The 217,062-nt window shown below is 38.8% G+C and overlaps 12 protein-coding genes and 1 long non-coding RNA gene across 30 annotated transcripts; 7 read left to right on the top strand and 6 right to left on the bottom strand.

The window, feature by feature from the left end:
- Window positions 1–27,146: 27,146 nt before the first annotated feature.
- cckbra (cholecystokinin B receptor a) lies at window positions 27,147–62,548 on the bottom strand. The gene is made up of 5 exons (XM_032556908.1): window positions 62,283–62,548; window positions 49,379–49,627; window positions 38,298–38,559; window positions 32,669–32,796; window positions 27,147–30,406 (listed from the first exon to the last, which is right to left on the bottom strand). Exons 1-5 carry the CDS (start codon window positions 62,431–62,433, stop codon window positions 29,832–29,834), a joined length of 1,365 nt encoding a protein of 454 aa, XP_032412799.1. The 5' UTR covers window positions 62,434–62,548; the 3' UTR covers window positions 27,147–29,831.
- Window positions 62,549–62,616: 68 nt separating this feature from the next.
- On the top strand, window positions 62,617–73,275 carry cpo (carboxypeptidase O). 2 transcript variants are annotated; one of them, XM_032556909.1, is made up of 9 exons: window positions 69,392–69,798; window positions 69,961–70,006; window positions 70,087–70,188; window positions 70,277–70,381; window positions 70,539–70,655; window positions 70,929–71,019; window positions 71,101–71,303; window positions 72,680–72,764; window positions 72,836–73,275. In XM_032556909.1, exons 1-9 carry the CDS (start codon window positions 69,731–69,733, stop codon window positions 73,087–73,089), a joined length of 1,071 nt encoding a protein of 356 aa, XP_032412800.1. In that variant the 5' UTR covers window positions 69,392–69,730; the 3' UTR covers window positions 73,090–73,275. The 2 variants fall into 2 exon arrangements, with proteins under 2 accessions (XP_032412801.1, XP_032412800.1); XM_032556910.1 differs by lacking the exons at window positions 69,392–69,798; window positions 69,961–70,006 and adding an exon at window positions 62,617–62,722.
- Window positions 73,276–73,782: 507 nt separating this feature from the next.
- Window positions 73,783–82,529, top strand: trim25l (tripartite motif containing 25, like). Its single transcript, XM_032556809.1, has 15 exons — window positions 73,783–76,694; window positions 77,478–77,573; window positions 77,791–78,024; window positions 78,684–78,843; window positions 79,198–79,230; window positions 79,317–79,352; window positions 79,434–79,526; window positions 79,605–79,646; window positions 79,726–79,776; window positions 80,523–80,678; window positions 80,776–80,880; window positions 81,018–81,053; window positions 81,133–81,207; window positions 81,319–81,384; window positions 81,814–82,529. The coding sequence occupies exons 1-15, from the start codon at window positions 76,074–76,076 to the stop codon at window positions 82,386–82,388; spliced, it is 2,379 nt and encodes a 792-aa protein (XP_032412700.1). The 5' UTR covers window positions 73,783–76,073; the 3' UTR covers window positions 82,389–82,529.
- A 334-nt stretch (window positions 82,530–82,863) lies between these two features.
- On the bottom strand, window positions 82,864–99,266 carry trak2 (trafficking protein, kinesin binding 2). 7 transcript variants are annotated; one of them, XM_032556801.1, is made up of 17 exons: window positions 99,156–99,266; window positions 96,612–96,802; window positions 95,303–95,494; window positions 90,760–90,819; window positions 90,335–90,411; window positions 90,147–90,263; window positions 89,515–89,727; window positions 89,352–89,430; window positions 89,116–89,246; window positions 88,956–89,030; window positions 88,737–88,874; window positions 88,571–88,650; window positions 87,833–87,973; window positions 87,451–87,749; window positions 85,973–86,473; window positions 85,791–85,890; window positions 82,864–85,662 (listed from the first exon to the last, which is right to left on the bottom strand). In XM_032556801.1, the coding sequence occupies exons 2-17, from the start codon at window positions 96,664–96,666 to the stop codon at window positions 84,879–84,881; spliced, it is 3,042 nt and encodes a 1,013-aa protein (XP_032412692.1). In that variant the 5' UTR covers window positions 96,667–96,802; window positions 99,156–99,266; the 3' UTR covers window positions 82,864–84,878. The 7 variants fall into 7 exon arrangements, with proteins under 7 accessions (XP_032412692.1, XP_032412693.1, XP_032412694.1 ...); XM_032556802.1 differs by having other exon boundaries at window positions 86,006–86,473; XM_032556803.1 differs by lacking the exon at window positions 90,760–90,819.
- stradb (STE20 related adaptor beta) lies at window positions 89,164–108,632 on the top strand. 6 transcript variants are annotated; one of them, XM_032556813.1, is made up of 13 exons: window positions 89,164–89,275; window positions 101,042–101,126; window positions 101,250–101,316; window positions 101,960–102,040; window positions 103,089–103,191; window positions 103,273–103,394; window positions 104,595–104,703; window positions 104,824–104,944; window positions 105,018–105,189; window positions 106,094–106,198; window positions 106,272–106,528; window positions 106,608–106,650; window positions 107,691–108,632. In XM_032556813.1, exons 3-13 carry the CDS (start codon window positions 101,305–101,307, stop codon window positions 107,853–107,855), a joined length of 1,290 nt encoding a protein of 429 aa, XP_032412704.1. In that variant the 5' UTR covers window positions 89,164–89,275; window positions 101,042–101,126; window positions 101,250–101,304; the 3' UTR covers window positions 107,856–108,632. The 6 variants fall into 6 exon arrangements, with proteins under 6 accessions (XP_032412704.1, XP_032412705.1, XP_032412702.1 ...); XM_032556811.1 differs by lacking the exon at window positions 89,164–89,275 and adding an exon at window positions 100,048–100,296; XM_032556814.1 differs by having other exon boundaries at window positions 101,042–101,316.
- Window positions 108,633–108,758: 126 nt separating this feature from the next.
- nbeal1 (neurobeachin-like 1) lies at window positions 108,759–147,653 on the top strand. Of its 2 annotated transcripts, XM_032556799.1 has the most exons (56): window positions 108,759–108,955; window positions 109,837–109,931; window positions 110,340–110,606; window positions 117,987–118,078; window positions 118,300–118,461; window positions 118,543–118,624; window positions 118,713–118,840; window positions 119,124–119,206; window positions 119,860–119,945; window positions 120,248–120,611; window positions 120,695–120,801; window positions 121,902–121,988; window positions 123,839–123,922; window positions 125,720–125,818; window positions 125,892–126,463; window positions 126,960–127,092; window positions 127,177–127,296; window positions 128,219–128,528; window positions 129,309–129,394; window positions 129,517–129,606; window positions 129,691–129,868; window positions 129,947–130,080; window positions 131,142–131,301; window positions 131,379–131,481; window positions 131,553–131,712; window positions 132,427–132,585; window positions 132,660–132,819; window positions 132,910–132,998; window positions 133,952–134,557; window positions 135,411–135,586; window positions 135,666–135,954; window positions 136,313–136,621; window positions 136,715–136,864; window positions 136,935–137,092; window positions 137,272–137,396; window positions 137,484–137,610; window positions 137,698–137,846; window positions 137,916–138,049; window positions 138,147–138,248; window positions 138,954–139,049; window positions 139,127–139,251; window positions 139,339–139,479; window positions 139,569–139,699; window positions 139,774–139,883; window positions 139,956–140,073; window positions 140,909–141,006; window positions 141,086–141,202; window positions 141,275–141,364; window positions 141,458–141,567; window positions 141,934–142,106; window positions 142,195–142,289; window positions 142,368–142,484; window positions 143,183–143,344; window positions 143,432–143,580; window positions 144,557–144,692; window positions 145,421–147,653. In XM_032556799.1, exons 3-56 carry the CDS (start codon window positions 110,556–110,558, stop codon window positions 145,520–145,522), a joined length of 8,274 nt encoding a protein of 2,757 aa, XP_032412690.1. In that variant the 5' UTR covers window positions 108,759–108,955; window positions 109,837–109,931; window positions 110,340–110,555; the 3' UTR covers window positions 145,523–147,653. The 2 variants fall into 2 exon arrangements, with proteins under 2 accessions (XP_032412690.1, XP_032412691.1); XM_032556800.1 differs by lacking the exon at window positions 121,902–121,988.
- An 89-nt stretch (window positions 147,654–147,742) lies between these two features.
- Window positions 147,743–152,935, bottom strand: LOC116716057 (signaling mucin HKR1-like). The gene is made up of 8 exons (XM_032556810.1): window positions 152,864–152,935; window positions 152,723–152,760; window positions 152,136–152,348; window positions 151,412–151,961; window positions 150,046–150,613; window positions 149,254–149,391; window positions 148,085–148,196; window positions 147,743–147,960 (listed from the first exon to the last, which is right to left on the bottom strand). The coding sequence occupies exons 2-8, from the start codon at window positions 152,757–152,759 to the stop codon at window positions 147,887–147,889; spliced, it is 1,692 nt and encodes a 563-aa protein (XP_032412701.1). The 5' UTR covers window position 152,760; window positions 152,864–152,935; the 3' UTR covers window positions 147,743–147,886.
- Window positions 152,936–155,649: 2,714 nt separating this feature from the next.
- On the top strand, window positions 155,650–164,618 carry LOC116715839 (adrenodoxin). The gene is made up of 4 exons (XM_032556534.1): window positions 155,650–156,182; window positions 162,714–162,838; window positions 162,920–163,049; window positions 164,175–164,618. Exons 1-4 carry the CDS (start codon window positions 156,049–156,051, stop codon window positions 164,281–164,283), a joined length of 498 nt encoding a protein of 165 aa, XP_032412425.1. The 5' UTR covers window positions 155,650–156,048; the 3' UTR covers window positions 164,284–164,618.
- Window positions 164,360–182,772, bottom strand: LOC116715837 (rho GTPase-activating protein 20-like). Its single transcript, XM_032556529.1, has 16 exons — window positions 182,662–182,772; window positions 179,273–179,358; window positions 176,841–177,014; window positions 176,615–176,764; window positions 175,421–175,462; window positions 175,247–175,331; window positions 175,077–175,154; window positions 174,892–174,958; window positions 174,027–174,224; window positions 173,774–173,946; window positions 172,974–173,138; window positions 172,585–172,697; window positions 172,323–172,515; window positions 171,984–172,098; window positions 166,991–167,523; window positions 164,360–165,931 (listed from the first exon to the last, which is right to left on the bottom strand). The coding sequence occupies exons 1-16, from the start codon at window positions 182,731–182,733 to the stop codon at window positions 165,272–165,274; spliced, it is 2,904 nt and encodes a 967-aa protein (XP_032412420.1). The 5' UTR covers window positions 182,734–182,772; the 3' UTR covers window positions 164,360–165,271.
- LOC116715840 (uncharacterized) lies at window positions 167,400–172,143 on the top strand. Its single transcript, XR_004338267.1, has 2 exons — window positions 167,400–167,539; window positions 172,054–172,143. It is a non-coding gene; the product is annotated as an uncharacterized LOC116715840 (long non-coding RNA).
- Window positions 182,736–201,474, bottom strand: pspc1 (paraspeckle component 1). Of its 5 annotated transcripts, XM_032556530.1 has the most exons (10): window positions 200,978–201,473; window positions 199,990–200,139; window positions 199,744–199,895; window positions 198,815–198,910; window positions 198,540–198,736; window positions 198,374–198,458; window positions 198,021–198,132; window positions 194,967–195,024; window positions 190,894–191,030; window positions 187,674–189,850 (listed from the first exon to the last, which is right to left on the bottom strand). In XM_032556530.1, exons 1-10 carry the CDS (start codon window positions 201,359–201,361, stop codon window positions 189,677–189,679), a joined length of 1,545 nt encoding a protein of 514 aa, XP_032412421.1. In that variant the 5' UTR covers window positions 201,362–201,473; the 3' UTR covers window positions 187,674–189,676. The 5 variants fall into 5 exon arrangements, 4 of the variants coding, with proteins under 4 accessions (XP_032412423.1, XP_032412424.1, XP_032412422.1 ...); XM_032556532.1 differs by lacking the exons at window positions 187,674–189,850; window positions 190,894–191,030; window positions 194,967–195,024 and adding exons at window positions 182,736–182,843; window positions 185,783–185,825 and having other exon boundaries at window positions 200,978–201,474; XM_032556533.1 differs by lacking the exons at window positions 187,674–189,850; window positions 190,894–191,030; window positions 194,967–195,024 and adding exons at window positions 184,013–184,697; window positions 185,783–185,825 and having other exon boundaries at window positions 200,978–201,474.
- A 500-nt stretch (window positions 201,475–201,974) lies between these two features.
- LOC116716209 (ly6/PLAUR domain-containing protein 6) lies at window positions 201,975–210,632 on the top strand. The gene is made up of 5 exons (XM_032557105.1): window positions 201,975–203,514; window positions 207,919–208,073; window positions 208,758–208,856; window positions 208,973–209,103; window positions 209,659–210,632. Exons 2-5 carry the CDS (start codon window positions 207,953–207,955, stop codon window positions 209,845–209,847), a joined length of 540 nt encoding a protein of 179 aa, XP_032412996.1. The 5' UTR covers window positions 201,975–203,514; window positions 207,919–207,952; the 3' UTR covers window positions 209,848–210,632.
- Window positions 210,633–210,677: 45 nt separating this feature from the next.
- mmadhca (metabolism of cobalamin associated Da) lies at window positions 210,678–214,748 on the bottom strand. The gene is made up of 8 exons (XM_032557104.1): window positions 214,639–214,748; window positions 214,158–214,196; window positions 213,808–213,949; window positions 213,513–213,730; window positions 212,619–212,724; window positions 212,182–212,303; window positions 212,021–212,107; window positions 210,678–211,241 (listed from the first exon to the last, which is right to left on the bottom strand). The coding sequence occupies exons 2-8, from the start codon at window positions 214,167–214,169 to the stop codon at window positions 211,023–211,025; spliced, it is 906 nt and encodes a 301-aa protein (XP_032412995.1). The 5' UTR covers window positions 214,170–214,196; window positions 214,639–214,748; the 3' UTR covers window positions 210,678–211,022.
- Between the last annotated feature and the right edge of the window lie 2,314 nt (window positions 214,749–217,062).

The following is a 217,062-nucleotide window of genomic DNA, read 5'->3' as shown; positions in this document are numbered from 1 at the left end:
TTTACCTGACTGGCATCAGAAATATTCCACTCTTTGCTCTTGCAGAGAGATTTTTGACCAAATATATATGTATGTTACATATAGAGCTGATATATGGTTAAAGAAAATCCTCAAAAGTCAGTTTGACTAAAGCAAGTATGAGAATTTACAGTAAACAAAACTGGAGAAAATAGTAACTGCACTGTATTTCTTTTTTTAAAAAACTTCAATTCTATTTTTTATTGTTTTTGTTGTATTGTCTTTGCCAATATTGATCTTTTAATCAATCATCCTCTGCATCTTCTGTTTTCCAGAGCTGCTGAGGAAAATCTATACCCACATAAAAGATTAAAACCCCAATGACGACTATTTTGGACGTTCTGAATTTGGCTGTCCCCTTCTAGTTTTTTTGAAAGCCTGTTTACCAAGTAATGAGAGAATAAACTCTCCAAGGATGATATTCTCGAGTGAAATAGTAATTTTCCTCAAACTGAATTCTTGCAACAGCATGAAATGCCTCATGCTGGCCTTTAGAAGCGTGGCTGGTTTAAAGACATTTCCTTTTCCTTTAGATAGAAGCAGACAGCTGTGCCTTGACCTAAGAAGCTGCATCTTTGCTGCTGTGCCAAGGCAAAGGGACACTCTTTGAGAACAGCCTTGTCTATATTCTGTACAGAAAAGACAGACAGTTTAAGAGTGAAGTGAAATATTAAACTGTGAAACCCATCAATAAGAGAAGTGGCCTTAGGCATCAACTTTATATTGCCACCTTCTGGGGAATAATGACAATAGCTTAACAGTGAAATGGGATGTTAAATTTATGCCAGCACAGGAGGGCGGTACATTCATTTGTGCATTAAAAAGATGTTACTACAGATTTATATTGCCTTGTTGGATATGTCCTTACTACGGAAGAATTGTTTCTCAGAATTCTGACTTCAATCTTTTAAGGTCAACAGAATGCTGAGAAAAAACTCATAATTCTAAGATTTAAGTCAGAATTCGGGGAAAAATTCAAATTATATATATTTTTTCAGTGATCTTGTAGCTTCCCAATACAGCATAATTCAATAAAAAAAATAAATCACTGAGGGAAATGAAAGGTTGTAACTCGGCTGAAGCTAACGGCTACTTCCGGTATTACTGTGGCGCTGCGATTCCGATTTTAATCTTTTAAATTTAAAGTTAAATTTTAAATTTCACCACCGTGAATAATTTTCAATATCTAGTTTATTTTTGATCAACTAATTTTTTTTTTTTTTTTTTTGCCGCTAGCTAAATAGTTAGTAGCTAAACAACACCAAAGGCCGCCACTGGGGGGCAGCATTCAACCGGAAGATAACTCAACTGTTGCTATGGCAGCTTAATGGCGTTCGACTTAAAAGTTATGGCGGCAGGGAAAAACAGGGATTTCATTCGGAGGCACACCGGGAGCCATTGAAAGGATAATAATGCTGCTGTTCGGACACAAATGGAGGAGAATGAGCCACAAAACCGAGACAGAGCAGCCAACTGGCAACATAACCGGTATGTGTTCTTATTAGTAGTAATTTTGGCAATTTTTCAAGACGACATTAGCATGTCGTTGGTGTTTTTCTGGGAAATGTATTTCCTGCGATGTCTTTATGTGTAAACACTTCATTATTAATTTAATTGGTGATTTTTACCGCAACATGGTAAAGTTAACGAACATATTGAGTCACCTGTTCTTTATACAGAGGACGGTAGAGTAACCAAAAAATGTTCTCAAGTAAGAGTAGCGATACTTCGACATATTTTTACTCAAGTACATTACTCAAGAGTAAAAATATATTTGGTAGAAAGTCTACTAAAGTACCGAGTAACTGATCAAATTATCAATCATTTAATATTTAAAAATTACATAAACAGGCGTTAAAGTTAAGTGGAAATTTTGGTATTTTAAGGACCAAAATGACAATAGTTCATATAGGTAGAAAAAAATAACGCCATGAGGCAAAAATAAAAAATTCCAAATCGATTTCTATCAACATGAAACTTTAATAAGCAATCAAATAAATTAAATGAAATATTCACCAGACAGATTTTTTAAAAATGTATAATAATAATAAATGTATTCCTTTATTTGTACATTGCTATGAAAATATACAGCCAGTTTTGATCATTGACCACCAGGGGGTAGCATCGCCTTAGTTTTAATCAGACCTTTGCATCGATTGTTAAATACAGTTAATATTGCATTTGTAAAGAAGTATCTGCGCTTTTTCAAGTTGGAACTTTTCCATTAATATTATTTCCACGTGGTGTACTTTTAATTAAGTATTAATGTTTTATATTTGCTGTAAAAGGATTTGTATCACTTGAATTTTGTCGCAATAATCCATTTGGGAGATTCAAGTGGCATGTACTGTATGTCACGTTCATCTGCTCAAACAATTATAAAATTACCTAACCAGGTAAAAAGTGGCTCATTGATAAGAAGCTCAGTAATTTAAAGTCGCCATCTCGAATCCTTGATTCCCTTGTCTCATTAACGTTACCCCAAATGCAATGTTGTACCAAAAATGTTCCTTTAAGCCAATTAATTGTGATCTTTGGTAACCACGGGGGTCTAAAATGTATTTTAGTGAACGAAAACACTGCTGTGAGGTATAAATTATGTCCATAGGGGGCAGTATGTCTCCATGTAACGTATCTACAGCAGTGTTATAACTGTCAATTCAAAGCGGAGACAGTAAATATTTATACATGAGACTAACAAAAGGTCATATGAACAGAAAAACCTGGTTCCTCTTGACTGCGTTCAGACAGCTTTCCGAGCCCCAAACAGCCGGAAACGACTCCAGCTGCAGGTTTGACTCCAGCATCCCCGCTTGTTCCTTTGCCATTTCATCCAGTCTGCCACAGCAGCACTAACACTACTCCCACTCGCTCATGTTTTTTTCCTCTCTTTTTCTCTGAACCACATTTCAACTAACCTGACATTTCCCTTCTCATGGGGTCTTTCTTCCCAGACTGGAAGACCTTTGCACAACTGATGGAATATACGCATTTTTCTATGAACTCCTGCTGAACGAAATAAATCTTGTGCAAAATTAATATTTTCTTTATTTGATCCAGCAAAATGTAGTGCACATATACCACACAGCTATCTGACTGAACTTCTAAATGGTGCTTTAGCTTTTAATTTTCTGACCACACATTGGGGTCCTGCCATCATTTCTGTGCCTTATGATAGAAGTAACTAACATGCGGTTCAGGCTTTACTGTAGAACCAATTCCCGCTTTAACTCTCTGCGCCTGACAGAAATACAAAGCAGCCAAATGTTGCAGAATTTTGTTGCTCCTCACCAGGCCTGAGGCAAGCAAGGCAATTATCCTCATGTTTGTTATGCTGATGTTAATTACAGGAGGTGTGTATAGAACCAGGCTAAGGAGCTTATTCTGTCCAAAAATGTTTTTACATTCACTGATACACAGTGAGTTGCAGAGTGTTCACACTGCTTCTGCATTTTGGCACATTATAGCACATTTTCAACTTTTATGTATTTTTTATTCTGATATTCCTAAATAAATATTTACTTCATAAGTCACCGAATTATTAATTTTGCGGTTTTCCAAATTAAAGTCTCACTTTTCTACAACATTGTATCAGGGCCATTGTAGATTGAAAACAAAGGAGTAAATTTCCCCCCCCAAAACTCAGAAATGTTCTGTAACATGTCTGAGCTGGAAAAGTGAAAGATTTCATAGAAGACCTCAGTAATTTTCTAGGAAAACCTATTTGAAATTTCTGAGTTTGAAAAGTCAAACATTTGTTTGAAAAAACAGACATTTTGAGATTAATCTCAGAAATTTTCTAGAATGTTTTTCTCTAAATGTTGAAAATTTTTGACATTTTAAACCTAGAAATTTTCTTGTTTTTTTTCCAGAAAAAATTCTGAGTCTTTTGTGTGTGTGTGTGTGTGTGTGTGTGTGTGTGCGTGGGGGTGTGCGTGTGTGTGTGTGTGTGTGCGCTAATTTTCAACTTCTCAAATTCAGAAACTTCCTTTTTTTTGGACATTTTCTGAGATTAATCTGAAAATTTCTGAGTTCTTTGGTGGAAAATTACTCTCCATTTTTTCTTATCTACTTTGACCCTAATATTTACATTTTAAGCTTGTTTTGTTTTGTTTTGAGGGTTTTATGGGGAAAATAAATCAAACATGGTTTAGCATTTTTAAGTCTTGCGGATCTTTTTCTGAAAAACCCTAAATTTAAAAAATTGTCTAAAGTCACCAAAGTATAAACAGGTAAATACTTTTGTAGTATTTCTGTCTTCAGTTTTTAATAACTTATTTTTTGTTTAGTTTTGCAAATTTTGACTCACAGATTAAAAAAGAAACAAAATAAGGATTTTAAAGACACAGAAAAGTAATTAACAGTAAACTTGCAATCTGTTTGTGGAAGAAAAAATGATAAAACTTTCCCATCATTTTCTGAAGGCGTTTGGTTGCTCTGGCCTTCATTTAGTGGATGAGTAAGATTTCATTTTGCAGACATTTTGAAAACGTCATTTTTCTTGCTTTGTTGGTCTGTTACAAAAAAATCCAATAAAATGGATCATTTGGTGTGACAAAAATGGAAAAAGTTAATATCTGTTAACATTTTGCAAGGTGCTGTACATTAAAAATATATATATATTCTGTGCATTTGTTCAGAAAAAAAAGAATGTTACAGAAACTGATCTAGTTTATTTTATGAACTAGAAGTTAGAGTTTATACAAAACACACTTTATTCTTCACTGTAAGGGCCAGGCAAGTAATAACAGAGAGTTCAAGTTTATTTTCTGATTTTCTGCCTTACTGAGCTTTCAATAAAATGTTTCAAAAGCAATTTGTTGATTTCTGTTTTGCTGCTACTTTAGTGGTTATTCTGGGATTTTCTTTTTGACACAATGTGTGTTTATGCTTTGCTGACTCTGTCACTGAATTTCACTTTCTGTGCTGAAACACGCTTCCAAGAATATTTTTTGTTCATTTTACAACATGCCAGGACGACGTTTGATGGCTCTGTCCTGAAACACGGACAGTTTTAACTGTTTGCCCTTTGCAGGAAGTCAGAAAGGTGACATGGTCTGACACATACAGAAATAAATGAAAACTGCATTAACTATGAATAAAGGCTTTATATACCATTTTCCTACATATCAGTGGAAATACATGGTCGGAAATGTTACCTATGTCCAATTCAAGGCATTTAATTTCCTTGTTGGCATTGGATCTATATATATATTGGTAATGTGAAATGTTGTGCAGTTTGCTGAGTGTTTTTCTGAGCTTGATTGCAGTGTCACCTTAGGAAATAGTCACTGCAGCAGTGATTACCTCCACATCTCTGCAGCAGCTGTCTTGTTTTCCCTTCTCTCAACTTTCCATCTTTGTTAAGTTGCTTCAGACCTCTGAAGCAGACTTGGAGCGACTAATTTAGAAACCTTTAGAAAACCGTTATCCCATCGGTTGTAGTTGCATTGTCCTTCGGTGCAGGCCTACTCACCGATTTAAATTAGTAATAAATGTAGGCTGGGATTAATTCCCAGAGGATTACTGTCAGTGTGGAGGTTGTGTTGGCTCCCTCTTCATCTATTTGCTTTGCAATTTTTGAGAAATATGAATAAGTTATGTTGATTTAGTTGTCTGAGCATCATTTTTGAGTTTTTTTGGGGTGTTTGCTTGTTCCCACAGTATTGTATTATAAGCCTGGCGGGCCACAAGGCTTTACTTGTACCCCACCAGGCTTAGCACTACTTATTTATTTACGTTTTTTTTAAAAATGTTTGCATTTTTTAAGACTTTTTAGTTGGTGTTCAGGTATATAACACATAACTATCAAGTGATATTTTCAAATTTCCTGTCACCTTTAAACATGTTTTAACTCAAAAACATGACGAGCCGCTGGATGGATGACGGCCCTAGGATCCAAACGTCGGGCTTAGCAAGTTTTCTGGGGGAAACCTTGAATCTTAATGGTTGGTGGGGTAGTTCTGGGTAAAGTTCTCCTCCTATCACATGTCTATAACCTCCTGCTGAGGGTTTTTAACCCTCTCTGTAAGAACGTGTGTACTTTGAGTGATCATGTAACTGGTTCAGTCCATTTTCCATCCAGTTTCATGTTTACAAACTATTAGCACATCTTACGATGGCGACACTGTTGGTAAAAATTGCAATGATGATATCATAGATGCCATAGATCATAGATGTGATATATTATGCAACCTTACTCCAGACGTTAAGGTCTTTGTCCCTAAGTGCAATTTAAAACTGTAGTCTGTCTTTTTATGTTGTTTGCAGAGTAATGGCTTCTTCCTCAAGGAACGGATCTTCAGCCCATAACTTGTTCGATTGATGACATCCTGCTACCAGCTTTCACCAGCATCTTCACAGGTTATTTTTGGGGTAGATATGAACATTATGCACCAACACATTTTCTTCATCGTTTAGCTCTTTTTAGACCTTTATGATTGGACTTTCTTCTAGTGGTTATATTTTCATATAATTGTTTAAACGAATGAACGAAACAACACCAGACATCTGGAAATTGTACCCAATGACTTGTGGAAGTCCTGAAATCTCAAAACATCTTTTTCTTCTGATTTGAGTCAGAGAATCTGACAAAGAACCACTTGGTGAATCGTTTCTTTCTAGCTGCACCAGTAGCTTTGCAAATATCCGTCTGTGCAATTCTTCTGCAGCTTCCTTTATACTGGTTGCCTCTGTGTGAATTATTCATAAACAGTGAGCTGGATAGTTCAGCTACAAGGGACTTATCTCAGAGGAACATTTTTCTCACTTTCTGCAGTGTAGGACTTCTGCTTGTGTTTTATTTCCTTCCTTGGATAATCTCTCCAATGCCAACATGGATTACTAATGGCAGGAAAAGAATACTTTAATGCTTTTATACACAAATTGAGTCAGTAAATTACTGACTCGATATACAGTAAGTTCTTTCTTGTTGTTGAATTCAACAGCCTGGATCCAGGCAGGTCATTCACTGAAATTATGTTAGCATTAGAGAAAAGCAAGCTGTCAGTCGTTCTCATTTTCTGCTATTGATTTTTAAGCATGAGTTGGAGGTGGGGATAATAACTTTTGGTTGAGATGTACTTATTGAGGCTCGTATAATTCAACAGCTGAACAATCGGCTCTCACCCCAGGCCAATTACAGCCTGGCAGACCCCTGAGGCTTGGAAGAAAAACCATTCCAATAAATAGAGGTTCAAAAAAAGGCCATGAAATGACTCCAAAGTAACTTTTAATAAATTCACTTCACAACATTTTTTAGAGTCCATAAATACAAATTCACATTGAAAATCTGTGCTTATTTGTAAGGAGAGAGTGAGCTGATCATCTGTCGCCATAGGAAATGAAAGGGTGCACTCACCTTAGGAAAGAAAAACACACAAACTCTGATTGTAATCAGGGAATTGTTGAAGCACTCAGACCGGTGTCAAGTGTTGGCTGAGGAAAAAAGAGACAAGAACAAAACTCCAGTCTGGATGGGAAAAAACAATATTGTGTATGCACATTCATTTGAAATTAAAGTTCAAGGTGGAATTCTTTTAAAAGGTTATTTTCCTGAGCTTTCTGACTTAATTAGTTGGTCATGGAGTCGTCCAAGAAGAGCAACAACCAAAGCTGACTCCAATCATCTTAACACAAATCCAGTTGCAAGAACCTCAATGTTTATGCTATTTCAAGTTATTATTCCATCATCATGTTTTCTTTGGCTATTTTATTACCATAAAACCAATAATTAATAATGCAGAAAACTGAAATATGAGGTTGTGCTCCACCAATTATCTTCCTGTGTAGAACACCTACCGAGAATGCAACATGTCAGTAATTTATGATCAGAATAATCCAAAATTTTGCAGCCATTTAATTGATTTTTACACACCTTTCTTTTAGTTTTTAGTAAGAGTTTCACACAGGAAGAGAACTGGTCAAGCTGATAACAGTCTCTAAGTGTGTTTTCCATCAGACAAACTGTTCTGTAATTTAAATAAAAGTAACTAACAAAGTCTGCAAGTCAGCTAGCAAAAGGTGGCAAACATAATGAGATTCATGCTAACGCTGTTAGCATAGTTATTAGCATCCTGGAAATTCAAGATTTGTACCCAACCAAAATTTAAAAGATTAGGGAGAAAAACAAACCACTGGTTTTCCTTTTGGATCCTTAGTGATCAAACAATTGGGTTTTTAAGTTTGAGGTAGGACTAAAAGATGTGACTTTACAGATTTTATGTGTTATACCCACTTGAGATCCAGTTCAGGATTGCCAAACTGGTTTTGTCAATATTTCAGCGATTTTAGATCTTGCTCTAATGTCTTGGATTTTTTATGGTCCAAAGATTTAGTCAGGCCCAGAAATAGCGTTATGTTCCCTGTCACCGGATGTCCTGGAACATCCTAGAGCATCTACTTGTCAGTGCCAGCTTAATGATATAAACCAAATGATAAATTATCTTAAAAAACAGAAAAACTATTAAAACCAATCCTATGATGAACAGGAAGTTGGTGGGCTGTAGCCAGTGTTGGTTTTGTATGATTACTCATTTTTTCTGATAAAAGCCAACAATTTAATTATGTACCTTCTGCAGAAACACAGATCTATACCCACTCTTAAAGGATCACAATATTCTACCCAACAGGAAATAAAGACCAAGAATCTAATTACAAATTCAACGGGGGGAAAGATAAAATTAATGGTCTAAGTTTTGTAACTGCTAAATATTTAAAGCAGGAAGTTTTTGCTGTACTTTCCTGAATATATTTCATATAAGGAGAGCTTTTCCAATGACATCAGTGTTAAAAGAGTCAAAATAAAGGAAAAGAAAGCAGTCAGAGACAGCAGGATGTCAGTTAACCAAATGTTTTTAGGTTCAGGGAATCTATTTCACAAGAATCCGTAAATGACTTTATTTCCACCTAGAGGGAGAAGCTATTGGCAGAGCTGCAGCTATGCGAGCCCAGAAAACCGCTGTGTTTTGGCGTCATTTGAAGTATTCCTCTTTTCCGAGAAGCCCTCATGAATTAATCAGTGTTTAAAGGCAAAAAAAGGGAATGAGATTAACTCATCATTCAGCTGTTGTGGAGCTTTCCAAAGCCGCCTGTGAATAACTGAATGAAAAGGTTAACTTTATTCCGAGGAAAAACTGAAAATAACACATCCATTTTGGCTGTGCAGGGAAAACAAAAAAACAAGGGCTAATTTACATTATAAATAGAGTTTAATTATAAAGAAAAACGTCCAGTAATCGAAAAATAATGAAATATTTCTCTTCTGGCTTCAGATATGGCAGACAGAACCAGACAGCGCTGATAGAGGCTTGAAAAAATGTCAGGCGAGGGCGTTTTCTCTCAGTTAATGTCATTCATTTGCACTGAACGCTCAGAATTTCACGGTTAGCTGGAGTGTCAGGAAAAAAAAAAAACCTGACTGCTTTCTATAAATGGACTTTGAATGCAAGTACAAATCTCCCCGCGTATATTTCTGCTGCAGCAAGTTGTAAATTGATGGATTTCTAAAGCCAGAAGGATGTTTTAGTGAGACGTGGATGAAAATAGGGATTTTAGTTTAGGAGCCATGAAGAGAGAGGATCAGATAGTGAGGATATTATTCTTGATAAAACTATCTAGGAAAAGATTTGCTATAATAAGAAATGGTAACTTCTTTCATTCCTTATCTGGAAATGTTGCTGCAAAAAATGACACCAAAAAGTTTTTCCTAAATTTGAAAAAGGAAAAGAAACTTTAAAGTTCAAGAAAAACATGCAAAAAGGCATAATTTTTTCAGTAAATTGCTCTTTTTTTGTTCTTTCAAAAAGAGTGGCTTTGCGTGATGACTAAATGAGAGTGTGACCAAACTTCTCACTTGTGTATTGTATAGTAATACAGAATATTTTGAGGAGGAATTTAATTAAATTAACACTGAATTGCTGCACAGCACAAAACTGCAAAAGGAAAATGAAAAAATGTCTCAATTCAAAACTATTCAGATGGTTTGACAATGCAGTCAACATATTATTTTGTTCCATTTTCCTTTATTCCAAAAAGTGAAGACAGTATTTTTTGGTGTAGCTGTGTGTCTGTGTGCATTTTTGGTTTAAACAAGCTTCTTTTTAATTAACTGAAGTTACTTGCGGTGGCTAGAGTAAGTGGTGATACTTCATCATAATAATATTACTCGGGTAAAAGTAAAACGTACGATGCAGTACAACTTCTACTAGAAATAATTTTTCCCAAAAAGTCAGTCTTTTAAAAACAGGTTTAAAACTTCACCAAAAACGTACAAAAACAATAACACAATAAAATAAGTTGATAAAAAAAGAAAAGATGAACATTCTACAAAAAAGTAAATGTAATTAAGTAAATCTAAGTAGTTTTGAAATAATATGCTCAAATTTAAGAAATTTTAACTTCAGAATGAACGAAACAGGAAGAGCTTTTATTTTGTTATTTTCAGCCGGAAGTGCCCTTGTCATGAACGCTTAACTGCGAAATAATATTGGGGTAAGTTGCTCTTATTTTGTTTCATAAATGAGTCAAAGTCATTTATCACAACGTTCAATTTGAGGCAAATTAATGTGTTTATTACTATGAAGCTTCAGCTTACATGGGAAAGTTGTTATAATGCGTTAAAATCCCCTAATAATCCACCAATGACACTAGCTAACAATCGTAATTTTACAGTAAAACAGGCGCAGAAGTTGTAGTCTGTAGGTAATTTCGCTCTTAAATACATGATAAAAAAATAGTCAGTTAGACTTAAGTTTTAGACCAAGGAGACTAATTAAATCTCAGGTTTTTACGAGGCAGGTTTAGGTCAAGCTTAAATTCTTATTTTTGCATCTTGAGGCGCCATCTTTGCTCTTTGTCCCGCTCTGACAGCTGCGGCATCATGCTAATTAATGACCTGTTATTATTCCTTCTCAGTATTTATAGTGGAACTGAACCGCCATTGAAGCATAACTCATCTACAGACCATTTTATTTTAAATCCAATAAAGTGGGCAGTACCAAAAAAACACTGAGGGTTCACCGGAAGTGGTCAGGAATAGGTGAATCAAAAGTCATAAATGGTGCCTCCAGCTACTTTAAGCGCTTAGTTTTGTCATTTTTGATATATTTTACTGCATATTTTCCTTGCTCTTAGTTCCTCCTCCTCTGTGGATCAGCTGCTACATCTACAAGTTCTGGATATTATGTTATTTTTATTTAGTTGATTCCTCATGAGACTATTTCTGTGCCAAAAAACAAAAAGATTTAGTTTATTTAGCGCTTTTACACCCCTAGTTATTTTGACTCTACATCCTCAGACTGTCCAGTGCATCTTTGTAATGTTCCCATCTGGCCAGATTTAGTTTCTGATCACTGTAGAGAAGCAAAGATAAAACCAAAATAGATTTTGGAACCAAGATGAACAAGTAATTATTGTTTTCTCTTCTTGTTATGGCTGATTAATGTCTCCTACCCTCAAGGATAGATTGCCTCTTTTAAGTTGTCAAAACATAATTCATCTACATCTCTTAATTGTGACGCTTTTACTTAGTATTACTCTGACCTTTACCTCTGTGGAGACGTATGTGCAACCCCAGGGCTTTGAGAAGTGAAAGCTTTATTGCTCGTCAGATTTAAAGAGACTTTGCTGCTTGTTTGGTTTTGGCAACTTGGACAGGAGAGTAAAAGCCCAGTTCAGGGGTCACAATTTACATAAGAGGACAAAAAATAACTCCTCCTGTGAAGCCTCTTTGCTTCACTTCCAAAGAAATCTGTAAAGCTTGTTGCTAGAAAACAGATGTAGTTATGACAAGTTAAATAATAATAGTACCTAATTCATTGATGCTTTGTATCACTTTCTGCACTAAAATATGCAGCATTTAAGCTTCAAACAAGAAGAGAAAATGGTTCCCATGGACAAGAGAAAAGTAACAATTGTAAAATAAAAATGTAAATATGAAGTTGTAATAACCTGGCTGAATATAAGTGGTTTTAAAATATGCATGGGTCATTAAAGTTAAAGGGTAAGATCAGACTATAATGACCCTTTTCTACTTTGTGTTTTGATCCCCACAGATTGAATGTCATGTGAATTGATTTGACTTGATGGCCTGTTTTTAAACATGAGCTGAATACCTGGATAACAGTGTGTTCCTGCATATTGCAGTACGACTCAGGCTGTGTGTGTAGTTGGTGAATTATAGCCTGTGATTATCTGCAGGTCGCCTCATTAGTGACTCTACGCTAATTTACCCTCCTTGTTGGCTCTGTCGGTCATTATTGAAATGAGTTGGTTGGAAGCGGCATGCTAAAGCGGCATGTGCTTATTTTTATATTTTGTGTAATTATAGGGATTTCAACAAATTGACAAAGAAATCAGTGGATAAATGTGAAGGAGAAAGAGAAATGTACATGATTTTCCATTTTACAGGGCACATTTCTTGGCTTTGTACATTTAGAGACTTTAACCCGGTCTTCTTTGCAAAATTGTTCAAACTCAGTCAGATTGGACAGAGAATGTCTGTTTGTTATCAGCCATTTTTAAAAAATATTGGCTTGTTGGATTTAAGCCGGTAGGTTTTTCTCATCTATCATCATGCTACTGCCTAGGCCTGTCAGGATAACACGTTTTGCTGGACAATAAATTGTTCCAGAAGTTATTGCGATAAATGATAATATTGTTGTTTTGAGACCATTTTTAAGTAATATAATGGTAATGGCGAAATAATAATGGCAAGATCACATTCTCAAAGATCAGCAAACTTTAAATTCTAATGAATATTTAACACTGGAACTGGAAGAAATTTTAAATATCCGAAATAAATAAAGAAAATAACAAATAAAATGAATTTTGAAGTCTTTGTAAACAATATTGCTAGTCAAAAAAAGGGCTAGTTGAGACCAAAGCACCAAACTGAAGACTTTTATTATCCAGTTTTTGGTAGAAAGAGAGAAAAAAAGAGATACTGCTACTGCTTATCTCCTGCCTGAATTTGACTCCTCGTCAATCTTTTATCGAAATAATTATGCACTAGTTTGTGATGGCATATCGCATGAAATACCCAAAAAAGACATATTTTAAGATTCCAACAACCCAAACTGCAAAAAATTACAAGTAGAGTCAATACTACTTCTATCTCTGCTGGTTTGTATATTATATTCAGAGATTTAAAAATGTCCAGAAATGTTTATGTAAAATAATAACCACCTAATTTTTGTCTAGACTAGAACTCTGATTGTTTTATTGATGGCATAAAGGAACCATTAAGCCAGTGGGAGTCCTGTGATTCCTTCAATGGAGGTGCCAGGTGCTGAGAACGGAGCCAGCGTTCAACCTTTGGCTCCTGCTACTCCTCCTCACTGTCAGTCCTTCGAGCCAGCTGCCAATCAGGATGACTGGCATGCAGCTCAAGTCAAGTCTTCTCTTTCAGCTCCATTACTGACTGATGTTTATCCCACTGGAGTTAAATTATGATTTGTATTTCACTCTGAGGAAAAAGACACATAATCTCTAACTCGATTTGACTGAGTGGCAGATTCACGTTTACAGGAAATCGGGTAAAAATGCTGACTTGAAATGTCATCGCCTTGCTTTGAAAAAAGAAAGACGTAGGTCATAATAAATAACTTGTCACTAAGATCCTACATATGTCATACAAGAGATATTTTATTCACCTTAATTCTAGTTAAGGCATTAAATAATGATTTCAGCCACAACATCTGAGTCAGTTTATGATTTATACTGGAACTAACCGTATCACAGGAAATACAACCTGGCTAAATTAGATTTTAGATTTCTTTAACTTAAATAGAATATGCAGAACTGTGGAAACGTATTTGCCCTCTTACAGATTTCTTCTGTTTTTGGCACAATTCAATATTTGAACTCAATACACAAATTTTAAAATCTGATTTATCCTGATTTAGTACACAAAGTAGTTTTTAAATGATTATTTCAATTAAAAAGGGTAAAGTAATCACCCTGCTTGTTGAATCATAATTTTTTGAAGATCTGAGTTAAATTTCATAAGTCTTAACCAAATCTGATTACTGTCAGATCTGTAGAATAAAGAAATCTTTTTGACTAGAACCCTGTCTGACAACATGAAGTAGGCTAAAGCCCAACAGGTGTTTGTCCCAATCAGCCCCGGACAAATTCGTCTCCATTTGCAGATCCTGCGCGGTTCCCTTTTGTGGAACCAAGCCGAGGAAATTTATTGGCAGCAGACTACAGTCGTCAATTGTCCCATGGTTTTACGTCACTGAATGAACGACGGCGATACTTGCGGAAGATCAAACACAGCGTCAACTGAATGGGGAAACCCGCAACAACCAAATATACCCAGAGATTTCGGATAAACTGGACACCTAATGGCACACGTTGCCAATGGAGACTCATCCAATTTGGCTCGAACCAAACAGACTAGAAAGAAAAGTATTATAAGATCAGAAAGCGCACCATATCATGGCCCGATCTGAAGAAATGTTAAACTTTCCCAAGAGTGGGCAGCCAACCAAAAGTACTACAAGATCAAAAATGACATGATATGTTTCAGAAAAAGAACATGGTGCTGATTTAGGACTTGGACCAACGGCCATGTTTACCAGAATCATTCATTCTTCTTTCTAGGGGAAAAATAATTACAGAGAATTTCCATAGAGAACTTGAAGTACAGTATCTCATTTTGATCTGACGTAATGGTTTATCAACTAGATAGATTTTGCAGCAAGTTTACAGTTTGCAAACTTCCATTAATCATGTTTCTACATTGTGGACGTGTTCATCATTCCTGGTGGGACTGATTTATTCAGTGCCCTTTAACTCTCAATCCTACAAAAACATGTAGTATCATTTTTCAAACAACACTGAACCCAAACTCACTTGTAGTGAAAAGTTCAAAAATCTGTTTTCATCTCTGTCTGGATGTGAAACCCCAGAGATCTCAGATGTGATGAGAGTCGAGCTTCTTTCCCCGTAATGAACACCTAATCCCGTTGCTTTGATGTCACTCCGAGGGGCACGTACTCTCTGGGAGAAGAGTAACCAATTTTAACCAAAGGGGCTTATTTGCGATGAAAAAAACATCTTTTGGAAACAGAGCAGCCTTTTTTCAGCCTCTGAGCTCATTAAGTGCAGCTCTGAACGTGTAGCGCCGTTCAAAAGTATTCAAACTTCTTGAAACATCCTTATTTTGGCATTAATATATTGATATACTGTAGATCAAGGGTGTCAAACTTATTTTCATTTTGGGCTACTAAAAGGGCAGGTTGTAGCAGAATGGATTGATAAAATCCATGAAGAAACTGTTAAAATATCAACATCTTTTCCATGATTTCGCAAATGTTTTTGTGATCCAAACCACAGTTTTTTTTTTTTGTGGTATTACTATAGAAATATTTGCAAGGAATTCTGCGATATTTATGCTTACGTATGATGGTAAATGTGTCTTTTTGTCGCTCTTCACATCTATCCCAGACTATAACCTGACATCAAGTAAGTGAGGGATCTGTGTAGTGGAAGTAAGAAACACTGCCACCTGCAGATTGGGAGTGAGCATCGCTTAAACTCCATGTTTTTGACCATTTTTGGAGAAAGTTTGCAACAAACTCACAATTACAAATTGGTGCAAAAAACCGCTTGATTTAACTTAAAAAATAATCTTGATCAGATTGTATTCACTGTCCCTTTGGAGATTTGGCACCCAAGCCTTGAGTTTGACACCTTTTAGATGAACGCAAAATATCAAGTAATTGTGAAGTGAAAGCTTAAGTTGCACAGTACAGAACTGTTTTCTTTCTTTCTCCACTTCTATCTGTCACTCCGTCGTTATGCACATAATCTCTGCCTTTCCGAAGCCAAGGGAGTATCCTCTGACAGCCCTGTTGGCTCGCATTTGGGTCGGTGAACGGAGCCAGCAGCAAGAGGCCGCTAAGCCATGTGGCGTGGCCAGAGAGGACTCCATTTTCATAATGACGTGTCAACACAGTTGAAAGATGATCTCTCCCCTCCTCCTCATCTCCAAGATGCTCCAAGAGTCCTGGAAATGGAGCCAGGAGTAAATCAGAAGGCAAAGGGAAGCAAGGAGGATGTGAGCAGCATGTCCATTTCTCCCAGTTTGGAAGACATCACCCGTGGCACCAGCTCAAAAAAGTGCTACAGCTGATTTCTTTAGCCTTGATAATTTGATTTCCACACGATCATTGGTGTCGATCCGTGCTCTGAAACGCCGTTATGGGTTTTTTGCACTTTGGCTTGGTGAAATTACATTTGAGATGTAAACCTGGGGTGTATTCCTGCTCCTTTCTCTACTTATTTATTGCCTTTCTGAGCTTCACATTGGCTAAACAAATCTATGTGTATTTAACAGAAAGTTTTAATTTATCCCTTGGTGTGAAACTATTTGCCATTTATACGTTGCCAATTTTAACAACCCCACAACTGGTTGTTGTTTGAAGCACTGGCTGAAACCAAATGCCACAAGTTAATTATTAAGGCTGTGTTTTGATATAAAATTCCCTCTTATTTCATAAGTTTAAAATGCATAGTTCTGACTTTTGAAACGGACGTTAACATGCAATTTGCATACAAGAAAAGATCCTTTTGCTGCAGCATTTCATCGTCATTCTTTTCTTTCCTTCTGCTGTTCTCCAATAAAGAGTGAAAATTCATTATGAAGCTACAATATGATTTAGAAAGCAGCATGAGATAAGCAGAAAGTTTGAATCCAGCTGCGAGACAAATTATGACTGTACTTACATAATAAGACAAGGATTAATCAATCACCAGGAGCCGGTGTTTGATGCGTGCCAACTCTCTCGGTCAGTGCTGTAGCAGAGTTAGACATGCAGCTGCTTTCAGTAATTATTTCAACCAGTGGAGTATCCCTAATTAAAAGATCATCCAGATCTCACTGTGGGACTTAAATTAAATTTGGTTTCATGAAAAGCTTACATTTAAAGCTGAGACTCTGCATGTAAGGTGCCTGACAGGTTTCTTATTAACAACATGAGAACTATTGCTGCTGTAATTATCAAATTAATGAACATTTAGATGATTGGACTCCTTGATGATGCATGTGGATATTTTTAGAAACAATCAACAGCACTGATTTGTTTCTCATTAGTTTGTCACTCAGATTTTTAAGCTTCTTTAGCATGTAGTGAACCTTGGTTTATGCTTTAACCATGCTGACACATTATTACAGTGGTTTCAACACAAAGTGAGAGTAAGGGTTCTTTGTTGCTAAAAGAAGAGCTAACATTAGCGATTAGCATTGGCAAGTAATTTGGTTTGAAGCGTCACCATTTCTAAGAAATTAAGGAGTGGAGATATGAAACGCCAGAGTACCATCTTTTATTTTTTAAGAATGTATTTGTTACTACAGATGCTATGATGGATGCTAATGTGCTAACAAAGGCTGTATCAAGCATGGACGAAGATAATAATCTTCTTAAGGTGCGTCTAACTGGTACCAATCTATTTACTTTCACATTTGAAGTCATATTTTGCTGTTACTAATTTTAAAATCAGATATGGATATTTTACTCTGCCTGGCAACCTGCTTCTCTATGTTTTTGTTGCCAAATTATCCGAAAACATTAGGGATTTAAAAACGCTAAAGGAAATGTGTGAATAAAAAAACTGGAACACCAAAAGTCGGACTTTCAACCAATTAACCAATTGGTAAACCTTCGTTTAAATCAACATGCTCAGCCTCCTTTTACTTCACATCTGAACATTTTTTTGTTTAACTGGCCTCACATCATTTTTTAAAGGTTTTGTGACACTATTTGGGTTTATTCATGTATTATTATTATTCATTAGTCTCAAGAGCCTATTTGACTTTTTGCTGATCACTCCAAATCGACCTGAGCACTTCTTGAACCGTCATAGAAACAAGAAGAAAGACACTTTACCAGAGATGAGAGCGTAAACCTGTTATACCGACACTTCTTCACACTTCCCTCTGATGTAGAAAATGTATGCACAGCCGTTGCCAAGTACATCAAGCTGTTGGTCCTGGCTTGGAGATGGCCAGCACAGACAAAACAAATGCCAGAATAGGATTTCATCTCTCTTCCCTCACAAAAGACAGGCCAAGAAATTACTTAATGAAATTTTAGGACAGTCTTGTCAAAAAGCAGAAAATAGCTGAGGAGGATATTCCTTTGTTCCTCAGACATATGCACACAATTTTCATATTTATATGCTCTAAACTTCAGAATTGGCATACCTATCTCAGGTTGATACAGCCTCCAAACTGCAGGCATCGTTTTCTATGTGCAAGGACGGTGTCACATACTGAACCGGAGAGAATGTTCTTTTGATTTTAGTTTCTTAGCAACTAAATGACAGACTGCTCAAAGACCAACCCGTGCCCTCAGAAGTGAGGAAACACAAAAACAGAAGGACATCACTGATTCTTGTGACAAATGTGTCTCCTTGCTTCAAACTGACGTCCAGTTCAGGTGGAAGTGGTGACCTCGAGGTGTTCTTTCCATGTCAGGTCGTCAGACTGACTCGAATGGCACGCCCGTCAGTGGCAGTGGAAGTCATAGAAACCACCTGAGCGCTAAGGCAAAGGATGGCAACTAGAGCTGGGTTGCCAGGTCAATATTTTAGTCAGCTTTTTCTTTTCTGTGATGTTACTGAGTAATTTTGTTGTTTTTTAAATGTAATAATTGCATAAAAAGCTGAGAAGTTGGTCAATAAAGAGTCTGTTAGCCCAACCAAGTTGTCAAATAACTAAAAGCTGAATTATCTAGGAAGTAGAACAGAATGCTGTCAATTTGAGCAGCTTCTACTAGCAATACTGGATCAATGTTCATCAGCGTAGACAAAGCATCTGCATAACATAGCATGAGATCATGTAATCTCTATGGATCCTTACTGCACTTGCATTGATTCTGTTATTTGGAAGTATAAGTACGTTTATCTATATTTTAAATAATCTTGAGTTTAAAAGCTCATACCACAGAAAGTTTTGTCATGTTAGAGAAATCCTTGTGAGCCTGCTTTAACAGGAGATCAAAATTAGCTTGATGCTAGCTGCGGCTCCATTACAAATATGCGCAAAATATTCTTTTAATGTTGAAAAAACATTCCCAATTGAGGTGTTTAACTAAGCACAATTAAAATCATATGATCATATGACAATTAAAATCATATGATTTTAATTGTAAAAAAACCCCCCGTCTCACCATCATCCTCCAACCACTTCCTGTCGTCTTCTTCGTCATTTTCACCAGTAGTAACATCTGGCTGTTGATCACATTTCGATACAGCTAAAAAACCTCCACATCATAGCGCAAAAATATTTTTATAGAAAAACATGAGTTTTTCTCTAAATTGTTGTGTTTCTACAAGCAAATTAATTTTTGTAATTCCAATTTGCACAGTTTTGTGATGAATGGAAACAGAAGAGTTATGAGTTATACACATGCTTACAAAAACAAGCTGCTGTTTCTTTCTTCGATAAACAGGAAGAAATAAACTGCATCAAGGGAAATATCAATTCTCTTTTTAATTTGGATAAGATGAAGACTTTTAACTGCATTTTTTAAAATATCTTAAGAAGAGAATGTCAATAGGATAACATTTTCTGTACATGCTAAAATTTTCACGGTTCTGGTGCTGTAACAATTTCATTTATTTCTGGTTCCTCCTGTTTTATAACCATATTAGTTTTTGCTATCAGAGCCTGCTTCATTTGTGTTTTTTGTTAAGTTTGACTATACCACGTGCAGCGCATATCTGTCATTATCCTCCCTTAGTATACATGCTGAGTATATCCTCATGAGTTTCTCTGTTTATTCTCAGTCTTTGTGTCTGCATTGCCAGTGGTGTTTCCTCATGCGAGACTCTGTTTGCTTTAGCTCTGCCTTGTTCTTCGTTTTGTTAAAATAAAACCTTATTTACTTTCTCCACCAACCTGCCATTTGACTCTGCAAGTTCTCAACACTGGAAAATCACACTTGGTCATAGTTTAGCCACCAAGTTTATCCTAAGTTTTGTTTTCAACATGCAGAATTCCAGCATTAAAGACCAAACTGTCCAACTTCTATGTCAGATTGTCTGTTTCCTTGTTTTTGTGGTACACTGTTTACCTTTTCTATTCCTTATTTATTCTTCTTCATAAGTGAGTTAAGTTAGCAGCTATCAATCTGACTTGTTTCATGTTTTATGAGGCAACATGTGAAGAGAAAATGAGAGAATTCCTACACAATGGTTAGAAACCGAATAAATTACCTGTCTGCACTTCAGGAAGATAGGCACAGTTGGGTGCAACACAGGCGTTGCTTTCCCATTCGGTTGACGTTGTGCTTTTTCCACCCATTATATAATCCTGCAGGTGAAAGAAAAAGCTGACATGACAGATGATGTAGGAATTGGCAAGCAGCTGGCACAGTGCAGACAGACCGAGCTCCAGCGTCTCACATAACCCAGGTAAAACATTCTTGGCTTAAATAAGAAGCAGCCTTATGGCTGCTGCATAAATGATCTGGCTCCCTTAACTTCTTGCATTCAATAAAATAATAATCATAGTTATTAATTCTAATCCTACTTCTGTCTAGTACAGTATAAAACATTCATAGTTTCTACTTGGAGGTTTGTTGTTGGTGGTTTTCTCCATGATATTTTGGATTACATTTTAAAATGACCTTCATCTTCATCTCAGACCTTCATCTCAGGCTCTGTTTGGCAAAGGTCCAATTCCATTTCACCCCTCTCTCTGCAATTTGGCCCCAGCCATCCATTTTGCACATTTGTGCCAAGGAACAGGGTCTCTCCAATTATTTCAATAGCAAAGGCACATAGCAAACAGACAGGCCTTTCTGATCCTTAAAATGGACAATGTTTCCATTTTCTATATATATATGTAAATATAATTCTATAATCCAACATAATTAAGTTTAGCTTATGGTGAACATCCAAAAACAACAACAAAAAAACACTTATCTTTATTACACCAAAGTCTTCTCAGGTTTTTCAGTGATTTGTTGCAAGCAAGAGCGGTCATAATTGCTTTTTTTTTCTTGTTCACAATCTCAAAGCCATTATTTCACCAACTGGCCTTATCCCTAACCCTAATGAATGCTTTCAAGGAGCCAATTACTTTTTACCCTACACTTTTTGAATTTACTTAGGTTATATTAGTCTGATATTAAAATGAAGTTGCTTTACAAACCTTAACATTGTTTTAACAGAGTTTAATCACTCCATATTTGGTTTATTTGCACAATTTCTTCCTGGTTTAGCTTCTAAAGACAAGTAAACGTCTAAATCTACTACAGCTAAAGCTAATGAGGAGCTAGGAAATGTGGAGAACTGCTACTTGAAGAAATCAGGAAGAATATTGGCATCATTTATCATTTTATGACAAGATAAAATGATAAAGTATTACTCTGAACTACAGGGTTAAATCCCCTTAATACTGTGAAACTACCGTACAAAGTGGGATAGCTTTAGAGACTAATTCGGGGAGCGTTTTCTTAAAGTAATGCCTTGAGTGCTCCCCAGCCTTCAACAGATATTCATTACCACAATAAAACACTGTTGTGTTGTCCGTGTTCTCTCTGTAAAATATTAAAAAGTCTGCATGGACATCTGCACTGCCTGGGGAAGAATAATGTGTTTCTGTTTTTACACAAGCCAGTATCATTTCTCTGAAGAATATAAGGAAAAAGAGGTGTACTGCCGTTGTTATCGGCTACTGAACAAGCGATTAAAGCCGGCGCATTGCAGCAGTGATGACTCTTCAGCTCTCATCCCAGTCTGTGAATTTAGTTTGAACTTCTGGAGGCTGGATCAACCCCCGTAGACTTCGATTTGACTGTATTCACAAGGGATGCTGTCTCTTCCATCGCTATTTTTTTTTTTTTTATCCCTCTTCATGCATTTGAAGAGCTTGAATCTTATTCCTAGACGAGTGAATAGCAGAATTAGTCATTCTGAAGTGATTATTTTTTTTGAGTAACCAGCGTAACTTTATAATCTTAGGCATGTATTTTAACACCTACGATGCTTCCTCAAAGGCTGTTACGGAGCGTCTCCAAAGGCTCTCTTGTTTCTCCTTTCTAGCCTTCGGTAAAGACAAGCAGCAGGGGATATACCAGGTGCTGGGTTGAGCAAAGCAACGTATGAAAATATAGAAAAAAGGAGAGTTCACAAATGCTCTGGAGCAAACCCTGCAGGCCAAAACAAAATGTTTCATTCTGTGCTGGAGGTGAACGGCACAAAAAAGTGAATAATTTAGCAAGACAACAAAATGAGACGTCCATCCAGCGGAGGATTTATTTTACTTGTAACGGCCCTCCAGGAAGTCATTATAAATAATTGAGAAACCTCGTCTTGTAATTGACTCGTGGATTATTTGTCAGTGTTTGCTGAGGGGTGAAAACACAAAAACATTTCTTCAATACACAAAAATACTTTAAATTAAAACTGAAAGAGGAGCTAATATCTTTCTGTTGCCGAATGGAGGGGAGGATGATGCTGCAATTTTGCTGCCGATTTGTCACGTTTGACCAGAGCTGATCAAAATTAGTTTCACGTATCGTATCGACGCTTGAGGCAAATGAAGCTTTTGTTTATGCCTTGTCTAAAGCAACTAATGGGAATATTTGAGAGAGAGCTGGAGATGGGAAGGAAACCCGACATGAACGCTGTTGGTTTCCTCAGGCTCATTTCAGGTCCAATTTGCAACAGCTTGTGCTCATAGAACCGGACCTGTAATGGGTTTTTCATCTCTGGTGCTGGAAACGTACCATGTTATTTAGATAGCACACAAACCTAGTTCTCTAACCAACTGGTTAGAGAACTGCGATTTTCATTGTCGGAGTTGCATGGTGAAAATTGGATTATTTTGTTCCCGTCTTCATGTCGTCCACCCCTTTTTTTCCCTGGTGAACTTTTCACCCCATTCTGTATCGGAAACTATTGCGTGGTTGGTGAGAATAACGTGGAAAAGAGCCCCACCGAGCTGGTTTTTCAGCCAGAGAGCATGACGAATAGTTTTGAGGAGCAATTCTCCAAGACCATGAGGAAGTATGACCAAAACAACTTGCTCAGTTCTGGTCCAATGCAGCAAAGGAACCTCTTTTTTTGGTTAATCATTGTCCTCAAAACTTTTAAACTCGTAATAGTCGTTCCTCTCTGTCATGATGTTGTAAACACACGTATGCCTTTGGTTCACTAAAAGAAGTCTCTTGGAATTTGCTGGTTTTGTAAACAATCTGGACATGAAAAGTCACTGAGTGACATTGATTATGTTGTTTTGTTTTCACTTGTCATGGCATTTCAGGCATATGGAGAAGCTGGTTGCCTACATGAGCCAGAGCAGCTTTGCTCTTCAAAAACGACAGCCGGAGATGGTAACCGAATTACTTAATTGACTTTATTCAATCAGGGTTGCATCCGACGTCGAAGTGGACAGATAAAATATGAAGCCATGTTGATATTTTTACACATTTAATCTAATAAGATTGTACAATGGTGAGAAAAATACAAACCTTGCAGATTTAAGTCAATGAGCAGCAATGGGCAGGTAGCCTCGGCTCCCAGAGACTGCAGCAGCCCCAGGCAGACAAACACCAGGAACCCTACAGAGTAGCCACACAACACGGATGCAGGTCGACAGCAAAACACAGGAAGCAGCAATCCCTAGGTCAGAGAGGTAGAGAGAGACACTGGGTACCAAAACATCAACCTATCCCTGCTGTGACGTACCCCAATGCAGGTGGGACATTCCTGTGAACCTTATGCCATAAATAAGGAACCCCCTGACCTTCCCCATAACACACCACCAGCGTGAGCTACTAAAGCTAACCTGTGACGTTGACTAAATAAATGTGTGGAGAAAAAACAGAATAAAGCTTTGGAGGAACTTCAAAAACAAAAAAATTGACAGAAGTAAGACATTTACTGCAACCAAATCCATAACCATTGCTTTGACTTGGCTGGGCAAAATCTTCATTCTACTCCTTTGTTCTGATTATACATCCTTCCCTGTTTAGATCAAGAAAACGTTCAACTCTTACCAACTTTCAGGACAGGTGTTGTCACAAACTTGACCAACCAATTAAAAGTAGACTTAAGAAAATATAGTCGCGGTTTTCCCACTACATTCTTTAAACTACTGTTGTAGATAAAACGCTGTTTCCTGGCTGGAGCTGATTCAAAATCAAAGTTTAAAGCACATATTAAAGTCATTGTAAAGGAAATCAATTACAAATAACAACAAATTTCCATTAAAACCTTCCTTTAAAGGAAATTTGTAGTCACAACTGGAGGCTCATTCGGATGTTTCCAGCACCCGAACATATTCATTCACTGAAAAATAATTGAAAGCAAAAACAGGCAAAAGAATAGAAATCACTCATTGTTTCCTGACTTAATTACAAAAGCACGAAGAGGGGAAGCTGTCAGGCTGAGTGTTTACAAGTAAAGCTCTCTGGGATTTCGGTTTGCCAATTGTCAGTTTGGGAGCCGAGCTCTCCGCCGCTGCCTGTAAGGCTCTCTCGGACTGCGCTTGTGCCTGCAAAATCTCTGCTGTCACCCACACGCTATTGTCATTCATGTATTTATACGCCTCTGCTGTGAAAAAGATAAAAGCTGGGTGGTGGGTGGGTGGGTAGCTGAAGGGCTCTGGGGACACGGAGTGCAACCGGATGGCATGAAAAACAAGGACCAAACTTGAAAGTGACAAGACATGACAGCGCTAAGCTGTCAGCACTCACCGTATGTAGGACAAAAAGCAGCACATCACACTGGTTCACACGAATCCTGTTATTTCTGTGCTGCTGGGGCCAACTGATGCAATTAGGGTACTACTCCATGTTGGGATGCAGTGTTAAGTTATTCACTGCAGGACAATCACATCCATATTTTGGAGTAGTAGATTAAATTCATGAATGGAAATATGAATTGTTTCCATCCAAATTTGATTTGGTAATGAGCAAATGTGACAATGTTCATAATTTAACAAGTTAAACAACAGCCAATGATCGAATCCTCTAAAATACAGTTGACTGACTCTTACCATTTGCCAAAAGAACATCTTATGCCACACAGAGAGCGTCCTGAATGTCCTCGTGTTCATATTTTAGTGACCGTGAATAATCTCAAACCCAATATAATTGGATTCTTGGATTCTCTCTCTTTTTAAAGACTGTGCCCCCCCCAAAAAAAATATTCAGTTTTTCTTATCAGCTGACCAGAGCAGCATGGCTTCCCTTTCTCCAAAGTCATCCTCTGATTGGTTAATCTCCACATTGTGATGACTCCTCCTCCTGAAGCTGCACCTGAGCTGAATCAGACAAAGAATAAACCTTATCGAGTGTGGTCAGATTTAGCTACTTTCATTAAATGTTTTGAACAGTTAATTTTATTTTTCCTTCACTCTTAAACATGTTTATCTTCACTCAGTGACTTTAAAGACCATATTTTCCTCATATACAATTAGATTCTGGAGGCTGGAAATTACTGCAAGGCATTTCTCAGTTTATTGTTTCAAATATTGTTAAAGGCATAATCTGTGGCATAAACGTTCGTAATAAACTGAACAGCTAGCTTGAAATTAGCTTTCAAGCTAGCTGTTAGTGAAACTAATAGCTTTTCAAATACAATAAAAGCATGTTTTAAAATATCCTGGCATGTAATATGTGCTCTATTATCTAAATCACTGTCACCGTCTCATCATCAAAGTTTATATAGTTATGTCTGTGTAATTTAGATTTCTTAAAACTATAACATGAATATCAAAGTGAAATTTAGACAGTAAATGTCTAAATCAAAAGCTGACATTAACCTGAACCACTATAGGTTTCGTTTGAGCCTATCTTAGCAACATAATCTTTTTGTTCTACTTTTGTGGCTGTATTCTGGCTAGGTATAAAGGTTTCTCTTTCCCAAGGCTGCATAAAAAATTTGGAAATGAACTTGATTGGCCTTTAAAAACATCTAAAAGCCTCCCATGAGTTTGATTTCAGTTTTGCAAATTGAAAGTGCCCAGCAGGAAAAGGTCAGAGTAACACCTTTTCATCCAGCAAATGGGAGCTTTGAGCTTAAGTAAAGCATTTGAAAACACAACACAGTGGCCACAGAGAATAACTGAGCAGAGTAAGTGAGGATGAATGCAGCACTACTTTCTGCATTTTGCTGCAGAGATGGGCCACAGTAGAACAACAGAAGGCCTAACCAGCCTTTCAGCGATGGACTATTAGAGCTTGTTGAGCTATGTTATATCCCAATAGGATTGCCTACATCAGTATTCAGTGTAGACCAGCAGCTCGACTGCAGATTTCAGTTTCATAAACAACTCTGTCTGAGCCCCATTTGTTATACAGCAGAGTGGACACTATGATACTCCCTAATTCAATTTTCTTTATTTCTCCAGGAAGTTAAACTCCGCTGGGTCTGAACATAAGATGGGGCTGCAAATACCTTAAAGTTTGCAATTTTATAAAGGTGTGTGTATTATTTCATGCTTAATTTATCAAATAAAGTCAAAACAGTAACAAAAACCAATATGGTACAACTGGTTTCAAAACTGACCTAAATTCGAGATATCATTATATTGTATCATTATATCATTGTATCATTATATCATTTGAACAACTAACAAAGAAAACACAGAAGTTTGCCGCCATAGACCTGGTCATTCCAGAACATTTAGAGAAGGATTAAAGTGGAAAGAAGCAAAACAGGAAATGGAAAATCTGGTTCTTGGTCAAACTGTCCTTAACTTCAGAGAATAACAAATCTTAAGCCCCTTTTTGCACTAGTACCTCCTCTGCTTGATTCAACTCGACTTTTAGAGTTTTCAGCATCTTTTTTATTTCTACTTGAAATGAAATGAGCTGAAAATGTGATGTGAGTCGACTGCATGTCATTGATTGGCTTGGGGATGTTGTAACTGGTTGAGTTATTGGAGTGAATCCATTACATGGTTTGTTGCATACAAATCCCGTCACTTTTCTGGCTGCATTTTCATGAGGACTTGCGTACATTGTGGTGGTGGAAAACGACCCAAACCTTGTAGAGTTTAGTAGAACCAAGTTCAGTTGAACCAAAATGTGTTTACCGATCCCAATTCATCACTACTAAATTACATTGGATAAACTTAAATAAATTTAATACAATGTTTTAGCTCAAGTTTTTTCTGCTTTCATTTTTATTAAATTATTACTTGTCGACACAACAGCATTAGCACACCAACAACACTGTTGCACAACATTAAACAACCATTGTCTACATAATCATGGACATATACACACACATTTTCCACATCAAATATTTAATGTTTACATTTATTTCCCTTCCTGCACTTCATGTTTGATGTTAAGGTGGACTTCACACTGAATAAAACCCACAAAACTGTTTTGAAAATGGGAAGCCTTTCCGTGATCATCTCATCACACGCAGTGGATATAAAAAGTCAGCCTTTAATGTGAAAGGAGCAGACATGGTTTCATAAGTGTGTACACCATCAGAGGAATCTATTTGATTCAGTTTCAGGTTACTTAAATTCACACTTGGACCAGAAATAAAGTTTAGCTATTGAGACTTTTGATCCTTTGTAATTTCTTAGTTTCAGGTAAAAATGTCCAAATTGTACAAAAGTATTAGTAAGGAGAAGGGTACAAAAAATGCACAGTAAAGATAGTTATCAATAAATGGAGAAAATTAGAAATAACAGTAATTAAAACTGAGTGTTTGATAAAAAGGCAACACAGAAACTAGTCATAGCTCTTTTTATTCTAATTTTTCCCCTCCAACAAATAATTTTATTATATCATGGTTTTGAAATGATTGATCGTTATCTCATTTCTCTTTACAAAAACCTGGCATATTACTGTAAAGGGAGTAGACACTTTATATACACTGCATGGCCACAATATCTTGACCCCATGGACCCCATAGTGCCACAGCTGTATTGGATCCCATCAGGTTGTATCTGCCTATGAAGATCATGCCCTGCTAGCATAATGCTACAGCAAAGGCAGTCATGTCTGGTTCTTATCTTGTAATTGAATAAATCAGGTGATTTAATGTTTTACTGTAGTTCTATATCCATCATGCTGGCAGCACTGCAGGTGAAAAATAGAGTGTATAGATAAAACTGGCAGAATAACATGATAAACTGTAGTAAAATAAATAAAAAACCCAGTGCAAAGACATCCTAGTGACCAATCTTTCTTCTTTTTAGTTCCAACACAATCTCAACCTATAGTAACGCTCTCCCATTCTAGGGAAAAGCAACATGTTCCTTTTGTAGCTTTCTTGCTAGCACACCTAAAGTCTGTCCTTTGCAATGCCTGAAAGACCCTTTGGGATAAACTGTTCCACGCTGTGCTTGATGCTCAGACAAGACAGTAACAGAAAGTTTTAATTGGAAAAATGAAGTTTTCAAACTTTGTGGATATTTGCAATGGAATAATACACTGCATACCTACAACATGCTAGCATATCACACATCTCGCATTGCCTGCTTGAGAAACATGACAAAGGGAAAACTTTATTCTGGGTCCTTTTTTGGACTCAGATAATTCAAAACATTTGAATTCTACCTTTTGTAGAAATGCCTTTTATGAATTTACATGCTGTCTTTAGCTCTTCTCCTTAGCTGTTCTTCTTAAGCAGACAAATACAATCGTGCTCATACAGTAGCCTTCAGTTATTTCAACGTAATGATTCTGGGCACCTAGGTTGCGCTCAGGGATATCTGAAAGTTCAAATGATTTCTTTTAGAAAATAAATTATATTATTCACTGAATGACAATGCAGTGCCTTACAAAGGTGATGTTACACCTGAAACTTGAATTTTTCCTTTATGTCTTGCTAGAGGCACTAATTTTGATTAATTTTATTGGGTTTTTATGTGTTTATGAACAACAGTATTGTAACAGTAATGTATTTGTCCCCTTCACACTGACACCCATAAATTAAATCTGATGCAACCAATTGCCCCAAAGCTAGTAATCCTAGCTATAAATAATTTAATACAAATATAAACTTAGCTGAACATTATTGAACAAACAGCGCCATGGCCACAGGTCAAGGAGAAAGTTGCTGAGAGACATTTAAAATACGGTTAGTTTATAAAACTAGAACACTTTTCAATATATCTCAATTACTCATTGAATCTGGTGGGATAAATACAAAAGTACTTTCTACTTTTCAGATATTTATTTGTAAAACAAAAATGTGTACTTTTTCCTTAATGTCCAGAATTGTGCGGTAGTTTGTTTTGCTACATTGCTGTTCGCGGTTGACAGAAGCTGGAAAAGCTCAAGAGGTTTTAATACTTTGTAAGGCACAGCAGACTTTCAGAAAAAATCATGGTGTTACACAGCAATGAACTCAAAAGAAGCTAAAAGTGTAATGAGAAATTTTTCTGACAAAACATTTTTCATTGGCACATTCACAACATAAAGACGATATTTATGTATACAGTTTGTAACTTTTGTTTTAATCGAGAGAAGTTCATTCCACCAAATGAACAAGAAATCATGACAGACAAAGCTACAAGAGCACAGGCACTTGATGTTCTCTTTTTGGATGCAATAAGGCGGTTGCTGCCAATTAAAAGAGGTAAAAGAATGTCACCACGTTGAAACGGCACTTTCCACGCCTTGCTTTCTGCAATCATGCACACAGAATTTGAGCAGGACCTTTTCAGAGAGGCCTTTAAATGAGAACGTGGATATTACTCAGCTCGTGACTCACAGCATATTAGGATGAGGACTGACAAACGGAAGATTGAAAAAACAGATGGTGCACTCAACGATGCCTTCTGACAGCCTCCGATACGACCACCTCACTCCCCTTTAGGCTCAGCAGGTACCAACGGAGCTGACAGTGGTGTAGCTAAACTTGGACATGGAGGTCACCATCGATGTGCCCATGGAGGTGGCATTGATGCCGTCTTCCCCCTCTCTCCTCCGGCGCCACCAGATCCGGCGGCAAAGGCGGTTGCGGCAGCAGCAGGCGAACGTGGACAGCAGCGCCTTGCGGAAACGCGTGTTCATGAAGCAGTAAATGATGGGGTTGACACAGGCCGACGTGTAGGACAGCAGGTGGATGAAAGAGATGGGTGCTCCAGTGAGGGCGATGGCGGCGGACTTGGGGTCGAAGGCCTTCCAGGTGTTGACCGAGTACAAGGGCATCCAGCAGATGAAGAAGAGAGCTACGATCACCATCAGCATGCGGATGACTCGCCTCTTGGCTTGCAGCTTAGCCTTGGAAGTGTTGCTACGGGCACGCTCAGCTTTGTTCAGGATGGTGGTCGTTGAGGACGAGAGGGTGGGAAGCTCCACAGCAAATGATGGCTTTTTGGAAACCTGGATGTAGCAGCCATCGTCATCCTCACTTGGCCCTGCCGTAGCCCTGCCTACACCATTCTTCTGGCCTATGAAGGAACCGGGTACACTGTCAGATTGGGACACTTTTACATAGGTAAAGCAAACAAAGTATAGGCATTTAATAAACATATCACTGATACTTAAGAATACACTCCAATCAAGTGGCAAAGGTTCAAGAACTGCCAATACTTTTTGGTGATACTTTTGAACAGTAGCATTTTTTTTTTTTTTTTTTTTTTTTTTTACGGCGCTAGTGGCTCGTATTTTTTCTACAGTAGGCTGACAGGAAGGAGGGTGAGGAGAGGGGGGAAGACATGCGGCAAAGGTCGTCGGGACCGGGAGTCGAACCCGCGACGTCCGCGTCGAGGACTAAGGCCTCCAAACGTGGGGCATGCTAACCCCCTGCGCCACCACAGCACGCCCCGAACAGTAGCATTTTGACAGGAAGGGATGTTCATCCTATAATCGGTGGGTCGCCGGTTTGCTTCCTGCTCTGTCCGCCTTTGTCGTGTCCTTGGGCAAGACATTTTACCTGCCTCGCCTGCTGGTCAGGACCAATGGCGCAAAATGGCCACTTCTGTAGCTTTCCATCATCAGTTTGTGAATATATGTGTGAATGGGAATGACTGATTTCATTGTGAAGCGTCTTTGAGAAGTGTTGAAAAGTGCAATATAAGTCTGATTTCATTTCATGAAGTGCTTTTCAAGACTTTAAAGCTTTTAGTTTTTCAGCTTCAGCCTCATGGAAAAGTTTGCATTCAAAGCTTAAACTTAAACATTAGTGTCTCTAAGTGTATTTAAGATCATGATAGATCCCATCACTTTTAAGTTGTAAAGTGCAATTGTTTTACTTGGGGCCTTTTGCATTTGTTTTTTTGGTAAATCTATGTTTATTGTGACTATGCGTGGTAACTGAGGCCAGGTCTCTCTTATAAAAGAGAGCTTTTAATCTCAATGAGACAAACCTGGTGAAATAATGTTTATTAATATTATTAAGTAACAAGATGGACAGTAGAGGTTGTTGCAAAGTTATACGTGATCATTTATCTTTTACAAGTTATAGTGGAAAAGCATTTTTCTGGGAAGAAAAAGCTGGAAGCTACCATGTGTTACAATTTGTAGGATTGGTTTTAATCCGAGGAAGTGGTCTTACTCCCAATTATACCCAAGGACACTGCCATGAATAAAGACTGAGCCCAAATGTCATTCAAGAGGAACAATCCAGACACAATCCGCTGAAGATATGTGGATTTTTCTGCTTGATGTAGCGCCATGTAGCTCGGTCACAAGGCAACAATGATCAAATGTGGGTTCTTGTTTAATGTGTGGCTAATAAAACGCAATGTAATTTATAACTTGTTTTATTGTTCTTCAGTGGAACCATAAAATGTTTTGAAAAGAAAGAAGCTGAAAATGGTGAAGCTATAAAACATTGTTATGACTTCAAAATGGTAAATTGCTCGTAACTTCTTGGACAGCTCCAATCACTATATATCAGTACCTGAGACAAGTTTTAGTGGAAGCGCTCCACTGGAGGACGACCTATTGGACTCGAAACTGTGGTGGAGGTTGGCGAGAAGGAAGGCCAAAATCAGGGGGGCTGAATACAAATTTACATCATATTTTTTAGATACGTTTGTAAGAAAATGTGACTTTTTTTTCTAATTCGCAATCGCATAAAAGTCCAATAAAATACATTGAAGTTTGTGGTTGTAACATGTCAAATTTTGGAATAAGATATACGTTTAGGTGCTTTTTAAAACACGTAATACGGTTTTATTAATTGTGTATTTCAGGGTGGTTATCAGGAAGGAATGTCAGATGTTTCAGATGGAATGTTAGTCATTTTCTGCTTCATAAAAGAGTAAGAAGTGTGACCCTGGTGGTTATTTTTTGCTGCCTGCCACAGCCTTGACGAACTCACTGCTGTCTAGTTTATGTTGAAGCTGATTATCCTGACACATAGAGCAAGTATAATTCGCCAGACGCGACTCTGTTTCAGCTTTTCCAGACAGGATTATCCTTTTGCTCCTGCGTGAGATAGCGCTCCAGTGTGGCTTGGCATTAGGAAGACGGAGAGAAAGTGCAATTTTGGATGTCACAGGTGCAAAATCTATGGGTGTTCAAAAAATATGTCAGTCTCTGCTTGAGGCAAAATTAACAAGAATCCCATTGTACGTCAGTAAAAAACTTAGGTAAATCCTTTCATCTCTTCTTCTAACACAGCTAATCAGAGTAAATCTGGTTAGTGAAATCAACAGGAACAAGGAGCTTTTTGAAGGTCAGAGTGGATTTGTGACGAATCTCACCAGCGGTCTCTTTGTTCTGGCTCAGCTCAAACTGAATGCCTCGGTACAGCTCCCTGGAGATCAGACCGTAGGCTATAATCATCACCACGCCCGGGATGAAGAACAGAATAAACAGCAGCAGAACATACCTGCAAAAGAGAGAGACACATGGCACAGAGCTGAACAAGTTGGATGTGAATCTAAAGTTTTCTCAGCTAGCCTAAACACCTCAGAGCGTGTGTTGCACAGCCATGCTGGAGGCTGTCCAGATGGCTCCAAACTGCTCTCTGAGAGCACTGCGGCACACACTCCATCCTATTAAGATGTTTACTTACAGCACAGGGGGCGTTCCTGCTGATGCAACATTTTTATGTATCAACATATTTCACGTCAGCTTCAGTGGGAGATATTTACGAAGCAGATTGATTGCATAAGAATCCTCTCTTGTCAGTAGTTAGGACCATCTTTTCTTTCCCGAACGCCACATGGAGATGAGAGTGACATTAGTAAAAAACCAACTCTTGTGTTCTGTGTTTTTCTATTTAGCCATTTGTTAAATATGACATCAAATCTAAGTCCAGCATATCGGAGCGCATCAATTTCAGAACCACAATGGGTAATTTATCAGCCGTCATTTAGTTTTGAGGTTCTGCTGACAGTTCGGAGGAACATTTACAGTTGTTTCTAATCTCATCAGAGCTCAGCCACGAAAAGTTTATGTTACTTTTAGTAATATCCAGATCCGGCGCCGCGCAAGTTTCAGACCCCTTGAAATTCTCCATGTTCTGTCACATTACAACCATAGACTATTGGCTTAAAACTAATTTAATACGTTTTTTTTCTTGGATTTTATTTCAATCATCCATTTGGTGAATTGTACAACATTTTTGTTATTGTTTAATTACGAGAATATAGTCATAATATTAGCAGAATAAAGACGCAAAAATAAAATAACATCTAAAAATTACAAGAAAGGGTTATATAAAGTTATCAAGATATGACGGTAGCACTTCTGTCTGTGTAGTTCTTCTTTCTAAATAGATACATCCAGCATTCTCTGATCATGAATCGCATTTGTTTCTACAAATACAGGCCCATTAAGTTTAGCTAATATATCAGGGAAACTGGAAAGGTGTTGCACTAATAGGATACAAAAAAGGATGGTCAGCTGCCACTTTGATCAATAATAATAGCCTTTGGTCACATGCAGAGGATCCCCTTCTTTATGAAGGATGTCCGCCTTGCAGATCAGTCAGCACATAAAAGAAGAAGAGGCTGTGTTTCATTCACTGTGATATTCTAATGTCTTCCTGGGCAGCATTCTGAACTCTTATTCATTTCTAGTTTAAAGAGAAAACTTCAAAGTATTCCATCAGCTAGCTGTTTGATAATGTGAAATATCTTTTAGACAAAAACCTCCTGGGACCCAAGTGGGTGCAAAAACTATATATATATTTATATAAAACATACATATGTGTGTGTGTGTTTGGTCTAAATGTAGAGAGACTGCTGGATGTGAAGCAGGGGAATAGATGGAGAGAAAAACAAACCTATTGAATATTAATAGATATCTGACTGTTCCCACAGCACCCAAAAGCTACGTGATTATCAACCAGCAGAGTTGTGTTTTGGTTTAAACTAATCAGCAAAGGGAAAAAAAGAATTTACATCTGTTATTCATCTGCTTTACATAATGATAATTTCCCCACCTGCAAAGACTGCAAAGGTGAACTGAGCTCATCACAGCACAACACAAACTAAAATGTCTAGAAAACTCCTATTGCTACTGTACATGAAACTTGATAACTGTTAACTTAATTTTAACACATCTTTTCCTCCTACATATAAAACACATTTACCCTTGGAAACATTGTTTTATGTTTTGATACTACAATATGTGAACAGTATAAAATCCAATTTGAGATCCTTAGGGCTTATATGACTTAGGAAATATATGAAATACTTTAAAATGTGCAGAGTGGTCTAGACTCTAGACATGGAAGGCTTCCCAGTGTGTTTCACTGGTAGAAATCATATTGTGTGGAAATTGGGTAGTGAAATGCGTTTCACATGTGCTAGAAATTGTAGTGACATTTTTCACATGCGATAACAATGTGATATAGTTACACGTGCTTCACATGTGAAAATGATATTGTAGACTGTTTCTCTTGTGAAAAAGAATAATAAAATGTGTTTCACATGTGGAAATGATATCGTAGTGTGAAATCTTTCACATGTGAAAGCTATGTAATAGCTATGTTACATGTGTTTCTCATGTGAACATGATATTGTGTAGTGAAACAGGTTTCACTTAACTATAATGTAGAGACATGTTTCACATGTGAAAGCTATGCAATATGTTATATGTGTTTTTCATGTGAACATGATGTTGTGGAGTGAAACTGGTTTCACTTAACTATAATGTAGAGACATGTTTCACATGTGAAAGCTATATAGCAGTGAAATGTGTTTCGCATGTTGAAAATTAAATCATGCAGTGACGTGAAACTTTTCCACATGGAAAACATATTTTTGCTTCTTTGCCATTTTGCTATAATTATTTTCAACCGAGGAACAAAGTGCTGTAGTTATTTTCACATGTGGATCATGTTTTTACGACGTCACATTATCGTTTAGTACCATCCAGCCGGGTGCGATAAACATGTGAACGTAGCATTTTATTCTGTAAGTGTTCCTGCTTCAGTAACTCTCTTGATGTGAAAAACCTGTCTGCTGAAGTAATTTTAAAGACAGCGATGTTACCTAGATTTGAGATGCATTTATTCTGTCATAACCTTATTCATTTTTATCCTTCACCTCACCAACCAGACTAATTATTTCTTCCACTTCTTGAAGTTCGGAGGCCTGATAGGCGGCTACAACACAAAAGCCTGTCGAGAGAAGTAGAGTGTTTTGCTGTGGTCTGCTTTGCTCTTGATTGTGTTACCCCTGAAGGTCCAACGTTCCTTACGTCTGGATCTCAGAGGTCTATGACTGTAGATGCTCAAACGTATTGTGATTCTGTTTCTGTATTAATCCAGGCCTGCAGAATCTCCCAAGCAACAAAGCAGCTTTTACTGGTCCACGGGGGGGGGGGGGGTGTTGCTGATGAATTGAAGGCTTTTCTCACACAGAGAAGCTCAGACTGCAACAGCAGTAATTGTTTCTCTCCTGACCTTTTCCAGAAATGTTACTCTTCCTCAGCAAAATGTAGGAAGTAGATGGCAATTACATTCATTTTAAAATGACAAGGAAATTGTAATAGTGAGAGAAAAAAACATTAGTATCTTGATCACTTTTATCGTTTTTAGTGCCATCCATTCTGGATATTAAAAAGAAAAGTTTCTGGTTCCAATTTATCTTTGAGAACAACCATTCAAACTTGTACAACTTTCATCAGTCTAAAATGTCAATAATGTAAGAACCTTTTCAGAAATATTGCAGAAGCCTTCCAATGTCCTCACATTTATACCGGCTTGAGAACAAAAAGGTGCAAAATAACACAGCAATTAAGATTGTGCAGGTGCAAAAAGTGAGTTAATTATTGGTTGCAGTTAAACATCTGATTTAGAAATTAAAGCACCTGCTTTAGATGATGTGTTAACAGAACATGGATGCAGCATCCAGAGTGTTCTTAAAGAGTTAAGACCTTTTTCTAAGAGTTAGATTCCCAGAGAAAACCCAAATACATCATATTTGTGTTTTATTGTGGCCCAGTCAAAGCCCAGAACTAAATTCTACTGAGAATGCTTCTCTGTATTGCTCTATCACATTAAAATACATTGAATGTACGGGAAAAAATAAGTGAATGTATCCTTTTTTTAGGGCACTGTATTCTCATAAATTAGATAAAAATATACATTTTTAAAACTGTGATGCTGTTGGGGCTTAATGTAGTTACGGTTTCTAAATGCATAAATCATCTATCTGCAGATCTAATAAAAAACACTTTATAGATAAATTATCTGTCTCCACAAACCAGTTTCTGTGCTGCGTTTAAATCATTTGTTACACAGCTGCAATTTTGAGTCAAAGTCATTTATCCATCACAGCTCTGTTTGGATTAAAGGAAGATTTAAGACTACTATTTATTTTTAAAATTTCCCCTCGAACAGCACCAGTAGCATCATATTCACATTGATGATCACATGATGAGAGCTACCATCAGTCAGCTGCCCATCTGCTTTCTTCAATCTGCAGCATCTGGCAACAGGAAATCAAACTGAGACTGGCTCGCAGTAGTAGTCAGGCATCAGGTCACCAGCTCCAGCTGTGGGTTAGCCCTGCCAGCGGCTCATGCATCACTCCGCTTCAAAGCCACCTATTTCACAAAGACTCAAGGATGTAATTCACTGTGACACTTTCTGGAGTGACTCTCCTTTTTCTGGTTCCTACCGTTCACAGTTATGGCAACAGATAAAGGAGCTGTTTGCTGCAGTAGAGCAACTAGGTGATAGGAATCAGGTACACAATTCTCCTGTTGTAAACATGCCAGATTACCAAGCTAATTTTATTATTAGACAAATAAAAAGCATTTTTTTAAATGAGGCTTTTATTTATTTGTGGGAAAAGCTACCCAAAACAACCTGACATTATTATTAAATCATTAACTGACTATGTTTGTTTTTGGAGAGTTTAGTTAAATTTCACTAGTCTCAACCAGTTCAAAATTGGTAAAATCAAGAAATCACTTCAATAAAACCTGTCTGACAGCATTAATTAGGCTAAAAAAATCTGAAAAGCAACCAATCTAAGAAAAAAATCAAACAATTGAAAAATAATCGTTTTTAGCTTTTAAATATTTTAAGGCTAAAAGATCTTAAAAACTACAAATTAAAAAGCAAATTCAGATAATTAATTTTGTGTACCTATCAGTCTAGAAAGGTTTGCAAAACCATTTGTAAGAATTTGATACTCAAATTGAAGGATTTGGGGAGGTCTAGTCAAAGTCCAAACTTAAAACCAATTGAGATTCTGTGGATATGACCTTAAACTGTTTGTTCATGCTATAAAACCTCAGATTTTAACATAAGTTAAAAGAATTATACAAAGAGAAATCCAAAACCTAAAACAAACACTATTTTGGATTGCTTTTTTTCCTCCTCAGAAAATTAAGAAATCACTTGAAATTGTCTTTTTGTATTCCCTCAGGTTGTCTAATCTAAAATGTAGTTTGATCTTATTTGTAAAGGTGGTAAAAAAAGAAAAACTGCATCATTCTGTATGGAGGAAATACATTTTCACACCAGACTCTATGAAGTTCCTTGTCTTTTTCTTAAACTGGGAAGCTGAAATGGGTGAACGGTAATTTGTCAAACTCGCCGTGTCGGCACAAGTCACCAACAGTTTGAGCAGGAAATCTGAGCGTAATTACCAAAATGAGCTGATCAGCTTTCAACTTCTTTTCCCAAACGTGTGCAATCAGGAGAAAGTCATCTGATTGCACCATTCTGAAGACAAAGCTACCGGCAACACACATGCAAATGACATCATTTGACTGAATTTCAACTTTTTCTCCACATATTTGGAGGCAGGAAAAAGGAAACAATATTTCACAAGCTTTCATCAACGTTTCCCTGCTGAGGTTAAAGAGACAAATCTACCTAATGATTGTTAAGTAATTGCAATCTTTCTGATTTTCTGCTCTCACCAGGTCTGCTCCGCTTGCTCACTGGGCCAGTCCAGGCGGCACATGTTCCCCACCGTCCCGTTGCCCTTGGGGAAGGACTTGAGGACGCTGAAGACGGGGTAGGGCACCATGACGAGCAGCGACACCACCCAGGTGGCGGCGATGACGCGGTAGGCGTGGGAGCGGGTCTGCCAGGCGCGGGACTTGAGCGGGTTACAGATGGCGCTGTACCGCTCGATGGCGATGGCCACCAGGCTGAAGGTGGAGATGCTGACAGAGACGCCTGCAGGTAGGAAAGAGGAGGTTAGCACTCTTTACCTTTTTCTTTTTTTGTTTAAATTTGCAAATTTCATTGAAATTATTTTATTTCAAACTTCACTTCAGATAGTAAGTTATTCATTTAATGCCATCAATAAGTTATCTTATGCAAAAAAAATCCATAACAAGATAAATGTTAATGTAACCAAGAGGATAAAATGGTCCAGTTTGTCACATCTGAATAATATGGATGTCTGGAGAGAAAATATTCCATATTTATATGAATTAATTCCAGCTTCATTCTCTGTTATGTGAGTCTCATATTGCTGCAAATGGTCTTTGTCTTCTGCATATAAATTGTAAAAAATAAATCCCAGTAACTGCTTAACATCCAGAGTAGAAAAGCTCTTATCACACATTTTAATAGTTTCTCACTGATTCAGCCCAACAGCTCAGCTAATGAATACACCCATTCAATAACCATGATAGTGAAGAATAACAAGGTCATCCTGACAATACACACAAAGACACATGATGTAGAAACATTTATATACAGTTAGAGCTGAATAAAAAGACAAAAACTAATTTTTTTCTCACTGTCAAAGTTAAGTCAGACCAGACCTTTCTTGGTTTAGCTTGGATAGAATTACCCAAATTATTTCTCCTTGCTGAATCCTAGAAAACATATTTTAGAAAATTTGTTTGGTAACTTTATTTGGTCAGTATCAGGCATAATTCTCTTTTAAAATGTATGAATTGGGTCAAAGGTTTTAGGTTTCCTCCCAAAAACTCTTCTTAATAGTTAGCTGGAGTTCTGGCCCATTCCTCCTGACAGAACTGGTAGAACTCAGATTTGTTGGCCAGATAGATCTACTCACACCGTCTCAGTAGGACTGAGATCAGGGCTTTGTGGTGGCCACACCAAAACATTGACTTTGTAACCACTTTGGTTGTATGCTTAGGATTATTCTGCATTTGGAAGACCAACCTTTAACTTCCTGGCTCAAATCTTTCATATTTATACATAATGTCCTTTCTTCATGATGGCATCTATTTTATGAAGGGCACCAGTTCCTCTTGCATCAAAACAGCACCATCCCCTTTTGGTGCTGGCGATCCAACAAACACTTCAATGTTACTGTCATCAGACCACAGGATATGTCTGTAAAAGTCAAGATCTTTGTCCTTGTGTGCATTTCATGTTTCTTTTGGAGTAATGTTGGTACAGGACAGTTTCACTGAAGATAATGACACTGTCTTATCAGCTTCACCCAGTGTCCAAAGAAGGTCTTTGGTCAATCTGCACATTTTGGACCAAAAGACAGGACCTCCTTCCTGTGCAATTATAGACATGATGGTTGGACATTCCCATCATGTCTATACTTGCATAAAATAGTTTTAACAGATGAATGTGATATCTTCAATCATTGGTAAAATGTTTCCAATGATGACCTAGATTTCTAGATTTCTCTTCCTGATATCTTAGCTGATTTCTTTTGGCTTTCCCATAACAAAGTGTTCTTGGTGTGGCTTCAAAATACATCCAATTAACTCAAATGTCTCACTTAACCAATCAGAGATTTCCAAAGTCGTCATACTCTGGGCTTTCTCACATTGTTTAAAGAGACAGTGATCATTCTGTATAAATATCTCCTCACAGATTTGGGATTTCCCCTAATTACCATGTGTGTTTTACTTTATTGTTATGTTTGGCTCTTCTAACCCCTCAGGATAATAACTTGCTCTTTTCCTGAGAACTGCAGTGTTTCCTAAGGAGCATAGAGTCTGGTCATTAGAGTAGTTCTCTTTGCACCAAAACAAGCAGCCAGCTGAGGCTTTTCTGTGAGGCGCTGACAGTGAACTAAATTAGCCCATAAAAGGGACAAGAAACCAAACCAATCAATTACTGAGCCCTTCAAACCAAAATAAGGCTTTTAAAAAAAATCTTAACAGATGTAATGAATGTTATATAAACCCCTGTAATGTCAACTAAGCACATTTGTTCAATTATATCCTCCATCACCACTACAATATATATTTTAATTGAATGTACATCACTTTTTGTCCTCTCAATAAAGATGTGACATGTTCAGAGACAATCCAAGGCCAAGCTGGATTTGCATGAATGAATATGGATGACGTGCAGTGGAGTGGGGGAGTAAACCCAGCCTGTGTTCTGAGTGAGTCAAGGCGAGACAAATAGCATTAGCATGCCCATACCTGTGTGACAAAAACAGCAACTAAGAGCAAGCACTTAATCCTGGATCTGCCAAGAAATAAATTCACAATATTGATCTGCTATCGATACGAGAAGCTGCAGCTTTGATTGAAGAACACAGAGATCGAGGAAAATCCCAGCTGCATCTTAATAAACCAGATTATTATTGAAATGTTAATTTGTTACAGTAAATCAATTTAAAAAATGAAACTCATTTAGATTGAATGCACACTGAGTGGCCTATTTCAACCATTTATGAAAATGAATTTTGATGATTATGGTCCACAGCTAATGAAAACCTCAAATATTTTTTTGCTGAAAGTTTGAATATTACATAAGACAAATGCAAAAAATAATCATGTTGTGTGGCCTGGAAAATTATGTGGATTTGTCTTAATGTTTACAGAATGCTGTTAGTGGAAAGTTTAATGGAAGAACAAAATATGGGTTCAACAAAAGGTGCTAAAGCAACATGATAAAGCAAAAATAATGCATTTTAAATTATGTACTATTAAAGGGGCAGTTTTAATTTCCAGGCACATAGTGCCATTTTATAGCACAACCAAGTAACCATGTTACCTTCAGTTGCTATAAAAATGCCACATATATGAAATATGACTTAAAATAAATTTGACTTTGTAATTTAGTGCCTTGAAATTGGGTCTCTGTCACTTTAAAAACTCCTGATCTTTCTGAAACTCCGCCTTCAGGAAGTCATCACAACATGGCTCCTCTATTAACCCTTTAACAAAGTTTTCACCAACGTTTCACTGAAAAGTAGCTCCTACAATGAGCTCAGCAGTTCCAACAAATGTTTGCTAATTGCTGCTGGCTAGTCTGAAGGAGCTGAGTGGGGGAGGAGATGCCTCTTGAAGGCGGGGCTAGGTCCACTCAGGCGTTTTGCACAGCTGAGTGGTTGCCATGGAAATGAAAGGATTTCTCATACATTCATGAAAGAATCAAGGCAACACTCCAGGTATTTTTATAACATGATGTAAAGTTCCAAAAAGTTAATTTGGCATAATACTGTCCCATTAAAATGTGTAATTGATTAATACTTTCCTAAAAACAATCTTAATTGTAGCTTAAATTAAACCACCTAGCAATAAATATTGCTATCAAAAGCTACACTGTTCACATGAAGAGTGTCAACTGCAATATCGCAGCAACAGTACCCACAACACAGAGGCGCAAAGGAACGGGAACACGCTTAATGACATGCGATGTGAAGTCTGACAGAAGCAAAGATCAGCTTTTATATCTTATTCATGCAGCTGAACAAAAGCAGCACTACTCAAGAACAAAGAGAACATCAGCGCCTCAGAAAGACGTCTGAACACCAGTTCTGTTCCCGGAGAAGTCGGAACATTCTCCTCGGTGCATTATTAAAACCGTTCAGCTCTCGGAGAGGGGTTTTAGAAACCTGACAGGCTACTACAATGGATCAAACCGAAACCACCACCCACTGTCGCACTGAGATGAAGAGGAAGACGTAGACGCTGCAGCGTACTGTTGCACCTTCATTAACTTTGCACTGGGATTTTCAAACTGCTGCGATAAGAAAACCTATTAAAGTTTGGTGATTATTCAGCCAAGAGAGACGCACCAGGCGAAGCTCACATCATAAACGGGAAAAGGAAGTTTAGTTTTTAGAAAACCAAATTTTTGGAAGTGATCTAGCTGCTGTGCTTTCTTTACAGATTTCATACAAAGTAAAGCACAACAATCATTATCAAATTATCCCTGCAGAATTGAGCAGACCAGTCAAAGTCCAGACTTAAATTTGACTGAGGAAGAAATCTCAAATTGCATTAGCATAGTGTGAAGAGGTGTAGGCTTGACTTAATTACTCATCAGATCTTAAACCTGTTGATCATCTGCAGGATGTGCTGGACAAACACATTGGATCCTTAGAGAACCAGAAAACTTCCAGGACTTAAAGGATCTGCAGGGGAAAGCTCGGTTCCACACACAGCAGACCTTCAGGAGATTTAGTGGCTCTAATGTTAGCTTGCTGGCTAATCTGTGTTTTCATCCCAAATATACAGTGCTTAGTTTTACCAAAAATATGTTTAAATCTTGCATGTAGACACGAAACCTGGTGATTTTAACCTTTCCAGACTAAACGTGTCTGCGATAATCCAGCCAAATTTGCAGTACCGTAACTCTGCCACACTTTGCGCTATCTGAAAAATGCCAACGGTTTCTGAAAATAGAGATGTTGCGCTTTCCAGCCAATATCAGGTTATTACGGTAATTTCACCTCCGCCATAGCAGGGAGTGAAATTAATCTGATGAGACACTATTTTAATTGACGGTAAATTGCGAAAATAACTTGCTTGATTTTGAAAGTTCCAGTTGTTATGGATAAATGGGCAAATACATATTTACTCACAGGACATTTAAAGAACTTTTTACAGTTAAAACAAGTAAAAATGTCCAGGCAGAGATTTGAAACTTGGGTTTTAAAGGATTAAACTGAAGAGATCTCCGGACGTAATGCGTGTTCATCAGAAAGAGTTTTTATCATTTTTTCTTCACGGTCTGCAGGACTCAGCATGAACCTCCAACGCCAAACCTGAGCAGGAACCAGTGAGCGACCGCTGCACACAGCTGGTCAACTGGGGCGGCCACATCCAGCATCCAAGTCCGGCTCAGCAGAAGGAGGTGGGTGGGTGGCACAATGCGCACACACAGATCTGATCAGGCGCTGAGACAGTCTGACACAATAAGTCACTGAAGCCCACACACACACAGGAGGTACAGAGGGGGCTCCTTTGTTGATGCTGGAGGGCGAATACGCTCAGCTGCATCTCTGGGTCAAATACAAGGGAGAAACTGCTGAAATGTGGTACTTTTCTTGAGGAAATAATGAAGAACTGGTCCAATAATTATTAATAACAATAATTGAAATGTTTATTTCTCTAAAAACCACAACAGAAAGCAGTTACAACAGTTAATCAGAAAATGTAAACATAGCCAATAAAAGATTATTTAAAGTCTGAAATGCTATTTTTATGGACAGGTTAAGATCTACAGTATGTAATCATAACAAGGAGAAACTGGAAAAATCCACAATTCTGGACGATAAATTTTTCCAGAAGTTATTGCGATAAACGATTATTTTGTCGTTTTGAGATTATAATCGTAATGGCAGAGTAATGCACAAATACGTTCTCAAAGATCAATAAATTTAACATTTTAAATACCCCAAACAACAAATAATAATTATAAAGTCTTTGTAAAGAAAATCGTCCTTTAAAAAAGGGCTAGTTGAAACTGAAAGACTCTTATTATCTAGTTTTTGGTAGAAAGAGAAAAAGGAAAGGGAAAAATAATGCAAATTGAAATGATTGAGCTCGTTGGTTATTGAAGCAGAGTGGACTTATTGATGGAATGTTTAGTGGAAGGAGAAAGTAAGGTAGACATAAACAAAGGGGGTTGAACCAAAAGGAGTCCATACATTTCTGTATTGAAAATTCATAAAGAATTTCTAATAAAGTAAATTTCAGGTGTAATATATGTTTTAATATATAATTGCTAAAATATATTAAGAGTTACGTATCTACTAATACAACACTCTATAAAAAAAAAATCTGAAATCTGTTTTTAAGTTTCTCATGTCGGCAGAATCTCAAACCAGCTTTTCCAGCAGCCAGAGTTAGAATAAAAGACATTGTTGACATTTTTAACATTTTGCTAGTAATGAGCAAAATCTTTCACAAAGAAATTCAAAACTTGTATCCTTTCACCTGCATGTCAGATCATATCCAAACGTCATCTGTCAAAGTTCTTTTCTTGGAGACGAAATGAGGCAATTTAATCTTCATCACCCACAGGCACATGAAGTGCATGAGAAGTCAGGAAACATAATGAAGGCAAAAGCCGCAGAATGAGGAGTGAGCTCATTTCCATTGTCAGACTCAAGTGGGGTACCGGATACTCCAGTGATTTAAATTGATGTTGCCGTCCTGAGCCCACATTCATCAACCCTTTCACCGTTTCAGCCCCGTAGCACTCAGACGCCTGTTACATCAGGAGCCACCGAGGGACGGCACTGATCTCAAATCAGATTTGTTCGACTCCTAGAGAGGAAATATTAAGCCGTAGCTAGGCGTAGTCATTTGCTGAACATTATTGTTGCAGTTTTGGGTGTACGTTGCCCTTTTCACATTTTGACACAAACTTTGTAAAGAAAGAAGAGACAAAAAAATACTTATTTTTTAAAGCCAACATGACGTATTATGTAAAGTTGACTTTTTTTTTTAGCTTTAAATCATACTATGTTATTCCCTTGTCAAATAAAATACCTGGAGTGTTCCCTTGATTCTTCCATGCATGAAGAGAAATCTTTTAATCTCCATGGCAACCATTTAGTTGTTCTAAAGTCCTTGGTGGACCTAGCTCTGCCTTCTAGGTGTAGCTCCTCCTCCTCAGAGCTGCAGTTTCCAAGCTTCTGCCTCACAGAGATCCCCTCCCCCACTCTGCTCCTTCAAACTAGCCAGCAGCAATTAGCAAACACCTGCTGGAGCTGCGCATCTCGTTGTATGAGATGCTTCACGGTGCAACTCTGGTAAAAACATCATTAAATGATTAATAGAGGAGAGATGTAGTGATGACTTCCTGAATATGGAGTTCTTAAAGAGACAGACACAATTTCAAAACGTTAAAGTTACATTTCTTTTTAGCCATATTTGATATATATGCAGCATTTTTATAACAATTGAATGTAACTTTATTGTTGTGTAAAATAATCATATGTAGCAACATGTTCCGGAAGAAGGTGTATTTACTCGTTTTATTGTTTTATTTGTAAAATTGTGTCATTTTCATGTCACGCTCTACTTTGACTTGATGTGTGTAACAAAAAAACAACACAATGTGGAAAATGTTTAAAATGCATACAGCAAGGCACTGTATGCATTGTTTATCGATGTCTAAATAGATTAAAAATTAATTTTAATTTAAAAAGCATTCTTGGGAACAGAAACACATGAATGTTGCTTCCTAAGTCTAATGCCAGTCATCTCCTCCATATCGCTGCTGCTACATTTTCTCCAGTAACATTAAGCAGAGCGGACACTCTTCCATCTTACATGTCTCCTGAGTCTTTGTTATTGGCTCCCTAAAGCCGTCCTGGTGGAGTTTTCTGACAGGAGTGCTGATCAAAGAGCGGCGGTGAGACTCATCTCTGAGGAGATTCTGACCTCACTGCCTTTTAGTTAATCACCAGTCCACTAACCAGCCCGATTTTCTCTTTCTATTTGAAAAAGTGGTCGGTTTAATCCCTTTCTTGTGAGTCTTCAGATAAGAAGCTTTTGAGGGAACCTGAAGTTTCTTGGTCTTGGTTCCCTCGGCAGATCTCCACCTGGGAGGAAAGCTTTACTTTAGCCCAATTACCTGCTATCTGTCATGTAATGCTCTGCTGAATGTTGCTTTAAAATACGCCTAAAGGCATAAAAAAGTGGATTTAGGTTCCTGGAGGTAGCAGCCGGATCAGTAAATGGCGTTGCCAGAAGCCATGTTTAACCCAAACTCCGGAGCTTTATGTGAGCTGCACCCTGGAGGCGGGAGCTACAAAACAGGGCCCGTAAGTTGATTAGTAACTGCATGATGCGAGCAGCAACAAAAACAAAAACACGGATACATAAACGTGGTTGAAAAGGGAGGGACGTGCAATATTACAGCATCAATCTAATTACTGCCAGCAAAACGCTACGGCCCAATCGCTCATGTGAATTATCGAGGCGCACCCAATGAATGGATTCCAGCTCCAATGGTAGGGGAAAGGCTGAAGGATGTTGGTGTGTAATGTGTGTTTTAACAGATCATTTCTCAAAGAGTTGATGAGTTTGTGGAGCCGCTTTGCCACAAAATCAATCCAAGACGATCCTCACATTGATCCTTCGTATTGATCAGCTTCGACTGAAAGAAGGCCTTTCCCACGCAGGACGTTTAATGGCTTTTTGACGGATAAGCTGTTGCTAACGTTGGGAAGGTCATATTTCATTTCAGTGATTCTAGTTGATGGTTCTGCGCCTCAGCAACGCATTGATCTTCAGCAAAATGAGACGACAGAGATCCAGGAAGAAAAACCCAGAACAATAAGAGAAACTTGGAGAAAGTTTCACAAAAATTCGAGTAATTTTGAAATGGGAAGTGAGAACGCCATTAGTGAGGAGCTGGCAAGTGTTCATGAATAAAACGTCCTTTTGCTGGTCGTCTAATGGAGCTTTTCAAAGGCTGATGTTGGACCCTTTCCCTCTGGCTTTTACTTTTATAAGTTCAGAAGAAAGAAATTTTAAATTGGAGAAGATATGGTCAGACATCTGGTAACTACTTCTGCTGTAATCACCTCGACTGAGTGGCATTTGATGGCTACTTTAAGATTTTTCAATCTCAAAAAATTTAAGTAAATGAGTATTTACTTTTCAATTCACATTGCAGATCTTAATGGTAGATGCATATTCTTTGGTGACATTTGACCATTTTTTGAATTGCATGTTGAATCGCATGTTTTTAAAGTGTGGATTTAACTGTAGTAAAAATTCGTTAATTTTAGTCATTTTTTGGGCATTTTTATCCAAAGTAGCGCTACCAGTCAGAGGAAATCCTGGTCATAACTCACAGCTTGAAGTAAGTCCAGCACGGCTGTGGTTAAGTAACTTTTATTATTTAATATAGCCTGCAGTCCTGGCTGAAAGACAGAGAATAAAATGATACAAAAAGCCAAAAATTGTATTTAGAGCCTGAGAAAGCTGGGACCTGCTACCACGCTCCATCTTATCACAGTTCAGAGAGCCCAGTAATTGAAAAGGAGATTCGGCTAGTGTGTCCTCACAGATGGTGCATCACATTTCTGAGACAATAATAGGATTGTGAACCTCGCCATTCAATACCTCCCCTCAACCATTGAAGGCTCAAAGTGAGGAGACGAAGTTTCGCAGCGGATCTCAGCCTCTTGTGCCTCAGTCTGAGTCAGGCCTCACGTGGCACCTTAACTCTGGCCTGATGGGAGCCAGCTCATCGCTAAGTCACACTCCTGAAGACGTGTGACTGTTTGAGCACTTTTACAGAGACTGTGAGGCTTTGAAAAGGAGGGGAAATGAGACCCAGAGAAAAGGCTTGATGGAAGACGGGCTCCTTTTGGATGCAGAGCCATTTTCAGACAGGATTTTTAAGCTGGAGCCGATGGTGGAATGAGCTGCCATCTTAAGAAAGGTCAGATTTCTGAATTCAATTATTGTATTACGTCGATATCAACCTGATTTCCTGGTTGATGCACAATATTGGTAAAACTATATATTAGTGCTTTGCGTACCCTAACCGCAAACATTGATGGATTTTATTCTCTGTCCTTTTTACTCTGAACAAAAAAGAGCCCCTCTGAAATAATTATGCCCTGTAATAAATCTCACATTACTGTTCCAAATGCCTCACAAGTTTCCCTTCTTTTATTCTTGAGTCCCCCAAAATGTATGTGCACGCCACTGTCAACCAAACGAAGCGGCACACTAAAGAAGTTCGTAAAACATATCCTCTTTAGCGTTTGGCACAAATCGTTTTGACACAGCAAACATGTTCAATAAGTTGCTTTGATCAGAGCAAAACCACATTTTTTGGGCAACATTAAAACTGTTGAAGACAAGCTCCCTAAATCACCTTAATGTTTAGATCAACGCATTGGAATGGTCCAGTCTAAATCCAGACCTATTTCAGAATCCGAATCAAGACCTGATTTCCCCAGACATTCCTCATCCAGTGGGTCTGAACTTAACCTTAATGGCCATTTTTAACAAATTTTGATTTTACCTTCATATTTCTTAATGGAAACCATTAATATTGCCGTATGTTGTATCCATTTTTTCAGCACAACCCAAACCTTGTGAATTTAAACGTATATTTTTCTTTTGGATATATTGCGATTGCATATTAAACATGAAAACATAAAATCCAAGTTTGACAAATTTCAATTTATCCACTGTGAAACCCACAAATATTCACAATGAATGGTTTTTAAGCACTTTGAAATGTCTTGCTGCTGAAATGTGCTATACAAATAAAATTTGATTGATTGATTGATTATAACTTGGAATGAAAATGAATACTGTAAATTTCTTAAACTGATATAAAAATATTGCAGACAATGCCATTTTTATAAAATTATTATCATAAAAATGAAGGCAATTCCTCATTTGTTTGTATACAACTTTTGACAAAACATAATTGGGTAATTTTGCAATCCTTTCACGCCGCTGCGCCATTCCCCCTTCTCATCGTTACTCTTTTCATTGTTACTTGCGCAACTTTCCTTTGTTTCTCAGCAACAAAATACAGCCCATAATTATTCATTGAAGATGTGAGATTTCAAATAATAGTTATCTAATGTTGCGTTTCATTTTTTACGTTTGTAAGCCCAGAATAGCCGGTTCTTAGCATTTCTTTGACATTCAGAAATATATGGTTTAATTATCTTAGCATAACTCTGGTTTCACTTTATCTATTAACACAATTCAAAAACTGGTGTGTAGTTTATAATGTGAACTTTAAGCACAAGTTGGAAGTCTTGCTGCTACGCTACGCGTCCATGGACTCCTAAGGTTATTAAGGCAGAACCAAGGCTCACCCATTAGGTAGGTGACTATCTTGCACATTGTGGCCCCGAAGATGAAGTCCTCCAGGATGTTTGGGATGAGCGTGAAGGGCATGCAGAAGATGGCCATCATCAGGTCGCTGACCGCCAGCGACAGCAGGAAGGAGTTGGTGACGGTCCGCATGCGTTTGTTCAGCATCAAGACAACGATGATCAGCAGGTTGCCGAAGACGCTGAGCAGGAAGATGAGCGAGTAGAGCAGAATGCGGAAGGAGTCCATCTCTGGCGGAGACAAAAACAATCAGCTTCATGAAGGAACGGCGTTACATACATGGTTTAATTGGACTTATCAGTGTGCAATGGTTCTTGTTGGAGTCAAGACAGGAAATATAAACAAATGGAAGAACACATAAAGTAGAGAAGGGGAGATTAATCAAATTAATTTGATAAGAAAACTGTTCATGTAGCGGTTTATGTGAGAAATGAACCATAATAAAATGTAATGATCCCAATAATATCTCCATATGAGAATCACAGTCACTACAAACCAGACAAATAACACAGCTCTGCTGCATAAACAACACTAAAGTCTTTACAGGACCCAATAATTTGACATAAACAGCACTTCAAATTGTGCTAGCGCCAATATTTCCCAGTTTTCCCTGTGAGCCGAGCAATAATTGTAATGATCTAAAAAAAAGAAAAGATAAATATCATCATCACAGCAAAGCAGAGTGTCTCATCGTGCACTGGGGGAAAATGAGATGTGAATTATAACGATCGTCTACATTTATCACTGGAGCAGAGCCAAAGGAGAATCCAAAGGCATTTTAGACTGGAAGAATGACTGATTTAATGTTGTTATGATGAAAAGCAACGGGAATAAATTTAATGCAAAGATTTGTATTCAGCAGAGCATCACAGATCAGGGGTACAAGACATAAAACTTTCAAGATGAGATAATGTTGGGTTCAGGAGAAGAAAATGAGGAGTGATTTCAGACATAATTTTAGGAAAAGAAAGTATCACCATTTTATGTGTTTGTTTTCTCAAATTGAGTAAAGTGTTAGCCCTCCCTACTTCCCTGGAGTAGCATAAACTAATTTCCCCGATTTCACAGTGGTTATTTATTAAGCTTAAATAGCTTCACACATGCCTTGACATTACTAACAAAATCTAATTTGCCTTATTTTATAGATAATATTTAGCATGACGGTGATATATGATTTAAAGTACATCATAACTCCCAAGCATCAGGGTGGCCCAGCCAGAGGGTTTTGGGAATGCTCCCTTCACTGACACCAGCCTGTGACAGTGAGCCTGTTTGAGAATGAGAGCATTTGACAGGACAAGGGCGAGGTCAGCCATGTGCTTCGCTGACCGGGTCCACGACTCGAAGACAAGTCTAAAGGTCTTCAGCTGGGCCTGCAGACAAGCAGGACAGGGATTCAACATTTCTCTCTGCGCCTCAGCAAACTCGCCATGGAAATGGTTTCAGTATCACCCAGCAGGAGACGTTTTTATTTTCACTCACTCTTCTTGTTCTCCATCCAAGACCCGTTATTGGCATTCCAGTGATTTTAAAACGGCTAAACCAAAGAGGCAAAAGTCAACACCTGGCATTTAGATTTAGATCATTTTGCCAAAGGGCGAAATGTAAGCTAAGCAACAGGAAGGATTCAAAGTGAGGCTTGCTTGTGTCTTTCTGATTTGTCAATTAAAATCTAGCTAAAGGGCTAGCCAAACCTTAACTTCCACAAAGTCAAAATGGTTTCAGTGCGAGCAGTTCCTCATAGTTTATTAATTACACAGTTTATAAACATAAAACTTATTTAAGTCCACTTTTCAAATTCAGTTCATATAATAAAGCATAATCCATCTACAGGAGTGATGGTGCATCAGCTTCTACCATTAGCTCACACAAAATTTAGCTTAACAGTTTCAGGCTTGCGTTTTTGCTTATATTTGGGCAAGTTTTATGAAAAAAAAAACCCAAAAACGTTTACAACGAAAGTTTTGGATTAGAAGTGCACCGTTTAGCAGCCAGCCAATTTATGGTTGCTAATTTCCTTAATTTTGAGGACAGTAGTCAACCAAAACTATGACTTTCTTGCTATTTTCAGACAAAAAATAATCAGAATCGGCAGGTCAAGCTTTTTAAAGATTGGTTATTGGCCCGAAAACTGCAATAACCGTTTTCTGTTATTGTCGAAAAAGACCCCTAGTTTGGGTCTTTTGTGAATACTATAATTTCACAACTAAAACCTAGCTAAAAGATTAGCCAGCTGTTAGCCCCGCAAAATGTAGCTATAATAATAATAATGCTTTCAGTTTCCGGAAATTGAAAGGAAACAGTTTAAAAAGATGCCAAACATATAAATTGAGTTTCTGCTACATGCTGAGTTTATTTTGTAGCTGCTGTAAAATTAAAGAAAAGAAAACTATTAAGTGTTTTTCAGGTTCTTGTAAAATTGGAAATGGAGCAGGAATTGCAATAAGATTTTTATAATATTTTGAGACCATAGTTAATATCCAAGCAATTGTTTTTAATTGCCATGGAAATACCCAGATGTGCTGTACACCAAAGATAAACAAAAGGAGGCCTGAACCCATGACACTGCTGGAAACGTTAATCACGTCTGTTAGGGTTGAGTTAATTTAGTTTCAGTCATGGAAAGACAGATTTCCAACACATAAGTGAGTAGAGTTTACATCAGAGAGCAGAAACGCACATTCAGCGCTGCCATTGAAGAAATTCCAGCCCAAATATCATGCAGAGAGCTGCCACTGGCCAGACAGTCTGCTTTATGATTAGGTGTGATGTGAAAAATGATTTATCTATCAACTGAGTGCCGGCGGTACAGCATGGTGGATGTGTTGCGCCTGAAGACTGCAGGGTGATTTTCCCTGGTTCCTTTGACTCAACCAAGCATGACAGGCGTGTTTAAATCCACTATCATACATACGCTGTGGATAAAAGCGAGGCATCACCTCTGAAATGCTTACCTGCTACAAAAATGGAGCATTTTTGGTTTGATCTATGACAGAAACACCATTGCCACCATTTATTAAACCACCACTTTTTCCAATTTTCCTGCAATCTCATCCAAAATTTTGCTTTTCCACACATGATTAAAGTGTTATTACGTTGCATTACATTATTATCAGTGTAGTCAGAAAAAAAAAGCATATCACTATTAGAGAGCTCTGTCATCTGTTAAAGGTAGGGTTGTGGAAAAAGGAGAGTGCTTTTACAACCTCTGTAGTTAGGTTGGATGTTGGCATGATTCACGTCTAAATCACTTCAGGGTTCATAAATAACGAGCAATAAAAATCTAAGAGCTACAAAGAAACAGCTGCAGCCTTGTCCTTTTAATTACAATCTTGCTGTGGTGATATTTCATTGAGAAAATACCTGATAGATGAGTTCAAAATGCTTCCTAGCGTCCAATTCTGATGCTTTCCTTATTTTTAATTTAGCTTAAAGTGCTGTCCTACTAGAAACATCCAGAGTTGGCTTGTAACTGATTACATTTACTCAATCATATTTACTTGGAGTAACTTTTGTGGAAAATGTTACTTTTAGGAGCATTTTTACTGTGCATTTAGTTTAGTTAGAGGGAATCCTGAGGCTTCACTTTAAAAGATTTGTCATTTCAGATCTCCAATTCGAGGTTTTCAAGCAATTCTTGTTAGCATCTCAATCAGATTAAGCTCTGATTTGACTAGGTCACACTAAAACCTTGATTTTATTGTATGTTTTTCAGCCACTCAGAGGTAGACTTTCTGGTGTGCTTTCAGCATTGTCTTTCAGGATTTTCTGTTAGAGAGCAAATTAGAGCAAATTGTAAAGGTCCCATACCATCACACTACCACTACCGTGTTTGACAGTGAGATGGTTTTTCTGAAACACTGTTAGTTTTCAGAGTTTCAGAGTTCCACATTTGTCTTATCAGCCCATAAAACATTTTATTTTCTGGAGTTTTTCCCTTGGATATAATTTTGTTGTCCTTCTGGAATACTGTTAACTTTGCAATTTGTATTTTTCTTTTTTATTTGATGACGTTTCACCTAGTCTTTTTTGTTCTTGAATCACGAACTTTGACCTTAGCTGAGGTGAATAAAGCCTGCAGTGCTTTAGTCGTTGTTCTGTTTTGTTATACGTTTTGTTTGTGTTGGAATAAAAACCCTCACTATGATTCACTGGAATCTCATGGCTTTATAACAATTTCCCAACTTGATATCAATGACTTTGTTTCTCATTTCATCTTTAATTTAGACCTTTTAGCCTACTTCATGTTGTCAGATCATGTTGTTCTATTCAAGTGATTTTACAAATTCATTATTAAAAAAATTAGTGAATTTGTCACATTGGGCTAGGTTCCTTCGGATCACTTTTCTCCTGAAAGCTTGTGACAAAAAAGCAAAAATAAACACGTCCGGAAGGACAAATTTAGAAAGCTTCTAAAATAAGCAGAACATGAGTCAGAGGCAGGCCTCTGCAGCAGCATAATAATTATTTTCCTTTGTAAATATTTAATGCGGCAGGAAGTGCACCTATAGGATCAATGCTGAACATCAAGGACGCACATAAAGAAGCTGTGAAGGAATCTATCGCTTTCTTCGCTCATAGGCATCGCTCAACAAGATATTTTGAGAAATTAAAGGAGCTTTATCACTTGAATCAGCATCAATATTCACCTTTTGGTTCTGATTAGTTTCAAGACATTAAAGGGGAATGAAACCTCACCTCCTTAGTAAGGGGAGTTTCTTTAAATGTAGTTTTGTTGCATCATAAACCTCACTACATTCTAAATGATGCAATCCCAAACAAGCCGCGGCTTGCATCAGAATGCACAGCCACACGCTGTAATCCCTTCTCACCTCCACATTTCGCATCCTGCTACCTGACCCCTGATTAAACACCTACACGGCACAGGCAGCTGCCGCGCTGCTAGTCAGCAGCTTTCGGCAAAAAGCCGCAAATGTCTTCTAATTGGTGCAGCTTGTAAGACACACAGCACACGCCGGCCCAAAAGTGTTATTGATTTTCATTAGCTGGCGGCAAGTCAAAAGAGGATGGAGCCCTTCGGTTTGGCCTGAGGTGTATTATTATTATTCTCACGGCTTAAAGGAGTGAGCTCTGAATGTGGTTTGTGTAACTGGATCTCTGCTAATTCTCGTCTAAAAATAAATCCCATCATTTGTCTCACAATAATGACTTTTTTTTCAATTTACCACATGTTGCTTTAGCAACGAGTAACTGAATCACCTTGCAGTGTTCAAACCGAATCAGTGGTTGAACTTCTTTCTATCAAATGGTGACTAAACCACTTTAGTGTTTCTGCTAAATGTTTGCATCACTTTTTGTCGAGAGGAAGATTTAATGTAGGCCTGTTCCAACAACAAATTTTGAGACCATTTTCAAGTAATATGGTAGTAATGGCATAATAATGCAAGAAGACATTCAAACATTAAACACCAGAACTGGAAGATATTTAAAATAATCACTAAAGATACAAATACAATTAATTATGAAGTTTTTGTAAACAAAATTGTATTTCAAAAACGGGCTAGTTGAGACCAAATCACCAGACTGAAGGCTTTTATCTTCCAGTTTTTGGTGGAAAAACATAAGAAAAACAATGAAGGGTTAATTTAAAGTGTCTATTTTTATAGTATGTCCCTTCTAGCTCTGCACAATCTAGAGACCACTAATGGTTTCTACAATAAAACTCAAACTCACTCATTTTCCTTGGCCCACTCCATAATATCCCAACAATAAAATACTCAAAGGTTTGTAGTCATTGACTAAAAGTAAAAACTTCAAAGATTATCAATCATTTTTCAAGGTACAGCAATCTCTCCTAACCTCAATGGCTTTCAGAAATCTCAGTGCACATTTGATCTTTTTGATCCCTGGATGTCTTCTCAGGTTCAAAAGACGAACAAAAAACAGTTTTTAGAGCACAAAGGTAAGAGCTTACAACATTTATTGTTCTCACAAGAGATTCGATCAGGAGACGGGGGATCCGCTTCCCCCTTATCTTCCATTTCCTATATGGAAAAGTCGCTGGGTATAAAAATGATTCGGCTATTTTCCCCCGCCATGTTTGGTAGCTGGGTTATGTTTGGAGATAGATATGATTTCTGATTGAACCGCTGCACTCCCACAATGCATTTTCACTGCATTACAAGCAAATGAACCCTTTGACAGCAATTATCATGCTGCTCAGTGCGCATAAGTCCGTCTGTATTTTATCACTGTAATCAGGGGGTTGCTAAATGTAACAGTCAGCACTCTAATTCAGCTAAATAAGCTATCTCACCATGAGTGATTAATATTGATTCCACACTACATTCAGATTTTGCAGCAGGAAACTCCTTATTTGTAGTATATATTTAATCACCCATGAAGGCTGTATTTAAATTAACTTTCAGTGCCAGTCGTTTTTTCTTTTTTTTCCCCTGCATGTTTCACCACATTTGCGCTGAGTGTTTTGACTCAAAATCATGCAAACGGATTAAAAAATAAGTTAAAAATCTTCACGGAAATGAAGCTACATGGCATTTTGGCTCATGATTGTTTAAACAAAAACATTAGGCAGAGTTACTGCTGCAGTCTGTCCTCAGGGTGACAGATTGGGTTAATTATATCCATGCTGCGGTCTTTGGAAAAACAATGGCAGGAAGCAAGATGTCTGCAAAAAGCTGTCAGTCAATTATGAATCAATTAGGATTGGGACGTCTGAGTGGCCTTCAGACAGTCTGCTTGTTAAATATATTAATTTATTGTACAGTAAATACTTTACTAAATCTTCCATTTGCATTTTTATTAGAAATGATTGAGTATTGAGGTGGTTCTCAAACTATGGGGTGCGCCTCTTAACGTGTACCTGGTCTTTTTTTTCATTATTATTCTTTCACCAATTTGCCATTTTATGCTTTTGCAACATATTATTAAAAAATACAGTTGTTTCCCACCCTAACTTTTCATGTATTTAAGATGTTTTGGGCATTTCAAACACACTTTGACTTGGATCCTGATCCACTCCTTTCTAGTTGCAGATCTGTGCTTTGTGAGTTGGAGACCATATTTTTCCCCCTCAAAAAAAATCAAAACTCTTACCAAATGACTGGATCTATGAAAGCAAGAACAGTTTTGTATATGGGTGAAAATAATCATTATAAAATATTTTTTGTTGTTGGAAAGGAGACAAAAAGTGAATGACTGTTAATATATTTTACTTTTCCAGTAAAAACGATCTGCCAGAAAGATGTGATTTGTGCACCAGATATTAGGATTTAGCATTCTTGGCTGTTATTTTCTAAAGTTTATCATTTATTGCACCTCAGTGTTTCTCCAGTTCAAATCCTGGATTGTAAGAAGTACATTTCTCATTTCAAATTATTTAAAACTCTTAGCATCCACGTGATAATTCTGGAAAATGTTGGTGTGTCATATTAACGTGTTGAATTTGTACTTTTCTTAATCTGATTGGTTTTTGAAGCTACAGTAAAACATTATGTTTCAGATTGCTGCACTGCTTGAGTTACGGTCAAATCTTTGAACTTCTTTTTAAAAGAAAAAACAAAAATAGGCACACATTGCATCAGTTTTCACATCTGATAAATACATTTAAATGAAATACTTGTTACATTTTACATTCTCTAATTAAAACGCTATAGAAAAATGAGGATTTTTATTTTTAAATGTCAGTGTTTTTAAAATATAGTGACTAAAATGCAACATTTAGGGATGGCTACACTGTAAAATTGACTAATAATTTAAGTTTGCATCCTGCGTTAGCTAGCTAATGCTAATATCAAGCTTCCTAGTATGGTAATTTCCTTAACCGCTCAACAGTTGTTGATAATCTTAGCTGTCACTCTCAATAAAAATGTTTATAGGCCCCCTTTTAACGAAAACTTAAAAGTGCTTAGCTTATTTAGTTAAGTACTTTCAAAATATTTAGTTGAATTTAAATACTTTATTTAGCAATCCTTTAGATTTAGCTCAGAAATATGAGTCAAATTACTTAAATAAAATGTAATTTTTTTTGTTTTTGTCTAATTTCTAACCATTTCTGTTTTTAAGAGTGTAATTACAGGCAGTGTAGATGTTTTAGAGAATATCTGTTAAAAACTACCTCAGGAAAAGAATCTACATGAAAAGCAGAGGCCTCTCTTTTTTATTTTTTTTACAGGATTTCCGTTTTTTTTTTCAGTTCACGTTTCAGTATAATTGAAACTTACATCTCACACCTATTAGAGGAGCTGCATCTTCAGGGATTTCTGTAGTGAAATAGACCCTTTGCCAAGGTGTTTGATATCTGAAGTTATTATGCCAGAACCACGCCAGAGGCCCGTTTAATTCTATAGAAATAAAAGTGCTGTCAAGTTTATAATTACTTTTTGTCACACTGTGGAGGCCATTAAATGCACAGAGCAAAAATCTGTTACTTGTCAAAGTGTAAATAGTTATGGGTCGTTCATCATGTTCTTAAGCTGCAATGTAATTGCACAATCTTCCAACTTTCAAGTTGGATTAGTATGAATTTTTATTTACATAAAACATATTTTATGTTTTGAAACACCACTACTGTTCTTATTGAAAACGCCACAGCTGTGGAAATGCTGGACTAAAATACTCAAGATGTGCACTGTAAAATCTTTGACAAAGTAAAATCATAATGGCTCATTTTAAGAGATTTTTTGAGATAAACTTCTGTAAAAAAAAGAAAAAAAAGAAGAAAATACTACCAAAATATATTTACCAAACTACCAAATAAAACCGTATGACTGTACAAAGTTCAGTGACATAGTGCTCACTTAAATTTAATATTTTTGTGCTTTACAAACTTTTGATTTTATACATATGACAGCAAAGGCAAAAAATATGTCCCATTCTCAGTTTATGTTTCCAATAGGAAGATTATTGGTGCTACACAGCTTCTAACTGCCATTCCCCTTATGTAAACAAAACAAACAACACATCTCCCAAATATGACCAAGGTTTAAAGTTTCAGGAAAGTTTATGTTAGCTTAAACATCAGAGATTTAAAACAACAGAAGTCTGTTTTGGTCTTTGCATAGCATGCTGGTGCTATCAGTGTGTATGCAGCTAACAGATCATCTGAAGCAGCAAGTTTCCGTATCATTCCTTGGTCTGCCTTTGAAAACCTGTGTTCATTTAATGCTTATGAAATCCCTTCATGCTCACTCGCAAGCTCTCAGAAGGATGGAGTGAGCTCAGCAAAGTGCCACTTTGAATCAGTCGGGGAGCAGAGTCCGAGCAGAGCCAAGGTGCGGATACAGATGTTGCTCCACATAGGCAGGACCCCGTCTGACCCCCCCTGCTCTCAAGAGTCTGCAGCCATTAATGCGATGGGATGCATGTCAGCTGTGCTTTACAGCTTCTTTATAAGCTGTGGGAGCCTCAATACCTCAAATAGCAATCCAAATAAGTAACACATCCGTTAGGATCAGAGCAAATGAAAAGAAACGCAAAGGAATATGTCAGAGCACACAGCTGGTGTTGCTGATGTGGTATCAATATTCTGGTTAAAGCTTAGAATTGGCCAATGAATACAGCTGGAAGGAAAGCATGTGGATTTGATGTTCTCTATTTAATCGGACTGAGCTTGAAATCTCCATCTCTACGAGCAAAATGGATAGAAACAAAACCCAAAAGACTTGGTTCCACTGGGGAGTAACTCATGGTTTTTTATATTTTATTTTCAAAAACTAAAAAAAACATGTATAATTATCCTTCAGCTTCACAATGATTCTCTAATTAGTGTTTTCTGTTGCATAAAAGTCCAAAAAACACATTGAACTTTGTAACGTAGGACACCATGCTGATTCTCTACATACATTACAATTTTTTCAAACCAAATGTTCAAAGACTTGGTTTTGTCCTGTCTCAGTGTGGTGGACTGGTATTTCTTTTTTCCTGAAATCGAACTAGTTTCAAACTGTGTTCAAATGTAGCCGATAAAGTTTTTTACTTTAAAATGTCAATGCTACCACCTGGTGAGATAGAAGAGAAGAAAAAGGAGAAAATATTCCAGTTCAAAAACAGATTTTTTTTTCTGTCTGTTCAACACAGAAAGAAAAACTCTGAGTTACGTCCTCCATTCACTCTACCTGCAGGTAATGCTAAGTCAGTCAATGTTTAGCTGACTTGTTACTAGGATGTCATACTGTTTGGACATACTACTGAGGGTCTGCTTGCATACAGGGGTAGTTTCACCTAAATGTTGTGGCAATGCAGCTTACTGAAAAACATTAGCTACACAGGAACAACCAGTTAGTCAGGAGCTCAAAGTTAGCTTGCTAATTAGCTTCCATACTCAGACCTTCTAGGAATGTTTGCAGCTTTACAGCTGTCCAGGTCTATGATATCCAGTTGAAAATTGTCCCACATTGGTTTAGATCTTGGACTTTGTCTCACCACTCTCAAAGCTTTGGGACTCTTGTGTCTTAGGGTGTATGCACATCAAGAAAGTCTTTTTATCTTTTGAATTTCAAGAGCAGCTCATACAGCGTAGGTTTGGCCCACAACATGTTGGCAACATCATCGCTACGCAGAAAACGGTGAACGATTTCAACACAATCAGTACATGCAGTATTAGCATTAGAAACACTGAAGGGCTCATTTTAAACATCGTGTCCAGAAACTCTGGCTCATGAAGCCCAAAATGACATACATTTCCTGCTGTTGCTTTGGATTGAGGCCGATCTGTATTCACACCAGAAGCAAACCGCACCAGAGTTTATTTGGAAGACAACTGAGACTACTTCAAAAAGTGGATCTCGTTCCGGTTGTTTAGTCCGCACCAGGGTTCACTTAAGTGCATTCACAGCTACAAAAAAGGTCCAGACCGAAGGGGGAAACAAACTCTGGTCCGTTTAAACTGAACCAAATATGTCAGGTGCAAATACACCCAAAGTAGTCTTTGGTCTTTGTTTTGTTTTGGTGTGCTCTGCTTCATCTTACCTCCTTTCAAAGAATTGGCATCATGTTGGTATGCTCTGGTTTTTCTTTTGGTGTCAACCTCCTTCAAGTGGTTGGACTTGGTATCCTCTAGTCTTGTTCTTGGTGTCAACTCTCTTCAAATTGTTGATCTTGGTATCCTCTAATCTTGTACTTGGTATCTCCTCCCTTCAAGTGGTTGGACTTGGTAACCTCTAGTCTTGTTCTTGGTGTCAACTCTTTTCAAATTGTTGATCTTGGTATCCTCTAATCTTGTACTTGGTATCTCCTCCCTTCAAGTGGTTGGACTTGGTATCCTCTAGTCTTGTTCTTGGTATTGCCTCTTTTCCTTGCAAGGGATTATACCTCCACCTGTCTATAGTATCAAGAGATCTTGTCCAAGTCTGTGATGTTCAGTTGCAATTTAATACTGTTTTTCTTTTCGGAAGAAGTAATAAAACATCAAATAAATATACTTTAGCTGTATTTGAAGGTCACTTGTGTTAGAAAATAAGATCTTGTACACACATGGCATGGGGTGCGGCTTTAATTTCCTGTCATAACTGCAGACCCCTGAGAGCAACAAAAATGCATAATCAGACTCCACTGTTCCCCTCTGACCTGAAGCAGGAGGTAGGTGAAAGTAAATAATGCATCTAAATGGATAAAGGCTCAATATCATCTAATGTTTAGGAGTTGAGGAACAAAATGGAAGCATTTCTGTCAATCCAAAGCTGAAACTCTCCACTATGTTTGATTCCTCCCTGAAGAAGCTGCTGAAGAGGTTCACAGGTCTGAAAGAGTAAGTCGGCACAGAAGAAGGAATAATGGCTGAATTATTTATTGGGGAACGATCTCAAATCTTTTTTCAATACTGCAGCTGAGGTGGTGGGGGGGAAATATTAAAACCATCTCTCGCTCTTGTTCCGACCTCATTAGCAAGCCAGTCTGGATGTGCAACTGGTGCCCTGATAGAGGACTCGGGGGGCCTTATCTCCTCCACTGCTGGGTTTAATCTCTGTTGCGCTTCCGAATTAGAGGCATGCAAAATAAACACTGTGAATTAAAACGGCTTTTTTCACACTGTTGTTGTTCATCCCAGCTTTGTTGATGCAGGAGTTGGGAGAAGGCAGCAGTAAATCTGCCTGACTTGGTGATTTATTGTATGCAGGTCTGGGGAAGTTGATTAACACAAAACCCAGGATTGCAAATAATTTTCAGCTTAAGCACACATCAGTGCACGAGAGACTCGGATAAAGGCTTTTTTTGAGTTTGTGCTTTTACACTAACCAGTTTAAGATAGTCCATTAGCTCAACTAGTGAGTTTTTTAAATGAGTTAATCATTAATAAATTTCAGATGTTAAAAAAAACCTTTCATTTTTTGGTAAATATTCTTTGTTACTGAAGAAAGGAAGAATAAAAATGCTCATTGCACCACTAACAAAAAGCAACAGGAAAAAAGAAATAAGGCCTGTCACAATAATAAATATTGCTGGATGATAAATTGTCCCACAAGTTTTCCCATTTTCAAGTCATATAATGCGATAAAAATGAAGGAACACATTCTTAAAGATCAATAAAATGTCTTTGTAAACAAAATTTTTATTTATTTTTTGTAAAGAAGGGCTTGTTGAGACCAAAGCACCAGACTGAAGATCGGTGTTTTTATAGATAAAGGAGAAAACCGGATAAATAACGCAAATGGAAATGATTTTATTGTGACAACTTAACACTTATATATGTAGATAAATTAAACCGTGTTGGAATAGCTTGTTCAGGAATCATGAATAAATAGACACGTGATGTCTTTCCAATTTTATTTATGAGTACGTACGTCTCAGACGGACTTAAATATACCCACATACTTATTATATTATTATTATTACTATTTGGGTATGCGCATGTATTAGAAATCAGCAGCAGAAAACGAAAGGGAGTCATAAAGGTGCGGGTTTTACCTCGGGCTCTGGTGGCCGGTCGGTTCAGTACGGAGCTGTTGGAGCAGGTCGTGTTCTGTTCCATAAGTTCCACGCTGATGTTCCCCACGCTCACGTTCCCGCGCTCCCCGCACACGGACAGCAACTCCTGCGCGCTGCCGTTCGCCGCCATCCTCTCCGTCCTCGAGGCTAATTACCGATCTGCTTTTACCACACCTGAGGACCGCTTTAAGACCGCCGCGCTGGAGTCAACCCGTCGCTTTTTGTCTTCATTACACCCCGGAGGAATTCAGGGTGCGCTGGAAAACTTGGTGACAACGCAAAGTGGAGTTGCGCGCTTCTGGAAAAAAACTCAATTTAAGCACCTGGGGATGTTAATTGGAGCGAGGCGGGAGACGCTCTTAATAATCGGACTGAAGCCCGACTGTGGAGGAATGAGGCTGCGCTGCTAAGGGCAACTGGTGAGCTCTCTCCTCTCACACACACTTATCTTCTCTCTCTCTCTCTTTTCTCTCTCCCTCGCTTCATTCAACTCTGTTTAGACCGAAGCTGCACATCAACATTACCAGTTTTTTGTTTCTTTTCTGCGTTTTGTACAACCTGAATATATTTTTTGGAAACAAAAAAAAAATCATAAACATAAGTCTGTTGGAAGATAATATTTATCTTTAATTTCTTTGCATTTGTATTCGTCCTGCAGAGTCAATCCATTTTAGAGCTACCGTGTCTTTTCACTGAATAGAATCTTAATTGGATTTCAGTCTGGACTTTGGCTGAGTCATTATTGTGGATTGAACCATTGTTGTCCAATGTGTGGCCTGAGGGCCATTTGCAGTCCTCTCAGTGATTGTGTCCGGTCCCTATCACAATTCTGGAGTGCAGCAAATCTGGCAGAAGTTTTTACAGCTAAATAAAATCTCACATGGTTTTTAGCAAACTGGGCAACTTACAGTTTTCGGTAACATTTTATTTGAATGGTTGTGCATAAGACTGACATTACACTATCATAAACTTGACATAACACCCGTTATGAACATGAAGGAGTATTCATGAATGTTTACAACTGTTGTCATTAAGTGTCATTTGCTAAATAATTACACTTTTAATGCAAAATTGACTCTTTTAGTTGACTTTTACTGAATAAAAATGTAATTATGTACCAAATAATGCTAATTTGGCACTTTCAATGCAATTTTGCATTAAAAACTGCATTATTTACTGAAAGGCACTTTATAACAACAGTCTTCAACATTCATGAAGACTCCTTCATGTTCGTGGCAGGTGTTATGTCATGTTTATGACAGTGTAATGTTAGTCTTATGCACACCACTTCAAATAAAGTGTTACCTAGTTTTCTTTCAACAATGAATTTCTTTTTCTACAAAGTGTATAAGGTTCACTGACTCAGCAGAACCTCAGCAGCTCTATTAGAGTTACCAGATCTTGTAAATTATTCTGGTTTTATGACGGTAATGCTTTAAGAAACTTACTAGATTTGAGGCAGTAGACATTTCTAAGACTGGGATTGAACCTAGAATGCTTGCTGCAAAATAATGTATTCCCAACAAGAAATCTACCATGTTGTCTAAAAGTAGAAGGGAAATTATTTGGATTGAGGCAACAATTGGTTGCCTCAGGAAGTTCTGAGTTATTACCCAGGTTTGCGTGCAATCTTGCTGTTCTATCATCATTCCAGGGTCTTACATGGTTGTGTGGAGACCAAACAGCTAAATCTATTCACTTAAAGCTTTTTAATGAGGAGTAATAAACCTTCTTTGTAGCATCTCATAAATCTGTCCAATAAATTAGTTTGGAGCGGGCTTTGCCTTTAGATTCTGACCATCTATGGGCTGGAGATAATTTATTTTCTTTGGTGGAAAAAAACTTCATAAAGATGGTAAGTAACGATGTGTTTAGGGTAGTTTTGGTTTTCTTTAAAGTTTGCTGGAACTTCCAATACAACTGGACTCTTATTTACTACTTAGAAGTTGTCTTAAGCCATTTGGGTTATTGATTGGTTGATTAGAACTGAAGATGCATTGTCATCTATTTATTCAGGATTTATTTTGGTTTATTGTATCATGTTTATCACTTTCTCTCTGAGAATGGTTGCAGTTGTATTTCCTGAACCAGGGAGTGACCGTCAAATTGTCCAGCATGTCCGGTGACAAATGGCTCAATCAGCCACAATTTGAAGTGGTTCACAGAGAAGCAACGAGCCCTCTAACTTAAATTGTCTGGTGGTTTAAAGAACAGCGTGGCACTGTAGCTTCGAACCAATGGTTACTTGCACATCCTGTGTTTTAGATGAGAGTGGTTTACACATTCTATGCGAGTACCACCGTCTTGTTTACACACCGACTGATTTGAAATGACTTGTTTAAAAGTAGAAAATATCTCTGAGATTTTGTTTTCGTAGTCTATGGAGCAACTATTGCATTTTCCATCTGGCTATTTGGCTGACCCACAAGGAAAATAAGAGCTGTTTGAGGACTCCTCTGATGCGTTATTTATGGGGAACAATTCGAGAGACTCTCAGGGTTTAACTCTGTTCATGTTTTAGCGCTTCGGAAACATATACGGAGGCTATGGAGGCAGCGGGGGTGGAAGGGGAGGCAGCCTGTTCTGTGGGGGAGGTATGCAGCTTGGTTTGTTTTTATCGGGAAGTTGCTGTCGGCCCTGGTGATGGTTTCTGCTTTTATCGTGCTCTAATGTGTGGGAGGTATATCTATATATGTGTGTGTGCGGTGCTCCAGCTTGGCTAACATGTGCTGGTGTTTTTTTCTCCAAACACTGATAACAGCTTATTAAACTATTGCCAAAAGTCTCGTCCTTCCTCCTCCACTCAAGCAATAAGTGTTTAGCTTTGCAGTATTGATCTCTACTGCCTTAAGGGGCTTTGCACAGGTCAAGACTAGTATGTCTGATGTTTCTGAACTATTTTGGTCAGAACATCCTGCCCCAGCTGAGTTTTTTGTTTTCTCAGTGTACCTCCATTGATTAGCTATTATTTCTATTTGCTCAATTCTGCAGCAATGAGAAAGTATTTATTATTTATGTTTTTAAAATCTGTAGTGTTAATACTCATAAAACATTTCGTCTGACTTAAGAAAAAAATGGCGTAGGTGTCTTTTTATTTGGTGTTCGGAAACTCTGGTTTCAACTGTAAAATCCATTTTTGGGCTATAATAATGTAGATTTTCTAAGTGAGAGTACATTCAATTAATATGACAATGAGTTATCTGTGTCCCTACAGTAGAAAAGGACAATATAAAATTATCACTATTCTGTTTCGCACATTGATTCAGCTTCCTTCCTTCCAATTACTTTCTGAACTCGAGCTGAAAGTACCTGAGTTTAATTTGATTTCGTGGGAATGTGTCACTTGAAATAAGCATAAAAATGAGTGACGTAACAGCTGGATTCATCATCAAGTTTAGACAGGCAGCCAGAAGGGAAATGACAAAGCTAAACCCTAATAAATGGGCTACAAATCTGGAAATTACTCATGAAGGAATTTAAATTTAAATTCCATGCATTGTGACTTTAAACCATGATTATAATATAGGAACAAATAATTGACTAAAACAGCCTTCTGTTGGTGATTCATAAGATTTTATTGACAGTACTGTTAGTTACTTTGGAAATTAGTGTTTATCAGTTCTTGTATATTCATATAAGGTAACTACATGCCGATTGAATCCAGCAGCAAAAATTAAAGAAAACAATTATGTAAGTTTGAGTTACATAACGTTTCACTTCGTCAATATTAGCTCACTTCAGAATTTATATTACAAGTGCAAATAAAGTCTGTTGCTCAACACGTGACAATCTGCTTCTGTCACTGTTTAATTAGGAACCACCTCAGAACTGGTTTTCACCTGGATATCATCCAGTTCAATGCCGTTCAAACCAGTCCCTTTAACAGTACAATAAAATGTATTTGCCCCATTGCAGATTTTAGCTTTTGTGCTTTTGCACAAAGCCCCTTCCAACAGATCTAATAAAATTAACAATGTTTTTATGCTTGATTCAAATCCAGCAGGATATCCCAACCATCTTCTTTATTTATATTTTTTCTGTCTTAAATTTTATTCATTGTGTCATTAAAAAGTTTTTAAATTGGACCTGCAGAAACCTGCAGATACCCTGTGTTTTCTTTTGCAGACAAAGTAAATGTTTGAAGAAGTTAGCCTTGTTAATTTGACTGAGAGCAGTGAGCTAACACGGTATTTAAGCTATGCACATTAATCATTTTTAACAGTAGAGCTGATATATTTTTGAATTAATACAATAAGCTAATTGTAGCACAAACTGCCCAGCAGTTTGCTTCTCTAGCTTAGTTTTTTTGACTGTTCTTGAGTAAATTATTAGGTATTTTTGTTTTTTGCCATATATATTTGCATGTAGTGACCATAGATGCGGTGGGGCAGATAAATGAATTATCAAATAAAATCCCAGAGCATTGCAAACATGGACCAGCAGCATGAAAAGCTTACAAGACCCCATTTAGAGCTATGAAGCTACGTGACACCCTGTAAATCACACTCTTGTCTAATATTTAGGAAGCCAAAAGTGAGGCATGAGTCCAAAGAAATCAATGAATGAGTCCAACACAAATCAAATGCCCAAAACATTACTCACAACATGTCAATGAGGCCGGGACAGAGCTCATTTTCAGAATGATCCATGGGAACGCCTCAGGAATGTGCACTAAAATATTTTCCTGCCATATCTCTGCAACTCTGTTAACGAGCTTCATAAACCATCAGGATGACTAGAACATCAGTCAATGACTTGAACCTCATCTAAATTTTACCAAAATGCCATTAAGTAAAAGTTAATTTACTTCTCATGTCTTGGCTGTAAAGTTCTTTATTCTATAAGATGCTTGCAGTAAAGTTAATTATTCATCCTTGGAAATGTTTCCGGATACAAGGAAGTTGTGTTTTTAAGGTTGTGTCTAAGTGCAACAGGATGGCCTGTCTCTCTCATCCAAAAGCATTAGCTCTTTCATTCGTCATTGTGAAGAAAAGAAGCTGTGATGTGTTTTGATTCTGTATCTGGGACACACATACACACAAACCGGGTTCGTGTGCACATTAATTTGCCTCAGTCAGGTCTTGTCTCTACATCTTATGAGCAACTCGCAGAAAGACATGATGCACATGTCAGCAAAGGTGAAGGAGCAAAGGCTTGGCTTGCCACGGCATTGGAAAAGATGGTGAGTATTCTTATTCTCAGACATGAGAAAAAGAATGTACAGAAAAAAAGACAAGGCAGCATTCCTTTATTCATTTAAAAGAACTAAAACTTTGATTTTGTTGAGGAATTGTTGAAGACAAAGCAAATGTTCTTGGGAACAAAATCTTACATCTACCAGCACTCATTGCTTTTGGGTTGCCTCAGAGCTTTACAGCAGTGTGTAACCCCAAGAGCCTGATTGTGAATGCAGAAAGGCAAAGGAAATGTTATGGATTTTAGGACATCAAGGAAAGTAACCATCAACACAGAGGCCTTGGAGGGAAAAACCTTTCTTGTGTCGATGCATCAGCCATTTGAAGGATCACAAGGCCTTTCATTTTTGAGGAAGTTAAGAAGAGCTACCTCCTTCAGAAGCTGCTGATCATGTAAACAGAAAGCTCCCTGTTGAGCGACTTGATGATTTGGTATTCCTGCTGCGACGCTCATCAGTTGTCGTCCAACTGATTTAATTTCACAACTTACAAGTTAAAGAGGTAAATCCAGATCTGAGATCTAAAACTCCTGTGAACAGTGATTTCTAACTCTGAATTAAGGTCTCGACCATACTAACACTTGGATATAGTTTGATCTTTGTCCGACTGCCTGGCCTCAGGTCGACTTTGGGATTGACCCCTAATCAGTTCCCGTAATGTCTGACTGGCTTCTCCATTCCTTGTGCAGAAAGACATATTTCACCTTCATTTACAGTGTGTTTAACACTAAGCATTGTTCTGACCCCTGCTGGTAAGATGCTACCACTAAATGTCTTAGGTTAACATGAATACAAACAATAAAAACATACTTTGCATCATTTAGGTGCACTTCAGCACCAATAATAAACCAAAAACAGCCCTTTCCAGTTGATTTTGGACAGGTTTACCAGCTTCCTGAAAAATGAACTACTACAAAAAATAAACCTGATTTCAGGGCTTTTTAAAGGATTGCTGTTGTTCCACAGTTGGCATAGTGTGTTTGCCTATTTGAGGCTGCACAAGAGGCGTTGATTGCTACCTGCTGCTCACTCCAGAAGCGGTGAATATGTAAATATTTCTTATTCCACCAGTTCAGTCACAGATTCTTCTCATCACACATCTGTTAGCAGCTTATTGGGCCTAGATTGGCCTCTCAGTGCAATGATTCTTCTGAGTATCATGCTTTCAGTGCAAATTAATGAGCCGGAAGAACCTCTTTATTTTCTAGACATATCAAACAGACGTATGGAAACAACAAAAATCTGCACCTGGGTTTAGATTGTGGGGATACTTTGTGGTTATAATGTGACAAAATGTGAAAAACTTTTACTGAGGTGTGAATACTTTTGCGTGGCACAGGATAACCTTATATGGTGTGGACCTTTGCCCTCTTCCTTTAGTGAAGCAGTGATACTGTTTGTGTCAGATGACTGATAATCTAGAGACTCTTTACTTTTTTCTTTTTTTTGGTGTTTGTAACTCATTTAATCTGATCTAAAAATGAAAGAAAGCAATTCCTCTTGTGGAGATAAACTTTAGTAACACTTCTTAAAATTAATCCCTTAGGCCTATTTTATCGTTCATTGCTGTGTTCCTCTTCCTGAATATTTATTTCCTTAACATTTTTTCTTACTGTTTTTACTTCCATTCAGATCTTGCTCAAATGGTCTTGCCATATAAATATATTAAATTGTATTTGTTTTTTGTTTATAGTAGAATTTTGTTCTTTGTGCGTTTCAATAGTTTTAGCATTTCTTTTGTTTTGTACCGGCCCATTAAAAGCACTGCTTAACTGTATGAAATGTTGAAAAATAATTAGCTTGCATTGCTAACAGACGTTAGCCTGATTGCTAAGCACAACCATTAGCAATTCCGACCAGATTTTAGCTTGTAGCTAAAACATGACTGGTTTAGTTTGTTCCCAAAACAAAAACACACCAGTAGATGCTTTTGCATCTATTGAGTGATTACTAAATGTTTACAGTGCTTCACAAGTCATCTAACTATCTTGAAAACAAGTTTATCAGGACACAGTTGATGACTATCCAAAAAATACAGGTATTACTTTGCATAATAACAGGTGTGAACTAATGTTTGCTCATAAAAGATTAAATATTAACTGTGGTAATGCTGCTAGCGCTTTGCAGCAGAGGCAAAGGTGAACTTTTATCAGATAAACATGTATATTAAGGCTTTGTAAAGGGAAATTAGACTGACGGTAACAAATGAGCTGCTTCTTTCGACTAAGTGAAGATGCTGAACGTGATGAGCCTGAGCTTTGTGCCATTGCTCTTAGCAGTGGGGGCATTGACGCTGGAGAGGTGGGTTTTTAATCGGCAAAATTCCTCCTGTTTATGTACTTCATACTGGTTTTTACCAACAAATTCTCAGTCAAAATACAGATCCAAGCTAAAAATCTGCTCTGATATTTAGCAAAATGTAGGAGTATATGTAGATTCTCATGTATTTTGTGCTTTGTTAAGCAACAAAGTGGAGTATGATTACTTCCAATACCATCCAATGGAGGAGGTGAGAGAACCCGATCGTTGTTTCACACATAATAAAACACATTTAGTGTGATTAAAGTCTATTGAAGTTCTGCCTTACAGATCAGCAGCTGGATGTCTCAGATGGCGAAGCAATACCCCGATGTTGTGGCCATAGTGGATTATGGGAAGAGCTATGAGAACAGGACAATTAGCTTGATGAGGGTGAACCAGATTCTGGTTTTAAAAAATTTATTTGGTAGAAAAGGCTGGGATCTGCTGATATTTAGAGGCATTTGAACTGGTTTTTCAGATCGGCCTGAAGTCTGACACCAAAAAGAAAGCCATCTGGATGGACTGTGGTATTCATGCCAGAGAATGGATCGCTCCAGCGTTTTGTCAGTACTTTGTCAGACAGGTAAGAGAACCTTCTGATGTATGGTTCTCCAGAGTTACTATGAACCCCTTTAATGCTGTTTGTTTAAATTTGTGAGTAAATATGTGAGTTATCGTCTGCCGTTTTATGCAGAATTAAACTCTTTCAATCTGTTTTCTTGTTTTTTTTTTTAAATCAGATTCTCCAAACGTACAAAACAGACGCTAAAATGGAAGCCATGATGACAAACATGGACTTCTACATCACGCCGGTGCTCAACGTCGACGGCTACATGTTCTCCTGGAAGAACTCCTCAGTCAGTATCTTGATGGATATTCATCAAATTAAATCCGGTTGATCTGCTGCAAAGCTCTCAAGCTGGACATGAGCAGGATATGAGAGGATATGCTATTAGGAAAAGGGCACTCGAGTAAAAATGATTTGCGGTTTAATCATCGAAGAAGATGACTTCCGATGAGCCCAAAGTATAGGAGACGTCAGCGGTTTAATATTTAGAAAAATGTCAAGTGGTTAATTTCTTGCGTTGCTGGATTTAGACTCAAGTGACTGAACACTCTGATCCTCTCAGACCCGACTGTGGAGGAAGAACAGGTCACCGGGACCTTCGGGCGATTGCTACGGCACCGACCTCAACCGCAACTTTGATGCCAACTGGGGCAGTGAGTGTCTCATCACCGAGCTCCGCGTCGTGAAGCAGCTTGTTGGTTTGTGTCAGCGACTGATTCTGTTTTCGTTTGCAGCCATCGGAGTGTCTTCTGACTGCAACTCCGACATCTACCCTGGCAGAGGGCCCATCTCAGAACCCGAGGCCCAGGCCGTAACTTACTTTGTGGGAAGCAGAAAGGAAGACTTCCTGTGTTTCTTCACCATCCACTCCTACGGCCAGCTGCTCCTGATTCCCTACGGACACCCCGACTTCACCGCCTCCAATTACGATGAGCTGGTATTTACATCCATGCATGCTTTGCACATGCAATACTCTGTTGCTGCACAGGACCATCTGCACTAGGAGCTTTTGTTGTTGTGCACATTTTGTTTGCTTTCTGTCAGGTTACATGAGATATTTACGTCTGTGCTGATTGTGCATGAGGAAATATGTAATAAATTTGCTCTACGTAAATAAACGACATGCATCGTAACCCTCATCTGCAAACAACAAAGCGGAACAAGCAGGAGGAAGCTGACAGTAAGTAGCAAATGAGAGCCTGACCAGGAACGATGCAGTTAATAAACTAAAAGAGACAAGAGTTACTGTTTGCAAAACAGGATTATGAAGCTCCATGTGTTGTTCCAGGCCTTCAGCAGAGAGAAGCGTTCAGGCAGTGCTGCTGTTTGTAAGGTTGGCTGAACTCAACAGAGGAGTTTCTAATGAATACTCAGTTCTCTGAATCACCATAGAAAAGTTAATTTGTTCCAGTATTTGAATTCAAAATGTGAAACGTATCAAAGAATGATGTTTCAAATGTTTATTTTTGTTCGTTTTGATTACAGTTTTCTGATTTTGCACATTTCACAGGATGATTTTGGCCAAAGCCAAGCACTAACTAATTTTTACAGTCACTTCTATTCCTGCATATGGCATTATTAGGGTAATATTGATTTAAATTCAGTCTTGCTAAATGCAAAAGATGTCAATGTATCACATATTTAGTGAAACATTATGGCAGCTATAAATAGATTCACTAATATTTCCTCAGTAAATAAAATCTGGAAAGTGAATCATAAACAATCCAATCTATTTTGCAGCGATTCCTCCCTGGAATTTTAAATGTACACTTTTCTAACTTCCTGTAACGACTAGCTGTGCTATAGCTTTCTCGCAGGTGGTTTGTGAATATTGATACAAGTATTTTATGCCCTACTATCACAAACATTCATTAACAACATTAGTTTCCTATTCTTTGCTCAGCTCTTTGCTCTAAAGATTGAAAGTTAAACCAGAAATATAAGCAAAAACTAGCAATTTCGGTGATCTAGTATGAATGCACACATGATCTCAAGATGAAAACAGATCCCATATAAACAGTTGGCATTTATCGAGGCCCACTGTGACTAAAACCGGGCCGCAGTGTTTCCTCCTTGTGTTCTCGCACTCCCCCGCCGAAGTGTTTGTGCATGGCCGGCGCTGCCGTTCTCTGGCGCCGAGCACAGCTGAGCCGAATCTCTCTGCTCATTTTGCCGTAATACATGTCAGTAACAGGATGGAGTCATGAATACAGATGAAGCTCCAGAGCGTTTCTTTGTTTGGTAAACAGCTTTCTTTATGTTTTGTCTAATAAATCAATGAGAAGAGTTGTCTGACTATTCCCGGTTCCTCAGATGAAGGTGGGAGAGGAAGCAGCTGAAGCCATTTTGAAAGTTCATGGGAAAAAGTACAGAGTCGGAACCTCTCCAGCTGTGTTATGTATGTATAGTTATTTCAGTACCTATAAATCAGAGGTTTGAAGGATTTTACCAACATAATTCTCTCTTCAGACCCCAACTCTGGCTCATCCAGAGACTGGGCCCGAATGCAGGACATCCCCCTGACTTTCACCTTCGAGCTGAGAGATAACGGCACCTACGGCTTCGAGCTCCCCCAGGAGGAGATCCAGCCGACCTGCGAGGAGGCCTACAGCGGCGCCCTGCACATCATCACCTACGCCCACGACAAGACCTTTAACGGCGCCGCGGCCACCGCAGCAGCGCTCTGGACCACGCTGTTAGCGCTGGGGGTCTACCTGATGTGAGCGGAAAAGCTGACATCACACTGTAAAATGGCACGAGTTTTTATATGTAAGCAGAACCTCAAAAAGATGCTGGAAGCTTGAAGTTGTTAGGATAAAATATTGGCTCAGAAATTCATGATTAATTCAAAGTACTACAGCAAAACAAAAATTTTTACTAATAAAGATTTTACAGTGTTCCCTCTTTAATCTTTTACTTGTGAATTTATTGCAAATTTCTCCCAAAAAAACTGCAGTATGTAACTTTTATTAAACAAAGGTTGGCTTTTTTACATATTTGTTAAAACAAATGAGACAGATTATCTGTGGAAAGATCAATCTTCTCCACTTCCTCTCTGAGCTACTATTACTGTCTGAAGAAATCCACCAAAAACAACCAATCAGAGCCAGGAGGCGGGGCTTAGTGCTGCTAATCAACCTCATGTACTCACAGTTAAATGTGCTAATGGAAAAAGAACAACTTCCCTTTACAAAAAACTGTTTACCGCTGTTATCGGTGGCCATGCTAACTAGCCTTAGCATAGCAGGGCACACATAGGCATGATTGACAGCGCAAAGGCCTGCCTCCTGACTCTGATTGGTTGGGGGAAGCTCAGGTTTTTTTTCACAGATTATCTGTCTCATACTATACCGTCACCACATAGTGACAGCTTCAACAAATACGGCAAACACATTTTTTTTTAATGAAAATTACTTACTGCAGTTTTAAGTGACTGCTAACTCCCACCTGCAGGTGGCAGTACTTCTTTCTTCTCCACTGCTGCCTCAGTCTTACTTGAATTTTTGTTATAGTCCTTGACAAAAATTCACATTTACCATCACACATAAATCCAAATATTTCTAAACTGTTATTTTGACGGCAAAAATAACAGTTTTGAATGTGTTCAAAACTCCACACATTTCTTGTCCCTTTGGTTTTCTCCAGCTTCATGATTGTAATTTTGCTCTGAAAGGTTGATGGAGTTTACCACTGAAGTGATGTTCGCCACTACTCTGTTAGCACATTTCTCCCAAGTTTTTTTGTCAGAGACATAAATCAGGGCCTTATTTACCAGGAAACTACAAGTGTTTTCTTTCCTCAATTCTTAAGATAAAGTTCTCAAAATTAGGGTCATGGCATGAAAAAGAAAAAAGATAACGCTCTTCCAAGTGTAGATATTTCCACATCAGTGTTCTAAAAATGGTCTAACATTTTAACAGCCCATTCAACAGCAATAACTCTCAGTAGATGTTTACTATGTGATTTTATCAGCGTTAGAGCAGTGCTTTACTTTCTTGAGGTTTTAAACTGCAAAGAATCCCATATCATCACACCTCCAGCACCATGCTTCGATTCTCAAGAGAATACACAAGAGAAATTGGCAGACGGCAAAAATTGGTTGATTTTCAGTTTGATCGACCCTTATTAGTGACTGGATGATTGCAGACTTGCTCTTTTTGAGATCCTGCCTGTTGGAAGCGCTAATTCTAATTATGCTAGCTGTTAATATCATAAGTGAACAGTTTTGTCTTTGCTTCATAATGTTGTTGCGTCTCTGTTTTACTGTGATCTTGTTGTCATGATCATGATGCCATCTCCTTCGTCTAGTTTCTTTTAGCTGCACTGAACAATTCAAACAACAAATCTCTACTGACAGCATTCATGATTTGGTAGTAGATAAATCCAAAACCTCTTATTTACAACAACCGCAGGCCTTGAAACATTTTTTTCTGGTAATACAACATGGAAATGTAAACACTTCACCTACACTTCATTATAATTATATGCAAAACCTGTTCTGACAAACATTACTGTGATTAAGCAAAAGAAAATAACCCAATTGTGGGATTTAGGATTTGATAAAGCCAAGTGTTGCGTCGCACAAACAGGTTGAGATTTCTCCCACAGGGACAGATCACTACATGGCACTTGTAGATTCTGTTTGTTCATTATGTTTTTATACTAAAAATGTTTTTATGTGGAATAATAAAACAACACAGCACTCATTACTCAAAGGTTTATGATTCTGGTGTCAAAAATCCTTACAAATTGTGAGGAAACATTAAATTCTCTCTTATAATATTCACACATTACTTGAAAGAAAATGTAATTCTGAGTCATTTTGCATAAATTAGGTTAATGAGGCTGATTTGGTTTCCAGATTTAAATTGTACAAGTTTCGTAATATTTCCGAAAATAAAAAGAAATAAACCCTGGATTAGCTGGTAGCTAGTTTTCTGCTAGTTTAGTAGTGATTCTGCTTCAGATAATTTAAATGTTTGTTAGCTGTGTCATGGTGATGAAAACACAAGGGCTAACTGGTGTTAGCCTAGCCTAGCTTATGCTACCATTAGCTAGGCTAGGCTGACTGGTATTAGCCTAGCCACTGAGCCCAAATGTTAGCAGTACTAAATAAAAAAATGATTCTAACTAGTTACTCTACCCAACAACAACAAACTGCCGTTACGCATTTACATATATCCCTAGACTTTGACTAGGGTTAAAAAAATTAAAAATCTAAGTAAATTAAGGGAGTGAATACTTCTTCAGTAGCTACACAGCATGACTCTGACTCATTTTACCATTCTTTAGGATGTTGCTGTGATTTTCCTTAAAGTAACTGCTCTTTTAGTGATTCGCTGTTTGAAGATCCAAGATTTTTTCCTTCCAACTCTCCCTAAATATATCTCTATTATCTGAATCTTCACTCTTGTGACCAGGAAAGAAACCTAAACCTGAATCTTCCTGTAGTCCTGCATCACATGAACAGGACAATGACCAGACACTCCGTTCATTCAGCAGTTTTCTGCCGACACCCGTTTCCCCAGCTAGACCTGCCTGGTGAGTTTGGCCCCACCCATCTTTTCTTTTTGCTTTCTCTCACCTGAGACTCAACATTTTCCTCCTGAGAATCTGGATTGCGCACAACCTTCCCTAATTTTTGTATTAATCTTGAGGACTCTCAGCTAAACATCTCTGGGCTTTCTTCATATTTGGCTAAATCACAATGAGTGGGAAGCTGTGGACGGAGGAGCAGTTCAACTGCCCCGTGTGTCTTGATCTCCCCAATGATCCGGTCACCATACCCTGCGGACACAGCTACTGCATGGGCTGCATCAAAGACTTCTGGAGCAAGGATGACCCCAAAGGGATTTACAGCTGCCCCCAGTGCCGCCAGACCTTCTGTCCCAAGCCGCCCTTGTCCAGAAACACCATGCTGGCCGAGGCTGTGGAGCAGCTCCGCAAAGGGGCCCTCCAATCAGAAGTTCGAGACTCCATCCGAAGCGCTCGCGAGTTGTCCTCTAGATCCAAGTCCAGGCTGTCCACCGGAGCCGTTCTGTGCGACATGTGCAAAGGGGAGCAGCGTGCCGCTGTGAAAAGCTGCCTGGCGTGTATGAGCTCCTTCTGCGAGACCCACCTGAAGCCTCACCAGACCAAGAAGTCTCTCAAGCAGCATGAGCTCATCCCGCCGACCAGCAATCTGGCAGAGAAGATCTGCACCCAGCACAAGTACCTGCAGGAGTTCTTCTGTCGTCAGTGCAAGATGTTTGTCTGCTGGCTGTGCACCAGCAATCAGCACAAAGACCACGAGTGTGTGTCCACCAAGGTTGAGCGACAGGAGAGAGAGGTGCGTAAAAACGATTCCCAAGGGCAACTATCCTCAAACTGTATTTTTCACATTTTGCCATATTACAACTAAAGACTTAAGGGCATTTTGTTGGGATTTTGTGAGAGACCAACATAAAGTAGTGTCATGAGTCAGTACTGTCTTCAGCTTTCAATTTCCCTTGTGAAATGGCTCAAGCTTTGTGATATTGGATGAAGTCTTGCGATAGATTTTCATTTAAATTTGGTCTAACTCATCAGCATAGTCTGATGTGAACCTAGAGGTTTGGCTGTATTGGCTGTTTAGTTCAAGGTGAACCTAAGCCAAAAACTCAAGTCTTCAACATCCTCCAACAGATTCTCTTCCTTATTTAGCTTTATCAATCTTCACATCAACTCATGATCTCATCTTGTAGTGAACTAAAACCTGGACTTTAACTGCTTTCATTGCCATCATGATCTCCCTTCTCTTCAACATTTTGTACAACATTTTGTTGGTCTGTCTCAATAAACACAACAACGGTCCCAATGTTAAAACTTCAAGCTATATTAATACTTTTACTAGTCATTGTGGGAGTAAAAATCCAGAATCCACCCTCCTGTGAGGCGCTTATTGTTATATCTAACGGCTTTCTGCCTGACGTGTCCTTCCTCTGCACCTTTTGTTGGGTAATGAGTCTAAAGCTAGGCTGAATGCATTCCTAACAGCATTCCTATCCCATTACACCGCTCCTCCTAGCCACTACTGTACCCAGTTGCTTCCTTCAGCTCGTCCTGTTTTTCATGCCGTTTCATCCCTGTGCAGAAGCTGCTTTCAGACATCCAAGCAGACAACCAGCTGAAGCTGAAACACAGGGAGCAGGAGCTGAAGGATATGAAGAAGATGATGGAAGAAGTGAAGGTTGGTGGAACTGCAAGATAAATTTAGTATCCAGAATGAAAAAGTACCCAACGTTGAAATGTGGTTAGACAGAAATTGAATCTATTTAGTTAACTGGATATAATTGGGTGATTGTTTTGACCGTCAATTGACCATAATTCAACAATTAATTACCATGTTTTGCTGTCTGGATAAAACAAGAGCTAATTGGTGAGTGGGTCTCCAATCTTGGCAACAGCGTTCTGGGGACAAGGTGCACGATGAGACGGAGAACATTCTGGGCGAGATGCTGCGCTCCGTGGAGCGTCTGCAGGAGCTGCTGGAGGAGGTGCTGGACCAGTCCAGCCTGGAGAAGATGAACCAGGCCCAGGAGGTCGCCGACAACCTGGAGGCCGAGATCAGGGAACGGAGGAAGAGGGACACGGAAATGAAGGACCTGGCGGACTGTGGAGACAACATCTACTACCTCCAGGTATAGATCACTCCTGAAGAGTGATCTGTACCTTGTTTTTGTTTTATTTTTTCAGTCAGTTACAACTTAAAAAGCAGAAATATTCTCTGATCATTTGCTATAATTTTTTTCTTATTTATATGAACAATCCATCAACTTAGAATAGATATGGGAGAGGGAAAAAACAAATATATTAGAAAAATAAGACAAGACACACACACAAAAGAAAACCACAAATAGGGTGTTTAATACGACAAATTTAAGAGGTTTTTTTAATAAATTGTTAACAGTAGGCCAGAGCTGACATGACATTCTAACAGTGTGATAACTTTATGTAAAAATCATATTTTTTCCCTAAGTTAATGCAAAAATTTCAACTCAATATGATCTAAGAACATGTGATGAAACATATTGATTATTATAATATAACACTGACATGATGCAACTTGCTGTGTCTCCTTTGGTAAAAACTTTTTAAGCTAGTTTGATAATTAATTGAGCATACAGTACAGTTAGATAACTAGAATAATTTGTTTGATTACATTTAAATTGTTTTTCTTTGTACCTTAAGATGGCATTTATTGTAAATTTGTTCTTAAAGTTTCCTAACATGAAAGAAAACATTTTCATTAGTGTTGATTGTCGTCTGACTTCCTCTAAAGCCGTTTACTTATCCTCAGACGTGCGACACCATGAGCAGTCCCCTTGACTGCGGCGACCTGCCGGCCGTGCATGTCAATCACAATGCGACCTTTGAACCCGTTCTAGAAGTAGTGCTGGCCCTCAGGGACCGAGTGGAGGATCTGTGCAATCAGGAGCTGGGGAAGATCAACAAGCAAGGTCTGTCAGAAGAAACTCTTCACAAAAACTTACCAAATATTTTTGTCTAGTTTCTACTGAAAGTATCTTAGTAGACTTGAAATAAGACAAAACTAATTTACAATTAACTTTTCAGCAAGATATACGAGCTTGTTTTAAGGAAAAAATCCCTTAACATTCCAGATTATTTCACTTATAATGTGGAAAAACTGTTTAGTTGTAAAATAAATAATCTGCCAGTGGAATAAATTAGTTTTGTCTTACTTTAAGTGCGCTAGAAACTGGACCAAACATACTTGGTAAGATTTTGTGATTTTGCAGTGCAGGTTTGGACCTTTCTTTCAAGTCATAACTGTTTCGTCTGGTCTGTTTCAGTCAATGAAACCAAACTGTTCACTTTGGGAAACTGTAAGTACAGAGCACTGTCCTTTTTGCCATCACAGAACATTTTTAGCTTTTTTAACCCAACATTGACGGTTTCTGATCTTTTTCAGCCAGCCGGTTGGGAGGGAAAAAAGTATTTCGTGATTGTGAGTTTTCTTCTGAGCTCTAATGAACTCTTCAGAAAGTATTTTCATAAACCTGACAGGTGTTTTTTCTCCTCTTTCTAGTGTTTTCCGGTCTGAGTAAAAGCAACACCAACAACCGTAACCCGACTTCAAGCATTTCACTGGATGTCCGAAGTACCGACCGACAAGGACTAGGTACGCCACGCTTTTAAGAACTTTAATTTGAAAGGATTTCAGTCAAACATGGTGGTGAGTGGTTTTTATGTCCAACAGCACTCAGAGGTCCCAACGTGAGGAGCAGGGACGCACCTCGAGGTGAGATTTTTAAAAAGAATGCTTTTGAATTTCATGCAGTCAGCAGAAACACATCAGCATGTTTTCTAAATGGTTGCAGACAGAGGAAACACAAACTCACCCAGACGGAGACGAGAGGAGAGAGAGGCTGGTAAGCGGGCGCCGGTTGGGGTTTAAAAATCTCCTCACTTCCTGCTGGCGGTCATGACATGCTCAAATGGAACTGAAACCATTAATACATGCAAATAATGGCCTAGTCCAAACCTGTATCTAATTTATTATGTTAAATTGACTTCTTTTTTTGCTTTACATCATGTTATAATGTTATTCCCTCATCAAAAACATGCCTGGAGTGTTTTCATCCCTTCTCCTCTACTCCTCCATTCAGATCCTTCAGACTAGCCAGCAGCAATTAGCAAACACCTGGTCCAACTGCGCATCTGCTGAGCTCATTATACAAACTACTTCTCAGTTCAACTGAGCTGTTAAAAATGTTATTAAATGGTTAATAGAGGAGAAATGTTGTGATGACTTCCTGAAGGCAGAGTTCCAGAAAGAGTAGAAGCTTCTTAAAGACACAGAGGCCCAATTTCAAGGTCTTAAGCTACAAAGTCAAATTTCTTTTAAGTCATATTAGATGTATATAAATATATGAAGCATTTTTATAGCAAATAAAGGTAACATACTAAGTTGATTTGCACTGTGTACATCCCCTTTAGAAATTATGTTCATGGAGATTCAGCTAGAAACATCTTTTCAGATTTTTATTGAAACATATATATATATTTTTTCTTCCCCTTCAAACTTCTTCACTACTTTCTGTCTTTCACATATAATCCTAACAGCAAAAACTAAAAGTTCAAAGCCGTGGAAACATTCATATCTCCATCCCAACAGAGCGTGAGTCTAACCCCAGCCCCACCCCCAGCCGCAGAGGGGGGCCGTCTCTCTGGAGCAGGTCTAGTCAAAACCCGGTCGCCCCTCCTGCAGCTATGGCTCCGACTCCAATCCCAGCCTCTCCTATTCCCGCTCCAGCTCCAGCTTCATCCAGTGGTATAATCACATTGTTGCATTTTGTCGCCACCATGTGACAGAATTTGAGCATTGCAGCATTTATAAAGAGTAAGTAAACATTCCTCTTTCTATGCAGCGTTCAGCAGGATGGCGTCGATCAGCAGCCTGTTTCGCTCACACCGACGAGGCGCCAACCAGGCCACCCCGGTTAATAACACCGCAACTGCAGGAGGAAACCCGGGTAAGACCCGAACGCTTCTTCCATCAGTGTTTGATCAATCTGCTCATTTCAGGAAACAAAACCGTTAAAAGTTTAAAAGTTTGGTTAAAGCTGAGCACAAGGGAGAGGTTTTCATTTTTAATTCTTTGGTCCAACAGGCGGGATGGTGGATCTGTTAGAAACACCAACAGAGAGTAAGATGGCTGCTCTTCCTTTCTGGTAAACATCTCATAGTTTAGAGAAACGGTTTAATCGTGGTTTCTCATTGGACAGTTAACCCAGGTCTGTTCTTGGACACGCCTCTGCCGAACGCCATGACTCAAGCTTTTCCTGCAGCTTTTCCTGCATGTGAGCCAACACTGTCACCTCTTTATAACAAATATATCTGACATTATATGTTGCAACAATAACTAAACCGTAAGATCTGCTCATTCAATGACATACTGGCAATTTTTCCAGTGAGAGAAATCAACCTTGACAGCATCCAGGCACCAGAACCGAGATCCAGAGAGGAGTTTCTCCAGTGTGAGTGAAAGAAGTGAAACTACATTTTGTTTAAAGGGGCAGTATTATGTAAAATATTCTTTTTTGAGCTTTACATCATCAAAAACATAGCTGGAGTTTTCCCTTGATTCTTTCATACATGTTTGATAAATCCATTAATCTCCATGGAAACTATTCAGCTGTGCAAAACGCCTGGTTGGATCTAGCCCCGCCTTTGAGATGCAGCAATTAGCAGACACTGGGAATGTAACATCTTCTCGATGAAACACTGGTTAATAGAGGAGCCATGTTGTGACGACTTCCTGTAGGCGGAAAGAGCAGAAGTTGCTTAAAGAGACAGAAACCCAGTTTCATATTTGATATTTATAGCATTTTTATAATATCTGCTCTTGTGCTATAAAATGCAACCACATGCCTGTAAACACATTTACATAGTTAACTCTCTTCTAGATTCTGTGATCCTGACCCTTGACCCCAATACAGCTCACAAGCGCTTGGTACTCTCTGAAGGCAACACCAAGGCTACCCTGCAGGGTCCAACGCAACCGTACGCCGACACACCCCAGCGCTTCGACGGCTGGACCCAGGTGATGTGCCAGAGCCCGCTGCAGGCCCAGCGCTCCTATTGGGAGGTGGAGTGGAGGGGGCGTGGGTCCTCAATGGGCGTGGCCTACGCCTCGCTGAGCAGGAAGGGCAACGACGCCCGGTCCGGCCTCGGCTACAACGCCCAGTCCTGGACGCTGGAGCTGTCCGACACCTGCTGCTCGGCGATGCACGCCAACGAGAAGAGGGACATCGCCGTCACCTACTCGCCCCGCCTGGGCGTCTACGCCGATCTATCGGCGGGGACGCTGGCGTTCTACAGCGTGGCGGACAACATGACGCACCTCCATAGCTTCAGGGCTAACTTCACCCAGCCTATTTATGCGACGTTCGGAGTGGGGAGCGGGGTCGGGGTGGGTCTGGACTTCGCCCTGGGTCAGTTCTCATCCAGCTGTGACAGCATTAAGATCTGTCCGCTGTGAAGCAGCGGGTCGGAGTGCTGAACGATTCAAATCCCCATCCCCTTCATCCTTTTTCTTTAAAATTTAATGTATGGATCAACACAAATTGGTGCAAAATTTAAAAGTTTAAGTCAAATTTTACGAATAAAAATCTAAAAAGAGTGGAATGCATTTGTATTCAGTCCCTTGGAGTCAGCTAAAATCATTTGGGGTGCGTCTCTACCAGCTTTGAACATCAACTCTGGATGGACAGGGTCTGTGAAGAAGCTCAGCCACAGATCCTCAACTGTACTTTGACTAGGCCATTATCCATGAAGCTTTCTTTTCAACTCCTCTGGGATTTGGGGTCATAGTTCAGGTATTTTTTGAGCTTTAGAGGTGCTAATCAGCTGCTATCAGTTGTAAAAACAAACAAAAAACACATTTAACACCTTCCTTTATCTTCATAAGTTCCTACACAACATCCCCAAACAAACCTCTCATAATAACCCAGACATTTTAATTTCAGTAGCTTTATTTTACAAAAGAGGCAACAACATATTATCCTGATTACAGCTGGGAAACACCAGGAAGCTTTGTTTTCATTTTAGATATTTAATCCATCAAAAGCCACAAAGCTGAACTTTAAATTTTACAAGGAAAAGATGAAAATACTAATTATGCCTTCATCATAGGTCATTTTTTCCTTTTCACAATGCTTACTTAAACATATACAAGCCTGAAATATTTATTTTTAACAAAAATAAAGTTTTTTCAAGTTAACATGGATTCCCTCTATGTGGAAAAAAATGCAACATTAGTTAAATTATTAGCTTATATTGTTACCAGACACATAACATGTTTTCATTAATGTCAGGATTTAAATACAGATGTCAGTAAAGGTTAACTATAGAACATAAGAGCAGATACACGTTCATGTTTAGGCATTTTAGAAACATGGCTGATTTCAAGTACTTTCTAGGTGGGAAATGCTCCCACCTGCTGGCCAATGTTGGTACTGAATTTTCCCTTTCCCTTTAGTCTGAAGCTGACTTCTGCTTCAAAAAAATCAAATATGTTCAGTTTATTTCAGCAATGATCCCCAGAACCGACTAAGTGCAACTAAAACATAGCAACAAACTTTATTGAAAACAGTGCTTGCCTCTATTTAAGGCCTCATATTCATAAAAACACACAAAACACAAAAACTTGAAGGAAAACAGATCCCTCCCACAACCCATTACTCCTTCCCTATTTTTAAAATTTTGTCTATTTTGGTTTTAGCCTTGCTTTAACCTTTCCCCACCTGCCTGCTGACAGATGCATGCTGGGACATGTAGGCAATGTTGCTTTTCATGCAGATGCTTTTGCCACACCACACGGACGGAAAAGTTAAGGTATATTAACAGTAAAAATAAACCCATGACTGGTATGTTTACAGGCATAGCTGGACTACAGGATTAGCCTGGCAGTTTCATGCTATGCTTTAAGTCTTCTAGCTAGCGCCTAAGTAATAAAAGCAAGTAGGATCGCTCCTCCACCGACACCAGAGGCTCGTCTTTCTAGAAGCGGACATAATCACCATTTACGGGGTTATAGACTGGGATGACATTGTTTTACAGTTTTTCTTGCTGATTAGAGTACAAGCCCTTGGAACAGCAAGACTCTGGATGCTCAGTTGTTCAATCAGTCACCACTTTCCCTCATTATCCAACAAAACAAACGTTCTTTCTTTCACAACATTTTCCTTGTTCTTTCTTATCGACTTCCACAAACCCTCAGACACTTACAAGTTTACTTTACCTCCTCCCCCACAGGATTCCTGCGACTTTACTGGAAAAGTTTCGTACGTTTCTAGGCTCAACTTTCGAAAGTTTACCTTAATTTTAAAACATAAACACACTAATGTTCACCACTGATTTACAGAAAATACTTCTATGAAAGCTGGAAAAAATCAAGAAAGAGAAATACATTCAGAAGACACACAAAAGGAATGCAGAATATGGGGAAGACAGGAAAAAAGGAGGCTACAGATACAAGGAGGGAAAAAGGATACAGAAATAAAAAAATAATTATGCAGAAAGGAGGAAATGAAAAGGAAGCATTCAGTAAAAAGGAGAAAGAACCTTTAGATATTAGGATTGGGAATAAAGTCTGGTCTGCAAAAAAAAAAGTTTCCAAACTGTTCTTTTCCTCAAATTATCCTGACCTGGGAAGATGCCGAGATCAAATTCCTGACCTTTTCCTGACTAGGAAAGAATCCTGCTTCCAGTTGCACCTGAACATCCAGAGTCTCACGAGAACTACTGAAATGCAAACCCTACACAAGAGTCAAGCTAAGGCCAAGCGTCATGTCGGATGGGTACATTTAGAAAACTCAGCATTACTAAAAACAGTTGAGTTCAATTGTGCTTTTAACTGAAGTCATGAAAAGGAGGGACTGTTCTTCCTGCTGATTCCCTGACACCTCTCTCCAAAAGGCAGAAAGGAAAGAGTTTAAGTGGAGGTGTTAGCGATTTGTGGCTCCTTCCTTTAGTGTTTTGAACTTCTTGGAGGGTGCGAGATGGAGGCAAGATGCCGGCGTCGTTCTTTAAGGTTTCCCCATAGTGGTGGGGGGATAGCCAGGGAGGTTGGATGAGGAGGATGTCCGGTTGACTTACTACCTGCTCTGGCGCCAATCATCGCTGGGAGACTCTGATTGCGCCGCAGGCCGTCCATCAGGCTTCCACCACCTGCCGACACAAACGTGGCGGACTCTTGGTGCGGCACTGGCGTGTCAGACTCTGAACTGTGCAGCACCTTAGTGAACCCCAAACGACAAAGTCTTTCTACCAGACTAACACTGACTAGATTGGCCTTGTTTCTGCCTGGCTTAGAACAAGAGGAGAGGCTGGGAGTTTCCTGGGAAGGGCTGGGCAGGTCAGGATGTGGGGCTCGGCCCAGGTTCAACCCGTACACATCTTGGAGAAAAAGCTCTGCAGGCCGCGAGGCTAGAAAATTGTCAGACGGATGTTGGCGAGGCTCCGTAGGCACGAGCGAGGGAGTGGGAGAGTGGGAGGGGGAGTTGGGCGGTGTGCTTGGCATGATTCGCAACAGGGGTTGCCGTGGAGCAGATCTGGGCAATGGAGAGGGTACATCAGTGGAAACTTGTGCAGAAATACCTCTCTCTAGGACCAGTTTGGCCAGGCCGCAGGGGGGAGCTGGAGGGCGTCGAGGCGGGAAGGAGTCACCCAAACTCAGCCTGCAGGGAGTTACCGGAGTACTGGGACCCGTTCTCATGGAGCTGGGCGTGTTGGCCGAAAGGGACGACTGAGAGCTAGAAAACACAAAGAAGTCAAGAAAATTACTTTGAATTTAGAGTTATCTCAACTACTCTCTCAAAACAGCGCTTCCAAATCTGATGTTTTAACTTATTTTCTTTGTCATACTCTGCAGTTGGCTTACCTTGGTGTGACCTGCGTGATGTCAGTAGGGTGGAGAATACGACAGGTTGTGAAGGTGTAGGTAGAGAAGGTGGAGCTCTGACTCTTTCCTGGGTTTTGGACTAAACACAAAACAAAGCTCATGAAAAAACCTCACAGTGATGGTGTCACATTAAAGTATTAACATTTTAAGAAAAACTGTACCACAAGAAGAAGTTGTTGAGGTGGAAACTCTACTTTGTGATTGGACAGCTGTTGCAGAAGCTCCTGGAATGGGAAGAGCCAATTGGTTGGATTTCTCTGTGACGTGATTGGATTTCAAACAGAGGTCCGAAGGGACAAAGGAGGAAGTGGAAGACGCTCCAGGTGATGTTGATCGGATCGAGGAGGGAGGCGCATTGGTGCAAGGTGCAACAGAACGGTTTCTGTCCTCGGGTGTAGATGAACAGCGTACGTTAAAGGTTATCCCGCATTCCTCCTCTTCCTCATCCAGCTCCTCTTTACCCTTTTCAGCTGTTCCTTTCTCAAGGGCAGCAATCTCTCTGTGCTTCTCAGCCTCTTCGTCTTCCTCCATGTCTGACAGCCGGAACATGGCATCCTGAGCCAGAGGTCGGAAACCCTTCGTCACAACCCCAGGGTGTGGATCTAAGATGGTGGCCAGGTGAGGCTGGGCAAGCTGCTGCCAGTGATGAAGAGTCAGGGAGCCTAAAGACAAACAATGTGATCTAAATTTGGAAAGGGGAGTGCATATTGGAGCAGAAACCAAACAAGGAAGGATTTATCTGCAGAGCCACACAGTTTCAGGAACAATCAGAGTTTCCTTGAGTAGACTGGTGAATATGGATTTCCTATTGATTTTGGAAAAACCTAAAAATCTCTTGGTGCAGATGCTACCCACCATATTTGACTGAACCCATGAAGAAAACCTGCCATTCCAAGAAGGCCTGTAAAAAATATACCAAAGACAACTGTAACGCTATCAAAGGTGAGTAAAGCCCCCAACAATGTTGTTTGGAAATTTGCAAAAATGTTACATTTTATATTTAGTCATTATGGCATTTTGTGTATAGAATTTTAAGTTTGGAAAAAAGCTCTAACATTACACAAAAAATAAGTTAAGTGTAGGGAATACTTTTCTATTTTGCAGAAGACTGAACGGCTCACAAGCTAATATTACAATGCTAACTTTTGACTTTTAGCTGAAAGAGTTAATCAAAAATATTGTATAGTTAAAATGTCTGAACCAACACCTATTAATCACATGGCAACTGCTTTAAATACCAGTTTCCTTAATTGGGATTAATGCTTGCTCATATTAGCAAATGCACTAGCACTAGCTAGTTAGCATAATCAAGCTAATGTAATTCAGATCATTTTAAACTAATTTAAATAAATTATCTAATTATCTAAACACTTTCTCCAATAAAAATAGAAACATTTAAAATTTAAAGAAATTTTAAAAAGCAATTTGTAAATGAGATTACAAGCTAATGTAAAAGAATTAAAAACAAGCCTTCTATTGAAATTAAAATGATCCTTTTTTAGATAGTAAATCTAACTAAAACTAGCTTAAAACTTAAAAATAAATATCTAAAACTGTGTCACTGTCTCTATTTCACTTCATCTCATGTTAGTGGTACGTGAATTTTCTAGTGATGTTTCTGTTGCAGTGGAAACATTACCTTCCATTGGTTTGACGATTTGAAGCTTCTCCGGCAGGAAGGTTTTGAAAACAGTGGAGCCGACTGTGAGATCGGAGAGGTTGGAAAAGGAGGAGAGCACGCTGCCCATCGGGGAGCTGCAGCTGCTGCCCTCTACGCCGGCTTCTGCCCCGGTCTGATTCTGCAGCTTCTTCTCACGCTCCGCCTGGAAGAACTGATGCTCAGACAGGAAGTTTTGCCGCCTTAAAGAGAGTCGATGGAGAGCTTTGGTGAGGTCATTTCCTCCTGGTAGTCCTGGCTTTCCCATTCGTACCTCGTCCCTGCAAACAAGATATACATCAAGACTTAAAGACTTAAAATATGTCATTATATCTTGACTGTAGGTCAGATACAGGTTTCTTACTCTTGTGCTGACTGGAAAGGTTGGGCAGTCATTACTAGAGAACTCTGTCCAGAACCGGGGATAGGCGGGGTGGCCAAAGCAGCGCGAGACGCTGAGGCGTTGACCGAGCGGACTGTTTGGAAGACTCTCTTTTGAGAAATTCTATTAAAATAAATAGAGTAAAAATAAGTTTTGTTTCTGATTTGTAAATGTCAAGTATATACAGATGACATTGATACAAGTAATCTTTTTAACCCTGTGCACGGTCTGGCAGGGTTCCACTGCACTTTTCCAAGTTTCTTTTGTTGTTGTGTGTGATTTCGGGAACTGACTGTCTGACCGTGACATCTGCTGCACTCCTCCTGAGCATCACACTAAAACCGCAGGACCGTTTAAAAACCAAACACTGCTTCACTTCAGCATTTTTTATTTTTCAAGAAAAAAACACATAATTCTTTAAAACAAATCTTCAAAATATAAAATAGCTAATTTCTATATCTTCCTGGCACAAACCAGTCACTGTATGTTGGCATTTGAATCATTTTGTTTCGGTACATTTAGTGCAAGACCTTCAATCTCTCTAAATCAGAACCATTGTTTTTTTTCTAGAAACGTTACAGAGCAGAGCACATTTCTAATATATGCAGAAGACACTGTTACATACATTTTATTTCTTAAAGCTTAAAATGCTTCAAATAAAGAGTTGAAAGTATAATAAATATTCAGAAAGGCAATGCTGGAACAAACAGTCAGATTTACCTTTGGTCTTGAAAGGCGGTTTCCTCATCGATACTCAGCTCTCTCCTCATTGAACCCTCGATCTCTGCTGCCAACGATTCCTGTGTGGGATAAGATTTCCTAAATAGACCAACTAAAATCATTTTTACACGTATAAAAATATCTGATTTGGAAGTCGTTTCCTTACCATGGGGTAGAGGCCGTATGAAAGATGTCGTCGCATCCCGGAGGAGGGACTGCTTCTACTGCGCAGCTCTCTGATCTCGTCCTGCGACTCATGGAGCATTTCCACACACTCTGCGTTCCTCTCTGCCAGCTCATTCAGCTGCCAGAGCGCAAATACAGGATTAACTTAAAAAGTTAAAATATTTGAAACAATAATGCGAACACAAAGTCGGATATGTACCTCTGCTGTTAGCTGTCTCTGAGCATCTTTGGAGGCCTGGAGGTGGATCCTTAGCTCTTCTTTCTCCAGAGCCAGCTTTAGAGAACCAACAGAGAGCAAGTCCTTACTGCAGTTTTTGGTCGTTATGTGGATTAGGCTTCTAAAATCCAGGCGTTCTCACCTCCTTCACTCTGTGTTGCAGCTCTACAATCTGAGAAAGCAGCTGAGCGATTTCCTCCTGGTGTCTGAGCAGCTCTTCGTTCTTCTGGGACAGTTCGTCCGTTAGACACACCATCTGACTGTTGGACTCGCCTGTGAGGAGGAAGACGCATCAGTAGGAGGTACAGCTACCACTGTGTCTGAAACAATCTACATTACAAACACAAATTTCACTATAATAGATCAACGCCGACTCACGTAGTTCTTTGACGCAGTCGCTGACCAGCTGCTGCTCCTTCTCTTCGTACGTCATGGTGTCTTTCTTCAGCTGACTTGCCTGGAAGAAAAATACTGTCTTTTGGAACAAATCTACTATTTTTATTCATTTAATTCCTTAATTTCCACCTTGGGAGCTCTGTACCTCAGACCTCAGTGCCTGGTTCTCCTCCTCCACCTCCTGCAGCTTGTTCTGCAGCTGCTCCAGCTGGCTGAGCGCGGCAGCGGCCCCCCCCAGCAGCTGTGGCTGCTGCTGCGGGGTCGACATGGCAGCGTCTTGCTCCCCCTCCTCCGAGGCGCTGGCCACAATCCGGAGCAGTTCATCCTTCTTGTTTAGCTCATGCTGCAGCTGGTGAACCTGGAATGTAGAAAATCTTGTAATTTAACGGGACAAATTTAGTAAAATATTTGACTATCATACATGCAGCTTGATACTGCCACCACCATGCATCAACATGGGAATTGTATTCTGAGAAAGATTTAGGTTTGTTCTGTCCTTTGTGGCTTAAAGGTTTAATTTTCATCTCAAAAAAGCCTTTTGGGAAACTTGAAACTTAAACTATGTTGCGGTCATTTGAGATTTATGTGGCTTCTAAATGTAATATGAGGTTAAAAACAAACTGTTTTAAAGGCTTTAAAACAGACAAAGGCTCTTTATCTCTGTCTGGCATCATGCATCTTGTGCCTTCAATCTCATTTAGTTCCTTTACGGCGTAAATGTGGAGACTCATTCTCTAAACGTTACGATTTTAAGTGCCATAATTTGTAATGAGTTACCTGGTCCACTGCTTGTGCCAGCTGCTCCTCCACAACGTCGTTTCGTTCCTGCAGCAGGTGATTTCTCTGCAGAAGGGACTGACCAATCCGAGCCGCAAGCTCCAGATCTCTGTCTCGCTATTCAATAAGAACGCAGGAGGTTACTACGGTTACCAGCTGACATATGTTTGCCATCCAGGGATATCTACCTCAGCCAAAAGATGGGTGACGACTTCGATGTCATTGTAGGTTTTGGTCATCTGCTCAACTCGATCGGCACTAAGGACTGAGCCAGAAAAGTTTTTTTAAAAATCACCTTGAGCTAGCTTACACGTTATCTAGCATGCACATGCAACCAAAACTTACACTCATGCACCTCAAAATAAAACCAGTTTCACTCCAAACTACAGGAAATGGCTAGCAGGCTACTTTCTGTTTACCAAAAGGTTCTGTCTACTCGCAACACACCCAAATAAAAGACACGCCAAACATATCTAATTATATTTCCTACTGTTCTCTACAGGCAGAAGGCAAAAAAAGGCTCCAAATGAAGGAAAAGTGAAGCCACTCTCACAACAATGTTAAATGTAGAAAGTTTCAGAGTAACAGGAGGCAGGAAGGGAGAGAGGGATACCTTTGGAGAGGCTCTGAGAGCCGGGATGGGAGTAAGGAGAGGGCTCCAAAGCAAAATAAGCTAGAGAGAGAAGGGAGAAAAGACGGTACAGTTTAAGAAGAACGCAGTGCTTTGCATAAGTATTCAACACATTACAACTATGAACTTTAATGTATTTTAATCAGGATTTGACAGATTTTTAATTAGAATTTATACTCAAATAAGAGTATATAAGTATTTAGTAAAAAGTCTTTTGAAGTACTGAGTGGCTGACCAAATTATCAATCATTTAATATTTCAAAATTACACAATCAGATGGACCAAAATATAAAGTGGTAATTTTGGTATTTTAAGGATGAAAATTACAATAATTCATGTAAGTAACAAAATCAGGCAAAATAAATTTTCTCCAAATCAATTATAAACTTTAACAAAAACTGCAGGTGTGTGTCTGGTGAATTTTTGGTTAGAACATGTTTGTTTTTTATTCAGTGGGTAGAAAATCCAGAAATTTTACTCAAGTAGAAGTAGAGATACTTCATAATAAAATCACTCAAGTAAACAACGCAGTAAAAATACTCCAAAAAGTTATCTATGATAGGCCGAATAAATTTATTAAAAATGACAATCTTGCCCAAATTTTTGTATTATTTTCAAACACTTCCATTACCGCTGTCAGATTCATTTTATGACAGTCTGGACAAACTATTTAATCAATTTATTTGGAGTAATAGAAAAGCAAGACTCCGCTTAAAACTACTCTATCTGCCCTATGAAAGAGGTGGACTTCAAGTCCCTAATCTCAGATGGTATTATATGGCCGCCCAACTAACATCAGCTACCCATTACTTTTGCCCGACGACACCTCCAGCCTGGGTAGATATTGAACAGCAATCTGTTCCAGACTTCCCCTTAAATACCTTTCTATATTCTTCGGACTTAAAGACATTAAAAAAGACCACAAAAAAACCCTTTTTAAAAAATACGATTACAAACTGGTATGCAGCACACAAATATGTAGGTGAGCGTCCAGAGCTATCACAATTTACCCCAATCTGGGGTAATGAAAGGTTCATCCCAGGAAAAAATGATGGAGGATTTAAACTATGGAAAACCAAAGGCATTCAGAAAATTAAAGATCTGTATGTTGATGGCAAGTTACTTACTTTTGATCAGCTATGTAAGAAGTATTTAATACCCCCAAAACATTTTTTTAAATACTTGCAATTGAAAAACTTTATGTCATCAAAACTGAAACAAATAGTTGACATTCCACCCTTAACAAAAATAGAAGAGGTGTGTGTTGGAGACTCAAAAGGGAAAGGTTTTCTCTCTGTGTTCTATAATTTGTTAATGCTTTCCTCTAGGGACTCAGCAATAGATAAGTTGGACGCTTGGAGAAGAGATACTTTCGAAGATATAGATGAGGAAGACTGGAATCAGGCCTGTTTAAAAGCACAAAAACAAACGATAAACACACGATTTAAACTTTTGCAATATAAATGGCTTATGAGAACCTATATAACACCAGTTAAGCTTCATCATATGTCCAGTGATATTCCAGATACTTGCACTAAATGTTTGTTTGAAAAAGGAACTCTTCTCCATTGTTTGTGGGAATGTCTTAAAATTCAGAAGTTTTGGAAGGATGTTATTGGGTGTCTATCTGAATTGTTTAAGGTGAAAGTCCCATTAGAGGTTAAAATCTGTGTACTAGGAATATACCCAGTGGAATTTAAACAATCACAGAGGAAAACTAAATTGATAGACTATGGACTTCTTCAAGCCAGAAGATCTATAGCATTATGCTGGAGAGGCATGGATGCACCCTCCCTGGGACTCTGGAAGAAGGAAATTGCAAATTCGCTCGGACTGGAAAAGCTAACATACATCGCCAAGGGTAAACAACGGGACTTTGAGACTCTCTGGGAGCCATATATGAAGATCATAGGGACTGAAGGTGGAACTTATTAATGGCTGTCTTGTCTACAGTTTCTATTCATATATTGTTCTGTTATTTTTCTTTCTTTTTTCTCTAAGTTAATCTAAAAGATTTTTGATATTTTTGGAACCAAACAAATGCAGGTTTGAAGGGTGAGTGTGGGAGTGAATGCAAGAGTGTATAAGTACATGTTATAATGTTAAGTTTGTTGTGTGTAAATTTGTTATGTCAAAAAAGAGAAAATTCAATAAAAAAAAAAAAATACTCCAAAAAGTTTTTTTTTCAAAAAGGTACTCAAGTAAATGTAACTAGTTACTCCCCAACTCTAGGGTTTGATGTGACAGCCAAAGTAGTGCAAAATTGCGACAAACAGGAAAATAGTTTATGAACCGGAAGACGTTTGACTTGCAGTTTGTCGCAGGTCATGTAAGAAAACAACAAAAACATGGACAAAATCTAAACTTTTGTATCACTGGCACACGGTGGTGGCAGCATGATGTTGCTGGACGGAAAACGGGTGGGAGTTAACAACAACACTTGCAGCTATAACTGCATGTTCAGTTTTATTTCTGAACATAGAGAGCAGACGTTTTCCTTCCACTAAACCTTTCCCGGTTCATCAAATAAAAGTTCAAGAGATCTAGGACTTCTGCAAAGCACTGTTGAATCAACCTGCCTGTTTTTAAAAGGAGAATTGGGCAGAAAGAAGAAACTAACGAGAAGAAATGAAGCGTGAAAGCAGAAGCTTTAATAAACCACGTTAGTGTTCTGGAGCTCTGAGGTTCTACTCATTAGTCCGATCTGCTGTTAGCACCTGAGTGGGAGTCAGCGGCGCTGCACAAAACGCTTCCCCAGCTCCACCTGTTTAAAGAGACGCAGCAGCTTCACACTCCAACAATGCTGGACTTGAGCACTATAATAATTTCCTTTGATTTAAAGTGCAAACATAACCGTATATTAGCAGTTTTAGCTAAAGGATAATAGAAAGTAACGATTAAGAACAAAGTGGGACAGCAGATCAGCTCTCCTATCCTTCATAATAAAAGCAGATTAAATCAGATGAGAGCGTCGTTCGGTAATCCGAGCCCCTCGACGACCTCTGGGTCGGACCGGCTGAAAATAACCTCGAAAGATGGCCGCAGTAAAAAAAAGATATGTGCTCACACATATCTTTTTACCTCGTGGCTGTAGCATGTCGCTGTGGTCAAGGCGATGCACATCCATGGTCCGGTTTTGATTATGTTTAATCTCGTGTTTACTTCATAAGTTCCTGTGAATAAAGATGGCTGGACTCTGGCCACAATGAATTGCGTAACTGAACAGCTTCTTACTTAACGATCTGCGTCGTTTTGACATTTATGAGTTTCACACAGTACAACGGTCGATGTCTGATTGGACCTTTGGTTCCAATAAACTAACTAGAATGTAGAGAAAAGTGGAAATGGCAGTATAAATCATTATCAGGCCGTAAAATGGGGTCAAATTATGGTTTGTTTTGAAAGAGGGCTGAACTTTTCCCTACAGATGTTGTTTGGGTGAACCGATTGCAGTTTTCTGGCTGATCACCGATCTTTAAAAGCCTGACCTACCAATCTCGATTTCTTTTTTTTTTATCTGAAATGTTTCCCTTGATCTCAGCAGAAAAAAATGGGACAGTAGCAAATTTTCAGACCAGATAAGATCAGTTTCAGTTTAAAAATGACAGAAAATCAGGGTTGATTCATCAGTGACAGCTTGCTTTAACTCAAACTGATCTTCCTACTTTCGTTTTTAAATTTTGCCACAGATTCTTAAATGGATTTATGACTAGACTTTGACTACGCCAGTCTAACATACTTTCAGTCCGAATCATCAAACCAGAGAACCTACTTCCAACTTTTGCTCTTGGCAAAAGGACACTAGTAAAGACAAATTTGTGAATATTTTAATAAGGCTGTGTATTTAGCTAATTAGAAACTATGCTTTCTAAATATAGTTCATAAGTCGTTTCCTTAGTGTCTGTTCGTTGATAGCACACCGGACCTTGTTTAAGAGCTATTAGTAGTCGGAACAAGCTGTAATAAAAACTCTACTCTTAAAAACGTCTTCAGTTCTGACTTCCTTTTCTGTATTTTTGCAATTTTTATTCACTGGTTTTATTGCCAACTGTATTTTAAAGCAGTTTTGATCCAGAATGTGCAGTTGTTGCATTTGTGAAAAAAACAAGAAGTTGTCTCTTTGACTGGTAACTCACTTCCTGCATACCACCACTTGTTTGATTGGACAGTAAACAAAGCTTGAGATTTACCCTACTTCCTTTCTCATGAGCAAACAATTTCCATGCAGCTCTCTCCCTGACCTTGCTGACAAATTGGACACACACAAGGAAACAGCAGCATGCTAACGGCTCACCTTCCACAGCGACAGCATCGTACACCTCCTCATTTTGGACGTTTAAACCCGGCATTATCCGTGTTTCTTCCCTACTGTCCTACTTTCACCCTAGCTCCCCCCAGTAAGACTCTGTCTCGTGACTCTGGCCTCTGTGTGTCCCTCTGGTGAGGTCAGTGCATTCCTCTTTAGTTCACACACACACACACACACACACACACTGGTTAGAAGAAAAGCCGGATGCAGTCTTACTCATGTAGCGCAGAGTCTCTTCGGCCAGCATTGGTGAGATGGAGCTGATCTGTGTGGGGGTTTCGTCTGGAGAGCAGCTGGGGGAAACCACCCAGTCCTGACTGTCGGACAGGTAGAGTGAGCCGGACCCGGCCGAACACGAGCCCAGGGAGCTGGAGGTGTAGTGCCTCCCACTGCTACCCAGTCCTTCATCTGGAAACCAGGAACACATCCTGATCAAGTTTCCAATATCAAACTCTACTCAGAATTACAAAATACAACCGCACGGCATTCTGGGAAACATAGGCATAAGAAAAGCTTTAGTCGCTTTCACGGTTAGCTAAGCAAGGTTGAATCAGCTAAGTCACTCTCTCTTCGGTTACCTAGCGACAACCTGTTGAGTAACTGGAGCAGCAGCAGTTTTAAGTTTTACCTCTTCGCTGTTTAATTGTGGATTTCAGATATTTAAAACAAAAAAACTAATCAACAATTAGCGATATCAACTGATATGAAACTTATATCGTAATACGTTTTTCAAACGTGTTTGTATATCGATATGAGCACATATTTCTGGAGTGAAACTTGTGTTTTATTTCGCCTCAGAAGCAACAAATCACACCACTCTTCAGTTTAAACCAACAACATTACCCATAATGCAGTTCCTTTAGATGTATAGGACTCTGCTGTTAGATTAGATGTATGTTAGATGAATTGTATTGCTCACCATGTCTCCACATTTTCGTCAAATTACAGCAGTGACACACAGTACCATTACAACCGTGATTTTGTAGTGCTGCCATGTTACCATAGCGACCTACTGTGGGAAAACCAAACACTGGCTCTAAAGCAGACATTTTGCATTTGTCATTGCCTTTGTACAGTTTCTGTTTACCTAATTAAACTGGTGTAACCTAAATTAAGTCTCTAACACCTAACAGGCCATAATTCTTTCACAAAAAGAAGAAGCTCTAGCTTTTGTAGAGCAACAGGAAGTACATTTGTGTTGTCGTTATGCAGTTTAAGTGAATCAGTGTGTGTGTGTGTGTGCTCTCTTGGGTCTGGAACTGTACTAGTCAATGACCTTCCACTTGAGCAAATATGTGGTTTACTGGGACACGAGCTAACAATAGCATCTGGCCCAGAGACTCAGCATACTGCACTGAGGGGAGGCGGGGCAGAAACATATTTTATACCCACCAATCTGAGGTCAGAAACATTACAATATGCTCTGTACAAAGATTTTATTCTCTCTCACATGTACGTAAGTCAAATCAAGCAAAAATAATTTGAGTTATAAACAAAAAAAAAACTGCATCGTCAGATTCCTGACCTGTCTCCGTGCTCGACTCCTTCTTCTCCACCGCCCGGGGTTTCACTTCAAACATGTCCTCTTCTCTGGGTGGGAGTGAGGGGCCCCCCTCCCAAAAAACACAAAGCTGGACAAGACAGGGAGGCAGCTACTGCCGTGACATCACATCCTGGTGCTGAGCTGATGGGCCGTGACCTCATGAACACCTTTACCTGCAACAGAGTGAACAATCCGGGATTACACAGCGGCTTCAAGACATTCTGACCTACAGATTAGGGGAAGACATTTTTGGAAAAAGTCAGGAGAAATTAGTGCCACAGCTTCATAACCAACTGTAAAAAAAATGTATCCAAACTAAAACAAAACAACAAATAAGATGAATTATGAAGTAAACAAAATTGTCCTTCAAGAAAAGGGATAGTTGAGACCAAAACACCAAACTGATTATTTTTGTCACCCAGTTTTTGGTAGAAAAACAGAGAAAAGAGAAAAACAGTAAATCATAAAAATGTAAATCATTGGGCTCAGTTTAATTTAATTTTATAGTGACATGCCTGTGCATCTTTGTAGGTTCTGAGTAGCAGGAATCAGGCCATGGGAAGGACAAGAGTCCTGATTACACAACAGTAAAGCTGAAACAGCTGGGATCATAAAAGAGATTAAGGCAGATGTTTCGCACACAACCTTACAGTCTGGAAATTTTTATCCAGAAATTGTTGAGATTTGAATCGCACCTTGCAGCAGTCCTTTGCACCAATTTGTCATTAGTGTCCGAGTAAATAGATTCAGGATCCATTATGTTCCTACTCGCCATAGCTCTTCAAATACATGCTTCCTGTTTCCGTGATTTAAAAAGCCGGGACCGAGCGCCTGTGAGTCATGCCTCGACTGAGGCTGACACAGACCGCTACGCCAACACCGCTCTCTTCATAATGTTTATGAAACCCAAAGAAATTAAAACCTTAATGTCGGTTCCCAACCACAAACGGACACAAAAATGACCTGCTACTTACCAGAGGCGACATTACTGAGACCGTAAAACCACAGCCAGCGACTCAAGTCCCAGCTGCTTACCTCAGCTTTTCACATCCCATCACATCTAATCTGCATTCACCGGACGATCCAATAGCAAGTGACACAGAGCCGACACAGCAGTGGAAGATGGCAACACGTCAATAATGAAGTACAAACTGAGGTTAAAGCGGTCATCGGGAACTCCAGCAACAACGAGCGTGGGATTTACAATGGGTACGACACAGTGATGAAGCTGGACTTAATTACACAAAGGTGGGCAACTCCCTGGAGCCCCAGCTAATAACCCCCTAGCTTAATACTGTTATAACTAATTAATCATTTACATCACTGTGGAGGGATTCTGGCCCTTTCTTCTTTGTACAATTGTTGTAACTTGGCCACGTTTATCAAATTTCAACCATGAATTACCTGTTTAAGGACGTACACTTTGACTAGATTGGTTGGTTATTTAGTGCTTTGGATTATGGTCCTATTGAATAACACAAGCAAGCTTGAGTTTAATGTCCCAAACTTATGCTCAGATATCAGATGTTCTCTGGAAATTTTCACATATTTTTGTTTGACTAACCTTAACTGGGGCAAGTGAGGCCTACAGTGTTTGGGATGTTGTTCTGGGTTCTTTTGTGACTTTCTGGATGAGTCATGGATGGACTCTTGGAGTAATTTTGGTTGGATGGCCAGTCTTGTGAAGGTTCACCACTGCTCTATGCTTTCTTTAGTTGGGGATAATGGCTCTAATACTAGCAATGTGTTTCGTATTTTAGATCCTTCAGCCTACTTCATGTTGTCTGATGGGTTCCATTACAGTAATTTACAGTTATAAATCTGATCTTGGTGCAGCACACTAAAATTAACTCTGCTTTCTAAAATAAACTTAGTTGATTTTAGATCACTGGTGACTTAACAAAGGGATTAATAATTTGAAAGTTGTATTTACTTTAGCAAAGTTGTTTTTGCTCCTGTAGTTAATTAACATTGTTAAAGTCAAGATCTAGTTATATTATGAAACAACAATGAGCTACAAACAGGTGGTGTTGCTAAATTTGGAGTGAAAAAAGGGAAGTCGGGGCCCCATTACAGGACCCCACTATGACTAAATCCGCCTCTGGAAACAACTACTTTGATTTATCATCCGTTTGTAATATATGATTATTTCCAAACAACTATTTTATGCTGAGAGATACAGAATGTTAAAAAATGTTAGCAATATATTCATGCAAATGCTTCTACTTTAAAATGAAAGCCTTTATTTTGTCAGTTGGACCCGTCTATAGAAATGCGCTCACTAATACATATGTTTAGATATCTAACAGAGTATGCCATTATTTCCACAATAACCAAAATAGGCAACAGTGGGATGAAAACAGTATGAAGCGCTTCCCGTTAGCCTCGCGCTATTCTGTCTCGTGCGCTTCGATGACAGCTTCTAACCGTTGCGTCAGCGAGCAGCTCCTCCGCGAGCTCAAAAAAAAGAGATTATTACAGCCTGATTTATGTTTACAGCAGCAGTTCAGTCATGATCGAACTCACCCGGTGTCAATAAACTTCCACTGCATGAGGTATTCCAACGGTACGGGCTCAGAGATCCGTTTAACGAAGCATCTAACAATGGAGAAGAAGGATGACGATGAAGTTGGCCTGCGATTCGTCGCTCCGTAAATAAAGGGCCATTCCGCCGCATTTACCACTTCTGTCTTTGCTGTAAGAGCATTGGTATTTTTGCCATAGGACCAAAAAATTTCATGTTCAAGCAAAATACTCAGACGGCTACCAAATAAAATTTTCCCCACACTCTTATAACAATATGTATATTTTTCTTTTTACCTGTTCAACAAACTCATATTTTAATGAAAAAAAGCAAAGTAGTCTGACTTCTGTAGAAAAGAAATCTGTAAAATCAGTAGATATGAAACATAAGGCTTTCTAACTCCCGTTACAAATTAAGAGAAAAAATGTGGCACTTTTTGATTTGTTTATTATATTTATTTAAATTTTGAGTGTGTATGACCATGCTGCTTTAGACAAACTAAACCTGGACAGATTTTTTTCTCTGTGAATGATGGACTGTATAAATGAAAGTTTTGTTTACAGTTTAAAATTTAAAAGAATGATTTTGTTAGCTGTTCTTTTCCCTTTGTCTGCAGCCATATTTAGAAGCCATAACTATTAATAATGTTAAATATCAAGCTAGTAATTTGTGAATCCTTTAGTTAATATGTTAAAACTTAAAATATGTGATTTCAAGGCCCAATTTGATTAGAAATTTAACATGTTTTTAGCTAGGTGGAGTTATTAAATGCAGCGGAATAACCCTTTTGTTTTGAACCAAACAGAAACATACGAATCGGACGCTAACTTCCTCCCTGTCAGGAGGAAAAGAGAAGGCGTTTCACAGCAGCCATCATCATCATCATCTAATGGCGACGGCCAAAGCCAATCACGCCTCAATCAAGCGCCGGAGATCAGTGTCAAATTAAAAGTCTCTCCAAAGGAAGATGTCGTTTTGTTATTGTCCAACATTTATGTAAATATTAGGTTTTTATGTAGCGCTATTCTAATCTGGAGAAGGAATAGCGCAGGATGGAGCGTATAAAAGACACGTCGTGCGGGGTGACCGACGTCCCTTTGTGTCTTTAAGTTGTTTATGTCGACGCGCTATCGGGAGGTGAAGGTAAGCAGATTGCTTTGGTTTTCTTACCTCAGACAATTTAAAGTAAAGGAGAAAACTATAAGAAAAGTAACCTGTGTTAGTTCAGTGCAGCAACTGTTTACACAGATATCTGCAACAACTACAACTCCCAGTCTGGTTACTGGCATAAATATGCAAACTGGCTATATTAATTGATCTTTTGAGTCATGAAGTGAATGTTTAATATTACATTTCTGCAAACACAACCATTATCGTGGACTAAAACACAGCCTTTCAGCACAGTATTTAAATAAAACTTGCTTTAACTTGGTAAGTGACTTAAGAGATGCATCGAATAATTACAAATGTCCTATATAATTAATTTACTATATCAAGGATTTGTTAAATACATCAATTTAAATGTGGAAATCCTTCATTAAGCTTTGAAATCATTAAGTTAGCTTTTTGCTGCCCAGATTTATTGACTGTTCCACGGTAATTTACATAAAAATACACTATTAATTACATTATTGATTATTTCCTGGTCTTTTTACTTGTGAAATTCCCTTTTAGTTGAAGTGAAAAATCTGGAATCTCATTACTTTTTTAAATGGGAAGGAAATAAATCACCCTTCACACAGCTCTTTTAGCAGATTACTAGGGATTTATGTATATTAACATAATTTAATGTTGCTTTTCAACACTGTATTTCCAGTTTTATTTAATAAATCATGCATAATTAAGTAACAAGTTATTGCACATTAAATTGTGGCACTCTGTTTTCCAGGAATCCGTCTCAGATCCCCACCAATCATGGACGTCTGCTGGTGATTTGAGTTTCCTTGGAGCTAAAGATCAGCTGATGTAGCCAGGTAAGCTCCAGCAGGCTGACGGATCCGGCCTGCTGCTCATCCTGGAGTTTCCTCCGTGTGTCTCATGCTTCGCCGCCGCGCCTCATCCTGCTGTCTCCCTCTGTCACCATCGGACCCCTGCAGCTCTTGAACGAATGAATGAAAAAGTCGGTCACTTCACCATCGCCAAAAGGACTCCATGTCTTTCTTGGTAAGACCAACAAGCAGCATGGATTTCTTTTCCCGTCGTGCGTTTCTACTGTGACTTAGCAAAATTAGAAATTCAGGAGATTAAATGATAGAAAAACAACTGATTTCAGCATAATTGTAGTAGAATATCAATGAACTTTAAAGTCACATGAACATTTAACACTTGAACTAGAAGACATTTTAAATGAAAAATAAATAAACTAAACAACAAATACAATTAATTATGGAGTCACTGTAAACAAAATAGATTTTTTTGTGATAGACCTACTTACTGCTTTCAAAATGTGATTTTTCTGTTATTAAATGTATAACACTGTAATAATATAATAAAATGTTGTTTATTTGATGGTTTCTAAGGGTGTTGTAAGGAGTTTATTTTCATTCTGATACCTAAAAAGTGAGCTGTATGGTGTTAGCGCTGAATTGTTTAATGGTTCATCTATTCACACGTTCATCGACTCGCTCTGCTTTAGTCACATGACGTCATCCGGGTCCCTTTCCCTTTCTCATATCACATTTTCACCCATGGATGCGTTGGGTGTACCATGTTTCCTGATGCTCGCTCGCTCGCTCTTTGTTTCCTCCTCGTCCTCTTCCTCCTGTATGGGCATGTCTCACCACTGCTCCTCCACCCTCCTCCCCAGGACTGTTCCTGCATATCCCACTCTCAGGTCCAGCCCATGGACATAGAGGAGCGCTATGAAGACACCAGCCACCAGTTTCGGGTCAGTAGCTGACATGCTGTCATCATCAGCTTAGAGATTAAAACGCTTAAAACCTCACAAAAGTATTCACTCCCCTCAAACTTGAATACTTTTTCAAGATATCAAGCTGGAAGCACACCCTTCCCTTCACATTATCCTCTACATTCCTAATGCAGTAGTTCATGATTAATATTTATTATTAACTACTTAATAATAATAATAATAAATCATGTGCTGCTGAGGCCATGTTCCTGTGGTGATGTAATGCAGAGGGGAAGTTTCCTCTTTGCTTCCTGCATCATCAAAACCTGCAAGCATCCCCCTGCACTGCTTCACTCTGCTGCTTTTTGTGTTACAGCGCCACCTGCTGGGAGCAGGGAAACGATCTAACATTAAGACTCGAGCATTTTACTAGAGGATAAATGTCCCATATTGATAATATTGATATTTTAAAACCATTTTTAAGAAATATATAGATAATAATACACTTAATATGTATTTGACATCAAAGTCCAGTTGCACATGTTGTCTTTCTCTCTTGTCTGATATTATTGTGATGTTTTAATTTTATGTAGTTTTGTAACTTTAAATTAAAAAAGATAATAAATAAAATACATAAGCGCTTTGAGTGGTCAAAAATGACTGGAAAAGCGCTATATAAGTTCAGTCCATTTACCATTTTACATATGAAACATAATGCCAGCACGCCCTCTCAAAGGCTGATGAATTTTAATTTAGTAGAGAACACTTCATACTGGTGCAGCAAGATATTTTAAATATCCCAAATGAAACATGAAAACATAAATAAATCAAAAGGAAATTAAAACTAAACACAGCCGAAACCATAAAAAGCACTAGGAAGTCTCTATAAACAAAATATTTCATCAACATGAAAATTTATTATGCGATAAACTGCAAACCTTAAACTCAACAATTATTTTGATTTTAGTTTTTAATTAGTGGTTTACTTTGGAGATGCGGTTTATTCTTAAATTTAACAGAATAATCAAACAAATGGATGATTTTTCTGTCACATGTACGCTCAGTTTTTGCCTTGGATGCCCTGCAGAGCTGCGACGGTTCCGAATACACCCTGCAAGGCCCGGCCGGCGGCGATGACATCACGGGGCTGTCGCCCGAACCGGCCCATTACCAGCTGCTGAACGAGCTGGGTGAGGCCACCCAAACAATATAATACAAGTCCTTAACTGTGACTTAAAGGGATGATGGAGAGATTTCACCTTGTATCGCAGGTAAGGGGTTCAATAACCTGAGCCAGGTGAGCATGGCGCGACACATTCCGACCGGCCAACTGGTGGCCGTCAAGCAAACCAACCTGGACGAATGCACCGAGGAGGAACTGCTGCAGCTCATGGTAAACTCATATCTGGCATCTAGAGACTTTTTCTTTCTTTATCTTCAAAACCAGAATGTGATCTTGTTCAATATGTGTAACAATCTTTGTAAATCTCAAACAGAGTTGCAGTACCAACGTCTGTCATTTCAGCTGATTTTAGGGATCAAATTATGAGGTTGGGTGTTTTTTTTTAACATGACCTTAATCCTCATAAAGAGCCAACATTCAGCTCAGTTCACAACAGAACTACAAACCAAACTAACACTTGTACTCAGAAACATGCTGGGAAAATGAATAATTCTTAAAAACCTGGTGCTACAACAGTCATTTTGTGATGTGTTTCAGTTCTTCACGGCTGATCTAGTCTTCTAGTTCTTGTTTTCAGAGATTAGCATTATGAACCATCAATTCAGAACTTATTCAGCTTTGATAGTTTCCAAGTTCCTGAAGCCTGAAACAAATGTTTAGAAGTCGTGCTGAGATTATTGTACAATTATATTTTATAAAACCAATATAAACTGTAATATATAAATATAGAATATAACCCTATCTGCATGTGCTTTTTTTTTTATCTGCCTTCTCCTATTTGCAAAAAATCTAAAACTTATCTGCTAATGCACAATTCGGAGGTGTGTGCGCTAGACTTTGCATATTCTGGGTCTAACACCACTAAGAAGAGGATCCTAACTAGTAGAAGAAAAAACTTCACTGTTAGAATCTAAAACTTTTAGCAAAATTCTACTGTGTTGCACATTTTTGTTTCATTAGTTAAATGTATGAATTATGATATTTTGTAACGTAATGGATTAATTAATAACCAAAACAAATTGCTTTTTTATTTTTTTACTTTTGTTTTCTTAATGTTTCAGATCATTAAACTAATTTCAACTTGAGTGAATATTTCTAGGAGAAATCTAAACTAACTTAATCACTTGTGAAATTGTAAAATAACCGATCAACAATAATCAATGTCAGGAGCCACATCCACACCAAATTTTTGCCACAATGTAAAATTAAGAAATGATTTAAATAGAACCTGATTGACAACATGAAGTAGGCAAAATGATGACATTTTCACATCAACCCACGGTTGTTTAAACTGCTTTCCCTTCTTCTCTCTTAAATTAAATAACCTCTTGGCATCCTCTCCCTACATAATAAAGTGTTTAATACCCGGCATGAATGTATTTTCATGTTAGTTCATGTCTTCCACCGCAGAACGAGGTTCTTCTCTCCCGGCTCTTCCGTCACTCCAACCTGCTGACGTCCCGCCTGGTGTTCTGCTCGTCCTGCCAGCTGTGGGTGCTGACGCCCCTCATGGCCTACGGTTAGCCGCAACGCTCTCCCTTTCACAGCCCGATGGTTTTATCTCCCATCAAAGCTCCATGCATACCTAAGCGGTTTAAATAATTTAGGAGTTCAGATTATGCTCCGTTTTTCCCTGCAGGCTCTGCAGATGCCTTACTTACGTTTTTCCCCGATGGAATGAGTGAATCCCTGATCGCCTACCTGCTGCACGGCGTCCTGAAAGCGCTGGATTACCTGCATCGGATGGGCTACGTTCACCGGTCAGTGGACCAGAAGCACGTCGTTTTTGTTAATGTTTGTAAATGTCTCCATGTCTTGGTGTTGTCCGGTCAGCGGGGTGAAGGCCAGTCACATCCTGCTGTCAGAGGAGGGCCGGGTCTACCTGTCGGGCCTGCACAGCGTTTACAGCATGATGCGTGACGGGAAGAGGATGAGGGCCGTGTTCGACATGCCGCACCACAGTCCGGCGCTGCTGCCCTGGCTCAGCCCAGAGCTGCTGCGGCAGGTCAGGACTCATCCTGTAAAGATATTCACACTCCTTTAATGTTATACATTTTATTATGGGAAAACCACTGATTCCAGTGTCTTACTGGATTTCAGTGGGGCAGACTTTGACTGGACTGTGTAGACTAGTAAAGGCGGCTGAATAATTGCAACTATGTTTTACGAAGCTTTCAGAAAACGACACAAAAGATAAAAAATCTGCCATTTATAAATCAGAATGCATCGATTTCCTTATTTTTTAACATAAAACCGATATTATTTTAAATAAGATTGGAATATGCATTTATTTTTTTCTTCATAGTGCAAGAAAACCTTAAAGTCAGTTTGTATTATTTGTAGTTGTATATCTTTAAAATGTTTTTTAATCAAATAAGTTTTGAACATTGAAGGTGTATTGTGACCTTCTAATGCCTGACAGTTTCAGTTATTTACAGCTGTGGAAAAAATTAAGAGGCCACGTGAAATGATCAGTTTATCTGATTTTACTTTTTATAGGTTTATGTTTGAGTAAAATTAACGTTGTTCTTTTATTGTATGAACTACTGACAACATGTCTCTGAAATCCCAAGCAAAAATGTAGCATTTATTTGCAGAGAAATGAGTAATGGTCAAAATAACGAAAAAGATGCAGTGCTTCCATACGTTAAACAAGTTCATATCCATTTAGAAACAACAATAGTAATGTTTTAACTCAGGAAGAGTCCAGAGGTTTTCTTTGGGGTTCAGTGTACTTAGTAGTCTCTTCAATTTTTCCAGAGATGTATATAAAATAAATCAGAATTAAAGATCAAACATGAATTGGTGCACTCCTATTTGCAACATAGAGAAATAATTCCCCAATTATTCCTGTAAGTTTCAGTTTTATGTTGAGCAGTCCTGTTTCCCTGTGGTTTTGTCCTCAGTAGGACCTGCATGGTTACGGCGTGAAGTCAGACATCTACAGTTTGGGAATCGTAGCCTGTGAGCTGGTGAGTGGCAGGGTTCCCTTCCAGGACATGCCACCCACTCAGGTAACCACTTCCCTCCTGAACCGTGGGTGTGTTTAAGCCTGCCGCCATTAAACCGTCTGACCGTCTCAATCAGATGCTGCTTCAGAAGCTGCGCGGCTCCCACTGCTGCCTGCTGGACGTGGCTCCCTTCCCGCTGGGCGAGCTGGGCGGCTTGAAGGTTTCCCGCTCCGGGGTGGACTCCGGCATCGGGGAGAGCGTGGCCACCGGGAGCCTGATGCACAGCGCCACCGCGCCGCCCACCGACCGGCCGCAGAGCCCGGGACCCAAAAACCACTCTGCGACGCTGCACAGCCTGGTTCAGCTGTGCCTGCAGCAGCAGCCGGAGCGCAGGTCGTTACCGAGGCGGCTGCTACGTTACATTTAATTAAACACGACGGCAAAAATTATAACAAAACGTTTCCTTTTATAGGCCGTCGGCTTCTGAACTGTTGAGCCACGCCTTCTTCAAGCAGGTATGATGTCCTAAATACTTGGATCAGGGTTGGGATGCATTTACTTGAGTAACGTTTTTGATAAAATGTACTCTTACTGCGCTGTATTTTTTACTTTTACTTGAGTAATTTAATTATAAAGTATTGGCTTTTCTTACTTGAATAAGGTTTCTGGATTTTCTACCCACTGAATGAAAAAGAAACATGTTTCAACCAAAAACACACCTGCAGTTTTTGTTACTTTCATAATGTTTTTGTTGAAAGACACTGATTTGGAAACATTTTATTTTCCCTGATTTTATTATTTTTAGTTACTTATATGAATTATTGTCAATTTCATCCTTAAAATACCAACATTTCCACTTAGCTTTATATTTTGGTCCATCTGATGATGTAATTTTTAAATATTAATGATTGATAATTTGATCAGTTACTTGAGTAGACTTTTTATCAAATACCTTTTTACTCTTACTTTAGTAATTTCTTCGATAGCTACTTTTTATTTTTACTTGAGTACAATATTTTTATCACCTCTGACTACAATTCCCTGAAACTTAAATAGTTTCATAAATTTTCACTGGGGATTTATTTTGTTTTTTTCCTTCTTCTTTTATTTGACTTAAAGCTGCAGTACCTAACTTTCCTAAAATAAATGTTTTTATATATTTGTTTCTCTGTTAAAACAATGTAATAATATCAGAGAAATAATCTGTGAAAAGATTGTTTTACATTGAAAGAAATTGTTCTGGAAAAAAGTTAAAATGCCAAAATTTCCACATAACTATATGTTGGTCTGTCTGATGATGTAATTCTTCAAAGTCAAGATTTAAATCATGCATAAGAACTATTTTTGTATTCTGAAGCATAGAAGTGGTGGTGTTGTGTGTATTGGTTATTAAACAAAATAAAAATCTTAATAAGTAAATTTTCTGTCATGTAAGTATCAACTTTTACTCAAGCATTAAACTCTTGTCAGTAAAACAATATGGTGGTTAATTTTTTACCTAAAATGATTTTTTTCTGGCTGTATTAGCGTCAGACATTTTCCTGCTTTGTTCCAGGTGAAGAGGCACACCAGAGACTCTTTCCTCAGCTTGATGTACCCAGCAGTGCCCCTCTCCTGTCCTGAGGACCGGCCCGTGTCCAGCCCACCGGGCCCCACGTGTCCCACTCCACCATCAGCCACCGCCGAGCCTCCAGAGGCGGCGTGGGACTTCTCCGACTAGCAACCCAAATACAGACAATCAAAGAAAAGCAAGGCCATGCTCTACTGTGCTTTTTTAATTTGTATTATTAATATTAACCCAACAGTCTGAGCATTTTTATATAATTTTGTCATTTGTTTTTCTTTTTTATCTGTTTGTCTGTTGGATAGATTTTGGCGTGAGCCAACTGTGAAAGTGCTGGACTACAGAAGCTGCTCAAATATATAAATCTTTAGTAATTATATCTTTAAAATGAGTCAGCACACTAATAATCGTGACACATTCTGTAAAGAAAGGGCCACTGCTACATGTTTATTGTAGATTCATGTGTTCCAGCTGTGAATATGAAGTATTAAGGTACATAAAACAACAGGTTTCTTATTGTATTGAAAGAGAAAACAGTGTTTTTATTAAGTCATTCTGAACACAATTAGAGCCAGCCTTGTAATCCTCTTTCTGCTGTATGTTCTTGTGTGGAAAATTTACAACATGGGTGTTTAAATGTGCTCTAAAAAGGCACAAAAGCAATAAATGTGCTGTATCTAGTGCTAACCTAATGTAGCGGTTAGGAATCATTAGTCTTCCCTGTCCTGATCTACATAAAATGTTCCTATTGTGCTCTTCAACCACTTATCCAGCAATGCCTTTGTTTTTAATAGGATCTGGTGAATTCTTTGTAACTGTGATTAAGCGTGCTGTGTATGAGAACTGTGAGTTACAGTACATATCAAACATGGTAGCTGTATAAGCCTTACTTGTATTAATGGTACAATATCGATATATATGTTTTTATTCCCATGCTTGCTGTTATTCCTGAGTGGTTCTTTTTCAATGCGAGTTTATTTTTGTTTTAATTTATTACTCTTATGAATACATTTCTGATGAGAAACCATTTTGAGGGAATTTGAAGCAAGTTTTATTTTTGAGCGAGCTAATTCCATGAGTGGAAATAGTTAATTCTGCTTTAAAACAAAAAAATGTATGCTGTTATTTTCCTAAGAAATATTCAGACATAACTTTTCTGTTTGCTACTCTTCCCACAGGATTGGAAAAATGTGCAAAATACACAAAACTCATCGAGGAGTAAGGTGCCTTGACTTTTGGTTGTGATGCAGTCTAAGGTAATTCTCTTTAAAAGTAAAAGTTTCATCAACAGATCAGGGTTTTTTGTAGAGTTGGACAAGCTTTGCTCCATAGTTGTTTTTAATATTTTACATTAAAAACAACGTTTAAACTTTAAATGGATCGTGAAAATTTGACATTCCTCTGACAAATAAAACAAGTGTTATTATATAGGTTTTATGAAAAGTGTCCTGCGTTTACGTCACGTAATGTAAACGATTACGTGACGTAATCGTTTACTCCAACAACAGCAACAAAAACCTGACCTATCCCTTTAAATGACACATCTGCGCAACCTCAAACTAAGCAGTACTTTTCAATTCCTCAAGAGGGCGACAAAGATTCGGAAACGAAATCCTGCTCTTAGCAACCACGTAAATCCACATCGACACCGTAAAGCAGCAGCATGTGTCGCGAATAGGGTACTGTATCAAAATAAACTTTCCCAGTTTTTCACTTGCAAATTTATTACCTCGTTTGAATAAACTGGAGTTGAACGCCAAGCCCGGTTTATTCGAATAGATTTGCATTTTATAGCGGTGGAATATTTATAGATCGCAACAGCCTTTTGTTGTTTACCAAAATAAGATTACAGTTATGATCTAGAGTAGACGGCGTACTCAAAGTAATTTAGCTTGGAAGTCCAAAAGTGGGCCTATGAAATTAATTCGTTACTTTGTTTAAATAAATATGTTTGTAATAGTTTAAAAGTAATTGTAATGAATACAACAAACAAGCAAAAGTAAACTGTATTAAATTAAGAAATTATTGATAACAGACTGCATTTGTAGTCATTATTTGTAAATAGCTTGTTCATTATTTACGTAATGTAGATCATGTTCTGCATCATCTGGTATTTGTGGGGCTTTTATTTTGAAAGGAATCCAAACATCCTCTGACAGGAAGCTTCCCGCAGCAACAGCAGCCCTAGAGACGGCGGTGGCGGAGGTGACAGTTGGGCTTTTCGCTATCTAGGTAAGTGGGCTTCAAGTTGGCGACGAATTTGTCATTGTAATGTCTTTTCTTTGACGTTTATTTTTATTTTATTTCATGAGTCGTGTTCTAGTCGGACTAGCTGAGGCGGACGAGACGTTTCTGTCACATGAAGAGGAGGAGGAGGAGGAAGGGGGGCTTAAAGAAATAGAAACAGGCTTCTTTTATGACAGCTAGGTTTTTAGCTAGCTTGACCAGGTACGGTGGGAATCGTATGACAGCGTTCAGGCCGATAAACCGACGGTCTGTTGTATGTTTAGGTTTAGCGGTAAGCACAGAGTACAGTGAAGTATTATTACTGTATCTTGACATAACCACCAGAGTGTATTTACTGTAGCATGTGTGTACACCCTGCCGCGACACTGTAATTATTCGTGTTGTCCTACACAGCCACACCTCCAAAGAGAAGAAGAAGAAGAGGAGTGGAGAAGTGGGATTACAGGCCGTGGAGCTGCACGTCCTCCACAGGAATTAGTTCTGACCTGCTATGGAGTAATTTTGGATTCTCCCGGAAAAGTCATGGATGGCTTCGGATCATGACTGCCAGGGAAGTGACCTCTGTGGGCACCGCAGCCTGAAGGAGGGGGTGTCCCTCTCTGTGGCACTATGGCATCCAACGAAAGACTCTACGAGGTGTGGATGCTCTACTGCACCAAGGTGAGATGATCTACTGCTCCCATAATCCTCCTAAAGGTCAAATGGTGATGTTTCCTTGCATCCAGAGATCCAATCACTTTGTACTGGTGACACAGGAAGATGCAACTTTATATTTTGTAGATTTGTTTGGTATTTGTCCACCAAAAAACTTTCTTTTTGTATTTCTCCACCAATCACAAGTGGAAAAGTCTGGAGGTTTATTCAAGTATTTTCAAATAGACATATCGCAATAAACAACAAATCAATTATTCACATAAAGCGAGCTCAATAATTTCTATTTGTATAACTTATTGTTTTTCTACTTCTACCAAAAACTGGATGACAAAAGTCTTCAGTCGACTGCTTTGTTGTTTCGTTTATTTATTTTGGATATTTAAATGTCTTCCAGTTTCAGTGTTTATCAGAACTTAAAGGTTCTTGGTCTTTGGGAACGGTCTCTAAACAACAATAGTATTGTTTATCGTGATAACTTCTGGGACAATTTATTGTCTGGTAAAATTTTCTCTATTTTCAAGGTATACATATATGTATGAAAAAGAAAGTGGGTTTATGGGAAAATGTGTGTTTAAGTACCAAAATGGTGCATCTCCTTCCCTCCTTCCATCTCTCTACATTCAGCCATCCATCTTTTGTCCAAGCAGCAGACTAGCAGAGCAGGCGTTCCTTGAGTCAGCTGTTGGCTAGATTTAATTCACTCTGCGATAAAGCACGCGCACATCCTGCCGTCCAATCAAAACAGCCTGCCTAAGCTGCTCCTCACGTGAGCCTGGCTGCAGCCCCTTACTTTCTTCCCTCAGTAATCCCTCACCATTACACACACAGACACACACGCTATGCACAGCTCACTACACATGAAGCTGTTATTCCTCCATGCAGCATATGACATGTAATAATCCTCCTGCTGAGAAGTTAAGAGTGTGAACGCTGACGCGGACGGTGTGTCTTCTACCTGCGCCGCAGGGTTCTTGACAGAAGCATTAAGTTGCTGTCTTGGTTGCGCACAACAGTCCCAATCAGTTGTGAAAATGCCAGCTATGTCTGGAAGCATTTGTTCTAGCTGGACTGTGTATTTGCATTGACTAAGAAAAGATCGTTTTACTTCATCCTGGCTCTGAGCCAGAGTCCACAGGGCCGGGGTTTATCTCTGCGTGAGGCCAAAGAGTTGTAGAGAGAAGAGCAGTTCAATAAACGTTGGCCCTTTGAGCCTACATTGTTAAAGTATTCACTCCCTGGAAGTTTTGCACATTTTTTCTGCCACAAATGTTAACATATTTTATGACCTAGATCAACACAAAGTAGAAAAAAATGCTAGGAAAAGTGTATGTTTAATTTTTTTTTACAAAAAACCTGTCCCTGCTAAAAAAGGATCCCCTACAACATGAGGCTGCCACCGCCATGTTTCATGCTGTATTCATGGTAATGTGCTTTGTATTCTTTTGTCACATAAAGTCTCAATAAAATGCATTGAAGTTTGTGACAAAATATGAAAACTTCCGCAAAACGCTATAGACATGGAGTATGGGACTTCCCTGAACTATATGTGTAGACATGTGTGAGGGTTGCCCGGATAGGTTTTCTGTAAGAAGAACCTTGTAGTCATGTGGGTTATATCAGACAGGAATGTTTGTGTGAAATGCCAGACCTCCTGAGGAGCCTCTTCTTCTCTCTATCCAGCTCAAACTTGCAATGAAATACCACAAAAGTATCAATTTATGTATTTGAAAGTAAAACATGGAAATATTTTACTCCTGATTCAGAGATTTTAGGAGCTTACACATTGAGTGATGGTATTGTGACATGAAGCTTTAAAGTAGCATAAAATATATCAATAGAACTACTAGTGAGTCCTATCAAAACAGAATGCTAACATTAGCTTAGCATTTCGGAATACTGTTCTGTTTGAAAACATTGTTAGCTAAAAAATGTCTGGAATTTCTTCAATACTGTAGTTGTTTTCAATAAATTAACTCATTTATAACTTTAAACACTAATATTACTCTCATTATGGAGCTTAGTTAGCATGTAGGTCAATATAGCCTCCATCATTTGTAGGTTAGTAGTTTAAAGGCGTGTTTTAGCTGGGCAAATATGGTAGAAGTAAAAGCTATTACAACCTTTCTCTGTTTGGGATGAACTGGTTCATCCGGTCCAGTCAGGTAGACTATCTTTTGTTTCCATGACAGCCACTTAGTTCCCGGTGCTAAAAAGGAGGAAGAGGCTTAGCTTCTGTTTTCTCTTTTAGCTCATGATCCAGAGGTCAGAAATGTGGAAGATGTGAAGCACATTTCTGTCTCTGGCAGCTGTCTGAGTGGCAGCGTTTTCAGGGATGAGGTCAGGAATTGTCTCTGGTGCAGCTGTGGAATCCGTGTTGGGAAGCACGAAGGACTCTCTGTTAGTAAATTGTGTTGTATTTTCACGACTTCAACTGGGAAATAAAATGGTTAGTAGGAAAAATGTGTCTTAAAACACATTTTCTCCTCCATTACGCTTTAACGACTGTAGTTCATAAGATTAACTTGTGGCTACAACATTAGAAATTTCTCGGATTTATTTTTACTGCTTTAAACTTTTATACTTTATATAACATTACAGGTACAAGTTTGATGTTCATTATTGGGATTTGATGTGATGGACCAAACAGAAGGTAATGCTTAACTGTGGAGCTCTTCAAATTAACTAAGAAATGTGTCCTTTTCCTTCTGCTCCACACTTAACTCACTACGTTATGTTGACCCATCACATAACTTTCCAGCAAAATCCACTAAGGTTTGTGTCTTCAGTGCAGCAAAATGTGGCGCAACACTTCAGCTTTGATGTAAATCTGCTGGAGTTGACTCCGACTTGCAGAGGGGTCACAGACGACTAGGGCTGTTACATAGCTCTCCTCTAAGCTGTCTCTCATTGGTCCGGTGTTGTCCCCTGACAGTCGAGGCCTCCCTGAAACGGAAAACGACCCTGCATTACCTTCCCTCCTCCACCGGGTTATTAGCTTCAGAGCCTGCAGGAGAAAGTCAAGGCTTTATCGTGGTTTTTGAATAATGCCGGTTTACGCTCCTAAAGCTTTTGTTTGCTGCAGAAAATCCTCTAAATTCCCCGTCAAGGTGGAACAAGCCTCAACTGCCTCTGGGGATCATTTCACCCTTCGTTTTGCTAACTCTAGAGGAGAATGGCCAGCTGTCTACAAATCATGGATTTCCATTTAAGATCACAGAACCGACGCCCCACCCTGCCCTCCTTCGAGTTGCTTTTTGACTCAAGTGGAGGAAAAAGCGGCAGTAATTTGCATAAACCTCTGCACTCCTGGGAGATGGAAGAAAAAAAGATGACAGACACAGGCTTGCAGTCTACATCCCATATTCAAACTTGCTGCAGGCTGTTTTATCTCTGTCATGAATATCTCTGGAATAACAGTGATGTCATCGCTCGAAGGGGTTTTAACTCCTCCCATTGGCGTCTATAAATACACGTGCAGGAGTGACATCATGGTCAGAGGAGTTGTCGCAGAAATAGGAAATGATGTCGGGCCAAAGAGGGAGCAGAAACACAAACAGACGACCTTTAAACCTAAAGAGAGGAGAGGGTTAAGCGCCAAACCAAACCAGGTCACGTGTTTCCACACAAACCCGACTGGGAAGCCATTCAACCAGCTGTTCGACCACAGTGGTATACTCATACACTTTATACACTTAATGATTCTTTTTTACATTATTTCTGTAATCCTGAAGTTTTTAAATTTAGCCCAGGAAGCCGCCCTTGTACTTACTAGACACATTTAAAAGCCATCATTCATGCTATTCCTTTCTTTACTTGTAGAAATGTTAAACTAATCTCTTAGCTACAGAGAAAAAAAAGGCATATGGTATCAACTTATTGGGTTCATTTGGACAAAATGCACCAAACATAAACAAGAATTACACTTTGAATCTGAAGATTAATCAGGTCTGGTCAGGCTTTTGCAATTTTTGATACACTTTATCCAACTGCTTCGTCTTTCTCATTACTTCACCTCCAATTGATGATGGAGGTTCCTGGCCATCGATCGGTGTTTTACTCTCCACTGTAACATGCACACCAACCTCTGATCAATGTGAAATCTCCTTTTATAGAACAGAGAGCATCGATCTCCTGATTTCACGGCGGTCAACGTAAACAGATCGTTTGAAATGCCATTCAGTCTCCTGGTGCGGATCACGAGGTTTCGTTTTTATTAAGGCTGAGGAGGTGAAACGCCATGTTTGTGATTGCTACTTGCAAAGTGTAGATGGTTTTGTGGGTGTGCATGTGTGTGTGTTTGCCCAGGTCTTGATGACAGATGAGAATAAACAGAGCCAGGGCGTGTTCCCCCTCCGGCACAGTCCAAACCCTCAATGGGCATCTGTACTGGTGCTTAAAAGAGGGCATTCTTTAAGACACACACCACAGTCATTCAGTCAGTGTTTCCTGCAGGCTGCAGCCTCTTGAGAGTAAAGCTGCTGTCTTGAATTATTGTCTTTAAGTGATCTGGCAGCAGTATCCACATCGGGACAATAGGATATTTATTGCTTAAGTATAAACTGGCTTCAGCAGCGGCCAATTAAAAATGCTTTTCTCCCACTGTTGACGTTGATTTATGCGGCTGTAGGAAGAAGGCACTCATGCTTTTCTCCTTTTAGCTTTTTCTTTTTCCACTCAGATGTCTACTAGCCTCTTTTTTCTCCTCTTTCCTGGTCTCACACACACACACACACACACACACACCCCTACAGCAGCCAGCGTTGCTAGATTGTCTTGATGACTTCACTTGGACTCGTGCTGATTCACACGGCCTGTTTGCTTCGTTTTGGCTGATTCACTCTCTGACACGCAGACAGAACCCGTCAACCTTTCTGCCCCGTTTCCACTCTTTCACCAGACAGCAGTGAAGAAAAAGAAACATCTACAGTCATGTTTCTTGTTATTCTTAGATTCCCACAGTGTGATGACCAATAGCAGGGCCATTTTCAGCCCTCAGAATCGTTTTCTGTGGACTTTAATTGAGGAATGGTGGAGAACTGGGCTGCCATCACAATATCCAGACCATATTAGTTCCAGATATATTATTGGCAGGCACAGTTTACATACTTAGCACTTGATATACATTTTCTACCGTCTTTGAAATTGAAATACTGCAAAAATGTATCCCGTTTGGGATTAAATTATATATGCTGCTCTAATGTAGATAAACACTTTTGTTTTTGCTATATAGTTTCATGGTAGCCATATTTATAGAAAAGAGACCCATATTCTGTTTTTGTTGCTGAAAATGGACCCACACGATTTTTGAGATTGGAATACTTTTCTATTAAATAACCTTTTTATTTGATAGTTTAAACATATTTTTATTTTAAAATCCTCCCCACCTCCCACACCCCCAAAGAATTGTGATTGTAATTTTGGATACCACAGTAAAGTGTGAAATAAAAATGAATAACAAATGTAGTTGCTTTAATTTAAAACAAAAAAGAGAATTATTCCAACTGTGAGTAAGTTTAGTGATATTTTTCAAGTAAAAACATATTTGATTTCAAAGATATCTGCAGAAAAAATATTTATATTTATTTGTACAAACTAGAAATTTTCTGACAACTGAAAGAAATATTATTTTATTCCCAGCAATGAACACAAAATATATTAACTACTAGCTTCAGTGTAAGATTCCAATTAAAGGAAGCAATTTTATACAAATATATATTTTCAATGTAAAGCATGTTGACATATATATGCTATTCGTTCAGGAGAAAGCGCAAGACTGAGCAGATAACAGGAAGGCCCGTGGTATCACCAAAGTTTCTGTGTTTTGTTTTTTCTTTCTGGTTTGAAAAATGTAAAATAAGGAAATATTGGCCACCCACATTGGGATCCATTCATTCTTAGAGGATTCTGACTGAACAATGTGAAGGTATGCTCATCTACTTTCATGGCCACTAATTTTCTGGTATGTTTTATAACGTAAGGAGCTAGATTTAGCTCCTTTGTTTTTAAGGAGCTAAATCTATTCCTCAGCTTTCGTTTGGATGTCTCATCCTTCCCCTTGTTGTTGTTCAAGGAATTTAGCTAATGTTGCTATTCTAGTTTCTAGAAACCCGGCCTCAGAATGCAGCCAGGCCAGTTTCCCTCTCCAGCAGGTGAAGGAAGGTTATCCTATCTCTCCTTAGACATTCCTTTTCCCTTCGTCTGGCAGCTGCAACCTTCTGTTTTTATGGTAGCAATTTCTTGTCTGACAGGTTTTTAATTGTTGCCTCGGGGAGCAAAGTACAACCGCCTGATGTTAAACCTGTTGAGCAGTTCTTGAGGGAATTTCAACCATTTCTCTCATTCACAGATGGAGTTCTCAACACGTGTTGGGAGTATTAGGCTTGTAGATGGTAGTGAGAAGAATCACACCAGCAGTCTTGAGTCACTCGCCCAACCCTCCATCCTGTCCATTGTTTGAGTTGTTGCTACTTATGAAATGCTTCCTAACTGCCAACATGCGGGTTGTTTTGGTCACATGCCTCAAGGTGTGAATGGTTATGAAACAGCCTGAGGAGACGAGTCCCGGCTGCAGTGTAGGTGTTAGAAAAATGACACCTGAGGCCACTTCCTCTTTTTGGTGTTGGCTTTAAATGCTTTCTCGCTTCTTGTTCTTTAATATGTAGATGAACCAATGAGTGTAACTGCTGTTTCCTTTTTCTCCAATGTAGAGTCTGAAGACTTTGGATGTTTGGGTAACCCTAAAGCGTTGAATTTAAAATGTATCAAAAGAACAACAATGTTCTTCTCCCTCTTTCTTCTTTCTTTCCTGGACTGAGTTAAGCATTTTCTTGAAATTTTGGATGTCTTATCGTAAGCCTGCTGGTTGAAAGCGCTTTCTTTATCATATTGTTTTCAATTCTGGTTAAAATTTCAGCAGAATTAATCACTTATACATTTGTGATGGTAGGACAGAAAGGACATTATCCTATCATGCCTGCCAAACAATTGGCTGTCACTTAGATGGCATCTAATTGTTGTTTAGGTGATGCAACATTGAGCTTAGAAGATTTTTTAGTTTTTTTATACCTCCTGTAAAGTGAAAGCCTGTCAGGTAGCAAACAGCTGTTTTTTTTGCGATCATTTTCCAATCCTATACAACAACATCTGTCTTACTTAATTGCACGTCTTCATGTTTTTTTCTATTTTGAAAAGTCTGGCACTGGTGATTTTCTTCAGATTTATTTTTTAGCTCAACTTGACTGATTTTACTTTAAGACATTTCTCACATCTTTACCTAATAAATGTTTAACTTTTAACACATTAACTAACAGTTTTATCCTCTTCTCTTTTCCCTTTGGTCCTTTGCTGCTCCCTTGTTCTCTGTCTTCCTCTTCCGGATTTTTCCAGAGAGATCCAGACTACTTCAAGATATGGCTGGAGATTTTCATCAGCTCGTACGAGCAATGCCTCGACGTAGACTTCGAAAAGCCCCCTTCCAGGTAAGCGCCGGTAAACTTCAAAACCAAACGTAGCGCAGCCATGACACGTGATTTGGAGCAGAGCAGCTACATTTTGTTGCAGGTATTATCTGATTTCTTGGCTGTCTGTGCTCAATCACATGAGTGTCAGATGAAAGTTGTTTAGCCGAGGCATGCGAGACATTGGAGTCGCTCTATACTTCCATTAAAGATGGCGTCTGTCTTCATCACTGTGTTTTCAGACCAGACGAGGTTCCACCTGTGTTGACGCTGCTACCCGACAACATCCTGCAGGTTTTGCGCCACCAGCTTCTGCAGTGCGTCCAGAAAGCATCAGACGGCCTTGAACCCGAGCAGCAGAACCTGGCGCTGCTGCTGCTGAAGTTCCTCATCATCATCTGCAGGTCGGATAAGAATTAAATAATCCAGATAATCCTTCCTACAAACCAACCCACTGTCTGATTCTTTATGGTTGTTTCTCAAAGGAACTTGTCCAATGTCGAGGAGATCGGCACTTGCTCTTACATCAATCACATCATCACCATGACAACACTGTATATTCAGCAGGTTTGACTCCAGACGCTCTCTCATAGGAGTAATGATAGTGGGACACGTGGTGGCAGGTGTGACGGGTTTTCTGTTTGTTGGTTTACAGCTAAAGAGTCGGACCAAGGAGAAGGAGATGATGGACCACAGTCAGGCGGAGGACTTTGTCCGCCATTCGCTGGCGTTCTGCGAGAGCCTCTACGACCCGTACCGCAACTGGAGACATCGGACAAGCAGGTAACCCCTAAAATAGTAGTTTTTCTCTAGTTATTTACGTGGATACTGGTTAATAATAAGCTAATTCTACAGGCTATTTTCCGTTTGTTTGTTTTTTTACATAATCTAGAGTGCATTTTATAAATTATAATTTTTATAAATGTCCTGGTTTATAATTTGGTCATTCCAGGATTTATTTGTACAGGACAAGCTTATAAATTCAGTATATGATTAATTTGGTTATTGGACAAATAAATGCATGTGATGAAACTTTTCTTAGATTTCTCCTCTTCTGTCTCCGCAGGGAGCAGCTGGGCGCCGTCGAGAGGGGAAGGCAGAAGTACAAAGCAGCTTCGCTCACCGTTGAATTCGTTCCCTTCTTTTACCGTAAATATCTCCAACAAACCGTGACGTAATCTGATGACCAAGCCGACGGTGGTTATAATCTCACGGTTGATGGGTGAAAATCGCCTTATCATCCTCTCTCAAATGACTCGACAGGTGCAGATGAGGAAGTTGTAAAAATTGCACAACATAAGCTTCCCTCTTCTGTTTCATCTCTGCTTTTCCTGTTGAATCCGCTCTGTGCCTCTGGTTCGTTTGCCAGGGATGAGATGAGCAGATAGTAAATTCTGGCGGCCATGTTGAACAAAGAGGCTCTTCTGTCCCGTGTCGTATGCACGGCTGCTGTGGTTTTGCAGAAAAGATAACGCTTGGGGCCCGACCAATTAGCCTGTCGTCTGTTTTATGCTGTTTTGGTGACTTCTGCTTGGTAACTAGTTGAAGTTAAAGGAAGTAGACATCCTGGAGCCACAATGTCAGATTTCATTCCTCAGCCGGATGTGTTGACAGATGGGTTAATAGATGACCAAACTCTAAAGTTAACGGCGCGGCTGCAGTCTGGATGATATCTGGGTTACAGATCGGCTTTTCATGCTTGACTGTTTTTGTTTGGAGAAAATGACAGGAGCCTCAACAGTTTGCTTGGTTTAAATTTAGAGATCAAATATGTTGATTTATGGTTTTTATTTTTGGTTTAGAGTGCTTCCAGGAGAGCGAGCATCTGAAGGAGAGCCTGAAATGCTGCCTGCTGCACCTGTTTGGAGCCATAGTAGCAGGGGATCAGGTGAGGCTGGGGTCAGAGGTCACAAAGATGACAGGCTGTAAACATAATCCTTCAGCTTCAGTTGAAGCATATTCTTACTTGCAAATGGTTCGAGTTTAATTTGGATGGAATGGTGAATATAGATGTTTGCTACTATATTTTCTTAAGAACAAGATATAAACAAATCTTCCTCCAACTCCAACAGTCACTCTTTGTGTTTTTTATGTAACATAAAATCCCAGTAAACATAAATTAATTGAAGTTTGTCGTTGTGAAAATGGGGTAAAGTCCCAGAGCATCTCGTCTTGTTTCTCCGCCTGCAGAGGAATGCTCTGCTCGCCATCTCTCCAGCCACCATGGAGGTGCTGATGCGGGTTCTGGCCGACAGCTACACGGGAAGCTGCTCATCGGAGGAGGCCGAGGACTGGGACAGCGAGGACGTCAGCCGTATGGCCCTGCTGACGTTGGGGTGCCTCAGGGAAGTGGTGCAGTGCCTGCTGGCTTCCAGCTCTGACCAGCGACAGGTGGAGATCGCCTCCGTCTTGGAAAACTACTTCAAGCTGCTCAACTCGGACCCAGCTGCTGTGGTCGCTGCTAAGCAACAGCAGCAACCAGCCAAGGGTCGGGTTCCCACACTCGGCCGACACTGGGAGATTCGATTTGTGGCGCTGCAAGTTCACATGCTAGGTAGTATCTTTACCCAAACATAAACAGTAATAATTTCTTCTGTGTTTCTCTGTGTGTTAATTCCTTATATTTCTGGCTTTCAGACACAATCAGGGACATGTTCCTGTGTTCAGACAGGCCAGTTCTACAAGCCATCTTCCTCAACAGTAACTGCTTTGAGCATCTGACACGCCTGCTGCAGAACAGCAAGGTAAGGCCTGGAGACGCAGCTCAGAGCAGCCAAAAATAACCAGAATTTACATTTACTGTGTGGTATTTCAGATTTAACGGGGCAAAACATCAACAGTGTTAAATAGTTCATGAAATAATATTTTCTCACTACAACCACAAATTTAAATCCATGTCTGTGGTTTTAACAGGGCTGGGCGATAAATCGATTTTATTGATCGACAGAAGTTTTGTTTAATTTTTGGTTCAGAGTGACGTCTACCGCCATCTTGTCTGACAAGCGTGTTTTACAGCTTCTATTCATCTGGACATTGAATTCAGGTCAACTCTGCTTCAGTATGTTAGGGTCAGGTTAAGATTTTAGTTTTTAATTAAAAGAATCAAATAATAAAATCAGGACAGTAAACGTTTTATGACTCCCAACACAAAAAATAGCAGAAAATTAAAATGAGGAATGTTGAGCATTTGCTATGAGTTTTAGAAATAATGCTGAATAGAAATAGTTAATCTTTTAACACATCAACATTAAATTATCAATACAGGACTTTAAAACAACTCTGTGTTTTTAAGAATGAACGACACAAACTGAGCTGGTTACTTCAGATCCTGATAACTTTAAATTTTCTCAGCAAAACTGTTTTTTTCCTGGCAAAATTGCAACTTTTCCAGCTAAAATTCAGACTGTAATCTCATAATTAATGAAAAATAGAAATGAAAAATAGATTAAAATCAGATCAGATCTGAAATGAAAAAACTGGAGATTTAATTTCGAAGCTGTATCGCCCAGACCAGGTTTTAATGACAAAATGTTTAGAATGAACTTCCAGCTTTCTTTTTTCTCTTTCTGACTGTGACTGTTAGATCTTTTGAATTGAAAATCTCTTTCTGTGTCTGACCTCGGTCTTGTTAAAGGTTCAGCGTTAGCGGGAGCATTTTGCAACACCGTGCATGTTTATTTTCTCACAAGGCCGGATCACCGACACCCTGCGGAAGTTCACCGCTTTTAACCTCTCACTTTTTCCTCCTTTCCATCCTCTAAACCTCCCCCCTCTCATCGTCTCCTCCTTCTTTTTGCCTCCTCTTCCCTCACACTGAGTTGACATGTTGCCTGTTGTGTGTCAGCTGGTTAATGCTAGGTGCACGGCGGCAGACAAGGACCAGAAAGATATAACCAACAACAGGTTACAGACAGGAGAGAGGGACACTCAGGTACCGCCGAGAAAAGTCCCCCTTGCCCTCATCCTCATCTGCTGCTGCCAAATCCCACCATGCCACTCCACAGCAAGACTGTCCAGCTGCCATGCTTCACAGGATAACTCTCTTCATGTTGTTAGCTTAGCATCCTTTGGTCCTTGTTTCATTTTCTAAAGGATAAAAACGAAGGTTTCTAAGAGAGAAAACAGGTCTTCCTTTGATTATTTCCACAGTTTCTAATTTGTTGCTTTGTAATGTAAGTTTTAGATTTCGCAAAAACAAAATCTTGCCAAGTATTTTTGTCTAGTTTCTAGTACACTTGAAAAAGGACAAAACTAACTTACAATTAACTTTATAGAAGAGTTTTAACTCAGTACCTCCTTAAAATTGATGAAAAGCTAGTAGTTATAACTTAAGCGTCATAGCATAATTAAATCATATTTTGGCCAAATTGAAATATCTGCATGTCTTCAGCCTATCACAACATCAATTAATATCCAAAATCTGTATTATTTTCCATATTTTATTCATGTTTATTTTTTTTTTTTTTTTCAAAAACGTTAAAATATGACTTACACTGGGTTACAAAAAATATTTTTTGGAAGTTGTCTATGTTTTTTCAACTGAATAAGGTCTATTTTGCACCTCTGAATCCAAAAAATGACATTTGTTTTTCTCAATCAGGTCATGTTTTTATTCTAATTTGATCTTCTGACTAAACTGATTAAATGTTTATGACATTATCAGTTCATTTCCGTTAGTATTTCTCATTCAAAAAAGGTTTTAGGAGGAAAAATTTGTATTAATTAAATGTTGGAGCAAAACCAATGTGATTTTTGGATTCAGCTCATCAAAATGACCCTAAAACAGTTGAAAAATACCAGACAATTTCTTGCCTGTTGACAGTGTTATCATTAGCCTCACAGGCAATTATGCTAAGTGAAAATAATTTGCCAGAGGAACTGCAACTTTTTCATCAGTATTATGGATTTATTGACTTAAAACAAGCTGAAAAGTTTCATCTTATTTCAAGAATGAACTAAACCAAACCTACTTAGTTAGAGTCAGTTTATCCATTTGTGTGAAAGCCTTCAGAGGAACGTACTCTGATGTGACTCGCCAGGTGTAAAACATCAGGTGTTTGCTGGTATCCAGTGTCAGAAGCAGAAATTCAGGTTTAAAAGTTGTTGTGAGAAGAGAACCAGAAGTTTAGCTCTGAGCAGCGCTGCAGTTGTGGTTTCTTGCTGTGGAGTGACTTGTTTGCCTTCTTCACCACCATTTTTCAGTTTGTTCCCCCTCCTCCCTTTCACATTGTCTTGGGTTCACCTGGAGTTCTGTCACAATGGGCTTGTGTGCAAAATCCAGTGGTTTGATGATGACTCCCAGTCCAACTGGTCCAAGTCTTTCTCTGTTTGGATGAGGGGTGTGTTTGCCTCCTGCTTGGGTCTGTGGGCTGCATGCTGAGTGTGTTCATGTTGTCGGGGAGATACTTCTACTTTCTTGTGGTTGGCGTTATCTTCCTGCTCCAGTCACGCCTCTATTCTTTTTTTTCTTTTCACCTGGAGCAGAAAGACATCATTTATCTGCAGTAGGGGTTTTGATGCCAGCTCCTACTGCAGCGACCAATGGCGGCTAAAATCCATTTATTGATGATTTTACTCACTCCTCTCACATCGTCTGAATCAAACGCAAAGGCATCGCTACATGTCTATTTTATGTCAGGGCCTAAATCAGTGGATTGTTTTTATTCTCTGCATGCTTGCTCATTCATAACATCTGTTTGTAATAAAAAATATGACATCACTAGTTTCTCTTTTTATGGGAAGAAGTTGGAGTGAGTAACTGAAATGTTTGCTTGTTTTCAGGTGATTCAGGGACGCCTTGACTCGTTAGCGGTAGCCACCATCAAAGCCCTGACGACGGTTATGCATAAATCCCCAGCTGCTAAGGTCTGTCTCACTTAGAGGATATATGGTGCTCTCCATGTTTGTCGCCACCCCACAGCATGATGCAGCCAGATTTACACTCAGTACATTTATAAATCTCTTAACCACTCAAATAGATATCGCTGGATATATTGGAGTTTTACTTTATAAGTTGATAAAGTGTCTAGGAACTTTTAATTGCTAATGAATTACTTCCTGTTTCTTTGGGGTAGAAATATGATGAGACACCGATCCGTTTGTTTTAGCCACTCTTCAAAAGCAAAAAGACAAGAGAACATCCCATTTACACAAAAGTTTATTGGTCTCCATAAGTGATTATGTGTTATTGATTCAAAAAATGATAAATGCATTTTCTGTGGATCAAAAAAATGTATTTACTAAATCGATTTTGTGAGGAACGGTTTATTTTTCCACAGTAATTCGAATATATTTAGGTTTTCTATTAGCAATTCCCAATATTTTAATAAGACATACATTACATATACGGATGCACAAAAAAGCCAACTTTTAAGCATTTAATTTTCAGACTTAAAGGAAAACTGATGATTGCTCTTACTGCTGTTAAATATCATAATGTAATAGGATTAGAATGTTTATTTTTTATTTCTGCAGGGTTGTTACTTTTTGTTGCCGTTCAAACAGTTTAAAATGGGGATGAAAGAAGTTATTTTGTTTTAAAAAATGTATTTTTGTGAGACAGCATTGAAAGTTTCCACCTTAGATTTTAAATAGTGCAAATGCTCCAAATTCTAAACATTAAGTTGAGGGTTTATGTGCTCAATCCAGAGTTAGAGATACGGTGGAGGATCTGTTGTGGGATTATTTCTCTTCCAAATCCTCTGGGAACTTGTTAGAGTGCAACGCTTTGAAATCCCGACACAGAAATGAAACACAAGTAAATAGACGTCTGGTGGGCTTTGCCAGCTAACTGGTAGTTGGCTCTTTCAAGAGGATAATCTAAAACACATGGCTAAATCATGAAGGAACTGGTTTAGTAGACATTAAATCAACCTTCTGTAATGGCCATCTCAGTCCAAAGAGCTAAATCATGTAGAAAACCACAGAGATGATCTAAATTGGGCAGCAATAAATGTGTTCAGGAACCCAGTGCTCATTAAAAACAATACATGGGAGTTTTCCCTGCTGCACAAATGGACTCAAATTAAGGTTTGGACTTACAGTCAAAATACTTGAGTGTTTATATTTAGCTTCTAAGGATACTTTTATTTTTGGGATTGTTAATAGGACAACCAACAAACCCACACTTCTCGCATCAATGCTGCCAAGGTCATGAGCTCATTCTAACACGCTAATATACTTTTATTTGGAGCTCAGGAGAACAAATATTGCCATGCTAGCTGTAGCTCTCATGCTAGCATTAGCATGTTAGCTAATTTTGTTATAAATGTTTATTTTAACATGCTGAATGGAGCGAGTGTGATGGCACACATGCTGTTGACATTATGTTAGCTGATACTGGATATTTTCAACAAAGGCAGTATTAGTCACAGTGATGGCGCGTTCACACCAAATGCGCTTTGAGCGTCAGGCGCGTCTGGTTTACGTTCAGAGTCTATGTGGAGAGTTGAACTCATCAAACGCTCCAAACGGTTCAAATGGCGCCGCAATGGCCCTCAGCTCCACTTAGACTTTGAATGTAATCCAGATGACACTCAATAGTGAACGCACCATTAACCTGGAGTGCCAATAAATATGAAGGGTGCTGCAATGAGACGTCATTTACAAATCGGACCTTATTATTGGGTGGACTCATCAGCGGTTGCTCTGTTGTGTCTCCAGGAGGTTTTCAAGGAAAGGATCGGCTACAATCACCTGTACGAAGTTCTGATCTCGCTCGGCCAGCCGTCTCGACTCCTGCTCAAGGAGCTGATGAACATGGTGAGTTTGTGTATTTACTTTGACTGGACCTCGTTTCTCTTCTGAACTCTCTTTGTCTTTGCTCGCCGTCCAGTCGGTGGAGGGGGAACACACCTCAGTGGGGCTCCTGGGGATCAGCAACGTGGAGCCGCTGTTGCTGCTGGTCCAGTGGCTCCCGGAGCTGGACTCGCCCGAACTGCAGCTCTTCACGGCCGACTGGCTGCGCCGCCTCTGCTGCCTCAACCGCCAGACGCGCGCCACTTGCGTCAACGCCGCCATGGTGGTGAGAGCCCTGGCCGCCCTGGAGCACCACGGGCGTCTGCACAGAGCCTGCGCTGAAAGCCTGTTCGGCTTGCTGGGCTCACTGGGCTCCCAGTCTCTGAGCGGCAGGGAGCTGCTGGGACTCATCCGCCTCCTCAGAACCCCAGAGTCCAGCCAAGCTCATCCGTACGTCGCCCCGGCCCTGAGGGCGCTGCTCACCATGGTCCGCAAGCAGGGACTGGAGAATGCCATGCAGTACTTCGACCTGTCCCCCAGCATGGCAGGGATTGTTGTTCCCACGGTGCAGCGCTGGCCCGGGTCCGCCTTCAGCTTCCACGCCTGGTTGTCTCTGGACCAGGACCAACTGGGTCCGCTCAGCAAAGACAAACGGAAGCAGCTCTACAGGTCAGGAAATGAAACAGTTATGAAAACTTTTCCTGCCAACAGCCATCACCGTCTTCAATAACTCTTTGAAGAATCTGTATTAATGAGTTACAACAACATTTATTTTCCCTCTGAGCTTAATAAAGTATATTTGAATTTGAATTTATGAATAAGGACCACAATCAGTCTGACACATTAGAATAATTTACTCATTGAACACATTTCAAGGGAAAATAACATTTGGTATATATTTTATATGATCCTTACTTTATTTATGTATTATGATTGTGGTCTACATTTATCTGCCTCTCAGATAATTTCTTGATTTATTATTATTGTTGTCATTATTATTACTTGATTGTTGTTTCTCCACAATTTCTTCTGCTATTTTTACTTTATTGGTTTGCTTTTTGTTTTCTCACTATTTTAAATGTATCCTGTAAAATAAACCTCTACATTATAGACTTGCTATTGTCCAATTTTGCTATTTTTATCTTATTGCTACATTTTTTTCCAGCTTTTTCACCCCTGGAGGAACAGGCTTCGAGGCGTTCATCAGCTCAGCGGGGGTTCTGGTGGCGGCTGTGTGCACAAAGAAGGAGTACGTCACAGTGATGCTGCCGGATTACTGTTTCTGCGACTCGCTCTGGGTACGGCGGCTGAAAATTTAACTTCCTAACAGTAGAGCAGCAGTGTGCCACGGAATTAAAGGTGCTGTGATTTGTGTTTTGCAGCACAGCATCGGAGTGGTGCACGTACCCGGGAAGAGGCCGTTTGGACAGAGCCTCGTCTACATTTATGTAGACGGGCAGCAGAAACTGTCCGCCCCCCTCAAGTACCCCATCATGACAGAGGTGAGATCAAAACTACATCACTAAACACTAAATCACCTTGGAGACGTTAATTAGTAGAGATGCACCAATCTGATGCTAATACCTGCATCGGTAACGATATTGCAAACAATTCTAGATCATTAAGGGCAGATCTATTCAGTCTAATTCTATGCTTGGTGCTTTATTATTTATTTTACATTATATTTAGTATTCCTGATTGCACTTTCTGAGCCATTTTAACGCTTTTCTGCATTTTGCTTTTACATGTTGGACCGAGCTCGTGAAGCTGCTGGTGTATTTAAGTGTAGTGAATTATTAATTTGTAATTTGGTACATTTACGTCTGCGAAACATTTTGTCAGTTCAGCTGTTTTTCTGTATTTTAGTATTTTTCTGATACTAAACCTCAAATATCTGAATCAGAAATGAAAAACGTGGATCGGTACGTCCCTACTAATTAGATTAGGTATGAATTGTTACATATTCTTGAGAATATCAGATTTAAGTGTCATGTGGAAATAATTTAAGTTTATTTGGTGTTTGGAGATTTAAATGTTTGTAAGTTGATGAGCAGAAAATCATAACATCTTGTATCTTCGACCTGCTCCTTTTCAAACAGATAATGTAAAATTACATGTCAATTGGGCTTGATAATTTAATTCTTATTTTATTGTTTTCTTTCTTCTTTTACTTTGATCTTTTCGAAATAAATGAATAAATAATAATTGATTGTATTTCATAAATTTATAATCAACTCATGAAGGATTGTATTATGTTTTTTGCTCTTTGTATGAAGCCCATTTGACTTTTCATAATTTTTTTCCTAATATTCTTTTCCTAATCTGTATTTTAATGTGCAAACTAAACTAAAATTACACATTTTAAAGGTTGTGAATATGATTCTGTTTTAAATGGTTGTGTATTTTTTTGTTCTCCGTCTGCAGCCGTTCATCTCCTGCTGCATCGGCTCCGCCGGCCAACGCACCACCACCCCCCCCCCCTCGCAGATCCCCGACCCGCCCTTCTCCTCCGCCGCCACGCCCACCGCTCGCTCCTCGTTGAGCGGCATCCTGTCGCCGCAAGCGTGGGGCGGGCTGCTGGGCGGGAAAACCGAGTCGGTCACCAAGCTGATCTCAGCCGGGACGCAGGACAGCGAGTGGGGCAGCCCCACGTCGCTGCAGGGCCAGCTGGGGAGCGTCATGGTGTTTCATGAGCCGCTGCAGCCTGCGCACATCAAGGCCATCTGCAGCGCCGGTAGGCAGGAAGTGATGCGTTTATTTTCAGGCTTTATTCTCTCTCACGTTGCCAAGATATTAGCTGCTTCCTCCTTGTGTCGCTTCTTACTTTCGTCTTCTCGTACACTTCTGTTCATTTTCTACCTCTCCTTTTCTTCCTTGTGTCCTTCTTTGTGTTTTCTTCTATCCTTCTTTGTGTTTTCTCTTTTTTATCAACTGTTCTTCTCTCCTTGCTTTTTCCTTCCTTTTGTCCTGCCTACCTTCCTACCTTCCTTTATAATATTTGTCCCTTCTTTTGTTCGTCTTTTTTCCTTACATCCTTCATTCTTTCTTCCCTTTTCTTTCCTTCCCTTCTTTTCTTTCTTTCTTGATACCTAAATTCCTTCCTTACTCCCATGCCTCTTTCTTCTTTCTTTTCCCCCTCCTTTCCATCCTTCCTTTCTCCTCTTCTTCTTTCCATTCCTACTTTCTTTGTTTTTTCTTTCGTTTCTTCCTTCCTTAGTTTCTTGTTTTTTTTCCTCGTTTTTTCTGCGTTTGTCAGTTCTTTCGTTCATTGATTCCTTCTTTCTTTCCTTCCTTCCTATGTAAAGCTCACTGCAGGAATGTTTTTGATACATTGATTTTGAATTTTAGTATTTAAATGATAAAATAAAAAAACAGAACTCTAGAAAGTGCGATCTGGACAATCTTGCGGAGAAAAACGTTACGGATTGCAAAATGGAAAATAAAAACTGTGATGACAACAACTGCAAACAAAGATTAAAGAGGATTTTTGTTTCTTTTTCTTTGATACTTCCAGGTCCTAACTGCGTCTCTCCATTTAAAGCCCAGGAATCAGAACTCGGTGACATTTCAGCCAAACTGCTGCTGCATTATTCACCCAAGGTGACCGAACCTCTTTTCCTCTCAGATCTTTAAATCCTGGGATTACATGAGTTCATCAAAATGATAATGCAGATTAAACAAAGTGCCACATATGAACCAGATGTTCCCTTTCCTGTCGACAGGCCTGTAGAAATCCCATCTGTCTCGACCTTTCTCCCAACGCGTTGCACGGACGTCTGACTGGGAACAAAGTGGTCAACTGGGACATAAAGGTTAGAGCGACGCATTTTTATTCTAACAGAATTCATTTTTAAAAGGTTTACTAAGGTTTCTGCTTTTTTGTGTGTGTGGGACAGGATATGATCAACTGTGTCGGTGGGCTGCCAGTGCTTTTCCCAGTTCTGGAGCAGCTGACCTCCGTGACCTCTGACCAGCAGAGCGCCGATCCTGCAGCTGCATCAGACTTCATCACGCCAGATGTGAGCACCCCAGCTGACGGGGACTGGGTCATTCTTCCATCCAACAGAGCTTCAGGTCTGTTTTGACAGTCTGTGCAGGGAAGGCGGCGTGTTGCGACATGTTGACAGAAACGTAATTTCTTCTCCATCACAGAGGCGCGTCTGGAGAAGAACCTGGTGGCCACTTTCCTTTTGGTGCTGAAGCACTTCCTGCAGAGACACCCGATCAACCAGGAGAACCTGCTTCACTCGTACGGCGTGGGAACGCTGGGAGTCCTGCTACAAAAGGTCCCTGCATAAGAACTGGTTCACAAAAATATGTTCTTTTTTACAGTTTGGTGTAATTTCAGTTTATTTAGCACCAAGTTGCAGCAAATACAGAATTTAATTCAGTTCAAATTACCACTAAAATCCCTACTGTCAGATTTAGTTACATATAGTGAAGTTCAATCCACGTATTTTACATTTGATTAAAGTTTAGCAGTTATTCATGTGAAGAAAAAAAAAGCCACTTTCTGTGAGTTATAAAAACAGAGTACACAGAACTGATGTCTAAAATGTTAGTGGTACCAGCTTGGAAGGAAACTTTAGTACTGATCCAAAAGAACTGGGTCAGGTGTTCTTTCTATGAGGGGAAACAAAGAGTAAATCAAGTCAATGACTACATTTTTGGCTCCATTTGGACTGAGATGCATCCAAACACAGAAACAGAAGAACCTTCTGATTGTTCCTATCAAGAAACACATAGGCTAATATAATTTGAAGTGTTTTTAAGTAACAGCCATTAAAGTCATAACTTAACTAAAAAAAAAGCTTTTTTGCTTTTTTCCCAGTTCAGAATGTGTTAGTTTAAGTTTGAGTACTTTGAATTAAGTGATAAAGTACTTTCTTGTGCCTTGAATTTACAGGAATTCAGACTTTTTGTCCTCGCCTCTTTTTTTTTCTGCCTGATCCTTTTCTATCCTTTGTCTGGTATAATTGCCGCTCTGTTTGTTTGTTCAGCGATATAGACATGTTTCTATAAGTATTGTTGCTATGGGAAAATAAAAGCCTCCACAGAGACGCAGATAAAAATTAAAGCGTCTCAGATGTGGTGAAAGTTGTTTTCGGTAGAGTTGGCCACACCCAGTGACTGGTAACGATCCAAATAAAACACTGATGTGTTTTCCTTCTCCTGCTTGTTCTTTATCTTGTTTCTTGGGTTTCACATTGCCTTATAAAGCTCTAGTTTGGTACCTCGGCTTGTGTTTCATGTGCTCCTGTTTGTGTCTTAAATGGTTCGTTTTGTGCCAATCAGGAAGTGTGTAGAGTTAAGCTAATGGACCGGATGTTGCTTTGTTTGGTTGCAGCTTCCAGCGGGTCATGTGGACGTCAGCGTGCTGGTCGCTGTGCAGCTGCTGATTGAGCAGGTGACCTATGAGAAGAACCAGGCTCTGCTGCAGCAGATCCACTCACATCTGCTGTTCAACTTCAACATCTGGAACAAAGGAGATTTCCCTCTGCGCATCGGTGAGGCCTGGATGGTTTACCTGCTCTGGGAAGAGGGAGGCGTGTTCCCGATTGAACGTTTCCCTGTTTTCCCCAAGGTCACATCCAGTACATGTCCACCGTCATCAAGGACGACAGGAAGCAGTTCAGGAAGAAATATGGAGTCCAGTTTCTGCTGGACACCATGCGGCTGTATTACGGGTACGTTGCAGAAGTTTAGATGTTTCTGTTTCAGTCTGGAAAAGCTGATTATCATCTGCGCCGCGCTTTAGGAAGAACGCCAACAAGGAGAACGACCTGAGCGACGATGACGTTCGGACCATCAGAGCGTCTCTCTGTGGCCTCGTCAAGTATTACATCAGCAAGGGCATGTTGCAGGAAGAGATGCACAGCATTCTGGGATACATTGCTGCCATTGGAGATGAAGACCAGGTGAATTTATTCAGATCTCTAACTGCTGAGTTTCTTACATCGGAGGTTAAATTCTCAACTTTTGTTTTAAGCAACTTTACCCTGATACGGATTATTACCCAGATGCATAATAATCTACATTTATTTCTGTAATTATGATTACAAAATAAACCCCAGCTTTAGTGTTTTTGTTCATTTATAATTGAATATTACTACTGAAGTTAACTAAAACTGGTTAGTCACATGTCGGAGAAAAATAGAAATAGGCTGTATAAGTTGATAAAGTTATATTTTATTTGCTTAGTTACGATTTCTGTTTTAAGTAGGTATTGAATTTTAAAAAATAGTCTTAAACTGAAACCCTGTTCATTCATATACTGTACCTAAAATCATTCTAGGCCTGTCACAGTTACATAATTTGCTCAATGATAAATTATTGCAATAAAAAACTCATTTTCAAGTAATATAATGGAATAATAATAATTCTAGTTAATTCTCTCAAAGACCAATAAACTTTCTAAACAATAAATAACCCAAGACTTGGACGTTTGAAACATTCAAAACAACTAAAAACCATAAATATAATGGATTATAACATCTCTGTAAACAAAATTGCCCTTCAAAAAATATTAATCGGTAGGTTTTAAAAAAAGAGCAAAACCACCAGTAGGGATTTTTTTGATAGATTTATTGCGACAGGTTTGGTCATTCCTAGTTTGGTTGTGTTGTTTGCAGCTGTGCAGCCTTCTGGAGATGCTGCTCAGCCTCCTGCAGAGCAGCCCGGCCAAAGACCAGCTCTTCCTGCTCCTCTTTGAGCCTGCAGCAGCAGATTCCTGCTACACGCTTCTGCTCAACAACAAGCACTCAGACCGACTGAGGGAGCTCGTCTTCAAGGTGAGTAGACTCCACCCAGGAAGGAGGGAGCTACTTTTAAGAGATGCTGTGAGTTTGTGGTGTCGTCTGTGCAGCTGTTTGAGCGGATGCTGCGCTGCGACCGGGTTTATGAGAGGAACAAGCAGCGGCTGCGCCTGAGGGAGGCTGGCTATACGGGGCTGTCGCTCGTTTTCTCTGAGCTTCACATCACTCCCACCCTGATCCGCTGCCTCCTCAACCAGATCCTCCATACGGGTCAGCGTCCACTTTTACTTGGGTTTATCCGAAGATGGTCAATTAACATGTTTATTCAAATTAACTAAACTCAAATGTTCAACTCTGCAGATCAAGTTGTGAACTACAAGGACCTGATGGCTCTGGTGCAGCTCACACACCGGGCCGGGCCAGGTGTGCGCCTGATTGTTTGCAAGAGGGTAAGAAATGCCGCTAACTCAGTTTGTTGATGACATTGTGATGTATATGCATCGCTTTAAATAGTTAAAGGGGCAGTACTTTGTCAAATCAGATTTTTGAGATTTATATCATGTTATAATTTTATTTTCTCAAAAAGGACATTCTTGAAGTGTTGCCTTGATTCTTTTATGCATGTTTGAGAAATCCTTTAATCTCTATGGCAACCATTCAGCTGTGTAAAACACCTGTGTGGAACTAGCCCCGCCTTCGAGACGCAGCTCCTCCCCCACTCAACTCCTTCAGACTAGCCAGCAGCAATAAGCAAACACCAGGTGGATCTACACATCTGCTGAGCTCATTATAGGAACTACTTCTCCGTTTAACGCTGGTAGAAATGTTATTAAAGGGTTAATAAAGGAGCCATGTAGTGATGACTTCCTGAAGGCGGAGTTTCAGAAAGAGCAGGCGTTTTTAAAGAGACAGAGGCCCAATTTCATGGAGTTAAATTATGAAGTCAAGTTTCTTTTAAGTCACATATGATTTGACTTAAAAGAACCAGAACAAAACATGGAGAAACAGCTTTCAGCTTTTATGCATCACAAATCTGGGTCAAACTTTCAGAAAATTGTAAAACAGCTGAAAATCTAGATTAAAAACCCGCCTGTTAGAGTTGCTTAGGAATCATAATAAATGAAATATTGACCAACATTTTGATGTGTAATGACGGCACTTGGAAAATCTGATATTTCAGTTGTTGATTTTTGTGTTTTTATGATGTAAAGCACTTTGAACTGCCTTGTTGCTGAAATGTGCTGCACAAATACTCTTGATTAATTGATTTGTAACAACTAAAGGTGACATAGTTTCTTTATTGCGCTTTAAAATGGCGCTAAGTGGCTGGAAAATACATAATACTGCCCCTCCTTTAAGAGAGGTTACTCTTAAAGTTTAACCCCTTACCTCCTGTCTTCAGGTGTACCAGCTGCTTCAGTCCCAACAGGACGCCGCCCATCAGATCTCCAAGCAGCAGTGTTGGCAGGACACGCTCATGCGCCTGTACTTGCGAGGCGAGGGGTCCCTTACCATGCGCAGCTCCGATACAGCCAGCACCTGCAGTTTCGACTTAAACCGTAACGGCGGCAGCAGCAATAACCGCCTGGAGCTGCCGCTGGAAAGGAGGCCGCGGACGGGCAGCAGCAGCCGCCTGGACCGCCTTGAGGACGACCGACTCAGCGTGGGAGACGCCCGCTCCGTGGACAGCCTGGACAATGGAGATGTCATCTCGCTGCTGGACACGCCGTCTTCCTGTGCCTCCACCGAGCCGCAGCTGCCGGTCAAGCCGTGGGTGCTGGGTAAATCGGGGGGCTTGACGTTGGATCTGTCGCACCTTCAGGCCTTTGAGGGTGCAGAAAGCGGCAACCAAACGCCGGGGAGCATGCCCAGTACGCCGTCGCCCCTGGAAACGACAAAACCTCTCCCTGGGAGCTCTGGGGATAAAGAGCCAACATCTTCCTTTACTGAAGACGGATTCCTCTTTAATGACAATATCTCACTGGGGGAATCCTTCAACAACGTCGAGGTGAGATCAGACAGATTAATTTTTGGACTTTTTAAAACTGATTCCAGGTTATTTTTATTTCTGTTTTGATCTTTGAAATTATTCTCATCCAAGTCAAACTTGTGTATTCAGTATTCCAGGATTGCTTAAATGTTACACTGCCTTACAAGAAGTATTCACACCAATTTTTCACTTTTTGTCACATAATAGCCAAAACATTTGTTGTGTATTGTTGGGATAAACAACACACATCAGTTCATAATTACGGAGAGGAAAATTATGAGTAGTTTTTAGAATAATTTTAGATTTGGTGTGTATTAATTCCTCTTTAATAAGTATGAAACTTTATCTTGTTGCAGTTACAACTGGAAGTTCATTGGGGAATATCGCCTCCAACTTTTCATAGAAACACATCTTGGTTCAGAGTTAAATATACTTTAACTAGGCCTACTACAGAAATGCAAACAAAGCAGTTCATTGGCATGCTAGCAATAGCCTTCATGCTAACATTTTAGCTCATTTGTATATACATGCTAAACTTCTCATACTAAATCACGGAGTAAGTCAGTGTTAGTCAACATGCTAGAGATAGCTCACATGCTACTGACATCATTTTAGCTAACATTAGCGTTTTAGCTAATACTGGACATTTTCATGACTGTGTTAAACAGCAAGAGCTTCCATCACAGTGAATGAAAGGTCACTGCTTCCTCAGGGAATCACTGTTCACTTTCATCTGCGCCCTTTAGGGATTTCACCAGAAGTCAGTAGAAAACCAGCAGGATAGTTTCAATGTTCTCTGGTGTAACTGTACCATAAAGGAGCTTCATTTAATGATACAGTGAGGAAATGTCCGTCTCTTGTCGCCCTGTAGAGGGCGGAGGAGGAGCTCTGCAGCATGCTGCTGGAGATCGTCCTGTGCGTGATGTGGCGAGGAGTCGAGGGCTCGGACGACTCGGCGTGGCTGGAGCGCGGCCAGGCGTTCTCAGCTCTCACCAAACTGGGGACTGCCAACGAGCTGCTGCTTCCTGTCGACCAGATCAAGCTCAGGTCAGCATCCGGTCCAGGGAATCATATCCAATATTCTTTGAAGGATAACCTCACTAACTGTTGCTTCATTGTTCTCTAGTCTCTTGGAGCGCATGCTGGAGTGGGCGGTGACTGATAACCGGGAAGCCTCGGCTGCTTCGCTACCACAGCACACTGAGAACGCCGTTCGCCTGCTTCACATCGTGCAGGACTTCCTCCAGGCGGAGGGCTTGGTCAACCCGGCGCTGTGGACCGATAAGGTGCTAGAAGAAGCTGTGACACTAATGGACTGCCTCATGGTGTGGTACTCTGCTGGAACCCAGTGGTTCCAGCTTTCCCAAGTTGGACTGAGACTCCTACTGGGCTTCATGGCTCAGGAAGACACAGAGGTGAATTTTTCTTCATATTTAGAAATTTAATCCAATATAACTATGAATGGTTGAGAGAAGGGGTAAAAAATACAACTCCTCCTTTTCATTCAAAACAGTAACACTTTATAAGACTGGCATGGAGTCTTTATAAATGTGTGTAACTTTTGTCAGGAAGTAAGTAATTCAGTTTTAATGCAAAGTTGACACTTTTAATGTAATTTCACATTAAAAGTGTAATTATTTACAGAAAAATGCACTGCAACAATGTCAGGTCACCCTTTCAAATAAAATGTCTTCAAATCTTTTGCTTATGTCATGTTGATTTTAAACTTTATATGAATTAAATAAAATAAATAATGACCTAAATCTTTCTCAGGTGTGTGCGTTGGCCTCAGCCAAACTGAACGGCATCCTGCAAACTAAAGAAGTGTCAAGTCAGGACGAGGCCTGCTACCTGCTGGGGAAGCTGGAGGGAATCCTGCGGCGAACCATCCAAGAGCAAACCGAGGAGACCTACTCCTTCCTGGTTCCGGTTCTCCGGACGCTGCTCTCCAAAGTCCACCGCCTCCTCTACATGGAGCTGCACCTGCCTCAGCTGCCAGACACCAACGGCAGCCCGTCTTTCTTCGAGGACTTCAAGCTGTACTGCAACTCGCCCGAGTGGCGCGTCTACCTCGACAAATACGTACGAAACTCAGATTCTCTGCTGCTAAGGAATTTATTTCTCATGAGTCGTGATGCAAAAATAAACACGATCTTTTGTTTTTGCCGACTGCAGATCATTCCGTACATGAAGCAGTATGAAATTGAGATGTTCAGTCAGGGTCATGAGACCATGGCTCTGTACTGGAAGGAGTGCTATGAGGCCTTCATGGTCAGCTTGCACAAGAGGGAAAGGGAAAGAGGAGAGAGCAAGATCCGCTTCCAGGTGAGCCGACCGTTCCGACGACACGATGAAAACGAAACAAGAAACTCACCGATGTCCTTTCTGCCACTAGGAACAATTTGTGGAGCCGTTCTCGCGCCGCAGCCGGCAAGAAAACCTGCGCTACAACAACATGCTGAAGCAGCAACACAGCCAAAACAACGCCACCCTCAGGCAGTGGAAGGCAGCGCGGCGGGGTTTGGTGTGTGAAAGGGGTCCATGGGCTGACAGGTACACTACGCTTCTCTGCACTTTTCCTCCTTTCATCTTCTAAAAATCAAAAAGCTGAAAGTCTTATGCTTGAATGAACTGCAGACATGTCTGGAATTTGGAGAAGCTTTTTTAAATCCACAAATTTCTGCAATTGTGAAGCTTCTAGTGATTCCTCATTTCTGAACCGTTTCCAATAGACTACAAGACGAGACGCACTGGAGAGTGTCCAGTGCTGAAAACTTCTCCAGAATGAGGCTGAAGCTGGTTCGCAATTACAACTTTGACCCTCACCGAGAGGCCAGCGCTCTGAGAGACAACCTGGGTAAGACAAGCGTGTCCTCGTTATTGTGACGTCGCCTGAGTCAGTCCAGTCAGATTTTATCCCGTCTTCTCTCTCCGTTCTGCTCAGGCGTCCATCAGCAGCGTGTGAATCCAGAGTCTCTGCTCCTAGAAGCTGTGAAGCAAGTTAAAGTCAGCGACTTGGAGGACGACATCTTGGATCTGCCGGAGGACGACCCTGCTGCCACTAGCAACCAGTCAGATAAATAACCGAACATCTTTATGAATAATAGAAATTGAGATACAATGTTGATGTGTCTGTATTGTTCTGCTGTATCCTGTAGGGCCGAAGCAGAGGAGGTGGGTCAGAAGGAGAAAATGGTGTTGTGGGAGGACTGTGAGCTGGTGACGGTGGTGGACGTCGTCCCAGGCCGCCTTGAGCTCACCACTCAGCACATCTACTTCTATGACAGCAGCCAGGAGAAGGAGGAGGGTGAGGAGAAGACGTAACCTGTGGAAAAACTAAGTTAACTTCTTGATTTAATCATCTGTTTCTTTAAAGGAGTGGGCCACGACTTTAAATGGCCGCTATCACAGATCCGGGAGGTCCACCTCCGACGATACAACCTGCGTCGCTCAGCTCTTGAAATCTTCCTCATTGACCAAACCAATTATTTCCTGAACTTTAAAAAAGAGGTAATACAATTTACTAGCAGTGTATACGTCATTCTTTATCTTTTTAAACTAGAAAAATAATTGGAGTTGTTAAATGTTTTGGGTTTTTTTATTACAGGTGAGGAACAAAGTGTACAGCCGCATGCTGCTGCTGCGATCGCTCAGCCTTTATGGGACCCGGTCACCTCAGGAGCTCCTGAAGGCCTCTGGACTCACACAGGTGAAAAAACAACTGATTTCACTTAAATGTTGCAATATAAACATATAATATAGGATCAGATCAAATTACACACATTCAAATTCAGTTTCACGCTGCAAAATAACTTGATGATCCCGTCAGGTTGTCTGTGGATCCTTAAAAAGCCTTAAAATGTCTTAAAGTAAGTTTAATATGTTAATCACAGGTATTAAATTTTATCTTGACAGATCAAATCTTGTATATTTTATGTATTTTTTTAATCACGGGACTTTTCTGTCAGGCAAATGTTTGAGTCACACTAAGACATTTTCATTTTGTTCTGTGACTCAAGTCAGCTAATGCTACCACAACCTGGCTGCCAACATTCCCTTGCTAGCTATCTACCTAGATTTTTTGATCTATCAAATTTATTTGACAGTTGGCTGGACAAATTTTTTACATTTCTGTCATGATACAGATCTTAAATTTAATTCAAAGGGGTCTTAAAAAGTCTTAAATTTGAGTTGATGAAACATGCAAAACTGTCATCATTTGGTTAAAAAATGCCTGAAGAAGCTAAATATCACATTAACACCTAAAGTTTATAGGTCCAATTTAAAAAAAAAAATCGGTTTACTATATATTTGTGCACCTTTACCAATAAGGTCTAATTCAGTTAGAACCACATGAAACACTTCGCACAATTAAGTTTCTGTTTCTAAGTGTACATTTTTCATCTTGTTTCAGAAATGGGTGAACCGAGAAATTTCTAACTTCGACTACTTAATGCAGCTCAACACTATTGCAGGCAGAACCTACAACGACCTCTCGCAGTACCCAGTGGTACGTTCAGAACTCGGTTTCTCACGGTGAAATTGTTGATGCACGAGTATCTGAAGGGATGTTGTGTGTTTGTCCAGTTTCCCTGGATTCTAGCCGACTACAGCTCAGAGGAGCTGGACCTCTCTGACCCGCGGGTGTTCAGGGATCTATCGAAGCCGGTGGCGGTGCAGAACGAACGCAATGCTAAAGCAGTCAGAGAGAAGTACTCATCATTTTCCTGTTGAGGTATCCTCCTTAAAACCTTTGAACACAGCTCCATGAAGTTCAACCTCTCATTGTGTACCTTTAGGTATGAAAGTTTTGAGGACCCAACTGGCACCATAGACCGTTTCCATTATGGTACCCACTACTCTAACGCTGCTGGAGTGATGCACTACATGATCCGAGTGGAGCCCTTCACCTCGCTGCACATCCAGCTGCAGAGTGGACGGTGAGGATGGTTGAGTTCTCCGTCATCCTCTTTTTCTCTCTCTTTCTTTCTTGCTAGCGGTTTAGCTCACACATGTTGACTCGTCTCAGGTTTGACTGCGCCGACCGCCAGTTCCACTCCATCCCAGCGACGTGGCAAACCCTCATGGACAACCCCAACGATGTGAAGGAGCTCATCCCAGAGTTCTTCTACTTCCCTGAATTTCTGGAGAACCAAAATGGTGAGTCGGTAAAGTTTTTTTTAACACCTCTCCTTTATGTTCCTTATTAACCCTCCATATTTTTATCTGATCAGATTTTGATCTAGGCCGCCTGCAGATCTCTAAGGAGAGGGTACATAACATTGTTCTCCCTAAATGGGCCAAATCCCCTGAGGACTTCATCTACAAGCACCGCAAAGCTCTGGTGAGGCCCGGTTGGACTCCTGCTGGTGTGGTGTAACTGCAAACAGCAGCTCATGTGTGTTTACATTATCAGGAGTCAGAGTACGTCTCAGCCCACCTCCACGAGTGGATCGATCTGATCTTTGGTTACAAACAAAGGGGCCCAGCAGCTGTGGAGGCACTCAACGTCTTTTACTACTGCACTTACGAAGGTAACGCACTGCAGCTCTACTAACTGACATAACGTCACCTGTCAATCATTCCAGGGGGTTTGTCAGCAACTGACCAATCAGCAGTCGCTATTTGTTCTGAAGCACACAGCCCTTATTTGGAGGAACTCAACCTCCGACAACATTGCCGGGTTTGTCATTGCTAACGAGAGATTTTGGGGGAAATAATAGGAAATCATGGTCCAACACTATCAGTGAGGAACAGAGCGCTTAGAGGGCGGAATACAATTTATTACATTACCAAAACCAAACGGAGTCTGGAATAATGCCAGAAATGGATAATGGCCTATAGCCGACCTCATGTCCGGTTGAATAAAACTGTGATCGACGGCAACTACCACATGTTCTTCTGCATGAAGGTAAGTGGTAGTAAACATCCCATTTTTTGTCATAATGACACTTATCAATAATCACATCAAAGATCCATAAGTGAAGGTAGTTATGCTTTCGCTCTCACATCCAATGAGACTTTTTCACCTTCATCATTCTTCCTCTGACAGCAAAAGGAAGAATGGCTTTAATGTTGATTTCTCAGTTGTTTCCCACAAATAACCTTACAGATCTGTAAGATCTTTGCCACAGTGTTCACTAGTGAGGCAGAAATAACTCAGAAAATGTCTTGGGTATTGAGTTTGAGTTCCCCTACGAACAATACTGTTTGTTGGAGGTTTGCTCTACTTCCTCATGGTAGCGGATCCGGTGTCAAATCCAAGATTCCTACTTTTTATGGAAAATCTGGAATTTTATTTAGGTGTTTGCCAATCCATCCATCCGTTTGTCATCAGCTGTATTTAATTTAAGCCTGCTGTGTTTGCAGGAGCTGTGGACTTGGACGCAATCACAGATGAAAAGGAGCGAAAAGCTGTTGAAGGCATGATCAGCAACTTTGGTCAGACCCCCTGCCAGTTACTTAAGGTGCAAGACCCCTGTCTGATGCATAATATCTCCAAAATATTTAAAATAAAGGGACCTTGACATAATGCTTTGGCCGCAGGAGCCCCATCCGGTTCGCCTTTCTCAGGAGGAAGTGGAGAAGAGGAAGGCTCAGCAGGACTCGAGTCCTCTCAACATGTTCGAACACCTCAGCGACCTCAAGTCCTTCTTTGTTGAGGTATTTCCAATCCCTTCACTTAATCAAAATGCTTCCATCGTGTTCTTATGGGTGAACATCCCGCCTACACAGGGCATCAGCGACAACGTGCCGCTGGTTAAAGCCGTCGTGCCAAAGAATCAGTCCCATTCATTCATCACCCAGGGAAGCCCTGACACAATGGTGAGCACAGATACTTCAAAAAGTCACATAAAGTAAATTGGATGTGGAAAAGTCAGAGGTATAAATATTTTGTTTTCTTTCTGGTGCCTTCAGGTGACTGTGAGTCAGAACTGCCTGCTGGGGACCCATGGGTGGCTGCCTTACAATAAGAACATCTCCAACTATTTCACCTTCATTAAGGACCCCACAGTGTCCAACACCAAGTGAGAATGCTGTACCGATTACACATAGAGCTGTGTTTTGGATTTTAACTGCTACTACTTACCCTAAAAAAATAAAAAATCATCAGGATTTGTGTACAAAATGAGTGAAGGAGAGAGGGACTCTATTACAAATTACACCTTCCTTCCTTTCTTTTTGTCTTGTGTTGCTTTAACTGTTTGATTATTTGTTTCTGACCTAAACTTTTGGATCATATGTTTACTCATATGTAAGTGTAATTGGGATCCAAATAAACTTGGATTATATAAGAACTGTTAAGAACATAATGAATGTTTCCTATGAAAATTCAAATAGAAATCATGCAAAGTTGCCTTTTTTTCTTCTTTTAAAAAAAATTCTTATTGTAGAACCCAGCGCTTCCTGTCAGGACCGTTTGCCCCCGGCGTTGACCTCGCAGCAGGTCTGTTTGTCGTCTCCCATGACGGGAAGCTGCTGTTCAGTGGCGGACACTGGGACAACAGCATTAGGGTCACCTCACTGGTCAAGGGCAAGACAGTGGGACAGCACATCCGACACATGGGTAAAAGAAATGCCTAAAATGATCAACATTTGTTTGTTTTCCTTGAATTTCTACTTCAATGTTTGGTTTTATTGTGTTTACCCTTCAGATGCTGTGACCTGCTTATCAACAGACCACTGTGGCATCCACCTGATCTCTGGCTCCAGAGACACAACCTGCATGGTGTGGCAGGTTCTGCAGCAGGTTGGGTCTTAAACGAGACACAAAAATAAATAAAAACATGCGTTTCATGTGATAAAGTGTGTGTTGTGTTTGTTAAAGGGTGGAGCTCCTGTGGGTCTGTCGTCCAAACCTGTCCAGGTTCTGTACGGACACACGGACGAGGTGGTGAGCGTGGCCATCAGCACTGAGCTGGATATGGCCATTTCTGGATCCAGAGTAAGTTTTCTGATGTCGCCATCTAGTGGTGTGAACAGATCCCAATTCAATTTCTAACCAATTCCAGCATGAGTAAGCTAGGTTTAATTATTTTAAAGTTTAAAGTTTAAATCCCAGATTAAGAAGTACAATAATTGGCAGTCTGGAAAAAGTCCACATTTTTAACAATATTCAGTTTTTCAGTAGAACATGAGCAAAACCTCAGGGTTTCCCCCAGTAAGCCTGGCGGGCTGCCAGGCTTTACTTGTGCCCCCACAAGTAAAGAAAAGCTAGGCATTGATATTTATTTAAGTCTTTTTAGAATGTTTGCGTTTTGTAAGACTTTATAGTTGGTGTTCAGGTGTTAATCTTCCAATCTTTCAATAGCACATAATGATCAAGTGATATTTTAAAATTTCCTGCCAACTTTAAACTTTTTTAACTCTAAAACACGATGAGATGAAGGACTGCCCTAATGCCCAACCACCAGGCTTAGCAAGTTTTCTGGGGGAAATCTTGAACCTGTTCAGTTTAAATTGCAGGAATTTCTGGGTCATTATATGGAATAAATAAGGATTTGATCCCCTAACAATATTGTCATGTCTCTTGTCATGTTTTGCTCACACCTCTTTAAAGAAACTGAATTATTTGAGGTTACCATCTGTAGAAGCATGGTACTTCCACCTTACCTCAGGTTACCTCAGTTCCTCTACCTGCAGGACGGTACGGTGATCATCCACACCGTGCGTCGAGGTCAGTACATGCGCTGCCTGCGGCCGCCGTGCGACAGCTCCCTTCCGCTATCCATCCTCCACTTGGCCGTGTCCTGGGAGGGTCACCTGCTGGTCCACACCTGCCTGGAGGGCAAAGCCACACTCAAAGTAAATCCATGCTTATACACATATAAAGCAGAGCTTTAGAGCTGCATAAATCTGAGCTTTGATGTGTGTTTGCTGCTTTTTCTCCAGGATAAAAACACACTACATCTTTATTCCGTGAACGGGAAGCACCTCTCCAGCGAGCGGCTGAAGGAGCAGGTGACGGATATGTGTGTTTCAGGGGAGTATGTGATCATCGGGAGTGAGCAGGGATACCTGTCCATCCGGGATCTCTACAGGTAAGCAACACAGCTGCTGGATTCTGGTAAGACCTCTGTCTCTGACATCTAGTTCAAGTATTAAAACTCCTCCATGTTACAACCGCAAACTTTTTGTTTGAATTTAAGTGGCAAATTAGGTCATAAATGCAAACGGAGAATGATGCACCATGATTTATTGTGGCATTTCCAGGTTTGTAATAGTTCTGGGTTTTTCATTGTGGTTTAAGTTTTATTTTGTTGTGACTATTTATCTAATTTAATTAGTTTTTATTAGTATTTATTAAATATTCTTTAGTTTCAGTTTAGTTTTTATTAGTTATACTAAAGGCTGGACAATAAATCAATAATTGTTTATTGCCATAGATACATAATCAGTATCAATAGATATACAGCTAATAGAATATTCAACATGTAGAATATTCACTGAACCTCAAAGCATTCTGGGAGATGTAGGCAGAGGAAAGGCTTTAGCTGCTCAATCTCTCACGGTTAGCTTAGCAAGGTTGGTGGCTTCAATGCGCTCGCTCTTTGGTTACCTAGCAACTCACTCATTCTATGGTTACCAAGCAACTCACTCACTCTGGTTACCTAGCAACAGCCTGTTGAGGAAGTGGCGCATTAGCAGTTTAAGGTTTCGCTTCATAACTGCTTAAAAATAAAGAAACAGCAGCACGGAGTCAATAATGCATTTTAGATATTTAAAACAAAAACCTAATCAATAATTATTGATATTGACTGATATGAAGTGCTTGTATTGTGCTTATATTGCAGTAGTTTTAGTTTTTTCATACTTCAGTAACTTTTTAGGGGCAGATTATAGCTCTAATTTCAGCATGTTTTAATTAGTTTCATAAACACAATATTGTTCTGGTTAGTTATAGTTTTCCCCATTAATTAACATTTTTATTTACGTAAATTAATAAAAATGTTTTCTCGGTTTCAGTTATTTATGTTTTTAGCTAACTGTGATAACCTCGGTGTTTCTGCTGCGCAGCCTGTCTCTCTGCTCGGAGCCCATGGCCATGCGGCTTCCCGTCCGCAGCGTCTCCGTCACCAAGGAGCAGAGCCACGTCCTGGTGGGCCTGGATGACGGCAAGCTGATCATCGTAGGCGTGGGCAAGCCGGCGGAGGTAAAGAACTCTCTGAGGAACTACATCGCTCAGAGCCTGGAGGGCTCGCCGCTCATGGCCTCGCCGCTGCTGGCGCCGCTCCGAGCTCGCTCGCCAACGCGGCTACTCCACCAGCGGGACCAGCTGGTGTTCAGCCCCACGTCCAGCCCGCAGAGACCCTAGCATGTTGCGGCTCTTTTTTAATTTTATTCTCTGCCACCACCCCCCATGTTATCGCTGTAGATAAAACACACACACCCGCTCACTCCTCCACACACTCGCCTCTCCTCCTCAGGGACGGTTGTCACCCGCTGTTGTGAAATCACTGCAAACACACTGACGTGTGAGCCACACGGATCAAATCAAAACAACTTTTTTTGTTCTTATCTCATTCAGTTTTTCTAGTGTTTGACTCCAGTTGGACATTAACAAATATGCTGTGAAACTCCTGCAAGCCATAAGATGAAGAAAACTAATAAGGATAAACTTGTGCCAAAATCCCATAAATGTCAATCATTGCACCTTCTCACTTTCCTTCATTTTCGTTTGACCAGATTGACTCACTGAAGTGAATCAAGCCTTGATTGTTTTTTTAATTACCTCACAAGTCAATCAAGCTCCTATCATAAGTCACATCCCTCCTTTTTTCCCTTTCCCTCCTTCTTTTATTTCTTTTGACTTCACACCTTTCTCCCCCACCTCCTCTTTACTCCCTCCTTCCTCCTTCCTCCTTCCTCCACTCTTCCCAGATGCGATCGAACCAGATCACACGAAAGCTGTGGGGCTCCAGCAAGAGGCTGACTCAGATCTCGACGGAGACGGAGTACAACCCGCAGCAGGAGAGCAACTGATCCCAGACCAACCACACACTCCCGCCTCCCCTTCACACCCGGTTCTTATTAATTTTCATAAATCCCCTTAAGTTCCTCCATTACTCCCCCCAAGTTAAACAGGTGCTTGATTCATAAAAACCTGCATCTCCATCTTTATTTTTTATTTTTTTGTTTTCCTGCTTTGAATCGACCATCAAGGCGCTGGCGCTGTGGTACACTACTTATTCCCTCTTCATTCCTCATTATTTTAAACAATCAAACTAGTGTGTGTGTGTGTGTGTGTGCATGAGAAGCATTGTTTTAAAATCTAGTTTCAAGTGACCTTTATTTTTGAGTCTGACAGGTGAGTCGGTCAGTCGCAGCCTTATGCAGTAAGACTAAACTCTATGCCTTCTTCTATGCTTTTGTATACAGAAGCATTTGTTGGCACACCTGGAAAGATGTATGGGGGGAAAAATGATCATTTATTGCAGTAGCAAATTCCCATCCAGTTGATTTGACCAGATGTTCAACATTTTCTGGTATTTCAAAAATCCATCAAATTAAATTAAGAATCCGTGAAGCCATGAATTTTACAGATTTTTTTGTCCTGAATCGTACTTCCTGTTCTTTTTCTCATATTTATTCTTTGTTTCACACCCAAACGTTGTTGCAGAAAAGATTGAAATTATGATCATCCAACCAAAGTCCCTGTAAAGTTGATCAAAATCCACGTTTATAGCATTGAATGTTTGATTTTCTTTTACCTCTCTTACCATTCTGCATTTCCAGTTGTTATTTTTGGGGAAGATGTGAGCAACTTTGAGTGAAACTAAAAGTTTTTCTGTTAGACTGACAATTTTTCTTCCTGAAGATTTTGTCAGAATAAGGATGAATATATCACCAGATCAGCACCGAATTAAAAAATAATCGAATTTAATGTCGGGTTTTACTCTGAAAATCTGCTTCAGCAATAAAAGATGTAAGTTTTTCTACACATCTTAACCAGGGATGCCAGTAAAAATGGTCTGTAAAAACGTACAATTCTATCGAGGCATACTTTAATTAACACCGACATGAATCAGCGTTGACGTTTCGTTTTGTCACTAAACACTACATTATCCTTCTGACGATTCAACAGGAAAAAAACCGGCTGAATGTTTTTGAGTTACTTGAATTTGCGTTTATTTATGAGTAGAGTTCATTTATGTCTGATTTATTCTCCTGGCATATTTTTAAAATTCCTCCAACTTGTTGCAGAAGAAAGAGAAGAAAGGGCTTTATGAGATGTCAGTGTTAGCAGCAATACAGCTCCTTCGTCGCGTGCCTGTCGATATCTTCTTCCTGTCTCTGATTCCAGTCTTCCTTCTGCTCTAACCGGGACGGCGTCTCACTAATTTGCTTCCGTCGCTGCACAGAGCGTCCTCTGATATTTTCATATCTGTTTCTCATCATGACTGATAATCGGTGAAGTTTTCTTTTTGCAGGGTTTGCATGCCTTGTTAAAGTATGAGTGAGTTATTTACTCTGCAGTATGAAGCAGCTACGGATGACATTGCTATTTTTGCACCGTATTTTTGTTTTCTTTTCCTGTAATTTGTATTTACTACTTTATTTAAACGTCACAGTTTCGGGGGAGTGCAGACACCAAGCTGCGTCCTCCTTGAGATTTCTGTGAAAGGTGCTTAAATTGTTTTCTGAATACTTTTTTGTATTATTATTATTTTCATTCTCGCCACTGTTCGAGCTGCTCTACGACTGCAATAAACGGAGTGCCTTCAAGCCAGTCGTGTCAACAATAGAGCTAGATCCGTCATGAAGCCATTTATCCCTGAAACTACGACTTTACGCAGCATTCCACGTGTCCAACCTCAGCAGTCTCAACGGGAACCAATGATATTGGACTTAAATAATAATCAGAAATACTATTTTGTGTCTTAGCTGCATCCTCTGTGAGTGTCACCTAAATGGATGTGTGTATATCTGTGATTATTTATGAATACAGTATATATATAAATATATATAATGTACAGCATGATTTTTATTTCTTTTAAATGTCCTTTTTGCACTTTCTAGGTACTAAACATTGTTTTACCTTGGCTCCCTAATCTGTACAAACTGCTTTGTATACACATGTGGGAAATGATCATTAAAGTCTTGTCTAAATTAAGAAGTTTTGTTTTCATTTTATGGAAAAAAAATCCAATTTTTTTTTGCTACATTAAACAATAAAGCTGAAAAATAACAAAGAAATAAACATTTATTTGTGTCATGCTTGGTTTTATTTAAGGAGATTCAATCATGATGCGGTAAGTAGCTCAATCTGAGGAGTACAGCAGATTTGGAGATACTCTTTCGCTGTAGGAGAGACATCTGACATCACTTCCTGTTTCTTTGATTTTTTTACGCAGTGACTGGGTACGAGCAGAGGGACGCCCTCTTCAGTTCACAATCCGCCACGCTCCACCAGCTCTCATCTGAAAACACGAGTAAGGACACAAAACATAAAAGTGATCAAATACGAGTCAGATTTTTATTCTATTTATGATTCATTCAGTTTTTTTTTCCTGGTGCAGTTCTGTTGTGTTGTGTGTTTCGTACCGATCTTGAACATCTCCACACAGGCGGGTTTGTCAGTGTGAATGTTGGGGTGTCCCGGCATCCAGTCGCTGTAGCTCCATTTTGACCCGTCGACCCACGAGGCCTGCTGGTTCTGAGGCGCCAAGCAAACATTTTATAGCCTCATTAACATTAGAAGTGAAAAGTTTGCATATTTTCTTAGATAAATGTTGTTCATTTGGGGTTTTTAATGGATAACCTATCTATAATGGTGACATAGTTTGAATTTCAGGTGAAGTTTAATTAACTCGGTTGGTTTTGAATGTTTTCAAAATAACTTCAGAAATTTAATGTTATCCTGCTTTATCTATTTGAAAACCATTGCTTATGTAAATATATCAAAGTAGTGCTACTCTTACTTGAGTACAGTTTATGTTTACTCAAAAGCATGTTTTAAAATGTTGACGTTATCCTTTAAGTTTTTAATTTTAATTTGAATGTGTCCAAATCCCATTGCATTAAAATTGATGCGCTTTACCAATTACATTTTTAGAATAAAAGCCTTGCTGATAATGCCTAGTATAGTAGAATAAATAGGTTTTTTAACATTACTTTTGCCTTGGTAGTCTTTATATCAGTAATAAGTCATTTTGGCGAATGTTGTCTACGATGTTTGCAGACAACGTTTGTCAAAATAAAGCGCCATTAAACGTCCGGAGAGCATGGTGTTTTATTTTTACTTTCAGTGAAAGTCATCTGCTAACGCTGGCCAAATGTCAAAATGAAACATCGTCCACGGTCGGTGGATGTTAGTGGACGAACGTTTATGGCGATGTTCCAGGGACATTCTGTGTTTTCGATCATCGTCCTGTTGAAACACCCAGTAATCCCAGATTGTTGCCTGCTGATGTATAAATGTAAAAAGCTTAAGTTTGGAGCTGGAAGTATAACTCCAATCACCGCTAATGCTTTTACATTTTGGCCTTTCCCAGCAACAGGAAAGTGTGCAACTCTTCCAAATAAAGGTTTAAGGGTCAATGTTTCACCAAGGTAAGAATAACACGATATATTCTGTTGATAAGATATCTGATGACACTCTCCATGGCCTCCTTTTGCTGCCACAGTCAGCTTGCGTCATCAGTCCTTGAATAAAAAGGTTTTGTAGATAGATTCCTGTCTGCCTCATCTTCCAGTTTGTGAAAATAACTTGCCTTGACTATGCCTCCCAACCAGGTCAACACAGGGTCGTTCTCGCCTCCTTTGGTCACCAGGGAAACCAGTCGGGAATGGAGGTCTCTGTTTGTTATAGAGGCAAGCTCAGCATCGGGAGCCAGATTTCTGCAAAAGGCCTGTGGAGTGGAGGGAATGGAAATGTTTCAGATTTGAAAGGAAACATCGTTTCAAACAACATTTAAGAAGTGGGGTTTTATTTTTCCTGTAAGGAGTTATGCAGAACTTACTGCCAAACCAGTAAAGTCAATAAATCTCTTATAAAGAGCCTGGCTCACAACATGAAGTAGCTAATTATTTAAAATTGTGTCTTGAGCTAAAGAAATTGAAGAACAAATGAGAAACAGATGTCTGAAAAGGGTTACAAAGCCAATTCGAAGGCTGGAACCACAGAGCCATTATCCAAAGATGGCAACAAATTGGAACAGTGAGTTTGGTAGGAGTTGCTGGTCTACCAAAATTACTCCAAGAGTGCATTAACAACTCTTCCAGGGGGGAATGACTGATGCAAGACACTTATTGCTAATTATGGATGTCATCGTTTAGGTTTAAGATGTAATTAGTTTGTCAAATTTTACCACGTTGGTTTGGGTGTTTGTTTTTTTTTTCCTTAATAAATTAAATAGTCTTTTGATTCTACTTTTAGGTTATCTTTCTTTGATTTTAAAATTTGTTTGAACTGAAACATTTTAGTGCCATTAAACAAACCAACAGAGACAGAAGAAATCTGTAAGGTAGCAAATACTGTTTCACAGTCCTGTAAGCAACCTTACCTGGGCATCTTTGTAGGACAGCGAATTGGGGTTGAACTTGTAACATTTTCCACTGATGATCTCCCCGTTACAGGCCATTTTGTGGGTATGGACTCTAGTTGCCTGTCTGAAAGCAACTGGAAGCTGCATATTTTGCTGAGCTTCCTTTCTGAGCTCAATTAGGTGGGACATTTCTGGCTCAGTTCCCTGTCTGAAGTCAGTTGGGATGGACATCTTTGGCTCGGTTCCCTGTCTAAAGGCAACTGGGATGGACATCTTTGGCTCAGTTCCTTGTCTGAAGGCAACTGGGACGGACATCTTTGGCTCGGTTCCCTGTCTGAAGGCAACTGGGATGGACATCTTTGGCTCGGTTCCCTGTCTGAAGGCAACTGGGATGGACATTTCTGGCTCGGTTCCTTGTCTGAAGGCAACTGGGATGGACATCTTTGGTTCAGTTCCCTGTCTGAAGGCAACTGGGATGGACATCTTTGATTCAGTTCCCTGCCTAAGGGCAATTGGGATGGACATCTTTGATTCAGTTCCCTGTCTAAAGGCAACTGGGATGGACATCTTTGGTTCAGTTCCCTGTCTAATACCAATTGGCAGTGACCATTTTGGTTCAGTTTCCAGTCTGAAAGCAACTGGAACCTGCATATTTTGCTGAGCTTCCTTTCTGAGCTCAATTAGGTGGGACATTTCTGGTTCGGTTCCCTGTCTGAAGTCAACTGGGATGGACATCTTTGGCTCGGTTCCCTGTCTGAAGGCAATTGGGATGGACATCTTTGGCTCGGTTCCCTGTCTGAAGGCAACTGGGATGGACATCTTTGGCTCGGTTCCCTGTCTAAAACCAACTGGGATGGACATCTTTGGCTCAGTTCCCTGTCTAAAACCAATTGGCAGTGACCATTTTGGTCCAGTTTCCAGTCTGAAAGCAACTGGAACCTGCATATTTTGCTGAGCTTCCTTTCTGAGCTCAATTAGGTGGGACATTTCTGGTTCGGTTCCCTGTCTGAAGTCAACTGGGATGGACATCTTTGGCTCGGTTCCCTGTCTGAAGGCAATTGGGATGGACATCTTTGGCTCGGTTCCCTGTCTGAAGGCAACTGGGATGGACATCTTTGGCTCGGTTCCCTGTCTAAAACCAACTGGGATGGACATCTTTGGCTCAGTTCCCTGTCTAAAACCAATTGGCAGTGACCATTTTGGTCCAGTTTCCAGTCTGAAAGCAACTGGAACCTGCATATTTTGCTGAGCTTCCTTTCTGAGCTCAATTAGGTGGGACATTTCTGGTTCGGTTCCCTGTCTGAAGTCAATTGGGATGGACATCTTTGGCTCAGTTCCCTGTCTGAAGGCAATTGGGATGGACATCTTTGGCTCGGTTCCCTGCCTGAAGGCAACTGGGATGGACATCTTTGGCTCGGTTCCCTGTCTAAAACCAACTGGGATGGACATCTTTGGTTCAGTTCCCTGTCTAAAACCAATTGGCAGTGACCATTTTGGTCCAGTTTCCAGTCTGAAAGCAACTGGAACCTGCATATTTTGCTGAGCTTCCTTTCTGAGCTCAATTAGGTGGGACATTTCTGGTTCGGTTCCCTGTCTGAAGTCAACTGGGATGGACATCTTTGGCTCGGTTCCCTGTCTGAAGGCAACTGGGATGGACATCTTTGGCTCGGTTCCCTGTCTGAAGGCAACTGGGATGGACATCTTTGGCTCGGTTCCCTGTCTGAAGGCAACTGGGATGGACATCTTTGGCTCGGTTCCCTGTCTGAAACCAACTGGGATGGACATCTTTGGCTCGGTTCCCTGTCTAAAACCAACTGGGATGGACATTCTGGACTTAGTTTCTTGTCTAAGAGTTTCAGGAACTTCAACAGTTGAGGGTTTCTCCACTCGAACCCAGCCTGCTCCTCTTCTCTGGGCTGGAACGTCGACAGGGACTGAGAAAAGAAGGCATTGCTCATGTAAAGGGTTTTTTTAATCAATGCTGAAAACATTGAAGACTAGTAATGTTTTACGAGACTTAAAGGGATCTGTTATAGCTGCATTATGAATATTCTGGTCCATCACAAATATATATTTTTGGTAGGATTTGATGTTGTATCTGTACCCACCAACTCTCCTTTCCATCTCACTGATGTGTTCCTTAACAAGTCCAGTGTTCAGGTCAACAAGGAACTTCCTGGACGGCTCCGTTCCTTGTCTGAATCCAGCAGGAACACTTTCACGGACGCCGGCGTGTTCAACGCTCCGTTTAAAGCCATCTGGGTGACGGTCAGGCAAAGACATTCGCTGTCCAGGAGCTGCGATTGGAAGAGCTTGGAGACCTATAGTGGGTTACATAAGGGAACATTTGGATGAACGCCTGATTATTTTAACAAAACTCTTAATAATTTGACATTAAATTAAGACTTTTTCCAGCTGTTACATCAGTAACCTGCAACTGTACCTTCCTGATATGAATGTGTCATTTATGTAATCTATAATAAATCAATAATGGTCAAAGTTCAGCCATTGCTTTGCCACAGTCATGTTGGCATGGCAATACATCACAATACTGAGATAAATTAATAGAAAAGTACAAATATCTTGAATTATTTAAAAAGATTACCAGTTTGACCCACTATATTGAATAAATGTACAATAAGCTGGTGTTAAGTTACAAAATAAAACTGGCTACAGTGAGAAACGAAGCTCTTACCTGACAGGGTCAGGAACAGCAACACAAACTTTAACATCCTGGAAAAGAAACAGTAACTTTTAAGGTTCTGACAAACACATTTTATCACCATTAATCAGCTTATTGATCACTGTTTGCTCTCTTTAAAGATTCTGCGCTTACCTGAGGCTGCAGTGGTGAACTGTGAGCACCCAGCGAAAGAAAAGGTTGGCTTTTATAATGTTCTAGTCATTGTCATAAATTTCTCTATTATTACAGTACATAGGATTACTGATTAATACCAGTGTGATTGAAGCTTACTGATATTTGTTGGACTTTGCTTTAGCCTCATAACCTGATAAACGGAGCCAAGATAAACGTCGCCAGTTCCTGATATGTGAGTTAAATGGTATTAAAGTCAAGTTTTCCCCTTACAGCAGGCGGTTATGCTGGAAACATTTTTTTTTTTGTCTTTGAAAGATGGGAAAGTTGAATGGCACACAGGTTCATGTAAGCTCAATCAATATTTGCAAACTGGGTCGCAGCATGAAATTACAGAAAACAGCAGCAGAGTACACTAAAGATTATTTAGATTTAACAGATTTATCATTTAAATAGAAGCCCAATTAACCAATTCGTGGATTTTTAATAACAACTTAGTGAAAAAGTTGTTAATTGGTAATAGAGTGTGGTTTAATGTCAGTTTAAATCCAGCTCTTCTGACGTTAGTTCAAGAACAAACATTATCAATAAAGAGATAAGATGAGGTTCAAAGCAGGATCAGGCTGTAAAACAATATCCCAAGACATGCTATACAAAAACAGTATTAATCAGCAAGATGCATGTGGTAACTCTGGAGGAGCTGCAGAAATCCAGAGCTCAGGTGTGAGGCTGAATTACCTGGACAGCTGCTAGGCCTTTATGACCTGAAATAAGTTGCTGCAAAACAATGTTTAGGGGTAAACATATGTTTTGCAAAGTGAAATGTGTTCATTGATGCATCATGCTGTAGGAATGAGGTATCAGATTTAATTTTTTCCATAAATTAAACTGAGAGCAAATGATTCAAAGTGATTCAGTAATAAAACCTCGAAAATACAACTGAGCTCATAATTGTGGAGTTTAGTTTTGATTTATTATAAAATACCAGCAACATACATTAAATCTGCAGTGTGTAAGTATTTTAAAAATGTCTATTTTTTACATATTACTTGAAACTCGTGTCAAACTTGAGGCCCAGGGGCCAAATCTGGCCCGTCAGAGTTTTTTATGTGGCCCTCTAGACAATAAGTCCTGCCAGTTTTTCACAAATCTGAAAAATTCACACAAAATCAACAAATCTCCTAATTTTTTTCTGATTTTACTGCAAAATTGGTCTCAGCCTTACTTGATTACTTGATTAGTCATAGTCTATAATCGATACGGCAAGCAATAAAAAACATCCTGAAATTTCTTTACAAACATTTATAAATTGGCACCAGAAAATCTGTTATTTTGATTGCAAAAAACACTAAAACAATCACAAAATCTTGGAGAAACAGCTGTTTAATTATATTTTAGCAGTTTAATCAGTATATTCTGGCACAACCGGCCCTTTAAGAGCATCCAAATTTTTGATAGACCCAAAATGAAAATGAGTCTGACAGTAAAAGTTACAGACTGCAGCTTTAAAAGTCTGGAGTTGTAATATGACAAAAAGTATAAAGGGTATGAACATTTTTGCATCCTTATGCTCTGTTTGCTGTATTTACATTACGTTAAATTACAAATCATATAATGAATTATTTTAATCAATTAAGTCGTAGTCATTCCCTGACATTTAACTCACTCCTGGTTGGCGCAGATGCCAATAACAAGTTGTGTCCTCATTTCAAACGGTTCAAAAGTTCAAGGTTACCTATAAGATGTGACGTCCGTGTTTGCGCCCCATAACCAATTCCCATTGGCTGGCAGACGAAAGGGAGGGGCCCTTAAATAGGATGTTTGGTTCGACTTTAACTTTCTGGTTTGGCTGTTCCCAAAGATGCTTCCCAGCTGTTTAAATACTTGAAAACCTGGCAACATGCTTGCACTTATGAATAATGTCAGTCCCAGTTGACACGTTAGTTCGTGACGTTAGTAAATATGATCTAAACCCCGGATTGCAAAACGTGGGCATGCTAGTAAAGAGGCGTTGATGGTGATCTGTTGGCAGGATAAAGTTATCAAACATCAGCAGGAAGCAGCCCGTTCTTGCTTTCAAAATTAAAGTGAAATAAAACGATTTTTTAAAATTAAATCCAAACTAGTTTGTATGTATGCGTTTGCTATTTTGTTTAATTTGGAAAGCAAACAATTATGACAGCAAATAGACTAAGGTCGCCAAATTTGTTGTTAAAGCTTTTACTCAGTTTTTAACAGACATGAAAAGGTTTAGGTTTCTTAGGTCCGCCATATTGAGAGTGGCAAATTCTCTGAAATAAATTATTTTCTTGTAGACATGTTATTTCTTCAGAAAGAAGTATTATTTATAGTAAATCTGTAATTTGTCATGTGCAAAATATTATTTTGTATTATTAATTGTGATTTCAGGCCAAATTTTTTCGAATGATTCACAAATGATTGTGAATTAAATGTGGGTGTATTTTAAGGCAACACCTCAAACACACTGCTAGGGTGACAGAAAAAAGACTACACACTTCACAAAATGGATTCCAATGTGAATATAATGTGAAAATAATAAATATTAAAATAACTGGGGAAGTTTTGGCACAAATTTGGATAATGACCAAATAATAAGGCAAATGAGTTAGAAAAGAGGCCATGGATAAATATTGTTAAGACGTTGGTGTTAGTCACCGACGAAATACAACTTTATTATATAATTTATGGCAAATCAACTACAACCCCAGATGCAAGTACCGCAATTCGCAGTCGTGTTTAAAATAGTGCCCGTCACAATATGGCGGCCACGGTGACGGCCGGTGCTATTTCCCTGTTGTTTTTTGAAGGGGAACTAGCTGCGGAAACCTTTAGCAACTGTAAATTGACTACATAACCCAGAGCGCTGTGTGATTACAGTAGATAGCGTCTGCTTACGGAGTTTTTACCGCTAACCCAGGCATTGCTGGCCGGCAGGTTAATCAGCTAATTGATTTTGAGCCTGATACAGCCGGCAGCGGCCATATGCTACATGTTACGCAATGAAGACGACAGTGACAGAGTGACTTCTCGTAGCTAAAACAAGCTAGCCCGGCTGCTAGCCTAGCTTCAGTCCACACCAAACTTTGAGGTCTCATTTGCTAGTCGGTCGCCGGACAGCAGACTCCGAACCTGCCGCTGCTCGCATTTGTAACACTTTATTTTATAGCCTCCTGTCTCCTCTTCCAATGGCTTTAGTCGCGGCGGCTCGGCGGCTCGCTCAGGCTAGTTTACGGGAATATTCGCGGAGGAGCACGGCGGTGTGGCGGGGAGCCTGGCAGCCGGCGGAGCGGAGTTTCACCACCGGAACACAGCCACTCAGGTGAGTTATTCACGTAGATATTTACTAACGGGAACGACGTGAGTCGTTTAGAGGGACATTTGTTATCAGAAACCCGGAGGAAATGTTCCTGTGTCTTTGCTGTGACCGGGTCAGTTACGTGTTTGACTCAGTCATATTAATCTCCATTGTCAGGTGAAGGAATGAAGTTGGTGTTTGATTCAGCTTAATTTGAATACAAAACATGGAGTGAATTATGTTACAAAACTCAGCTGGTTTCTTGTGAAACATTTAATGTGTGTGATGTCAAGTGGGGCACTTATGAATACTTGTCAGAGCTTGACTGGTGTTTTTTAGGCGTGTAGGGTCTCAAACTCCAGTCCTCGACTTTTAGATGTGCCTCTGCTGCACCACCTGAATAGAATAATTAGGTAATTAGCAAAGCTGGGAGAACTGATCTACACAAGGAGGAGGCAATTAAGCCATTTCATTCCAGTGTTTTGTAGCTGTGGCACATCTAAAAACTGTAGGTCTGCAACCCTCGAGGACTGGAGTTTGAGAAAAGTCACTTTTTCAAAACCAAAAGTTTCCAACAAGCATTCCAGAGAAATTCCTCTTAAATTTTCACTGTGAAGCTTAAATAATGCATGACCCACAGGATGATTCTGCCACTATTGTGTCTCATGTTGACGGTAGTTTGTTGGGAATGAAGTAAAGTGTCCTGCCGATTTTTCTTTTAACCACTTCATACCTTGCACATGTACATAATTAAATAACTTCTATTTTACTGTCATTCCTGCACTTTATATTTTATATTTATATTCCGGAGTAACCTCATAACATTGGAACCTCAAAACATTGTTCTGAGCCGTATGCAACAAAATTTCGTTCTGTATACACCCTGTGCATGCAAAATGATAATAAAGTCAGTCTAAGTTAAGCCTTTTTTTATAGAATATGTGAAATACATTAAAATATGCAAATAGACAAATCAATTCCTTTTTAAAATAATAAACAAAATATGCTTGATAATTTGTAACAAAAGATGATCTGCAGCTAAAAAAATACATTCAAATTGGATAGCAAAAGGTAAACTGTTTAGACTGTTTATTTTCTTTATCTTAGACTAAATATATATATGTATTTTTTTCAATTTTTGGCTTAATTTCTGCCCTTGAGTGTGTGGTTCTTTCAGCAAATTACCTTTTTTGAGTCCATATACAATTACTAGATAACTAAATTAGTTGACAATTATTTCAACAGTCGATTAATCCGATTAATCGTTTCAGCGCAACAAGATTAGAAACCTGCTGGTAAATTTAACTTGTAATCTTTTAAAATATCAAGGAAAAGTTGTAAAAATGAAATGGCACCTTAGTGCAAATCCAAACCGGCATCCTGAAACCTGCAGTGCAGGAAAAACTGGACTCTAAAAACTGTTTATTTAGTTGATAAGTTAAGATGCTGACACTACACACTGAAACAGCAAATAGTTTGGACTTTATTTGATTGGAGGCGTCCTTAGAAAGCCTCTATCTGCCACAAGGTTGCGCTGATCCAGGTTGGCGCTCATGTGAAGGCTGCATTCACAGATGAACTCCTCAGGGACAAACAGCGAGTTTAATTGTGTAATGAGAGGCGAGAAGGCGCTCAGGGTGAAGGTTTGGCTCTCCCCAGCTGGCCGCTCTGACAACACATCAGATCAGAATGTCCGGTTGTGACCATCCTGCGGATAACATGTCGAGGAATCCATGCCGCTGTCCAAAGTTGAACATTTCACTCGGCTGCACGTGTTTGGCCCGTAAAGGTCACGCAGTGCAGGGCAAAGCTGGCTGCAGACTAATAACCAGGGTTTCTGTTTTTTGAGCCGATTAGTCGGGGTTCTCCCTGGTCTTCAGACTTCGAGCAAGTCATCGAGTTTAAAGTTTCAGAGGCATCTGAGGGCATCACTCGTTCACAAATGGGATCACTTAACAGGGATTTTTAATTCACTTTACTAAAAGGATAGGAGGAGAAAATAGTCCCCAGGATGCCATCGTTAAAGGCTTGTTTTTCCACACTTAAATTATGAAACAATATCAAATGCACAAGTTTAAATTCGTCCAAAATGTCCAAACTAAGTCTGCATCTGAATTATTGTAGTGATTTATTATTCTGACAGTTAATTAGGTACATAAGGAAACTGGCATTCTGAAGAGTTTTTATTTAACCACATACTTATACAATGTTAGGAATAAATTAAATGATGCAAGTATGTAAATTAATTATTTTAAAATAAGAAAATGCAATAACATCTTGATCTAGCACTGAAACGATTAATTGGATTAATTGATTATTGAAAGCATCATGAACATATTAGTAATTACCTAGAGTATACAAACTTAAAAAACTATTGCTGACAGAAGAACACCAAACGACAAAAAATATATACATTATGGATTTAAGAAAAAGGCTAAACAAAATATTCTTTGTCAGAAATTATCCTCAAATAGCATTTATTGCTTCACTTATGAAATAAAACTTCTGTTAAACACCTTTTGCTCTCCAATTATTGATTATCTAATCCAAAAACATTAATCAACACATCAGTCAAGCAGAAAGGTTTGAGCTTTTTACATGTTGATGTTAGAAATAATTTTGTAGCTGCTGCAGAAAATGATCAAGCATTCACTAAAAGAATGCTACATTATCATATTTTAGGCCAAAAATATTTATATTTTAAAAGAAAATAATTTAATTGTCATTTTTATGTATTTCTAATATTGCAAGTTGTTAAATAAAAATCTATAGAAAGTGGCAACTTTTTCAGAATAATTGTTCTTTTTAAATTATTTTAAATGCAAAATATGTAGGTTTTTGTGCTGTTTTGACTTAACTATTGCACTGATTATGTTGGGGTTCTTTTCAGCAAATGACCAGTTGATGACTAAATCAGTTGACGATTATTTCCATAATATAAACTTTGCACAGGAGTGTATTTTTGGTGCCACAATGCTGCTTGCAAAGTCCACTTATCCACACGTGTAACTAAAATGTCAGCCGGTTGATTCCATGCAAACTCTAAATCGTTTGGTGCCAGATAACAATATGAGACTTAAATGTCTTGACAGAAATATTTGATTAAACGTTGCTTATTAAACTACAGAAAAACCCTGCCGCTCTTGTAACAACAAGCAGGATGGTAAAAACAATAAATACTTTTTTGACCAGGAAGGTGAATAAATCTGCATGAACCACATCTGTGTTTGCTTTGAAACAACTGATTTTATTTGTCCCTTGTTAGTAAAATTTATTTGAATCTGAAACAATGCTTTAGACAGAAGGAAGCTAATAAAACAAAATAGTTATACGTAGGCCCATCGTGAAAAACAATAAATCAATTAATCGTACGATAAATTAAAACTATCGACCTCATTTTAATTATCGGCTTTATCGTTTCTTCTGGTCTTTTTCTCTTTAATAATGGCTACAAGTCCAGTGAACTAATTTTAAAACCAGGCATTAATCAAAGCTTTACTACAATCTACCTGCAATGCGTGTAGCTAGTGTCAGCGTAAAGTCCTGACCGAATGAAAATCATTATAACCTATTTACGTCACGTTAACGAAGAACAGCTGAAAAGTTACCGGGTTTATCAACTGTGGTAGCAATTTCGCTCCAACTCCTCCTCTTGTCATTTCTATATTCTTTGCATATTGAATAAACATTAATGTTGTTTCCACATATCATCTCCGATGTCCGCTGGACTTCGTGTTGCGCCGTGTCAGCTGTTTGGGATTCTCCTCCATAATTTCCCCTCAGAAAGCACTGAGGGGAAGCCGCGCTTTCTGATTGGCTACCTGTCACATTCAACAGGCTGCGTTAAGCTCCCAGTTGGATCGGAGCGGCCTCGACGATCTACTGTAACACACTACAGGATGATCGTTTACGAAATCGCAAGCGACAATCTTAGAAAGACCAACGTTCTAAGATTGTCGTAAGGGGAGAACCGGGGCAAAAAATCATGTAGTGTGAACTATTGCATCAGGTAGTCGATGTGCCCATCTTCTCTATTTAAATCTAATTATTACTGAAGGGCAACATAATATACACACTTCATAATCTGCACTCTTTGGGTTGAATGTAGTATTTATTTCCACTTTGGCTTTATGTTGTTTAGTTTTTATTCAAGTGTGTTTTTTGTTAATGGAGACTGAGAATCCATTTTATTTTTGTTTTTGGATGTTTTCTTTATTTTGTTTACCAGTTCCAGTGTTCAGTGTTCTTTAGAAAATAAAGTGTATCTATCTTTGGCAGGAAATCACATGCATTATTACGTAATTTCCATTAAATCAGTGTACAGAGGTCTTCAAACAATATTATCGTGTATCGCAATAATTTTTGAGACAATCGTTCAGCAAAATTTGCTATCGTGACAGGCCTAGTCATGCGCTATTACAACCGGAGGATCTGAATATCAGCAGTGCCTAATTGTAATATAAAAATTGTAAAATAATTGTGTGACCATTTTTTTATGAGTAGCAAAATTATCGTAATTTTTTCTTATTTCTGATAAATCTTACGCCTTATTTTAAATGCTCGGAGGGGGAAAAAACGATAAATACCAGCATTATGTCTACGGAACTTTTGTTTGCGGATGAGTGTAACGCCTGACTTTAATAGGTGACGCGCTCCGCTCCTTACGTCAGACGCAAAATATACGACAAACGCTACACGAGGCCGCTGCGCTTTTTCTGTACTTTTACAGGTTAGTGGTAAACTAAAAACTCAGAAATATTCGCTGAAAATGTAGTCAAACTGTGGGGATGTTGGAGAAAGAGGCATAACGTCATTTATAAACAGTTCTTTACGTTAAAAGAATATGTTTCGCTACGCCGCTATCGGCAGCGTAGTGCAAGTTCGCAGGTTAATTTGCCCTTCTCAGTGTCTGACAGGCGGGCCGCCGGTAGCGGTGGATCCGCTTTGCCCTGTGTATTGTCTTAAAGGCATACTGCCAGGTTAAACTAGCAGAGGTTTGTGAAGCTATGTTTTGTGTTTATTCAGTGCGATAACTAATTACAAAGAAATAAGTGTCAAGTAAAACTATTTTGCAAAGCAGGTTAATTTTTCTAAGGTTAATTTATAAAATTGAATACAAGTTAATATATTGTGTAATTTCTGTGCAGGTTAACGTAAAAAGTGAGCTATTGTTGCAGATTGATTTTCTAAACTACAGAAAAGTTATTGTATTGATGTATAAATATTACAGTTTGAATTCTGCCGATTTAGTTCAGAAGAGTATTTAAATATTGAGCTAAAAATGATGGCAGAAACTGGCTGTAGGCGAAAATGTTTGGATTTTTTTAGCATTTAGCTAAAATCTAAATTCAACCAAATTGAGGACGTTCATGCTGCTGAGGAGGGAATGTAAATTTCTCAACATTCAAATGTGAAAGATACAAACCTGAGAAAGTGTATGGAGAGTCTCCTGCCTGTTTCTGAGCTGTCGGTCCTTCTGTTCACACCTCAGTCGTTCAGATCCTGCTTAATTATTTTAATGCAGTTATACTAATTGGGACTTGTTTCTCAGAAGCGCTCCTCTCTGCAGTGATTTGATGGAAGCCGGCTGTTTTCCTTGGTTGGGTTCGGTCCTTTTACTTTTTCTTCACCTCGTAGCTTCGTCCAAAAAGGTTCAAGGATATTTGTGTAATTTGCTTGCTGCCCTCTGCTGGTTGCAGAAGAAATGCTTGGTCAAAGAATGTGTTTTAAAGGATTTGTTTGATTTGATGAAGTTTTAGAGCCGATTAATTTGTTATTGAACTAATTGTTAATTAGTTTGTAATTGACAAATTATTAACTAAAGTATACAGATGCTAAAAGCGGTAACTTGATGAAAAAACAACAGAGTAGTAATTAAATCTAAACGGTACGAATAAATATACATATTTTGCATTTAAGATGGAGAATCTTTATATATGTAAACAAGTGGCAGTTTTAGCTTCACCTGGTTCAAAATATGTGAAATAAAATCTCATATTAAGCACCTTTTGCTATACAATTATTTGTAAATAAAAGAAAAATTAAACAGATTAGTTGACAGCATTCTTTGCTACCTTGCAGGATTATCACATTTTAGGGAATAAAATGTAGATTTTCTATCTAAAAAGGAATTGAATAATTGTTTTTACATATTTTATTGTATTTCTAATATTGTGTAACAAATCTAAAGAATGTGGGAATTATTTCTCTGATCTTAATTTAAAAGAAAAGATAATTGTCAGCTGTCAACTTAGTATTTATGTTGGTATACACACACAAACAGAAATGTAGATTTAACAGGGTTTTCCATATTTTTATGTGAACATTTTTCCCTCTTATTTTTGTCTGTCTTGTGTTTTTGCACCACAATAAACCCTGATTGAGTTTGATTATCAATTAACCTTCAACAGAGCCTGATACTTTACTGTTTGGCTCCAGCTAGCATGCATTGTGTTAATGTAGGAAATTGTTGAAAACATTTAAGTAAAATAAAAAAAACAACCACTTTACATGATGTGTTTATATAATTATGTGAAATTTTATTTTGTGTCTCAGGTCAGACAGCAAGGTGACGGTCCACTTCATCAACCGGGACGGGGAGAAGATCACAGTGAAGGCCTCGCCTGGCGACTCTCTGCTGGACGTCGTCATCAACGAAGACCTGGACTTTGACGGATTCGGTATGAAAACACCACCGATGAATATTGATGATGTCACGGCGAGCAGACGGCGGGATGAAGGAGCTGATGTCTGGGTTTCAGGAGCCTGCGAGGGAACCCTGGCCTGCTCCACGTGTCACCTGATCTTCGACGAAGAGGTGTACAAGAAGCTGGGGCCGGTCACAGACGAGGAGATGGACATGTTGGACTTGGCTTACGGCCTGACCGAGACGTAAGGAAGCACACGAGACGTAACGGGAATGTTTTATTTCATCACATTACAAAACACATTTTAGCACAAGAATCAATTATATTTCTGATGTGAATAAAATAGTGGATTAAATTCACCTTCAGCTCAGGAAAAAAATTAAGAAACCACTTAAAATGATCAGTTTCTCTATATGTTTGAATAAAAGGAACATTGTTCTTTTATTCTAAGAGCTACTGACAACATGTCTGAAATTCAAAGCAAAATTTTGTATTTATTTGCAGAAAAATAACAAAAAGGATGCAGTGCTTTCAGACCTCAAACAAGTTTATATTCATTTAGAAACAACAATAGTAATGTTTTAACTCAAGAGTTTAGAAATCAGTATTTGGTGATGTAAGCATAAATTTAAATGGTGTTTATTATGGTTGTTTTTGGTCTATTTTACAAGCAGTTATTATCGAATAATTCACTCCATAGAAATAGAAAAGTGAGGATTTGAAATGGAGTTTAGTAAATCAAGCAAATAAAGTAGTTAAATTTGATTAAAAGGTTTTAAATTTCTCCCAAAAAAAACTCATACGTAGAGTTGAATTCACAAATGTAGGAAAAAGTGTCAAAATTTTTAGTTTAGTAAGTTTCTGAGTTACAAAAGGTGAAAATTGTCAATGTGTGAAACTAAGAAATGTAGAAGTGTTTTTTCAGAAATCTTTTGAGTTTTTTGGCTGAAATTTTCTACGTTATAATTTTTTGTACACTGGCTTTAATACGTTGTTGCAGATTTTGCACGTTTGCTGTTTTAAGAGAAAAGCATCTAATTTTTATTTTTTCTTGGGTTTATTCTTTTCAGTAATAACCAGATTCGTTCAAACTGTTTCCTATATTCAGTCAAGTTTAATAAGGTGAATCATTTCAGTAAAAGTTTCTAAATAAATATAATTTTACCTTTTGTTAAAGGTTGGTTATAAAAAGACAAACACTTTATCTTGTACTTTACATTTTTCATTGTAAAAAAATGAGAAATTTTGGACAAAAAAACAGGAACTGGGTGTAAATCCTGCTCCACAGCTAGTTGTTGTTTGGTGAAATGTGGAAGCTGCTGTTCTACCAGCTGACGTTGAATATTGTGTATTTATTGCTCTGCTGCAGATCTCGTCTGGGTTGCCAGATCTGCCTGACCAAGTCTCTGGAGGGCATGGTGGCCAGAGTCCCAGAGAGCGTCGCAGACATCCGGCAAACCAAAGACGGCTCCGCTTAGACCGGGACGCGACGCGAACGCACAACGGTGGGTGGAAATCAGCCTCGTCACGGACTGCCGCAGAACCGTCGTCCAGTTTTTTTTATAAAACCGTTTTTCTAGAGTAAAATGCGAACTGTAACCAGAGATTTTACAGAAACTTGTCTCTAGTATAAAATCAACTGTATTTATGAGTTATAAACTGCTGTCTAGCTTAGTTGAATGTCTTATAATCTGGTGTAATAATTTTAATCACCAAGCAATGCTCCTCCAACCAAACTTTGTCACATCTGCAGGAGAAAATAAAGTCGACATAAAATATTGTAAAAAAAAAAAAAAAATGTATCGCCTTAATATTAAATTAGTCCTAAATAGATCTATTTTATCAGACTGTACAGGATTAGAACACACCATGTATAAAAACTGAAATAAAAAAAATCACCTTTCTAACAAGCAGTTTCTGAATCAGAGTTTTCCTTTTAGCTTAGATAATTTAACGTTTTAACTCAACTTAGTTTTAAAACTGCAACATTGGCAACATAGAGCATGTAAAGAAAAATGGCCGTCAAGAACTGGACATGAATCCACAGCAAAAGTATTTCGTAATGTTGCCCTCATGTAGAAATATTCAACGCTACATTTTTAACTTTAAAACCACTCTGTGTAAAAGTTTTTAAATGTGAGAACGACTAAAGTATTTCTAGTTTATTGTTATTTGGCAAAAAATGAAACCTTGCTGCTAAAATTACCAGTCCAATGTGTAAAACTACTTTTCAATCCAATTATAAGTTTAGTTATTGATAAAGGAAGGCAACAGCAGGTATTTTTAAAGTTGGCGACATCTACAAAGATGGAAAACTACCCACTGATATCACAATCTTTAACTCAAAGGCACTAAGCAACCGAAACTAAGAACTGAAACTTGTTAGCACAAGACGATTTGACTAATTCTAAAAAGGTATTTTGATTATTTAAATGAATAATATACGATAGATGCTGTTACTGAATTTCAAACGTAAGACTCTTCAGCAAACAGAAGCTGCTCCAGATCGGGCTCCGCCGTGGCGTCGCTGCATCTCTTCAGCCACTCCTGTTGGCCCTCAGCCAGGGCCAGCGCCACCTCCTGGCTGCTCTGGGGATTGCTGAGCGGGTGGGTGGAGAAGTAGTCCCTCACTGCCTTGGTGGCGCAGGGCGAGAGGCAGAAACGGGCGTGCTGATCTGCATGGGACGGCTTCAGACCCGGGTCGCTGGGCAGCCTGGTGCGGGACAAGGCGGAGGCCTGATCGGCGATCCGCTGCTCTGGTTCTGAGCCTCGGCGCCGAGTCAGCCGGCTGCTGCAGTCCTCCGCCGTTGGAGTTTTGGGTTGTCTGAACAGGGATAGAGCCGGTCTCCCGGGCTTGTAGAAGAACGGCGCTTCGCTCCTCTTCACGTTGACGTTGCCTCCAGGGTTGCTGAGCATGTTGCCCATCTGAATCGTCAGGGAAGATTCTGGCGGCCTGGCGGGTTTGGGAAAGCGAAGGCCGCCTGCGGTCCGGTGGAGCAGGGACGGGCTGGAGGGCGAGTCCTGCGGCGGGTTTTGGATGTTCCCTTTGTCTCCTGCGTCCTTTGAGCCTCGGCGGGACGATTTGGGTTTAGCTTGACTGTTGCAGGTTGGTTTAGTGGCTCCACCCTGTAGGCAGATGTAGGTTAGTCATTCACAAGCTTTCAAGGTGTTTCAAATAAAAGTATCTTTTATTTTTCATAGAGTAATTATTCGACTGAAATAGTAATCTCATGTTTTTTGTCTTCCTCAGGTGTAAAAATGAGACAGAGGCCAGTTTCTCTTAGTCATTCTTCAAAGCAGGTAAGACAAGAGAACATGCCATTTGTAGGGTTTATAGTTGTTAGCTAAATGTAGCTTTGTGTAGCGTTATGGTTGCTTGGTGGTGGTTTTCAGTAAAGAGTTTGTATTTTCTTTGGTGAGTTGAGTAGCTTTTGATTAGTAAGAGGGTTGACACAAATTAAAAGTGTTTTTGATGTAGTTTGTATTTCCAATTTGTTACAACTCTTAAGAGAAAACTGAATTAGACAGAGTGGCTCAGTTGGTAGCATTGTTGTCAGATAATTCATGTTTGAATTGGAGGAAACTTCAGTAGTTATCTGTGGAACCAGTTGTTTGTGTAGTAAGAAATGTCACATTTGAAAGTAAAACCAAAATCCTTTATTAGGATTTTGTGTTTTTGCAGTGCAGCATCAGATTATAAATCTAATCTGCTTTTCTCCATGTTTATGTTTTGAGTCAGTCGTGTAAAACTTTAGATATGAGTTTAGACAAGTAGGCATGTTTTTGTAGTATTTTCTGATTATGCTTAAGGAACATCTGGCATGTTCTCTTGTGTTTTTCTGCTTTCTAAGTAGTAAATCAAACAGTCAAGTTTAGTAAATGCAGACTGAATTTATTAGAGCAGTTTTTAGCTAGTTGTCAGGCTTGTTTCCTTTGAATCAACACAGGTGAATCTCATGATGCGTTTCAGGTGGCGTGCCAACCTTAGAGAGGGTGACGGATATTTGAGCATCACAAGAGTGTCGTAAATATGTGGGATGGCTGGAGAAACCTCACAGCCATCCCACATATTTACAACACTCTTGTGATGCTCAAATATCCGTAACTCCACCTGAAACACATCATGAGGTTCAGGTGTGTTGTTGGAAAGGAGGCTGAAGACATTGATGCTCAGTTTCTCCTCACCGCCCGCCTCTCCTCCTCCAAACTCTCTTGCTGAGTCAGCGAAAGCCTCCTGTCCTTCTTCAGCCAGGAGTTGGGGTGGAGGCCCATGTGGCCTTTCAGCGCCCCCTTGTGGAGAGCCTCTTTAGAAGACACAGTCTGTGGATGCGTTGGTTTGGCCAGGTGTGAGTTGGGATCCAGGGATGACAGAGTGAACAAACTGACTACACCCGTCATGTCGCCACCACTGCTTGAACCTTCACCCAGCTCCTCCTCTTCCTCCTCACCAGCAGATATGTAGGGACAGAACCTGGCAGCATACGCTATAGCGGGCTCTGAGCAGCGCCGCCTTTGGGAATGCTGAGCTTCCAGGGAGGGCGACGTCTCAGCAGTCGGGGCTTCTGGGTCCTGGTCGTAGTCGCTGAACGTCAAGATGGAGTCCAGGCTGCTTGGTCGAAGAGGCCGTCTGCAGAAACCAGGAGAACCGCCGCTGCTGTCGTCCAACTCGTTCTCCAGACTGTCGTAGGACGAATCGGTCAGAGGGTAAACCCAGGACTCTGCAAGCACAAGAAGGTTAGATGTCAAAACTCTAGATATCTAGTTAAGTATCTGACTGTACAGTTAGATACATAACTAGATATCTACCTCTAGATATCTACAGTTAGATACTTAACTCTAGATATCTAACTCTAGACATCTACCTATAGATATCTAGAGGTAGACATCTACAGGTAGATATCTAACTGTAGATATCTACAGGTAGATATCTACAGTTGGATATCTACAGTTCAATGTCTACAGTTAAGTATCAAGTTAGATACTTAACTCTAGACATCTAACTGTAGATATCTAGAGTTAAGTATCAAGTTAGATACTTAACTCTAGACATCTACAGGTAGATATCTACAGTTGGATGTCTAGAGTTAAGTATCTAACTTGATACTTAACTCTAGACATCTAACTCTAGACATCCAACTGTAGATATCTACAGTTGGATATCTAGCGTTAAGTATCTAACTTGATACTTAACTCTAGACATCCAACTGTAGATATCTACAGGTAGATGTCTAGAGTTAAGTATCTAACTTGATACTTAACTCTAGACATCCAACTGTAGATATCTACAGTTAGATGTCTAGAGTTAAGTATCTAACTTGATACTTAACTCTAGACATCTAACTCTAGACATCCAACTGTAGATATCTACAGTTAGATGTCTAGAGTTAAGTATCTAACTTGATACTTAACTCTAGACATCTAACTGTAGATATCCACCTGTAGATACCTGTAGATATCCAACTGTAGATATCTATAGGTAGATATCTACAGTTGGATATCTACAGTTCAATGTCTACAGTTAAGTATCAAGTTAGATACTTAACTCTAGACATCTAACTGTAGATATCTAACTGTAGATATCTACAGTTCAATGTCTACAGTTAAGTATCAAGTTAGATACTTAACGCTAGATATCCAACTGTAGATATCTACAGTTGGATTTCTAGAGTTAGATGTCTAGAGTTAAGTATCTAACTTGATACTTAACTCTAGACATCTAACTGTAGACGTCTAACTGTAGATATCCAACTGTAGATATCTACAGTTGGATATCTAGAGTTAAGTATCTAACTTGATACTTAACTGTAGACATCTACCTGTAGATATCTACAGTTAAGTATCAAGTTAGATACTTAACTCTAGACATCTAACTGTAGACGTCTAACTGTAGATATCCAACTGTAGATATCTACAGTTGGATATCTAGAGTTAAGTATCTAACTTGATACTTAACTGTAGACATCTACCTGTAGATATCTACAGTTGGATATCTACAGTTCAATGTCTACAGTTAAGTATCAAGTTAGATACTTAAGGCTAGACATCTAACTGTAGATATCTACAGGTAGATATCTACAGTTAGACGTCTACAGTTAGATGTCTAGAGTTAAGTATCAAGTTAGATACTTAACGCTAGACATCTAACTGTAGATATCTACAGTTGGATGTCTAGAGTTAAGTATCAAGTTAGATACTTAACTCTAGACATCTAACTGTAGATATCTAACTGTAGATATCCAACTGTAGATATCTACAGTTGGATATCTAGCGTTAAGTATCTAACTTGATACTTAATTCTAGACATCGAACTGTAGATATCCAACTGTAGATATCTACCTGTAGATATCCAACTGTAGATATCTACAGGTAGATATCTACAGTTGGATATCTACAGTTCAATGTCTACAGTTAAGTATCAAGTTAGATACTTAACTCTAGACATCTAACTGTAGACGTCTAACTGTAGATATCCAACTGTAGATATCTACAGTTGGATATCTAGAGTTAAGTATCTAACTTGATACTTAACTGTAGACATCTACCTGTAGATATCTACAGTTGGATATCTACAGTTCAATGTCTACAGTTAAGTATCAAGTTAGATACTTAACTCTAGACATCTAACTGTAGACGTCTAACTGTAGATATCCAACTGTAGATATCTACAGTTGGATATCTAGAGTTAAGTATCTAACTTGATACTTAACTGTAGACATCTACCTGTAGATATCTACAGTTGGATATCTACAGTTCAATGTCTACAGTTAAGTATCAAGTTAGATACTTAACTCTAGACATCTAACTGTAGATATCCAACTGTAGATATCTACAGTTGGATGTCTACAGTTAGATGTCTAGAGTTAAGTATCTAACTTGATACTTAACTGTAGACGTCTAACTGTAGATATCTACAGTTAGACGTCTACAGTTAGATGTCTAGAGTTAAGTATCAAGTTAGATACTTAACGCTAGACATCTAACTGTAGATATCTAACTGTAGATATCCAACTGTAGATATCTACAGTTGGATATCTAGAGTTAAGTATCAAGTTAGATACTTAACTCTAGACATCTAACTGTAGATATCTAACTGTAGATATCCAACTGTAGATATCTACAGTTGGATGTCTAGAGTTAAGTATCAAGTTAGATACTTAACTCTAGACATCTAACTGTAGATATCTAACTGTAGATATCCAACTGTAGATATCTACAGTTGGATATCTAGAGTTAAGTATCTAACTTGATACTTAACTGTAGACATCTACCTGTAGATATCTACAGTTGGATATCTAGCGTTAAGTATCTAACTTGATACTTAATTCTAGACATCCAACTGTAGATATCTACCTGTAGATATCTACCTGTAGATATCCAACTGTAGATATCTACAGGTAGATATCTACAGTTGGATATCTACAGTTCAATGTCTACAGTTAAGTATCAAGTTAGATACTTAACTCTAGACATCTAACTGTAGATATCCAACTGTAGATATCTACAGTTGGATGTCTACAGGTAGATATCTACAGTTAGATATCTACAGTTAGATGTCTAGAGTTAAGTATCTAACTTGATACTTAACTGTAGACATTGAACTGTAGATATCCAACTGTAGATATCTACAGTTAGACGTCTACAGTTAGATGTCTAGAGTTAAGTATCAAGTTAGATACTTAACTCTAGACATCTAACTGTAGATATCTAACTGTAGATATCTACAGGTAGACATCTAACTGTAGATATCTACAGGTAGATATCTACAGTTAGACGTCTACAGTTAGATGTCTAGAGTTAAGTATCAAGTTAGATACTTAACTCTAGACATCTAACTGTAGATATCCAACTGTAGATATCTACAGTTGGATGTCTACAGTTGGATGTCTAGAGTTAAGTATCAAGTTAGATACTTAACTCTAGACATCTAACTGTAGATATCCAACTGTAGATATCTACAGTTGGATGTCTACAGTTAGATGTCTAGAGTTAAGTATCTAACTTGATACTTAACTGTAGACGTCTAACTGTAGATATCTACAGTTGGATGTCTACAGTTAGATGTCTAGAGTTAAGTATCTAACTTGATACTTAACTGTAGACATCTACCTGTAGATATCTACAGTTGGATATCTAGCGTTAAGTATCTAACTTGATACTTAATTCTAGACATCCAACTGTAGATATCTACCTGTAGATATCTACCTGTAGATATCCAACTGTAGATATCTACAGGTAGATATCTACAGTTGGATATCTACAGTTCAATGTCTACAGTTAAGTATCAAGTTAGATACTTAACTCTAGACATCTAACTGTAGATATCCAACTGTAGATATCTACAGTTGGATGTCTACAGTTAGATGTCTAGAGTTAAGTATCTAACTTGATACTTAACTGTAGACGTCTAACTGTAGATATCTACAGGTAGATATCTACAGTTAGACGTCTACAGTTGGATATCTAGAGTTAAGTATCAAGTTAGATACTTAACTCTAGACATCTAACTGTAGATATCTAACTGTAGATATCCAACTGTAGATATCTACAGTTGGATGTCTAGAGTTAAGTATCAAGTTAGATACTTAACTCTAGACATCTAACTGTAGATATGTAACTGTAGATATCCAACTGTAGATATCTACAGTTGGATATCTAGAGTTAAGTATCTAACTTGATACTTAACTGTAGACATCTACCTGTAGATATCTACAGTTGGATATCTAGCGTTAAGTATCTAACTTGATACTTAATTCTAGACATCGAACTGTAGATATCCAACTGTAGATATCTACAGGTAGATATCTACAGTTGGATATCTACAGTTCAATGTCTACAGTTAAGTATCAAGTTAGATACTTAACTCTAGACATCTAACTGTAGATATCTAACTGTAGATATCCAACTGTAGATATCTACAGTTGGATGTCTAGAGTTAAGTATCAAGTTAGATACTTAACTCTAGACATCTAACTGTAGATATCTAACTGTAGATATCCAACTGTAGATATCTACAGTTGGATATCTAGAGTTAAGTATCTAACTTGATACTTAACTGTAGACATCTAACTGTAGATATCTACAGTTGGATGTCTAGAGTTAAGTATCAAGTTAGATACTTAACTCTAGACATCTACAGTTAGATACTTAACTCTTTACTGTTAATTTAAAATGTTTTTACCTAAACTGCTCTCCTCTCTGCTTTGTCTCCTTGGCAACCCCCCGAACATGATGGACGGCTCCTCCCCCAGGATCTGCTCACAGTGATCAATCATGAACCTGATCAGCTCACACACCTGCAACGCAAGAGAGAAAATAAAAACTTTGAATCCAACAAAGAATAAAAGGCATTTCTGTCGTTTTTAAGAAAATTAACCTACATTTGAAAAATCAAACTTCTAAATGTAAACCTTTCAGCCTCTTTGAAAGCCCACTGTGGTTTATAAGCTTTAAATGCTCTGCTAGTGAAAACCCAAAGTTTCTCCAGACTCACAAGCTGCATTGTTAGTCCAGATCTCACCTTTTTAGTTCCTCGTCCTTCCACCTCCGGACTGCAAGGCGCTCCTGGAGGCCACAGCAAACTGGGGGCGATGCACACCGACAGATTGAAGGACGTCATCTGGTTCTCCTGAGCTTTGACCTGGACGGCATGCAGCACGGCCAGCAGGTGGCGCAGCAGCAGCGCGTTCTCCTTAGCCAGCCGACCAATCATCCTGCAGAGAACAGCGAAAACTGTCACACTCTGAGTTTGAGTTTCAGTTCAAACATAGAGGAGCAGTTACCTCTTTATGTCTAGGACCTGTTCTTCCTCATCATCCTCTTCCTCTAACACATCCATCCATTCCTCATAGACTTCACTGCCCAATAAGCTGCCTGGGATTCTGCGCAGGAAATCCTGAAAAACAAAGTATTACTCAGAGAAATTACAACTAGTATAGACTCTGATGCACACATCAAATCAGTATTTCTCTAACTTTGGTCCACAGGCGCCCCCTAGTGGTCTGCAAGGTACTGCATGTAAACAACCATTTATTTCCCTTGAATCAAACACAAAGTGTGGTGCTACAGCTAGCTAACAGTTGAGATACAACACAAAACTACCTCCTATAATTTCTATCTAAGAAATTCAGGTTTTCTGTTATAAGTGAAGGAGTTGTGAGTATTTCTGTACCTTAAAGACTCCAGCGATGATGAAGACGTGCTCCTTGGTGAGAGGAAGCTCAGAGTCTCCGCCATCCAGAGATTCCCGGAGCTCTCTGACGGCCCGCGCCCCGGCAGACCTGCGGAATATTCCGCGGGTCCAGCAGCCCTCATGGTACAAGAACACCAGCATGTCCTGATGGGGAAAAACAGCCAGAACTTTGATTATTGTTCACAAAAATCTGATTTGCAACATCAAATATTTCAAATTAAATAAAAATATTCACTAAGAAGTTGAACAAAAATATACATTTTAGAAATTGAATAAGCTAATTAACTAATTAATTAGCAAACACCTTTAAGTGGACTCAGTCTGGTTCTGCAGGCTATATTTGGGGTTTTCATTAGTTGTCGATTCAAATCAACCTTACAAGGAATAAATATTTGAAATATGTGTAATGATTAATTGGAATTACTGATAGAAATCCACCTTTCCATGTTATTCTAATTTTATGACCAGCACCTGAATGAATATGAGAAGAGACGTCTGCCAATGTTCATCGTGAGAAATGAAGCGAAACGTTACTTTACAAGATGAATTGTATATTTTATAATAAAATACAAAGAAATATTTCACTAAATATAATCATTCTGGGTGAATTAAAGAGGAAAAAAGCCTCCAATTACCCACTACTCAATATGACGAATGTGTGAAACAACTTTGGTCCTATTAATGAATAAAATTATCTAAACTTAAAGGTTGGATGTCTAAACATTCTTCAGTGTTGGACTTATGAGTTTTCCACTGTGTGTGTGTTGGTCTCCGCTCACCATAATCGGCTTGGGCAGAGCGCCGTCCACGCAGACGGAGCTGAGCGGCCGGCCGAACAGGCGGCCCGGAGCGTCTCCGGCCGGCGGCGGCTCGTTCAGGTGAGACGCCGATCCTCTCCAGAAGGCCCAACCCACGAGCGAACGCCGCCTTTTGAACGACTTCTGGGAGAAATCTGAAACGTTGCAGAGAGAATTCTCAACGTTGTTCTCGTTTCTACAAAACGCCGGCAGGAAGCGGAGAAACACGGCGTACCTGCGAGCGGGTGGTGCTGAGGAGGTTCTGCAGGGCGGGGCTTCAGGATGAACTGACACTGCTTGTACACCTGCATCTGCTCCACCTGCATGGCCATCTGTCGGTCAGCAGGGGGCGCCGCGGCGTCCCGGCCGCCTCCTCCCTGAACCGCTGAGCTTTTCACGTGACTCATCTGGATGCTGAAGGGAAACTCATGACCTGAAGAGGAGAGGAGACGAAAAAACTGAATCTTACCAAATTTAGTGCAAATTTCTTAGTACACTTAAAATAAGACAAAAAAAAAAACAAGTAACTTTTCACCAAGATATAGGAATTTATATTAACTCTAAATCCTTAGTATTGATGTGAAATAACTCACACTTTATCATCAATGTTAAGGAATTATTAACTTAAAACAAACTCGTATATCTTGGTGAAAGCTTATCTATACATTAGTTTTGTCTTATTTCAAGTGTACTAAGGAATTTGCACTAGAAACTAGACAAAATACTTGGTAAGATTTTATGTTTTTGCAGTGTATCTGATTTGTGACTTAGCCTTAAATATGCTAATCACACTTCTTTAATTTTCTGTCAGGAAACAGTTTGAGTCGCACGTAGATTTCATTACGTTCTGACTCGACGATGTTGCTTTCTATATAGCCTTTGCTAGCGAGCATTTTGCATTCATAATTGCCAAATGTAAATTATCAGCAGTTATCTGGACGACATTCGTTTCCACCATTGGCTTAATTTAGCTCTACAACTCTATAAAATATATAATTTTCTGTTATGTTTCATGGAGGCTTTAAAAATGATTTGTATTGGAGTTACTGAAACCTGAAATCTGTTTCAGAATAAAAGAACTGAATGAGTGTGTAGCTCACCAATCAGAGGGTAAGGTGTGTTGTCCCTCTTGGAGACGACCCACAGCTGGAAGTCTTTGACGTTTCCCTGACAACGACACATAAACGGTGACAGGTTTGAGGTCCAACAACAACAAAAAATGCGTTCTGTCTGCATCCAGACTGACAGAATGTTTGGGCTAACCCGCATCTCCAACTTTACTCACTATGATGCCGAACTGCTGCAGGGCCAGGCGGATCACCTCATTGGCCGAGTCCCAGTTGCTGACAGGAAGTGTCTTGGTCTGATCAGAGGGGTCAGAGGTCAGGAGAGGATCAGCGTACTGAGACAGAGGATCGTTGAGGCGTTACGTTCTGCTGCCGGATTCAAACTCACAACGGCAAAAGTGTTCAGCCCCTTCCCGTAAACTCTCAGAGGAATCGTCTTCGGCTCCTCCTTCTCCTTCTCTTCTTTTATCCGACTGCAGAGAGAAAAAACAAATCGATTAAAAACCTGATCATCTCTGCGGATATACAAAAGATCAATCAATGTTCAGTAAAAGTATTTCACCTCTTGAGGAGGGAAAGCCATCTCTCTTTCTGTTCAGCCGAGCTAAAAGAAAGTATGAAGAGAGTTAACAGCTTAAACACAAATATTAATAAACCCTGTTGAAAATTATGAAGAGCTCAAAATAAACTTGACATTTAGGTGATAATTAAGAACCACATTAACTAGGAATGTTAGTTCTCCATTAACGAGTCAATATAAATTGGATTTTCTCTTTTATCACAAAGATAAAAGAGAAAAAAACATCAAAGGCTGCATTTTTCATAATATGCTGAATTTTAAAAATTTGTCAGCTGAATAAACAGAAAATGTTGATTTTTCTCAGATTTATAAAATGTAACAAAACAGGAATTTCTTCAGTTTCTGAATAGAAAAATAACAGATGAAAAGAATAAAACATGTGAAACATTTAATTCCCCATGAACAGAAATGTTCATACAGAAGTACCGTCTGTCTTTGCACTTAAAGAAATGTAAAACCTTTTCTCTTTTTCCTTCATTTTAATATTTTTTTATTGTTATGCTGTCTCCCGTCCTACAGAAGAGAGTTTGGGCCACAATTCAGACTTTCTTCTTAGAAGTAAAATTGTTTAAATTGTTTAAACATCATCAGATAAATCTAATCTTAAAACTCAAAACTACCAAAACCTTTTGGGACAGTCTGGATCAAGTGCAGCATAACTGACACAAACTAAACATTTATTTGAACTTTGACATAGACTGAGATCAAATTAAAATTCTAAGGAAAAAAGCCCCAATTCTGGCCCTAATCCTCGTCTCTAGTTGAAGATTAGGGCCTCATCTACGGAAGAAAAATTGTGACATAAAGAACAGAAACATGATGCCACAAGCACGGCTGATTTTGAGGGCTGTTGTGAGGAGTTTGCATCCCTAATGGGAACTTTATGGACAGCAGTCCGGTTCTGTTCCATCAGAACAGGAGGTTCTCCTTCCCAGCTGGGTTATTTGTAGATTTATACGCTGCTGTGTTCATTCTTCATCCTGTCTGCTCTGTTTCTTAGACATTTAAGATGCACTTTGCAGCATCGCCAGCATATCTCATCTGTTGAAACGTAAACACGGCGTGTGCAGCTCAGACCCAAATTCTGATTAGCTTCTCTGTTTGTCTTTGTCTACGGGATACGTGTTGACACCATAAACGTTTGGATTTTTGGTTTTCGCTGTAAATGTGTGTTACCTAAACAGAGCCACGCAGTTCCAGGTGGGCCAGCCCATGACGAAGCTCCGCTCCGGGTTTGTGCTTCCCTCACACACCTCGTCCGTACAGCCTGCCGTCCACGTCTCACACACGCGCACCTGGACTTTCTGCTTGAAGTTGTTGGCTGACCTGGAGATGCGGATGTCACACACGCTGATCGATGCCACAAAACACACGAAAAGGCACACTAGCTGCTGGTGCTTACTTGGCTTTGGCGATCACCAGAACGTCGCTGAAGAGGAAGAGGTGCCGGTCCTGGGTCTGCATGCCCGTCTTCAGCTGGGCGTGTCCGTAGAGGAGGAAGAACCTTTCAGAGCTGGTCAGGAAGGACCGGACCAGCGGACAGGTTTCTGGACATGTGGGGAACGAGACACTCTCTCTGGAATGAGAACAAACAGGAACTCCCGTCATGAACTGTGGAGAAAGTGAGTTGTTCCTGCTAGAGGCTAGAGGTGAACCGTTCGCCAGTCACCAATCTTTAACCTGACCTGCAGATTCTGATTCTGATCAAAACCATTTTTTTGTTTGAAATGTTCCTAAATATAGCAAGAATGTCACTGAGTTGGTAACAGTGGGGTGAATATTGCTAACTGCCAATGTGCAGACGTGACCTGGTGGGCGGCGCTAGAGGTCACATCTTTCTCACTGGAGAGCAAAAGAGGAAGGTGGTTGATTTTAAGATCTTTGAAATCAACCAAAGAGGTACATTCTTATCTTCACGTGTAAGTATCAGCTGATAATCTCCCAAAATGAAGAAAATCGGCGCCGATAAGTCGTTGCATCCCTAATTCCTGTTGCTTCAGTTTCTCATATAAGTCCCTCCTCTGATCAGCTCTTTAAAATCAATACTCAATCAATACAGAGCCACCGACTCTGATCTGATGACAGAAAGTAACTATCTGGTCTTTCATAGGTTCTTAAATTATTTGGAACTGAATCAAATCTACAAAGTCAAAATGCAAAATCAATGTGTTCAAAACTAAGTACACCCTATGATTAATCAACAGCGATGAATTAAGAGTCTAAAATACTTTGCTTATTAGTATTTTAGTGCTTCACACTTGCCAAGATGTTGTAATATATGGTTTGCTGCTGTGCATTATGGGTAACCATCTACTTTGGTTTTATTTGTCCTAGAAACAGTGATGCCAGTTTGCTAACCTATAAACTGAATTGTCTAGTGTAGCACTTTGGCTGAAAGCAAGAAAAAGTAATAGGGTTTAATAAATTAGTTTGAAGCATTATTATTAATATTAAACTCATTCAAATAATAAATTAGAATATAATCCGAGTTTCATTGAAGATTTCTAAACCTAGTTGGTCTCTGATTGGTTAGTTCAGCAGTGTGTCCCTTGCCCTGCAGGAGCATTTTAATTAGGTTACTTATTCTTCACTTTCACACTCCGTATGTCCAAAGCTGCTCTATTAATAGGCGCCTGATCCTTGGATAAGCTTGTCAACAGCAGGATTATCAATTAGAGTGGATCTAAACACTTTACTCATAGGTGTGTGAATCATTTCAAACTCCGCACACATGTGTGTGTGTTAATCAGAGCGAAGGCGTATTACATCAATTCACATCTGTAGGCGGCCTTAACTAGAGGAAAGCAATTCTTCCTCTAAATAAGCTACAGCTGCGTTGACACTGCAGCCGGAAGTGACCCTATTCCGACTTTTTCCCCTTAATGCGACCTGTATCTGAGTTTTTCATGACAGTCTGTACACAGGTCGGTATTTTTTTTTCTAAGATATCCATTCCACTTGGATACCTTTTCAAATATGACCCGACTCTGTACGGCCAGGTCGGATTCCTCCGACCTGAACGTATTTAGTCATTTATACTCGACAAAAATATCACTATCCCGCGCAAGCGGGAAGAAATACAACAACCATGGCGGACGATAACGAGGATTAAGTTGTTAATATGATGACTCTGGTCGGAGAACAACTTTAAAATCATAAAATATGCTCCACCGTTAGCATCCACATTTACTTACGCTAACACTGGGCACTTCTTTATGGCGGTTGGTAAAACACCGAGCACGCGCCCTGTGCGTGACGTCATCGCGCCCTCTACTGCGCATGCGGGCACTCTACTGCGCATGCGCAACACTTTCAATTCGTTTGCCGTTCTGTCAGACACTGGCATTAAAACATGCTTTTATTTAATCAACAAAATGACGTAGAAGTTAAATCGCCATAGCGGCTAATTAGCGGTTAGCTAGTCAGACCATCAAAGAACAGGGAGGCGAGTTTTACACGGGGCTGGGTTTGTAGTTGACTGTAGCTAAAGCTAAACCCTGCTTTAAAATCACTTTGAAACCACGACAGTGCATATATGTCCATCTAGTTATCACTGAAAATAATTTATTGACTTATGTATCTTGTGGCATATGCTGAACTGACAGCTCCTCTAAATTTTGTGCAGGCATGCGTACTCCCTGCAGGTATGATGCTCATCTGAGAGAACACCTGTTCACACTGCAGAACACACACAGGTCGCGTATATTTGGAAGTGTGAACGACCACGGCAAAATAATCAGATTTGACAAAAAAAAACAAAACGGATTTGGGTCATATCAGGCTGCAGTGTGAACATAGCCTAAGTGAACCAAACGACAGAAGTCGTAACTTTACCTGGACAAAGTTTTGGACCTGGTGAGGGCCTTGCTGATGACCAGCGACGGGGCGGACTGACGCCGGTAATCCTGAAACTTCGTCCGCTAAAAACAAACAAACAAACACAGGAGTCAAACAGAGAGGAATGGCTGGGAAATAAATACATGCTGATAGAAATATTGGTTTTTCTTCCCATTGAAGGTATGCCAGCCCCAATATTTGGCTGTTTCTCCTAGAGCTACTCCTCCCAACAACTCTGTTGTTTCTCTCCAGGATTAGGTGCTGTCCGCTGGGCTTCCTTTAATTACATTTTTGTTTAGCATTAGATGATAACAGGATGTAAATATGACACGACTGCATCGTACCGACGAGGATTGAATTAATTCCATTCAAATTGGACCTGGTCTAGTTCCATATAGTAGCACAAAAATGTTATCTGTTTTGTTAAGAGCTTTAAGGTTAAATTACTTGTGAAATTGTTTTTTTTTTTCATATAATGCATGAAATTCAATTTTCACACAACAGCAGCATCAAGGTAAAAAGCAAAACAAAACATCCGGTCATCTGACTGAACTTTTACATATTTCCAAATTGTTGCTGCGCTGAAGCCCAGCAGCTGCGGCTGGTGGCCATACTGGTATCCTATTATCTTTGTGTCCTTACAGGGATCAATAAGTTTCATTTAATCTAATTGTGAAAGGCTTTGGGAGACTAATGCAGGGGGAACAAACAGCCGTTACGTAACCGTAGTTTTTTTTCATTGTACATCAGATTAACCCACTTACTGGTGATCGCCTGATGCAGAACTGATGCACGGCGCCTTGGGAAACTGTTCACCCCCCGGAGCGTTTCCACGTTTTGTCACGTTACGACCAATAAGAATCTTATTGAGATTTTATGTCACAAATAAACGCAATGTAAATGGTTAAAACTAATACTTGCCCCACTTTCCATAAACCAGGATTACATTTTTTTCTTACACTCTGCAGCTATAAAACACTTTGTGTTGGCCTAACATATAAAATCCAAATAAAACACATGTAAGTTTTAAAGTGAAAAAATCTAGAAAAGATGAATTCATACCTTAGCATAGCAGTGACATTTTTTATTGTTTTAGAGGAGGAAAAAAATTAACTACCCTGCAAATATGGAGTCAGTTCTGCAAGTTTGGATTCATGCTAGTCTTCAATAAGCAGAAGTAAAACGAGGCAAATGGACGTGTCTGCAGATTTGTTTGCTCACAACTGGAAACGTCTCCGTGGAAACGTGGAGTTAAGACTGTTTTCCAGCTCTAAGCTAAAAAATGGCTCTAGAGTTAACAAGTCCACCAGCAGAGAAAATACAGGGTAAACTCTAAATCGTCTGAACTGACAGTCATATCCACACGTTTCTGTCGTTTCACTCGGTCGCAGAGTGGTGAAACATTCCTAATGTTCCAGCCACAATGTTCGCTTTCACAACTAAATACAGCAAAAAATATCCCAGTATGTAGATGTTGCTCTGCTACTGAAACATTAACTGATTCTAGATCAGTTTTTTTTTTAACAGAAAACACTCCAGGTGGGTTTAGGTGAAACGAAGAATGAATATGTTTAAAAGCAGCTAAGGTACAGTAGAGGATCTGTGATGCTGTGGGCCTGGATATCAATCCGTTTACCTGTCGGGAAGTAAAACCTCTAAAAGTTATTTCATTTTTAAAATATTTTAATAAAAATATGCTGTCTTCTGCCAGAAAATTGAAATGGTTCCTCATTTAAACACAAATGACGCCAAAAATGGTCTTTTTAGCAACCAGGATAGAATCCTATAGAAAACCTTTATTTATTATGTGTAGTTCACATATTCTGATGCTCTGAGAAACGGAAAAGGTTCAGTAGTTCAGTAGTTCTCAGAGGAAACGTGTTTGTTATCCAAACATCACGCCACTCATGGAAGTAAAAGCAAAAAGGTTCGAACCCAACAGGGGAGGATTTAAGTATCTAATTTAACATTTAAACTTTATTAAAATGCATCAATAAGTTCTGATTGAACTGTAAGGAAGTAACTGACACTGATTCTGATTGGTCAGAACTGGATCTTAAATAAATAGATCTAAACTGAGCCTATTTTTCAGCAAATTGCCTCAAAACTGTATTTAGCATTTAAATAAAACTGAATTAAACTTATATAATAATTCAAATAGCTTCAATACATCAATTGGGGTCTAAATTCTGAATTTCTTATGGTTTTCTCATTACAGCTCAAACCTCTAAAGTCTTTAATAATGAGGTGACGTCTGCATCCTATTATAGGAAACAAACCGATGCCAACAATTGGATTTTAAAATGGTGCATTGTTTTGGTTCCACCTCACAAGTATGTTACAGTGGACACCTGCTTATTGTGGATCCCAGATTTTTCTCTTGGATCTGACTCCAAATTATTCAATAAAATTAACAAATTATCCATATTTATCTCAATTATTTGACAAAAAAATCCACTTGGCAAACAAAAATATATAGGTGTGATGCTAGTTGATACATCCAATATTTGTTTTTGGTGCCAATTGGCTGCAACCCCAAAACAGGAATCAAGAAAGTAGCGATGGGCAATATGGACTTAAAAGTTTTATCACAATATTTTGTGGTACTATTGTAATAATGATTAAAGTAAACAAAATTATTTATTACTTCTTTTTATGTGTCACAGCAATTAGAGCTCCCAAACCACAAATACTGCTCTTGAAAAACATTCCTATTTGTAAAACACCAATTATATAAAGAAGCGGTTTAATGATTTGAATTTTAAATTGTAAATTGTAAATGGATTTTATACTATTGTCTCAATTATTGATGCTTTCAGTGACAAAAATAGCAAAATAATCCCCACATAGGGAGTTTTTGGGGTTTTAAATATCATTAACTGGAATTTATTATAACAATAAATCAAAATTATTACCATCATAAGAAATTAATCGCGATAAATAAACGATAGATAAATGCTGAGCTCTGTAAGGAAGACTGTGAATGTTAGCTTCTAATGCTAAGAAGCTTAATAAGGCGAATTACCATATAATTGGTGATTGAACTAATAAATGGGCAGTTACAAACATTTTTAGAGGGTTCGGATTTTATTTTTATTCCAGTTGTGATCTCTAACGGAGGTCCATTGTATAAAGTTTGTGGTGACAAAATGTGAAACTGTTGAACAGTAAGACCCAGATACAGGCAGTAGAAAAACCCTGACACCTCCAAATTACCCAGGCCAGATGCCGGTATCACTTTAGTGAAAGTCCTGAACTCTAACCTAACCTCTGCCCCAACACACGGATACAACTTATTCACGTGGAAGGCAAGTGGCGCCACAACAATATCAAACACAACATTTCAGTTTTAAACTCCCCAGGCTGAAAACGGGGGGAAATCTCACCCGTTTGTTGTCCTGCTGTCCGGCGCGGCTCAGGCCGTCCTGCTGCTGCTGCTGCGGAGACATGTCATCCATTCAGTCCCAACGCCTCAGTGTCCAGCTGTCATTAGGTGACGCAGCGGGGAGAGAAATCCCATTAATAACCTCCGTGTCGTCAACACGCGAGACATTTCAGCAGAAACCAACTGAAACAAAACCAAAAAAAAAGTGGCGTAAGGAGAGAATCTGATCAACTTTATAAATAAAGTTAAAGGCAAAAGCAACACAGCTGACGTCCTTCCTCCCAAAGCGCCATCAGTGAGAGTCTGAGCTGTAACCACAAGCAGCTCCTGTTTGGATTAACAGCCGCTGTGCCAATTCTTAATGCGTCTTTACGCACGGAGCGGAGGCGGCGCCGTCGCGCTGCAAAAAATAGGTCTCCACTATTTTTACCTAAACCGGCCCATTCAAATAGCCGATAATCAGATTGGAGCTACTGGGTCTGGACATCTTTACGAACAACGGTTTCAATCTACACTCATACATGAAAAAACTATTATCGTCATGAGGAAAAGTCGCGAACATGTTCTATAAACGAAAATGCTCCAATATTTTCTCACTGTGTCACCTTACCACTATAAACGTCTATGTTTTTATTTGGATTTTATGTGACACAAACACAAAATATAGACATGGATCAAGAATTAGTATTTCCAACATTTTTTACAAATAAAAACGGAAAGATTAGGGATAACTTTAGGGACTTTGGTGCCCACAGACCGGTCAGGGAGAACGTTGTGGAGAAATTTAAAACAGGATAAAACAATTTCTCAAATATTAAACATCTTAGAACTTAAAGTTTCAATTTCTGTCGTATGGAAAAAATGTACAAACCAACAGACAAGGCAGTTCACCTACTCAGAAGAAGTAGCCAAAAGGCCAAAAGACCCTCTGGTACCGTCAAAAAGAAAACAAGAATAACACAAATATTTTTCCTACCACGGCGCATATAGAAGATAGAAAAAAAGAGTAAATAACCTACATAAAACTCACAAATTTTGAGATTAATCTCAGACATTTACAGAAAAAACTTGGAAATTTCTGAGTTTTATTTCAACTTTTGAAACTCGTATTTCCACAAGTCACAATTTTTCTAACTTCAAGGTCATACATTTTTTTAAAGAACATTTCTCAAATTAAAAATTTTTTCTCAGACATTTCCAAGTTTTTCTTCTCTAAATATTTTCAGAGGTTAATCTCACAATTTCTGAGTTTCTTCTGGAAGATTTTGGACCTCAGAAATATCCTGGATTTCCTTCTTTTCTGAGATTTTTTAGATGAATCTAAAAATTTCTTATTTGACATCTACAATGGCTCTACTACGCCGTTATCTTTTAATTTCACTTTACAATTTTTCCAAAATCTCATGTTGGTCATTTACACAAAAAGCTTAAAAAAACTCAAGAAGCAAGAATAATTTTGTAAATCACTTTAATGTCAATTATTATATTAATAATCGATTATCTTATCACTGGAATTATATTTAGCAATGTCTTGTAGCGCTGGTTTGTGCAGACATTAAAAAATCCCCTGCACAGAGAGCGGAATTGATAAAATATGACAAAATGTGAAATCTATAGCACTAATTAGAAAGTAGGCTATAATCGCACAATATAGGCCACTCAATCAAGTCTTTAAAAAGGCAACATCAGAAAAGTTTCGTTTTAAAATAGCTGGAATATTCCGGAAAGCGTTTTAAAATAACGCAGACAAAGAGCTGCTTTGTACTTTGGTTGAATAACAAAACAAACCAATCTTATTTCATAAACAGAAGTGGGCCAGAAAGTGGGCTAAAGAAGAACGAGGGCACAAAGTGAAGAACAGAGAAGTATTCATTCCCCACGTTAAACTGGATCACTTCAATGATTAGCTCCCCTACTGTTGGTAATGAACAGCCTTGGGCATGGCGAAGAAAAGTAACACGTCCCCCTTCACGTCTCCAAACATCCCTCCGTCTTCTTCTTCTTCTCCTTTGACGCATCAGTTTGACCCAGGAGGTTCTTTAAAGGTCAGAAGGAAATGTGACGTTTCACATGTGGCTGCTGCTTCGCAACATGAATTAGACCTTTGTGTAAATAACCCAAAGACCGGCTAGGAAAAAAAATTAAGATTTAATACAAAAAAACCCCAGTACAATAAATAACGTTTTCATCCATTTTATTCAGCAGAGAAGCAATACGATTAATTTAACTAATAAATTATTAAAGTAACGGTGATTTAGACAAAGACAAAACACCTCAACATCGATGTCCAAAGTCCTGCTTGGTCCGACAGCTTTCTGGTGTCAAACAAAACCAGTAAAAAAATAAACATTACCTGCATCTTCAGAAAAAAGCATTTTGCCCCAAACCGATTTCTTCTCTTTTTTTGTTTCTGTTGCATTTAAATGTTTCAGATAAAATTAATTTTTAATATTAAAGATAAACTTTGTCAATAGAAAATAAACATTTTTTTACAGGATAAAAAATAAAAAGTTATCCCTTCTTAGCTGCCAGAGCTGTAGAAGTATTTTAACCAGAACCTGTCAGACGACATGAAGTAGGCTTAAAACCCACACAACCATCATCTTACAACGATGTCCGGTTGTTATTTACAATTCTCATTATTATTATTATCTGTATTTTCTTGTCTTGTTATGAGTTAGTTTGTAACCATTTTGTCTGTGTACTAGACAGTATATTGAACAGGCACATGAATATTAGAACATGGTTTTAACTACATATTTGTGATAATTATTGAGTGAGAAGGTGATATATTGAATTAAATGGAGGTAAACGGTAGGACTGAATAAGTGTTCACTTCTTCCTGTTCCTTTTCAAACAGAAAAGCAGTGGTAAGTTAATTATTTTGTTCTTGGTTTTTAAAAACCAGTTTGAAATAAATAAAATAAAACAAACGTTCTTTAACACTTGTGGTTTTGATAGTTATTGGAGCAACAGAAGTGCAACTAAACTCCTTGGAAAAACTTCTTAACCCTCGAAATTTTATGTTTATAGACCTGAAAGTTACAAACTTCAACATTAAGGTTCGGTACTAGTAAAATCCAGTCTAAAAAATATAAATGTGTGTGTAAACAAAAATTTACCAGTTCCATGGCTGCACTACTAGTAGCATCTGGCACACAGAACCTGCAACAGACAAGGACAATTACAACTTTATAAAAATCGATCACCAATTTAACAGAGTATTGGTATATGTGTGCAAAAACAAGTGAAAAGAAAACAGTGGGTGAAATCCCAATGTTGCATTCAAAACATGAAATAAAACAATTTCCTGTCACCAAGAAAAAATATTTCATGAAGTTCTAGTTCAGCTGAAATTAATGTTTAATATTCTCAGAAGGTTTGACAAATTTAGAGCAAAAATGCTTTTCCAAAAAACAAATTACTTATTTTCCTTGGTAAGAAACTTTTAATATGTTCAGTAATTTAAACATTTCAACTGAAAAAGTTAAAAAAGTAATACTTTAAACCCTAAACTAAGTCAAACAAAAGTTTAAAGTATGAATAAAACTGCTCACATACTCAAAATCCCCAACTGCCTGGTGAAAACCATTAAATAATAAATGTGTTTTTAATATATGCAAATATCTGATTTCAATAAGTCTGACTGGATGATCTTAGTAATTTTAAATCCACACAAATAATCACACTCAGTGGTGACTGATTAAACTATAATACTCTATAGATTGATGTCAAAACCTCTTAAAGACACAGTGCCAGTTTACAAATGAGAGCAACTAAAGAATTTGTATTATCAGGTGATTCAAAGCAATGATACAAAATGACCCCAAACACAGGAAAAGCTTTTTTAAGAGCAGGAAAAAGAGATCCAGTCACCAGATGTTCAGATATATTTAAGCTGGATGGAAAAAATAAAAACGTTCCAGACATTAAAAAGCTAAATCCTCTTCCTGGTCTGGATGTTAATACACTAAAAACCAAAGCGGAGAGTCGGCCAACATCCCGTTTTCAGTCTAAACTGCTTCATGTCCCGATGAGCAGGTAAGAGAACATCAAGTACTTTAAGTTATTGGGTCTTCACTCATTTTCAGGGTTAATATCATGAATTTCAACAGAAAAAATAGAAAATATTTAAATAAGTTTGAAAGATTTACTTCACGTTATTGCAACTAGTTACTATTTACAGCGTGTTAATGTTAAAATAAATACTTTTAAAAACATGGGACTGCTTTACGTTTTGGAGATAAAACATAATCTACCAAATTGTTCAACACCTTCATGGCTGCTTCCACCAATCACAGCGTCAGTGGTGACACGTAAAATGTTAAAAGCCTCACCTGAACTGTTGATCCTTTAAAAATAATTTGTCTTCATTAAATTCAACTTCCAGTTGTACTGAATATTTCAGTTTTTAATACCCAACTTGTCTTTTTTACTCACTATCTTTAAAGCTATCTAGTCGAGTTTAATTGTAGTTTATGAAGTTATGAATTGTTTTGTCCTTCAAGCAAAAGTTTTGTCCACTGATATACGCTATAAAAATAAACTTCAACTTGAAGATTAGGGCTCATTCAAGATTTATCCACTAGCTTACCTAACTGTAGTTTAACATAGGGGGCATTTCCTTCCTGCAGGTCCAACACTTACATCACTTTTGTCCTGAAACGTTGCAGATCTTCAACAAACTATGATTAGTTGAAAGAAGTTGCATTTGGAAGATGTTTGAATCTCACGCTTTGCTCAATTTTAGTCATTTTTCTAAACACAAAATTTCCATGACGTCCTCCCTCCACCCAAAAAATAAATAACTAAACCAGGAAAACAAAGAAAATAGCTTTGCAGCAGTCTTTTGCTATCCGTCCTCACACTTCCTGCAAAGGAAACCAATTCCTTCTGCTAACACAAACTTTGTCGCAATTAAAATGAAATGAATTACTTTGCAGCAATAATATTAGCTCAATCAAATGACATCTCAAACCATCATAAAGTTAACATAATACTTGCGTCACCATCAAATTTTTGACCAGTTTATGATGCACAAAGAACGAACATTTTACAAAACAAAAAAATTAAATATGACAATGAAGTCAGAGAAACCAAAAGCTTGAAATGACTTATTTAGCTGCAGTCCACACATTCACACACACTGAGCAAATTCATTAGAATACTTACACAAAATAAGATTAAAATACTAGAAGTGATGCTTTGTAATCAAACATTTAAAGGATGGATATGATATTTATTGTTCATCGGGTTAAATAAAGACAAAAAACCATTTTATTTCTCTTGACCATCAAGTACAAGATGTACAAAAGCTACAGAACATTTCCTGTAGTTCTGAGCAAAAAATAAGGAGAAATAAAATCCAAAAAAAAACAAATAAAAGGAGGATTTTACAGTACTCACTCTTATGGAAAAGGTTCAGAAAGTAACAAACACAAATACTTAAAAAAAAAAAACGCTTTAAAACCTTTTAATTGCAAGATTTCTAACCCACAGCAACTTCTGACGAGTTCAAGATGTCGCAATCATTGCACTGGATAAACAAAATCACTAAAGGTAAATAAAGCCTGTGACTACTTAGTGACTACATGTGGCTTCTCTCATTCATAATGCAAATACGCTCTCGCTTTGTCATTGTACAACTGTACAATCTCCACAACAATAGTACAGCACACCATATTCCTGTTCAAGTGATTATTCTCATCTACAGTTAATAATAATCACTTATTTTAAAAATCTATATAGACCAACTGCAGGAAGTGTAAAGTTGACCGATAAAAGAATCTTGCAGACTCCACATTCTGCACACAAACAAAATTTTAAAAAGCACCAAAGCCCGACTGTACGGTCCGTTTTAAACAAAAAACATTTTCATTCAAGTTTAAAAATGTTGCTGTCCAGAAGCTGGTAAGAAATGTTAATAAAATTAACTAAATAGTTTGTAACATGGCAATAAATTCTGACGGTACCAATTCCCCTCTTTGCCAGATTGCTAATTCTACTTCCATTTTGCTCTGTGGAAGCTGTTAATTTAGCAAATACTGCTAAAAATCTTTAATTTTACTCATGATTCCATTTTACTGTCTTTTTTTAGATTTAGTAAATTATGCATAAAACTAGAAGGCAAAAAACTCATTTGTTGCTGACATCGTAAAAGCTTCTTGGATAAAATTTATATTCCAAACATCAAGACAAGAATATGCCCAAATTTGCAAATGAAAAATGAATGCTAAAATATAGAAAAGTTTGTCTAAAAAACCAAATCTCACTGAAACCTCAAGGCAATGTGTAACGTAGACTTCCACTGAAACCTATGATCCATATTTTTAAATATAAACCCTTAAACATTGTTTTAATCAGTGCATATTTACTTCCTAGGAAATATGCTTTTGCTAGGAAGTGAGACTGAGTGCCAGGAACGATGTGGGCATGGACAGACCTACTGACGGTGCTTGGAATCATATTGTAACTGCTTAATATTAAAAATAAAATGGCATGGGGTGAAATGACCAGCACCTGGTTCTTTTAACCAGTTTTTTTCTTGGACCTCGTTTTGTTTCCTTTTTAATCACATGATCAAAGTTTACTAGCAGATGGGTCTGGACAAATATTGGCCAGACTTACGGGAGAAATTAGTGAAACACTCAAAAAGCAATAATGGCTGTGAGCTAATCAACCTCCTGTGCTTTTGCTTAGCAAACATCTATTTGACAGGTGGAGAATGATAAAGCAGAAAGTCTGAACCTTTTATATAATCCACCTTAGGAAGCAACTGAGGTTATATTCCGACTCAAAACTGCATAATTTAATTTCCAATATGCGTGTGCTTGCAATGACAAGATCGAAGACTTTCATCCAAATCTTCTAAAAACTGGTAGAACAATCAAAAAGTCAATCCACAAACGGACAAAAACATGCCACTCTGTTGTCCAAAAAACTGGAGTCATGATGGTGATGGGTAGAAAAAGAAGAAATTGCACTGGCTGCTGATCCATACGAGAACCGTTAAGACGTTAATATCGGCGGCGTTTGTTATTTGGGCCGTCAAAGACTCCTGGACTTGGACTGCCTCTGCTATATCCGGGAGCTGGTCCACCCTGCGACCCCAATGGCTGCTGCTGTTGCTTTGGGGACTCGACTTCCGATCGACCGCCCATTGATCCGCCCTGAGAGTACCTATCGTTACGCTGAGGGCAACAGGGGTTGGTTTAACGAGATTCAACAAACAGTTGTAAGGAGTCACGAATCCAGTTGATCCAAATAGTGGTGAGGATCGTAGAGGTATTTTCAGTCAAGGTAGGTCAAAGTTCAGTCAAGGTTGAGTTTGATCCAATTGTCACCATCCAAGTGCAAAAGGGGAAAAAAGAAACGTGACCCCAAAGAGAAGAGAGAAAAGAAAAAAAGACCATTAGTGAAAAAGACTTAACATTTCCTTCAAGGTTTATTTTTGAAAATAGCTTCTACTTTTTAATCAACAATGCTTTGCAGAAGTACCACTACCTCAAACATTTCACATTTACCAGCAGAAACTTTAGTGTAAGATGTTCTATTCAATTAGCAAAATTAGCATATAATTGTACAGGCAACGGATTTATGTAGTCTGACTCAAATCTTTATACAATCAGAGTTTGCCGTCTTTCATTTTCCTCAGTAAATTAAAATTTTACAGACGGAAATTTCTGCAAAAATATCTCGGACTGCGTGAGATTATTTCATGGACATCATCTGAATATCATTCTATCTATCCAGAAATTCTACAACTAGATTTTAGTTTTGGCTAAGCCATTCTAACAGAAAATGCTCCTGTAGCTCTGCCTGGATGTTTAGGATCATGGTGAACTTCTGTCCCAGTTTCATGTCCTCTGCAGGTCTTTTTCAAGGTCTGCCCTGAATTTAGCTCCATCCATCTTCCCACCAACTTTGGCCAGCTGTCACTTTTGGTCTCCTCTGACCAGATCACCTTCTACATATTTGCTTTGTCCCTTATGTGGCTTGTACATAGATCTAACTTTTTTAGACTTTCTTTCAGCAATGGACTTCTTCTTGCATCTTTTCCACAAAGGTTAGATTTGTGGATTACATGAGAAAGTAGTAGAGATACTAATATCCACATTGGTTCCGATATTTGAGAGCTCCACTAAAGTTTTCTCAACACAATGCAAAGAAATCTTGTGCTGTTTTTAAACCAGATCATATTAAAGAACAGACAAGCGGTTTTTAGATACGTTACCATGGCTCCATTCTCTGACATCAAAGGTGTCCCCATATTTGACGTTCCCTCTGGGGCAATGGCTCCTCCCCTTCCACTCCCGCCCATCATTTGCCCCTGGTTACCACTGGGCCCTCCAGAGGCCTGGTTAAACCCATCTACATGCAAAACAACGGATTATTGGTTCATCTGTCTGTTTCGTCTGGAACTAATTCATGTATACTTTAAATTAAAACTAGTTTGTTACAATTTGATCAAACTAAAATGCTTTGTGCAGAGTAAAACTGTAAAAGATTATAGGCATTAAAAACTGCATCAAGTCAATCCTATAATTTGAAAGAAAAGATTTGATAAACTACACTATATTGTTGACTTCAGCTACATTATTAAAGAGAGTAAGAGTGAACTGTTCTTTAAAACAATACGATGTGATGCCATAGATGCTGCATTTAACCGCTGGATTGCACATCACAGTAGCCACAGGGAACACAGAAAAGGAGAGCAATAACAAGAGGTGGCAAGACAGGTAACATCCGAGGAGGATTCTACACAAGAGTAATAAAATGGTTTAAAGGTATCAAAGCAAACCAACAGCAAGATAAAGAAGCAAATGTGATATAATTACTCTACTGCAGTGGAGTAATGTCAACTTATGCAGGTCCAGATTATGTTATTGATGTACTTTCACCAACTGTTTTCAAAAGCCGATTTGGTTCATTTTGGAAGCACCAACCAGAAAGCTTTCTTCAATGTCTTCTGGTTGAAAAATCCAAAAATGTCCCTCAAAAATAACTTACTGAACACCTTAAAAATGGCCTCCTGTTGTACTACAGTTCAATGAAGACTTCTCTCATCCATGAAGAGCATTGACCTTACCACAGGGGCCGCTTTTCATTGGCTGATGCCCATTCTCGTGGTCACGTGCGTGGCCGTCTCACAAACACACTTAGCTTCCCGTTAGCTAAGTGCAGCATAATGGCAGAACTGATACAACTTCTACACCATGAAGCCTGTCTGCTACACAGTCTTACGTTAGCTAAACAGATCAATATGTAATGTGTCTGTATCTGACATACACTAAAGATTTTATTTTAGCAGAAAAGGCTTTGGACTAAACTGTTACTCGTGTTAGCCACGTTAGCACCAAGTACAGCTAGTCAATCAACCATCGCTGTGTTCAGGGAAGCGCTGATTAATAATCGAGAAATAAATATCAAACCTGGAAACTTGATATCGTAACGGACTGAATGTTATGTTTTTAACATAATCTTTGTTCGTCTTGCGGGGCGCAGGCGGTTGCCACGGTAACAGGTGTGCTTAGACTACAAAGAGAGAGAGAGTAAAAAGGTAGGAGTGGTTTTGAGTTGATCACCTGTTCAGGTTATTTTACCTTTGTTTACCTTTGCTGTGGCGCATTACAGCCGCTGTAGTTTCTAAACGTTGGACTAATTACCTCGTTCGTTTGTGAGTTTACGTCATTCACAACAAACATCAAATAGAACAAATATATTTCATTAAATTTTAACAAACAAATGGCTTCTACCGTGGTAATTATGTGAAATTAAATTAATTATATCCCAGCTTCAGAAGATTTGCCTTTACCTTTACAGAGCTCTTTGGTTCCTCCTATCAGTCTGTAGCTTCTCATATTGACGTCATCAAACCAAATGTCAGATCTACCATAACTGACTGACACCTGCTGGCCTCAAGTTTGCAACCAGCTTGTGACTGAGAAACCAGTAACCTCCTCCCAGATGATGACATGAACTTGTTAGTTCCTCTGTCCATTTAGTAGCTGATATATTGTGAAAATCCGGTAGAAATGATGCACTAATCGAGTCATGTTTACATAGAAACAACGCGCCACGAGGCTTTGTTTGTGAGACTTGCGGTCACGTGGGTCGGTTGTGGGCGGAGCTTGGTAAGGTGCATTGACAAGTTATGTCAACCCTATATGGAAGTACATTTTAGCCCCTTGTATGAAGGGTCAGTATTGCATGGTTATAGTTCAGGAATGTTAACAGACAAGTGGATTATTTTGGCTTCTAGACTGGACCAAATTGCAGATGAAGTCCCCATCTGTGAATCCACCTCCTTAAATATCAAACAAGATGGAAAGAAACTTTGAACAAGGTCATCTTTGGGTACAGGACAAGTACACAGCTCATGCTTTCTTCATACAAGGACCAGACAACACCTGAGATCATCTCCAAACTCAATAAGTAGAGTTGACAATTAAGTCCCACGACCAACTCAGCATTCCTTTAATGACTAATAGTTGGTGTACTGTTTCAGGGCAAGGTTGAAATACAACATCGCTCCTCTTGAATCAGATTTAAAACTTCTCTCACCCAGAAAATAATTCTCAGAGGATGACAATGTGGATCCCTCCTAAGTTGGGAGACACAAACCTGCATTATTTTTTAAATATTACAACCACTGCCCAGGCCTTCCACTCTGCAGGTCTGCAGTTTATCTCACCAAAAACAAAGCCTGTCAATTCATCCTTTTGAGTTTTTCCTTCTCCAATCACAGAAGTTGCACTTATCCTGCCCCCCCTGCAACTTGTCTGCTGCTTCAAGAGTCCCCAAGGAAAATTTAGCATCAAAAGCCTGTTTCTTTAGCTTGAGTACCTTCTCCACTGGCATGGCATTAGCCGGTTCTTCCCCCGTCAGCCCCAGCCATATTCGTCACAATTTGCAGATGCTGCGCAGTTCCTACTCTTTTTGGCCAACAGTGGCATTGCGCACAAGCGATTTGATTTTCAGAAGACCCCATTCGTTGATTGACCAATTGATCAATCATCCACCACTGGATGAACAAAAGCAGTACTTGCACACTAATCAAACAACAACATCTGAAGCACCATTTTCAATCGATGATGAGACCAAAGTAGTTGGCAGGATGGAAGCTGATATTTCCATGGTCAAACCTTCAGGTCAAACCTTTTTACCAATTGTGGCAGAACAGTGCAGACAACGTCAACCGGACAGGGCAATCCACAACTAAACATACCAAGAGACTTCCAAGAAACTAGCCGCCTAAGGTTACACTGTCAAAATGACATTGGAGCGTCGACCACAGCTCATTCCCACACTCCCCAACCAACATAGTGAGGAACACACTGCCAACAGAGACATACAGAATCGAACCAGACATTAACAGCTACAGTGAGACTTGATATTGGAGAAGATGCTTTATAAACCTGATGAAACGATGATTCTCTTTATGCTTCAGTTTGGCAGCAAAACAGCACGGATTTAAAACAGGAATGTGATTCCTCCAGCGAGCATTTCAGTTACAAATATGAAAAGAGAAAATAAAACAAAATCTCAACCAGGCCCTTAACTTATGCCTTTAATGTAGTAATTTAGTAGAGTTAGTATAATTTTACCAGTTTCATAGAACTGATAACTGTAGATGTGAAACCGCAACGTTTTCAGTCCCAACTCACCAATTACAGTAGCTGCTAATCACTCTTAAAATTACAAACATCCATTTTCAACAAGAAACCCTTTTTTATACATGTGAGGGTTTTAGGTGTGATGTGTAAAAATATGCTGACAGCTGAAGTTGTGTCGAACAATAAAAGCATAAAAATGTGAAGAAGCACAGAACGACAAGAAAATGAGACAAAAACATTTCAAACAAGATAAACCTTGACAGACCCGTAGACTTTGAGAAAAATATACATACATGATATGATAGATGTTTTTATAAAGATGATGTGCAATCCTGCGTTTTTATATTCTCTTCTGACCAATTTCTTTATTTAAATTAAAAAAAAAAAGATTATACTTGGTCTCTGTCCTTTATTCTCCACTTAGCAAGATGTTATTATGCATCTAATTACTCCAAAACAAATTAAATGCAAAAATGTCTTAAGCTTTTACTTTATTGGAATTATGACTATCCACATATATGCTAATAACTTCTAAAAGAGAAAAAAAGAGCGTGAGATACTTTCTAATCTTTTGCTCCCTGATTTAAAAAGTATACCAAAAAAATAATACAGTAAATTCAGGTTCCTACTGTAACGCTACAAAGAAAAATTGAAACACAAAGATATTTTATCTACACAGTCATGCCCATACCTCCCATATTACCGGCTCCACGAGGGCCCAGCTCACCCACTCTCATTTCCTGTTCCCTCTGAAAGAAGTGAAGAAGAGTCTTCAGAATAAAACTGAACCATTATGGAACAGACTCCTGCAAATCAATCCTGGATGTAGTATTTCTTTTAATGCATAGCTGACAACAAACATTAAGTTTTTGAAGAACAAAACTGGTAAAATAAATGTAGAAACATTATTTTTTTAAATTCAGTTAAAACTTCTCTCTCTTCTAGAGGAAATCTAAAAAAAAAAAAGTGAAGTCAAAACTTCACATTTTCATTCAGGCAGATAATTAAATAATTAGACAAATAGTAGCCATATTCTGTTCTGATGCAAAAAAATGATCTACTAGTCCGTTAACAAAGACGATGATGAGAAAAACAAAGAGCAGAAAACAGAACGTGGTTGGGCGACTTTCAGCTGGTCAGCAGATTTGGAATCATCAACGGAGGGATTTAGTTTTGTTCCTTCGTAGCTCAAACCTTCAGCTGCTACTTTTCTTTAAACTCAGTAGGTCTGGTCTTCTGTTCATCTGGCTGATTGAAAAACGCCCAATACGTTGGCCGTCATCCACCAAACGTAGACAAACTGGGGTCAAGGTCTTGCATGTAGTTCCAGATAGAGGGCATTTGGCGGCCATTTTGTAGTTCTTCCATTTCTAAATGCAGCAGTTTTCAGATTCTCTTCAAACTTCTTACTGATGGTTTTGCAGCCAGTCCAGGATGTGCAGATTGTAAATCACTGAAGTCAGAAATATCTGGGAGCCACAATACTGGCTGTTTCTTTGAGTAAATAATCTAAAATCAGCTTTTTCCCTGGTGTCATGTATTTATCTGGTTATATTCTGTCTTTTTACACTAATATATAAGAAATATAAGAACTAAAGAGTGTTTACATATCTACAGGTTAGGAGATTTATCAAATCAGCAGGGGATTCAATATTTTTCCCCCAGCTGGAACGTAGAATTGTCAATAATGCCTGATTTTAATTAAGCTTCTAAATGCAAAAATAAGAGATTTTATAACTGAAAATAACTTGATAATTAATCTCTTACAACAACTTGAGAATATATTTAATTCATACCTTACCTAATGCAGCTAACAGTGAAGCAAAATAAAGAAATACACATCACTGTCTGAATGTGATATCAAAGTATTAATATCAGAAGGTCAGGAAGCTATAAGAATATTCTTAACAAAACCAAGTATTCTCCAGTTCAAATCATTCAAATTATGAAAACAACACTTAGTAATTACAATGATTTAACTTCATAACTTGTATTTTACACATTCAAGTGTAAAGTATCAGTATAGTCAGTTAAATGTGTTTTAAAATGAACTGAAAAAAGCTAGAGTTAAAGGTATAAAATGAAATTTTATCACTTATATGTGTGAATAAAATGCACATAATAACTAATGTACAAAAATCACAAAAAGAAAATCTAAGAAGAAAAACTTTAAATACCAAATCCAAAAAATCGAGTGGAAAATCAAATTAAACCCTGATGAAAAGTTATATAAGGATAAATAAACAAAGTATGAATCAAATAATAGAAACAAACAAAATCTAATGTTAAGAAGTAAGAGATATGAGCAGATTATTGTTTATTTTACATAACTCCAATGCATGTTTACCTTGAAAAAGAGTCAAAGGACAAGCAAGGAAAGCTTTGTGGTCGACACGTACGCCCCCTAGTGGCTGCTAATTGCAACTGAGATTTTAACTGAATAAAATGGATTTGCTGCTTTGCTTTAAGGAGAGTTTACAAATAATTTTCCACAAATATGCAAATAATAAACAGAAGTGGGAAAAAATGGAAATGCAAAAATTACCAGAGTTTTTAAAAAAACACTTTTCAGAGATATTTAAGAGTTCTGAATTCATTTCCTTCAAAGATAATGCAAAGCACACAGAAAATGGTCATTTAGGTGTTTTTACTAAAAATCACGCTTTTTATTTATCCAGCCAAAACATTCTGTTCAAGATCTGCCTTTCAGCAAACGATATCAGACTCATTTCTGTTTAAATTAAAGACAAAGTAAATAGGAAACAAACTCCTCTTGATGTTTTTGCTATATTTTATGAAAAATAGATAAATGCCCTGGTAAAGCTGTTCACCGCCAAAAGCCACACAACTGATCTGACAGAATCTGGTCACAAACCTTCACACTCTTTCATCAAAGGCAATAGAGAAAATAAATCTGAGAAACTTTCTTCGAAGAATGTATTAGAGAATGTGCTTCATTACCAAATGAAATTATGCACAATTCAAACAGCAGGGACCAAAAGTTTACAAATAAACAACATTATAAATCATATAACATTAATAAATTATATTTTATTAAAGACATTTGGTCATATTACACATTTTTACTTTCAGTTTTGATATAAATCAGAGGTGGGAGATATAAACTTAGAATTTTAGCGCTACATTTTGCAGCACTGTTGTGATAACGATAAAGATAAATAAACATTATTACTTATTTTTAGGTCTTTACAGTCTTGCGAGACGGTGACTGCATGGCAGAGTATTCATAGTGTCACAATCATAAGTATTCGCTTAAAAAAGTGTAACTTATATCACTAAACTGCACACAATATCTGCATTTAATTATATTTTTTTGATTTATTGATACTTATTTATGCTCTCAAGGAACAAAAAGTTGAGAAAATGGAAAAAAACCAAAAACATTTCTGATCATATACGTCTGTTTTTTTATCCAACATCAACAATTGAAATTTATATTAATAAATGAAAATTCTCATAATAAATAATAAACAATAAATGCCCATCCCTAGTGTAAATACTGTGATAATGTGGTATATACAGTAGTTTCAAATTTGAATCTATTAAGAGTTAAAAGTCAACAAAAATAAACAAAACAAATAAAAAGTGTTTTTGTTGTGCAGTATGACCAACTCAGGCCATAATAAAACGATTTGTGTATTTTGACGTTAAAAGAACGACACTGACTTTCTGTCCGTTTCATTTTTTCTGAATGAGTTGGTGAAGACCAAGCGTTTGTACTCACGTTTTCATGGTAGTTTGGAACGAAGCCGCCGCCGTCGGGCTGCCGTCTCAGCTCGTCCTGCTCCCGGTGCCTCATCATCTCCTCCTCTCTCCTCCTTCGCTCCTCCTCATGCCTAACGACACACAGCGTTCAGACAGAAACCAAACTAATCCGATAAAAACAACACAGCAGCATGAGAATCCCCTCACTGGGTTCGGTATCCTAATGTAGCTTCCTATCACCAGCTGATCTGAAACATCGCTAATGGAAAGACTTTTCTGCAGCTTTAGCTTTAACAACATTTATATTAAATTAAATAATAGGATTATCCAATAGGAATAGATGCTAATTTCTTCCTCGAGATTCTTCTTCACCTCATTTCTATCTGCTTTCGTCTTTGCAGCTCCTGATTTCGCAGCTCCTCCAGCCGCCGCAGTTCCTCCTGACGTCTCAATAGATCTGACGAGAAAAAGTAAAAGGGGGGACGTTTTAAAACGATACACTCTAGAGAGAAACAGACGAACAGCCATTGCTTCTCACCTTGTCTCATCAACATGAGCTGATGTTCGTTTTTGGCGGCCTCCAGCTCCGCCTCCAGTTTCTCTCTGGCCTCCTTGATGTTTCGGTCGACCTGCTCCCGCTGCTGCTTCTCCATCTCGTCCAGAGCTTTCCAGCGAGACGCGTATTCAAACTCGAACGTGCCAGGCTGGGCGAATCGGGGCGTCTGCTCCCGCTCTCTGGCAGAATAAAAAGTGGTGTAATCGCAGACGCAACATAAACCAAAAGAAATCAATAAATATATAAATACTGCTTACTTGTAATACTTTGGAGTTTTTGGCAGAATCTTTTCAGGTAGACCATCTTCATCGTCCAGGTGCTCCATTGGCTCCACGATGGTGGGACATGGAGTACTGAGATAAGATCGTCAACATGACATGTTTTAGCCTCCATTTTCACTTTTCCAACAGTAAAATTCAAGCACTTTTCAAGCATTTCAAAACAAGTTTTCAAACTTTTCCTGCGCCACACTTCGGAGGTAAAAACAACACCAACGAACTAAACAAATTACAGCTTCAGTTCACCGTTATCTATCATTTATTACTGTTATTAATAATGTCTTGTGACAGTATTCTACATTATAAATCAGGAGCAAAGTAAACTAAAATATAACAAAATTTTTATGTTTTGAAATGTTTCTCTCACCACACCTTGTACATCTGACTGATCCAAGAACAAAACATTTATTTAACAAAAGAAATACCCCAAATTTAATAATTCAATAATAGATCATTATTATTACATTTGAACAACCCAAACAAATCGTGTTAAGGGAAATTACCTTCCTGCTCAAATTAAATGCAAACACACAGTACACAAAATAAGGTTCTAAAAAATGTTCTTGCAATGTTTTTTTGCATTTTGCAAAATTAAATAATTTTGGTGATTCTAACTGACCTAAAACAAGAAAAGATTAATCTGATTTAACTTCAGACAGCGAGAAATAAAAAGTATTATTAGGGTTATGGAAATATCTGGTTTCAACTGCAAATAAGATTTTCCAGATTTAAGCTTTTACTCAAGCTTTAGCTTGTACTTTATTTCCAAACCTTTAAAACACCAAATTGATATTCAAGCACCCGTACAAATCCTGCGTTTCATTTCTCTAAAGTTCATCCATTTATACGCTGTGAGAATCTGAGACTGAAAGAGACAAAGAGTTTTCGGTCTGTTCAACAACACTTACGTCGTCAGCAGCATCGCTCCCTCGTTGCAGCGCTCCAGGGCTTTACGGGCGGCGACTTTGCTTGCAAACTCAACAATGCCTCTCCCGGTGGAACGGCCGCGGTCGTCCGTCACAACAATGGCCCGCTCCACAGGTCCAAACTGAGAAAACGCCTGCGGATACACACAAGTTTGTTTTGCTTTTTTAATCAACTATGGTTGCAAAGATGGTTGCATTATTTAGTGTTCAGTTTCACCTCTAACCTACTTCTTCAAGGAGTTCGTTTGTCACCACTGGCAGCAGATTGCGGACTTTGAGTGCGGCTCCGTGCGTCGCGAAGCGGACCTTTAGTGTTCTGTTGCTCAGAACCGACCCGTCCAGCTCGACTTTAGCAATCTCCGCCAGAGTTCGGGTTTCCTGCAAAACAAAGCTGGATTAGCATTCAGCGTAACCAATAAGAAGCCCCTCAAACTGAACCTCCAAATCAACTTTTTAAAGCTGCAATCAACTATTTATAACAGACTTTTTTAACCAAAAATAATGTCTAACAGTTTTCGAATATTTTTAAAACAACAAGTTTGTTTTTACAAGTAACTTCACTTTAATGAATGTCTGCTACGTATAATAATAAATAATTTATTTTCAAATTATTGTGGAAGAGCAACACAAATAAATTATAAAATTAAAATTATATATGGTTTCAACATTTAAAAATCTTGTTTTAAACTCTAAAATATATTTTTAAATTATAATACATATAATAACTATTATTTAAAAGGTTAAACATTTAACAACAACATAGGTAAATAATATGCATTCACCATAAAACGAATGTTTAATAATAAATATCTAAAATACACAGTTCTCATGTGACCTCACTCTTCTCTGAACTTTGTAACTGGCAGCCATTTTGGCAGGCAGTTGCGATTGAGTTGCTATGACAACAACAAACAAGCCACAAGCTTAGAACTAGCTTTAGCCTGTTTCCCATCAAAATATTATTTGGACATTTTCTGTTCGTCTAAACTTATGGGTCTACTATGTATGGCGCATGCGCTTGCCTACTAAGATGGCGCGGATCACTTCCGGGTCAAACTTGTGGGAACTAAATTCATACTGTATATTCTCATGGTATTTTGATATCAAACGTTAAACCCAATAACCAATAAAAGACTGAGAAACATATACACATTAATTTAAATAAAAATACTTACTAAAAGCAAACTGAAACATCTAGGTGCAGCTATGAACATACCAAGCAAACGAATCCAAATCCCCGCTCCCTGTTGATGAACACCTCGTTAATGTTCCCATATTTAGCGAACAGGTTCCTGAACTCCTCCTCCGTGATGTCCAGCGGCAGGCTGCCGACAAAGAGGCGGGAGCGCTGGGTGAACGTCTTCTCTCCGGGCTTCCGAAAACTTGCTATATCCAGAGTCATTTTCGACGGGCATTCCCCCGTTTCCTCCGCGGCTCCTTCGCTTTGGTCGGCCGCGGGAGACTGTTGCTGCGGCGGGGCCGGACTGCCTTTGTTCGCCGGCGTCGGCTCCGACGAGGCCGGGGAGTCCGTCCCTCGCTTCCCCGGCTGAGGAGAGTTAGCACCAGGCATCCTCGCTTGGTGCATATTTCGGTTGGCCATGCAGCTTATTTCACTTTTATATAAATTAAACCGGACTTAATTCAAATATTGCGCTGCAACAAACCTGCTGCGAATTTCAAAGATGGCGACCTTCTTCTGGTTTGTTTTTGGGAGATTTGAGGTCGATGTTGGGAGGGGACGGGAGCTGCTGCCCTCTACAGGCCAGGTGTTGAATTCAACAGAGAATTACGATTGGGCGATTTTGCGCATTAAAAAAAATACATAAACACTTTCAGGCGACCTTTATAATGTTGCAAGGAAAGCCTTAACCCTCAAAATATAATTACAGACATACATTTTAATATCAGTCATAATTATGACAGTGAAGCCAATAGCCTTGATTTTTAAAATCGGAATTATGAGATATAAAGACGCAAATGTAACATTAATATTTATAATTTCAATTTCAAAGCCATAATTTAAATTTCTAAGAACCTTAACTAATTATGACGTGTGTTGGGAGATTTGTCAACCCCATTTACTCTGAAATAAATCCCCTCAAAACAATTGCATTCAAGAAACTTAATGAGAAGCAACATCACAAGGACTAAGGAGATCATTAGACAAGCCAGAGATAAAACAAACCCAAACACTGAGTTAAAATTAAAAGCATTTTTATGTGTTAAAATCATTTGATCAACAGTTTTATACTGTGGAGATTCTTCTTCAGTTTCTGTAATTTCAAAGAACTGGTTCAAGTGAGGTGAATACAAAAGTACGCCACGTTTCAGTTTTATCTTACAGAAAAATTAAACAAAACAAAGAAACATTTATCATTACACTTCCACTTAAAAGTTCTGAATCATTTTGTGTTGGTCTGTCACATAAAATCCTGAAGTTTGGGATTAGAATGTAAAAAAAAACACATTAAAAAGTGGACTAACTTTAAGCAAAGTCAGGTAAACTACAAAAACAAACATTTTGTTCTCCATAAATCAGGTTTCATAAGTCCTTTTAGCTCAAATATTTTTCAGAGGTTGCAGTTAGATTTTTTACATCATAGCTGAAATCTTCTCTCAGTACATTTTTGTTTGTGTACCAGGTCAGACCATATGTCTGTATATTAATGCACATCTGTGCAGTCACCCCACTGACATTCCTCTGTCTGACTCGACTCTGAGGACCTTGCAGTCTTCTTCCTTGTCTTTCCTGCGAGGGATCGCATATCCAGCGGGGTCAGAGGGCTGCAGCCTGTCACTGATGACTTCTTGTATGGCCCCTTTCAGACATGCACTCCTTCACATTTATCTGATGGGAGCTGAACATGATGACTTGGCTTCGTGTCTTTTAGCCAAGGAATGTGAATAAGCGAGCAACAAAGGGTGTGTCTTCTATTTGCTTTAACAGATAATGTGAAGCTTTATTTGGATACTGAAAAACTCTTGTTTAAGATATTTTCATCTTAGATATATTTCCACATCATGAACTTTTGTTATTTCTTGAAAAGTAATTTTATTTTGGGGGACTAGACAACAAAGATTCTGGAGAAAAAAATTATTTACCTTCCTTCAAATTCTGACACATTACATAATGGAAAATGGTACTTTAAACAAAATACAATAAAATACTGTTTTGATATTTAACCAAAATAATTTTTTTTCATATTATAAATTATTGTATTAGGTTATAATGGTGATGTATTTGTTGCATGTGTCTAATTGTATGTATACAGAAATAGGAAAGGTGCAGATATTTACTTTAAAAAGTAAAATATTCCTAAAGACTAAGTGTTTGCACATTTTTATTTTTCTTGTAATTGTTTTCATATTGTATGGCTGCATGAAAGACATTTTTTCTTTTTTGTAAATATACCTTTCTCTCTTTAAAAACTACATCCATTTATTTGTCATTATGGGCCCCTATTACCATGCGCCCGCGGCCGCAGTTATCAGTTTCCGTCTATACAAATATAATACAGCTGCACTAAGGACATAAAGAGGCGCTTTTCGCCTTTTTTAGCTAAAAACGCAGCGAAAAAACAGACAAAGCAGCAGAATTAGCTCCCTTTGACAGGGGGGCGTTAACATCTTTTACGTCTCCGTGACGCCGCAGCCCTCCCAACCCAAAAAGCTCCAACATCCACACGGAGCGGCAGTTTCTATCCCCATCTCCGTCCCGTTGAATCCGCTGTAGGTTCAGAGGAACTGAAGCTGGTAAGTTTCGTCTCCAAATCTAGTTTGTTCCTGTTCCAAACCATCAGCCACTATAAAGTCGTGTTTTTACGATAAACTTTGCGTAAATCCAATCTGCGATGGTTTAGGACGCATTTACGTGCGATTTGAAACGAGCGCTGCTGCTATTGTGAACATTGAATGGAGTGCGTTTATTTTAGATGCTCACAATCCGCATTCATTTAATTTCTTTTTTGTTTTGTTTTGATAAACTAATGGAGATGAGTTACGTTCAAACGTAAAGCGTAAAGTTAGTTAAAAAACGTAAGAAGGGGGCGGGGGGACGACTTCTGCTGCCAATTTTCAAATTTTGCCCGCAAATTAGTAACAGTGGATTTATATAAAGTCGTCTTGAATTTAAACTTGCTAAATTGTTCACATCCTCTTCTGTGTTACAGACTTCCACAATGTGTTCCTGAGATTTTAGGTGATAAAACTTGATAAAACGGATTACAAATAATCACTCTTGTACAAGTAAACAAAGCCTTTTCATCATAAACTCTCCATTCCCACAGTGATGCATGGTGGTGGCAGCATCATGGTGTGGGGATGCGTTTCTTTTTTGAAATGGAAACCTTTCAGAAACAGACATTGAGACCCAGACATTCCCAGCGTGCGTTCGAGCCAGGCTCTTCCAGAAGCTTTTGTTCTCGTCCTCATAACCCTTCAGCTGAGGTTACCTTACCGTTTACTGATCCAGCTTCCAACAGGATATGATTCATCCACTGGATTGCTGTTACTATTTTATTAAGATGTGAAACATTTTATGAGGCACAGAGCCTCCTGAGAATCCCATAAAAAGTGTTACAGTCGAGAAATGACTCAGCAATGCCCACACAAAGCGGCCTAGGAAACAAATCTCATTTCTGTGTGTTTTTTGCACAAGCATTAGCTCGACGCGCTAACCCTTTTCCTTCTCGATGCTGAGCTGAGATCAAAAAGCAAACAAAAGCAGCAGTATGGGTGGAGTGTTAAGCTCGTGCCATGTGTGTCTGGTCTGCAGAGCAAAGCCGCCGAGCATCAAAGCCAGACCCGGTGGTCGAGGTTTTGATGGCGTTTACTTCTGACACAAATCACCGACCCTTCATCTAACGAATTTGTTCATTCACACTTGACACGCGGGTCGGTGTCAGCTACAGCGATGGAGCGTGTTGATTGGCTGTACTGGGTCAGTGAAGCAGGAAGATGTGCATTTGGGTCTCAATCCTTTAAATAAATACACACAAAATTATTATTTATTGTTAAAAAGCTAAAGGAAGAATGGAAATCTGCACCGATTCGTCCTCCTGTGGATCACGACAGTCCGCAGGAACAGTTAAATGTTGCAAATAAAAATCACAAAAAAACAAAAATGGGTTTCTTGATGGAGGTTACAATTTTGAATACAATGTAAAATTAAGGAATTACAATTATTTTAACCAACATTTATCTACATCTGATCAAGGAATCTTTTTTGCATCCACATCTAGATTATTTAAATGATTTTACAAACAACATCTTCTGCTCCAAAAATTAATCTCATTTTCAACACATTCCTCTAAATGCTTCAACATTTGATTATCTTACAAAATAAACTTCCACTTTAAACCCTTAAAATTCCTCCAGATTTGTCATATTTTAACTAAAAATTGCACATTTGCCAACTTTTTATTCTCCATTATCAGTACTTTGCTGCAGTTACGGCCTTTTTCACATTTAGAGACTTACCTGTTTCCCCAAATTTAAATTAGACTGGATGGAGATCACCTCAGATCAACAATTTCTTATTGGATTTAAGTATGGACTTTGACTAGACCATTCTAACATCTCAAATCTTTTGTAGCGTCTAACAGAATTTGTATAAAATCCCTTTGAAGAAGAACTTTGTGTTTGTTAACGTGAGAAAGCGTGAAAACGTTCTGGATGGATATTTTTGTAAGACACAGATTGTCCGTTAAAATCAGTGGGATTTTAATAATTATATTTTAGTACAAAAGCTGTTAAGTTCTTAAAAAAAACATTGCAACATTCATGTTTGAAGATAAATGCAGCAAATCACATTATATTTTGACTTAAAAGCAACAGCTTGGCCTTACTAACTCTGCATTTACACACATCTTTATTCCCTGCTGTAAAGATTCATCAGTTCACTCAGCAGCTGATTCTTGATCGATATAAAACCTCCTTCCCTTCACTACTATTATTGATCTTCTGCTCTGTTCGCTCCAACTTAAACCAGATTTCTGGCACCGACCACGGCGCAGGAGACCTCAAATAGGACTTTCAAATAATTATTTAATTAATCCTGGTTTCCAGAGCTGAACTGTAAAAGTAGAGAGGTCAAGCTACTCTGTAGCCTAGCATGCTTTTGGTTTCTTACATGTGGAAAAGCAGGAGTGACAGCTGGAGGATGTAATAGTCAAAAAGCAAAATATTACTAAAATAAAGCAGTTTAACTGTAGGCTGTGTCCAGTCCTGACAGCAAACATTATGGTGGGTCTGGTAGCTTTATCGTGTCAGCATTAGCATTATATTAGCGTTAGCTTATAAAAAACAATTCTGAGCTAAACTAAGAAACTAATTTTCTACAATATTCTACAAAAATCCAAGAACAAGAGTAAAAAAAATATTTCTGAAGTTACTGAGCTGCCAGTTTTTTAACTGGTACTTTTCTAAAATCCCATTGGAGCTAGCTAGCTAGCATGCTAATATTAGCTTGTACGTTGACATGAAGTGACAATCCACTTTCATTAGATAGATCTTCACTTCTCTCCTCTTCCATTCATTCTTTTTATCATATTCTTGTATGAAAAAGTAGAATTTTGTTTGCTGAATATTTATATTTTATTGTGAAAAGTTTGTGTAAACATCCTTTAGCAGATGTCAAGAAAGCTTTTCTTTAAACCGACTAATGTAATTATTATGCAAGAAATATTATCCTTATTGCATAATTTATTTATTTGGCTTTAAAATGAGCACATCTGTGGTTAAAGTGGATCAGATATGAATAAACGTGTGCAGGATAGAACAGTATTCGGCTAAAGCTGGATCAGTCTTACTGGAGCATGTTTAATGCAAAGAAAACAAGCATTTATAACCTCCCAGCCTGGCACAGAGCCTGGGGATAAAGAACAAAGTGGAGTCAGAGGCATCTGAGCTCAGAGCTGATCTTGCACAAATCTGCTAATCTGAGTAAAAGGGGGTAAAACCAGGTCAGCTGGTGTTTAATTCAGTGACTGACGTCTCAGAGGATCCTTGAAGAGCAGATCTGGCTAAAACTAAAAGAAAATACTAATTCTTTTAAATGTTACTGTGAAAAAAATTAAAAATTAACATATTTATCTGGTAGTTTTTTCCAAGGTTTCCCCCAGAAAACTTGCTAAGCCCACTGGATGGGTGCTAAGGCAGTCATTCATCCAGCAGCCCGTTGTGTTTTTGAGTTAAAAAAATGTTTAAAGTTGACAGGAAATTTGAAAATATCACTTAATTATTATGTGTTATTAAAAGATTAGAAGATTAATACTTGAACACCAACCATAAAGTCTTAAAAATGCAAACATAAAAAAAAGACTTAACCAAATAAGCAATGCTTAGCCTGGTGGGGCGCAAGTAAAGCCTGGTGGCCCGCCAGGATTATAAAACAGCAGAGGAAACCCTGTGTTCATGGTGGAAACAAGTAGAGGATGTCCTGCTATAGAAAGTGTCTGGATCTTATTATTCTATCCTTTTTTCTCTTTGGAGAAGAGTTTTAAAATTTGATAAAGTTGTACTTAATTTAAATCTCAGCAGTTGTTTGAAACGAGAATAATTTCTGCAACTAAATTTAGTGTTTTTTCTATATTTCTTTTCACTTACATCTGTGTAACAAAGTCAAAATAGCAGATGTTAAAACGAGCATTAATATCACCACAGTAATAATAAATTGTTATTTTATTATAGCAGCAGAAGGAATAACTGTTTTTAAATTTCAATTAAGGTATTTATTTCATATTTTACATTGTGAATTTTTCTTTTTAAAACCTCCCACTGAATTATAAAAACATGCTGCTAACACAAGAGGTTAAATTATTCAAATTAAGAAATGTTTTAATGATCCGAGAGGTAAATTAATTAATATGGTGTTTTAATCAGGCATATTAATTATGATGAACATTTTTCTGTCATTTATTAACTATCAAACATGCCCAGTTTTGCAATATATCTCTAACTTCCCTTTACTAGCCTCACAAAGTCTCTTGTTTTTTATCAGATGTTATTAAATGTAGCTTTTTATGAAAATCTCAAGCAAATATTTAAAGGTATTGTCACAATATGGGTGGAAACCCCATCAGTTAGCAACCGAGGCTAACAAAATCAAGGCATTGAACTCGTGTGGCTGCTGCTTAGTGACACGTTTCTCCGTTTTAGAGTTTGATACGGCGCGTGGCGTTGATGTAGACCCATGATGGACGCCTGGCCAGCTGTGGCCTGGATCCTGATGCTGATGTCAGTTTCTGAGTGGACGGAAACCGCAGAGTCACGGGATTTCACCATGAAGGACATAATTCAGCTGCATCCTTCAAGTACGGCCGCGGCATTGAATCCTGCTGATCGGCTGCAGTTACATTAATTATTCAAGCTTCCTATTTATTCAGATTCTTAACACAATAACTTTATTTTGCTTAGGTCGACTTTTAGCTCACGTGGTAAATGTTACAGTTCAGTTGGTGCAACGTTGTTTTGTTATCTTGAAAAACATTTTTTTTAGCTTGCTAGCATTTTTTGCAACCGTAAAAATCTGTTAATTAGTTGCAAGAAATCTATTTTTTAAAGTTTTAAACAGTTTTAAAGCTACACATGTTTCAATCCCACATTAGCACTAAGTTCACGACTAATTTTAGCTAATTTTTCAGTATGAAAATGGTTGTGTACAGTCTGCATAATCATGTTTAAATTAGCAGCAGGAATGTTGCAGAAACTTCAGACGAAATGTAACTTCTTCAATTACAAAAATTCCTTTTTTGTGTTTTGTAACAAAACTACAGTTTAAATGTTGCTTTCATTTCTTTTCAGCTAATTTTACCACAATACCCCTAAATAAAATCCACCGCACCAACCATCCTCAGTCACTCTGCGCTATTTGCTGTTGCTTCAGGGCTTTAAATATTTAGATTATAGTATTGAAATAGTTTTTTAATATGAATGCAAGTTTAAAATACAGTATTTTCTTCCTCATAAAATAGATTTTGTCTGCCTGTCCTCTGCAGCCACACCTCATCCAGGTGGTTTCAAATGTTTCACATGTCAGGACGCTGCAGATAACTACAACTGCAACCGCTGGGCTCCAGATGTTTACTGTCCAAAGGGTAAATCAGCTTCTTCTTTTAATATTTGTAGAATAATCCAACAGGAAGTTAACCTGAAGCTGACCAGCTAAACTTATTACTGCCCACTGATAATAATCAGAAGAGTTTTCTTCCAGATACGAGTTACTGCTACACGCTCCACATGATGGATAACCATGGCGACAGCGTTTCTGTGACAAAGCGCTGCGCGACCTTGGAGCACTGCCGCTTCGCCGGCTGCGTCAACATCACCCACAACGGCTTCCAGGTGAAATACAAATGTACTCAAGTAAACGTAGCACTACATCAATATGATTTCGCTAAAGTAAAAAGTAGCTGTTGAAGACATTGCCTGAGAGTAAAAAAATATTTGGTAAAAAGTCCAATCATGCCCCGAGTAACTGATCAAATTATCATTTAATATTTAAAAATTACATCATCAGACGGATCAAAATATAAAGTTAAGCGGAAATTTGTAATTTTACAAATGAAAATGACAAAAAATAGATAGAATCAGGCAGGAGAAATACTTTCAAATCAGTTTTTTTCAATAAAAAAACATTAAACACTGCAGGTGTGTGTCTGGTGAATTTTTAGCTAAAACATGTTTGTTTTTCATTCAGTGTGCAGAAAATCCAGAAATTTCACTCAAGTAAGAGAAGAAATACTTCATAATAAATTACTCCAAATTCAGCGTAGTAAAAATACTCCTAAAAGTAAATTTTTTCAAAATAAGTTACTAAAGTAACTGCAACTAGTTACTGTCCAACTCTGACCAGTTACAGCTTTGTGGATGATCCAACTCTGTCCTCACCTGCTGCAGGTGTGCACGTCCTGTTGCCACGGAAACATCTGCAACGTGCTGGTGCCGAGGAACGACAGCGGCGCCGTGTTCTCCTCGGCCGGGCCTCTGGTGGGCGCGGGCAGCACGCCGCGTCCCGCTGCACTACGTTACATCACCCTCATCACTGCCAGCAGCTGCTGGACACATTTAAGGAGTCAAATCATTTAACACACAAAATATCCTGTAAACTAGGAATTCATCAAGCCTACAGATGACTATGTTTAACTGTTATTTATGTTGAATATTTAAAAATGCATCACTTTATTATTTTCTATGCAGGTTTTTTTTAAATAAAATAAACTGTAAATGTGATTTGGATGATGTTTTACCCAGAGGAGAAGCTCTATGGGATTTTCTGATAAACACAAAATATTGTATAAATGTTACAATTTAAATTGGTACTTTGCTATTTTTTATTTATAAATTCGAGAAAAGTGTGGAATATATTTGCTTTCCAAACCTTTCAGGCAGAAGCGAGAAACTTTTAATAGCTTGTGGTTTGTGGTTGTAAGAGAACAAAATTTAATTTTAAAAAAATTATTGAAAGGGGTTTTAATTATTTTCCAAGGCAACATGTATTATCAGAAATCAAAACAGAGCCTGTGAGTAAAATCTTGAACCATTAAAGTCATTCAACTTTAATCTAATTCCAGAAGAACAATTTAGGAAAAGATCATCTTCTGTCCCATGCCTCGTTTTACCAAGATACAAATCATATTTATTGACCGATATATACAAGGCAGAACTAAGTGCTATTTTAGATTTGTGACTGAAAATATAAACATATTTAAGATGTTTTGTTGCACTAAAATGACCGTGCAGGAAGAAAACAAGAACAGCTGTGGAAGCATTATTCTGGTACTCTTAATTAAATGCTTATTTCATGTTTTAACTTTTATGCATTTTGGTTAAAATTTTGTCTAATTTTTCTGTGAATAAACTTATAAAACCAGCAGTGGATTAAATAGTTGCTTCCTGGAAATGAATTGAGTCCAGCCTGAAAGGAAAACATTTTATTAGCAGTGCATTACGACCCGATGTCGTTCCAGCGAACGTGTTCATGTCGTTTTGAGGCTTGTTCTTGTTCCTCACCTGGGAATTTCATAAATACAAATATTCTCTAAAAATATCAACACTTTCTACAGATTGAACATATTGCAAAGTTGGCGTTTGGAGCGCGGGTCCTCCCTGGATGTAGTGAAGGGTGTGAAGTCGTTAACACTGACATGTCCTTACAGAGACCCAGAGTTTTATCACACATCTGAGCCAAAATCAAAACATCTCACACCACGATTAGAGGCATTCTTGTGCAAATCTCCTGGTGTTTAATATTAAAAATAAGCCTACTCTTCTTCATCAAATCCTTTCGATAGTCCTTGAAGTCTCGTTACAGCAGCGCTGTTAGCAGGTGCGTTGGTGAAAACGGTCCCCACGAACAAAGGCATTCCTCTGAGGATGTGGCGAATGACGGTGCAGGAGCCCGACACTTCGATGTGAAAGCCCAAATGTCTGAGCTGCTCCTCCGGCCGCAGAGCCGACACAGCCGATGGAGACGCAAAGAACTGTGGGAGAACGGATTTAGAAGATCACAGGCAGTTCAGTTAGCTTCATTTTGGTAAGTTATCAACATATATACATCCACAGTTTCATGCCAAAAACTGAAACACATCTAGACTTTACCTGGATCAAATCAGATTTATTCTCTCTAAACTAAAATAATTTCTGAATACCAGAAGGAAGACTTTCGTTCAACCCTTCATACATTTTACATGTACAATATCTTTGAATAAAGAGTTTATTAGTTGGTTCACAATATCACACTTTATTGATAAGCCTAATAGCTTTCTTTTGCAACTTTAATATATCATTGGTTGTTTTATTTGCATTTCTCCAGATTTCAATATTTCAATAGTTTTTGCAACTTTATTTCTAATATATTCAATAGAAGGCTTCCAATTTAGTGTATTGGCTAGAACAATTCCTACAAATTTAGTCTCAAACTAAATCAATTTCAACTCCATTTATGCAAAACTTTACATTATTGTAGATCTAATTACCAGAAAATACCATGAACTCAGTTTTTCATTCATTTAATAACTTATAAACTTATCAAACCATGTTTTCAACTCAGCTGGCTCTTTCTTTTACAGTTTGTATTATTTCATCCTTCAGATTCAAGCTTTAAAAAATGGTTGAAATAGTGAAAAAATTAATTTATGGATGAAAAGATGAACAAAACTCATGTTACTGAAACTGTTTTTAGAAACTGATACAATTAAAACCGAGCTTCAGCGCTTTTGTTTCGCCTAACATTTTATGTTATGTGTGCTTCAGTACTTACAGCTTCTCCTGTTGTCGGGTCAATAAAGTCGGCCCAGTATCCCGCCGTCCACAGAGCGAAACACATCTCCTTCGCCCCGCTCACAAACTGCAGTGACGACATATTCTCAGTCTTACAGCCACTTCCTCATTTTTCCAAAACAAAGCTAAACAAAGACTCACTTTACGAAGCAGGTGGTCTCTGTCTGGTTCTGCTGCTCCGTCGTCCTGACGACCGGTCCTCTGGGTTACCGTCACGACCGTGATGGAGGTCGTTGGTGCCGAGGGGAACATTAGCTCCAGTTCTGAGACAGACAGATTAGTTACTGAAATTCAAAGGCAGCTGTAGGTCTGTCACAATAACAAATTTATTGCAATAAACAATTGTATTGTCATTTTAAGACCATTTTTAACAAATATAATAATAACTAAGGCCAGTACAACCCCTCAGACTTTAATTTCTGAAGAATATTTAACACACAGGAGCTGGAAAACATTTTAAATATCCAAAATAAATGATAAAACAAAAATTAAAAAGGATTATGAAGTCTCTGTAACCAAAAACTATCATGTAATTAATTGATTTATTGCTTGTTGTGACAGGCTTAACGTTCTCTTACCTTTCTTTAGCAGCTCAGGACAGGAGCTCACAGAGCAGTCAGTGTCTGTCTGGTTGAAGTACTGCTCAGCTTTGTGGACTCTTGTGGACAGAGGGCCCAAATTTCCCTGTAAAACAAATTGTACAAAAAAATCAGAGCTGAATGTAAAGGCATTCATGTCTCTAAAGTGACAGGTAGTGGATTTTTATATTTTTTCACAAATAAAAGTATTAAAAGTGTGGCTTGCATCTTTATTCAGACCTCCTGAATCAATTCTTTGTAACATCACTTTTTCCTGCAATCAAATCTGCATTTGTAGACGTGAAAACTTTTAACTAAAGTTTGTAGATGGAGGAAAAACAAAACTACAATTATTTTACATAATACTTATGCTAATTATCTCTGATATTCACTCTTCATATGAAGCAGTATATTTAACAGTTGTTGGCACACTTTTACTACTTAGCTAACTTTTCGTTTAGCGCGTTAACATTTTGCTAAGTTTGAAGACATTTAGCCATCTTAGTCTCCTCTAATTTAAATTTTCCAAATAAATTCTAAAGCGTTAATTTACTTAGCCATTTAATAAATTTCCAGTTGAATAAAGTTCAACATATGTGTGTAAGTTATCAACTTTTTAATTGTATGTTCACGCTCTTATTTTGAAGGGGGTGAAGACTAAAAAGAAGTTCCATTTCCTCTCCACGTTTCTTTTTTCATAAGAAACTTTAGTGACCAAATGGCAAGTACACAACAAACGAATGAACAAACCAGGAGTGTTAATTAAACAAATACATAAAAAAATTTAGGTTTGACTAAACCTAAATTTAGGTTTAGTTAGCATAACTAACTTTTTAGTCATAGCACACCCTGACTGTGTTATCAGAGAGGCACAATGATTACTAAACTACTCACATGAAACTCGTTGACGAACTGGGCCATAACAAACTGGTGTCTCTCCGTGCTGTTTGGAGTCGTGAGAACGTCAGGCACCGTCTTGTGAACCGGAGCCTTCTTTTGGTTCCCCATGCCTTCCAGGTGGTTGTCAAACCCGACGTTACCCGGCAGCTGGAAGCGCTGGTCCTGAGGTCCAAATGGTCCCATGCTCTCATCAGGCCACACAGTCCTGGGGCCTGCGGTCACAGATAGAACTGTTCATCTTAGAAACCAACTCCCAGACTCGCATCCTATTTGACTCGCCATGTCTCACCTGAATCTGTGGGTGACATGGTGATGTACAGCTCGTCAGAGTTGGCGGCTGAGAACGTCCTGCTTCTTCCAACCCTGAGAGAAGTCAAAGCATGTCGGCCGGCGGTCTGAGACAGGATCAACCTGCTTCGACCGCACAGCACCTGCAACAGAGCAACATCATAGAGCAAAATTAAAGACAAATAATCTGAAATATTTTCTCAAGTAATCACGCTGCTATGTCCAGGAATTATTTCAAATATATTTCATCTTTTTGTTTTATTCTTTGCAGACCTATTGATATCACCCATAACTCTGTAATCCACAGTTAAGATGTTTAAGACATAATTAAGGTGAAAATAAGTTACTTACATTGCTTGACATTCTGGCTCGCCGCCTTCACCTTTCAACCTGTTATACAGTTAACAAAAAATACATAAACAACAAATTATACATAAAACAGACCTTCAGATGTGATGAGATTGCCATCACCTTCAACGTGCTAACATGGCTAACTAGCAAACAAAGCGAGGCATGATGCAATAAGAGTCTATTAGCCAAAAGACAGGTTAAAAGCAAACATAATGTCACTACTTACTATGAATTTTATCACGAACATATTTAAGATTGTTCTAATATTTAAAAGAAAATCAATCAGTCTCGAAAAACACAGCGAAGAGAAGTAGCTAAGACCTACACGGCTAGCTGTTAGCTGCGGTTAGCCAACAGGTTGCTAATTTGTTCTCTGTTACCTGTTTTTATGCTCAAAACATCAAAACAACGCCTCAATATATACAACAAACATTTCCTAACGCTAGTTATGCAAACTAAACGCGTTTAAAGAAGTACATACTTGTTACGTTTCCCTGTCAACTTGCCCGACTGCCTTCACCAAACAATGACGGAAGCTGCCGAGGGTCAAAACCAGCTTACGTTTGTGTAACCAAAACAATGGTCGTCAAAGAGCTCATGACGGGGTTCGTACGTCAACGTTGTCGCCATATTGAGAATGGCACACGAACACAGCGCGAACGAATGTATAGATATTTTTCAAAAACAAGTTTCTTTTGGACAAAATGTACCAATTAACCAAAAAAATATTATTTAATTAATCTCTTCTGGAGAAAGAGAGACGTCAGATTTTTTTTTCCCGGCTACACACTTAAATCTTTAGCAAATTATTTATACATTTTTGTAATCTTTACAAATGTGCAAAGTACCTTTTAGTTTAAGTCTAAAAGTAAGCTGTCTTCACATGCTAATAAAAAGGAAGTCTTTTTATTGGGGAAGACATAAGGTCAAATTTAACACATTAATAAACAGCTCTATGTTATTTTCTTCTCTTGTCTAAAATATCTTGTGTTCAATTCAACTCTTAACTATAAATTGATTCTTTTTGTAATCCTTGGGTTATACAACCAAGGATTATAAAAAAAATTTTTTAGGATACACCATCCAAAAAAGAACGAATGTAAAAAAAAAAAAATCAATCCTAAAATTAAAAATAAAACTAAATATGCATGTTAAATGCAAATAAAAAAACATTACATGTTATTATTTACTGTCATCTTGCAGTTATAGTTGTCTCTTTAATCCCAGAGTTCGGCCTAAATCTGATTACGAACAGCACAGATAAGGAATAACAAACCTTAAACTCAAATCTCGCCACAAGATGGCAGCAAATTATTATTTAATATCGATGAGGGTTACGTCTGAGCTGCAGCTTTGCTCTTTTTCTCTTATGTCTTAATAGTTTAACCAGAAACAGGAAGTATTTCTCCTCTTTTGCTTAAGTGCAATTATATTCAAACAGAAAGGTCGTTTTAAGAAAAATCATACTAAATATGCTTTTTTGTAACACTAGTAAACTTTAAAATGTAGGTATTTGTATATTACTGCCACATTTGACTTTCTGGGAAACTATAATAATGAAGGAATCATCCTGACAAACAAAACAAAAACAGAAACAGAACGATCCCTCCTGGTTTCTGTCAGGGCCCCCGAAGGACAAGCAAAACTAGTTAGTTGCTGGCGTAGACACAAGCCTTTAGCTGACCCAGACAGGCTGATTGACACTTTGCCTGAGCTAACAGGATAAGCATTTGGAGCTCACCCCAAACCAAAATGCTTCACTCACATGGTAGCAAACTGTGAGTGAAGAACTTGGCTGTCAGTAAGAGTCACACAGGATCATTTGTTAAAGCATCCACCCTGGATGGAGCCCCTGTGGGACGTACATAACACACACACACACCCACACACCCACACACGCACACACACACACACACACACACACACACACACACACACACACACACACACGTACAGACACTGGGATGAATGTGGGCCAGCAGCCATAAGGAGCTGGAAAATCATTTCTTTACCTCAGGCTGTGGGCTAATTTGAAGGTAGAGACTTAAGAGTTTAAGGTAAGATTTGACAAGTTGGGTTTGCCATAAAAAGTCCCGTCATCCAAACACAACCAAATGTGAAATCTATGGAACAATAACAGTGTTGTTTCATGGTCCACCTTATACTAACCAGATCAGGAGGAAAGTTCAGTTGGTGAAAGTTCATAATTTAATATTAAAAAATTACATAATCAGACAGACCTAAATATAAAGTTAAGTAGAATTTTTGGTATTTTAAGGATGAAAATGACAATAATTTATATAAGCAACAAAAAATAACAAAATCAAGCAAAAGAAAAATTTTTCAAAGCAATAAAAAACTTATGAAACTAACAAAAACTGCAGGAGTTTGTCTGGTGAATTTTAGGTTTAAACATGTGTTTTTCATTCAGTGGGAAGAAAATCCCACTGAATGGGACTCTACTCTTACTCTAAGTAAAAGTAGAAATACTTCATAATAAAATTACTCAAGTAAAAAGTACAGAGTAATGGAGTTTTTCAAAAAACTTACTAAAGTAAATGCAACTTCTCTGCTCTTTCACATAGAGTCTGGTGTAAAATAATGGACCTCTGTCTGGTTCTGATTGTTTCTGTGAAGCCAAGCTCCCTGGACAGCAGCGTCGGGTTTATTCTGAGAGACCTCCTGACAAAACCACAAGTCAGTTGAGGTCTTTTTATTGCTGCCCTGTCAGCTCGTACAGACTCTTGGCTGGGAATCAGCAATTTTCTTTTGCCATTTTAACCTCTGTCAGAAAAACCAACCTCACATCTCACACATTTTGAACCACAAGCGCACCGTTAACAGCTCTCCATTCCCGACCTGTGGTAACCTGAAGGCAATTATTGGTCTGTTTTCCATCCACTCA

The sequence above is a fragment of the Xiphophorus hellerii genome, chromosome 24 (assembly GCF_003331165.1).
Source record: "Xiphophorus hellerii strain 12219 chromosome 24, Xiphophorus_hellerii-4.1, whole genome shotgun sequence".
Taxonomy (NCBI): Eukaryota; Metazoa; Chordata; class Actinopteri; order Cyprinodontiformes; family Poeciliidae; genus Xiphophorus; species Xiphophorus hellerii.
Note: the sequence above shows the minus strand (reverse complement) of the source record. Positions and strands in the feature narration are given on the sequence as shown.

What these genes read in the sequence shown, in the direction of transcription:
- cckbra (XM_032556908.1), bottom strand. Translation starts at nt 62,433, where the DNA reads ATGGCGGCGAACGGCAGCGCGCAGGAGTTGCTGTCCGTGTGCGGGGAG. An exon ending in GATAGTCACCTACCTAATGG is followed by an intron (nt 38,560 to 49,378) that starts GTGAGCCTTGGT and finishes TCCTACCTGCAG; the next exon opens with GCGTCTCTGTCAGCATCTCC. An exon ending in CCAGAACAAAGAGACCGCTG is followed by an intron (nt 30,407 to 32,668) that starts GTGAGATTCGTC and finishes GTTCCTTCATAG; the next exon opens with GCCAGAAGAATGGTGTAGGC.
- cpo (XM_032556909.1), top strand. Translation starts at nt 69,731, where the DNA reads ATGCTGAACGTGATGAGCCTGAGCTTTGTGCCATTGCTCTTAGCAGTG. An exon ending in GGGGCATTGACGCTGGAGAG is followed by an intron (nt 69,799 to 69,960) that starts GTGGGTTTTTAA and finishes TGCTTTGTTAAG; the next exon opens with CAACAAAGTGGAGTATGATT. An exon ending in GTCAGTACTTTGTCAGACAG is followed by an intron (nt 70,382 to 70,538) that starts GTAAGAGAACCT and finishes TTTTTAAATCAG; the next exon opens with ATTCTCCAAACGTACAAAAC.
- trim25l (XM_032556809.1), top strand. Translation starts at nt 76,074, where the DNA reads ATGAGTGGGAAGCTGTGGACGGAGGAGCAGTTCAACTGCCCCGTGTGT. An exon ending in ACTGTTCACTTTGGGAAACT is followed by an intron (nt 79,231 to 79,316) that starts GTAAGTACAGAG and finishes GATCTTTTTCAG; the next exon opens with CCAGCCGGTTGGGAGGGAAA. An exon ending in GTTAGAAACACCAACAGAGA is followed by an intron (nt 81,054 to 81,132) that starts GTAAGATGGCTG and finishes CTCATTGGACAG; the next exon opens with TTAACCCAGGTCTGTTCTTG.
- trak2 (XM_032556801.1), bottom strand. Translation starts at nt 96,666, where the DNA reads ATGTTTGAAGTGAAACCCCGGGCGGTGGAGAAGAAGGAGTCGAGCACG. An exon ending in CCTTTCCAGTCAGCACAAGA is followed by an intron (nt 87,750 to 87,832) that starts GTAAGAAACCTG and finishes TCTTGTTTGCAG; the next exon opens with GGACGAGGTACGAATGGGAA. An exon ending in CTCAACAACTTCTTCTTGTG is followed by an intron (nt 85,891 to 85,972) that starts GTACAGTTTTTC and finishes TTTTGTGTTTAG; the next exon opens with TCCAAAACCCAGGAAAGAGT.
- stradb (XM_032556813.1), top strand. An exon ending in GACGCCCCTCATGGCCTACG is followed by an intron (nt 104,704 to 104,823) that starts GTTAGCCGCAAC and finishes TTTTCCCTGCAG; the next exon opens with GCTCTGCAGATGCCTTACTT. An exon ending in AGGACATGCCACCCACTCAG is followed by an intron (nt 106,199 to 106,271) that starts GTAACCACTTCC and finishes CGTCTCAATCAG; the next exon opens with ATGCTGCTTCAGAAGCTGCG.
- nbeal1 (XM_032556799.1), top strand. Translation starts at nt 110,556, where the DNA reads ATGGCATCCAACGAAAGACTCTACGAGGTGTGGATGCTCTACTGCACC. An exon ending in CAGCCAGGAGAAGGAGGAGG is followed by an intron (nt 137,847 to 137,915) that starts GTGAGGAGAAGA and finishes GTTTCTTTAAAG; the next exon opens with GAGTGGGCCACGACTTTAAA. An exon ending in TCCTGAACTTTAAAAAAGAG is followed by an intron (nt 138,050 to 138,146) that starts GTAATACAATTT and finishes TTTTTATTACAG; the next exon opens with GTGAGGAACAAAGTGTACAG.
- LOC116716057 (XM_032556810.1), bottom strand. Translation starts at nt 152,759, where the DNA reads ATGTTAAAGTTTGTGTTGCTGTTCCTGACCCTGTCAG. An exon ending in GCTGTTCCTGACCCTGTCAG is followed by an intron (nt 152,349 to 152,722) that starts GTAAGAGCTTCG and finishes AACCCACTATAG; the next exon opens with GTCTCCAAGCTCTTCCAATC. An exon ending in TGAGATGGAAAGGAGAGTTG is followed by an intron (nt 151,962 to 152,135) that starts GTGGGTACAGAT and finishes TTCTTTTCTCAG; the next exon opens with TCCCTGTCGACGTTCCAGCC.
- LOC116715839 (XM_032556534.1), top strand. Translation starts at nt 156,049, where the DNA reads ATGGCTTTAGTCGCGGCGGCTCGGCGGCTCGCTCAGGCTAGTTTACGG. An exon ending in ACCGGAACACAGCCACTCAG is followed by an intron (nt 156,183 to 162,713) that starts GTGAGTTATTCA and finishes TTTGTGTCTCAG; the next exon opens with GTCAGACAGCAAGGTGACGG. An exon ending in CCTGGACTTTGACGGATTCG is followed by an intron (nt 162,839 to 162,919) that starts GTATGAAAACAC and finishes TCTGGGTTTCAG; the next exon opens with GAGCCTGCGAGGGAACCCTG.
- LOC116715837 (XM_032556529.1), bottom strand. Translation starts at nt 182,733, where the DNA reads ATGGATGACATGTCTCCGCAGCAGCAGCAGCAGGACGGCCTGAGCCGC. An exon ending in CTGGTGATCGCCAAAGCCAA is followed by an intron (nt 176,765 to 176,840) that starts GTAAGCACCAGC and finishes CCGCATCTCCAG; the next exon opens with GTCAGCCAACAACTTCAAGC. An exon ending in CAGGTCCTAGACATAAAGAG is followed by an intron (nt 172,516 to 172,584) that starts GTAACTGCTCCT and finishes TGTTCTCTGCAG; the next exon opens with GATGATTGGTCGGCTGGCTA.
- pspc1 (XM_032556530.1), bottom strand. Translation starts at nt 201,361, where the DNA reads ATGGCCAACCGAAATATGCACCAAGCGAGGATGCCTGGTGCTAACTCT. An exon ending in CAAACGAACTCCTTGAAGAA is followed by an intron (nt 199,896 to 199,989) that starts GTAGGTTAGAGG and finishes GTGTATCCGCAG; the next exon opens with GCGTTTTCTCAGTTTGGACC. An exon ending in CGAAAGCAGATAGAAATGAG is followed by an intron (nt 198,133 to 198,373) that starts GTGAAGAAGAAT and finishes GTGTGTCGTTAG; the next exon opens with GCATGAGGAGGAGCGAAGGA.
- LOC116716209 (XM_032557105.1), top strand. Translation starts at nt 207,953, where the DNA reads ATGATGGACGCCTGGCCAGCTGTGGCCTGGATCCTGATGCTGATGTCA. An exon ending in AATTCAGCTGCATCCTTCAA is followed by an intron (nt 208,074 to 208,757) that starts GTACGGCCGCGG and finishes TGTCCTCTGCAG; the next exon opens with CCACACCTCATCCAGGTGGT. An exon ending in TCACCCACAACGGCTTCCAG is followed by an intron (nt 209,104 to 209,658) that starts GTGAAATACAAA and finishes CACCTGCTGCAG; the next exon opens with GTGTGCACGTCCTGTTGCCA.
- mmadhca (XM_032557104.1), bottom strand. An exon ending in GAGACCACCTGCTTCGTAAA is followed by an intron (nt 212,108 to 212,181) that starts GTGAGTCTTTGT and finishes TCGTCACTGCAG; the next exon opens with TTTGTGAGCGGGGCGAAGGA. An exon ending in ACCCGACAACAGGAGAAGCT is followed by an intron (nt 211,242 to 212,020) that starts GTAAGTACTGAA and finishes GTTCTCCCACAG; the next exon opens with TTCTTTGCGTCTCCATCGGC.